The 288,358-nt window shown below is 43.2% G+C and overlaps 3 protein-coding genes across 4 annotated transcripts in view; 1 reads left to right on the forward strand and 2 right to left on the reverse strand.

Annotated features, from left to right (window-relative positions):
• Positions 1–7,201: 7,201 nt before the first annotated feature.
• AIPL1 (aryl hydrocarbon receptor interacting protein like 1) lies at positions 7,202–124,472 on the reverse strand. Of its 2 annotated transcripts, XM_040338473.1 has the most exons (6): positions 124,311–124,470; positions 107,400–107,579; positions 44,028–44,216; positions 39,230–39,406; positions 29,302–29,443; positions 7,202–8,457 (listed from the first exon to the last, which is right to left on the reverse strand). In XM_040338473.1, exons 1-6 carry the CDS (start codon positions 124,404–124,406, stop codon positions 8,255–8,257), a joined length of 987 nt encoding a protein of 328 aa, XP_040194407.1. In that variant the 5' UTR covers positions 124,407–124,470; the 3' UTR covers positions 7,202–8,254. The 2 variants fall into 2 exon arrangements, with proteins under 2 accessions (XP_040194407.1, XP_040194408.1); XM_040338474.1 differs by lacking the exon at positions 107,400–107,579 and having other exon boundaries at positions 124,311–124,472.
• Positions 124,473–164,310: 39,838 nt separating this feature from the next.
• On the forward strand, positions 164,311–198,617 carry PIMREG (PICALM interacting mitotic regulator). The gene is made up of 5 exons (XM_040338475.1): positions 164,311–164,415; positions 172,473–172,774; positions 187,002–187,339; positions 189,066–189,161; positions 197,689–198,617. The coding sequence occupies exons 2-5, from the start codon at positions 172,496–172,498 to the stop codon at positions 197,846–197,848; spliced, it is 873 nt and encodes a 290-aa protein (XP_040194409.1). The 5' UTR covers positions 164,311–164,415; positions 172,473–172,495; the 3' UTR covers positions 197,849–198,617.
• Positions 198,618–226,766: 28,149 nt separating this feature from the next.
• Positions 226,767–288,358, reverse strand: part of PITPNM3 (PITPNM family member 3) — a 762,997-nt gene continuing 701,405 nt past the window's right edge. Inside the window, exons 10-19 of the mRNA XM_040338476.1 lie at positions 282,816–282,986; positions 243,345–243,539; positions 242,153–242,301; positions 233,529–233,645; positions 230,782–230,898; positions 229,749–229,897; positions 229,445–229,594; positions 229,092–229,275; positions 227,969–228,097; positions 226,767–227,379 (exon numbers count right to left, since the gene is read on the reverse strand). Coding sequence (XP_040194410.1) covers positions 227,071–227,379; positions 227,969–228,097; positions 229,092–229,275; positions 229,445–229,594; positions 229,749–229,897; positions 230,782–230,898; positions 233,529–233,645; positions 242,153–242,301; positions 243,345–243,539; positions 282,816–282,986 — 1,670 coding nt within the window. The 3' untranslated portion in view covers positions 226,767–227,070. The remainder of the gene's footprint in view (positions 227,380–227,968; positions 228,098–229,091; positions 229,276–229,444; positions 229,595–229,748; positions 229,898–230,781; positions 230,899–233,528; positions 233,646–242,152; positions 242,302–243,344; positions 243,540–282,815; positions 282,987–288,358) is intronic.

A 288,358-nucleotide genomic window follows, 5' to 3' on the forward strand; every position in this document is an offset into this window, starting at 1 on the left:
GCACTTAAACTCCTAAATGGCAGAACAAAGTAATACAACTATCCCAGATTATCAAACAAAGAATGCAGGATCTTCCTCAGCAAGGTGAAAAGACAATGGTGTATGTATACAGTGTCTCTGTATTTGGATGGCCTTGTGTCTTGTGGCACTATAGGTGTCAGAAAAGTGACTAAGAGCAATGAGGTCTGTATACAGTGTTCATAAAGTTGTAAGGGAAAAGTGAAATAACTCTGTGTGAAGTGTTCTTGTTTCCTGCAAATGGGCAACTGCCCCCTCACCAATCCTGCTGTCAAGGCCCAAATGTCCTGGAACAGGCGGGGACTTCTAGTGACATGACTGGTCACCCCACACTGGAACGCTCCACACTGTTCGTGCAGGTGCACCTGTATATGAACTGGGGATCCCCCTCTCTCAAGTTGGATGTCCCTGACTAGCCGTGAATGCCCAGGACAACGCGGTGGACTGACCTGGGAGGCAGCACCTCTTCCCTGAATCCAGTCTCTTCTCCTGCCTCGTGGTGACTGGATTCCCTTAGGCAAACGAGATGGAGTCTTTGGTTCCTTTTCTCCAGAGCATGCTGGCTCTTGTAGTTCCATACAGTTCAATCTAAATGCGAAACTTGAGTCCTGGGACTACAATTCCATGTATGCTTTGCTCCCTGGTAGTAATTACTCTGTTGACAGGATGTGATGACACAGAGTCTTAGCTGGCACTAGAGGGAAACATTCTCACTGCAGCAATGTTGCAGAGTGTCTTCTGATACTGCAGGTAAGATAGGCAGCTCCTTGCTACATCCATTTTGTAACATTTTCACTTTTACATTTTTTAATTTACTTTTGTGTCAGTCAATTTCAGTTCTAATTAGAGGCATGCTGTCTTCTGCAGGAAGCAGTATCCTCTGCAAACTAAAACCAACGTTTTCTCACTGCAGCCTTCAGTTTGTATGCAATGTCAAAGCTGACTTTGTGATCACATGATTGGGCACCAGTTTAAATGGTTTTTAATTATTAGTTGGGACAGAAGCTGAGTTTGAAAGATAGCAGCAAAGTAATGGCTGTCAAAAGCAAGATATTTGTTATTATATCCTCAGCACATTCTGTACAGTAGGTGAACCCGATTTTGTGTCAATCTCGCTCTCTTTCTCGGCGAGATTGAGCACCTACGAGCCCCATCGCGGGAGCCAGCGCCGAGCTGGCTTGCCGCGATGGAGACAGAGCCGTCATAGAAGCGACGGGAGATCGGACTTGGATTCCCGCCAATTCTACACGTGTGCGGCGTTTGTTATGAATCCTGAGGGGGAAGTCCCCGCCGGATTTTAAATAAAAATCCGGCATGGGTCCCCCCCTCAGGAGCATACCGGGCCCTTAGGTCTGTTATGGGTTGTAAGGAGAGCCCCCCTACGCCGAAAAAAACGGCGTAGGGGGTCCCCCTACAATCCATACCAGACCCGTATCCAAAGCACGCTACCCGGCCAGCCAGGAAGGGAGTGGGGACGAGCGAGCGCCCCCCCCCCCTCCTGAGCCGTACCAGGCTGCATGCCCTCAACATGGGGGGGGTTGGGTGCTCTGGGGCAGGGGGGCGCACTGCGGCCCCCCCCCACCTCAGAGCACCCTGTCCCCATGTTGATGAGGACAGGGCCCCTTCCCGACAACCCTGGCCGTTGGTTGTCGGGGTATGCGGGCGGGAGGCTTATCGGAATCTGGGAGCCCCCTTTAATAAGGGGGCCCCCAGATACCGGCCCCCCACCCTAAGTGAATGAGTATGGGGTACATCGTACCCCTACCCATTCACCTGCAAGAAAAGTGGTAAAAACACAAATAAACCACACAGGGTATTAAAATATTTTATTAGTCTGCTCCGGAGGCCGCCCCCTGTCTTCTTTATTAGCTCTTTTACCAGGGGGAGCTTCTTCTTTGACGTCTTCGGGTGGGTGGGGGCCGCCGTCTGGTTCTCTTCCACCGCCGGGGGGGGTGGCTTTTAAAAAAGCCCCCACCCCCCCGGCGGGTTTCCTCCGGCGTCTTCGGCGGGGCTCTTCTTCTTCCGCTATCCCGACGGGTCTTCTCCGCTATCCGGGGGGTCTCCTTCTATGTTCGCCGCTCTCCGCTGTTGACTCGTCGCACCCCGGTTCTTCGTCTCGCAGTCCGGTCCCTTCTTCCGTGCTGTACGTCTTCTTCCGTGCTGTGAGTTCTTCTTCCGTGCTGTGACATCATGTTCTTCACTTCTCTTCTTCTCCCGATGTTGACACGCCGGTCCTTCTCGCTGAAATGACGGATGCGCGCCTTGCATCGGACCAATATAGGCCTCACAGTCCCATCATGCTCTGTACCTACCCATGTGATACCTACCCACGTGGGTAGGTATCACATGGGTAGGTACAGAGCATGATGGGACTGTGAGGCCTATATAGGTCCGATGCAAGGCGCGCATCCGTCATTTCAGCGAGAAGGACCGGCGTGTCAACATCGGGAGAAGAAGAGAAGTGAAGAACATGATGTCACAGCACGGAAGAAGAACTCACAGCACGGAAGAAGACGTACAGCACGGAAGAAGGGACCGGACTGCGAGACGAAGAACCGGGGTGCGACGAGTCAACAGCGGAGAGCGGCGAACATAGAAGGAGACCCCCCGGATAGCGGAGAAGACCCGTCGGGATAGCGGAAGAAGAAGAGCCCCGCCGAAGACGCCGGAGGAAACCCGCCGGGGGGGTGGGGGCTTTTTTAAAAGCCACCCCCCCCGGCGGTGGAAGAGAACCAGAGGGCTAGGGCTAAAAACACAATATCACAAACACCTACTGTATGTGCGAACGTCATTCTGTATGGAAGCATCTGACTTTGCATTAAGGCTCATACACACTATAAGAAAATCGGGCAAACATTTTCGACCGAGGAACTCTTTTTTACGATTTTCGTATAGTGTGTACACAGCTTCTGACAAACAAGAAATGTTTCTTATGCTGCGTACACACGATCGGAAATTCCGACAACAAAACCATGGATTTTCGATTGGAATTTACAACAAGAACTTTTGCTGTCGGAAAAATTGAGAACCAGCTCTCAAATTTTACTTGTCAGAAATTCTGATAGCATATATCCGATGAAGCCAACACACGGTCAGAATTTCCGTGTGTACGCGGCATAATACAGGAACAGAATGAACGATTTTAGTTTAATGTGTTCCGTTTTCATACGATTTCCGTACAAGAAAAATCAGAAAAGAAAAACTATGCATGATCAGAAACAATAAACAACAAAAAAAAAAAGCCTTTGTTGTACGAATTTTCATTCATCGTTTTGCTTTAAAACAATAAAGGGAATCGGACGATCGTTCGCCTGATTTTCTTATAGTGTGTATCCCAAATTAGACTTGTATCTGGAGTTTAATATTACAGTGTAGCGCTTCAATCCCAGATTTGTTTTGTTCAGTCACAACACAGGGGGATCATGGATGCCCTTGTGGTATGCAGAGGTTTACACCCATGCAATGTCCAACCTATTGGTGGTAATGAGAACATTTCTGGGGGAATCCACCTCCCCAAGTAACTTAAAGTAAGGCAGAGCCAGGCAGAGAATTCACATTTTCCAAAGAAAGTCTACAATTTTAGCCTCTGTATTTATATCATTACAGGTTCCCTTTAAGGCCTCTTTCGCTACGGAGTCTGCCAGTTCCCGCCAGCTCAGGGGGAGATCTCTCTGTTGATCTCCGCTGAGCCGGCGGATGACAAGTCCCTCTCTGCTCACTGAGTGGGGAGGAGCTTGTGCAGCACCCCTGTCTCCTATGGAGAGATCTGATGAAAATTGACAGCATGTAGGTTTTCATCAGATCTCACCCAATCTGCTGACATCCGATGCTCCATAGGCTTGCATGGAGCGGCCGTTCAGATCCGCCGACAAAACTGACAGGCGGACCTGAGCGGTCCAACCGTGTGAAAGGGGCCTAAAGGTGAACAGTTTAATTTGTTCTAAAAGTTCAAATACACATAAATATAGTAAAATGTATTAAATGTATTTTATTTATATGATCAGTCTATTTCTTCATAACTTGAAAATTAAACAAAAGCTGGTACTTGTATTATTAAAAATGTAATAAAACAATTTGTGTGAATGTGTAATGACATTTTAACTGAATATAAATTTGGTGCTACATGGAGCATTGTCTATCCCATGAGCTCTTTGAGCTTCTTAAAGATAATGCAAGGACGAATGGTGGAGTATAATCACCTGACCCAAGGGCTTCTGATTCTTTCCATTTGTTTTTCTGTTGATGGTTATTAACTGGTTATTGCATTGCTGGTGAGATTCACAGCATAGAGCAGTATGCATGGCACACAAAGAACAGTAATTCACACAGGGATAAAATATTTTGTTGATAAGCATACTGATAGTATGCACACATTGCATTTTTTTTTTTTTTTCTGCCTACACATAGTCATACTGTATTTTCCTGTAAAAATCTTGCTTTTCTTTGTGAGACAAATGAAAGTGCAAATGACAGAACTAGTGCAAGCAATGAGTGAATCACTAATGTTATCTAGCAAACAATGCTGATCTGCTAAAGTTACAAAATGTTTACCATAATCTGTGATCTGCGTAACCCACTGTCACTAGAAACCCCAGAGCTCCTCATAGGTTCACCAATAGTGTATGTTTGTGTTATGTAAGTTTTCTATAAGTGTCACCAATCACATTCCAACTTCTGGTTCAGATTTGAATATAATTGGTGGTTGTGAGGAACTTGTTAGTATTGACATTTCTTTTTAAATATACATTTCTACTCAGTGTGTGTATTTATGGATATCTCTCCTGTATCACAAATAGGGTTTTTAAATCACCAGATCACCAACTAATATTAGTTGGGTGAACTGATCCAGCAATACCTGGATGAAAAATTGAAAAATTACCAGGTAGGTTGTGTTCTCTATACAGGTACCTATTTCAAGCCTTTATTTTACATTTTGATTTTACTTTTAAAGGAGTTGTAAATAAAAAAAATGTTTTTGCTGAAATGACTGTTTACAGGGTATAGAGACATCATAGTTAACCGATTCCTTTTAAAAATGATTAAGGCCGCGTACACACGATCGGTCCATCCAATGTTAACCGATTAAGCTGACTGATGGTCTGATGTGCCTACACACCATCAGTTAAAAAACGATCGTGTCAGAACGCGGTGAAGTAAAACACAACAACGTGCTGAAAAAAACGAAGGTCAATGCTTCCAAGCATGCGTCGACTTGATTCTGAGCATGCGCAGGTTTTTAACCGATGCTTTTGCATACTAACGATCGGTTTTGACCTATCGGTTAGGCGTCCATCGGTTAAATTTTAAAGCAAGTTCTCATTTTTTCTGACCGAAGGTTAACAGACCGATGGGGCCCACACACGATCGGTTTGGACCGATGAAAAGGTCCTTCAGTCCGTTTTCATCCGTTTTCACCGATCGTGTGTACGCGGCCTAAGAATCAATCATATAATGTACCTGTAGTTTCTAGTTTAGTTTTTGCATGTTGTTTCCTGCCTCTGCTGTACAGAGCCACAGAGCCAATACAGGGCAGTGATGGTTTGGAAAACAAAACTGATTGGTGCTGTGGGGTTTTAGACACACATAGGTAGATTCAGTAAGAGTTAGGCCGACTTATCAGTAGATAAGTCGACCTAACTCAGAATCTACGCCGACCTATGTTTAAGCGTATGCTCAAACAGAGATACGCTTAAACATATCTAAGATAGGACGGCTTGCGCCGTCCTATCTTAGATTGCAATATTTCGGATGGCCGCTAGGTGGCGCTTCCATTGCGGTCGGCGTAGAATATGTAAATGAGGAGATACGCCGATTCACGAACGTACGCCCGGCCGCCACAGTAGTTTTACGCCGTTTCCGTAACGCATTACAGGCCTAAAGTTATTCCATCTATTAGGTGGAATAACAATGTTAAAGTATGGCCGCCATTCCCACCGCGAGATTCAAATTTTTAACGTTGTTTGCGTAAGTCGTCGGCGAATCGGGATTTACGTCGTTTACGTCCACGTCGAAATCAATAGGCCCGTGCGGCGTACTTAACCGCAATGCACACTGGGAAATGTAGTTGCCCAGCGCATGCGCAGTGAAAAAAAAAGGCAAAAATGTGAGATCAAGCCTCATTACCATCAAACACGCCCCCCTCCAAGACATTTAAATCCGGCGCCCTTAGGCCCGCCCACTTTAGGCTACGCCGCCGTATATTAGCAGGCAAGTACATTGAGAATCATGTACTTGCCTAGCTAACTTACGGCGGCCTAGCCTAAACACGCTAAGCTACGCCGCCGTAACTTTGCTCCTATCTACCTGAATCTACCTAACAGTAATCACACCTCCTTGATTAGTGACCACAGAGAGAAAGCTCCCAGTACTGTGGTTATCAGGAAACAGACAACCAGGAAGTGTGGAGATCAGAGAAGAATTACAGCAACTTGAGAGCAAAAACGAACAATGAGGACAACAGCACTGCATTAAGGTAAAGGAAGCTATTAAGATAAAAAAAAAATCCTTTACAAACTCTATTTGTAGAACTGTAGAAGTTGGGTTTTTTAAAGTTTTTCACTGTCTCTAGTGCTTTTAGTTTGCGCATTTAAAGCTGAGCCCCTCCAAAAATGTAAAGTCAGCAGCTACAAGTACTATACAATAGCTGCTGACTTTTAATATTTAATACTTACCTTTAAGGCCGGGTACTCACGACCAAACATGTATGGTGAAAGCGGTCCGTCGGACCGTTTTCACCATACATGTCTGCCAGAGGGCTTCTGTACGATGGTTGTACACACCATCGTACAGAAGTCCGCGCGTAAACAATACGCGGGGCGTGTCCGCGGTGTCGCCGCGTCGATGACGCGGTGTCGCCGCGACAATGACGCGGCGACGTGGGCGGCCCGCCTTTAAAATGCTTCCACGCATGCGTCGAAGTCATTCGACGCATGCGAGGGACGGCGGGCGCCTGGACATGTACGGTAGGTCTGTACTGACGACCGTACATGTCCGAGCGGGCAGAATTCCAGCGGACTGTTTTAAAACAAGTCCAGGAATATTTGTCTGCTGGGAAAAGGCCCGGCGGGCAAATGTTTGCTGGAATTCGGCCCGCTCGCGCCCACACACGACCAAACATGTCTGCTGAAACTGGCCTGCGGGCCAGTTTCAGCAGACATGTTTGCTCGTGAGTATGGGGCCTTACACTTACCTGTCTAGGGACCCCGCGATGTCGGCACCCCAGCCGATTTTTCAATCAGCGCTCGGGTGTTGCTGCCACCCTTCCTTGTCACAGCCAGTTCCCTACTGCGCAAACCACGACGTGCTTTCTGAATGGTCTGGCGGGGGTGGAGGGTGGAGGAGGGCCAAACTTCTGGGGGACCTCGCTACGGCGAAGTCTCCCTGAAATGGGGACAAAATGGGGACGGGTACCTGTCAAAAACAGGTACCCGGTCCCCCCGAAAGGGGCCAAATGTGGCTGCGGAGGGGGGAGGAAGCAAACAAGTGGAGCTTCCCCTGTTGAGTGGAGCTCTGCTTTAAGCAAATGTTCATCTCAAAATCATGCTTTTTTTCAGACCCGTTTTAATATATCTGTTGGAAGATTTAACATATCAACTCCAATGTATTTTCTGCCAGGTTAAATATGTGCTGAAAACAAAAACTACTATTTTGTTTCTTTTAACTTTAGATGTACCTCTGAAACTACCTCCCAAGCAAGCCTACCACTGGCTGAGATCCTCTGCCTTAACCCAAGAAAATTACAATCCAGCTACCAGCTGGTTGAGCCAACTATTGCAAGGCAAATGGTTGCACTGGGTCACGTAAAACTATTGAATTTTGCACTGATATTTACACTTATCTAAGTAACTATTTGTCCAGTCTAAATGTTTCATAAAAGCCCCTTGCAAAAGACCAAGATATATTTGCCTGCACTACTGTTTGCCACAAGCTAAAACAAGCTGTTCTAGGGCCACTTGTACAGTTTATTGAACACTGACATTTTGGGTCATAGTCAAAAGCAATTTGATGTCAGTTGATAAAAGATTTCTTCACCTTTCTTTACCTCCAGCTTGCATTCAGAACTACCGAAATACTGTAAGTAAAAATCCATATTATGTTGAGTTTCTTGAATAATTTTAGATGCATAGAAGATTTACAGTTGCAATTAGATGCATATGTTACAAATTATGTTTTTCCTGATGTGATTGCTTAATTCAAAATGTATAAGTATCATTTCATTTCCGATACTACAAATATCCTAAGAAAAGAGATTTTTGTATTTCAGTTTATCTTCCTCCTCCTTCTCTTCCATCCTCACCTCCAGCTTTGTTATCTCTTTCTTGACTTGACGGGTCATTGTTGGGTCAAGTTCCACAACTTTCTCAAAGTCTTTTTTTGCTTCAACTTCATTCCATACTTCAGCGTTAGCTTTAGCTCGAAGAAAATAAGCCTTTGTCAAACCTAGAAAAGAAATCATCAACTTTATATTCGGTTCAAATTTTATTCTTACGAACTGCACTGATATATTTTCTCTAGGAACATGACACTTAAAGCGAACCTAACATCAGAGATGATCACAGAGATCATAAAACTCCTTCTGATAATGCCTTCATTTATTTTTCTCCCCAGAAGTTTGGCACCATCTTTTTCAACAACTATCCAGGATCCTTGATCTAAATCTTTCCACTAAATGACACAACCATTAAAGTTCTAGTGCCTCTGCAATAGCCTTTATGTCCTAAGTTATGTGGCTTGGAAAGTTGTTTCAATTTATTTCATACAAAACACTCTAATCCCCTGTACACGCGATCGGAATTTGATAGACTTTTTCCATCGGTAATTCGGACCATGTGTATGCCCCATCGGATTATTTCCATCTGATATTCAGAGGAGTTCCGTCGGAGTTTAGATAGAGAACATTAGGTAGATTCAGTAAGAGTTAGGCCGGCTTATCAGTAGATAAGCCGACCTAACTCAGAATCTACGCCGACTTATGTTTAAGTGTATGCTCAAACAGAGATACGCTTAAACATATCTAAGATACGACGGCTTGCGCCGTCCTATCTTAGATTGCAATATTTCGGATGGCCGCTAGGTGGCGCTTCCATTGCGGTCGGCGTAGAATATGTAAATGAGTAGATACGCCGATTCACGAACGTACGCCCGGCCGATGCAGTACTTTTACGCCGTTTACGTTAGAGATAGGCCGCCTAAAGTTAGAGCTTAGCCAAACATGGAATAGTAATGTTAAGTATGGCCGCCGTTCCCGCGTCGAAATTCAAAATTTTTACGTCGTTTGCGTAAGTCGTCCGTGAATCGGGATTTACGTTGTTTACGTCCACGTCAAAATCAATAGGCCCGTACGGCGTACTTAGCCGCAATGCACACTGGGAAATGTAGGCGCCCGGCGCATGCGCAGTAAGTAAAAAACGTCAAAAACGTAAGGTCAAGCCTTATTAACATAAAACATGCCCCCCTTACACACATTTGAATTCGGCGCCCTTACGCCCGCCCGCTTTAGGCTACGCAGCCGTAACATAGCAGGCAAGTACATTGTGAATCATGTACTTGCCTCGCTAACTTACGGCGGCGTAGCTTAAATGCCTTAAGCTACGCCGCCGCAAAGTTGCGGCAACGTACCTGAATCTAGGCACTAGTTCTCTTTTACTCTGATGGAATTCTGTCGGTATTCCAATGTGATTTTGGTCAGACAAAGGTCTGACCGTGTGTGCGGGGCTTTAAATGAAATGTCTTGATATTGTCATGTTCATAGTAATTAGTTACATAAGTCTGCAATTCTAAACAATCAACATTAATATGCCATTATCTTCTTCCTTAATATAAGACTGCATAACATATAGAATAAATAATATAATTAGATGGATTACAAAAAATATTTACTTGACCCAGCATATTATACAAAAGAAATATCACTTTAGTCTCTGTGGAGTAAAATCCTGTGTGTTAGTATGTAGGATTCATTAAACCCTCTGGGACAAAGCACTCACCCTCCAACCAGACACTGAAAACAACTTAAATTGCTGTCATCCTCAGGTGCTTATGTGCATGGTAAGCATCAGAAATTCGCTGAACCCTCCAGGTGCCTCAAGAAGCTTTGCTCTTTCTGCTTCAAACAAAGCTGGATGCAGCCAGATCTAGATGGGTTGTCAGATTGACTCTGAAAAGTCATCTAAATGAGCATCTTGTATCTAGAGGTGTTCATCTGTCCCTAATCGCAAGTATTCACTCCTTGGTTACCTCTAAACACAGGCAGACAGCTATGCATTGCTTTTTACAGACCTTTTAGCGGTAGTGAGTGTGTTTCCTACATTCCTGTTTTTTTTTTTTAGCATAGAGAATTTAGAATTTTTTTTCATCCACATGTGCATGGTGACTGACTGGAGTTTGCTATCTACATCGTGGGTCTTGAATTAAGCCCAAACGAGCCCCAAGGGGGACGTGCTTTTATGACTTCTGGTAGTTTAGGGGTCCATCCATTAAGGTGAGCGAGCACGATACTCGTTGGTGGAGTGATTGTCACTCATACTCTGCCCTCGAATCTCTGTTTCCACATGTGGATCTTTTGCTGCTCTCTGGACTTTGTCGTTCTTTCTGAAAAGCTTTTGAACTTTTTATCATAATTTGGATTTCGTTTTTTTGCGCTGCACTTTTATCTTTATATTGTTTATCTCCGAGGTGATGTGAACATCCTCTAAAGCCTTGTACACACGATCATATATCTGACGAAATTTAATCCGATGAAGCTGACTTTCATCAGTCTTGCCTACACACCATCAGTCAAAAATCCGACTGTGCCCAAAACGCAGTGACGTAAAACACTACGCCGTGCTGAGAAAAATGAAGTTCAATGCTTCCGAGCATGCGTCGACTTGATTCTGTGCATGTGTAGATTTTTAACCGATGGACTTCCACACAGACAATAATTTTTTTCTATCGTTTTTTTATCCATAGGAAACATTTTAAACATGTTCTATTTTTTTTCACCGATGGAAAACAAACCGATGGGGCCCACACATGATCGTTTTGTCCGATGAAAACAGTCCAACGGTCTGTTTTCATCGGACAAACCAATTGTGTGTACAGGGCTTTAGCTGGCAATCAATTGTTTGTACTTTATTTATTTTGTCTGCACTGATTGTATTTGTTGCGAAAATGACCTAGTTATTGCTTAATCAATAGGGCCCATAGCAGAAATGTAAAAATTGTTCTGATCCATAGGGAGTATACAGGTGTAATGCCCGTACACACGACCGTTATACATGTCATGGAAAAAAAACAAAGTTTTTCTCTATGTAATTCCTCTCAAGCCTGCCTTGCTTGAGCAAAGCGCAGTGACATACAACACGTACGACGGCACTATAAAGGGGAAGTTCCATTCGAAAGGCACCACACTTTGGGCTGATTATGCTCATTCATATCTCATAACTTGCTTCTGAGCATGCACGTTTTTTTCCCCTCGTTAAAGCGTACACACGACCGTTTTTCACGAAAAGAAAAACGAAGACGTGAAAAACGAAGACGTAAAAAACTACGAGAAAAAATAGAGCAGGTTCTAAGGGCCAGATTCACGTAGAATCGCGGCGGCGTAACTTATCCTAACTTATCCTAGATAAGTTACACCGCCGCAATTTTTCATCGCAAGTGCCTGATTCACCAAGCACTTGCGATGAAAACTACGCCCGCGGCCTCCGGCGTAAGGCGGGCCAATTCAAATAGGCGTGTGCCATTTAAATTTGGCGCGCGCCCGTGCCGGACCTACCGCGCATGCTCCGTTTCCGAACTCCCGCCGTGCTTTGCGCGCCATGACGGCATTTTTTTGAACGGCGACGTGCGTAGCGTACTTCCGTATTCCCGGACGGCTTACGCAAACGACGTTGATTTTTACATTTCGACTCGGGAACGACGGCCATACTTTAGACAGCAATACACTTGCTCACTAAAGTTAAGGCACCAAAAAAAAGTGTAACTTTGCGACAGGAAACTTGACTTAGCGACATAGCGAACGCGAAAAACCGCCGTGGATCCGCCGTAACTCCTAATTTGCATACCCGACGCTGGTTTACGATGCAAACTCCCCCCAGCGGCGGCCGCGGTACTGCATCCTAAGATCCGACAATGTAAAACAATTACACATGTCGGATCTTAGGGATATCTATGCGTAACTGATTCTATGAATCAGCCGCATAGATAGAAACAGGGATACGACGGCGTATCAGCAGATACGCCTGCGTATCCCTTTTGTGAATCTGGCCCTAAATTTTTAATGGCCATTTTTCTCGTTGAGAAAAATGCTCTGGAGCATACACACGACCGTTTTTCACGACCAATTTAAAAAAATAGCATTTTTCTCGTCATGAAATAGGCCGTGTGTACGCGGCATTAGAGCTGAGGTGGTTAAACCAAAATCAGCCGAAAGTCTACTGAACATATCTTTGGATCTTACCTCTATTTTTAAGATCATTTACAGGAAATATTTAGAATAGAAACAAAGATACATGTAAGTATCAGAATCACCAGCACGAATGGAGAGGGTGACAGGGAGCAATGAAAAAATGACAAGGGTTGTAATTCTTCCCAATTTCATCCAAAACTAAAAAAAAAAAATGCTATACAGGTACATTTGTTTTAAATAGCAAGAAATATGCAAATATATCTTTAAAACAAAAACATTCTACTGAAAATAAAAAGAGCATAAACCATTACTATCAAGAGTGGACCAGGGGATACGACTTCCCATTTGCACCACCACTGGGGGAGATTCAGAAAGAGATACGACGGCGTATCTCCTGATACGCCGTCGTATCTCTGAGATCCGACGGTCGGATCTATGCGACTGATTCATAAGAATCAGTTACGCATAGATCTCCCTTAGATCCGACAGGTGTAAGTGACTTACACCGTCGGATCTTAGGCTGAAATCTCCCGCCGGCCGCTAGGTGGCGCTTCGTTTTTTTACACGACGAATATGCAAATTCCGATTCCTGCCGATTCAGAAACGAACGCCCACCCGTCGCTTTTTTTTTACGTCGTTTGCGTTCGGCTTTTTCCGGCGTATACTTACCCCTGCTATATGCGGTGTATCCAATGTTAAGTATGGCCGTCGTTCCCGTGCCGAGTTTTGAACTTTTTCGTCGTTTGCGTAAGTCGGTCGCGAATACCGATGGACGTAATTTACGTTCACGCCGAAACCAATGACGTCCTAGCGACGTCATTGGGAGCAATGCACGCCGGGAAAATGTACGGACGGCGCAAGCGCATTTAAATCGGCGCGGGGACGCGACTGATTTAAATACTACACTCTCCCTAGCCGCGGAATTTGAATTCCGCCGGGGGAGTTACGATCTGCCGGCGCAAGTTTCGAGGTAAGTGCTTTCTGAATACTGCACTTGCCTCTCAAATTTGCGCCGGCGGATCGTAAATCAGATAGATTACGCAGATCTAAAGATCCGCTAATCTATCTGAATCTAGCCCACTGTTTACGGCAATCTGTTCTTAAAATTATACTAAACACTTAGGGCTAGATTCAGCATTGATTTACGCCGGCGTATCTATAGATACGGTGCGTAAATTCAAAGCTGTGCCGGCGTATCTTCTTTCTGTATTCAGAAAGCAAGATACGCCGACATTAGCCTAAGATGCGACTGGCATAAGTCTCTTACACAGTCGTATCTTAGGGTGCATATTTACGCTGGCCGCTAGGTGGCGCTTCCGTCGTTTTCGGTGTACAATATGCAAATGACCTAGATACGCCGATTGACAAATTTACGTACGCCCGGCGCTATTTTTTTACGTCGTTTACGTTAGGCTTTTTCGGCGTAAGGTTGCTCCTGCTATTATGAGGCGTACGCAATGTTAAGTATGGACGTCGTTCCAGCGTAAAATTTAGAATTTTTTACGTCGTTTGCGTAAGTCGGTCGCGAATAGGGCTGGACGTAATTTACGTCCTTGCAGCGTACTTTGGAGCAATGCACACTGGGAAATTCCACGGACGCCGCATGCGCCGTTCGGGAAAAACGTCAATCACGTTGGGTCACCACCCATTTACATAAAACACGCCCCCCTCATACTCATTTGAATTAGGCGCGCTTACGCCGGCCCCATTTACGCTACGCTGCCGCAACTTACGGAGCAAGTGCTTTGTGAATACTGCACTTGCCCGTGTAAGTTGCGGCGGCGTAGCGTAAATAACATACACTACACCCGCACAAACTTACGGCGGGCTACTTGAATCTAGCCCCTACTGTATAATTTACATGTTCCTATATTTTTCTGTATGTAGATGATGACACTGTAATTATTTTAATTTAAAAAATGAAATACTTGTTTCCTAATCGATATACAGCTGTCACATGATTTAGCTCTTTCCTAGCCTTTTTGCAGGGAAACATAAGCAGGTGGAGCTTCTAGTCCTCTGTTGTTGGCCTCAATAAAAACAAAAACACTTTTTGGGATACAGCATAAAAATTAGGGTTGTCCCGATACCACTTTTTTAGGAACGAGTACAAGTACCGATACTTTTTTTCAAGTACTCGCCGATACCGAATACCGATACTTTTTTTAAATGTGTCCCCAAATGCAGCCATGTCCCTCACATATGCAGCAATGTCCCTCTAGCCATGTCCCTCACATATGCAGCCATGTCCCTCCAGCCATGTCCCTCCATACCTTTGCCGCCGAAAGCCGCCGCATGGAGAAAATCACAGCATTCATTTGAATAGCTGTTTTGCCCGCGTGTATAGACACTCACCCTTGCTCGGGATTGGACAGATCACGATCACCCATCCAATCCCGAGCAAGGGGGAGTGTCTATACGCGCGGGAACACTACAGCTATTCAAATGAAAGCTGTGATGTCCCCGCACAGCGTTTAACCCATGCGACGGCTTTCGATGCGGCGGTGCGATGCGGCAGCTTTCAATGCGGCGGGGGGGGGGAAGTATTCTATTTAGGTATCGGGGGTATTTGCGCGAGTACGAGTACTCCCGCAAATACTCGGTATCGGTACCGATACCGATACTGGTATCGGTATCTGGACAACCCTAATAAAAATAACTATTACCAATAAACTATCATATAAATATATACAGTACATGAAATTAAATATTTAGGCCCAGATTCACAAAGGACTTACGACCGCGTATCTCCACGCGCATGTGATTCGATAGTCACATGCGCTGCTCAGATGTGATATGGAGGAAATGCTCAGCATTGCAACTCACTGAAATCTGAGCGTGTGCACTAGCTGCCAACATTGCTCTGCAAAATCCACAACTGCATTGTGGACATGATCAAAAGGGGGAGATAGAGAACAGCAGGATCAACCAGGGTTTTTGCAGAATACAGAAAACAAATCCCATAGAGAGTGGCCCAGATTCAAGAAGCACTTGCGCCCGCACAACCATAGGTTGCGCGGCGCAAGTGCTTACTTGCTCCGGTGTAACGAGTGCTCCTGATTCAGGAACCTCGTTACACCGACTGCAGCCTAAGATATGACAGACATAAGCCTCCTTATGCCTTCATATCTCAGGCTGCATTCTTGCGTTGGCCGCTAGGGGGCGCGGCCATTGTGATCGGCGTATAGTATGCAAATTGCATACTACCACCGATTCACAAAAGTTGCGCGGGCCCTGCGCACGCAAGATACGGAGTTTCCGTACGGCGACTTTAGCGCAAGGTTGCTCCTGCTATAGCAGGGGCAACCAATGCTAAAGTATAGCCGCCCTTCCCGCTCGTGAAATTTAAATTTCACGTCGTTTACGTAAGTGATTCGTGAATGGCGCTGGACGCCATTCACGTTCACTTAGAAGCAAATGACGTCCTTGCGACGTCATTTGCCGCAATGCACGTCGGGAAAGTTTCCCGACGGAGCATGCGCTGTTCGCTCGGCGCGGGAGCGCGCCTAATTTAAATGATTCCCGCCCCCGGCGGGATCATTTACATTAGGCAGCCTTACGCCAGGCTATTTAGCATATCGCCCGCGCAATTTACGGAGCTACTGCTCCGTGAATCGCCGGCAAATCAAAATATTTGCGTGGGCGCAGAGCAAAACTCGTTGCCCTTTGCCCACGCAAATATTGCGCGGATCTACCTGAATCTGGGCCAGTATGAACAACATGAAATATAGAATGTTATGATGTGGGTTTAATGACACTTTAAGGCCACGTAATTCTTCTTAGATATGTTAGAGAAGGAATGCAACCTAATCACTTTAATGCTGAGCAGAAACGTTAATATGTAAAAAAAAAAAAACAAGGTTTAATTGGTTTTGACCTACAGTCAGCTTCTGTCTGTGCAAACAGAAGCCTTTGTAACTTCTACCACAAATGCACAGCTCAGAAACCATATCACACATTTTGTTTAAGAATATCTGTTCTTTTGCTTCTGGGGGTAAAACCTTTTGACAGACTAGTTTTAGCTCATTATACTTGTAAAGATTTTTATTCGATTAAGTGGACTACTTACAATTAGAAATGTGATCAATTTAAAGAAGATTTTCCAACATGACTTTCATTTTTTTCGATCATGAAGTTAAAATCGATCATTAAAACAAGCACATTAATCATTCGAAAATCAAATCATTCGGGAAAAGAAAACTTTTGCGTGATTTTCTATCCACCCATGGCCAGCTTTGGACTGAGAATTTTTTCTGTGACTTATGAAAAGGTTAGATAGTGCTGTCCATGAAAAAAAATCTATTCAAATCATTCTGTAATTAAGCCAGATGCTATCTTGCCACTCTGAGGCCAAATAGCTAATATGCAGTGGAGTCTGAAAGTGTTGAATCCAGTCACTAGCCGTTTCTCTCAATTTTGATTTCTAATATTTTATCTTTAACATTTTATTTTTATAGTTGCTTGCATGTATTAGTAGACATTATGCAATTGCATTTATTGGTATTTATATTTGTATTATATAATATATTGATGCCAGTAAATTTATGTTATCCTAATGCATTATTATTATGATGATGATTATTATTATTTGGATTTATTATTAATCCCTTCTTGAGTGGCATTTTTATTTCTTTCTGAAGTAAAGAAGAGAAACCCCTGGAGGTATTAAGAGAACCATTTGTTTCACTATAAGGAGTTAGAGTATATTAAATCAATTATGCTTGGAGACTTAGAAGGTGCTTATCGTCGACTGTTATGTACACTGCATGATTTCATGATGTGATATATGAAATAGTGAATCTTTAAATTGGGCAATTTTCTTTGAATTTGTGTCCTTCAAATACCCTGGCTTTGAAGTAGTGTTAATCTCCCAGCTCAAAAGATAATCTTTGGTTCTAAGAAACGTGGAGCTTTTTTTCAAAAATTCCAATAGAAACAAATAGCTTTGCAGGAATTTTGCTTTATTAATACAGAAAAAATCTTGCAGCAACATTATTACTTTGGTCTGCAAAATGTAGGACATGACCTTGCAAACACATACTTAAGAATTTTCAAAGAAATGAACTTGGTAGTTCAACTTTTATAAAATTCAGTTTGCAGCTTAGACCTTACTGGTAGGTATTAATAACATTGCAGCATATGCTTTTGCTATGGGGCCCAGGGGCTTAGAAGGTTGGGCTCCAATATCATTTTCCCCTAGGTATGCTGCTAGTACGTTATTTACTGTCTACAGGAGATGCAGTAATTTCTGTGACCTTGGGCATATACTAGAATGCAAATGTTGGCATCTACCTAGTACTTCAGTTTCCCAATACAAAATGAAAAACATTGAAAAACCCCAAGCATGCAGCTTAACATCACCAAACTGAAACTATAGCTAGTGGAAACTCTGAAACACTAAGGGCCGTGTCAACATGTCTTGGGCATCAGCTTGACATCAGTTTGCAAAGCCACTTATATATATATTTTTTTTCAATTAATTTACAGGTGCATTTAACCTGTAGTTGGCCTCCTTCTGATCTGCATTTGACTTGCTTCAAGTGGGTTTTGCATTCTTATAGACTTTGTAATTTAAAGTGAATAGAAGCCCATCAACACATGCCCTAATACTTTTAGTAGGGTAAGCAGTTAGTGAGGGTCTGGTTTAGATATCATGGTGCATGGGGTGCAGCTACCCCTGGCCTAGGAAGCTTGATGCTTGTGTAGAACCCTGATGTTTAGGCACGTTTGCTAATAAATTTAGTTGCCTTGGCCAATTGTTAGGACAGCAAATGATTTTGCCCTAAATCTGGAATTGCTGCACTTCTCTCTTCTGTCACTAGGTGGCTTGGTATCTGGTGACATTAGATAGGACAAGGGCATTGCAAGGACAGATAAGGAATGAATAGGGTGTCTCAGCCAATGGGCACAGATTTTCTTGGGTCTCTTGGCCTGCTGGGAGGACCTATTTATTTGGGCGGAGTCAGGTAATCGGTGTTCTGTGCCACCTGGATGGCTGTCTGGGTGGACGTGTGTTGCTAGGCCAGAAACCTAAGGGGATCCCGGGGACATCAGGCTGCTAGGCTGTCTGAGGGCCTATCCAGAAGCAGGAAAAGCAGCGTAGGGTTGGGACAGTGGGCTTGTAGTCCAACCAGAATTAATGGTTCCGCCAGACGGGGAACCAGTCATGGTCAGAGGTAGAAGGAAAGTTGTCGCCACTGAGACCATTGTGAGTAAGCTGAGGCCAGTACGAGAGCAGACTTCTCGCCAGCCAGGGACGGTGAAGAAGTGGGGAAACTTTAGCAAGTGCCAAGTCAAGGACCTAACGTGTCAGCAGGGGTGAAGCTTGAATAGTATTTGTGTGTGCCAAGCCAGGGACCCAGCAGGGAAGTGGGGATGACGCTTGAGGAAGATACTGTGTGCTACTGTGAAGGAGCTCCTGGAATCCAGTCGCTAGTGAATTGAAGTCTAATGAGAGAGACTGGGAGCACATTGAGTGAAGACCCACAGTGAGTGTGTGTGGGGTAAATAGAACTGTTTATGTTGCAAATAGTTTAATATCATTACAGTTAGTAACAGCTACACGATCGTTGTCATAGGAGACAGTGATCCTACCTATACAGAAGTGGTGTCCAGCTGGAGGCCTTCACCTGTATAACTGTTTACCTATAGAAGTCTTGGAGTCTGACAATTATCTTTGCATCTACCTAAGGGTGTCCTGGCCCTAACCCTCTCTCCCACAGTTATGTTTAAGAGACAATAAATCTCTTTGCATTCAAAAAGTGTCTGGCGCCCCCACCTGTTCATCTTGCATTATACCCACCATACCCACCATGCCTTGCAACTAACTCTACACTGAAGGATGTCAGCTCTGCCTAGCCCTGGAGGTAACTATTAGGCCTAAAGAGGTCTGGGACTTTGCTACATTTGGCGCCCAACGTGGGACAAAGGCGTTACTCTTGCAGCAGTCGCCCCTAGCAACCGGCTACAGCTACATCAGGATTTCATCTGGCTCCATGGAAAAGTGGCAAGTAACATCTTTACTTCCTATAGACTGTATTATTGTGCATTCCAACAATGTGGGGAAGAACCAGCATGTTGCATTGCTCATAGGAGAGTATCAGCCTGGTCTTTTGACACTTTATGCTAGTGCTACAAGGGTTAAAATGGTCTCCATTAAAGTTTTTGCATGCCGAGAAAGAAAAGAGGCAGGCGTTGAAGTTTCTAGCAAGTATCTGCACCAATCCGTTGGCAGGGGGAGGAGCCCCCACTCTACAGAGGAATATAAGGAAGTGCTGCCACGTGTGCCTGGTTGTGGGTTGGAGAAGATGACGCAGTTTGGAAGTATCATGGCAGATTGGAAAATGTATGCTCCAGGTGTTAAATTTGGTCTGAGAGAGACAAAAGATGTTCTAGTCTTACCCGGAACATGGCTGGAGGCTATGAGGCCTTGGGACAGATATGCGGGAAGTGGTGTGGAAGTGGATTGAAACAAGAATAGAGCGGCATTGATAGTCCACCTGCTATCAGCTGGCTTGTGAGAGAAGCTGCTCCTCTTGCTTCTGTGGCTGGTCCAGGACCCAGCGCTCCGGTCATCCTTTGAGGCCGTGGTTGGACCCACCTTCTCTCCTTGATGGCGGAAGAAGGAGAAGGGTGCCAGAGTCGGGTAAGCCTGCAAGGGGTGAAAGTGGTGTGTGAATGGGAGGGGGGGGTGATACATGTGGCCATTAAAGAAGATCATGAGGTTGTTCCAATTAAAGCAAGCTCCACGCGCAACTATCTCCCAACCGAGGAATGCTCCACTATATCCAATTTGGATATCCCCTCTGAACTGTTTACAGACAATGTGTACAGTTTTTTTGGTGGATGGGTAGGGGTACTATGTACCCCATACTTATTCACATGGTTGTCGGGATCTGGAGCCTCCTTGTTAAAGGGGACTACCAGATTCCAATTAGCCCCCTACCCGCAGACCCACACAACTACAACCCAGGGTTGTGGGGATAAGACCCTGCCCCAAAGCACCCACTCCCCCATGTTGAGGGAATGCAGACTGGTATGGTGCGGGAGAGTGTGCTCGTCCCCCCCTTTCCTGGCCTGCTAGGCTGCATGCTCGGATAAGGATCTGGTATGGATTTTGTGGGATCCCATGCCGAAGGGCCTGGTAAGGATTAGGGAAGGGGAACCGCCACACTGTTTTTTTTTCACTTTTCTATTATTGGGAAGCCCATTGACAGCTAATGACGGCTTCCTAGCCCCACTACTTAACAACCAGCTATTCGCTGCACCCTGATTGGGCAAAGCTTTACCCAATCAGGGCTTGGAATGCACTGTGCAGCGTGCAGTACACTGCAGGGCATTCAGCGAGGCGAACACCAGCCGACCACCCTGAAAATTTGGGTGTTCGTTGAACAGGCAAGCAGGCTATGTTCGGGCCAAACTATTCACCCAACTCACTCTACTATTTTGTGTTAGTGCAACTCGTTTAGGTTAGGTTAAAAGTAGAGAAAATGGGCCAGATTCACATAGAATTGCCCAGGCGCAGCGTATTAGAGATATGCTACGCCGCCGTATCTTACCTGGCTCTAAGTTGAATCCAGGAAGATTTTGCGCCGTAAGTTACGGTGGCGTAGTGTATCTCTTGGCGCGTATTTCAAATTGGGCGGGTAGGGGGCGTGATTCATTTAAATGAAGCGCCTCCCCGCGCCGATTGAACTGCGCATGCTTCGTTTCGAAATTTCCCGCCGTGCTTTGTGCGAAATGACGTCGCAACAACGTCATTTTTAGAACTTCAACGTGACTTATGTCCATCCCTATTCACGGACGACTTACGCAAAAAAAAATTCTAATTTCGACGCAGGAACGACGGCCATACTTTAACATGGCAAGTCTATCTATACGCCGCAAAATAGCAGCTTTAACTATACGCCGGGAAAAGCTGACTAGCGACGACGTAAGAGAATGCGACGGCCGCGCGTACCTTCGTGGATCGACGGAAAAAGCTAATTAGCATACCCGACACGGAAAACGACGCAGACTCCACCCAGCGGGCGCCGAAGTATTGCACCTACGATCCGAAGGCGTAAGAAGACATACGCCTATCGGATCTAAGCCAGAAGCCGTTGTATCTTGATTTGAGGATTCAAACTAAAGATACGACGTGGGAAATTTGAAAGTACGCCGGTGTATCAGTAGATACGCCGGCGTACTTGCTCTGTGAATCTGGCCCTTTGACTCAACTTGGGTTCCATGTACATCCTTGAGGCTCGTCATAGAAAGACTTCAGTTTGAAAACGAAAAAGATTAGAATTAATAAATCAGTAGTAACAAAATTTCGATAATTAACAAATTTGTATGGGTAGACTCTTATCCTCCTTTCTCAAAATTGTTACTATAGAAACAAAACAGAGGGGGGTTGGGATTACCAGATCTATGGTTGTACCAAAACCAAAAATTGAGAGTGATTCAATCCTCCCCATTATCAGGTCTTCTGTGGAGTAACAATATTCTATTGAATACCCTAGCAACAAGAAACCAGATGGGATGGTACAACAATCATACCAAATGTGGAAACTTTACAACAAAAAATTCAACACATCCTCATCCACACACCCCCACCCCCCACAAGCCTCGTGTGTACGGGGCCTTATAGGTGATCCTAAATTCCCATTAGAGGAGCACAGATCCACAGATTTATCACGCTGGATTATTAATAATTTAGCCGATCTATAGAAAATTCTAACTTCACTTCTTTCTCCTCTTTACAAAGGAAGTACCAAATCCCCAAGAATGAAAACTGTAAATTTCTACTGATTAGGCAGTTTTTTTTAACTCACACTTCAAAACCTCAAATACAGACCCTTAATTTTACGAAAAATTCTGTCAGGACAAGGTCTAATCTCAAATATATATCACCACATGGTACAAAACTCGCAAGAGGAATTACCATACATGCAGAAATGGGAGTCCGTATGTAATATATCCCTCTCCACAGAAGAATGGGATTCCTGTATTGAAAATATTTGCAAATGCACCAGATCCATTACAATTAGGGAAACCGCCACCAAACTATTTACTAGGTTGAACTATACACCTCCTAAACTACACATAATTTTCCCTACGGTAACCCCAAACTGGACAGCCGCACTCCAAAATCACTTAAAAAGAGATGTCTTTTATTTTTCAACTGTACATACAGTCACTGCAAACCAACAAAATACAGTATGGCTGACGCGTTTCGCACTGGCAGTCAGTGCTTAGTCATGGCTGACTAAGCTTTAGAGGTTGTAACTAATTTGTGAGAAAGTCTCACAAATATGGAATCAATTAAGTAAATTTGCAACATCAATATCAGGTTCTTTAATAAATCTCACACTTCATAACTGTCTATTATTCACTAAAATCAAAGGACTGTCTATACCTCATATGAGACTGGTTCACACCATATGTGAAGCAATTCATTGGATCATAGTCTATCACTGGAAATCTCCCTTAGTTCCCATAAATCAATTAAAAACAAAAATTAGTTCCATTAACCAAATGGAAAAAATCTTTCACTTATTATACAACTCTACTGTATACTCATAATAACAAAATTGGACTCTTGGTTTTCACATGGAGATGTATTGTACAGAAATGCAAATTGTTAAACAGAGATGTTTGTTCAAATTTATATTTTTATCTTTTTTTTAAATACATTTTTTCATCATATATATATATTCTTTACACTACTGTACAGACATTTATTTGTACAAAACTCTTGATAGATTGTATTAATATATGTTCTACTTTGTTCAATTTTTCAATAACTATATAACTGAATAATATTTGTTAGTTTCCACGCTTAGGTGTAGACTAGGCTGCTGCTTCCCCCCATGGGGCTCCAACGGGAGTACCAATAGTACCCCTATTTTTATACATACAGTATATTTATATAACTGAATAACATTTTATGTGCTATTTTAACTGTAATTTAAACCTCTTATTGTATCACAATTTAACCTCACTAGAAGTTTGCAAACAAAGAAAAAAAACGAATCCAGATACTTGAGGACACCACAAGCTTTCAGTATTTCAGAACTATTATTACCTACTAAGGCCGCGATTCAGATACATTGGTGCATATTTATGCCGGCGTAGCGTATCTTTTTTACACTACGCCAGAGCAGCGCGGAGAGGCATGTAGTGTATTCAGAAAGCCATTACTCACCAAGATGCGCCAGCGTAACGTATTTTCGACGGCGTAGGCCAGCGTAAATGTAAGTGGGCGTCACTCCATGCAAATGATGGTCCAAGCGTGTCGCAGTGGTTTACGTTGGGTGTATCTTAAACGGCGCATGCGCTGTGACTTGGACGAATTGAGCGCACCCATCTGCGCATGCTCACAACTACGCCCGGCGTAACCCCTAAGATACGCCGGCCCACCGCCTACGCCCAGTGCATAAATACGCCCAGACATGCGCCCGTCAAGTGCAAAAGTACACACGCATTTTTTGGTGCTAGTACTTTTGCATTTGGAGCCATGTCTGCACCAGTGACTACTAAGGATAGGAGGAAGAAAAATTTCAGCCCTGAGGAGAAGGCAATTATTATCGAGGCCCTCTCCAAGTACGGCGCGTGCCTCCATGGGGCACAGAGTGGCACGACCAGCAAGGTCCAGAAAGATGAGATCCTGCTGGAGATTACAACACAGGTGAATGCCCTTGGCGTGGAGGTTAGGACCCCAGGGACATAACTAAAAAAAAAATGATCTGCGTCGTTTGTTGCGAGAGAAGCTGGCCACGATCAGGAAGCACGCCAGGGGCACAGGAGGTGGACCAGCCACTAAGATCTCCCTCACTCCTGATGAGCTGGTCATTGCCAGGTGCCTGGAGAGGGAGCAGGTGGAGGGCCTGGAGGGCTATGATTCAGTTGATCAGGCCTTGAGGACAGGTAAGTGTGTTTTATCTTCTCTCCGGTGTGTAGCATGTGTGGGGGTGGAAGGGAACATGTGACAAGTGTGTGGGTCCACCAACATGTGAATGTTTTGTGTCATCCACAGATGTGCTGGAGGAAGCTGTGCCGTCGTCGGATGCTGGGTGACCCACGCCATCCCTGAAGGAGAGTGCCCCCACCTCACCTCTAGAGGAAGTAGAGGAGGAGCACGTTACTATGGAGGAAGGTTTCTACCTTGTGGAGGAGACCCCCATCCCAGGACCCTACCAAACCTCCTCCCCCATCAGGGATAGCCCCTCAGGAGCCTCCTCCCCCCTCAGGGATATCCCCTCAAGGGCCTCCCCATCCAGCCGGCCCCAAGCCTCTCCTGCCCCCAGGAAGGCGACCCGCAAAACCAGGGGTGATCCGGATGCCTTGGAGGAAAATCTGGCGAGGGACCAGGCCCGGCAGACCCGCTATATGGGTGCTTTAGTGAGTGACCTGCACCGTGTGGCAGAGAGCCTGGCCTCCTTGGCCCAGACCCAGGCTGCCTGCACTTTGGCTGCCCAGCAGGCCCTCACCCATCAGGCTGCTCAGACAACCTCCATCACTGACAGCCTGCAGGATGTGAGTGGAAACTGCACAGCTATTGTGACCTGCCTGGGGGAGCTGCAGGCCACCACATCAGGCCTTGTGACAGAGGTCAGGAGCCTGGCAGAGGCAGTCCAGGCAAATACAGCTGCCATGCAGGTGGAGGGGAGGAGCCTGGCAGCGGCCATACAGGCGGAGGGGAGGCAGACACAGCGCCACCAGCGCAACACCACCACCCGCCAGCTGCGGATGCAGACGGAGACCAATAACTTTCTCCACCGCATTGCCCTGGCAATAGATGGCAGGCAGCCAGCCAGGGAGAGACCAGGGGATGATCCTACTGCAGATGCCCCACCCCCCCACCTGAGGCTCCCCCCAGGCAACTGAGGACCAGGAGCCTGGGCACCAGACGTAGCCTACAACAGGGCAGATGAGTGCATTTTTTTATTTTATGCTCACGTGATGAGTTTTTTGTTTCTTTGTTTATACTCAGGTGATGAGTTTTTTGTTTCTTTGTTTATACTCAGGTCATGAGTTTTATTTTTATTTGTTTATACTCAGATGATGAGTTTTATTTTCATTTGTATACTCAGGATATGAATTTATTTATTTTTGAAATGTATGCACACGGTCAGGAGTGCAGGCTACAGTGTGACTGGTGTGTGAATGTGGGGGTGACATACCTGCCAGTAAGGTGTGTCACCCTGGGTCGTCGGGGAGAAGTTATCCCCACGACCGTGTGAATGTTGTATGAATAGACAGCGACATTGGGGCCTTGGCACGGCGTTGCTGCTCCCAAGTCCTGCATGGTGGACTTGGGCTAATCCAATGTGAAGTGGATGTGGTGTGTGTGAGTTAGGGACCCCAGATGGCAAGCCCCCTTTTTTTAAATTTTTGAGAAAATATAAAAAATATTTGGATATTTTTTAATTTCTTTTTTACATCTTTTTAGTTCCTTTTTTTATATATATTTTTCTTTAGTTCGTCTTTCTCAATTCGCGGCAGTACCCCCCAGGCACATGCCTGAAGCTGTGTAAGGGGCCCCATAATTCCTGATGGCGGCCCTGCCTGGCATGTTGGCATACAGATGTGTTGCCCTGCAAGTGTGGTTGCTCAGCTCGTCCGTTACGGTGCTTCTGTAGCTGCTCTCCAGCTGACCTGTGCAAGTCTGGTGCAAAGTTACCCCTGCTTTATAAAGGGGTAACTTTAGGCCGGACATACAGCTTACGTGCACCGCGCGTAGCCTGCGCCGGCCAAGCGTACGTTTCTGAATCGGTGTATCTCCCTCATTTGCATATTTAAATAGGAAATCAATGGGAGCGCCAGATGCGCCCAGCGTAAATATGCGCCCACGATACGCCGGCGTAGGAAAGTTACGTCGGTCGGAAGAAGCGTATTTTCAGGCGTATCTAGTTTTGTGGGTACGTCGGCGTAAGTGCTTTCTGAATCCAGGCCTAAACATTTTAGGGCAGATCGGGTTCATTTTAAAAGTTTAAGAGGATAGCAAGTAACTTTTCCCATAGAAAGCTACAACCAATTTATAAACAGGGTAAATATTTTCTTTAATTTATCTTCTTAGCCTGTTAATAAGAGTTAAGACATAAATAATGCAAACAAACCAACTTAGACATCAGTAATAGATTGAATCTCTGTGCTGTCTTTGCGGAGGAGCTGAAGGTTAGAGCCCCCACCACATTTGCTCTAGTCTCATTGACTAGCAGGTTCTGCTATGTCAGGTTTTATTAGGGTGTTGGAGATCAAAATGTCCGGAGAGATCTAAGCAAATGAATATGTCTGTACAGAAAACTGAAGTAAGAGAGACAATTTACCGGGAAGAGCAGAGGGGGATAACATTGTTAACAAGGAGAGAAGATTCCCAATGCAAACACGATGCACAAGCAATAAGTAGGGAGAAGGAAATCAATGCAAGTGAGAAACTGAGCATGGTGAAGCTTCGAAACCATACCAAATGGGAGTACAAGTAGTGTCACCCTCTGACCTTTGAAAGGAAATGAAAAGAAAGCAGCACAGAGCTCTTTCCTCATCTGCAGTCATTCTGCAGCATCTCCATCTCTATAATCTTATCTTTGCGCTGGCTCTTATCCAACAACAGTTGCAAACAACAGACAGGACTGATGGTTAGCACACTATTTTCTTGCTAACACATGTTATTTTCTACGCCTGCATATGGCACAGAGTAATCATAATGTTCAAAGAAATTGATGTTTTCTCCTGCTTTATTTTTAGATGTTTACAGTCTGTTTTTGTTTGTATGTTGGAGGATGAATAGGTGAAAATACGCCTGCTTTCGTAACTTTACATAAAGTAACCAGATCTTTTTGTTTGCATGTAGCCCCTCAGTATCTTACTGAATAATATGTTATACATTGTACTGTATATTCATTGAAGTATGATGACCCAGGAGTGTCATAACAGTCCACTACACCCTAAGGCCCCTTTTCATTTGTACATTTCATTGTGGTGCATTACTGCATGCATATTAGAGCGGTTGTAAACTGTCTGGTTTAAAAAAAAACACCTGTAACACAATGGCATAATGTGCTAGTATGCATACTAGCACATTAAAAAATACTTGCGCTGTCACTGCTGAGAGGGCTGACATCTCTCCCCATTCTTTCTTCCGGGTTCGCAGGCTCCGGTTGTGTGATTGACCGGGGGCCGCAATGACCTTACTCGGTTCCGGCATGAAGCTCTGAAGTTCCGGCAAGGTATGCCGGACCTTTAGAGCTCATGCACTGGTGATGTCATTGGCTGCACCCAGGATGAATATCTCCTAAACAGGCAAGCCTTATTATAGGTTTACCTACAGGTAAAAATCACAAAGCAGACTTTACTACCACTTTAATACAAGGTATTTCAATGAGTCAACAAATCCAAAGTATTTGAAACAAAAAAGAATAATCACAATACACTTGAAAGTCATAAATACATGAAGTCACAAGTTAAGACCTTGGACCACTTGAATCCCAGTTTGTATTACAACTTCATTACTAGGTCACTTTCCAGTTCTCAATGCTGTAAAAGTTTGACTGATGCCGCGTACACACGATCAGTCCATCCGATGAGAACGGACCGGTGGACCGTTTTCATCGGTTACCCGATGAAGCTGATTGATGGTTCGTCACGCCTACACACCATCGGTTAAAAAAACGATCATGTCAGAACGCGGTGACGTAAAACACAACGACGTGCTGAAAAAAACGAAGTTCAATGCTTCCAAGCGTGCGTCGACTTGATTCTGAGCATGTGTGGATTTTTAACCGATGGTCGTGCCTACTAACGATCGTTTTTTTTCCTATCGGTTAGGAATCCATCGGTTAAATTTAAAACAAGTTGGCTTTTTTTAACCGGTGGTTAAATAACCGATGGCGCCCACACACGATCGGTTTTGACCGATGAAAACGGTTCATCAGACCATTCTCATTGGTTTAACCGATCGTGTGTACGCGGCATGACAATTACTCGGCCGTTCAACACTCTACCCAAAATAATTTTTAATTGTTTTTAAGACAGATAGAGCTTTATTTTGGTAGTGTTTATAACAACTAGGGTTTCTTTACTATGAAGAGGAAAAAAGACCAAAGATGATATATTTTATCACATTTTTGTTTTTAAATGAAGAAACATGCTATACTGAGAGGGTTAAAATATGAAGCATTGTAATGATGCAAATCAGGTCATACTTAGAGGGATTAAGAGGTGAAGGGTTAATGTACAGGCCACATGCAATGGGAAGATGGAGACAAAGGGGTTTATCTGCAGATGTTCAGGATAAGGTAGGTGAATGGTTAATATAAATGTCACAATCAAAGACAGGATGGAGCAGAGGTAAGACCCCTTTAACACTGGGGCTGTGGCCGTGTTAGCCCTATAGCGCCGCTAGTTTTAGTGGTACTTTAGTACCATTTGGAAAGATTTGAACCATTAATGGGCAGACTGAATGTACCAAGGTCGGGTACAATCAGCGTGCCGGATTTGCTTCTGATTATTCCTTAATTATCATTAAGTGGCTGCCATAGGGATGATCACTGTCTTTTCCTGCTGGGACAGCTTCCCCCGCCGCCGCCCCCCCCCCCCCCTCTTGCTGGGAGAAGACAATTGATTGGCAGGAGGGATTCCCCTGTCAACACTCTCTGTGTTGATGGGCAAATCGTGCAAATTTCGCACAGTCTATGGGCTTCCTTATATTTATTGATATGATTAAAGGAGCAGGGAGAATAGAGATTACAGATCTAACATTGCTTTCTGGCAGTTGTGCCTGGATTATAACACAGGCTGAACCGACTTAAAATTATTTTTCTGTTTAAAACAATTTACATGTATCATCGCATAGTGTATTCACCTGTTTGTCTCTGTTTTAGAACTACACGACTGTACTATAAATATACCTGGGTGGTGTTGGATCAGGTCAGTTGTTTGTTCCAGCACTTCATAAAATTCCTCCATGCGGAGCAGGCATTGACAATAGTTCAGAACCAAAGTGTTAATCATCTTTTCCAGTTTCATCCAAGGCACCTCCCATGGCTTTTCCTAAAGGCAAAAATCAGTATATCAAAGATGCTACCAGAACAAATAATACTCTAAGAGGCCCGATAATATCAGTGGTGCTAAATAGGGATGAACTTAAAGTTTAGGTTGAACATGAGTTCGACCAGAACCCGCCCTGTTTGCAGTTTGGTGAACAGGTGAAGAAAATGGCCATGTTTGGACACTTTGCCCACAGGAACACCTGGCTGTAAATCAGGCCACCACCACACTAAATGACAGACCCCCCCCCACCAACTTCTGTTTGTAAACAAAGAGGCCAACCATTCTGGGAAACGTCACTGACCAAATATGGCGATTACCATTTTTGGTCAATCACACTACCCAGAATCCCTGGCCTGTTTGCTTACAAATAGAAGCTGGAGGGGGTCTGTCATTTAGTGGTGGCAGTCTGATTTACAGCTATGGGTTTCTGTGGACAAAGTTTACAAATATGGCCATTTTTTTTCACCTGTGCACCAAACTACAAACAGGCTGGGTTCTGGTAAAACTCATGTTCAACCTGAACCTTAAGCTCAACAAAAATGTAAAATTCCCAGTTGACCAGTGGCGGCCCGTCCATAGGGGGCGCCTGGGCGCCGTCCCCCCCACCCCAAAGCCATTAACAAAAGAAAATTTAAAAAAAAAATAAAAAAAAAATGAAAAATTTTTTTTTTTTTTTTTGGCCCTTTAAGAAAAAAAAGGTCCTTTAAAGTGTTCGGGGCGGGCTCTGGGCGCCGGGACCAGTACGATATTAAGGCATAGGCATCATTGAAACGTCCTGCCAATGCTGCAGCAGGACGTTTCATTTGCAAGTTTTTTTTTAAGCTCTGTGGCTATGTGCAGGACGCCACTCCAGCCAATCACATCGGTCCTGTGTCTCTCCAGCCCCTCACATTGGTTCCTTCTGCGCTGCTAGGAAATGAGCAGTGCTTTTCCCGGGCGGGCGGCTGTGTCACTTTTTAGTTTCAGTTCTCTGGCTCCAGGACATGGAGGTAAGTAAAATATTCTTATTAAAACTCTTTATTTATTCTTTTAACCCAGTGTCTGTCCAGTGTCCACTCCTTCCACACTTCCTTGCTGGATGTATTGTCAGCTTGTGATGGAGAGTGGAGGGGGGGCCATGCTTCACCCGATCTGTGCTGGAGCCTTCATTACACACATCTCCTGTGTGTGAGGGCGGGCTCCCTGCTCTGCGACCTACAGCCATGCTTTACAAGTCTCTTATATCTGTCTCTTATATCTCTCTTATATCTGTCTCTCTCTGTCCCTCTGTCTCTCTCTGTCCCTCTGTCTCTCTCTGTCCCTCTGTCTCTATCTATCTATCTATCTATCTATCTATCTATCTATCATCTGATTATCTGTCTGATTATCTATCTATCTCTGTCCCTCTGTCTCTCTCTCTCTGTATCTATCTATCTATCTATCTATCTATCTATCTATCTATCTATCTATCTATCTATCTATCTATCTAATTATCTGTCTGATTATCTATCTATCTATCTAATTATCTGTCTGATTATCTATCTATCTATCTATCTATCTATCTATCGAATCTATCTATCTATCTATCTATCTATCTATCTATCTATCTATCTATCTAATTAATTATATGTCTGATTATCTATCTATCTATCTATCTATCTATCTATCTATCTATCTATCTATCTATCTATCTATCTAATTAATTATATGTCTGATTATCTATCTATCTATTTATCTGTCTGATTATCTATCTATCTATCTATCTATCTAATTATCTGTCTGATTATCTATCTATCTATCTATCTATCTATCTATCTATCTATCTATCTATCTATCTAATTATCTGTCTGATTATCTATCTATCTATCTATCTAATTATCTGTCTGATTATCTATCTATCTATCTATCTATCTATCTATCTATCTATCTATCTATCTAATTATCTGTCTGATTATCTATCTATCTATCTAATTATCTGTCTGATTATCTATCTATCTATCTATCTATCTATCTATCTATCTATCTAATTAATTATATGTCTGATTATCTATCTATCTATCTATCTATCTATCTATCTATCTATCTATCTATCTATCTATCTATCTATCTATCTATTTATCTGTCTGATTATCTATCTATCTATCTATCTATCTAATTATCTGTCTGATTATCTATCTATCTATCTATCTATCTATCTATCTATCTATCTATCTAATTATCTGTCTGATTATCTATCTATCTATCTATCTATCTATCTATCTATCTATCTAATTATCTGTCTGATTATCTATCTATCTATCTATCTAATTATCTGTCTGATTATCTATCTATCTATCTATCTATCTATCTATCTATCTATCTATCTATCTATCTAATTATCTGTCTGATTATCTATCTATCTATCTAATTATCTGTCTGATTATCTATATATCTATGTCCCTCTCTCTCTCTCTATCTATCTATATCTATCTGATTATCTATCTGTCTGATTATCTATCTAATTATCTGTCTGATTATCTATCTATCTATCTATCTATCTATCTATCTAATTATCTATCTATCTATCTATCTAATTATCTATCTATCTAATTATCTGTCTGACTATCTATCTATCTATCTATCTTATTATCTGTCTGATTATCTATCTATCTATCTATCTATCTATCTATCTATCTATCTATCTATCTATCTAATTATCTGTCAGATAATCAGACATATAATTAGATAGATAGATAATCAGACAGATAATTAGATAGATAGATAGATAGATAGATAGATAATCAGACATATAATTAGATAGATAGATAATCTATCTATCTATCTATCTATCTATCTATCTATCTATCTATCTATCTATCTATCTATCTATCTATCTATCTATCCATCTATCTAATTATCTGTCTGATTATCTATCTATCTATCTAATTATCTGTCTGATTATCTATCTATCTATCTATCTATCTATCTATCTATCTATCTATCTATCTATCTATCTAATTATCTGTCTGATTATCTATCTATCTAATTATCTGTCTGATTATCTATCTATCTATCTAATTATCTGTCTGATTATCTATCTATCTATCTATCTATCTATCTATCTATCTATCTATCTATCTATCTATCTGTCTATCTATCTGCCTGATTATCTATCTATCTAATTATCTGTCTGATTATCTATCTATCTATCTAATTATCTGTCTGATTATCTATCTATCTATCTCTATCTAATTATCTGTCTGATTATCTATCTATCTATCTATCTATCTATCTCTAATTATCTGTCTGATTATTTATCTATCTATCTATCTATCTATCTATCTATCTATCTATCTATCTAATTATCTGTCTGATTATCTATCTAATTATCTGTCTGATTATCTATCTATCTATCTATCTATCTATCTATCTATCTATCTATCTATCTATCTATCTCTAATTATCTGTCTGATTATTTATCTATCTATCTATCTATCTATCTATCTAATTATCTGTCTGATTATCTATCTAATTATCTGTCTGATTATCTATCTATCTATCTATCTATCTGTCAGATAGATAGATAGATAGATAGATAGATAGATAGATAATCAGACAGATAGATAGATAGATAGATAATCAGACAGATAATTAGATAGATAATCAGACAGATAATTAGAGATAGATAGATAGATAGATAGATAGATTGATTATCTATCTATCTATCTATCTATCTATCTATCTATCTATCTATCTATCTATCTATCTCTAATTATCTGTCTGATTATCTATCTAATTATCTGTCTGATTATCTATCTATCTATCTATCTATCTATCTATCTATCTATCTCTAATTATCTGTCTGATTATCTATCTAATTATCTGTCTGATTATCTATCTATCTATCTATCTATCTATCTATCTAATTATCTGTCTGATTATCTATCTATCTATCTATCTATCTATCTATCTATCTCTATCTAATTATCTGTCTGATTATCTATCTAATTATCTGTCTGATTATCTATCTATCTATCTATCTATCTATCTATCTATCTATCTATCTATCTATCTATCTATCTATCTATCTAATTATCTGTCTGATTATCTATCTATCTATCTATCTATCTATCTATCTATCTATCTATCTATCTATCTATCTGTCCTATCCAATCTATCCCTCTGTCTAAATGCAGGTCACATTGTCTGTGAGTGACACATTGGGGGGGGGGGGTTGGTTGGGGGTTTGTTTGGGCCCCCCCAAAAAAATGGAGCACCAGCCGCCACTGCAGTTGACTACAATGTTTACATAGAGAAGCTGGCTGGGCAGTGTGTAATCATCAATGATATGGATGTACATCACTGGACGACATCACTGACATTGGATTTACATCAGGAGATGTAGTACTTTTTATTTACTTTTTGACTTTTTCTGGAATGAGTAACAAGGTGAACTAATGTACCCCATACATATTCACCTGGGATGGTGAAAAGCCAGGATCCCCCTTAATTTACTAAATATGCTAACTGTGTATTTAGTTATTTGTTTAAACTTCTGTTTTAACCTTAAATTTATACACATAGGCCCAGATTCAGAAAGGACTTACGACGGCGCAGCGCCATGTACGCCGGTGTAAGTCCTAATCTGACCCGTCGTATCTATGCGCCTGATTCTTAGAATCAGTTACGCATAGGTATCCATTAGATCCGACAGGCGTAAGTCTCTTACGCCGTCGGATCTAAACTGCATTTTTTTTTGACCGCTAGGTGGCGCTTCCGTCGAATTCTGCATCGAGTATGCAAATTAGCTAGATACGCGAATTCCCGAACGTACGCGCGGCCGATGCAGTAAAGTTACGACGTTTACGTTAGGCTTTTCCGTATAGTTGCCCCTGCAATATGAGGCATAAGTGCGGCGTAACAATGTTAAGTATGGCCGTCGTTCCCGCGTCGAAATTTGAAAAAGTTACGTTGTTTGCGTAAGTCGTCCGTGAATGGGGCTGGACGTCATTTACGTTCACGTCGAAACTAATGACGTCCTTGCGGCATACTTTGGAGCAATGCACAATGGGAAATTCCACGGACGGCGAATGCACCGTTCCGCAAAAACGTCAATCACGTCGGGTCACAGTAGTTTTACATAAAACACGCCCCCCTGATCCAAATTTGAATTAGGCGGGCTTACGCCGGCCGATTTACGCTACGCCGCCGCAACTTACGGAGCAAGTGCTTTGAGAATACAGCACTTGCCCGTGTAAGTTGCGGAGGAGTAACGTAAATCAGATACGTTACGCCCACACAATTTTACGCCGTTATACGTGAATCTGGGCCATAGTGGTATATTTATAAAACATTAAAGTGGTTGTAAAGGCAGAAGGTTTTTTATCTTAATGCCTTCTATGCATTAAGATGAAAAGCCTTCTGTGTGCAGCAACCTCCCTAGCCCCCCCCTTAATACTTAACTCAGCCCCATCTGTGTCTAGCGATGTCCAGGAGTGTCTTAGCTGTATGAGATTCTCCCTCCTGATAAGCTGAGACACAGCAGCAGCGCCATTGGCAATCAAAGTCAGTTAGCCAATCAGGAGAGAGAGGGGGTAGGGCTGAACCGCAGGTCCGTGTCTGAATGGACAGAGGGAGCTGCAGACAAACAATAATATTTTTTTCAGGAAAGGGACCAAGCTAAAAGGGAAGAATTAGACGCCCTTATTTTGGATTATTATCATATATGAATATTTCTACCTTTAGTGTCTGGTAAATATTCCTCATGTTCCAATTTATGGAGATTAAGTAATAATGTTTTTTTACATATATATCATTTTTTTGTATTTTTGCATTTTTATATTTATGTATTTTTTATTATTCATTGTTTCTTATATAATAATGATTTGGTATACATTGTCGTATTCAGACTCTACTAATGGGCGTTTTTATATGTGCTCATTGATAGAGCCTTTTTGAATTTTAAAAGTCAGGATATTAATATTGAACTTTTATACCTTTTTATATTGATATTTGCCAATTTCTAACTTTGTGGTGTGCAGTTCGGATCCTTATGTGGTGAGCTCTAATTATTTACTTATTAGGATCCGAATTCACGCATTTGTGTATGGGGCACACCGGTGACACAATTGCATTTACTCCTTTTGTTGTTTCCTGTGTCTCTCTTGTGGTCGACACCCTCTTTTGGTATTTAAATGGCGTGGTGCTTGGTGTCTGGATATCTCCTTTCCCTGAAGAATCCTTGGGCCAGATTCACGTAGCGCAGCGGATCTAATAGATCCGCTCGTTCTACGTGAATTAAGATCCGCTCCCGCAAGTTTAGGAGGCAAGTGGCTAATTCACAAACCACTTACCTCCAAACTTGCGACGGCGGATCCTAAATCCCCCAGCGGAATTCAAATTCCGCGGCTAGGGGAGTGTCATATTTAAATCAGGCGCGCTCCCGCGCCGATTTAAATACGCATGCGTCGTCCGGGGAATTTCCCGGCGTGCATTGCTCCCACTGACGTCAATAGGACGTCAGTGGTTGCGACGGGAGCTAGACTTGCGACGCGCGTGTTCGTGAATCGGCGTACGCAAACGACGTAGGAAATTTCAAACTCGACGCGGGAACGACGGCTATACTTAACAATACTTACCCCTGCTTTTAGCAGGGGTAAGTATACGACGGGTACCGCGCTACGGAAACGACGTAAGAACACTGCGTCGGGTCCGCGTACGGTCGTGAATTTCGCGTATCTCGCTGATTTACATATTATTCAGTGTAAATCAGCGGGAACGCCCCCGGCGCCATTTTTAATTCAAAAAAAAGATCCGACAGTGTAACACAGTGTAACACTGTCGGATCTCAGCCCTATCTATGCGTAACTGGTTCTATGAATCAGGCGCATAGATAGGACCTGAAAAAAGCTGAGATACGATGGTGTATCTGAGATACACCGTCGTATCTGCTTCGTGAATCTGGCCCCTTATGTGGGGAAATGCATTGGGTGGAGTCACTATCTTAGACGCTATCATACTTGAGCCAGTCAGGCAATGTGCTGTGGTTGTGCTTTTTTGATTTTTTTGTGTGGAACTTTGTTTTTAGCTTGATGTTATGTTCTGATTTGGAGTAATACATCTTTTAAACGAACTGCACCATGAAGCCTTTCTCTTTCTGCCCCTATTAACAATACTGGTATGGTGAGCAAGTTTGGATATCCATTTGATGTATAAAATCCATTTAAAAAGGAGTTTTGCATAGCTCGGACGGGATATCTGCACCTTCATTGGAAACTTCGGATGCTGATCTCTATCTGGCTGATGGTTTTCCGACATGCCTATTTGATCTCTATTACCTGAGATCCAAGAGATTTGGTAAGCGGCAGTGAATGCCTTTTTTCTTTGATGAACAGAAAATCTTACCTGCAGACAAGTTGTCATTCTGTTGTAATTGTGGATACCAGGAATTGTGAAGCTACTTCGATCATTTAATTACCTCATAGCAAGCTGCTTGCTTTGGGGGCACTCAACAGGAGGGAGGGGCCAGGAGCACAGAAGAGGGACCTGAGAAGATGAGGATCTGGGCTACTCTGTGCAAATACACTGCAACAGAGCAGGTAAGTATAATATTTTTATTATTTTATATATATATATAAAAAAACAAGACTTTACAATCACTTTAATTGGATGAATGTCACAAACATTCATGCATGCCCAACAAATTGTGGCTGTAATTTCTGTAATCGATTACTGTAATTCCTTTATCACCAGTGCAATCTAGTGGTTAGAATGCAGTATAATTTTCAGAAATATTTCTAATATACTGCAATTTAGCCACTAGATGGAGCTGATAATCATAGGAATTAATCTGCTACAGCGTGGGCTTCCTTCAGACTCGGATGATCACAGAACAGAGTATATTGCCAATCACAGTGGGCCCTTTACCATGTGATCAGCTGTCAGCCAATGACAGCTGATCAGGAAGTAAATAGAAGCCAGTTATTGGCTTTTTTTTCTCCTCACGATCAACATGCGGTAACAGGCTTCAGTTACAGGGACATCGGTCCCGATCTGTGCCACCTATCAGTGCCCACAATTGCCATCTATCAGTGCCCACCAGTGGCACTTTTCAGTGCTGCCAATCAGTGACACCTATCAGTGCTGCCAACCAGTGCCCATCAGTGCCTTATCAGTGTCAACTACCAGTGCCTATCAGTGCTGCCTATCAGTGCCCATCAGTACTTATCAGTGCTGCCTATCCTTGCTCATCGGTGTTGCCTATCAGTGCCACCTCTCAGTGCCCACCAGTGCCACCTCATCAGTGCTGCAGAGAATGAAACTCAGGTCAATAAGAATGTACCATTTTCTGCAGTAGTCAGGAGCATTTTTTCAGCTCCTTCCTGGCTTCTGGCCTAGGCCAAAATGATGTCATATATCCTTAACCATCTTCATGGCCATGTTTCCTCATCTAAGTACATGGATTCCAGGCTAATAGCTAATAGCAGATGGATTCCAGGAAGTAAATGTCACATGAATCATCTGTCCTTACTCAAGATCGCCATGGCTGGAAATCCCGGGGGGTGTTTTTCACAGTGATTTCTCAGCAAAATAAAACATGAAGACATGGATGGGTGGGTGAGTTTGCTTTGAATGCTAAACATGAAATGAGTAGTGTTTTTTTTTTTTATGTTTCTGGGGGTCAGATAAAGTTTAGTTCCGCTTTAACATCAACTTGAGATTACTTTGTGGTTCTATTACCCCATACTAGTCAATGTCTGTACTGCATAGCAAGTGCATGGCAAACACACTGTCAGGCTGAGTTCACACATATGCAAATTGGTTATGGGTTTCCCCCCACATCCAATTCGCATGACAGGAGAGTGTGACCAGCTCTCAATGAAGCCGGTTCACTTGGCACCTGAATCGGTGAACAGGGCCCTATGCTGTGAGCTGTGGCAACAGCATGTGTAAACCAAGCCTTAAGGCCCATACACACGATCGGATTTTCCGACAATAATGGTCCGCCGGATGTGTTTTATCGGACAATCGGACCGTCTGTATGCTCCATCGGACAATTGTCGGAATTTCCAACAAAAAATGTTGGCTGTGCATGCTCTCAAATATCCAACAAAACATTTGTTCCGTCGGATCATCTGATCGTATGTACACAAATCTATCGGACTAATATCCAAAGTACAACATGCATGCTCCGAACCAATGCTAAACATCAGCCAACAATAGCAGAAGTTGCCCAAAGGGTGGCGGTAAAGAGCTGAAAAACCACGTGGTGTGTTGAATGTTGGCTGAAAATGTTCTGCCTTGTGTGTGCATACCAAGTTCACGACCAACGCCCCCTTCGGACAAAAATCTACGGAAAAGTCTGATCGTGTGTACGAGGCTTAAGAGTATTTCATACAACATTGTACACTAGCCCTTAAAATCCAGATCCAGGCTTATTTTTTTTAAATGCTTTTCCTATGCCTGTTTTAAAAAAAAGTTTTCAAAGTTCTACCTACCATTTATGTTGCAGTGCTGCCCTATGAATTCTCCTCTGATCCTGGTGGCCACGCATGAATGATGCCCATTCATTTACCCACTTACTGTTAGTCTACTGTTAGTTACTGTAACCTCCTCTGGGGGTGCATCCTTATGTGGCTTGGGCTTGAAGGAGATTGCTGCATAAGATGGCACTCATACCACATAGTGCAGGCACAGACTGGGGACACCGGAGAAACTATTTGTCAGGTGACTGGCCAAAAGACAGCTGAATTTAAAGTACTGGATGCACGGCAAAACATAATGACTGCAAAATGATGACAAATCAACCACATATTATAATGCAATTACCTTAGTCTGTATATTTTTTAGACAAATAACAGCTTCTCTGTATTTATTGATAGCGTCGTCATAGCGTCCAAGTTTAAACAGTCGGTTTCCTTCTCCATGCAGAACTGGGACTGCTTTCAGCTTTTCATCATTACTTAAGGCCCAGGTCTCTCTTTTATACATGCTGGGTGATTCGACCTGCCATACAAGAAGAGTCTTTTATGAATGAAGGACAGTTGAGATAGATAGATAGATAGATAGATAGATAGATAGATAGATAGATAGATAGATAGATAGATAGATAGATAGATAGATAGATAGATAGATAGATAGATAGATAGATATCCATTACTCCATCTTATATAAACTCCCAAAAAAATGTATGTACCTTGGTGTTTTTACTTTCATATCTAAATATTGCATTAGTATCCCTTTTCTTCCTTCAATATGTAAATTTCTTTGAATACATTTGTATAATTTTCAGGGGATATTGCTTACATTTTATAGTTATGTAATGATACTGTAAATGTATATTGTTGTGTATGTATGTGTGGATATGTACAATATACTGTATGCATGCACTGTATTTATTGCTATTCTCAAAGGGTTATCATGTAATATTTAGTTGTAGATGAAGGATTAGGTAGGGTGGGCACTTAAAGTGGGACTTTCCCACAAAAGTGAAAGCTTTTTTCAGAGAACGGTTCTTAGAAGGATTGGCACACCTGCAAATGTCCAGCAGAATTAAAGATTAGCACATAGAAATTCGCCATGAGCACACATGAGGCACATGAGGCACAAACGGCCACGAGGATCCATGTGCCAGTGTGCACGCAATGCGTGCAGATTCTGGCGCCCAGTGGACTATTTAAAGCCAGCAGTATGAGCCATTAGTTGCTGGATGATCTTTAAGTCCCCCACCCCGTGTGCTCCGGTTTTTTTTTACTATTGGATTTCCTGTTACCGACCCGGTTTGCCTTTGACCTGTCTTGTCTCCATTCCTGGCTTTGACCCTTTGCTTGTTCCAGTGACCTTGCTTCTGCCTGCTCCTCTGAGCAAAGCACTCCCTGTTACCACCTTCAGGGGCGCTCTACACGTAGCCGCAAGGGAAGCCCTCTCAGCACTTCGGCCTCCGACCAGGTACGTGACACTTTGCTTATCCAACTCCCCACCCCAATCCCTAATACATTTTACAGCTGTTTTTTTTTAGGGGGGGGGGGCTGGCATGGTTTTCATAGGTACCTACTTTCTAAGTTTTGCCTGGGTGAGAATGATGTGCACTTAGGCATGTCCCCTGATCATGCCCCCTACCTGTAGGCTCCTGGGACATGTCACAAGTTCCAGGAGGCTTCAGGACTAGCCACACAGCACCAAGAGATCTTGTGTATGCACAGTGAGGGGGGGGGGAGCAATGGATCCTTCGGAAGTCACAGTCGGCTCCCATGTCCTAAATTGAGGCCCTTTGGGACCCGAACTGGCTGCAGGAAGACAGCGCTGGACCCTAGACACTGATATATACCTGATGTTTAAAAGTCAGCAGCTATATTATTTGTAGCTGCTCACTTTATTTGTTCAACTCCAGGCAAACGACTAAATTCACTCTTGAACATGTGAACAGTATTACCTAAAAAAGCATTTCTAATTCTGTTCAGCCAGGTTTTGTGGTTCATATAGCTCTGTCAGACAGCACAGCCACTTTCTCATCCTTTTTAGAAATAGCCTGCTGTTTGGGCAATGGAGGAACAGGCACACACTGAAAAGTCATCAGCTGTGCTCACTGTGCACTTTCCTCCTATCAGCATGTTCCCCGTCACTACATTTGCATGCAGCACACTTGACTGGCCCCCAAGTCTTCTGACTTCTGTGTTTACAAGTGACAGCTTGTTCCCCAACGGCTCCAACAGATCTGATCTTCTGAGAAACTCCCACTGAGTGCAGGATTGGGACAAGGGAGATGCAGGTCCTCAGGGTGCAGTCCACCTGTGTGTAATTTAATCTCAGTATAAATACAGCTGTTCTATGAAGACCTCAGAAGGTTTGTTAGCAAACCTTAGTGAACAAACAGCATCATGAAAGCCAAGGAACACACCAGACAGGTCAGGGATAAAGTTGAGGAGAAATTTAAAGCAAGGTTAGATTATAAAAAAATATCCCAAGCTTTGAACATCTCACAGAGCACTGTTCAATCCATCATCGGAAAATGCAAAGAGTATTGCACAACTGCAAACCTACCAAGACATGGCCGTCCACCTAAACTGACAGACTGGGCAAAGAGAGCATTAATCAGCAAAGCAGCCAAGAGGTCCATGGTAACTCTGGAAGAGCTGAAGAGATCCACAGCTCAGGTGGGAGAATCTGTCCACAGGACAACTATTAGTCATGCACTCCACAAATCTGGCCTTTATGGAAGAGTGTCAAGAAGAAAGCCATTGTTAAAAAAAAACCATAAGAAGTCTCGTTTGTAGTTTGTGAGAAGCCATGTGGGGACACAGCAAACATGTGGAAGAAGGTGCTCTTGTCAGATGAGACCAAAATGTAACTTTTTGGTCCATGGCTTCTTCCTCTTCCAGTTACTGTGTCTGCCAAGGGCTCCAGCAACACCTCCCACACACACAGTCCACGTCAGCACTCCCCTCTGTGTACCGTGCCTGCGCCCAGGGCTCCAGTGATGCCATCCACACGCCTGTGGGCCGGCATGGATTCTAAGCCTGCTTGGTACAACTTATGACTGGTTGGCTCCCAGCTCAGGATTTCTCCATTAAAGGGTCACTAAAGGATTTTTTTTTTAGCTAAATAGCTTCCTTTACCTTACTGCAGTCATGGTTTCATGTCCTCATTGTTCATTTTTGCTCTGATGTTGCTGTAATTCCTCTCTGTTCTGGACACTTCCTGGTTGTCTGTTTCCTGATCACCACAGTACTGGGAGATTTATCACTGTGGTGACTAATCAAGGAGGTGTGATTAAAACCCCTCAGCACCAATCCAGCTTCGTTTTGCAAAACCTTCACTGCCATCTATTGGCTCTGTACATCAGAGAACCAGGAAACAACAACAAAAACAAAACTAAACTGCAGGCACATTATATGATTGTTTTTTATCTATTTTTAATAATTTTTTAAAGGAATCAGTTAACTATTATGTCTCTATACCCTGTAAACAGTCATTTCAGCAAAAAATGTGTTTTCCTTTAGTGACCCTTTAAGGACACAGTGATCCATCAGTGCCCTAGCCAGCCTAAAGTCATCATGGTAATGTTACTATCAATGTTTAATGGAATACACACTGTTTAAACCTTTATTTGTGGAAAAAATCATCAACGAGTACATCAGATGCTCTCTGTGGGTCATTACTATTACTGTTAAACATTGATCACCCCAGCCCCTGGGCACTGTCAGCTTTTGTTGTTGTTTTTAATTTCTCCAGCATTCAATTCTATGCTATGTGACAGCAGCACAGTTGAGCTGTATGTATACGAATCACGCATTGGGTGTTTTTACAGCCAACAGTGCCCAAAACCCATATATATATATATATATATATATATATATATATATATATATATATATATATATATATATATATATATATTTATTTATTTATTTATTTAAAATACATTTTAAACAAATCCCATTCGGCCACGTTGTTTAAACTCCAAGTTCAAGGTTTATTTTTAAGTTTTAGTCTGTCGCAATTTGGATTTTTTTTTTTTTTTTGTCTCAACAAGTGAGATGGGAAATCTCTCTGGTGAGACAAAGATTGTAATAAAACACTTTTGTTTGTAAAACGAGGTAAGGTTACCACTTCTGCCTGTCTTTGCTTTGCTGTCTGCAGTGACAACTTTTCCTCTTATTTCTTGTCCTGCTTTTACAGGGATAGAAAGTATGGTGACATCTCCCGAATGGGGTCAAGTAAAGCAATAAAACTTGACAGACAGGTCTATCTAACTAAATTGAGCTTTATTAAAAAAAAAAAATTGTACTGCCAATCCAACCTACATTAAGCAACATTTTATACGAAAATGGAAAATCATTTTCAGACTAGAGCCATTTACTGTAACCCCATCTACTCTGATGGGGTCAGGGGCAATATTTTCTCAATGATTGTCAACATTTGCAAAAGTAGCAATTGCCAACTAAGTTTACATTTTGAATATGTTTTTTTACACTAAAATAAATGTAGATGTTTATGTTCTCAAAAGGCATTTAAAAAGTAAAGAAGTTATTTGGTCACAGCATGTGCTTTCATTTTATAATAACACTACAAACAACAGTTATTTTTGACAATCCAATATGTTTACTTTTAAAATTTCCTTTTATTTCGTGAGTTCTGCCTGTCTGCTGGCCATCTCTTTCCACAACTTTCTGGATTCCCTGCATGCTTTACAGATTTTCCTCTGCTGTTTGCTGTGAGTTTCTAAAGACTACATATCCCATGGTACTTTGCTGCCTGCAGGCAGTGATTCTTGCACTGGCTCACCTCTTGAAACTCCTCCTCTCAGCACCTCTGTAGTTCAGAAGGCAAGATCTGTGAAATGTTTGACACAGCAGTGCCTACTGACTACAGCACATAGTGAATATGCTAAGAAAGTAAACGTGTTTCCGGATCTTAAGTAAATTTACAAACTTCAAGATTGTTCAGATTAGAATAGGCAAGAAATTATTGAAATACAGTGTGGAAAAGATTATATGAGAATACGTTTTGACAATAGATTCTCTTTAAATACAAATAGTTATCTGCATATGCTACTATCCTAATCACTAATCTAGCAATTTAGGGAACCAAGCATTTATACCAATGTAGATTGTATAAATTAATTTACCTTCAAGAGTTCAATGACAAATATTAAAGGCTGAGGCTCTTTCTGCAGCTCATCCAGATCTTCATAACCCAAAGTATGGTAGGCAAACATGTTCGCCATCCCACATGTGTGTATGTGCCAGTCTGTTGGGTCCTTTCCTTCAGCTATACGTCGTAAACTTTTGGCAACAATTGGGTATAATCCCGTATGCTGTAAAAAAAAAAACAGGTCAGTTGGTCATTCAGAACAGAACCAAGTTTTATGTAGTATATACAATACTGTTAAAAAAAACAAATGTAATTTCTAAGGACCTATTCTTATTGGTATCTGATAATGAAATTAGTCAATGTAAAATGCCTGAATGCATTCACGCTTGCTCAAAGACCTTAAACAAAGTGTTGTATACTCAAAATTTTTTTTTTTTTATCTAATTGAGCATTAGTATTTTTTTTTCAAGGACCTTGGTCCAGAATTTTCAACCGAATATAGTTCATTTAATAACATGGAAGTGTTCACTCCAGCATTCTCCTTTTAAGCCCAGGGTGGCTTGATGGTATACCATACGGATGTGTGCTCATGGTTCCTTGGGCTTGGTGTCATATAGCCCGAAAGTGGACACATGCTGGACCTTAAAAGAACGAGTGTAGGGGGGACAGCACCTAAGATAAGGTTACCATTGCAGAGAGACATGTTTTTTATTTAAAAAAAAGCTGGATTTGCACATTTACGAGGGGGATTCCATTGGTGAAATATGTCTATGGAGCATATTTGTTTTGTTTCCTTTTTATTTTATTTTTTATTGTTGTTTTGTAAATTTTATAAACATTAAAAAACAAAATAAAAAGTAATTGATTAAAAAAAAAGAGGCATTCCAATTATTAAGGAGGTTGGGCAGTTTAATTGAATTAAAAATATTTATGTGTCTTAATAGTGGGTACAGGACAGTGGCATCGCTAGGGGGTGGCTATTGGGGCTATAGCCCTGAATCTGGGGCCCATAGCCCAGAGTCTCTTGCCACGGGGTCCCTGCCCAACCAGCGGTGGACGAGCGGGCTGCATGAGAGAAGAGGATGAGAGGAGAGAAGCACATCACCGCTCTTCCACCCTCACAGCCAGTCCTCTTCAAAAAGGTTGGTGACCGCTGCTATGGGCTCTAGCCCCAGATCTTTTGCAGAGCTAGCAATGCCCCTGGTACAGGATGTGGGGGAACATTTGTACAACACAAACAGTTATAAAAAATATAATTTTAGTAAAAGTGGAGAATGGTTAGAACTGCTGTCTGGTTTTTATTTATTTATTTTGCATTTGTGCCGTGTGTAAATTCAGTGTTTGAGGCCCCGTACACACGACCGAACATGTCTGCTGAAACTGGTCCGCGGACCAGTTTCCACAGACATGTTCGGTCGTGTGTACGGCCGACCAGACAGGTTTCCAGCTGGAAGCCTGTCCGTCGGACATGTTCGGTCGTCTGTACAGACTCACCGTACATGTCCGCTCGGCCGCCATCCCTCGCATGCGTCGAAGTGATTCAACGCATGCGTGGAAGCATTGACCTTCCAGGACCACACACGTCACCGCGTAATCGTCGCGGCGACGGCGCGGATACGTCACCGCGGATCATGTACACGCGGATTTCTGTCTGATGGTGTGTACAACCATCAGACAGAAATCTCCGGGCGGACATGTCCGCTGAAAACGGTCCTGCGGACAGTCCGTCCATGTGTACGAGGCCTCATTCTTACGGCACCATGGGTGGGGTCTGTACCACGTTTGACATCAGCCTTGCAGGTGTAATATTTACCAGCACTGGTGTTTTGTTAACATTTACAAATCGTAAGGCTCCAGTACCATCACAGGCAGGCCAAACAGTCATGGAGACACAATTTGATCAGTGGTACCTGCAACTAAAAGCCCAGTTTTGTTACAGTAAGAATAAAATAAAAAGCAAACTGGCAAATGACAAAGGTAACCAGCTACTAGCCCAAAGGTTTTCAAATGATTCCTGAAGTTCAAATTTTAACTGAATTCTCTCATTCAAGCAAAAAAACTATCCTGATAAAAGCATGAACTTCTTTCTCCAAGGCTTTCTGACACTCCTTTGTGTATATTTTTAATGAAATAGAAAAGATAATGGAACCATGTTTATTTCAAGTGGCTCAGTTTTACATTTAACATTTTTAAATATCTCGGATTCTTTGTAGTGCACAATATACAGGATTTAAACACTGAATCAAGGTTGAACAAAATGGTATTGCATTGGCAGTAATATATTTTCCTATGGTTTAAGATGTGCAGTTGTCTATTCCACGTGCATAACTGAAATACTTTTACAATTACCGTTATGTCTTTTACAATTTTTATTGCTTCTGTCTCATTTCTTTTATTCTGGTTTACAATAGAAAAAAGTTTTAAAATGCAGAATGTTCGCTTTCCATTTCTCAATAGCCACTAAGCATATACTGTAAATCCACTTTGTGTACACCAAATGCAAACCCAGTAATTACTTTTGTAAAAGTGTCAGTAATGCCGCCCATACAGGGGTCGAATTTCGAAAAAAAAAAATCTTTAGAAAATCATATCTAAGAATTTTCGTTCAAATTTCACACCATTAGTGGGCTGCAATAACAGCCAATTTTTGTGCGGCAATCTAATTTGAGTAATCGGACATGTTGGAAATGTTTTGAAAAACAAACGATTTTCTAATCAATGATGGGGGAATCGTGCGAGAAATGTAATAGAAAAAGCAATGTGGAAGAAAAGAAAACTCCTGGAAAGAAAAGAAGATTCAGGCCCCGTACACACGGCCGAGGAACTCGACGTGCCAAACACATCGAGTTCCTCGGCCAGTTCAGCCCTGAAGCCGCCGAGGAGCTCGGCGGGCCGAGAGCTCCCATAGAACAACGAGGAAATAGAGAACATGTTCTCTATTTCCTCGCCGAGGTCCTCGTCGGCTTCCTCGGCCGAAAGTGTACACACGGCCGGGTTTCTCGGCAGAATTCAGCCAGAAACTCGGTCGGAAGCTGAATTCTGCCGAGGAAACTGGTCGTGTGTACGGGGCCTCACAGTCACACAAATTATTTTCTGTAGCAACATGAGATGAAATTGAAGGCTTGGTTGGCTGAATTTCGAAAATCAATGGTGGCGTTGGATCACAAAAAAAACAAAATTTCTGATTTTAAAACTAAAATTTGTTTGAAATTCGACCATGTATGGCCTGCTTAACACCATCACTGTGCTATTCCTAGCCTGTGTGGACAAAAGAGCAGTAGGAAGAATCCAGAATGTCACACCCACTACAGACTACCTGGAAAGAACTATTGGAGGGGGCAGAGACAAGACCAGTCATTCTGCCCACAGAGGTAGAGCAGGAGCGACCAGTCTTTATTACAAGAAGCTCCTGCACAATTATGTCGCGTACACACAATCGTGGATTTTTTTCCTGCGGTTGTTCGCTCAAACTTGTCTTGCATACGCACGGTCACACAAATGTTGTCGGAAATTGCGAACGTCAAGAACGCGGTGACGTACAACACAACGACGAGCCCACGAAAAATGAAGTTCAATGATTCTGAGCATGCGTAGAATTTATTCCGAGCATGCGTAGAATTTTTGTGCGTTGAATTGTGTACACGTGGTCAGAATTTCAACTCTAAGACACCTTAAGATAGTAAAAAATAAAACTGCCAGAATTAGTAGTAAAGGAAAGAAAAAAATTAATGCAAAGGAAAGTAATGGCCCGGATCAGAAAGTGCAACTGGGAGAAGGGCCAGCATGACTGGGGTGGGCAGTGAGGTGGAGAAAATGTTGGGGATAGGGTGAGGTATTAAGCCACTTACTTAGACTGGTGGGTCCCGAGGTTGGGGGGTGTCCCGTTCATGTAGAAGGGCATAGTTTCCAGCAGAGTTCAGTCTGAGCTTTTTCACAGAAGCAGGAAGGTTTCTCCCACCCACCCTCCCTTTGTTTTGGGGGGTTGCCTTCAGAGTTTTTTATGTTAATACCAGGTAGGATGTTTTTTCTACCTGGTGGTGCAGGTCTTAATGGGTTATGGTTTCCCATGATTGTTCATGTCGGGGGTCTTTCCTTTTAATGTTAATCGTAGCAGCAGCGGGAGGTTTATGGGGTCTTTGAAGGCGGTGTTGGATAAAATAAAGGAGAATTAGGGGGGTTGGGCCCATCATGGAGGTGTGGGTGTCCCTTCCCTTATGCCGCGTACACACGATCATTTTTCGGCATGAAAAAAAACATTGTTTTTGAAAAACGTCATTTAAAATGATCATGTGTGGGCTACACATAATTTTTCAGGTTCTGAAAAACGACAAAAAAGAAATTCGAACATGCTGCATTTTTTAACGTTGTTTTAAACAATGTCGTTTTTCGGGTTGTAAAAAATGTGTGTTGGCTAAAACAACGTTTTAAACCCGCGCATGCTCAGAAGCAAGTTATGAGACGGGAGTGCTCGTTCGGGTAAAACTACCGTTCATAATGGAGTAATCACATTCATCACGCTGTAACAGACAGAAAAGCGTGAATTGTCTTTTACTAACAAGGAATCAGCTAAAGCAGCCCAAAGGCAAATAGAACTTCCCCTTTAGAGTGCTGTCGTACGTGTTGTACGTCACCGCGCTTTGTTCATCATTTTTTAAAAACGATGGTGTGTGGGGAATGTACAGTAGTTTTTAATGATGAAGTTGGAAAAACTTCGTTTTTTGGACATGCTGAAAAACAAAGTTTTTTTTCATGCCCAAAAATGATCGTGTGTACGCGGCATTACTAATAATACAATGGTACCAATGGTTTGAAGTTGGTTGTATCTAGTAGGAAGTAACTGGTAAATGTCCCTGAGCTGCCGTAATATGCGGCGGGGGACCTTTTGTGGGGTGACAGGTTCAAACAGTTGTTTGAGAAAAATTGCCCTTCAAAGACCTTAGGCCAGGCAGGTTTAAACTGAGTTGTTTTCTTGGGTTTTAATGGTTATGTAAAAAATGTATTATATGCAATATGTTGTATGTTGTGATTTGTATTTCATTTGTTGTAATAAAAAAAGCTGCTACTGTCATTCGACTCCAAAACGGAGCTGTGTCATTTGGTCAATCCCTGGGGGAGAAAAAGGGGGTTTGAGGAATGTGATTTTGGCTGTGTAACTTTACAGAAAACGAGAGCCTCAGTACTCTGCACATCCCTTAGTCAAGGAAGCGAATGCAGTCACCCCATCTATGGAATGGCAAGCTTTAATATATAACATTTTTGTTTTTGGGTTTAGGAACACTTTCATCCAGACTACTAAAAGTCAGGAACCTACTTCACTAACCAGTTGGCTCATTACTGTCTTGCAGCAGTTGTTCAGTATGGGCGCATACAGCGTTGGCTAACTGCCAACTGCTCATAGGAAGACTCAGGCCCCGTACACACGATAGAATCCATCCGCTGAAAAATCTCAGCGGATCGGTTTCAGCGGATAGATTCTATGGTGTGTACATTCCTGCGGATATTTATCCGTGGAAATTTCCCAATTCCAGCAGATAAAAATTTGTAGACATGTCTACAAATCTATCCGCTTGAATTGGCTCCCGCGGATCGATCCGGTGGTCTGTACAGACTCACCGGATCGATCCGTCCGAAGGGATCCCCCGCATGCGTCGTAATGATTCGACGCATGCGTGGAATTCCTTTTATGACAGCGTCGCGCACGTCGCCGCGTCATCATCGCGGCGACGGCGTGACACGTCATCGCGAGGGGATTTCGGCGCGGATTTCGATCCGATGGTGAGTACACTCCATCGGATCCAAATCTGTGGAAATCCTCGAGAGGATTTATCCGCGGATACGGTCCGGTGGACCGTATCCGCGGATAAATCCTCTTGTGTGTACTAGGCCTAAGGCCCCGTACACACGAGAGGATCTATCCGCTGGAATTGATCTGCGGATCAGTTCCAGCGGATAGATCCGCTGGTGTGTACAACCCAGCGGATCTGTTTCTGCGGATTTTTATCCCCTGGGATGGATTTCAAGTGGATAAAAATTTGAAGACATGCTTTCAAATCTATCCGCTTGAATCCATCCCAACAGATTGATCCGCTGGTCTGTACAGACTCACCGGATCAATCCGTCCGAATGGATCCCCCGCATGCGTCGTAATGATTCGATGCATGCGTGGAATTCCTTATATGACCGTGTCGCGCACGTCGCCGCGTCATCATCGCGGCGACGGCGCGACACGTCATCGCGATGGGATTTCGGCGCGGATTTCGATCCTATGGTGAGTACACTCCATCGGATCCAAATCCGCGGAAATCCTCGAGAGGATTTATCCGCGGAAACGGTCCATTGGACCGTATCCGCAGATAAATCCTCTCGTGTGTACTAGGCCTTACAATTATATAGAAGAAACCTGATCACAAAACTGTGGCACATCACATTGAAGGTGTATGAACAACGAGTAATACATTTAAAATGATTTAAAAACTAAATTAATCAAAAGATATCCACCCTCTACCATAATTTTATCATTGTGGATAAAGTGGATAAAAATTTGAAGACATGCTTTCAAATCTATCCGCTTGAATCCATCCCAACGGATTGATCCGCTGGTCTGTACAGACTCACCGGATCAATCCGTCCGAATGGATCCCCCGCATGCGTCGTAATGATTCGACGCATGCGTGGAATTCCTTTTATGACAGCGTCGCGCACGTCGCCGCGTCATCATCGCGGCGACGGCGCGACACGTCATCGCGAGGGGATTTCGGCACGGATTTCGATCCGATGGTGAGTACACTCCATCGGATCCAAATCTGTGGAAATCCTCGAGAGGATTTATCCGCGGATACGGTCCGGTGGACCGTATCCGCGGATAAATCCTCTTGTGTGTACTAGGCCTAAGGCCCCGTACACACGAGAGGATCTATCCGCTGGAATTGATCTGCGGATCAGTTCCAGCGGATAGATCCGCTGGTGTGTACAACCCAGCGGATCTGTTTCTGCGGATTTTTATCCCCTGGGATGGATTTCAAGTGGATAAAAATTTGAAGACATGCTTTCAAATCTATCCGCTTGAATCCATCCCAACGGATTGATCCGCTGGTCTGTACAGACTCACCGGATCAATCCGTCCGAATGGATCCCCCGCATGCGTCGTAATGATTCGATGCATGCGTGGAATTCCTTATATGACCGTGTCGCGCACGTCGCCGCGTCATCATCGCGGCGACGGCGCGACACGTCATCGCGATGGGATTTCGGCGCGGATTTCGATCCTATGGTGAGTACACTCCATCGGATCCAAATCCGCGGAAATCCTCAAGAGGATTTATCCGCGGAAACGGTCCATTGGACCGTATCCGCAGATAAATCCTCTCGTGTGTACTAGGCCTTACAATTATATAGAAGAAACCTGATCACAAAACTGTGGCACATCACATTGAAGGTGTATGAACAACGAGTAATACATTTAAAATGATTTAAAAACTAAATTAATCAAAAATACAAGATATCCACCCTCTACCATAATTTTATTATTGTACTCCAACTTTATTTAGAGATGACAGGCCCACTTTTGTAAATTTCAAACAAAGAACAAGCTAGCAAGAACCTGAATTAAACAAGATGTTGCTATCCACACCATTAAATGTAGATATATTGTCATTGTAATTAAACATGCCATCAAGGTGAAAAGAAGATAACATTTGTGGATGCCCTGGCAAACATATAGCCAATTATTCTGTGACATGTACAAGCTTCAGTCAGTAAGTAAAACAAATGAAAAATGAAAGGTACTCGTACACAAAGGAAGATTGTTGTACTGTACAATAGTAGCATACATAACATATCTGGCACCTGAGGTGGATATTTTTTTTTTACTTCTCCCCATACATCAAAATAATTTTCAGTAATGATTGCAAAATTAAACATCATGCATGCTTGGGGTAGGAGCTGACTTAGCTGGAGGGCAGGCAGCAGCATCTGTAAGTACAGTGAGAACTTTATACAGAGATGCTGAACTTACAATACTCCCTTCATGCATGAGCTCAGAAACATGATCTTCTGCATACAGTAGTTACTATTATTTGAAAATAGTTAGGGTGGGTGCATTGATGGTACTAAGAAGAAAAACATGGTTTGAAAACCTGAAGGCATAGCCAATAAAGTGGGGTTAGCTTCACAGCGTATGACATGTAGTGTGGGAGTGAAGTCCCAGCATTGGTAAAATTGTCAGCAATAATAATGCCCAGTGTGACGCTATGCGAGGTGCGATACATGATCATAGGTACATTTCACCTCGCATACGTTCTATCATGAGAGACTGAACCGGAATCCATTCCGGGTTTTACAGCCTCTGGGCCTGGCTAGGGTTCCGGTCCGGATGTTTGGGTCCACTGGAGTCCACAATCAGCTGGGCTTTAAATGTCCAGGAAGAGAGCACAACAGGGCTCTGGCTTGAAACTCAGGAAGGGACCTGAGTGAGGGGAGCGCTGAGTGCTGGACTGAAAAGGTTTGCTTTACTGCATGTTTTGTGGGTGTCAGGGACTAGCCCCACACTGTATAGAGAGGAGATCCTGTTTGTTTAGTTTAGCGCCGGACAGCAAGGATTTAATTTACTGTTTTGTTTATTTTAATCTGCAAACCGTTTATAAATAAAATCTGGCATCCGCCAGACTTAAAAGAAAGTGCCTGCTTACAGACTGTGATTTCAGAAAAGGTGATCCCCACAAGCTAATCCCTCACACGTGGTGGATTCAGCGGGCACTTTTCTGAAAATGGAAGAAATGTTAGAGGCCCTGCTACAGGCCAATGCAGCCCAGCGGGAAACCAACCGCCAAGTCGCAGAGGCCGCTGCAGCACAACGAGAGGCCGCTGCAGCACAACAGGCTGCCCAGCAGGAGATAAACCGCCAAGTCGCAGAGGCCGCTGCAGCACAACACCGCCAAGTCGCAGAGGCCGTTGCAGCACAACACCGCCAAGTCGCAGAGGCCGTTGCAGCACAACACGCTGCCCAGCAGGAGATGAACCGACAGTTCACCGAAGCTCTGGTGGAACTGAAAAAGGGGTCCGCACCTCCGGTGTTAGCGGAACCAAAGATTGTACGTGCTTCCTACCACCTGCAAAAGATGACACCGGCGGATGATGTTGAGGCGTACATGGCGACTTTCGAGAGAGTCGCTGACCGCGAAGGATGGCCAAAAGAGCAGTGGGCGGGACTATTGGCCCCATTCCTAACAGGAGAACCCCAAAAGGCCTATTTTGACCTAGAACCAGATAAGGCCCAGGACTATGAGACTCTAAAGACAGAAATACTCGCACGCTTGGGTGTCACCATGGCAGTTCGGGCCCAGCGCGTGCATCAGTGGTCCTATTCCAGCAACAAGCCACCCCGGTCACAAATGTTTGACCTGGTCCACCTCACCAGGAAGTGGTTGCAGCCAGAGACTCTGACCAGCCCTCAGATTGTGGAGCGTGTGGTAATGGACCGGTACCTGCGTGCGCTCCCTGCTACCCTGAGAAAGTGGGTCGGACAGGGGGACCCCAACACTGCAGCCCAAATGGTGGACCTAGTGGAGAGGTACAGTGCTACTGAGGACTTGATAAACCCACCTACGCCCCACTTCGGTGTGTCTCGGGGTGCAAGATCTCCCAACGGTTCGGGTAAGACTGTTCCGGGGTTCAAGAGTTTGGGGAGAGTGGATAAGACTGTTGTTACAGCAGATGAGACTGTAGGTCCTAGACCTAGAGACTGGCCAAAGAAGCCAGGAAGGTTTTTGGGACCGTTAAAAGGACTGGGGGTAGGGCAAATACGGTGTTTTCGTTGCCATGCATTAGGCCATATTGCTGCAGATTGCCCTCTAAATGATGAACCTATGCAATGTGATTATGTTGATAGGGTAAGACGCATTTCTCTGTTTGCACAGGTCGCATGTGTTGCGACAAGTCAGAGTCGCCTTGAAAAACAAATGTGCGTTATTTCAATAGATGGCAAGCCTCTTACAGCCCTGCTAGACTCTGGTAGTGTGGTGACCTTAGTCAGGAGTGCGTGTGTAGACCCCGCAAAACTACACCCCAGTTGTATTGGGGTAATATGCATCCATGGGGACACTCGGGACTACCAGACAGCGGTGGTTGAGGTTGATACCCCCTGGGGCTGTGTAACACATTCAGTGGGGGTGGTACCTTCACTGCTCCATGAAGCCTTAGTGGGGAGAGACTTTCCTCATTTTTGGAAGTTATGGGAGAGTGAAGGGAGGCCAGTAGATAGCGTTACCCCTACTGGGGAAACTCGAGAACTCTCACCAGACCCGTTTTGCCAAAGGGAAGGGCATGCTGTTGGTGGGATCGAGGAAGCCGGAGATCCTCTTCCTTTCCCTGCCATGGCTGGGGAACCGGAGGACTTAGAAGCTAGCACCCAGCTTGAGGGTAATGAACAGGAAACCTTGCCTGACCCTGACATGGAGAGTAGCCAAAATGTGGTACCCGACTTGGAGGTCAGGAGGGAGGATTTCTGTACCGAGCAGCTGCGAGAGCCCACCCTCATAAATGCCAGGGAAAATGTTAAGGTGTTGGATGGGGAACCGGTGGATCCTAATTGGGTGGTGTCCTTTCCCTACATGGCAATTAAAAACAATTTGTTATATCGAGTGATAAAACATGGAGAGGAAGAGGTAGAACAGCTACTGGTTCCCAAACCCTTTCGCAGGGTGGTGCTAGACCTGGCCCATGGTCATGTTATGGGGGGACATCTCGGGGTCGAAAAAACCAGGGAGAGAATCACCCAAAGATTCTTCTGGCCCGGTTTGCATGCAGAGGTCAAGGAGTACTGCGAATCGTGCCCCGAGTGCCAAATGTCAGCACCATCGCCCCATTTTCGCAGCCCCCTTGTTCCTCTACCAATAATTGAGGTCCCTTTGAAAGGATTGGCATGGACCTGGTGGGGCCGGTCGTGAAATCTGCCCGGGGTCACCAGCATATTCTGGTGATCCTGGACTATGCGACTCGCTATCCTGAGGCCATACCCTTGCGTAACACCTCCGCCAAGGTTATTGCCAAGGAATTAGTCCAGGTGTTTAGTCGAGTGGGGATCCCAAAAGAGATCTTGACCGATCAAGGCACCCCTTTTATGTCAAGGGTTACCAAGGAATTGTGTAGATTGTACAAAATCTCCCATCTCCGTACTTCTGTCTACCACCCCCAGACAGATGGTCTGGTCGAAAGGTTTAATAAAACATTGAAGAGTATGTTGAAAAAGGTGGTCGACAAGGATGGGAGAGACTGGGATTTTTTGCTACCATATCTCATGTTTGCCATACGAGAGGTTCCACAGGCCTCCACAGGCTATTCCCCCTTTGAGCTTTTGTATGGTAGGCATCCCAGGGGCCTGCTAGATATTGCTAAAGAAACGTGGGAAGGAGAGGTCAGCCCATATAGGAGCATCATAGAGCATGTCTCCTTGATGCAGGACCAAATCGCAACCATTCTGCCCCTAGTACGGGAACATATGGAGCGAGCCCAGGAGGCCCAAAGGAGGGTCTATAACCGGGGTGCCAAGGTCCGTACTTTCAACCCGGGGGACAGAGTGTTGGTACTGGTTCCCACGGTAGAAAGTACGTTTTTAGCCAAGTGGCAGGGTCCCTTTGAGGTTGTCCAAAGGGTGGGGGAGGTAAACTACAAAGTCTACCAACCAGGGAAAAGGAAACCACACCAAATTTACCATGTAAATCTCTTAAAGCCCTGGAAGGACCGAGAGACTTTACTGGCCACGTCCCCGCCTCCAACAGACCGGTTACCCGTGATACCTGACGTTCCCATCACAGATTCTCTGTCCGTAGCACAGCAAAGTGACGTTAGGGCATTCGTGCAGAAAAATAGAGACTTTTTCTCCCCCTTACCCGGACTGACCAACACGAGCCAACATGACATAGTGACGGAACCAGGGGTTCGGGTAAATGTAAAACCATATAGAATTCCAGAGGCCCGGCGAGAGGCAGTTGCGGAAGAAATAAAAAATATGTTAGAGTTGGATGTGATCGAGGAGTCTCACAGTGAGTGGTCAAGTCCCATAGTGCTGGTCCCAAAACCTGATGGCAGTATTAGGTTTTGTAATGATTTTAGAAAACTTAACAGTGTGTCCAAATTTGACGCCTACCCGATGCCCCGGGTCGACGAACTTGTGGACAGGTTGGGACAGGCTCGCTACATAACGACCCTAGACCTAACGAAAGGTTATTGGCAGATACCGCTTACTGAATCGGCCAAGGAGAAGACTGCCTTTTCCACTCCTGAGGGCTCGTTTCAGTATAAGCGGATGCCGTTTGGTCTGCACGGAGCCCCTGCATCATTCCAGCGAATGATGGACAAAATTTTGAGACCACATCGCTCGTATGCAGCGGCGTACTTGGACGATGTGGTCATCCACAGCCCAGATTGGGAATCACACCTGCTCCGTGTACAAGCGGTCGTAGATTCCCTTAGGGAAGCACGTCTCACGGCCAATCCAAAGAAATGTGCCATAGGCCTGGAGGAGGCCAAATACCTTGGGTACGTTATTGGCCGGGGGATGGTCAAGCCGCAGACCAATAAGATTGAGGCAATTCAAAAATGGCCCCAACCAGTCAATAAAAAACAAGTGAGGGCCTTCCTGGGCATTACGGGGTATTACAGGCGTTTCATACCCAATTTTGCCACCATTGCCGCCCCCTTGACCGATCTAACGAAGGGTAAGGGGTCGGTCATGGTCAAATGGAACCCCGAAGCCGAGGGGGCATTTCAGAAGTTAAAACAGGCTCTTTGTATGGTACCCGTACTAGTAACCCCGGATTTTAGCCAGGAGTTTGTTATACAGACGGACGCCTCTGAGGTGGGACTAGGGGCCGTACTGTCACAGATCAGGGATGGTGAGGAGCACCCAGTGGTATACCTGAGCAGGAAGCTGAACAAGCACGAGAAAAATTATGCCATCGTAGAAAAGGAGTGTCTCGCCATTAAGTGGGCCTTAGACTCCCTGAGGTATTACCTACTGGGGAGGTCATTTAAGCTGGTCACAGACCATGCTCCCCTGAAGTGGATGTGTGATAACAGGGAGAAAAATGCTCGTGTGACAAGGTGGTTCCTGGCTCTACAGCCTTTTAAATTTACGGTGGAGCACAGGCCAGGGAAGCTCCAAAATAATGCAGATGCCCTCTCCCGTGTGCACTGTATGGTTGGGTCAAGTGCTCAGCCGCAGGGGCTTGAGCAGAGGGGGAGGATATGTGACGCTATGCGAGGTGCGATACATGATCATAGGTACATTTCACCTCGCATACGTTCTATCATGAGAGACTGAACCGGAATCCATTCCGGGTTTTACAGCCTCTGGGCCTGGCTAGGGTTCCGGTCCGGATGTTTGGGTCCACTGGAGTCCACAATCAGCTGGGCTTTAAATGTCCAGGAAGAGAGCACAACAGGGCTCTGGCTTGAAACTCAGGAAGGGACCTGAGTGAGGGGAGCGCTGAGTGCTGGACTGAAAAGGTTTGCTTTACTGCATGTTTTGTGGGTGTCAGGGACTAGCCCCACACTGTATAGAGAGGAGATCCTGTTTGTTTAGTTTAGCGCCGGACGGCAAGGATTTAATTTACTGTTTTGTTTATTTTAATCTGCAAACCGTTTATAAATAAAATCTGGCATCCGCCAGACTTAAAAGAAAGTGCCTGCTTACAGACTGTGATTTCAGAAAAGGTGATCCCCACAAGCTAATCCCTCACACCAGCTTTGGTGTAGGTTGCTGCAATAATCCTCCCTTAATTGGCAGATACTGATAGCAATGTTAAACGCCCCATCATTGGTAGTCAGTATCTGACTCTAAAAATCTCCATCCTTGCATTAACTGTCAGCAACTGGCTGTAAAGATACCCCTCCCTGCAGTGGTGTTCAGAAGTTGTCTGTAAAAATACCACCCCCCACACACACTTATTCATGTAGCATTGGTGGTAAGTGGCGAGCCAAGAAACCTGCATTGGCGGTCAGTGGAAGTCTGTAAAAATAAACCCCCACCAGCATTGGTAGTCAGTAGCCAGTGGCAGGCTGTAAAAATATTCCCCTTCAGAGTGGTGGCCTGCTCATTGGGGGCACAGGGGCACTGCCCCCCCCGATCCATGTGCCCAGCCCCTAATCTCCTCTCTAACTCAAAACATGCAACCTGTAGAATATTTGAAATGTCTCCTATGGAGATTTTTAAGGGTAAAAGTTTGCCCCCCCCCCCCCCCCGATCCATGTGCCCAGCCCCTAATCTACTCTCTAACTCAAAACATGCAACCTGTAGAATATTTGAAATGTCTCCTATGGAGATTTTTTATGGAGATTTTTAAGGGTAAAAGTTTGCCGCCATTCCACGAGCTGGCGAAATATTGACGTGTGACATGTTGGGTATCAATTTACTTGGTGTAACATTATCTTTCACAATATAAAAAAAAATGGGATAACTTTGCTGTTGTCTTATTTTTTAATTCGAAAAAGTAATTTTTTTCCCAAAAAAGTGTGCTTGTAAGACCGCTGCGCGAATACGGTGTGACCTAAAGTATTGCAACGACCGACATTTTATTCTCTAGGGTGTTAGAATTATTTTTATAATGTCTGGGGGTTCTAAGTAATTTCCTAGCAAGTTTTTAACTTGAAAACAACAAATCCCAGAAAGAGACTCTGGGGCAGATCCACAAAGCGAGTACTACTGATACGCCGGCGTACTTTCAAATTTCCCGCGTTGTATCTTTGTTCCTCAAAACAAGATACGACGGCATCTGGGTTAAATCCGACAGGCGTACGGCTATGTACGCCTTCGGATCTAAGATGCAATTTTTCGGCGTCCGCTGGGTGGCGTTCACGTTGTTTTCCGCGTCGAGCATGCAAATTAGCTATTTTCGACGATCCACGAACGTACGAGCGGCCGTCGCATTCTTTTACGCCATCTTTAGTCGGCTTTTTCCGGCGTATAGTTAACGTGAAAGGCCTAAATATCCCTGAGAAAAGAACTAAAGTGATGATAGAATTAGGGAGATTAAAAACTCAAATCGTGTTTTTACAGGAAACCCATTTCAGACAGGATAAGATTCAAAAATGGAAAAATCAGAAATTCCCAGTGATGTATATGGGGGCATCCCAATCCTCAAAAGCAAATGGGGTAGCTATTCTTTTAGCAAAAAATTTAAGTTGGAAAGAATCGACAGTGGTCACGGACGAAGAGGGCAGGTTCATATTGATAAAAGGGACAATAAATGATCAGAAGGTTACACTAGTAAACATTTATCTCCCCAATGAAAACCCTGTGGCTGCCCTGAGTAAATTTGCAGAATTAATAAATGAAAACAAAGAGGGGGTTCTAATCCTAGGAGGAGATATGAACATGCTATTAGATCCAAGTATAGACTCCTCCAAGGGATCATATGGCATATCCAATTCTAAACTGAGACAAGCAAGAAATATATTGTACGATATGCAACTAGTAGATAGTTGGAGGTCTCAACACCCCCAGGATAGAGACTATAGCTTCTATTCCAACAAACACAAAACTTACACACGAATTGATTATATTTTCCTAGACCGAGCGGTACTGATGAACTTAAGGGATACTTCAATCGGATCTATTACAATTTCGGACCATGCCCCAATTAACTGTACTATTGACTGGGGAGTATCAGGATTTAGGGAATGGAACTGGAGGGTTAATGAAACCTTAATTAAAGACCCAGAATATGAAGAGTTGATAGGGCAGGAAATAGACACATTTTTTGAAAGGAATAGTGCGGATGAGACATCCCCACTCTGCAGGTGGGAAGCGCACAAGTGCTATCTGAGGGGAATGTTAATATCTATGGGGGCCCACAGGAAGAGAAAATTAGGGGCTAAGGTGGACACTCTATTGAGAGAGATTAAAATAACAGAAAATGAACACAAGAGAGTGCAGAACTCAAGCAATGAGGAGAAATTGGTATCGTTGCGAGAAAAACTAAATCTATTATTGATGGATAAGGCCAAAGCGCAGTTGAACAGATGCAGAAGAACCTACTACGAATTCGGCAACAAACCCAGCAAGATGCTTGCGAATGCACTTAGGGAATTGAGATCGAGGAAACACATAGAGAAAATAAAAATACAGGGAGATAAGTTAGTAAGCCCCTCACACTTAATAGCAAATGCTTTCAAAGAATATTACAATGGTCTATACCAAATAGATAATCAGCCCGATGTAGAGAAAATACAGAATAGAGAAGAGAGAATAAAAGAATATCTAATGAAGTCAGAAATGCCTAAAATACCAAAGGAAATAATAGAGAGCATGGAGTGTCCGATCACAATGAAGGAATGTCAAGAGGTAATAAGGGAGATGAAACCAGGCAAATCACCAGGGCCAGACGGCTATACGCTAGCATATTATAAAACTTTCCAAGACAAATTAATACCAAAATTCCTAGAGGCCTTTAATTCACTGAAAGAAGGACATCAGATGAGAAGAGAAACATTAGGAGCTCATATTGCCGTCATCCCCAAGGAAGGGAAAGACCCCACAGTCTGTGCGAGTTATCGACCTATATCGTTGTTAAATATAGACTTAAAAATAAATATTTTCAAAGATAATTGCAAATAAATTGGTACCTAATATCCCTTCACTCATACACCCAGACCAAGTAGGTTTTGTACCGGAAAGAGAAGGTAGGGAAAACACACAAAGGGTGTTAAACACCATTTACTTGGCCCAAGTCCACCATAAACCACTAGCACTTATTTCGACTGACGCGGAAAAAGCCTTCGATAGGGTGGACTGGGGTTTTTTGAAGGCTACATTAGAACATATAGGACTAGGAGTGGGCATGCAGAAGTGGATTGCTAGCCTTTACTCATGTCCGTCGGCAAGGGTGAAGGTGAATGAGGTATTATCGGACCCATTCCCAATTGGGAATGGGACAAGGCAAGGATGCCCACTCTCCCCGATTATTTTTATCTTAACATTGGAGCCGCTATTGAGGACAATTAGATTAAATGCAGATATAAGAGGATTTCAGATTAAAGGAACGGAACATAAAGTAGCTGCTTTTGCGGATGATCTGTTGTTCTCAATAGCGGCTCCCGAACTATCACTTCCTCCCTTGATGAGAGAGATAAGGGCATATGGTGACCTCTCTAACTTTAAGGTAAATTATAATAAGTCAGAGGCGATGGGGCTAGAAATAAACAAACAAATAAAGGATCTCTTGACAGTAAATTTTTCCTTTAAATGGTCGGACTCTCACATACTCTATTTAGGGACAAAAATCCCCAATTACTTATAGAGCAGAAAAGTACGGATATCCCCTTGGAGGGATTGGTATGGACACAAGAAGTTGATATACCAGGGGTAGTTAAAAAACATCCAACCATAGGGGCAACCCTGAGCGTCGTGAAAAAATTATTCAGGAAAATAAAACTTTCGATCTCCCCAAGTCCACTCACTCCGGTTATAGGTAACCCGAAATTTCAAATAGGGATATCAGACCCACATTTTAAGATGGTAAAAAGAGCAGGCTGGAGCAGAGTAATACATTTTGAGGGAGAGAACCCAAGGATCAGAAGCGAGGAAAGAGACGAGGTAATAAGAGAGGAACTTGACCCAATGAGACAAAACCAATTAAAAACGGCCACTAGAGCTCTGAACCCAAAAGGGAGACCACTTAGAGACCTCTCAGGATATGAGGAACTGTGCCTTAAGGGAGAGGAGTTGAGACACGGTCTCTCGCTGATGTATAGTCTCTGGGTGGAGGAAACAACACCGCGTGAGCTGCCGTTTATACGAGCATGGGAAAAGGAGTTAGAGGTGGTTTTCTCGGAAAATCAGATAACAAAAATATTTAATTTTACACACAAAGCTTCCCTGGCTACCAGATACCAGGAAGGGGGCTACAAAATTTTAACCAGGTGATATAAAACTCCTGCAGTACTAAACCGGATATTTCCGGAAGTTTCAGACAGATGTTGGCGTTGCGGCAAGGAAAAGGGTACCATGTTACATCTTTTCTGGTCCTGTGAGAAGATAGTGGACTTTTGGAAAATGGTCATGGACACTGTGAAAGATATTGTGGAGGTGGATCTGGGAAGGAACCCGGCCACTTATTTACTGTTAGACATACCAGTCTCCATGGCCAGGTTCAAAAGCTCCCTGATAAGACATCTATTGGTTGCAGCAAGGGCCTGTATTCCAATCTTGTGGAAAAGTAAAATTATCCCAAATAAACAGCAATGGTTAAATAGAATCTCGGAAATCCAACAAATGGAAAAGCTTACCATGGGCATTAGAGAACAAGAGAAAAAATATAGACTGATATGGAGTCCATATGTAAGTTACAGAGAAGGGGAGCTATGAGAAATGTGGGGGGGGGGGACGTGAACACAGGAGTGACCCAGGGAGGGGGTTTTTCCCTTTTTTTTTTTTTTTTTGAGGGGGGGAAGGGGGGGGGGAAGGGGGGGATTATTTTTTGAACAGGAAATGGTTAAGTGTACAGTAAAATATAGAAATTCCGAGGCAGCGAAGAGGATGGTAATATTATTTGTACCAATGTATGGAACTTAGAAATGGTTTATCTGTTTATTTGTTTGGAAATGTAACATTATAGTATTTGCCATTTAATGTGGAAAAAAAAAGGAAAACAGAGATAAAATAAAGAATTTTAAAAAAAAAGGAATGTGTTTTCTTGCCTGATATGTATATACACTATTTTTTGCCAGTTGGCTAGCTCTTCATTGATAGCAAAGTACATTGTTTGCTTATGCATAATGTACAAAACTTTTTTGAAATACCGGAGTCATCAAAGCAATGCAAATAGGAATCCGTGAACACCGTGGGCAGCAAGGCTGTACTGTGCATATCTGCTTTCATAGCAGCACTAAACAATGAACTTTTGACCACTTCTGAAGACAAGGATCTGTGTATTCATCACAGCCATGCTACCTGTAGGGTTCAATGAGGACCCTGTACAGTATGTCCCACTCACTCTGTTCTGTATCTATTCACACAGAAGGCCATCGCTATACAAGCCTGCATTGCATTTTCAGCAGAGAATAATGTGGGATTAACTATCAGAAATTATGGAGCACAGAATGAGATGATGAGTGCCTGGAGGCTTCATGTCATCCAATGTTATTTAGGGTCCTTCCTAACTATACTTAAAAAAGTGAATTATTTAAACTCTTAGCTTTTACCACAGATTCTACCCACACCACTAGTGAAGTTGAATTGCTAAGAAATTATACAAGGATCCATTAAATCTGGCTCCAAAATTTGATGTGAATAGCCAGATATTTGCTGGGGCTAATGCCGCGTACACACAACCGTTTTTCATAACAAGTAAAATGCCATTTTTTAAATTGGTCGCGAAAAACGGTCGTGTGTAGGCTCCAGAGCATTTTTCTCGACAATTAAAATGGGCGTTAAAAATTTAGAACCTGCTCTATTTTTTCTCATCGTTTTTCCTGTCGTTCTATTTCATGTCATTAAAAACTATTGTGTGTACGCTTTAACGAGGGGGAAAAAAATGCACATGCTCAGAAGCAAGTTATGAGCCATTCGAATGGAACTTCCCCTTTATAGTGCCGTTGTACGTGTTGTTGTATGTGTTGTTCGTCACTGTGCTTTGTTCAAGCATTTTTTTTCACGATTGTGTGTTTGCAAGGCAAGCTTGAGAGGAATCACGTAGAGAAAAAAAAAAGTTTTTTTCCATGACATGAATGAAGGTCGTGTGTACGCGGCATTAGACAACTGGTAGAGAGGTCCATTTGAGCCCTTACTATTTACTTCCCTTATTGTCTGGATTTGGATTTTAAAGTATTAAAAAAACTCTGCATCCAGCAAATCTTCCCATCCCACTGTAAATCCAGGCTTGGGTAGATTGGTTTGGTTTTATTTGGGTTGAGTCAAAGAGACTCATTTTTTTTGCACTTTGAAGGGTAATTTCCCATGATCTTAGTGAATGGATTGAAGCTCTGCTGACTTCCATCTTTCAATCATGTGCAAGCAAAAATGCATTTTTTTATTTTCCTTGAACATGATTTGGTATTCTTTGCAAAGTAGAAAGTCACAACATTTACCAAGATCTGGAGCAAACTCTTGCAAAGTGCAATGTATCTTGCAAAGTGAACAGCCTTTTAGGCCTCGTACTCACGACCAAACATGTCTGCTGAAACTGGTCCGCGGACCAGTTTCAGCGGACATGTTCGTTCGTGTGTAGGCAGTAACGTACAGAATTCCAGCAAACAATCGTCGGCCAGACCGTTTTCCAACGAACAACTGTTTCCTGGTCTTGCTTTAAAACAGTCTGCTGGAATCGTGTCCGTCAGACATGTTCGGTCGTCTGTACACAAAAGCAGCGTACAAAAACCCCGCGCATGCTCAGTCCAAATGAGGAGACGGGAGCGCTCGTTCAGGTAAAACTCGCGTTTCTTTGGGATATGGCACATTCGTCATTAGAAACCTTTTATTCTAGCAAGAGAACAATGTCTTAAAAAGGCGCACTAAACCACATTTTAAAGCCTCGTTTTCTTAATTCTTCTCTTGCTAGAATAACCCCGTTCTCTTGCTGATGCAATTTCAATAGAGTTGTCCCATACTGAAATGTCACATTTCTTGCTTGTGATGTAATCCTTTAATAATGTTTTCTATGCCAGACGTGTGTTTTGGTTGGTGGTCCTCCATAATTTAGAGTAGTCATTTTTGTAAAGGAATGTGCATTTTTTTTATTTTTTTTTTGTTTCTAGTTATGTCACCATTTAAACAATTTTTTTTTTACATGTTTTTTTAAATTAATTTTTTTTTTTGGTGTTTCATTAGAGAATATTAAACCATGTTGGCACACCAAATGTCCCCCCCCCCCCCCCCCAAGGAGTGTGTCCTTTGTAAATTACCCATTGTATATTTATTAAAGGTTTGCTGCCTAATAATCCCCACAGTATATCAAACAATAGGCATGTTTTCAAATGAAAGCAAAAGGCCTTTTATTCAGGCAAATGTCATCACAAAAAATAAAAAGAACGGCAGCACTAGAATAGATAGCAAACTATATGCAAACTTGCATTTCCAACATGGTGAAGGATAAACTTCCAAGCCTCAGGAGCCAAACACAAAAATATGAAGCAGCAGCACACAAACAAAGGAACCCAAACTGTGGTAGTACAAACAAGATGTCCTTTATGTGGAAGGAAATGGAAGGCAGAAAATCAACGTTTCCTCCTCTTTCCAGCCTTCCCTCCAGGCAGCCTTCCAGCGGATCGAACACGGGGTCTTGCAGGTGGGGTTGATGTGGCAGCAGGAGGATGGTGTTCCGCAAGCCGGGCTGGATCACATAGCCCAGTGTCTGGGGTCAGCAGGCCCCTCTGCATCCACCAAAGGACCTGGTTCATCAGGGCCTTTGCCAGTCTTCTCTGGTCCTCCTCCCCTTCATTTAAATCATGGGCCAATGAGGCACTGAAGGCCTCTGTGGGGTTGAGGGGGGCCCTCATGATGGCGCTTGCCTCCTGGATCATGCGGAGGCTTGCCTCCTCCACAGGCCTCAACTGCCTCCTTCGGCCTGATGGCCTCACCTGGGGGGGAGAAGACTGGCTGGTGGTGGTTCTCCTGGCCGGGTGGACCTGCTGCAGGCCACTGGGCCCAGCCTCCTCCTGGCTGCCACTGACCCCGGCCTCCTCCTGGCTGCCACTGACCCCGGCCTCCTCCTGGCTGCCACTGACCCCGGCCTCCTCCTGGCTGACAGACACCTGAGGATCTGCCACCTCCTGGCTGATCTCTTCTTCCTGTGTGGAAAAAAAAGGAATTTTTTTACAATTTCGCTAAATAAAACCACACTCATTTTCATGTTTTTCGTTTAGTATTTTCTGTTCATTATTACTTGAATACACTCTACTTCTGACCCCTGCAGTTGTCATCCCTGACACCTATTTGTCTGTACACCTTTTTGTTTGCTTTTTCCCAGCTTGGTTTTTTTTTTACAATATCTAATCATTAATCCACCAAGAATTATTTACGCCATAAATATAGAGGAAACTACTATACCTCCTCATCGAAGGGTGGCAGATCTGCATCTCTGTCAGCCAGGCCCTCTTCCTCCGACTCTGCAGGGCTGTGGTCATCTGGGGAATGTCCGCTGGAAGGTAGCATGGAGGAAAGGTTGGAAGAAAGACTGGACATCGTTTTCCTGCCTTCCATTTCGTCCCGCAAAAAAGCCATCTGTTTATAATACCACAGTTTGGGTTCCTTTGCTTGTCTTGCTGCTGCTCCCGATTTTTGGCTTTTATTAGCTTTGTATGCTCTCCTGTATGTGCTTCTGAGGTTGGCAAGTTTATCCTTCACCATGTTGGCAGTGCATCCTGGCACCCAAGTTTGCATATAATTTGCTAGCTCTTCTAGTGCTGCCGCTCGTACCTCTTTATTGCAATATAAAGAGTGCTTTGAATTCCACAGGATGGGCGTGTCCTGGTATTTTTGAAGTAAGGCCTCTATAGATTCCTTGCTTTGTAGGAGGTCCATTGTAATTTTTCCCAAATTATATTTCTTTTTGAGTCTAGATTACAAAAACATAAACCACAGAAAAATAAATATTCCAAAGGATCAGCGTTGACCTTGATCTAATATGTGTCTTCAAATTTATTACCTATATCTAATTACAAACACAGTCTCTCTTGTTTAAACAATGATTGGCAGCTCGGCCGCATTGCTTGTACCAAACATTGATTTGCTAGATGCAGAGCCATTGTTCACATTGCAGTAAATATTTTAAATATATAAAATTAAACAATGCTTACAAATGACAGTTTTCATCTAGGCACTCTTTCATGTGTAAATCTCATGCCCCTGACAATGGATGACATAAAAGACACTTCCTAATGACCTCTGTACAACCAACACTTGAACAATACTTTGCCTGATCTGAATACACCATTCAAAAACTTGTCAATGAGGTACAGCATTGTTCACATCTCTATTTTGTGAGGTGTCCAAAAGCATTTGGATACCAAAATAACATTGTGGTACCCCATAGACAGAATAGCTTAAAAAGGGTGCAACCAACAGCCCAAACCCCCATCCCATGTGTCTACATTTTCAAGGCCTCTGCTGATCACATTTTTAATTTCCTTACCTTCCTGTCTCTCGCTCCTCGTTTCTCACGCTCGCCTAATTACCGCGTAAGATGCGTAATCACGGCGTAAACCTTTTAAACACTCCGCGTATTTATGAAACCCCGCCCTCGTCACCTTTGCGAGGCCCCTAATCAATGAGTTTAGGAAATATGGCGTTAACTGTGTATGTTCTGGATGCGCTCGAAGATTCTCCGCGTAACCGACGTAAACACGTTGTTTGCATTCTCTACACTCCGCGTATGTATTAAACGCCGCCCTCTTCTCCGCCCATGGCGTAAGAATTCATCTTTTCCACGCCCATAATCTCTGTGGGAAAGGAAAGATGGCGATGTCACACGAGCGGGCACGATGCTCTCATGCCACAAGTGAAGGGACAGAGGCAGGGACGTCCCGATCAAGGAAAAGAAGATATAAAGCCACTAATATGCGGTTCCAGGAAATGGTGGAGTTAGTTTACATCATGCGAAAGAAGGACTATGATGGTGAATTAGGGCCATACAAGACCCCTAACCGCCGAAAGGCACATATTATGGACAAGGTGGCGAGGAGAATGCAGAGGATGTTTGGGATCACCAGGTCCAAGGAACAGCTGAGGAAACGATGGTCAGACTTAAAATTGAGGGAGCCACATCAGATGAAGAAAATACTTAAAATTCTGCGTAAAAGTAAGTAAATATATATTGGGGTTGGGGGGGGGGGGGGTGATTGTCTGCAATAATGTGTTGCCATGTATATTTCACCATCTGCCTCCTTGGCCTGCTTGTAATTTTAAAGACATGTTGTCATTTATTTTTTAGGACATAAATAACTACATATTTACAAACAGTGTTCTTAGTAAACAACGTAACATCACATAGTTTATCAGAAAGGCTCGGTTATTCCAGGAACAACACACCTGGACATGGCTCACTGGCCAAAAACTTTGTTTGTAAACATTGTGTAAAAGCTAGTTCTAGAAAAAAAAAGTATGAGAATGGGAAAGGCAAACAGGATACATTCTAAAAACAGTGGTACTAAAGCAGATGTTTTCACATCTGCAATGCAGAGCACCTGTGTCTCCACAAATAAAAAATGGGTTTTGGTAGGGTCTCCCAGAAATACAGTTTAGGGGGGACATCCATGTGTGTCACTTTGCTAAAAAGGGGCAGGATCAGAGCTTGCCATATAGAAGTAATTGCTAAATGTAGGTTTGGTGAAAGATAAAAGTAACTAAATGAAAGCATCTTCTAAGCAATGTGTGCGATTTATGCTCTCCAATATCTGTGTGCTGATGAGTCTACATTTTTTTTGTTTTATTTCAGGGGAAAGAAGTCGCCAGCATTTGGAGGAGGCAGAGAGGGCCAGACAAGGCCAAAATCTGCCATCTCAACATGTGGAGGAGGAGGAGGATGTGGAAGGAGAAGAGGATGTGGAAGGAGAAGAGGATGTGGAAGGAGAAGAGGATGTGGAAGGAGAAGAGGATGTGGAAGGAGAAGAGGATGTGGAAGGAGAAGAGGATGTGGAAGGAGAGGAGGATGTGGAAGGAGAAGAGGATGTGGAAGGAGAGGAGGAAGGAAGAAAGGAGGAAGGAAGAGAGGAGGAAGAAGTAATTTTGGACTTAGAAGTCATAGCAGATGAAGGGCAAGTGGCGGAAGAACAATTTGGCGAATTGAAAGAAGGTGGATTGATGGATGAAGGAGGAGTCCAAGATGATGGGGAAGTGGTGGAAGAAGGAGGAGTGATTGAAGATGATGGGGAGGTGGTGGAAGAAGGAGGAGTGATAGAAGATGTCGAAGAGGTGGAAAGGAGAAGCCCATCAGGTCAGTGTCACCCTAGCTTGATTCAAAAAAACATATGTAGATAGGCCTCATCGAAAAATAATGTTGTAAATGCCTTTTTTTTTGTTGGTTTTAGGGGAGGAGGATGGTGTGCCAATATTTTCACGTGCAAGTGCTGCTATAATTATTCAGCAGGTAATGGAGTGCAGCACTGAAATGCACAATATGCGTGAAAGGATGTTTCTCATGGAACAGAATGTAACAAATGTGCTTTTGGAATGCAGCACGGAAATGGACAATATGCGGCAAAGAATGATGGTCATCGAATCTAATTTTAAGAACATTATTGACATGATGGGCCGTGTCAAAGACTGAAACACCCCCCGCCCATCCCCCGCCCCCACAAACATTTTTACAGTTTGAATAATGAATACGCCAAAATTTGAAGATACACACACAGTGTGCCAACATGTGCTATCTGCCATCACAGAATATCTAATGTCTGTGCTTTGTGGGTCCAACCCCCTCCTCCATCCTCAAGTAGTTGAGAGGAAGGGTTTGCTCCCACAAAACACAGACATTGATCACCCATGATGTCAGATAGCACATGTGGCCATTTGTCTGTTGAACCAATGACATTTGGCGAGTTTGCACTGAATGTGTGTATCTTCCAATTTTGGCGTGTTCCAGTGTGAAAGCACACCATGACTGACTGCTGTTGTGAGTTTTTATATTTTTGGAATAGGATTTTGTTACTTTTTGACCATGTTGAACATTTTGGGATACTATAAAGTTTAGACCATAAAGAATAAACAACGGTAAAAAATTTAAAATATATATATATAGAATTATAAATCTCTCTAATCACTGAATTTAGTGAAGTAGAGATTTGACTCCAAATTCTCACCTAAAAATTTAGTTTTAGAAAAACACACCAAAAACAAAAAAAATGTTAAAAAAATTATTGTTTTTTGTGCATAAAAAATATGCCCAAAAAAAAAATTAAGGCGCTAAACACCCCACCAAATATAATCTATATATATATATATATATATGTAAACAATAAATCTAACTATATTTGATAAAAAAAAAAGTGAACTTGTTAATAAATGTATAATCTGCATAATATTTTTGGTTGAATTACCTGAAAAAAAAAAAAAAAAAAAAAAAAATTTTTTTGACTCCTAAGTACAAAAGCAGGGAGTAATGAAAAAAATATAAAATAATTTTTGGGGTCATGAACAAGCAAAAATTAAAATACTTGACCTCAAAATTTACAAATGGAGTTGCTTATTATTTCTAGACTCAATACCCTGTTTGTAGATGAGTGAATACTGTGCAAAATGTGGTTAGTTACTAAAAGTGGAGAAATCAATTATGCATTACAATTGAAGAAGTTAGTTAGAGAACCAGGAAGACAGAGAAAAAGAGAAAAAGCATTAATGACAAACAACTGTATAAAGTCCAATGGTCTAATTATTTATTATTTGAGAGAATATTCCTTTCTTTGGGGGCCGAATTAGAAAGAAATATGATCTGGCATAGCAATGGCCCCCCGACCCATGAAGTACTCAACATATTTGTCGCGTACCTCACGAGCTGATTGGGGGGCCAAGCCAGCGCGACCAGTGTCCAGCCCGGGAAGGGGATCTGAGGGTAGTCTTGCCTCAGAACCGATGTCGGGTAGGTACGTCTGGGAGTGCCTGCGTAAAAAGTTGTGCAAAATGCAGCAGGCAAATACAACGGTGTCCAATTTATATTCCGCCAGATGTATCGATGTCCTGAACAGGCGGAACCGGTTGGTGAGTATCCCAAAGGCATTCTCGACTACCCTCCGAGCCCTGGCCAACCGAAAATTAAACACACTCCTCTCTGAGGTGAGGGTCCTCTGGGGAAAAGGCCGCATGAGGTGAGGACCAAGCCCGAAAGCCTCGTCCGCTAGGAACACAAACGGAAGTCCTTCCACATTATCTTCATCTGGTGGCAATGCCAGACCACCAGCTTGGAGACGATCATAGAAATCAGTCCGTGCGAACACTCCCCCATCAGACATCCGGCCGTTCTTCCCCACGTCCACATATAGAAACTCATACTGTGCCGACACCACCGCCATCAACACAATACTATGATAACCCTTGTAATTATAATAGTAGGACCCCGAGCGGGGTGGGGGCACAATGCGGACGTGTTTCCCATCTATTGCTCCACCGCAGTTTGGAAAATCACACCGCTGGGCAAATTGGGAAGCCACAGACTGCCATTCCTGTGGTGTGGAGGGTAGCTGTGGGGACAAACAAAAAAAGAGATTTAGTACTTTGTAACAAAAACATCCTACAAGCATCCTTGTGACAGTTCACAGTATTAAAATTGCATTAGAAAAATGTGCATGGAGAATTTGGGAAATGAAATATATAGGGCCACTTCATTAAGAGACTCCACAGCCCTCTGATGGGGACAATAAAAGTTTGAAGGGGGGGGGGGGGGGGGACACAAAAACCAAAAAGTCCTGTTTGAAAAAATGGCAAGGTGGGTTTGTCCCTAGGATAGCATGCTGGACAGGTTAATATTGGGTAAGGGACAAATATGCAGGTAGGCCAAGAATAAAACATGTAAAGCTGATATCAACATGCATAGGGAGAAAAGGTAACGTTAGTTAAACACACAGCATATCTGGGAAAATAAAAATAAAGTTAGTTGGCCACATTATTAGAGCCAGGAAACTTACCTTAATATACTCCTCATGCATAACTTTGATGATGGCAGCACACGTGTCCGGTATGATGACCCCAAGCGCCTGCGGAGAGATGCCTGTCGAGAACTTGAGGTCCTGCAGGCTCCTCCCAGTCGCCAGGTACCGCAACGTGGCAATAAGCCTCTGCTCGGCCGTGATGGCTTGGCGCATCACAGTGTCCTGCCTCGTGATATAGGGGGACAGAAGATCCAGCAGACGGTTGAATACGGGGTCCGTCATGCGGAGAAAATTCCTAAAGTCATTAGGATTATTCTCCTGGAGTTCCCTAAGCAGAGGCATATGTGAGAACTGGTCACGCTGGCGCAACCAATTCTTGGTCCAGAAACGCCTCCGCCCCCTGTTTCTGGCCAAAGTACTGGACAAATGAACATATCCAGCAGCCATCCCATAAACAGCACCAACTCGCGAAAATTGACGCTGCTGCTCCATCATGGCTTCAAACCGGCCGGCTGGTCAGTCAAGAACACACTGAAACAGAAAGCACTCGCAAATCCAGCACTACCTGCGACAAACGCGTGACAAACAGATACGAGCGCACAGGATGCAACTGCTAAAGCAGAAACAACCTGCTTGCCTATAGCCGAATGACAACTACGTTACCGCAAGCACACGCACTGAACCCGTGAATACACGCTGTCAAAGCCTGGAGACCGAGAAGCGCGAATCAGCTCTAACCAAACCTTCACTAACACGAGCAAACCCGTAACTAGCAAAAGAGGAACAGAGGGCGGCGCCATTAACTTTGGTCTTCCCCTTTATAGTGACGTCGTACGTAGTTTACGTGCACGCGTTCCGGTACGACGGGAATTTGGTCCGCTGGTGTGTACACGCCAGCGGAACAAAACACAAATCAGCCTTGTACGCCGGAAACTGTCGGGCAGACAGTTTCCAGCGCACAGATCCGGTCGTGAGTACAAGGCCTTAGATTCTCACCCCAAAGTACATCTACACAAGACATTCTGCTCTGTATTCCCTGCGGTCAAAAAAGCAAATGGCAAAACTAAACAGTGATAGAGGTGCTAAAGGAGCTGATGTTAACCGCTTAAGGACCTCATCGCGCAGATTTACAATCGACAGAATGGCACGGACAGGCAAATGGACGTACATGTACGTCCCCTTTAATTTTCCGCCGTGTGGTTGCGGCGTGGTTGTGGTTTCCATGTGGTTGTCGCAAGCTTATTGCAATTTTTTTAACCAAAAATATGTAGAAGAATACATATCGGCCTAAACTGAGAAAAAAATAAAAATGTATATATTTTTTGGGGATATTTATTATAGCAGTAAAAAATATTGAATTTTTTTCAAAATTGTCGCTCTATTTTTGTTTATAGTGCAAAAAATAAAAACCGCAGACGTGATCAAATACCACCAAAAGAAAGCTCTATTTGTGGGAAAAAAGGACATCAATTTTGTTTGGGACCGCGCAATTGTCAGTTAATTGTTAGTTATAGCGACGCAGTGCCGAATCACAAAAAGTGGTCTTTGGCCAGCCAAATGGTCCAGGGCTTAAGTGGTTAAACCCTTGTTTACACTAAATGTGGATTTGAAATTGTGCAAATTCACATGAAATTGCACGATTTCAAAACTGCATGTCAGTGCGACTTCGGGTGCGACTTGGCTGACATATATGCAAACTCATGCACAGATGTCTATGCAAGTTGCACCTGAAATCGGCAAGAGTAGTGTAGGAACTACTTTTTTAAATTGTCGTGGCACCGCAAAGTCGGCATCACACAGATTTGAACAGTTCCACTGCTAACAATAGGGTACGACTTTTTAATGCGATTTGGACCTAGCTAAATCAATCATTTAAATCAGGGGTGGGCAATTATTTTTTCGATGGGGCCACATGAGAAACTAAAAATATTTTGGAGGGCCGGGCCAAAAGGCTAAACTCAATACTGCATAAAATCAATTGTATTTCTTTATAAAAAGCAGTAAATATCATTGTTGGACAACTGGTACGAGTACTTGTTATAGTTAAACAATGAAAAAGTGAGGTTGCCTTACAAGAAAAAAATTTTTATTAAACAAAATTTCCCAAAACAATGAACATTTTTCACTATTTGTGACTCATATTAGTGAAAATTATGGTTTATGTATGTCTTATTGTCTTAGTGATTGATTCACATCACAACTTCATTGATAGCTTTTTTGTATGATTTTTAGTTTTGCTCATTACTGCCACACACGTGCAATGCATGGCTGCATGTGTGTGGCAGTAATGAGCAAAAGCAAAAATCATACAAAAAATAAGGGTATCAATTTCAAATCAATGAAGTTGTGATATTAATCAATCACTAAGACATACATAAACCAGTGTGCCATCAATTGCTGCCAGTGTGCCATCAATTGCTGCCAGTGTGCCATCAATTGCTGCCAGTGTGCCATCAATTGCTGTCAGTGTGCCACCAGTGTGCCATCAATTGCTGCCAGTGTGCCATCAATTGCTGCCAGTGTGCCATCAATTGCTGCCAGTGTGCCACCAGTGTGCCATCAATTGCTGCCAGTGTGCCATCAATTGCTGCCAGTGTGCCATCAATTGCTGCCATTGTGCCATCAATTGCTGCCAGTGTGCCATCAATTGCTGCCAGTGTGCCACCAGTGTGCCATCAATTACTGCCAGTGTGCCATCAATTGCTGCCATTGTGCCATCAATTGCTGCCAGTGTGCCATCAATTGCTGCCAGTGTGCCACCAATTGCTGCCAGTGTGCCATCAATTGCTGCCAGTGTGCCACCAGTTTTTTTTTTTTAAGTTTATTTTCATACATTTTTCTCAGTTGTACCTTATCCTCTTAATTTGTCTCCTTTTCCCACTCATTTCTTCCTTTTTTCCTATTCTCATTTCTCTATCATCTTTTTATTTTTCACTCGTATTTTTTCTCTTATTTTCCTCTGCTTTTCTGTTTTCCTTATTTTTCTCTTTATATAGTCCCCTTTTTTTTCTATCTGTTTTTCCCTCTTCTTCCCCCTTTCTTATCTCCTTTTTGCCAGTGCCACCATTCATCTTTATCGATTTACACTTTCCTGTCTCCTCCTCCATTACCCCCTTTCTCGTTTACCTGTTTTGCTTCTTCTGTGTCTCCTTTACTTGTCTCTCGATCTGATGGCTTCACTTCACACGTGTCTTCCTCCCTCCTGTTGTTTTTTGAATGGACGTAATCTGTCTGGGTGGACGGGGTCTCCAGACGTCATACGTCATCAGCGGCCCCAGCCCTGGCAGCGTCGGCGTTGCCTAGCTACTGCAGGCAGCAGAGCGTGTGCGGGGACAGCAATAGCTGTTTTGATTGGATCCGACCTGCTTCCTAGCAACCACGAATCCCTGCACAGCACTCATGCTGTTCAGTGTCTCCGGCTTCTCCCAGCCCTGCTCTGATGATAGATGACATTGGGCAGGAGAGCCTGGAGACTAGAGGAGACACAGGCACAGCCGCATAGAGGGAGGTAAGCGGTGACCGCGGCCTGTGTTAACGCTCTCCAGGCCGCGGTCCCCGCTTACCTCCAGCTGTGCGGCCCGGTCATAAACAAATATCGGACTGCGGCCCCCCCGAACCTCACTCAGCTGAGGGCCCCATAGCGCCCGCGTGGGTCGCTATGGCGGTAGTTCCGCCACGGCCATCCACTACAATGCTATTTCTAGCGATCCGCCCGGGGGCCGGATTAAAAGGTCCGCCGGGCCGTATACGGCCCGCGGGCCGTAGTTTGCCCACCTCTGATTTAAATGATGAAGCCCTCCTGATCTTGATTTTGCTAAATATTAATCAAAGAGGGAAAAAAAAACATTCCCTACGCTATCCAAAACTAAAAAAAATGTTTTAGCTTTACATATGATTTCAAGCTAACTTACAGGCTAAACAAATGTTGTCTAAATGCAAAATGCACATGTTGTCCAACTTGAACATTGGCGTCCTTTGTGCATTTTTTCCAGATCTATGCAATAATCAAGCATTAAACAAGTCTTGCATTTTGCCACTGTGCATGAGTTTCCTGTAACACAGACCAGTCACTGCTGCTCTCTCCTTGGGCAGGGTGACTGGTCTTGACTCCACCCCCTCTGTAATTTTCTGCAGGGAGCCTGTAGTTCGAGGTCCTCTTGGCCCCCACCCACAGCTTTGCTTTCTACAGACTATAAGCAGCAAATTCATCAGGGTTCAAGTCCTGGGGAAAAAAGTGTGGGAACTCCCGCCCAGAAGCGATTCAGTTCGCATGCGCCGCGCTTTATAAGTTTTTCATTCATTTCATTCATTCATTCAAGATCCACTCCCCCACCAAAAAAAAAAATGATACGCTCATATGCATATTTACTAAACCACATGTTTTTTTTAGAAAGAAATCCCGCGATAACTGGCGGCAGACCTCTGCAGACTCTCCTGGAAACAATGACAAAAGCTCCCAGGAGACATTGCGGCATCGAGGAAGTGATGGAATACTCGCACACTACCCGATGAATCCATATACAGGAAGCGGCCAGTAACATAAAGGATTACTAAAGTTCGCCTGCGCCTGACAGTGACTCAAGCTGGGCATCGCCGCTTAGTGAAGGATTGGCTCCTGGCGGCTAGGCTGCTCTAGTCCTGCAAAGGGAACTGCGTTCCTGCTGTGAAAAAAGTGCAGGAACTCCATTCCCATGCGTTCCCGCAGGACGTGAGCCCTGAAATTCATTATATCACTACTACTGTACTTTTACAAGACAATACTTGGCTCTGCAAAAGAATTTGGTGCCAACCATTGTGCCTTTTTTGTTTCTTTGTGTTTGTGTCCAGTTCAGCTTTAATTTTTTAAGCTTTTCTATGAGTTTCACACAAGAGTCACATATAAATCACAGCTAAAAAAAAATGTTTACTTAAAGTGAAATGTAAACCCTTACATATACCCAGTGAAGTGACTAGCCTCAGGTAATACACAACGATGAAACAAATCCTCCTACATAAGTTGTACCTGCTTATCTGCAGTTTTCTCTTCTCTACATCCAGTCAGAGACCAGGATTTTTAAAGCTTGGTTGAGTTATCAGAAAACAGGAGGTTGTGAGCTGAAATTACACTCTGCAAAGCTCAGTAAGGAGAGCTCTGAGAGCTGATTGGAGGTAAGGGACACACACCCCTTCACACACCACACAGGAAATGGGCTGGGTCTGTCAATCTCTTTTTGCTAGAACTCCTTCCCCTGTTACCTTTTTTCTCTTATTACGAGGAAAATTTGTCAGAAGTGACTCATGCAGATAGCAGGGGAACGGGACAGCAGACATAAATGACAATTAGTACTCTAGATTGAGACACACTATAAAGGGATATGCTTTGTTCGTATTTCATATCTAAGGTTTACAACCACTTTACCAGCATATTTTTAATTGCCCAATATGCATTAGTCAGACTACAATGACATTTAGGAACACAGATTGTCTCTGGACAGCCGCACACTGAACAAATTGTAGCCTTTATTGAAGAAATGACTATGACTAAGCACAAAGTTGGGTTTTATTTTATTTCACTTTGCTGTGACTTGTAGTGCTGTCCTTTTTTTCAATAAAAGCTACAATTTGTTCAGTGTGCGGCTGTCCAGAGACAATCTTTGTTCCTGCTTTGCTAAGTGCATTGCATGCACCTGAGTTGTCTGCAACGGTGGATGTTTGTCTGGGTTCCCACCTGGAGCGGCTATTCCCCTTATAATGACATTTAGGTCTTGTTTGCACAAGTGTACCATAGCGTGTTCTGTGCATGCCAGTGCAGACAGTCCCATTCATGTCAATGAGGACACATCAGCTGTATGGACACGGCCACTGCTCCCGATTTGACTGCCGTGTCTCTGGACAGCCGCACACTGAACAAATTCCCTTTCCCCTTGACTGCCGTGTCGGTGCAGCTGCAAAGCCCCAAGTGCACGTTGTCTGTGTTTGGGGCCGTGGACTCACACAACTCACACAACTGTCAAATTTGGACTAGTGACCATGTCCATGCAGCCGCTGCGTCTGAATGGACATAAATGAAATTTCTGGATGACCAGAAAGTCTGTGTGAACAAGGCCTTACATGTGTTCTGGGTGCATTTACAATGTGCATCCATAGACGTCAATTACAAAAGATAACCTGAAATATCCAGATATGTCAGAGGCAATAAAATACAGTGCACTATATTCTTGTATTTCTTGTGTGAGCTTACACAAAAAAAAAACACACTGGTAACAGTGTTGCCAACCTACCAGATTGAAATTTACTAACACAACACCCAAAATGTACTGGCACAACCAAGTTTTTACTGGCAGTTCCAAAAGTTACAACATTACAGTTTTAAGTGCAAATTCCAGTATTTAGGCTACAGATAAGTACAATATGCAATTAGCAATGTGATAATAAGGCAAAAAGCATATTTCTTATTTTATTTCCGATATAGTAAGTAAGTAGCTCAAAAACAGGACTCAGGAGCACAATACATTAAAATGGATGATGCACAGATGAAATTGACTCTCACAATGACACTGACAGTAGTGTGCAACAGCACAGATCACCGACATGACACGTCTCCTCCTGAGTGGCAGTGACAGCCTCTCTCCATGCCAGGTGGTCCCTTCAGTCCCCTCCCAGTCCAAACACTCCCGCTCCTGGCTTGCCTTAATCTCATCCTGCAGACCCGCACATGAGACTCTGGCCGCTCCGCTCGGTTCCCTTGCACCATGACATCACACGACAAGCTCAGACACCGCCTTATACTCGAGTCATCTTTTTGTGCCGGGGAGCACAGATTTTTCAAAGTCGGCCACCCCTTCTATAGACTCCCATGTTAAATGGTAATTTATCAGGTAATTTTGGGGACCCAGTACTGGTCGGCCGTAGGTCCCCTGGACCCAAAACTTGGCACACATGTAGCCCCATTTCTCCTCTACAATTGTGCAAAGTTTTCTGTTTGGGGGATCTACAGTCGGGGAGCACCAATTTTTCAAAGCTGGACACCCCTTCTATATACTCCCATGTTAAACGTAAGTCTAGTCATGAACACAGTGAGGTATGCGCACAGTGAGGCATGGACACAGTAAGGCATGGGCACAGTGAGGCATGGGCACAGTGAGGCATGCACATGGACACAATGAGGCAAAGTGAGGCACAGTGAGGCATGCAGATGGACACCCTAGGCTTATACTCGAGTCAATACGTTTTCCCAGTTTTTTGTGGTAAAATTAGGTGCCTCGACTTATATTCGGGTCGGCTTATACTCGAGTATATATGGTATGTATAGAATTTATATTAAGAATATAAATGTCAGTTAATAAAATCAAAGTGATGTGTAAACTGTCGGCGCTATATAAATCCTGTATAATAATAATAATACTGAAATAAATTGACCATAAAAATAAAACTAAGAACAAAATACACTTTCTCTTTAAGAAGAAATAGGAGCCACATTTTAGGATCTGAAGATCTCTTGAAATCCATACCTGTTCAGTATATATAACAAAATAAAATATTACAAGTATAAAAGCTTAAAACTTGGGTCTGTCTTTGTAAATTAGGAACTTTTGGCAACTGTGTATTTCTTTGCCAAGGAGATGTCAGCAAAGCCCCAGACCCCACTTATCACATGAGTCATTTGGGAGGAAAGAAAACTTCCAGTGAATTATTGCTGCCCGCCTAACGTTAAGAACACAAATGTCTTTATTCTATTTAGAACAAAAGCTGTCAGGAGCTGGGTACACAAGACTAGACTGAATATTTATTGTGTTTTACTGGAAACTGTAAATGACTTTAAAAACACACACCACAAGCAGTTTACATTCTCTACAGAATCATGGCCACTACCAATCTGTCACATAAAAATTAAATTGCACAAGAAAAAGTTTCATGATTTTTATTAATGTTCGGAATGTTGTAAAACAAAAGCCTCTTATTTGATTCTTTACTTTTCAATTTAGTGCTCGGTAGAGATAGTGATAAAGTTTATTGACTTATTTACTCTCCTAATTTACTTGTATGGGTTTTACTTTCAATTAACCCCTTTATGCTCTGTGCGCGCTTTCAATTATTTTACTCTATATGGCATAGAGTGTGTGCTGAAGATAAAATTAATATTCTGTTAACTTCAAAGGCAATTGCGTTTTTGTTTGCTATATAAATTTTACACCCCCATTGTAAAGAAATGTATTGGTTTGTTACAATCTTATTAGCTGCTCTCACTCTATTGCCTCAAAATGCTTGTTAATAATGTTTATTCTACTCTAAAACATGCCTGGGAGCAGCTGATTTTTTTTTTTTTTTAAGCAGCTCTATTGAGCGTGTGTTGAAAACTAGGACACCTGAGCAAGGCTACAACAGAAATCCGCTATAGAAATTTGGACGCTCATTTGGACTTTCTGACCACCAAACTATCATTTGCTTAGACAATAGTTCCTTTAACTTTGATGCTCCATTTTCATAGGCGCATAGTTGGTAAGGATGAATAAAGACCATCCAGTTCAACGTGTGTGTGTGTACAGTATGGGCCAGATCCACGTAGCCCGGCGTAATTTTAGGCAGGCGTAGCGTATCGTAGTTAGGCTACGCCGCCGCTACTTTGAGAGGCAAGTGCTGTATTCACAAAGCACTTGCCTCTAAAGTTACGGCGGTGTAGCGTAAATCTCCCGGCGTAAGGGCGCGGAATTCAAATGATGAAAAGGGGGGCGTCTTTTATGTAAAATAAGCTTGACCCCACGTAAATGATGCTTTTTTTGTACGGCGCATGCGCGCATGCTCAGTATCACGTCGAATTTTCAAATTAAATTACGCCCGCTCAATGCCTAGACGACGTGAACGTAATTTACGCAAAGCCCTAGTCGCGAACGTTTTACACAAACGACGTACACAACGGAAAATTTGACGCTGCCCCGACGTCCATACTTAACATTGCGTACGCCTCATAGAGCAGGGGTAACGTTACGACGAAACAAGCCGTACGTAAACGACGTAAAAAAAATGCGCCGGGCGGACGTACGTTTGTGGATTGGCGTATCTAGCTAATTTGCATACTCGACGCGGAAATCAACGGAAGCGCCACCTAGCGGCCAGTGTAAACATGCACCTTAGATCCGATGGCGTACAAAGATGTACGTCAGTCGGATCTAGCCCAGCTTCAGGCGTATCTTGTTTTGTGGATACAAAACAAAGATATGCCAGAGCATCCTACTATTTTGTAAGTGCAAATCTTCTTGGCAAATTAAATGTATGCTGTACGGTAACATGCTATGGTCCTCTTTTTGTTCTGATTCTTTTGAGACATTAGATACCATCCCAGATATTCCACAGTGGGTCTGGAGGGAGACCTAAAATACCCATGCTTGCAGAGACCGCTGTCACGGTGGTCACACAGTTAGGGTAAGGAGACTACAGTACCACTTCTGGGTGTTTTCCTGGTGGATGAAGCTTGTTCTATCCTAAGTTTCCTTCTAGTCACCAATATGGATTAACCCTTTAAGGACAGAGTTCGAATTATACCACCATTATTTGTGATCAAATCCTTTGTACTGACATCCTTGTGGCTCACGGATGTCGGGTGACCCTGCAAAGGCCCCGGATGATAAAGCCTGAGTGGCTAATAGCGATAAACAAATTTTGATAAAATAGATTTTCTGTCCGTTTTGTTGTATGTTGTGAAACAAAGGGTAACGGATGCTAATAAGGGACATTTTTTTTTACACAAAAAAGGGTCCTGGGTAGACAAACACTGTCATGTATACAGATATATCATGTACCTGTATACTGTACCTGTCATGAGGAACATAGATGGACTGCCACTGTTTGCCTCCCCTTAATAAAATGGCAGTTGTTTAGCTGTGCTGCATTTCGGAGGCACTTGTCCAGAACAAGCATGCAGCAAAGGAAAGACAGAGAAAAAAAAGTTGGATTTCAAAATCTTTATAATTGTTCCTGACTCAAAGTCATAGTAACAACATGACAGCCAGCCAATAAACATGTTTATAAGGAGGACAGCCTATTCATATTTTGCCATTGGAGGTTTTCTTTTATGGTTAATTAGTATGGAGATCACTCGCTTTGACTGTTAGAAGTTTTTGTACTGATAATAGAAACAAAGATCGTCTTCTTGTCTTCAGTGAAGATAAATGAGAAGTATTCTGGCCCGTTGGCCTTGTGATTATATGCATACTTTTATATATAAGATAACATCTAGAGCAGATAATTGTTTAATTGCTCTGGGATGGGGAAACATTTGCTGTTCATTTTATGAAGACTCTTATCCCCTACATGCCAATGTGCCTTAATTACAATTTTAATTACTCCAATCATTCATTATAAGCTTACCTAAACAATCATTGAATTACCATGCATGGTTACCTGCACAACCGCTAGAAAATCATGTTATTTTGGGATCTTCTTACAGTACACATGTTTTGCATAATATTAAATATAAGCAAGTTTATGCTTGAATATTTCATAGTGATGTGCCTACAAGATTTCGTATAACCATGGCTCATTTCCAGCTATCAGTAGGGATATGTATTAAATGCATAGGTGTGCGCAGTCTATTGCATTAGGGTGTGCACCTCAAAACTCCAACACATATGCGTGTGTGTCATATTTACCGGCCTCTTCCCCGCTCTCCATTCTAAAACAATGGGGGACCCGGGCAGCAGAAAAAAGGACAGGAGGGGTGGCAGGGTGGCATATATTTTCCTCCTCTGGCAGCTGAATGTCGGCAAGAGGGAGAGGAGGAGAAGTCTACTTTCAACTGCTGCAGGAGGAAAATACAGATCGGTTCCACTAAATTCCACCCCCTCCGCCTCTCCTGTCCAGGCTCTGGGGTTTGGCAAGGAAGAATAGCGGTTTATCTGTCACCTGCCCTCAATCGTCGAGTAGCTCACAATTGGCAGGTTGCCTACCCCAGGATAAGGGTGTGCCCAGGGACATCTGTCACACCCCTTGCGCACACCTATGATTAAATGTGTCTGTATAGCACAGAGCAGCCAATCATCTTCTTCCCTTTTATTCCCTAACCAGAATGGGGTTTGGATGCTCCCAACACATATAACTCATGATACATGCTGGATATCAGTATGGGAAAATCAATGGATCGCAAATGTGAAAGATTAAAGGTCATTGGCAAAAGAAATGACATTCTAGTAGGATTTTAGGTGGATTAAGACCAGCAAAAGCCAAGTTAATGCAAAAATCAATGGTATCTCAGAGGTGGATTAATTGTACCTTGGGTCCTGGCTTTTTTTTTAAATAATAGGCCCCCCCGCTAGTTTATTTGGATCATGCAAAAGGTCAGTGTACACAGGCATTTGTGTTTTGTTTCTGACATGGATTTGGCTAACAATTCTGCAGGATTTGGAACAAAGCATTTTAATAAGATCTTATGCAGTCATACAGACTTGCAAAATAGTCATATGATGGTGAAAGAAAATATTGAAATGATGCTTCTAGGTACAAGGAGCACCGATACATATTTTGCTTGATTGTTTGATAATCTGATAAAGAAAATGTTTATTCTGGGCAATGCAAAGTATGCCATTTGTGATCACTTTCTGAAAAAGTCTAAAGACTTACAAAGTTTAAAATGACTTACTGAACTTGTTTAGCATTCCTGCGGGCTCCCATGAAGTCTAGAGTCTTGGGAACTCGCCAGCTTTGCCCTTATTACAAGGGCTGCGTCAAAAGTAATGCAAAAGTAGACATAACTTTTTTATTAACTTACATAGGTCATTCAAAGTTTACCTCTTCCTCTTTAGCAACTCTTCTTTTTTTTATTGCAGTTAAAGCGGTAGTAAACCCACAGCAGCTTTTTTTTTTCTTTACATACCTGAAAGGCAAAAGGTATAATGAGCTAGTATGCACCGCATACTAGCTCATTATGAAATACTTACCTTGGAACGAGGCGTGGGGAACTTACCTGGTCCACGCCGAGGGAGATGTCATCTTGCCTCGGCGTGTCTTTTGGGTATCGCCGCTCCAGCGCTGTGAGTGGCTGGAGTGGCGATGTCGTCACTTCCACACATGCGCGCAGGAGACATCTTTCCGGCAAGGTCCGGCGGCTGCCGAGCCTTTAGCCAAGGATCCTCGCTGCGCATGCGCCGCTGCAGTCAGCGGCTAATTGCGAGGGGAATATCTCCTAAACCATACAGGTTTAGGAGATATTCTTTTTACCTACAGGTAAGCCTTATTATAGGCTTACCTGTAGGTAAAAGTGGTAGTACAGAGTTTACTACTTTACCACTTTAAATAATGCATTCCAAGCAGAAGCAATGTGCTGACTTGATGAAGGAAGGATATTTACAGAGATGACACCATTAACAAGAGCAGTGTCAATGGCGCAATTTCTGGAAATATTCTGTAGCCTTCTGTGGATGTCGGATAGCCTTCATCCCTCCTATGTCAAAAACTCAATGACAACACATTGTTTCTGCTCAGAATCCATTACTAACAACTCCCTAGGTAAACTTAAAGTGTCCAGCTTGTCTGATCCCTTCATCTTCCTACCACCCTAGAGCGGCCACATCCTCATAAGGATCTTTGGTGACCAAAGATTCTTTTTCCGAGACAGGTAGCCCTTTTTGTTGATATTATTGTTGTTATGCCATTCTCTGAGACCACCACTTAGATACACCAAACGTTGCTTCCAGTCCTGAAGGTACTAATGTTCACTATGTCGTTTTGCTTTGAAATGTTATGCCATATTGTCGTTTATGAGTAAATATGCTTCCCCTGTAACCTTACCTTTCCCTCCTCCCTCCCCATGTTCCCCCTCCCTTATCCATGTTCAAATTTTTATTTTATTTTTTGTTCGCAATTTTGCATCAGGGCTATCAGGGCTATCAGGGCTATTAAGCTTGAGGTTATGAACATGTATCTCTTATTGCACTGTGATCATCTCAATAAATATATAAAAAAAACAATCCATTATTTACCTGCAATGAAAAGGAAGGAAAATAAGAGTTACTCTAATGGAAGAGTTACTATACCAACATGGGAATTTACATATACAGCTAGAACTGCAAATAACCTTAATACAATTCATATGCTTATATGTGAGAGATAAAAGCAGAGTTATTTACTGTGACTTTATTTATGAATGTCATATAACAGTTGTATATTGTGTTAAAGAGAGAATATGCCTTTTAAGATTTGTTGTGTGACTGTAATGTAAGCTCAAGACACAGCAGAATTGAAACCAGAAAGCATAGAGTTAAGCTTTTGTGACTCATCAGGAGTCTTGGCCAATCACAGCCAATCTCACACTGAGCAAGAGTCTTGGCCAATCACACCCAGTCTGAGGCCCCGTACACACGAGAGGATTTATCCGCAGATATGGTCCAGCGGACCGTTTCCACTGATAAATCCTCTCAAAGATTTCCGCTGATTTCGATGGGATGGAGTGTACACACCATCGCATTGAAATCCGCGCGGAAATCCTCTGCCGATGATGTGTCGCGCCATCGCCGCGATTATGACGCGGCGACGGGCGCGACGCTGTCATATAAGGAATTCCACGCATGAGTCAAATCATTACGACGCGTGCGGGGAATCCCTTTGGACGAATGGATCCGGTAAGTCTGTACAGACGAGCGGATCCATCCGTTGGAATGGATTCCAGCAGATGGATTTGTTGTGCAGCACAGCAAATATCCGATCTGCTGAAATCCATCCCAGAGGAGATTTCTCCGCGGAAACAGATCCGCTGGCGTGTACACACCATAGGATCTATCCGCAGAAACCCATTTGCTGGGATTTATCTGCGGATGGATTCTATCGTGTGTACGGGGCCTGACACTCATTCTGTCTGGAAAGTTCCCAGCAGAGCTGCTAGAGCTCATTACACCAGAGAGAGAAGATCTGAGCAGACACACATCCACTCCACTCAGAGTTCTGTTTTATGGAAGCAAGTGGCCAAAATAGGCATTTAATACAGTTATATATGTTCCTATTGTTAATAGTGTGGTTAGAACAGTATACTAACTAGTTATTTGTTCACTTGTAGTTCCACCAAACAAACAAACGTTCAAACCTCAAACAGCAAACGTGCTATCAAACAGCACAGCAAATTTCAATTCCAAACATCACAGCAAATGGTCAAACAAGCAAACGTGCTATCAAATTGCAATAGCAAACGTTCCAGCAAATAGCAATATAGAGCGAGTAAAACTATTGATTAAGCCTCAGAGAGATCATAAAGTGTTTAAATAACTAAAAGTGAGAGTACAGATTCTGAAGAAAGAAATATATCTATCATTTTATGTAGAATGACAAGATTGAACAGTTGAACCGCCATTTGTTATACTTTATTCAACACGTGTTTGTACATGGACTGCCTGCTGCGAAATTGTCAAAGAAGTTATCTCAAGAGTTTGGTGTGCTCTTTAAACCTACTGCTTCCATAGAACAGCACTAGAGGAATGTTAGAATAACAGATAGTCTTGTTTGGACTAAAAGATCAGAGAAATCAAAAAAGTTATAGTAAACAGAAAGAGATGGCGCTAAGGTGGTTACAAATACAACATAGTGTAGATGATATGATAAAAAAATAACAATCCTTTGCATAGCTACAAGTAGATGTATTGCCTCCAGATCGATTCACAATGCACCTTCCCCATGAATAAAATGTGGATAGGGTAACCTACACAGACTATATCTCTGTTTATGATACTTGTCGCGCTTGTTTAACTTGTACCTGTTCCCCTTCATGTGAACACTTTGCTGTGATTCCTCTTGTGAGGACATGTTATGTTTGTTGAAGCTACGGTTGTACTTGTAACATTGTCCATACCTTTTTGCTTCAATAAAATCTTTATGGAAAAAAAAAAAAAAAAGATGGAGGAAATAATAATAATAAAAAGTTTATTTCAATCTCCAAAAAAAATAACAATAAAAATAATGCCAGGGGCTAAAATATATATATATATATATATATATATATATATATATATATATATATATATATATATATATATGGCAGAATGTATGCTTTCTGTCAGCGTGGAACGCACTCGGTATGTTTGGAGACCAGAAGTGATGGTCACACACGCCACACAGTGACGTCACACACGCCCTAACATCACTTCCGGTCTCCGAACATACCGAATGCGTTCCACACTGATACGCATACCGCCACAGAGCGGAACACAGGCCGGCCGGCTTCAGCTCTACAGCTATTTGCTCAGTTCCGATCTCTGAAGCACACCAGGAGAGCACTTGGCACGTACACCGGACCCCACAGTGACTACACAGCCCATGCACAAATATTTACGCTCTTGTCTCACTACTATCATGTGAGTAGCCATTTGGCTGTTTATATCAATAAATTGTTACTTCAAACATACTGCACTTAGTAGGCGCACCTTTTTGTTCCCAATAAAAAAGTTATGCCTACTTTTGCATTCATTTTTGTCCAGCCCTCAAATAATGCACGACTGATAATAGTGCACAAGCTGCAACTCCTTGGAAAATGTCCCATGCAAATCAATGGCAAACAAGAAATTTGTTAAGCGTTTGCCGACCGCTGCATGACGATATACGTTGGCAGAATGGCACAGCGGCGCAAAGGGACATACCTGGACGTCCTCTTTAAATCGCGGCATTATGGGCATGCGCCCGTCAAGGCATTTCCCTGTTCTGCCTAGTGACAGGACAGTGATCTACTGCTCCCTGTCATCGGGAGCAGTGATCACCGTCATGTCACTTGTAGCCCAGCCCCCTCACAGTTAGAATCACTCCCTAGGACACACTTAACCCCTTCATCGCCCCCTAGTGTTTAAATCCTTCCCTGCCAGTGACATTTACACACTAATCAGTGCATTTTTATAACACTGTTCGCTGTATAAATGACAATGGTCCCAAAATAGCGTCAAAAGTGTCCGATGTGTTCGCAGTCACAATAAAAATTGCAGATCGCCGCCATTACTAATAACAAAAAATGATTTTAAAATGCCATAAATCTATCCCCTATTTTGTAGACGCTATAACATTTGCGCAAACCAATCAATATCCGCTTGTTGTGATTTTTTTTACCAAAAATATGTAGAAAAATACATATTGGCCTAAACTGAGGATTATATATATATATATATATATATATATATATATATATATATATATATATATATATATATAGGTGATATTTATTATAGCAAAAGTTAAAAATACTGCTTTTTTTTTAAATTGTTGCTCTTTTTTTGTTTTTTATCGCAAAAAAAATAAAAAACGCAGAGATGATCAAATACCACCAAAAGAAAGCTCTATTTGTGACAAAAAAAGGACGTTAATTTTGTTTTCTGCGCAAGGTCGCACGACCGTGTAATTGTCAATTAAAGCCCGGTCATTGGGCAGCCAAATCCTCCTGGGCTGAAATGGTTAAAATACAAGGTGGCAAATATTTTAAAGTGTTTGTAATGAGAACTTATAATTTACATGTAACATAAGGCATTCTTCACACCCACCATGTGCTTTCTGACACAGCTGACAGAAAGCATACATTCCGCCATCTGAATTTATACTTTAATAAGCAAGAGATTTTGTTGTTTTGCGCCATGTCATGCAACCATTAAACAACAGTATTTGGATATATTTGAAGCTGAAGTGACATTTATTTTAAATGTGATCATGAGCAAACCTCCTTTCCCAGGAAAGCATCTAATAGATGTCAGAGAAAGGAGACTAAGTTCACCGGCATAGAATTTGTACAGTCGGCCACGCCCCCTGGAGCTCCTAAGATGGCAGCTTAGGAACGGAGCTCCGCTCACCGCTGGCGGTTTGGCGGCGATAACCGGAGATTTGGATCCTATACACCCGCAAAAACATCATCCGCGGATAGCGGAATCTTTGGTGATTCGAACGGTACCGGACATCTCAATTAATACCGACAGGATACAAGTTTAAGAGCCTGATAGGAGACAGGCCATAGGAGCGGTGACTCTCCTCATAGACGGCCGTTATATGGTAATTACCGGGCTATTAGACCTGCTGAGGGAGTTGGATTGACACCAGCGGGTGGAGAGTACAGTAGAAAACCGGTCCATGACGGGCAAATATCACAGGAAAGGCAGGAATATTAATAAAGGGTCTGTTATGAAAAGACTCTCATCAAAATGGCCGCCGTACCTCAGATGCGCACACTGGAAACAACAGAGGCCTCCACGTCTGACAGGCAAGTGTTATCTCCTTTGCTGGCTGCATCTTTACCTCAGGCATCTTGTTCTGACACATCTCCTATTCTGTATTCCACTGCACTGAAGGAAGGAGTGATTCCTAGTAATGTTGGACATATAATTTCTGCAGAGATTCCCTCACAGAACCCTGTTAATGTGCATACTAATGCTGAACAGGCTCTTGATGTTTCCTTCAATGTCACTGATTTGTTTAACAGAATATCTGAAATGCTGGACAGGGGACTGGCACAGAATGCTGAGAGAATCACTAGAGACATTAGGGTTGACTTTCAATGTCTTGGAAACAGGATTGAAACTATTGAACACAAACTGGATATCAATATTGCCAGAATTGATCAGAATGCTGACCATTTGTTATTTCTGCAAGAACAGCTGGAAGCTGCTCAGGCTAGGATCGACGATCTCGAGAACAGATCAAGGAGGGACAATTTCAGGGTCAGAGGATTGCCTAAATCCATTGTTGATGTTCATACGGCAATACAGGACATTATTAAAGTTCTGATTCCATCTATTGCAACTCACAAATTGGAATTGGACTGTGCACATAGGTCCCTAGGACCATGGAGAAAGGATGGCTTACCGTGGGATGTGGTAGTCAAATCTGATTATTATTCCATCAAGGAAGAAATAATGAAAGAATCTCGACAACATGAACAATTACAATACCAGCGTGCAACCACCCAAATATTTTCTGATATTTCCCCGTACACGATACAGAGGAGAAGAGCGATGAAACCTTTATTGTCTGCCCTCTTGAAAAAGGATATCAGGTATAAATGGGCCTTTCCGTTCGCACTGAAATTTTCATATAATGGCAGACATTATGTAGTTCACAATTTTCAGGAGGGTGAAAGACTATTATTGGATATGAAGATTATTTTTGTCGAACCGGACATGGATACTACGCCTACCCAGCAAAATTCGGCCAAAAGACAAACCCCTATTAGCCCGAATTCTTCTACCTGGAACAGAGTCAAGCACAGGAAGGTTAAGAATTACTTTGCTACCTGAAGATGAGATACATTTCTTTGGATTTCTTTTTTTTCGTTCGGATGGTCGTCAATTTTTTTTTCTTTCTTTTTCTATTTCTTACGATTGGTAGAAATGGTTTCACCAAAACAATTTTTGTCTGTATTTTCCCAGGGAACATGGATTTTTCGATATTTTTTTAAATATATATATAAACTTAGATTTATTGATTAATATATAATTTTGCATTTTTTTTTTTTTTAGCATATGATTATATATTTTGAAGGGTTAAGGGAGGGGTCGGAGTGTGTTTTTTTTTTTATTATTTATTTTTGCCAATCTGGGAAAATTCATTTTAATATTTTTTATATTTACTATGCCTTTTTGGGTCAATTTCTCCTTACACAAGAATTTCATTTATGATTATTTAACCGTCGACGGCAGCCCGCGGTGAGGCATTGGGCCTCAGCTTGCTTCTTGGGTCGACATTTGGTCGTCCTAGGGAGTAGGTACCTAGCCCTTTATATGGGCTGTTCTAAGGTCATGTGTTTGAATGAGGGGAGGGAGGATATACTCTCCCTTCATTCTGGGTCATGGTTTGACCTTCTGTTATCCTACAATTTACTATATTGTTTATGTTTTTGTTTTTATTTCTTCATCTTCTACTTCTATACCTTTTCTTTCTCCAATACCTTATTTACCATGTCAGCCTACCTGCCAATTAGTGGTTTTACTGGATTGTGGATACAGCCATCGTTATGCAACCCGTCTATGGTACTGATCACGACTCATGGTTGGTTCAAATAACCCTTCTACACCCCTTCGTGTTGTTTCACACAACACTCAGGGGTTGAATTCTCCAATTAAAAGGCGAAAGGCCCTACAAGCCTACAAGTCCCTTCATGTCGATGTGGTTTTCCTACAGGAGACACACTTCCCAAAACGGTACGCCCCCTCTTATTTGCATGCACATTTTCCAGTGTTTTACCTGTCTAAAGCAGAAAATAAGACTAAAGGGGTAGCCGTCTTATTTTCTAAATTCTGCAATTTTGACATGATTAAGGAATACGTGGACCCGGAGGCTAGATTTGTCTTGGTAAAGGGAACCCTGGAAGGAAATCTGTATACTTTCGTCTCGTATTATGCACCTAATAGGGTACAAAAGAGATTCTTTTATCAAATGTTTGATGTTCTCCAACCTTTTATGGAGGGTATCATCATTATGGGTGGAGATTCCAACTTAGCCTTTGATTTGGGATTAAATAAATCTAATCAACATAATGCTAAAATTATTAGACCAACTAAAGCTAGTACACAGGTGGTGCGTATGCTTCACCAATCTAGTTTGACTGATATATGGAGGGAATTGAATCCTAAAACTAAAGATTTCACTCACTTTTCTAATCCCCACCAATCATATTCACGAATAGACCATATATTGCTTTCCAATCGTCACGTCCCTTCAGCTAAAAAATCTACTATTGTGCAAATGTCTCTTGGTCGGACCATTCCATGGTCCTGTTATCTTTAAGAAAAGAGAATTCTACCCAAAAACTGTCTCATTGGACGCTTAACCAGTCAATTTTAAAGGATCCTGTTTTAGTAGCAGAAATCGAAAAAGCTATAAAAGAATATTTTGATTTTAATGATACAGAAGAAATGTCCCCAGAAACTTTATGGGCTGCTCATAAGGTGCCTGTTAGGGGCAACATTATACAGATTGCAGCTAGACTAAAAAGAATGAGGAAGTTGGAGGTGGACATATGTGGACTTGAGTAGAAAACATCAATTAGATCCTTCTGAATTTCCCAAACTTGATTCAGCTAGAACTGCATTGAATCTAGCGCTTACAGTAAGGGCAGATGAGGATATGAAATGGACTGGTGCTAGATTTTACCGGTTAAAAGATAGGATAGGCCCGATGCTGGCGAATAAATTGTCCCCTAGATTTAGATCAAGGATTCTACCCAAAATTAGACAAGCAGATGGTTCATTTACTCTGAACCCTCGGCGGATAATGACAGCCTTTCAAAACTTTTATTTCAAACTTTACGCTTTTGATGGCGACTATGCATCTGATAAAGTGGAGAAGTTTCTTGATGGCTTAGATCTTCCTAAATTGACAGAGGTACATAGAGAGGTATTGGAGGCTCCCATATCGGCCGAGGAAGTTCAGACGGTGATCAATAATTTGAAAACGGATAAGGCTCCCGGTCCGGATGGTTTTTCTTTTTCTTACTACAAAACATTTTCGGTTAAGATGACTCTTCTCCCCAGACTTCTATATCTTTTTCGCTCACTACCTATACTGATAAAAAAAATCATTTGAAAACCTTTCAGGGTAAAATTACCAAATTTATCTGGAACAAAAAGGGTCCGCGTGTTTCTTCACGTTGTCTTTTTAATCTCCCTGAACAGGGGGGTCTGGGAGTTCCAAATTTGTGGTGGTATTACCAAGCTGCTAGATTTGCCCAACTATCGGACGTATACATCAAAAAGGATCGTCCTGAATGGGTTAATATAGAAGAACAGGCATCCCCCGCGTATTCGTTAGAAAGTTTATTGTGGTGTATCCCCAAACATAGACCTTCTATTCTGTCCCCGTCTCTTTCACAGGCTTTAGTTCTCTGGGATTCACTTAGGAATAATCCTTCCATAATCTCGAAGGGTCAACCTTTGGCTGATATTTTTCAAGATCCGATCTTTACCTCTAATGTTGATATTGAATCATTTAAATGGTGGCGTGACAAGGGGGTGTATCATATTGTTGTTTTTTTTTCACATTTAGGTCCCCTTTCTGAACAATATTTTGTGGATAATTTTAATCTTCCTTCCTCTGAGAAATTTAGATTTTCTCAAATATACGATTATGCATAGAAACTTTGGACAGACAAAATTGTATCTGGACGTCTATCTCCATATGAGCATAAATGTGATCAAGCTTCGGAGAGAAGGGGAGTTATTTCGGTTATATATAAATCACTTGCAGCAAATGATAATAAATTACCTCATATGCTAGCTTGGGAGAGGGAACTTCATGATGAATGGGACTTGAACAATTGGTGTGGAAACTTTATTAGATATATTAAAGGCTTTATGAGTGTGCCTCTTATAGAGGCAAATGTGAAAATATTTACCAGGTGGTATCTTGTTCCTCTAAAATTGGCATCTATTTATCCCTCCTCCTCACCTCTGTGCTTTAGAGGATGCCATGGGGTGGGCTCTATGATACACACATGGTGGGAATGTCCAAGGATACATGGATACTGGAACAAGGTATTCCATATTATTAGACGGGTCACGGGTTGTAATTTACATCAGTCCCCAGCGATTGCTTTGCTGAATGGATTCATACCTCAGGTTCAAAAGGTTACCAGAAAACTGATATTATTTATCCTGACGGGTGCTAGAATTACTATAGCAGCTGCCTGGAAGAAACCATTGGTTTCTATACTAAGTATGAAAAGAAAAGTCACATGGATAATGGAACAAGAAAAAAGAATTGGCTCCATGATGGATAAACTTACCCAGTTCAATGAAATATGGGAGCCTTGGTTTATTAATTTATGGGAATCTCATATACCTTGCGAATTTAGTATTAGCTTTCGCTTTGGACTGATGTGCACTATTGGCAGGTAGGCTCTTTGTCCTTCTTTTATCTCTTCTCCAACTCCTTTCTCTTTCTCTATCTTTCTTTTTTTTATTATGCTGTCTTTTTTTTTTCTCTATCATTTCTCTTTCTCTCCTATTATTTTGTTTATGTTGTTTCTTTTTTTTATTATATGAATAAGGACCACGTTTTGCATACATATATTGTTCTTTTCCTTTATTTTGACAAGAATAATATATATTCTTTATTATTCTTCCCATATATTACATTATATTTTAAAATGGTTTGATTGAACCTAATTCTAAGGTTTCTTAAACCTTCTTAGGTATGTTATATGGAGGATGGTTTTGAAGTTGTCCTCTTGTTATCGGGTTATTCTTATTATATATTAAAGGGGAAGGGGATGATAGGGGTTATTCTGCCTCTTAGGGCACAGAGTGATCCCATTAGGGGTGTCAGGGGGGGTGGAGTTTACCCTAGGCATCTATCCTCCTTATAGATCTAAACAAAGAATCTATCTATTATATTTATTAAAATTTCATGGGTCTGGATTGGATTATACGGATTATAGTATCTCTGGAGGTGGGGGAGGACAATTGGGTTGGATTTTGTTTTCTTCAATATATTTATTCTTTTTTGTTATTCACAATTTCTTTTACGTTTTAATGGTACTTTGTTTCAATGTGGAATGGAAGGGCAGGAAATGAACTAAATGTACCATGTTGTTTTTGACTGTATGCCACACTGTAATAATTTTCATTGATGTTCATTACATTGTACTGATTTTTTTTTCTGAAAATAAACTTAAACTTGAATGACAAAAAAAAAAGAATTTGTACAGTCATTGCCAGCATGCAAGAGATATATAGTAGATACATTAGTTGCCTAATAATATAAACAGTAAAAAGTATGACAAAAGGGCCTTGTAACGTAAAGGTTTGCTATGGTTTTCAATAGCTGGCCATTAAAGTCAGAAACCTCAATAATTGTATTTTTTATTATTTTGACCAAATTTCATTCTTACTACTATTGATCATTCTTATCCAACTTTTCTCCTTCCCTACCAGTGTAGTCCATTGTACCTCGCTCATACATTAAATTTATTCTGTAAACTTTAAAGCCCTGTACACACGATCGGTTTGTCTGATGAAAACAGACCGATAGACCGTTTTCATCGGACAAACCGGTCGTGTGTGGGCCCCATCGGTTTGTTTTCCATCGGTGAAAAAAAATAGAACATGTTTTAAAATGTTCCTATGGATAAAAAACTGATAGACAAAAACGATCGTCTGTGTGGAAGTCCATCGGTCAAAAATCCTCGCATGCTCAGAATCAAGTCGACGCATGCTCGGAAGCATTGAACATAATTTTTCTCAGCACGTCGTAGTGTTTTACGTCACCACGTTGGACCCGGTCGGATTTTTTGACCGATAGTGTGTAGGCAAGACTGATGAAAGTCAGCTTCATCGGATATCCGACGAAATAAATCCATCGGATTAGATTCCATCAGATATCCGTGTGCACAGGGCTTAAGAGATTTTTCCTTTCGTCTAAGTTTATAACGCACATATATTATGTACTGCATATGTTATGATGGTTTTTCTTCATTTACAAAGTACAAACAAGGTGCAGTACAATAAATCTTTATAGCTGAACAGACAAGCATGTTCAGAGTTGTCTCATTTTGTCTCAGGGGTTATTACTGGAAATAAATCCTTTATAGTTTTATAGCCATTGTACCTGGCTATACTTTCCAGTCTTATTTTGTGTTTCTCACAATGTACCATGTCTACAGAGGCCAGTTTCTTCCCTTGTAATTCTGTTTTGAATGATGCATCAGAAGGGGTGAAATAAGGTTAGAATGCATGATAGGAACATGTCAGAGATGAATATACAGTCAAAGGCATAGCTATTTGTAAAGCTCCAGGGAAACCTAAAACTAAATATGTGTGGATGCCAATGCATTATTTATTGTGCCCAGCGAAGGTTCTAGGTAGAGCAGAATTCACTAGCTTTATATCCTCTAAGGTTCCACTGAGCTCATTGCACCTCTGCCATGTATTTCCTCTAGCCTGCCAGCAAAGGAGAGGCATATCACCATATGTTATGTGTGTGATCTGCACAATCACTCAAGGACTGCTCTAATCTGCTTAAAAAATGATGAGCCTGCAGCTAAAAGGATCTTGAAAAAGGCCCCGCAAATAAACCACTGACAATCTTTTCGTAAACTATAGGCAGCTAAATGGCAAAAGCCTGCAAAACCTATTGCCGCGTACACACAACCGTTTTTCGGGTTCTAAAAAATTAAGTTTTTTTTATGTCATTAAAAACGATCGTGTGTTCAGAGCATTTTTCACGATGTAAAAATTTGCATTAAAAATTTAGAACATGTGCAAATTTTTCACGTCGTTTTTAACGTTGTCATTTTTTAAGTGGTAAAAAATGGTCGTGTGTGGGCTTTAACGACGAGAAAAAACGTGCATGCTCAGAAGCAAGTTATGAGACGGGAGCGCTCGTTCTGGTAAAACTAGCGTTCATCACGCTGTAATAGACTTAAAAGCGCAATCCGTCTTTTACTAACACGAAATCAGCTAAAGCAGCCCAAAGTGCGGTGCCATCCGCATGGAACTTCCCCTTTATAGTGCCGTCGTATGTGTTGTACTTCACTGCGCTTTGGTAAAGCATTTTTTTTTCACGATTGTGTGTAGGCACGGCCGTTTTCATGATCGGGTTGAAAAACACGTCGTTTTTTCTAGACCCTTAAAAACGTCATTTTTTACAACCCGAAAAATGGTCGTGTGTACGCGGCATGAGAAACTCACTCTCACCTTCTTGGCGTTGAAATAACTAAGTAAGTTACTGTGGGAGGAACTATGGAAAATATATTTGCCCAGTTTAGCACTTTACTGAATCATATTCTTCCCAGCAGAACAGAACTGGCAAGAAGAGCTGCAAGTGATTGGAAGTTGATTGTGCTACATAAGCAAGGTTTTCTGAGTAGGCCATACAGGTTGTGGTCTAGGTATCTTTAGCTTTACCCACTTAAAGTAGTTGTAAACCCCACTTTTTGACTTTTACCTACAGGTAAGCCTATAATAAGGCTTACCTGTAGGTATAAAGAATATCTCCTAAACCTGTACGGTTTAGGCGATATTCCCCTCGCAATGCGCCGCTGATTGCAGCGGCGCATGCGCAGGGGGGGATCCTCGGCTGAAGGGCCAGCCGCCGCCGGCCCTTGCCGGAATGAAATATCCTGCGCGCATGCGTGGGAGTGACGTCATCGCCGCTCCAGCCAATCACAGCGCTGGAGCGGCAATACCCGGAAGACACGTCGAGTCAAGATTACATCCCGCTCGGCGTGGACCTGGTAAGTTCTCTTCTCCTCGTTCCGAGGTAAGTATTTCATAATGAGCTAGTATGCGGTGCATACTAGCTCATTATGGCTTTTGCCTTGCAGGTGTAAAAAAAAAATTGTATATGCGGGTTTACAACCGCTTTAACCACTTGCCGACCGCGCACCGTCGTTATACGTCCACAAGGTGGCTCTGCTGGGCGAGAGCACGTAATATGACGTCCTCTCTCCCAGCCGCCCCCGACTCCCCTGCGTGTGCCCGGCGGGCGCGATCGCCGCCGGGCACACGCGATCGCTCGTTACAGAGCGGGGACCGGGAGCTGTGTGTGTAAACACACAGCTCCCGGTCCTGTCAGCAGGGGAAATGCTGATCTTCGGTTCATACAATGTATGAACCGAGGATCAGTGTTTCCCCTAGTGAGGCCACCCCCCCCCCCACAGTAAGAACACACCCAGGCATACTTAACCCCTTCCCCGCCCCCTAGTGTTAACCCCTTCACTGCCAGTGGCATTTTTATAGTAATCCAATGCATTTTTATAGCACTGATCGCTATAAAAATGCCAATGGTCCCAAAAATGTGTCAAAAGTGTCCGAAGTGTCCGCCATAATGTCGCAATACCGGAAAAAAAATCGCTGATCGCCGCCATTACTAGTAAAAAAAATATAATAAAAATGACATAAAAATACCCCCTATTTTGTAAACGCTATAACTTTTGCGCAAACCAATCAATAAACGCTTATTGCGATTTTTTTTTACGAAAAATATGTAGAAGAAAACGTATCGGACTAAACTGAGGAAAAAAAATGTTTTTTTATATATTTTTGGGGGATATTTATTATAGCAAAATGTAAAAAATATTCATTTTTTTCAAAATTGGCTCTCTATTTTTGTTTATAGCGCAAAAACTAAAAACCGCAGAGGTGATCAAATACCACCAAAAGTAAGCTCTATTTGTGGGAAAAAAAGGACGCCAATTCTGTTTGGGAGCCACGTCGCACGACCGCGCAATTGTCTGTTAAAGCGACACAGTCCCGAATCGCAAAAAGTACTCTGGTCTTTGGGCAGCAATATGGTCCGGGGGGTAAGTGGTTAAGGACCGGCCCCTTTAGATATACGTCGGCAGAATGGCACGGACAGGCAAAGGCACGTATACAGGTACGCGACCCTGCCGCCTTCCCCGTAAATCGGACCGCGGGTCCCGTGGACTCGATCGCCGCGAGCATCCCCGCGATCGTCTCACGGACGTATGGAGCGGGGAGATGCTTGTGTAAACAAACATCTCCTTGTTCTGCCTAGTGACAATGACACTGATCTCCGCTCCGTGCACTCGGAGCGGAAATCAGTGTCATGTGACACATAGCCCATCCCCCCTACAGTAAGAAACACTCAATAGGGAACATTTAACCCCCTACAGCGCCACCTAGTGGTTAACTCCTTCACTACCAGTGTCATTTTCACAGTAACCAGTGCATTTTTATAGCACTGATCGCTGTAAAAATGACAATGGTCCCAAAAATGTGCCAAAAGTGTCCGATGTGTCCTCCATAATGTCACAGTCACAATAAAAATCGCTGATCGCCGCCATTACTAGTAAAAAAAATGATTGATAAAAATGACATAAAACTTTCCCCTATTTTGTAGATGCTGTAACTTTTGCGCAAACCAATCAATAAACGCGTATTGCGATTTTTTTACCAAAAATATGTAGAAGAATACGTATCGGATTAAACTGAGGAAAAAAATTTTTTTTATATATTTTTGGGGGATATTTATTATAGCAAAAAGTAAAAAAAAATGCTTTTTTTTTTTTAAATGTTCGCTCTATTTTTGTTTATAGCGCTAAAAATAAAAACCGCAGAGGTGACCATATACCACCAAAAGAAAGCGCTATTTGTGGGAAAAAAAGGACGACAATTTTGTTTGGGAGCCACGTCTCACGACCACGCAATTATCAGTTAAAGCGATGCAGTGCCGAATCTCAAAAAGGGGCCTGGTCCTTTAGCTGCAAAATGGTCCGGGGCTGAAGTGGTTAAGAGGGAGCTGTGTGTATTATTTTCCTTCATTCATTGGTTTTAAGGTAGAGTGTTAGAAGTGAGTGCTTTCTTCCTCTATGGGAGCCCTTTCGATAAAATGATGGCTGCTGAGTGCTATTGGTGACGTCAGCCGAAAGCGACGGAAATTACATCTGGCCTGCACTTCCGGTTGTTTGGATCCCAAACAACATGGCAAGCATTCCAGACACAGGATAGACAGCAATGAAGGACCCTCTATGGCTACACGAGGCGGGAACCCCCCCGTGTCTGTGCGAGGTGTGGCACCTATGGCATTGTGTGTTGGACGCTTCTGATCAACCTATGCAGCAGCAGTTTCATCCACTGGGTGAGTCCTGATCTTAGATACCGTCCCTATATGCCACCCCTTTCTAGCCTATAGATGGATGTACCATTTTGCCCTAACAGCAACACCATTATTATCATCATTGTTATTGATTGTTATGGTGAATACAAATGTTTATCGATGTGTTTTTGTATTTATGCAAATGTTGTTTCGGGTGGTGCTCCTATGTTTACAATGGATGCTACCCTCTTTTCTATGCACCACCCACAATCGTGGGTGGTAACTGTAGACTCCTTTGGGAGGGGCCCCCTGAATGCACAATAGTGATTGTGTGAGAGTCTGCACCTATATATACACGTCATGCCGAGGGAGCTCTGAAGAAGAAGGTGTTCCTTCAAAACACGTCAGCCAGCAGTGGACCCTGTTTACTCCTCTGGTACCATCTGGAGTCGTTGATCTTCAGAATGTAGCACTACCCCTGTAGGAGCTACTGGTTTAGATTTGGGTTTTGCACATTACCTCTAAGTTTGTTGTCAGGGGAAAAAAGTCTATAGGAGCTGCAATGTCCACACAAGATGTAAAACCTTCAACTGTTAGGTTTTATTTTTGCTGCATAAAACTTGTGAAGAAAGTGGAGGGTAGAAGGAGAGAAGGGGAAGGTTCAGGTACGCAGTACAGAATGCACAAAAATATCTAAAGTTCCAGTAATCACCACTCTCTCTTGAGTGGGTATTGCTCACCCGGATAGACCCCTCTCACATATTCTAGCAGCTGGAATGACGCACGGACAGTTTTAGAACAGTCTCTGCCACAGACCGTCTGAGAACAAAAGATGGATAGTCAGGGATCCTCTGCCACAGGATTTAAGTCCTGAACTTCCAGCCTTACAGTAAAGAGCCTTTAAGCCGATCTGGCAAACTGTAAGACAAGTAGAGCTGTGGATCCCTGTATAACAAGGTCACCAGGCCTATCCCGAGACATTAGCTTGCCTTGCTTGGTCTCCTCCTGGGCAGGTCCTCCTCCGGTTTCCTTCGTTAAGCAGCTGCCCCCACTTGGATGGACAGCTTAGGATCCCCTTTTGAATCATAGGCCCCAGCCAGCATAGCTGGGCCTACTTAATAGAGATGCAGTCTCGGACCGAAGTGGTCCCGGGGCTGGAATCATACACACGTGCCTCGTGCCAGGAGGGCCACAAGGCGAAAGACCCTGAAAAACGGCATCTGCCCCTTAAGTATCCCTTCCCAGCATGCACAGCGGGGCACCACTCCCACTGGGCTGCTGCCGAGAAGGGTCACTTAACACACCATGGTTTGCTTGTGTTCCAACATGGGCCTGAGGTGGTAACGCCACCTACAGGCAACAGGGGAAAATCCTATCAAGCATAACCATAGCCAGAACAGAGGCTAATTTCAATGGAATTCAACAAAGTCTGAGCCCACTATTGGCTCAGATGCCCTCTAAATTTAGAATAGCGCCCCAGTCATTGGGAGCAGGGCGCTACAAGAACAATTGCTGTCATTTGGAGATCTCTTGTATTGCGAATGTTTTCCATTTGTTTGTGAGTAGTTTTTATTCTAGTTTTAATAAAACACACCTAAGGATAATGCACAAGGTTGGTGTGCCGTCTTTCTTTCTTTTAAGAAGTTTACCCGGTACTCACTTGTGCGCAGGAGTGTTTGTCTTTCTGTGGTCTAGGATGGGGGGACCACCAAAGTAACCCTAAGGCCGCGTACACACGGTCGATCCATCCAAAGAGAATGGTCCGACGGACCGTTTTCATCGGTTCACCGCTGAATTTGACTGATGGCCTGATGTGTGTACACACCATCGTTCCAAAAACAGATCCGGTCCGAACGTGGTGACGTAAAACACACGACGTGCTGAAAAAAACGAAGTTTATTGCTTCCAAGCATGCGTCGACTTGATTCTGAGCATGCGCGGATTTTGAACCGATGCTTTTGTGTACTAACCATCGGTTTGGACCTATCGATTTGGACCGGTCAGCGGTCCATCGGTTCGATTTTAAAGCAAGTTCTCTAACTTTTGTCCGAAGGACAAAAGACCGATGGGGCGGACACACGGTCGGTTTGGACCGATGAAACTGAACTTCGGTCCATTTTCATCGGTTTGGATAGATGGTGTGTACGCGGCCTAAGAAACCTGTACTCCATGCTGCTAAAAGTCAGCAACACATTCTTAGGTATACTAAAAGATTCCATAATGCTGCCCAGGATGCCAGTGCCATCCAGTCCACATCCTCAATGTTGCCATATTTTATAGCCTGCACATTTTCTTTGATAAAGTACTTTGTACTTACAATTAGGTTTGTACCAGTAGGACAGAATGGCAAGGAGAGTAAAAAGACAGTTGGTCCTGATCTTCTAATGCCGCGTACACACGACCGTTTTTCGGGTTGTAAAAAATGACGTTTTTAATGGTCTAGAAAAAACAACGTTTTTTTCAACCCGATCATTAAAACGGCATTGCCTACACACGATCGTGAAAAAAAAATGCTCCAGCAAAGCGCGGTGACGTACAACACGTACGACGGCACTATAAAGGGGAAGTTCCATTCGCATGGCGCCACCCTTGGGGCTGCTTTTGCTGATTTCGTGTTAGTAAAAGACGATCTGCGCTTTTCAGTCTGTTACAGCGTGATGAATGTGCTTACTCCATTACGAACGCTAGTTTTACCAGAACGAGCGCTCCCGTCTCATAACTTGCTTCTGAGTATGCACATTTTTTTCACGTCGTTAAAGCCCACACACGACCATTTTTTACAATGTTAAAAACGTAGTAAAAAATTAGAGCATGTTCGAAATTTTTAATGCCCATTTTTTACATTGTGAAAAATGCTCTGGAGCCCACACACAATAGTTTTTAATGACATTAATAAAAACTTCATTTTTTACAACCCGAAAAACGGTCGTGTGTACGTGGCATAAGGGTCAGTATTAGGTGCACTGTCTTTTTTGTCTGTCTGTCCCTGCTTTCCAAAAGGGTTGACCCGAACCAAAGACTTCAAAAGTGTGCAAAAATAGATCCTGTTTATTCATACCTTGTTATACAGCTTTAAAAATCTCTACTATTGTAAGGTAAACCAGATTCCCAGAACCAGAAAACCAGTATGGGCTTATGCTCATGTTTGTGTGTGTGTGCGTATTTTTCACATGCTTATATTTCTAGGCAAAGAAGCAATACTTTTCTAGTTCATTACGCTCACATTCGTGCATGCACTCACACACATACACACGCACATGCACATACAAGTTAGCATGCGTACTTGCCACCCAGTGGCCTATTTAAACTGGCCTGTCACCATGAGCAGTTGCTGAATGGTCTTCAGCTTGTACCTGTATTCCTGTAACCTGCTCCATTGAACCTGCTTACCTGTGTATGACCCGGCATTCTCCTGGACTTTGCCTTTGCTCCTTGTTCATTTGACTTCTCTGACCTTGGCCTGTTTACTGGACTTATCTTTTGCCTGCTGATTCTGTACTGCACTGCCCAGCTATTACCAACCTTGGCCTGCTTGCTGGATTTTCTCTGCCTGCTGACTTGGTCCCTCCCTTGTTTCCCGGCTGCCGACGGTCAGGTCACTGCCTGCATACCATCTCTGCTACCATCTCCTGTTCTGGTGCCAAGCTGCTTTTAGTATCTTGTCCTTATATAAGGACAAGATACTAAATACCTTTATTTATCAGCAGTTAGAGCAGTCTTGTGACTTCTATCAGTTCTTGGTAAAGCTTGTAGGATGAGTTACTGCACGGAGCTGTCCTTTTAGGATTCAGGACCCCTGACCCTCCCTCTCTAGCAATGCACACCAAACTGAGAATGTGCAGAGTGACTCCAAAGACTCTGTATTATCCAGACGTGTTCTGGAGTCCGTGGAAGAAGCGTATCTGTGCATACAGGATCAAACAGCCTTTTTACACAATGCAGAGGATTAACTCCTTAGGTTCCACAGTGAGTATAACATATACAGACTGATTTTACTGTTGTGGGTTTAGTAATACTGTAATACCACTTTAAGGAAGTAAGTGCATCTATGCATGCTAAAGCAGGCTAAGTTTGGCTGTTGTATAAAGTTAAAGGGGTTGTAAAGGTACAATGTTTTTTTCCTAAATAGCTTCCTTTACCTTAGTGCAGTCCTCCTTCACTTACCTCATCCTTCGATCTTGCTTTTAAATGTCCTTATTTCTTCTGAGAAATCCTCACTTCCTGTTTTTCTGTCTGTAACTCCACACAGTAATGCGAGGCTTTCTCCCTGGTGTGGAGTGTCTTGCTCGCCCCCTCCCTTGGACTACTGGAGAGTCAGGACGCTCTCTACATTGCAGATAGACAAAGGAGCTGTGTGTTAGTGGGCGTCCTGACTCTCCTGTAGTTCAAGGGAGGGGACGAGCACGACACTCCACACCAGGGAGAAAGCCTTGCATTACTGTGTGGAGTTACAGACAGAAGAACAGGAAGTGAGGAAGAAATAAGGACATTTAAAAGCAAAATCGAAGGGTGAGGTAAGTGAAGGAAGCTGTTTACGAAAAACAAATTGTACATTTACAGCCCCTTTAAGTTTGACAAAAATGCAATTTCTTTGCCAATCTTTAAAAAAAATATATATATATATACACAGTATAACGGTCTTATGCTATAAATGTCTGCTGATGTCGCCTGTTGATCGCACTTCACAACAGTAACTTTTTATATGTAATACGGCAGAACTAATGTTGAAATATTGTATTGTCCAAAATATTTTTGCCGTCCAATATTTATTTTGCAACTCATTTTCCCCATTTATAGCATTTTTTTTTTGTATCAAGGGATATCAGCTTTTTATTACCTTACATTTAAGGTGCTTTTTTGTTTACGCTTTTGCTTCTTCCTTTATATAATGTTTGTTTTCTCTCTGAACAAAAAATACATGTTGGCTCCAGTAAAAAGCTTTTACATTCTTAGCGATACCACTTACTGTGTACTTCTTCCACTTCTGCCTGAAAGACAGCGAGGTTCTTTATATTTATGTACTGCAGACAATAAACGCCTAGAAATATTATTGGATTGGTGACCTTTAAAAACTGTCTGTCCAGATAATGGGATTTGCACTTTATATGTACTACCGCGTGACTTTGAACTTTCCACTACTTAGAAATCCCAACAGGGGGTGGAAAGTAATGCTAAAAATAACTGCCAAGAAGTAGCAATTCACATTCACAAAAAATGGAACTCAATAAAGTTCTGGCATGTTGAACTTACTACTCACAGTGCTAAGATAGTAATTAACATAATGGCAGTTATCAAGACTGCAACCATTAAGGAAATTCACTTTGCCCATTGATGTGCAATTCAGATCAATAAACCATTTTCTCATTTGGCTGCTGTGGATTACTACACATTTTACCTATACTAGTAAATGTCCCCTATTAGTATAACTCCTATTAGTAGGATATGTTTATTTCTGCAGCTTCATTAGAATTTATATATATATAAAAAAAGAAAAAAATCCATTGCACAGAAATAGCAAGCAAGTTTATGGCAAGGATTCCAAAAGCACTATTTAAATTCTTAGGCCCAGATTCACAACCGAGATACGACGGCGTATCTCCAGATACGCTCTGCGTTGCGCCATCGTATCTATGCGCCTGATTCTTAGAATCAGTTACGCAAAGATAGCTGTTAGATCCGACAGGCATAAGTCTCTTACGCCGTCGGATCGTAACTGCATTTTTACGATGGCCGCTAGGTGGCGCTTCCGTCGAATGTAGTATGCTAAATTAGCTAGATATGCGAATTCCCGAACGTACGCTCAGCCGACGCAGTAAAGTTCCGCCGTTTACGTTAGGCTTTTCCCGGCGTATAGTTGCCCCTGCTATATGGTGGCATAAGTGCAGCGTAACAATGTTAAGTATGGCCGTCGTTCCCACGTCTAAATTTGAAAATTTTGCGTCGTTTGCGTAACTCGTCTGTGAATGGGGCTGGACGTAATTTACGTCCACGTCAAAACCGATACGTCCTTGCGGCGTATTAGGAGCAATGCACACTGGGAGATTTCCACGGACGGCGCATGCACCGTTCGTGAAAAACATCAATCACGTCGGGTCACAGTACATTTACATAAAACACGCCCCCCTGATCCAAATTTGAATTAGGCGGGCTTACACCGGCCGATTTACGCTAAGCCGCCGCAACTTACGGAGCAAGTGCTTTGAGAATACAGCACTTGCCTGTCTAAGTTGCGGCAGCGTAACGTAAATCTGATACGTTACGCCACCGCAGAGATACGCAGAACTACGAGAATCTGGCCCTAAAAGGATAACCTCCAAGAGACCCTGCCAGATCATTCATTTCAACAACAAACCAACCAATAGTCTGCGCCATGAGAAAAAAAATATATTATTTGCAAACAAATATCTAGAAAAGGGAAATCTGCTGTCACTAAAAAGATCTCAAATATATAACCTATTTGGTGACTGCACTGTCCCCATTAAGCAATACCCAACAGTATAATAAACAGTGTAATTTCTTAAAATTTGTGCAAATTACAAAAAAAAAACATAATTAGTCCAATTGGTAAAGTTTCCCAAAGAACTGAAAACAATATGCAACTATAACAAATATCATGCAAATGGCCTGCCACTGCACTGAATGAATTAGTTTCATTCAGTAAAAAATGATTATGTTTTACATACTGTCACCAGTCAGTGTCCCTGATCACCGTCACATACCTGTTATGTGATAACGCTATACTGCACTGGTGACAGTATGTAAAAAAAATAAAAAACATTTTTATTTCTGAATTTTCCAGGAAATTGTGCCAAAAAACTCACCATATCTCTTACTAAATACCTTGGTCTGTCTAATTTCCAAAAATATTTAATTTGGGGGGTATTCGTACTGTCCTGGTGTTTTCGGGCCTCAAGAAATGAGACAGGCCATCAGTACATCAGGATTGATTTACAGATATATTAAATAGTTGGTGGACTGTATAACTTTCCTACAGATTAAATAATTTTCACTGATTTCAGTTATTTTCAGCAAAAAGGTGTAGCAGAATATATTTTGATCTAAATTTATGAAGTAAGATTATTTATTTGCAAAGATCTATAACAGAAACAAAATTCTCAAAATGTTTTTATTTTATTTTTTTCATTTCTTTTGGCAAAAGATAAAAAATCCAGTGGTGATTTAATACTACCAAAAGAAATCTCTATCTGTGTGTCAAAAATGATAAAAAATTTCTTATGAGTACAGTGTCGCATGACCGCGCAGTTGTCATTCAAGGTGTGACAGAGCTGGAAACTGAAAATTCGCCTAGACAGGAAGGGGGTGAAAGTGCCGGTATTGATGCAGTTCAACCCATTTTACTGTTGAAAAGTCTGCTGCTGTTGAGAGATAGGAAAGGGCTCTACAATGTAATGGGTGAGCAGTCCTGCTCACAATGAATAGGGTTTCCTCTGAAGATGTTTTAAATACACTGATCTTGGCAAGAAAAGCAAGTAGTGTTTTTTTTTTTTTTATAAGGATGTAGGAAGAATGGGCACTTAAGTGCAATTATCCTGTAAAACAGAATGGCTTTAAAGGATAATCTTCCTTTTTGTTGCAAATATAAAAACAGGAGCTTTAGTTTCCAGGGTCGAATATCAGGAAATAAACGCACATTCAGCCGGTGGAACCAGAACATTTTCATGGCAGCAGAACACGTGGCCTCCTCAAAGATCATGATCTGTGTTCAGCCACTGGTTGGCTTTGCATGAACTTCACCTTCTAGCAGCACTCACATGACCTGCTGGGCATTTTCTTTTGTAAAAGGCCATAGGAAGAATGGGTAAATAAATGCCCATAAATTCACTTCCATCACAAATATAAAAAGTATTTTTTTTTTCAGAGGTTCCTTTGTGTAATACTCTTCACCGGCACCTCTGGGCTACCTTCTGCATGCAACAATTGAATACATCCCTGGCAGAATAATACATGGCCTCCTTAAAGATGGAGATCTGTTTTCAGCCACTGGTTGAATCTTTGTGAACGCAGCCCTGTAGCCGCACCAACATGACTTGCTGTCACAGTTCTGACCAGGTGTCATTAGCTAAAGTGAGCCTGCAGCTGCTGGTAGGTATTAGTTATGCTGGTTGAATACGGTTAGAGGGTATTCTCTTTTAACACCATGTACCAATAAATATACTTTGGAACATTGGGTTTTTGAAGTCTTACAACAATCCTGTTTAAATGCATTGAAAGAACAACAATGCAAATAGTTCAAAAATCAATAAATGTCTGAAGATTAAAAGCATTAGGTGCAGTATTTGAAATTATATGTAAAGATCACAGCAAAAAAGAAAAAAAAAAAGAAAGTCTGGAGAATACTCACTGTGACATCACACCAGAATTCAGCCACTTCACCAATCCTCATAGTGGTAAGCAAGACTTCCCAGACCTCCAGTTTAAACATGTTTCCAATAATAATTTCCATAGGGACCCCAACTTTCTTGCTGTCATCAATCACTGTTCTATCACTGTCACATTTCAAGGTACGAAAATGAAACGTTATCTAACCAAAAAAAAAAAAAAAGTCACAGTTAAAGGCTTTCAAAACATGTTACATATCATCAGTTTTCCAAAACCTCTATTTACCTCTATCTACGATATTACCAACAAACAAAATGGAATGTATGATGCCTAGTGTCTAATGAATGCTAAAACCAGGGCTTTTTTTCTCAGACAATAGGTACAGGAACTCAATCATGACCCCCGTGCCCCCCTCCCTTACACACACCCTCCAAACCGCATCAAATAGGGGGTGTGGTCAAATTTCAATAACAGGAAGAGGGTCTTAACAGGGTCATTCACAACTATAAAAAGAACGGCGTGTATTAAACACGCCATTCTATTATTGTCAGCCATATCGGCCACGCTACAATCCTGGTACCATCACTCCCACACTGGACATCAAGCCAGGCTGCAGCTTCATGGACATCTAACCTATACCCTCAATACGTTCAGGCTGCCATTGCTGGGGACACCCTGAGAGATCTTCCCTGCTGACACTCTACACTACGGAAACCTTTGCTCTTAACTGCAAGCCCTTCAAAACGGATAAGTACAAATTGTTCCATCTGTAGTGCCTTAAAAATACCTACTACATATTCGTTGTATAAAACTCTGGCTTATTAAGATACTAACATATTGCTTGGGACTGACTGTTGTGTTACTGGCTGTTTGCTGTGGAACATCTTAAAGGAACATACACTCTTAAATTAGCTGAGCTATATATGCCTCTCTTATGCAACTATTAGTTGCTATCACAATTCCTAATTACTACGTGCTTGACATAAGTTGTTACTTGAATAAGGACCCATGCCCTAAGTTACTGAACATGTTCGCCTTATCTTTTCTATGCTAAGGGTTGAGGTATTTCATACCTGCTTTCTTAGTGGCCTAATGCATTTCCTTATGTTTAAGTGATATGATGTAGAGAACCCCCAAACTCCTGTTCTCTGATTGGAGTGACGCCTGGGGTCCAGTACTGATAATCACTTGCATATAGAAGTGCATTGGAAACTCCACGTGCATCATAATCTTTAAACGCTAGTGGTTGGACGCATGTTGTAATACGTCCACCCCTAGTAGCTCAATGCATTCCTTTATGTGAGAGAGAGAGATGATGTAGAGAACCCCCAAACTCCTGATCTCTGATTGGAGTGACGCCTGGGGTTTATACTAAATTTTCACATAACATAGAGAATGGCATTGAATTCCTTGCTAACTGCAGTTGTGGTTCACTCCCGTTCACCAGAGTTGTTACAAAGGGTGATTTGTTATCTTTCCAGGATGTGGGTGTTTTTTCATCATTTCCTCTGCACCATCGTTCTAAAGTTTTTCTGGTGGAAGATTCACAGTTCCAGTTTCACAGCACAGCAGTTTCGGTTTTCCATTTCTGGTTTCCCCCTGTTGCAGTTGGACTGTCGTCACTGGCCGGCTTGTCATCTGGCGGTTCCTGCAGTGCTCACCGCTTCTGTCTCCCCATCGGTCGGATCACCACCAACAGAGTGTTTGTTTCCTATGATCCTGATATCAGCCAGTTTGGCGGCCGCCTCCTCTTCCATTCCCATGTTTTATGAAGATGTGCTGATTCATAACAGACTGGTTTCAGCTCCGTTCTGTAATGGATGCCAGGTGATATTATTTACACAGCTCTTTTTCTTTGTGTTTCAATCCAGCAATTATATTAACTGTTTTTCGATTTTGTGAAAACATCAATAAACGTTTTAACAGCCATCTGAACATTCTGCTTTTTCCTGCCCATCGAGCAGAGGTATTTTTGTGTTTATTGCTATGGGGGCAGTTGCTCTGTGTGTCCATTCTCTCTCCTCATTGGCTCACTGGCTGTGATTGAGAGCAGCGAGAGCCAATGGCTCCCGCTGCTGTCTCAGCCATTAAGGAGGGACAGTCCCCAGAGAGCCCAGGCTCTTGTGCACATTGTTGTATCGAGATGAGCTCAGGTAAATATTGGGGGCCTGGGGGGCTGCTGTACACAGAAGGATTTTTACTTTCATGCATAGAATGCATGAAGGTAAAAAACATTTAGCCTTTATATCCACTTTAAGCGCTTTAGTGACCAAACAGAATGTTCTGATTACACAGTTTGGATGAAAGGTGGTTGGGCCAAAGCTACAATGTCAGAAAATAGAGCCATTTGTAACAAACTGAAACCAGAATTAAAGGGATAAAAAGAAAAGTTTTAAATGGCTGAGAGGCTTAGTTTAAGACATCCATACACAACCTGATACTTGCAGTTCATGCCTAATAATGGGGATGGAAGAATTTGCAATCTATTTAGAAGACCATTGTTGCTTTCATTATAAATATTACTCCATAACTAAATATTTTAACATATATCTTATCTGCTTTAACCTGCTTGCAATCAGCTGTGAGAAGAAATAAGAGACCCAGCAGTTGCCATTAGCCATCAACACAGACCAACCAGGTTTTTTTATTCTATGACAATTCCCATATTGCAGCTCAGCCTTTGGGAATTAGGGTATAAAGGTTTAGAAATAAATGAATATAATGCTTTTATGACCAATCTCATCCAATCCAGAGTGACAGGACACTTCTGTGGGCTGTGTCTCGCTATATCCTGGTGGTAATGATTGTGATCCCATGCTGATTTACAGTGCTTATAAGTGCATGTGACATTTGTATGACGATACACTACCTATACCCATTTTTCTTCCATCCTTGTTGAACCATTTTTCATTCTTTATCTGTGTTCTGTAAAGAACATTCTGCTTGCTTACGATACTCCTTTACGATAAAGTTAGGACTATAAAAAAATACATTAAAAAAAGTCTCAAGATACAATCATCTCTAAGTAGTAAACTTACAAAGATCATCTTATGCTGTCTGAATGTCATCGTGGGTATTATTGAGCAAACATTGCTTGTATTATCTCTGATAATTAAAAAGTGACATTTAATTTTCATTAGGACACAAAGTAAACAGATATATTCATGAGAAAATATGAGACTAAATTGCAAAAATCTATGAAGTGTTCAGGAACATATAATGCAAAAGCTTAAAAGAGGTTTTCTGGACGTTCTATTATTCTGTCTCCTCAGATTTACACACTGGATAAGTGCAGCCAAAAGAATTATTGCCATTAATTGGCTTTACCTAAATATACCCTTTGCTTTCTGAATTATATCCAGGAAATGAAGAGCAAAGTAACCACAGAGGAAAATAAAGGTTATGAAAATTAAATACTATCCTAGGGATTTATTAGAATTTTGATTTAGCAAGTTGATTTTTTTTAAATATAGGAATGAGCAGTGAGCTACGTGTTGGCAAACTCAGACTGCGGTGTTTGCTGTTTTTTGCTACCTGCTACCTAAAAGTACAACCGAGCAAAAACTTGTCCCTTTTATCGTGGTCAAGGGATAGAAATTTTTGTAAGTTTTTTTTTTTTATTGTAACCTGTAATCCAAATGGGGTCAACACTCAAGAACATTTTTTTAAATTATTTAACAAGTACTTAGATGTGGTGATGGCATTTTTTTTTTTTTTAAGCACAGAAATAACTGTTGATCCTGTTAGAAATCTAGTTTCCTTTGTAACTTGTACTGAACTGAAATGTCAATGTTCTCAGCAATCTTCTGTAAACTACAAAGCACCTCCTCCATATGTAATGGAGATGAGGAGGGGGGTGTTTATACTTCAAATCAGGAGGCTCATCCTAGGGTGATAACGGCTTTCCTTATAGCACAGTTAGTGAGCATTTTCACCCTGGGACAGAAAGTGTGTTAGACCCCTTTCACACTGGAGCGTATTGCAGGCACTATAGCATTAAAAATAGTGCCTGCAATACGCCCTTAAAAATCTGTCCCCATGCATTCCAGTGTGAAAGCCTGAGGGGCTTTCACACTGGAGCGGTGCGCTAGCAGGACGGTAAAAAAAGTTCTGCTAGCCGCATCTTTGGAGCGGAGAAGGAGCAGTGTGTTTACCGCTCCTCCTCCACTGCTGCCCATTGAAATCAATGGGACAGCGTGGCTATACCGCCCGCAATGCGCTGCTCCATCAGCGCATTGCGGGTGGTTTTAACCCTTTCTCAGCCACTAGCGGGGTGTAAATGCGCCCCGCTAGCGGCCGAAATGCGTCACAAATCCGCCCATAGCATCGGCGGTAAAAATAGCAGCATTTTATTGCCGACGCTATGGGCGGCACAGTGTCAAAGGGCTCTTATTGTGAGAAAATAAAAGAAACAAAACCTGAAAAAAAAGAAAATTAATGTACCTACCACAGCTAAGGGTGTTTTTGGGTTCAGATACACTTTACCATAATCTTTCATTCTTTCTCAAAGCAGAGATTCCCCATAATTTTTTGTCCCCCTAACATTCATTTCCGCAGTTAGGGAGAGACAATATTTCCGAAGGGGTTATAGACAACGATAATAGATTGTTGTCTAGTATTCTAATAATTGTACCAGGAGTAATATTCCCTTTGCTAAACTTTTGTATTCTCAAAGTCCGTAAAATGTTAAGAGTTCCCAAAAAAGATACATAAAACTGTGTATATGTGTGCGTGTGTGTGCGTCTAAGCGGTTTGTGCTTCCACCAAGCAGTAGTTTGAATCTCATCCAAGGTACTATCTGCAAGAAATTTGCATGTTCTCCCTGTACCTGTGTGGGCTTCCTCCCACACTCCAAAGATATGCTGGTAGGTTGATTGTTGGCTCCTCTCTAAATTAGCCCTAGCATATGTATGAATGTGAGTTAAGGACCTTAGATTGTAAGCTTTTTTTTATTTTGTTTTTGTTATTGCTTATTACATACAAAAATATGAGAGCTTAATAATAACTATAATAATAAGGAACTTCTGTTACAACTTATGTTACAAATCTATGATGATCTTGAGGGTAGGGACAGATGTGAATGTACAGTATAAATTCTTGTGCTAGATAATACCTGTAAAAAAAAATATATTTACAATATATGTAGCCTTTTTTGAAGATGAATAGAGATGGCAAACAATATATCAAAGTAAAGTGTAATGCTAAATACAAGTCCTAACAAATAAAAACATTCTTCCCAAATACAGTTTTTTTAGCAAACTTAAAACAGTTTTGGGGATAGCAATATGTAGGGGGTTTCAAACGAAAGCCCATAGCTGCTCAAACTTGTTTAAATTACGGGCGTGACCAGGTTACTATAGTGTAAAGCACAATTAGATTCATTTCAGCAGAAGAAATAGACACTGTTTTATACAGTATTGTTACCTATTTATTGCCTATTTATCTATCTCCTACCTTATATCTTTCTCACGCTGACCCAGATCATATTTTTTGCACCAAGATATCAATTATAAAAGCAGGCTAATGCCCTGTACACACGACCAGTTTTCCTGACATGCCAAAACCCAACGTTTTTCCCAATCTGATTCCTCTCATGCCTGCCTTGTATACACACGTTCAGTCAAAAAACGCTAGACCAAATCGCGTAACGTCCAACACGTACCCCATTGATTACATTTCACCATGGTAATTTTTTGTCTCCCTTTCTTTCTTCTTCTTCAAGTCCATATTGATGGTGTCACTCACAGCTTGCTTACCCAGCTATAAAAGGGAAAATTTATTATCAATACTTACCATAATTTTCCTTTCCTGATGGACTCCATGGCAGCCTACTTGTGGGTTAATCCCGCCTCCTCTCCAATGCTATAGGACCCCATACCCATAAAAGTCAGCTCACCTATCAGTACTGTGTTCCGTAACTAGCCGACTCTTGGACCCCTTATTAACCTTTAGGGTGGGAACTCCGTCTGCCATGGAGTCCATCAGGAAAGGAAAATTACGGTAAGTATTGATAATAAATTTTCCCTTTTCCTGACTGACTCCATGGCAGCCTACGTGTGGGAAATAACTAGCCAAACCACACGGGTGGGTATGATGAACAGAAAAAAATTCAATTTGACCCGTCAACCAACAGGATTTACAAATACAAAATCACAGAAGATAGCAAAGCAGGCTCACTACAAAAGTGACATAAGGTCTTAATGGAGGCCATAGGGCCATTTCACAGATAACATCTGGAGCAATGTGCTGGACTGCTGCCCATTAAACCACCATACTCCTGGTGGAAAGTGCCTTCACTGGCTCCGGAGGAGCCAAGCCCTCGACTCTACAAGCTTGTTGGATGGACTGAACGATTCAGGCCGCAATCATTCTTGACAGAGGCTCAGCCTCCCTAAATACCTAATTCATGCCCATTTCCTTAGAGCTCATGAGAATGAAAAAACAGACTTAAAGCGCACCCAAACCGGACAGGGGTGCAGATCTGACCCTCGAGGAAAAAAGAATCCAGCCTGAGAGGAGGAGGGACCTGATCCCAAAAGCTGAGCTAGCTCAGGAGGGAAAATAAAATCAAAGCTTGTGCGGCCAATAAGGAGCTACTACCATCACTTAGATCGCTTCCGCATGAGGTCTTTTTAGGAACGTGAGGATGAATGCGAGTGGTCAGAAGGCGTATGCCCTCTTGGAACCCAATCGATTTGTCAGGACATCCATACCGGAGGCCTTAACTGTACGGCCCTGAGTGAAATCCCTCTTAAGCTTGAAGTTGCCAGTGAAGAGAATAGATCCACTTCGGAATTGAGTTCCCAGGAACAGGATCCACTTGAATGTCTGCACATGAATAGACCACTTGTTGGTGTTTAACCGAATACGCATCAGGAAGTCCGCTTGGACAATCTGGGCTCCTGGGATGCAAGCCGCTGAAATGCTGGACAGGTTCTTCTGGTCCCAAGACAGAATGGGCTTGACCTCCCCCCGAGTGCTCCCTCAAACTCTTCATATAGGAGATCGCCGTGGTGTCGACCATTCTTAATGAAACTGACTCCCCCTTATGGAGACGGGAGAAGGACTGAAGGGCACCCTAAGCTGCCTGAGGCTCCAGAACGATCTAGCCTGGGATGAGAAGAAGCATAGCCAATTTGTCTTGGAGCAGGATCCATTCTGCAGAGGGCTCTCAAACCGGAACTGCTGGCATAAGCCGTGACCATGACCCATGAGATGGGGCAATTACGCCGGTTTAGAACTGAAGCCACCAGAAGAGGTTGCCCCTCATCCTCGATATGTGAAATAGGTTGACTGTTGCCCCTTGGTTTCCGTTGCTGTCGACAACCTAGCTGGAAAGAAGGGCGTACATCTGCAGGGACCACTTGACCATAGGGATCGTGGAGCCCATTGGGCCGATAATCTTTGATACCATGAGGTCTTCAGCCATGAAGAGAAATTAAATTCTCCTCTGGAAAAAACGAGATCTTCCCCACTGGGAGTGGGATGGTGCCTTCCACTATAGAAAAAACAAAGCTGGGCTCCAAAGTACAGCAGGCGCTGGACTAGTTCTAGGTGGCTCTTTCACTGATCTAGGAGCCATCCACAGCTGGCCAAGGTGGAGACTACCTTCTCCCTGTGAACCAGCAGCTACCATTGGTCTTGGGACAGCAACAGGAGGTTGAAGTAGTGAAAGGACGTACGTTCTGATGAGAGCCACTATGGCCAGATGAATTCTTGAGAAGACTTGGGTGGGGTTGACAGCCCAAAAGGAAGGAAGATGAAATGTAGATGTTATCGTCCAACTTGCAACCGGAGGTATTTGAGAAACTCCTTCGCCACCAGAACATGGAGGTAAGTATTTTAAGTCGATTAAGAATAGCTAGACGGAGTCTACATTTGACCCTTCATACTACATATACTTGTTTAGGTAAGCTAAGACTGTCACTGGTCGCCATAAACCTTTTCTCTTGTGCTACGAGAGAGGGGGGGGGTATACACCCTGGGAATTTCCGTCCCTTGGGACATGTACCGCTGTTCCCTGCGACTTCAACGATTTAAGTCCACACAGATGTGCCAGAAGTTCCAGCCAGGCCTTTAAGGGTGAGCTTCTCCCGAGCGTTCAGAACCTTCCATACTAGAAACTCTTCCGATCAAACAGACGCCTAACCTTGGGGAAGACGTAAGTATAAGGCCCACTAGCCGTGACCGAGGCTTGAGTATGGAGACATATGTTCTCTGTCCAGGTTTCCAAAGCCTTAGCCATAGCTGTTAGCGCCAGGTCAGGTCAACAGCCATCCCATAGATTTTCTTGGGTCTTGGCTTATTCTTCTCTCCAGCCCGTCCTGAAGGACGCAGGATCTTCTAAAAGAATGGTAACCCATTTAGCCAACCGTATTAATGCTGCAACTATGGGGGAGTGTTCCCAGAGACTTCACTTCTTCTGTCATAAAGGGGTATACTCTGGAATTTTTTTTTTTTTTTTTGATGAAGCAGTTTTCATGTCCACCATAGTCCACTCCGATGATATCCTTTAACTCCGTAAGAATCTTAAAGAACCTCTTCGCTTAGCCGGGGGTGGAAGGGTCCACCCACCTAAGGGTCTCCTTAACCATCCTGACTAGTGGGGGAGCCAAAGAGCCATCAAGGCCGCTGTACTTTACATCACCTTCCAGCTCGCTGACCGAAGAATCCGGAGAAGCAGCGTAGGGCTGTAAGGATCCAAATCCTTTGGGCCGCATCAGCCAAGGAGCCATGTAGAATGGTGGACTGGCTCCGTGTGTGGGATGTATCCCATTTCTTTAGGGATTGATCTACCACATATTTCACCAGAGACTTTTCATACTTCATAGTTTCCAGTCTCTATTTCCCTCAACCGCCTGGGCATCACATTGGTCACATAAGGACTTGCCCTCCGGGACTCGTGTCCCATATCCCCAGCAGGCTCTGCGTTCAGAGCGCCTGTCACGGCAGTGGGTAAGGTGAATGGAGGAGGAATGGAGCGTCTCCTCTATTTGGAGGAGGAAAGCAACGTCTCCTCTAGTTGGAGGAGGAATGCAACGTCTCCTCTAGTTGGAGGAGGAATACAACGTCTCCTCTAGTTGGAGGAGGAATGCAACGTCTCCTCTAGTTGGAGGAGGAATGCAACGTCTCCTCTAGTTGGAGGAGGAATGCCACGTCTCCTCTAGTTGGAGGAGGAATGCCACATCTCCTCTAGTTGGAGGAGGAATGCCACGTCTCCTCTAGTTGGAGGAGGAATGCTACGTCTCCTTCCAGTAGCAGGAGGAATGCTGCGTCTCTTTCCAGTTGCAGGAGGAATGCTGCGTCTCCTAGATGTAGGAGGAATGCTGCGTCTCCTAGTTGCAGGAGGAATGCGACTTCTCCTCTCGTCGGAGGAGGAATGCGACTTCTCCTCTCATCGGAGGAGGAATGCAACGTCTCCTAGTTTCAGGAGGAATGCGACTTCTCCAGTTGCAGGAGGAATGCGACTTCTCCAGCTGCAGGAGGAATGCGACTTCTCCAGCTGCAGGAGGAATGCGACTTCACCTCCAGTTGCAGGAGGAATGTGACTTCTCCTCTTCTGTCTAGACGGTGAATCTCGTCTAGATCTAGACAATAAATGGAGAAAGTTGTGGTCTGGCAAGGTCTCGGACATCCTGGACCACAAATTGCTGGTCCGATCTTTTGAAAGAGCTGCGAAAGAAAGATTGGGGGGTGGGGACACCAAACGCAATCTCAAACCCTTGAGAATGCAACCTCAGCCCCCTCCCCTTGCCTGCACCTACCCAGTGCGCAAGGGCTGGCTGCAAAAAGGCAGTGACCTGTCCATAACCTCTGGACAGGACGTCAGCAAAAAATACATACAGTCTGCGGATGACCCATAAATGCTACCCAGACCAGGGAAGCCAACCAGAAGAAAAAACATCTATTTATTATTATTTTTTGTTTTTATATTATCAAAAATATACATATACTTTTTTTTTTTAACATATAGTGCATCCTGGTGCAGACTCAGCTTGGGGGAAGCCACCGCTCACTGTCTGAGGAAAATTCCCGCACTGACAGGAGGCAGACCTTCGAATCCCCGGCCTGGTGACGTCACCGCCCCCTCCACCTCGTGCCTGCGCCGTGAAAACAGCCTAACGGCGTCTGCGCGGTCGCCGGACCACCTGCCACTGCGTGAACATGAGAGCCAGGCCTCACTATCACAGAGGCCCCGCACATGCGCAGAGCGGCGGCAGCGCCCGTGACCCGGAAGTACCGTGGCACCCTGGAACGCAAATGCATTCCATGCGCCGTGAGGGGACACAGAGGTACCGGAGAGTACCAGAAAATAAAGGGAAACAAACAAACAAATAGACACAGAGGCGACTGCCATGGAGGAAAAAAAAGGTTCAGACCTTGCCAGCCGTTGATGCGTCCACCTTCAGGCATACCGTGGCAACCTCCATTCCATCACTGGGGTATATATTTTTGGAAGTGCGGTTGTTCACCTTTTTCCTTTCAAGCTTTGTTTCCATGCATTGCCTGCACCCAGGCTTCTGAGAGGACACTGATTGCTTAGTGCACTCAGCTGGAGCGGCAGATCCCTTCTTCTCTATGGAGTGTATACTGCCAAATAAATGCACAGGCCAACTCGCGCCCTGAGCTGTACCGCATGGATGATATGCCAAAAATTCGGGAAATATTCCAAACGGACGCCAGCAGGAACAAACGTGATGTAGGTCCATGAGGAGGACAAAAAAGGAACACAGTACTGATAGGTGAGCTGACTTTTATGGGTATGGGGTCCTATAGCATTGGAGAGGAGGCGGGATTAACCCACACGTAGGCTGCCATGGAGTCAGTCAGGAAAGACAATTCACTGGGGGTTCATGAAACTATATTACAAACATCTACTGGTGATTTTCAGTTGGGTGAAATTGTAAATTCAGTTGGGTATATCTTACTACTGAAGTTCTCGTGTGTTACAAACAACAAAACAACTCATTGTTATTATTCCAAAAACCATGCAAAACTGAAATGAAAAGAAAAAAAAAATGGGTGTAGTAGACCTTAAACAGAAAGTGTTAATGAAAAGCATTTTCTAAACAATGTTTGACTTCCATCTTTCTCGTCCCATGAGCTTTGTGGTAGTAGTTGCCAATAGGGCATAGTCTCCCTTAATTTTGTAAGTATAAACAAGATTAATTATACTGTGCAGCTTTGTGCTGCCTCTCTGGGCCTATATAACTCTGGCAATGAAACACAATTAAAAATGGTAGTGATCAAGGGAGTTATTTGTTTTTGAGCGTAATTAACTTAGGAAATATGCTGACTTGTTCTAAAAGTTATTTAGATCAAGAAAAACATATTTGAGGGTAATTCCACAGAGGTTGTGGTTGTAAAACAATCAAGCCACTACCTAAGTGACAAGCACAGTTATTATTCCTCACTTTCTAAGATTTATTGGAAAAAGGAACAGCTTTCTACCAACATTATAAAACTTGTTCTTAGAATTAATGGAAAAACTGACTGGTAGGTTCAGGACACACGAGCTGAATGTCAGGAGACCTCGACCGGTTAAAAACTGGTTGACATTCAGCCCGTGTGTATGACGGTCTGTCTGGCATGTCTGGCTTCTGTTGGATGTGCATGCTGAAAAAATAGCGGCCGACTGACTCCCAATCAGCACTTTCAGCCAATGACAGAGAGCGTTGATCAGAGTGTTCTGGCAGGGGGGGGGGGTTCCCCCTGTCAGAACACAACAGCTCAGCAGGGGAGATTGATGCACAAATGTCGGAGCATTAGTACAGCGTCTCTGACCAGAGCTGACAATTTTTTTTATGCAACCTGCTGGGTTGCACTAAAAAAAAAAAAAACTGTAGTATGTGCCGGTTTTAATTTGCATGTTCAAATATATTTTTTTTTTAAACAAATTTCACTTTCTAGGACAACAAGTTGAAAGCTTGCTCTTATTATCTATACTGAAGTAGAAAACCAATAAGCTTATCACTGATTTGTTGTAGTGGTAGGTAGCAAATATTCCACATGAATGAATGAGGCCAATCTTTTCATGTTCATTGTAACACCATTATTAAAGAAGAACCTATAAGCTCAAGAGCTTCTAAATTAGTTGTGCTTTACCTCCTTCAATGCCTTCAAGACTTGATATGCAGAATACGGTTCCCTTGCATGGTGTCCCATAGAGAAGGAACAATTACAAACTGTATTCCCCTACAATGTAAATAATATACTCACCTCTTCTGTGAGTGTCAGCTGCCTGTGCCCATGCCATGTACCGTGGCTCTATAGTTAGACTCCTGCATCACTGCTGTGTCCAGTAGTGACATAGGGGATGGAAGATGGAACCACAGCATGTGGCAGGATACACAAGAATTCAAAACTCTCGGAAGTGTTAGGAAAGACAGAAGACACAGGCCAATGGAGAGGGACAGGTGCCCGGGCAGACTAGTAATTACTGCGTTCACTCCCTGTGCAAGATGACTGAAATGTGTTTTAAAATAAATTACTGTATTTGCTGGCGTATAAGACTACCTTTTACACTTAAAAAAACTGGCCAAAAAGCAAGGGTCGTCTTATACGCCAGTTGTGGCTAGATACAGTATATACCGCTTAGCCAATCCCAGTGAGCGATATATTCAAATGAATGCAGAGCCTGCTCGGATTGGAGTAACAACCTCTGCCAATCCGAGCAGGCTACATACAGTAGCCTGCTCGGATTTGGTTTTGAGAGTGAGAGAGGCATGGGCTGATGATGTCACAGCCTCTGCCAATCCAAGCAGGCTTTGTATTCATAAATAGAATACATGGCTCGCTGTGATTGGCTCCAGCTCCAGCAAGAAGGAAGAAGAATATGGCTCCAGCTCCAGCAAGAAGGAAGAAGAATATGGCTCCAGCTCCAGCAAGAAGGAAGAAGAATATGGCTCCAGCTCCAGCAAGAAGGAAGAAGAATATGGCTCCAGCTCCAGCAAGAAGGAAGAAGAATATAGCTCCAGCTCCAGCAAGAAGGAAGAAGAATATGGCTCCAGAAGGAAGAAATATGAAGTGTCGGAAGCCTCGGAAAAATAGGTCGTCTTATACGGTGAGTAAAGGCAAAAAAATCTTAAAAAAAATGTAAATATAGGGGGTCATCTTATACGCCCGGTCGCCTTATACACCGGCAAATACGGTAGTGATAAAAGCTTAAAACAGTTTGGGGGAAATTCAATAAAGTAGTTATTACACTTTTGTTTTGTTATTTTCCCTTTAAAATGGCCATGTCAGATTCAAAAAACACTTGCGTCAGTATTAGTAACGTGACCAACACATGTGGCAGATTGAGGCAGTTCTTAACAGCACCACTTCAAAAGAAAGGTGTTATGGCTGTCCTAAATTCAAAAAGTATTGGGGGTAATCCACAAAAGGGATATGCCGGCGTATCTACTGATACGCCGTCGTATCCCTGTTTCTATCTATGGAACTGATCCACAGAATCAGTTTACCATAGATAGACAGAAGATCCGACATGTGTAATTGAATTACACTGTCGGATCTTAAGGATGCAATTCTAGGCCGGCCGCTAGGTGGCGAGGCCATTGCGGCCGGCCTAGAATATGCAAATGAACACTTACGGCGATCCACGAACGTTCCGACGGGCCCGTCGCGCTAAATCTACGTTGTTTACGTCGAGTTACACCGCGTAAAAATAGGGCGGAGTCCTATTTGACTAAGCCCTATTAAGTATGGCCGTCGTTCCCGCGTCAAAATTTTAAACTCTACGTCGCTTGCGTAAGACGTTTGTGAATGGCGCTGGACGCCATTTACGTTAACGTCTAAGCAAATGACGTCGGAGCAACGTCAGTTAGCGCAATGCACGTCGGGTAAGTTACCCGACGGAGCATGCGCAGTACGTCCGGCGCGGGAGCGCGCCTAATTTAAATGGGACTCGCCCCATTAGATTCGGCACGCCTTTGGACGGACGGATTTGAGTTACACCGCCGCAAATTTCCAGGTAAGTGTGTTGTGGATCGATACCTAACTTAGGAAATTTGCGGCAGTGTAACTTAAATCACTTAAGTTACGTTGCGCTGCGGGGCTGTGGATTTGGCCCATTGCTTCTAAATCACAGTTAACAAAACTGGAGGTAATTAAGATCAACTCAAACTTGGTTTACAGATGCAGGCAGAATGCAAAGCAGCATGTTTGGAGGCAAGTAGAGGGCAGGATAGTCCCCTTTTAAATGTTACTCCTCCTATGTAGAGGATTCTGGGAGTCCCTATATAGTCTAGAGGGAGAGGGGGAGCTGGCAGAAGCCTGGAGAGAGCAAGAAAAGAAGACAAGGCTGCTGTGCTCTTGCTCTCCCTCCTCCCTGGTAGAGAGCAGGTCTCTCTGGAAGTTCCATTTGCTGCTGGGGGAATAAAGTAAAGCTCAACTACATCAGAGCTGAGAAAGAGGCAGTAAGGCCTCCTCTTTGGATCCCCCCTTCAGGGGCAAGGAATTATAGAAGACAGTAGAGGAAAAGTACAGGCTAATAACCCCAGCTAAAGCCAAAGCTGAGAGGCAAGCATCTTCTAGTTGGGCAGTTATACACTAACTCTATTGTTGTTGAGAACAATGGATTCATTAAGTTGGAACTGGTATGCTCCCTCTCAACTTTCTACAGTAAAGTAGTTATTGATCAACTTTCCTTCCTGTGAATGTTTGAACAAGGGATGTGATCCACAGCCAAACCTGGGGAGATCATAATAGACATGACTATGTAAATCAGTCTGTCAAGCCTCAGAAGGAATGAGGGCCAGAATTTTGGTACCCCTGAGAATGAGGGGGGTGAACAGGAACAGCTAGGATGGTGGCCCAGTCTCCAGCCACCATCCTCACACAGGGAGTACAATCTGGACTAAGAATAATTTTTGCCCTGGAAGTCGGTACAACTTGTGATGTGACCGTGCTACTAACTAAGGACGGCCGCATAGGCAACCCTGGCCCTGCTTACATGTTTCCTGCCGCTACCTCCTCCCCTCCCACCTGTCTCTAGTTTTCAAAAATTCTGTCAGCTTCATAGTAGACAGGCGCATGGCACCTAGCTCTTTGTGGACGGGGCCTGATGGCGAAGCGTAGGGACCAGTTCTCCATCAGGTTTGCTCTTACTTTGTGATTGACAATGGGCAGTGGTTGGATTCTATATAGCCAATAGCAGGTTGTCTATTGGTCCTAATGGGGAAACTACGGTCTCCCCATCAACCTCCTCCTACCCAGCTACAAAAATCATCACCACTGCACTGTGTAACAACTACCGAGGAGGGGAGCTGCAATGAGGATAAAGTGTCCATATAGAAACTCCAGCCTCAGTGATGGTGTGCCTCCCCACATGGTGCTTGCCCCAAATTCATGCACGTACAGGGATCTTTCACCCGCACCAACATCTTGTCATGTGGAAGCTCAACTGATTTATGAATTATGAGTCTCCTTATAAGTGCCCTTTTTTTTTATTTCTCCGTCTATAATAAGAAATCTGAGCAGGGACTTAATGCTAAGTTATCATCTATATTTGGTCTGGCCATGTTATGGCATGCTTTAGTCACGCCTTCAGTTTGCATGTGCTGTCTTTTCTATAAATGTATGATGCTAAATCCTTTTAGCGGAAAAAAATTCCAGCCCTTGATATACACTCGACAGCTAATTAGCGTGTATTGCAAGAAAACAAAAGACATATACGACCATCTGTTGCATGTAATCCTGCTGCTTTAATTGATAATACCACTGATAATACTGGGGACATTCTCAGAGGCCACAGATTATACAGCAACCTATAGAATGGCATGTCATAAAATATAAATGTGCTTGCCACTGTGTTAATTAAAGTCAAATATATCCGCTAGGCATATACCTCAACATGCTGTTTAAAATATATTTTTCTGAAATGATGCTATATTGATTAAAAGGGCAGACACAGGGTCCTACAGTAACAAAACGACATGCTGTAAAAAAAAACAATCACATCATTATATGATTTGTTGTAGGCCAATACACATTAATGGCCATTGTTTGGAAAGACTGTTCATATATAAGCAGATTCTTTGGTAAAAGATCCAAAATGTGTCACTCTCAAAATAATTGCCAAGCTCTGACTATATTTATAAAAACTGCTTCTGACTCCAACATGATACTTTCAAAATTTCAGCCGTAACATTATGCTTTAAAGTGAATCTAAACCAATGAAAAAAGGGCAGAACATTTTCTTTCGACCCTGCCAGAAATCCTGTTTTTTTTCTGGTGGGGGGGGGGGGGGTATAGCATATTAGAGTGTAGGCAAAACTTTAGTTTTGAATCAACTGGAATGGGGTTAGAACCCTACTCAGGTTTTTATTTACTTTCTGTGTCCCCATTAGGCAAATTTAATTTTCTTGTGTCCTGTGACAGTTATCCCTGGGTCAATAGAGCAGTGACAGCTGTCTAAGAATTGATTTCCCTAGCCTTAAAGATATTTTCTCTCTCTCCTGTTGTGTCTACGAGACAGGAAGTGAAAATTCATAGGACAACAAAAACTCAATACAAAATTGAAAAAAAAATGGTTTTGGGTATACTTTAATTTGCAAAATAAATTCTGACAAAAAAGGGGAAAAATATATATTTTTAGATTAGATTCTTTATGTCCTAAATATACAATGAAATTCTTCACAAAAACACTATATGCTGTACATTGCCTTTAAAAATTATTTTAAACTGCAAGAATGAAAGCTGAAAATGACAATCACTGAGTGAGATACTATTCAATTAATAGTTACGTACAGAAGGTATTTAGGTTAGAAAATACGTTCAACCTCTTACAAACTCCAGGTATCCAGGCAGACATATAATTTGTACTATAATTCCATATAACGTCCTCTGCACTTACAGCTCTGGAAGTAGTAATGTTACAGGAGAAAACAATGACATCTATACTTGGCAGTGCTACAGCACAAGAGGAACAAACCTTTGATCCATTGATAAATTTCGGCAGCTCTCCTGTTCCTCCATGATGAATTTTCTTCCTCACGCCTTCAATGTTTAAACCTATTGCTTCCTCCATTGTACCTGCTATCTGCAGATGAAAATGGATTCGGACTGAGAGATTAACCTTTATATAGAGATAAAGAAGGATCTACAAAGCTGTCTTCAAAGCATAAGACCTAGGGATTGAGGAGTCTTAGGACAGATTGGTTGCCTTAGTCAGGAATCCCTGTATACTTATATAACCAATTTGTCTGCACAACCCAGAGGTGACATATAAAAATAATATATGTGCAGACACACCACATAGGATTCTAAAAATTGTTTTTATTTATATTTCTCAACTTTGAAATAATGACTTGTAATGCTGTGTGATTTATTTCACTGCAATCTTACAGAGAAAATGTTTAAAGGAGAACTCCAGGAAAAAAAGAAATAAACAAAATGTATATATCTATACAGATATATAGATTTATCTATATAGATATATCTATATAGCTGTATATATATATATATATATATATATATATATATATATATATATAGAGAGAGAGAGAGAGAGAGAGAGAGAGAGAGAGAGAGAGAGAGAGATCTATTTTTTATATAATTTATACAAAAACAGTCCCAAAATATGTTGCTTTCAAACTTTTTTTTTTAGAAACAATGCAAGAAATTTTGCAAACTTTATTGCAGATCCATGCTGCTGTTAGAAGGAAAAAATGGTGAGCAGATGGGCTCTTTATTGCAAAAAAGTGTTGTTCAATGTATCTTCTTCAAAAAAATAAATGTACCTGCCTGTTTACTAATTTCTATAAAATATACGCATGCATAGATTAGTATATGTTTTCAACAGTAAAATCAAAAAAAGTGCAGCACTAAATACAAAGTATCCCCTAAGGGCTATATAATGCATTCAATAAATGATATATACAGTAAAGTGCAATATTCACTTTATATATATATATATATATATATATATATATATATATATATATATATATATATATATATATATATATATATATATATATATAATGTATTTATTTAATTATATATAGTTTATTGAATGCACTATATATATCCCTCAGGGCAGTGGTCATCAACCCTGCCCTACAGGGCCCACTAACAGGCCAGGTTTTATGTATTACCATGGGGAGATGCAGTCTAGAATACTGCCATCACTGAGCAGCAAATGATATCACCTGTGATGTATTTCAGTTATCTTGCAAACCTGGCCTGTTAGTGGGCCCTGTAGGGCAGGGTTGATGACCACTGCCTCAGGGGATACTTTGTATTAAACGCTGCATTTATTTTGATTTTAGTTTGATTATTCACATGTTTAGGAAGTGTGTTTAGTGCTGGCAGCTTTAACTAGATTAACATAGCAGCTCACAAGATTTCACATATTTATGTTTTCGTCAGGCACCAGTTTTGGGATGAATAAACTCCCCAGTGCATGAATGGAAATTACATCATCATGTGTAGGCCAATTAACACAGCAGAAGACCCAGAACCTGGAAAAAGCGAGGGAAGAATATGCAACATTTTTGTGGACTTTAGTTCCACTTTAACCCCGAAATAGGCCATTACAAAAAAGAGGTGTGAATGTGGGATTCAGCCATTAGTATACTCACATGATTGGTCGTCACAAAATTGGAATAATTAATACAGGTGTAGCAATGACCACTGGTTGTGCAACGTTTTACGCCATCCTCTATCTGGGAAGTGGGAGCGGCAACAGTTTGGATGCCTTGTCTACCTGTGTCTCATCTTAGACTGGCACAAATACATGGGGGATGTGTTCATCATTTGGATAAGTCATGCAAAGCATTGGATGACCTAATGAAATGTCTGAATTGTAATGACTTGACGATATCCTGGGATTAATAAAGTATCTGAATTACTTTGACGTGATGACGATATCATGTGATCGCCATCATATTTCCTTCCTGGGTATACTAATTTTTGTGAGGTACACTGTACCAAGAAAACGTACGGCTTGTAAAAGGAGATCAAACAAACAATTGTTTGGCTTTAGATATTTATAACTATAATTATCAGTACATTATCAGAATGTTATATATATAGATTAGCAGTGGCGAATACACAGGCTGCTGAAATAAAAAGAAAAAAATGAAAAAAAATGAAAATAAAATAAAGAGCCAGAACCGTAGAAATTTACAGAACGTATCCCTATGCATCTCCGGTAATAACATAATGCAAGCATTGGTGCAGTATATGGCAGGTGTATGAACAGCAAACTTAATTTTCTGGGGTAGGCCACAATATTACACACTGGAAGAATTAATGACTTGCTGCAGAGAAATACTGCAGATTAGAAAAAGATTTTACAGGAAGGGAATGGCCATTTTAGCAAGAGAACTGTACTTTATAATGTGCATATAATTAGAACTGCCTGCTTATAGCCCCCTCCCCTGGCATGCTGAATCCCAGCCAATTTTCACAGGCAGCGCTTAAAGTTGAAGTTTAGTTTGTTTATTCCTTTAGGAAGCTAAAGGGGGTACGGCAGCAAACACATAAGTTATATGTAATCGTTAGTATCACATCCCCTGTGGGTCACTCCTCTGATGCCGCATACACATGATCATTTTTCGGCATGAAAAACAACGTTTTCTTTCATGCCGAAAAATGATCGTGTGTACACGGCATTACTTTTGGTGTCTTCTTCATAGCCACTGGCTATTGCCCTGTCTGTCTTCTGGCATTGAGAGAGTTCTTAGCAGCTGCTGCTACTGAGAAAAGTTGCACCACCCGCCCCATTCCTCCTCTTTTCACCATTCATATTTCTTGTATCACTCTTCTCCCACAGTGGATCATGTTCTGTGAATACGTGATGGAAATCCTTTCATTCAACTGCTCCTCCTTCATATACAGAATGCAGATCATTGTGGGAGAATAGTGATATTAGCTCTGTAAATGAGCAGAAAGTAGTGGGCAAGCGGTGCAACTTTTCTCTGTAGCAGTGGCTGCTATTAACCATCTTAGCGCCAGAAGACAGCCACTCAGGAGAGTATCAGGTGGCTCTGAAGGGTAAAATTCAGGGTAGATTTTTAGCAAAAGCTGGTAATGGGATAAACACTATTAAACATACAGTAACTAATGTGCTTGGTGCTGTATCCCCCCCCCCCTAAAAAAAAAGAAACTTCAACCAAGCTCCTCCTCCTTCTACATTCACCTTCAAACGTACATCCACATAATTTTAACCAATAACACATCGTAAAACTGGATACTTTTATTACTGGCACCAAAAGTGTCAGATGCTAAGGGCCAGATTCACGTAGAATCGCGGCGGCGTAACGTATCTTAGATGCGTTACACCGCCGCAAGTTTTCATCGCAAGTGCCTGATTCACAAAGCACTTGCGATGAAAACTACGCTGGCAGCCTCCGGTGCAAGGCGGGCCAATTCAAATGGGCGTGTGCCATTTAAATTAGGCACGCTCCCGCGCCGGACCTACTGCGCATGCTCAGTTTCGCAATTCCCGTCGTGCTTTGCGCGCCGTGACGTCATTTTTTCGAATGGCGACGAGTGTAGCGTACTTCAGTATTCCCGGACGTGTTACGCAAACGACGTTAAATTTTAAATTTCGACGCGGGAACGACGGCCATACTTTAAACAGCAATACGATTGCTGAGTAAAGTTAGGGCACCTAAAACGACGACTAACTTTGCGACGGGAAACTAGACTAGCAGCGACGTAGCGAACGCGAAAATCCGTCGGGAATCGCCGTAACTCCTAATTTGCATACCCGACGCTGGTTTACGACGCAAACTCCCCCCAGCGGCGGCCGCGGGACTGCATCCTAAGATCCGACAGTGTAAAACAATTACACCTGTCGGATCTTATGGATATCTATGCGTAACTGATTCTATGAATCAGTCGCATAGATAGAAACAGATATACGATGGCGTATCAGGAGATACGCCGTCGTATCTCTTTGGTGAATCTGGCCCTAAATCGTTAGTTACCTAAGAAAACTGAACAATATTTTCTGAATGTCTGTGCGGTCACTCCATTTTCTCAGCTTAAAGTGGATGTAAACCCAATGTCACAATGTAGAGTATAAGATTCCCTATCATCTGTGCCCAGTCTTGCCACACAGAGTTAATCCAGCGCTGAGCAATCCTCTTTTAATGTTCAGTGAAAATTAACAGAATTCCAGATAAAAACTTGCCAAATTATAAAGTCCGTTTCTCTGTTCTTGCTTTGTGTTACAGGTTATTTACATATCTAGAGCTTGGACATGTTTATCATATGTTATGTTATGTTTATCATAATATGAGGTGATCCAAAGTTCATTGTATATTACCAGGATATGTAAATAACCTGTAACACAAAGCAAGAACAGAGAAACAGACTTTATAATTTGGCAAGTTTTTATCTGGAATTCTGTTAATTTTCACTGAACATTAAAAGAGGATTGCTCAGCGCTGGATTAACTCTGTGTAACTAAGTTCTGAAACTTATGAATGTGGAAAGATAGCGCTAAACCTGTTATCCTATTGGTGTTGCTATTCAACAATATTGTACTGGTTACTAGGCAGACAGTTTCTCCACCACAGAGGATCTGCACAGTTTCCTTTGTTTTCAATGTACTATAATATAAATAAGAACTGAAGCATCACTCCAGATACAGTTTTGTTCCAATAAAGGTCAGACGAACCAACTAAAAAGTAGCCAACATGTTTTGGGTGTACAAAAGTGCCCCCATCATCAGGACAGGAATAGAAGACAATATATAGGATTGAATATTAACTGGAACTTCAGTGATACTTTCACAAATGTGAAGGTCTGCACAAATTTTATTCAAGAGCTGGTTTGGCAGCCTAAACAACTTCTGCAGAGATTTTTGCAGACCCCAAAACTTATGAAAACACCACCCAAAACCATAAAATACAACCTTTTTCTTATTTCCAGATACCACTGTATTTTTATGTTAGACACTCCCAAGCAAAGGATTGGTAAAAAAAAAAGGGCCCAGAAGCGAGGGTTGCAAATTAGGACTGGAAACCTTTAGCCTGATGGGCAAACACAAACAAATAGCCCTTTTGTGGTAGCTACAGACTTATGTGATCCAAAGCTACAAATGTTGCCAATGTGCTCACTAATTGGTTGACACAATGAAAGGTGGGTGTTCCTAAAGGACATGTTTTTTTGTAAAACACCTATTCACGTCATTCAACTTCCTTGCAGCTTTTGGCATTCAGTCTCATGGTATACGAGAGCCACAGAAAAACGTCTTTTGGATGCTGTAGATGAAAGTTTAAATAAAGTAGCTATATACAGTGCCTTTAAAAAGTATTCATACCCCTTGACATTTTCCACGGTTTTTCATGTTACAACCAAAAAATATAAATATGTTTTATTGGGATTTTATGTAATAGACCAACACAAAGTGGAAGGAAAGTGATAAATGGTTTCCAATTTTTATGACAAATAAATATGTGAAAAGTGTGGTGTACAGTTGTTTTTAGCCCCCTGTGGCCAGGTGACAAGTGCACCCCGTTGGGGTCAGGGATGCACCACAGGGTAGTGAACCCTAAAGCCGACTGCTGCAATCAGAGAGGAAGCGTGAGCCCAAGATTCCCCAGGGCACAGAGTCTAAGACCCAGCTTTGTGTTCACCAGAGCCTCTAGTGGTGAGGATGGCCTTCGCTGCAGCTGGATCCAGGTTGCGACCCCTGGGATCCCCTTGGTCACGCTCCACAGGGAGAGAGGGGAAGCAGCAACCAGGACAAGCGATAGTGGTGGGTAAGCCAAGGTCAGGGCAACAGGCAGACAAGGGTAACCGAGGGACAGGCAAAAGGTCAGGGTCACAGGCAAACAGAAGAAGTCAGGGACGAGCCAAAAACAGTACACAGGAAGGTAAATGTAGCACACTGCAGACAGGAACTTAAGCTAACATCAAGGTTGAACAGCAAAGCAGACCTGCAGTGCAACAGTTAATATAGGCTTCCTGGGATGGCCTGGGGTGGGGCCATACAGGAAGGAGAGATGATAAAAAGGCAGCCAGAAGAAGGTCAGGCTTCTAATGGACACATGAGGAGAGGCGATAACGATTTCCCGATGAAACCTCTCAAGATTTTCAGCCGATTTCTTACAGAACACATCCCAGTAATCGCTGTATGCAGTGGGAAGATCAGAAGATACCGATGTGGTAGCAACCGGAAGTCTCTCCTTGGGAGTCACCTTGGAAAGACATGACGAGAAACATGAAGGACCCCAAGCCAGGATCTGCCCAGAGACCCAGTCCACATGGGGAGAGTGGAGCTGTAGCCAAGAAAGGCCCAATACAATGGGGGTAGAGGCTTTGGGTAGGATGAGAAAGGGATTCTCCACCTGGAGTGGATTTCCTATCGATATCCTAATAGGTAGTGTCTGGAAGCAAATAGCACCCCCTGGGAGAACAGTGCCATCAATTGCCGAGACTACCAGCGGCGTAGTGAGGGGTGAAAGGGTGAGCTTCATAGAAGAAGCAGTTCTCCAGTCCATAAAGTTGCCGGAAGCCCCGGAATCCAGATATGCAAGGGTCGATTGGGGAGAAGTGCTTACATGAAGGGACACTGGAAGAAGCAGACAGGAAGGTGATGTTTCTGGGTCCAATACTCCACCTTCTAAATGTATTAGACCCAAGCGTTTCCCGGGCGAAGCGAGCAGGAGTCACGAAAGTGGCCCTTGCCTCCACAATAGAGGCACAAGCCCAGAGTTCTGCGCCTAGCACGTTCTTCGGGGGTTAGTCTTGGGTGGCCCAGCTGCATAGGTTCCTCAGCAGGCAGAGGATGGTCCACGGGACGAAGTGAGGGGAGCTCAGACTGGCTAAGACCTAGGGAGTGTTGGCGTTTTTTTTTCAATGGACCTCTCCTGAAAATGAATATCGATCTGGTTGCATAGGGAGATGACATCATCCAGACCGACGGGGATGGTTCTTCCTGCTAATTCGTCTTTCACCCGGTCAGAGAGGCCATGTAAAAAGGTAGCGACCAGGGCCTCATTGTTCCAGCTCAATTCAGCTGAATACGGAACTGAAGAGCATATTGTCCCACTGAACAGGATTCTTGGCGGAGATGTAGAAGAGCACTAGCCGCTGAAGAGGCCTGAGCCGGCTCCTCGAAGATGTTACGGAAGAGCTTCAGGAAGTCGGACAGGCTGGAAACTACCGGATCATTCTTCTCCCACATGGGGGCAGCCCAGGCTAGAGCTTCACCGGAAAGGAGGGAAATAATATAGGCTACCTTTGCCCGATCAGACAAGAAGTTTTGAGGCTAAAGCTCAAAATGGATGGTGCACTGGCTAAGAAACCCCCTGCAGGCCTTGGAGTCTCCAGAAAAATGGATTGGAGGTGGTAGCTTCAGTGAATGCGACTCTGCGACTGGTGCGACAGGCCCAGACGCTGGTTGTACTTGGCGTTGCGGATTCGGGGTTCCCAACGAGGTCTGAAGCTGATCAAAGCGGGAAGCCTGATCCTGAAGGAAACGCATCACCTGAGCCTGATTAGCTTCATGCATCTTGAGTCTGCGAACAATGCCGTTGGGGTCAGGGATACACCACAGGGTAGTGAACCCTATAGCCGACTGCTGCAATCAGAGAGGAGGCATTAGCCCAAAATTCCCCAGGGCCCGGAGTCTAAGACCCAGCTTTGTGTTCACCAGAGCATCTAGTGGAGAGGATGGCCTTCGCTGCAGCTTGATCCCCTAGGTCACGCTCCGCAGGGAGAGAGGGGAAGCAGCAACCAGGACAAGCGATGGTGATGGGTAAGCCGAGGTCAGGGCAACAGGCAGACAAGGGTAACCGAGGGACAGGCAAAAGGTCAGGGTCACAGGCAAACAGGATAAGTCAGGGACGAGCCAAAAATGGTACACAGGAAGGTAAACGTAGCACACTGCAGACAGGAACTTAAGCTAACAACAAGGTTGAACAGCAAAGCAGACCTGCAGTGCAACAGTTAATATAGACTTCCTGGGATGGCCTGGGATGGGGCCATACAGAAAGGAGAGATGATAAAAAGGCAGCCAGAAGAGGGTCAGGCCTCTAATGGACACATGAGGAGAAGGTAAGCTGCCAGATATTATTGCATGTCCATGACATACCCCTAACTAAAATCTAGTGGAACCAATTGCCTTCAGAAATCACCTAATTAGTAAATAGAGTCCATCTGTGCATAATTTCATCTCAGTATAAATACAGCTGTTCTGTGAAGCCCTCAGAGGTTTGTTAGAGAACCTTGGTGAACAAACAGCATTATGAAGGCCAAGGAACACACACGACAGATCAGGAATAAAGTTGTGAAGAAGTTTAAAGCAGGGTTAAGTTATAAAAAAATATCCCAAGCTTTGAACATCTCACGGAGCACTGTTGAATCCATCATAAGAAAATAGAGTATGGTACAACTGCAAACCTACCATGACATGGCCGTCCACCTAAACTGACAGGCAGGACAAGGAGAGCATTAATCAGAGAAGCAGCCAAGAGGCCCATGGTAACTCTGGAGGAGCTGCAGAGATCCACAGCTCAGGTGGGAGAATCTGTCCACAGGACAACTATTAGTCATGCACTCCACAAATCTGGCCTTTATGGAAGAGTGGCAAGAATAAAGCATTTGTTGAAAGAAAGCCATAATAAGTCCCGTTTGCAGTTTGCGAAAAGCCATGTGGGGGACACAGCAAACATGTGGGAAAAGGTGAGATCAAAATTTAGCCATTTGGCCTAAAAGCAAAACACTATGTGCAGCGGAAAATTACCACTACGAATCACACTGAACACACCGTAAAACATGGTGGTGGCAGCATGTTGTGGGGATGCTTTTCTTCTACAGGGACAAGGAATCTGGTCAGATTGGCTGGGAAGATGGATGGAGCTAAATACAGGGAAATCTTAGAAGAAAACCTGTTAGAGTCTGCAAAAGACTTGAGATTGGGGTGGAGGTTCACCTTCCAGCAGGACAAACGACCCCAAACATACAGCCAGAGCTACAATAGGATGGTTTAGATCAAAGCATATTCATTTGTTAGGCCTAGTACACACGACCGAGGAACTCGTCGTAAAAAAAACATCGTTTTCCTCAACGAGTTCCTTGTTAGGCTTGTCGAGAATCTTGACAAGCTTTCTTTGTGTACACACTGTCAAGACAAAATCTCGTCGTTCTCAAACGCGGTGACGTACGACGGCACTATAAAGGGGAAGTTTGATTCCACTGGCGCCACCCTTGGGGCTACTTTTGCTAATCTCATATTACTGCGTGTTAAGTAAAAGTTTGGTGAGAGACGATTCGTGCTTTTTAGTCTGTTACAGCGTGACAAATGTGCTATCTCCATTACAAACCCTACTTTTACCGAAGGCACGCTCCCATCTCATACTTTATTCTGAGCATGCGCGGGTTTCTAATCATACACACGAACGTGTTTGTCATCGTAAACCAGCCCGTCGAGAAACACAACGAGGAAATTGAGACTCCCGACGAGGAAAAGGAGAACTTTTTCTCATCGAGTTCCACAACAGTTTTCTCGACGAAAAACATACACACGACCGTTTTCCTCGGCAAAAAAGCTCTGCCACCAAGTTTCTTGATTGATTCTGTCGAGGAAAATGGTCATGTGTACGAGGCCTTAGAATGACCCAGTCAAAACCCAGACCTAAATCCAATTGAGAATCTGTGGCAAGACTTGAAAATTGCTGTTCGCAGACGCTCTCCATCCAATATGACAGAGCTTGAGCTATTTTGCAAAGAAGAATGGGCAAAAATGTCACTCTCTAGATGTGCAAAGCTGGTAGAGACATCCCTAAAAAGATTTGCAGCTATAATTGCAGTGAAAGGTTGTTCTATAAAGTATTGACCCAGGGGGGCTGAATACAAATGCACAGCACACTTTTCACAAATTTATTTGTAAAACGTTTTGAAAACCATTTATCATTTTCCTTCCACAATTATGTGCAATTTTGTGTTGGTTTATCTCATAAAATCCCAATAAAATACATTTATGTTTTTGGTTGTAACATGACAAAATTTGAAAATTTAAGCGGTATGAACTCAAGGCACTGCAATTCCCAGTGCATATCACTGACTGTGGATCCAGATCTGAATGGTGAAGTGTCTGTACTCAGGGCCACCAGCCCAGCATATCTCATCAGAACTGGCCCGAGGGGCAAGTGCCCCTCTGTCCCCCAGTCATGCCCCGATACAGGCCAATAGATTTTCGATTTTCTTGGAAATACCCTTTATTCTGACAATCTTACACTCACTTCTTACTGTGAAACTACTTTACATAACAGTAAAATTTCAGCAGTTGCAATAAGCTATTATTTTCTTAGAGACTCATTTGCTTTAATTAGTATAATTAACTCTACTGCACATAATTATTTAACCCATTTATTATCCCACAACACAATACAAGTTTCCTTGTGATAACAGCAGCAACTGAATAAAAACAGTTACTTGAAAAATATGTGATGTTCTCTAATGACGGGAAGATGTGTAAAGCTATTATAAGTGACCAACTACTCCAGCTGGCAGTTAGCAAAACAAAGCCTTGCTTCAGACAATGTAAAGGCGCTGCAAGCATGAATGGAGCATATCAATGCTGCAGCTTTGTATTACAAAGTCAGATGATGGTACTTGTTACCTAGAAGTACATTTTTCAATCACAGATGAATAGGTATCAGTTCCATTATTCTAGTATGCTAATGCAGTTACTAGGGGTGAAATCAGGACATAGACTTGTTAAATGTCCCAAAACAATATAAAAATGGAATTTGATATGTAAATGTACTGCAAACTGTTCCTGGCACAAACTATCTACTGGAGACCAACAGCGGGATGTGTTTATTCTGTTGGGAAATAGGAAAACTTGATAAAAGCCAACAGCTTTTTTCTGCTTCTGGTAAATACCAGAATTAAAAGAATGCTGATCAAAACATAATCTATTACAAAGGCCACAGCAGGGTTAATCAAAATCTTCCTTACATACAGGTATAGAAGGTAGAACAGCCCTCAAAAAATTCAGTCGCCTGTTCGCATTTTGCGAGTGGATTTGCCTGGGAGAGAGGGGGGCGAGCACCGCCGCCAGTGGTGAATTTACGTTTTGTGCTGCCCTAGGCCTGACTAAACTCGTGCAACCCCTAATTTAAATATGATCCACCCTTCCTGTCAAGGTGCACCCCTTCCTGTTTAAGACCTGCCCTGAAATTTTCCAGTGAGGACACTACTTCTGAGGGCCTTGGGGGGGGGGGGATTTCCCTTAATCTGCAGAGATTTCCTCTCACTTCCTGTTTGGCTATGGGGCAGGAAATAAAGAGAAATGAACGGATGGCAAAAAAAAAAAAAATAACAAGGGCTATAACCAACTCTTATTGAAAATGGAAAAACAATTGTTGCTTATAGTTTGACTGATGGGCACTGATAAGGCGGCACTGACAGGCACTGATAAGGCGGCACTGATGAGATGGCACCAACGAGGTGGCACTGCTGAATTTATGGAGGACTAAGAGGATATAACCATGCAGAAGAAAACATATAGCACAGTGATGAATGTATGTGGTCCAGGCAGTGAGCAAAGAAATAGAAATAGAAATAAAATTAAGACTCCCTAATATGTACAACTGACACAAGCAAAGGACTGCAGGAGAGTCCTACTACCTACCTGACAGGCATAGGTGACCATGTCAGTATCCCTTGTGTCCGCACCATCTCTATCATACCGGTAGCAGTGTGGCCGCTTTATGGGGGCGCCAGACCGATTTGATCTTTCGGCCCAGTCCATCTCATAAGACTGGTGCTGCACTAAAAGAGTGGCGGGGACTCTTTTCATGCTGTCCCCCTGCAAAGTGCTACCCTAGGCCTGGGACGTTGCTTTGCCTGTCCATGCCATTCTGCCGACGTATATGTATGTGAGGCAGTCGGCAAGTGGTTAATAGTGCCCACCTTCCCCTCCTTAATACTCAACTGAGCCCGATTTTGATCCAGCGCTATGCACGTCTGCAGCAGCTCTTCTCCACTCTCCCCGCTCTCATAGGCTTAGAGCATTGGGAGCTATTGGCTCCAGCTGCTGTCAGTCAAAAGCTGTGAGCATAGCCTGGGGGCAGGGCCTAGTCCCACTTTCATTGTCAATTGAGCTTTTCATATTGATGTAACAATTTAAAAGAGACAACGCACCCAACCAGCTATAGTGACATTTCTTTGGGTGTTTATGTATTTAAACACATTTTAGAGTGTTGCTTTCTCTGAGAGTCACAATTCTTTTCACTGTGTCATTTAATAGTCACCAAGTGCATACATTTTTTTACACAATCGACTAAGACAGTGAGGCTCGGATCGAGCACGCACAAGTGCCCAATAGCAGGCAAGGGGAGGAGCCAGGAGCGCCGACGGGGGATCAGAGAAGAGGATCAGGGCTGCTCTGTGCAAAACTATTACGCAGAGCAGATAAGTATAACATGTTTATTATTTTAATGAAAGAAATGTAAAGCTTTACAGTCACTTTAAAGCAGAGTTCCACCCAAAAATTGAACTTCCGCTTTTCGGGAACCCTCCCCCCCCTCCGTTGTCACATTTGTCACCTTTCAGGGGGAGGGGGGTGCAGATACCTGCATAATACAGGTATTTGCACCACTTACGGGGAGAGACTTCCACGGGAGTCACTCCACTTCTCCACTTCCCCTCCCCCCCCCCCCCCCCGCTGCCTTCTGGTAAACACACTGGTCCCAGGAGACAGCAGGGACCACTGGGAACACGTCGCGCTACTCGCGCATTAGCAGAAGGGAATCGGGAAGTGAAGCCGTAAGTATAATTATGGACCTATACACATTTGTTTCATTTTCCAACTATATATACTCTGAGGGAAAAATAGAGCAATGGCGGGACTGTAACGGTGCCAACAATAAATGAAGAAATATAACAATGGCATAGATTTTAATAATTTATTAAAAAGAGAACAGTAGTGCATCAAGCTATACAGCACACTAAAGACCCAAAAGGGCCTAGCGGGTACATAGATAACCTGATTAGTACCACAATTTCATAAAATTTCCAGTGACAGAGAGTAGGTAATGTAACAGAGATCACAACCAGGTTGATGAGACCCAATATATTTCGCCCAGTTGGGCTTCTTCAGGGGTATGGTTGAGATCGGGGTTTCAACTCTAGTAATAAGATACACAAAATGCAAGTTTATAAACATATTTATATATACATAGAAAAATTATTGTCATTCTGCCAATGCATACCACATAATGCCAACCTGCTGATCCGGGATGGAGAAAAAGAAGAAGGGGTTACAAAGCACCCTGGTCACTTCACAAGCCAGAAGGATAAGGCCGGGTGACAAATACTGACAGCCAACAGGGGGGATTTATGCAGGGATGGTGGCGACCCAGCGCTGGACAATGCCGCAGGTGGAGGTCACAGAGTCCCCGACCACAGGAGGGGGGGAGGCGCAAACAAGGGAGACAAGTGACCAGCTACAGAGAAAGAATATTAAATAATATCAGTATATGTTTGAATGATGCATATAGAGTGAATAGGGAATAATAAAAAGGAGGATTCACTTACAGTGCTCAGGTGAGCATACAGAGCATCTGTGGAAATGACCACCTATGACTGAAGCAGCAAGTTCACCAAACGGAGCCTACAAAAAGCCAGTTCAAACACAGGGATGTTAAAAAAGTCAAAGAAAGAAAAGGAAGACAAGAATTAGCAAGAAGGTATGTGTATATGTATGTTCAAAGGCTATCCTTTATTTAACATCACATAGGACCTTCAGCATACAGCTGGTCCACATAAGTTCAAAAAGCCCATTTTAAAAGAGAATATTGTTAGTCAGCAAGGTTGCAGCAAAGGAAAAATATATATTTTATTGTCCAAATGAAACAATAGGGTATATTGCAATAAAAGAAAAAATGCAAGTTCAATGAGTCCAAATATAGCAACAGAGGTACTGATAGAAAATACCTGGTCAATCAAAGCTCAGCAGCATAGGTGATTCCACAGGAGTGTGCAGCACACTGACGCTTCGCAACTGGACTGACTCCCTATATACCTCCCGCCCCTCCCACACGTCCGAGCGTCACAGGGGGCGCGATCGGACGTGAGCGGACACAGGATGTCAGTGCGCAGGCGCCGATGGGAGCGCTAGACACCAGCCTACAATCCCCAGAATCCCCTGGAATAGAAGGCGGGGAAGGCCGGATGTTCCACCAATCAGGGCGCGCCAAAGGAAGGGCACAGCACCAAAGGGAGGCACAGCCATTGGACAAAAAACGATGACCACTGGCAGACGGCGGGGAGGGGCAAGGCCGCCAACAGTATGGGCGCTGGTCAGCGATCCCCCGGGGAGAGACACCGACATAGAACGGGCTCACATCCGTGAAGCCCTTGGGTGTCCATATGGGAGGGGAAAGAAAATGGACCAACAACCCGCAGCAGAGTCAGCAAGGATAAGAAACCCCGCAGAATGGTAAAAAACATCTGTAAAAAACATATATACTCTGAATAAACCAAGAGTCATTTGGTAAAATCAGTTGGCCAGAAGTGAAGATCTAGTGTTCCTGTCGCCCATTCGCTGACACACTTTTGACCAAGAGATTCCAAGCCTGCCCACCACGGCAAGGTAGACTCTTCAAGGGCAGGACCTACACTAAACCTACCCTACTGGATGCTAGTCATCCTTTTTCCAATGTTGGGTGTATGTTTGTAGTAGGCCTCATCCTATACTGGCAGCAGTGCGGCTGCTTTATGGGGGCACCAGACCGATTTGTCTTGCGGCCCAGTCCACCTCAAAAGACTGGCACTACACTAAAATTGTAGCACAAGCTGACAGGGACTCTTTTCATGCTGCCCCCTGCAAAGTGCTGCCCTAGGCCTAGGCCTTGTTGGCCTAGGCCAAGATACAGCTTTGACCGCCGGCCTGCGGGTTGTATGGGAGTCCTTCTCCCAGTGCTCACGGAGGGAAAGAGAGAGGAGAGAGCTAGCTAGTTGATCAGAGCGTGGGGGAAATCACTAGCGGCTTTCATTTCAATAGCTGAGTGTTCCCCGTACTCGCTGTCACACACAGCCTCGCCCCTGGTCGAGTGACGTGTATCAAAGTTCCCCAGCCAGGGGGCGTGGCTGAATGTGTCGCAGAGTGGTGGGAACACAGTAATTGAAATGAAAGCTGTTCCAGTGATGTCCCTCGGCGCTCTTATCATCCAGCCGGCAATGCTCTTCCACTCCTATGCTCCCCTGCATTATGGACACAGGCAGGCTGCATTATGGACACAATCAACTATATACATGGCTAAACACGAGTCCTCCAATCACATCAGAGGTTCACCAACCACATCAGAAGCTCCCATTCACATCAGAGGTTCCTCCATCCCATCAATCAGAGGGCCTCCATCCCAGCAATTAGAGGTCCCCCATCCCATCAATCAGAGTTCCACCCATCCCATCAATCAGAGGTCCCCCATCCTATCAATCAGAGGTCCTCCCATCACATCAATCAGAGTTCCACCCATCCCATCAATCAGAGGTCCTCCCATCACATCAGAGGTTCACCCTTCACATCAGAGGTTACCCATCACATCAGAGGTTACCCATCACATCAAAGGGCCTCCATCCCAGCAATCAGAGGTCCCCCCATCCAGGGCCGTCTTCATAGCATCATGGGTCCCTGGGCAAAGTGATGCTCTGGGGCCCCCTACAATGGTGACAGTGAAGGTAAACAGAAATCAAGTAGGTAGGAGGTAGGGGATATCTAGGGTGTAGAGGGGTCAAGGTGCTGGGGGGATAGCTGGGATGTGGAAGGGCAGCCCGGGCTCAATGATCAGCTGCTTTGGGGAAAGGGCAGGAATGCAGGGGGGCCCCATGCAGCTGGGGCCCCTGGGCAGTGCCCAGGTGTGCCCTCTCATTAAGACAGCCCTGCCCCCATCCCATAAATCAAAGGTCCCCCATCTCATCAATCAGAGGTCCCCCCCCCCATCACATCAGAAGTTCCCCCGTCACATCAGAGGTCATCCCATCACATCAGAGGTTCACCCATCACATCCGAGGTTACCCTTCAGATCAGAGACCCCCATTAAATCACAGTCACCCTTTACATGGGTTGGCTATATATGATTCCTCCAATCATTACAGAGTCCTCCCATCAAAGAGCCCCCATCCCATAGCCTCCCCCCATCATAGGACACCCTCTTCACATCAGAGCCCTATCTTTTGCCTACAGTAGCATTTCGGGGGGTGAGAAGAGGAGGTCTGGATGAGGCAGACTGTAGAGATTAATGGAGACAGCCATTGCTGACCTCTCATTCTGGGAATCTCACTTCTCTGGCTGTCAAGTTGATGCTAACGTTTCAGAGCTATGATAACAAATTTTAAAATGTTTTGATGCACATTCATAGCATGAGTGTTCTGTAACCCAAAAGTGTTAAAAGCCAGACACAGCCAGGCAACCAGTACTCTTGGTTCCCATACTTTTGATAAAACAGACTTCTAAGAGGTTTAGTATTTATACAAGGTTGCCATCTAGTGGAATATATTGTGTATGACAGCCATTGCAAAAATCTTGCAGACACAATAGCACTGTAAAATATGTACTATATTTGAAGCAGCATCAAAACAGGACTATTGTCAATGATTTTTTTCTAAACCAGCACTGCTTATGTACTTTCAGAAACCACCCACACGCAGAAAATACACTTTAAAACCTAATGGTGGACATACACGCTTTGATAAATGATAAATGTATATTCTGATTGATCTCCTTTAATAGGAATAACCAATCTATAGATGACATCCCATTTAATCAATATAACACATTTGGGAAAGTGGATTCCAATCGAAAGGATAAAATTGTAATAGATCATAAATAAAAACAAATACATTTCTGTTTCCATAATGTAATCCCATAATGTGATTGGTCACAATAGTAGAGTGGGAGGGGTTTAGATTCCTCTGACAAGTCGTTATCACTGTCTGGGTCCCCATTGTGGAGATTTACCCCTCACTTCCTCCGGGGTCAGACGGACAGGAAGTGAGCGGAGTTTCTCCCATAGCTACCCAGACAGCAATAAATAAGGGGAAAAGGAGCATGCACTGTACACACGGTGGCCGATGTGAATTACAGAGTCTCTTTCCAGGGATGAATTCTTTAGGGAACTACTAGGATTCCCCTAAATATTTAAAAGGAAACCAATCCTGAGAGAAATATGAAGGTGTACATTGCTGACCATCCTCTGAAAATGCTAGATTCCTGGCTGGCTCTGGCTTCCATGATTTCTGCATCACTACATGTTTATTCAGAACTTCTGTTCTTACTTGTTCCCAATCAGTGATGGAGAATGAAAAGAAACCAATGGATCAGGATAACAGCCAGGCAAATAGTATATTCAGAAGGAGACGTCAGCAGTCACAGTCTCTGTATTCTCCCAGTACAGGTTTCCCATAATAAATAAACCAGGGGACTTTACAAGATGCCCCCACTACCCTCATAGCAAACAAACACTTTGCTAGGGTTGAGTTCACCTGCTGGTGGCACTGGGGTTCACTTTGCAGATGACTGCAGTTCCAGTGTCCACCTGCAGGTGTCTCCCAGAAGCCAGCAGGTTCTGATCAGCCACACCCTGCTTCAGCTGCCAGGTGGATATTTAAGACTGCTCCTCCCTTCCCCAGCGTGTCACTAAACTGTCTGATTGCCTCCTTGCGGCCAGATAACCTTCCCTTATCCGGATCTGTCCTGCACCCCTCTGCCTTCTTCCATGCTCTCTTGTTCCCCTTCCTTGCATCCCTGTTACCTTTGTCCCTTATGTTGTAGATATTGGGCTAGATTCAGATAGCCGGTCGTAAGTTTTTGCGGGCGTAGCGTATCTCAGATACGCTACGCCGCCATAACTTAGTGAGGCTGGGGCTGGATTCACAAAGAACCTGCGCCCTAAGTTACGGCGGCGTAGCGTAAATCTGCCAGCGTAAGCGCGCCAAATTCAAATTCTGAAGAGGTGGGCGTGTTTTATGTAAATAAAAAATGACCCCACGTAAATGACGTCTCTAAAGAACGGCGCATGAGCCGTCCGTGAACGTATTCCAGTGTGCATGCTCCTAATCATGTCGCAAATAGCCCTATTCGCGAACAACTTACGCAAACGACTTAAACGACGCAAAATTCTACGCTGTCCCGACGTCCATACTTAACATTGGATACTCCTCATATAGCAGGAGTAACCTTACGCTGGAAAAAGCCTTACGTAAACGACGTAAAAAAATCCGCCGGGCGCACGTACGTTTCTGAATCAGCGTATCTAGCTCATTTGCATATTCAACGCCTAAATCAACGGAAGCGCCACCTAGCGGCCAGCGTAAATATGCACCCTAAGATACGACGGCGTAGGAGACTTACGCCGCTCGTATCTTAGCCTAATTTAAGCGTATCTAGCGGCAACCGTAAATATGCACCTTAAGATACGACGGCGTAGGAGACTTACGCCGCTCGTATCTTAGCCTAATTTAAGCGTATCTGGTTTCCTGAATGCGCTTAAATTTACGACAGCGTAGATTCAGAGTTACGACGGTGTATCTACTGATACGCCGGCGTAACTCTCTCTGAATCTAGCCCATTGTATATAGATAGCAGTTAGGTTAATAGTTATTGTTTGCTGGAGTGGTTTATGTTCTCCCTGATTGCGGTGTTTGTTTATTGGTGTGTGTTCACTGTAAATAACTACTTTGTTTGGTCTTGGTTCCCTTGTTGGAAACATGTCTGGTCACCTTTAGACGCTGATCCTGACGTAATAGTGATGCCCACTAACGGCCAGATCTGCTACACTTGGGGACTGAGGGCCAGTTGCTTTGGATTTTTGCTTTTCCTTTCACAGTGTTGAGAGTGCTGGTTATTTGCCGTGTGCAACTTGCAGTAGAGAATAAGGATTTGTGTCATTCACTTTGGCAAGATCTAACTGAGGAGGAGCTGCTTGAAGGGATTTTGACTGTACATGCCTTAGCCGTGGAGGGTAGATTTTCATTTGGTCAAGTACAGCCTTTCCTTTAGGTCTGTTCTGAGTTACTATTTCAGGTTATCTCTCAGCACCAGTTACCTCCCCCATTTACTATGTACCAGGCTGTATTTTTGGGATGGTTGCTGAAAAATTGTGCAGGTTCGTTTCTCCAGCAGTATTCAGCTGGTGTTGTAATGTATTGCTGCTGTGCACTGTTTAATAGAGCAATGTGAGCAAGGGAGAGACGAACTGACTTTAGTTCAACCTCTATTACAAGCTTGGTCAGAGATCATATCCCCAGTGCTAGATGAGTCACATAAGTACCCTGCCACCAGTAAGCACACTTTACCTGTATGCAATCCATTGAAAGCTCCCCCTGCAGTGCTGTTACCCATAGCAACATCTCAGGCCTCTTCCTGTATTTTTAAAACGCATCCCTCTATTCTTCCTAGTACTGTTACTACCTGCCTATCAGCAGTACAGTCTGGTCAGCACAAGGCAACTACATGCAGAACTCCAATATCTAAGTCAAAGAAACAAAACTTGTCTCCTGCTCTTATAACTGTGCCACTATCCATGTTGCCCACTGATCCAGTGCCTGATGTGATTCAGTGTCCCTCCATGCAGACGACTGCTGTTTATGTGATCCAGTCCTCCTCCATGCAGACTGCTGATGCGTTCCAGTCCTCCTCTATGCAGACTGCAGATGCATTTCAGTCTTCTTCCATGTTGCCGCCTGCTGATGTCCATGCCTCCATGTTGCCGCCTGCTGATGTCCATGCCTCCTCCATGTTGCTGCCTGCTGATGTCCATGACTCCTCCATGCTGATACCACGGCGGGTTCCCGGGCTGCCACTGCCCTGCTGTACTATGCTGGTTCCCGGGCTGCTACCCAGACTGATATGCCCGCTGTCCAGCCTGTTGATCTGGTGCCTGCCGCCCCTCTGGACTGTGCTGATTCCAGGGCTGCCACCAAGACCGACTGCGCTATATCCGGGGCTGATTCCCAGTTGGACTATGCCGATACCTGTGCCACTGCCCAGTCTGATGTGCCTGCTTCCCAGCCTGCCTCTGGACGTCCTGTGCCCAACAACCTGCTTGCCTCTGAGGGTCTGACCAGAAGAAAACTCAGCCAGTTTTGGGACCCCGGAGGTGGGGTTCTCACCAAGACTTCGGACGCTGGCAGTGTGGTACTCGGGACGGCTTGCAGAGGTAGGGCCTTGTGGAGCGTCTGGAGAACGCCCCCTAAGGAGGGAATCTGTCAGGGTTGAGTTCACCTGCTGGTGGCACTGGGGTTCACTTTGCAGATGGCTGCAGTTCTAGTGTCCACCTGCAGGTGTCTCCCAGAAGCCAGTAGGTTCTGATCAGCCACACCTGGCTTCGGCTTCCAGGTGGATTTTTAAGGCTGCTCCTCCCTTGCCCCAGTGTGTCCCTATCCTGTCTGATTGATTCCTTGCTGCCAGATTGTGCCTGATAACCTTCCCTTATCCTGATCCGTCCTGCACCCCTCTGCCTTGTTCCACGCTCTTGTTCCACGCTCTTGTTCCACGCTCTTGTTCACCTTCCTTGCATCCCTCTTACCTTTGTCCCTTATGTTGTAGATATTGCAGGGCTTTTTTTCAGGGGGAACTTGGGGGAACTCAGTTCCACCACCTTTGGCTCAGACCCTTTGGTGCATGCTCACCACAATCACTTGAAGACACAGAAGTCTGGTTTCTGTGTTTACAAGTGACAGCTCTGCACTCTGTGTGTAACCCCCCCCCCCCTAAACTCTGCACTTTGTATGTAATGCAATCCTGGTATTTAATGCCCCTTAAAGACCCTTCTAGTGTTTGTGAAATCTGAACGGGGTCGTGGTTGAGTTCCTGCACCTATTTTCTGAGAAAAAAAGCTCTGAGATATTGTATATAGATAGCAGTTGGGTTCATAGTTATTCTTGTTTGCTTGAGTGCTTTATGCTTTCACCGATTGCTGTGTGTGTTTACCGTAAATAAATATCACTTTAATGATAAATACTTTGTTTGGTCTCAGTTCCTTGTGTAGCTACGTGTCTGGTCACCTTGCAGATCCTGACACACTGTCAACCTACGCTTCATGTTACAAGCCTATAAAGTTGAATAATTCAAAGCTCTACAAACGCTGCCATTTTCATGCTGTATTTTAGTAAAATTACCCTATGATTGGTTTCTATTGGCGACATGTTTGTACGCTTGTCCTTTACACTTGGAAGGGAACATAGGACCTAATAACATGAAATGTCTGATAATAATACAACAGCCCTGCTGACTATGGAGACCAAACGGCTTCCTCAAGACCCCTTTCACACTGAGGGCGTATTGCAGGCGCTATAGCGTTAAAAATGGCGCCTGCAATCAACCCTTAAACAGCTGCTTCATTGTCTCCTCACACTGGAGCGGTGCGCTAACAGGACTGTAAAAAAAAGTCCTGCTAGCCGCATCTTTGGAGCAGTGTTTACCGCTGCTGCCCATTGAAATCAATGGGACAGCGCGGCTATACCACCCGCAATGCGCTACTTCAGCAGCCCATTGCGGGTGGTTTTAAACCTTCTTCGGCCGCTAGTGGGGGGGTTAAAAGCACCTTGCTAGCGGCCGAAATGCACCGCAAATCTGCCCATAGCATTGGCAGTAAAAATGGCGGCATTTTACCGCCGCCGCTATGGGCAGCTCAATGTGAAAGGAGTCTATGTCTTTTCAATCCTGGATGTAAAATAGACAGCTGGAGGCTCAGTGGTTGCTATGGGCAACACAAATAAGGTGACAAGCCCATTAAGTAGATGACATTGAACTGACATCATATTAATTATAGAGCAGAACAGAGCTTTAAGGGAAGAGGTTGAAGTAATTCCATGTAACCAGCGAGACGCGCAGCTCCCCAGACACCATACCCCCCCACCCCCCACTTAGCACCAAATATATAAAGCAGAACTCCAAAGAAATAAAGCTCCCATTGAAACAGTGGCGGTTTGTCCATAGAGGGCGCTGGAGCGCCGCCCTCTCTGGCTCTCACCGCCACTGAGTCTAATAACATAGATTCATGCATTGCACGAATCTGTTATTATCGCCGCTGCCGCTGTTCTATTGAGATGGTCGGCGCTCATGTCCGGCCATCTGAATAACGGCAGCTGGTTGGCTGTACGGAAGTGCCTATCAGAGCCAACGGCTCTGATAGGCTTTTCCGAGTACAGCCCTCGGGTCCCGGAAGCTTATACAAGGAACGCACTAGGGATGCGCTCCTTGGATAAGACTGACCGCCTGATTGGCTGAGAAGGCGTCTCAGCCAATCAGGTTGTCCGATTCTGGCTACCGGTAACCTGATTGGCTGAGACGCCTGTCAATCATCGAGGGCGGTAGAAGGCATTGAGGGACGTGGATGGCTGACTTCAGTAAAGGTAAGTGCCGGGCGGGGGAGAAAGGGTCACTTTACAGGGCACAGCAGCGACATCAATGGGCACAGTGGCGACAATAGGCACAGTGGGGACAATTAAAGGGCACAGCCGCGACAATTAAAGGGCACAGTGGTGACAATTGATGGCACAGTGACTGCGTTTGATGGCATGGCACAGTGGTTGCGTTTAATGGCATGGCACAGTGGTGCGAATTGATGGCACAGTGGCTGCGTTTGATGGCATGGCACAGTGGTGACAATTGATGGCACAGTGGCTGCGTTTGATGGCATGGCACAGTGGTGACAATTAATGGCACAGTGGCTGCGTTTGATGGCATGGCACAGTGGTGACAATTGATGGCACAGTGGCTGAATTTGATGGGCACAGTGAGGCTGCAATTTTTTTTTTTCGTTTGCGCCCCCCCCCCCCCAAAAAAAAAAAAAATTGAGCACCAGCCGCCACTGCATTGAAATATATTTGTCAGAAATATCTTGCCTGCCAAAAGATGGGGAGTTCAGTTCAGCCAGTTTTCTGATCCAGACACCACCAGCTACTGGATGTCTATGGCAGTTACAGGACACAGCCAGGGGAGGGCACACATCCAGCCTGCTGATTGGTCATTCCTGTGTTTTCCCCTCTTGTGAGAATATTCAGTGTTGAGAGGAAAGTTCTGTGCAAGGCAACAGAGCCAACTTTTCCAGCCTGTGCAGTGATTACAGAAAGATTACATAATGTTAGAAGGCTCAAATCACAAAAAGATTTTTATTTAAAAAAAAAAAAAAAATCTAATTAAAAAAAGTCAACTCTAATAAAAAAAATAGCTGAGAGCAGAGCTGCTAATTGTGTGGAGCTCATTCAAGCTGTGAAAGGTGTAGAGGAAGCATCATTTTTTTTTTTGCTCCTTGTTTTGCTTGAGTTCCTGAAGTTTTGCGCAATGGGAAACTGCTTCACACATTTCCTGCTCAAAAATAATGATGATGACTTTTACCATCAGTCATCTCCAAAATCATCAGGGTGTCATAGCCATGCCTGTCCAGCCTTACAGTCCACCATACAGCGGTGTAACAGGAGGACAGGTTCCACTCAGAACAGACCTCGTCATGGTCAACCAAAGGAGTTGAGTTTTACGTGCTCAGCGTCATATCCAGAGGTTGTCTTTGGGAAATAGACGTATGAGTTCTGCCAGCATTGCTGCAGAGGTTGAAGGGGTGGGAGGTCAGCCTGTCAGTGCTCAGACCATACGCCGCACACTGCATCATATTGGTCTGCATGGCTGTCTTTCCAAAAGGAAGCCTCTTCTAAAGATGATGCACAAGAAAGCCCACAGTTTGCTGAAGACAAGCAGACTAAGAACATATATTACTGGAACCATGTCCTGTGGTCTGATGAGACCAAGATAAACTTATTTGGTTCAGATGGTGTCAAGCGTGTGCGGCGACAACCAGGTGAGGAGCACAAAGACAAGTGTGTCTTGCCTACAGTCAAGCATGGTGGTGGGAGTGTCATGGTCTGGGGCTGCATGAGTGCTGCCGGCACTGGGGAGCTACAGTTCATTGAGGGAACCATGAATGCCAACATGTACTGTGACATACTGAAGCAGAGCATGATCCCCTCCCTTCGGAGACTGGGCCACAGGGCAATATTCCAACATGATAGGGCTGATGTTTGACCATTCTTCCAGAGGTGCATTTGTGAGGTCAGGCACAGATGTGGATGAGAAGGCCTGGCTCGCAGTCTCCTCTCGAATTCATCCCAAAGGTGTTCTATTGGGTTGAGGTCAGTACTTTATGCAAGCCAGTCAATTTCCTCCATCGCAAACTTGCTCATCATGTCTTTATGTACCTTGCTTTGTGCGCTGGTGGGCAGTCATGTTGGAACAGGAAAGGGCCATCCCCCAAACTGTTCCCACAAAGTTGGGAGCATGAAATTGTCTAAAATGTCTTGGTATGCTGAAACCTTAAGAGTTCCCTTTACTGGAACTAATGGGCCAAGCCCAACCCCTGAAAAACAACCTCACACCATAATCCCCCCCCCCCATCAAATGATTTGGACCAGTGCACAAAGCAAGGTTCATAAAGACATGGATGAGCGAGTTTGGGGTGGAAGAACTTGACTGGCCTGCACAGAGTCCTGACCTCAATGCAATAGAACACCTTTGGGATGAATTAGAGCAGAGACTGCAAGCAAGGCCTTCTCGTCCAACACCTGTGCCTGACCTCACAAATGTGCTTCTAGAAGAATGGACAAACAGTCCCATAGACACACGCCTACACCTTGTGGACAGCCTTCCCAGAAGAGTTGAAGCTGTTGTAGCTGAAAAGGGTGGGCCAACTCAATATTGAATCCTACGGACTAAGACTGAGATGCCATTAAAGTTCATGTGCGTGTAAAGGCAGGTGTCTCAATACGTCTTTCGCCCGTAGCGTGTGGCCGGAAGTGGGTGCAAATACCTGTCTTTAGACAGGTATCTGCACCCCCCTCCCCCCTGAAAGGTGTCAAATGTGACACCGGAGGGGGGGAGGGTTCCGATCAGCGGGACTCCACTTTAGGGTGGAGAACCGCTTTAAGAGGGCTTTGTAAATGGAACATATGTTACAATGGGTGTTGTCATTTGAATTGGAAGGGGCATTTGTCCGATTCTGGTTCTGTCCAACTTTGCTGGCTGTTATTTACAAATCTGCATGTGTATGAGATCTTGAAGTCTTATGAATAGACGGGCCCGTGATTTGCCAACGCTCTTCTTATCCCAAGATGCTGCAGTTTGATGGCAGAATTATACCAGCTCCAGCTGCAAACTTCACTGTTCAATTATTCATCTATCATCACAGACTTGGGATGCATTGTGATTACATGATCTCTTTCTTCTGTTTATGTATTCCATGAATCAATGGTTATAGCTTCTTATGGAACAGAAAAATGTATATTCTTTCTCCTTTTATTTGCCTAGGCGTTATTTTTTTTTCCGTTTAAAAGCGACAATAAAACGCAACAATGTGCCATCATTACTGCTACAAACATTGGTAATGCCTTAGGCTATGTTATCTTGAAAATGATTGTGACTATATTCAACAGGGTTGTAAATATTTACAGGTAATGAACAGAGCGGAGATACAGAAGAGTGACAACATAGATGGAATACTGGCTCCCTCCTGTGTTCAAAGTAGAAACTTTTCCAAGTAACACACTTTTTTTTTTAAATGCTCTTTATGCTCTTTATTATTATTTTCATTGTAACAAGTAATGATACATCAGTACAATTACACTAAAGACCTATTAACCATCAACAGAACCTATGTCCTGCGTTATAGACTGTATATATCGCATCGTTTTTGGATGTTTGTCTGCTGTAAACGGAGAATGCGCAATGAACTATGCGCTCGCTCCCGACCCGATGCTTGGGGCTGGTTATACATGCCCCCTCCGCTTGCTCTATACAGCAAGGGGCAGTGGTTATACACGGCCCCTCCGCTCGATGGCCAGTGCTTTTGTCAAAGGGGGAGATGTCCAGGGCTTTTTTTCAGGGGGAACTTGGGGGAACTCAGTTCCACCACCTCTAGCTCAGACCCTTTGGTGCCTGCTCACCACAATCACTTGTAAACACAGAAGTCTGGTTTCTGTGTTTACAAGTGACAGCTTTGTAACGCCTGAACTATGCACTCTGTATGTAATGCAATTCTGGTATTTAATGCCCCTTTAAGACCCTTCTACTGTTTGTGAAATCTGAACGGGTCGTGGTTGAGTTCCTGCACCTATTTTTTGAGAAAAAAATCTCTGGAGATGTCATATTGAGCAGTGTTTTTTGGGGCCATGGCTTTATCAATAAACTGGGGGCGTGTATAACCACTGGCCCTTGCTGTATAGAGCGAGCGGAAGGGGCGAGCGGAGGGGGCATGTATAACCAGCGCCAAGCATCGGGTCTGGAGCGAGCGCAGTGTTTATTGCACATGCTCCGTTTACAGCTGACAAACGGTTCTTTGGGCTTGTCGATTTCCGTAGCCTCCGACTGCGCCTGCGCAGTCTAGGTCAAAACCTATCAGATAGGGGAACCATCTCGACAAGACACTGGGTTCTCCCTGGTACGACACAACAGTCGCACTACTTTGGATCCGACTTTGCCCTGCGACTTGAAGTCCGACATGCGTCCGACTTCAATGAACAGGGATCCGACTTCGAACCCCGACAATACCAGACACTGTGTCTGGTATGAATCTTTAGGAATAAAAAAAAAATGGCATTGGTTCCCCCTCTAAGAGAATACAAGGCCCTTTGGTCTGGTATGGATTTTAAGGGGAACTAAAAGTACCTGCCATCTCTAGCAAACTATCTAGAAAGGCGCTACATGTAATTTATGCCCCTTGAAGGTGTAGCACCCTTAAGTGTGCCACTAGCATTGCTATTGTGCACCCCATATTGCTTTTATGTGATCACTTTTATCCTTGTCATAATTTATGACTTTTAAAAATAAACCTTTCCTGGTTTAATTGACCTGCGCTATTGGAGCCCCTTTTTTCTATTTTTTATACCATTCATTCCATGGTCCAACTGGAGGTTTAGCTACATGCATTCCTGTACTCCTGGATATACGGCCTGAGGGTCAGATTCACAAATCTGTGGTGGCCACGCAACACGCTATCCGAGCAACGTTGGTTCCAGGTGTCTACGCCAGTTGGAGTCCTAGCTACAACAACGGTCCTATTCCGGTTTCAGTGGTCCCGGTCCCCAAAGACCACAACGTCTGATTGACTCTTTGCTGTACAGTAGTAGAGTCCAACCCATCTGGTAAGCGTGTTTATACTTACCTTACACCTGATGTGATTGTGATTTCCATAGATTTCTGCAGACAACTTGATTACCTTCTATTCAAATCATTGGACATCAGTTCACTCCATGCACTGCACCAACTTTTCCATTGAAGTTCACTCAATGCTTTGGCTAGAGACTGTTTATTCAATGCTGTGATTTCAGACTTTGCAAACGTTTTATCACACTTTTTCTCCAGGTTACCTAAATTCTACTTTATTTTGGGTACCTCCTCTTTATGTGCACATATATCACTAAGTTGGATCAGGAACACTGTTGTTGGTTACACTGGTTTAGTGAAACTGGGACTTGTGTGGTGACGATTAGGAACACTTAGGTAGATTCACACACATTGGCCTAACTTTAGGACGGCCTAGCCTAGCCTGTTTAGGCTACACCGCCGTAAATTAGTTAGGCTAGTAGTGAATCACAATCTACTTACCTGCTAATCTACGGCGGCGTAGCCTAAAACGAGCGGGCGTAAGGGCGCCTAATTCAAATTGCTTGGAGGGGGGCGTGTTGTATGGAAATTATGCTTGACCTCACGTTTTTTGACACTGCGCATGCGCCGGGCGACTACATTTCCCAGTGCGCATTGCAGCTAAGTACGCCGTACGGGGGTATTAATTTCGACGTGGACGTAATCAACGTAACTCCCGATTCACGGACGACTTACGCAAACGACGCAAAAATTTCGAACCTTGCGGCGGGAACGGCGGCCATACTTTAACATTGTTATTCCACCTCATAAGTGGAATAACTTTAGGCCGCCTAAGGCCTTACGGAAACAACGTAATTCAACTGCGTAGGCCTGGCGTATGTTCGTGAATCGGCGTATCCCCTCATTTACATAATCTACGCCGGCCGCAATGGAAGCGCCATCTAGCGGCCATCAGAAACATTGCAAGCAAAGATAGAACGGCGCAAGCCGGCCTATCTTAGCTTTGTTTAAGTGTATCTCTGTTTGAGCATACGCTTAAACAAACGCCGGCGTAGATTCGGAGTTAAGTCGGCTTATCTACTGATAAGCCGGCCTAACTCTTTGTGAATCTACCTAACTGTTGCTGGCTACACTGGTTTAGTGAAACTGGGACTTGTGTGGTGGCGATCAGGAACACTGTTGCTGGAGGACAATCGTGGGAGGGAGGAGTCTGAAGATGGCGCGGTCAGTGTGAAGGAGTAGCTAGACGGAGGTGCTCGCTCTCCAGCCCGCTCTGAGGACCGGGGATGTCCAGGATGTCTAGGAGCCGGATTCTCTGTTCCTCCCGCTAGGTCGTCCCCCTCCACCTCCCCCCCCCCCCGGGCTGAAGTCTCGGACCCCTGGAGCGGATTGGATCGGATCCTCACCCCCCTCGATCGGGTTAGCCTGACGCGCTGCGTGTGCGGCTTCCCCGGCTTCCTGGATCACGCCGGCTGATTGGGTGGCGGCGGTGGTTTGCAGCGGCGCGCGGAGACGAGATGAAGGAGCTCCGGGACAGTGCTTGAAGTAAGGGGGGGGATTCCCAGAGGTGAGCGGGGGCCGGAGCCCCCCCTGAGGCAACAGGCTGATAAGTCTCCCTCCAACAGAGTGTACGGGTGGCTGAGCTATTGAGGTGAGCCGCACCTCCCCACCGCACCCCCCCTCCAGGCAGTAATATAGAAGAGGAGGCTGAGGGAAGGGGAGACACGGCGCCAGGCAACCCGGCAGTAAAAATCCCATGGGAAAGGATCCAGCCCACCGCCAATGTCAGCAAAAGTAGGTCCAGAGACACAGGGAAACATATCACAGCAGTCTCTATCCTTTCCTCTCCCTGCGTGAAAATTACCAGATTGGTGAGTACATGTTTGAGCTCATTGCAAGAGGCAGAGTGGTGAGTACAAACGTCCTTTTTATGAGTTAAAGAACGAGTTAAAGAACTAAGGAAAAAAAAAAATAAGTATACATATACATAAATCTCAATGGGACATTTTTACAGAAGAACTGGTAACTGGAAGGGACTGATATGAAGACAGGCAATGAGGAGATACAAGGGACATGAGTGCTTTTCTGTCATTTCCTGTGCTTGTCGAGATGTGATTATAAGGATGCTGGTAATTCTAAAGCTTTGGTGACGGCCCCCCCGTTACATCCCTCCTTTGCCCATTGGGAGTGATGAGAGAGACGGGGAGAATTCCCTTTTTTTTTTTTTTTTTTTTCCCCTCTCTCCGTGTTCCCTAATTTATTTTCTCCCTTCTATTTGACAACATAGATGTAACACATCTTGGATCCTTTTTATATTATACTGCAATATTTATAATATATAAGTACACGCAGGCCTGGCAGAGAACGTAATTATAAACTGACGGATATAATGGTTAAAGCACAGCAAACAGTATAATTAACCACACTAAAAAACCCTGAAAACCTGTAAAAGGAGGTCATTGAGTGCGACGCGCACTGGTGACCGACAGAAGAAGGGGGTTAATATACGTGCTGGGTGCTCCGAAGGTCTTTAATTTAAAATCAAAGCCAAAAAGTAGAAATACCAAATCAACTTTAAAACGTGATACCAAAGGGCATTGTCCCGTGCAGCATACACCTCCCATAAGTGCAAAGGGGTCTTACTATAGAATTTGCTGTAAAGCGGTGTAGTTTAATCACAAGCGCAGCAAGAAGCACGAGGAAGCAATCAGGACTACAGCAGGACTGAAAGGGGGTGAAGGATGACCACAAGGGGAAAAGGAGTAAAAGGCGGGGCAATCCCAAAGGTCCCCCGCTTAAGTCAAAGTCCAGGCCCAATGTGCAAATTTGTGACCCATGGGACAAATGGAGAAAATCAGCAGATAGAAAAACCGTCAATAACCCGAGGAGGCCAGGTAGAAAAGGAAAAGAAGAAAGAGAAGAAAAAAGGGACTGTTAATATCCTGACAGACTCAGAAACTCTCTCAGAGTCACTATTAGAGAAAAAAACAGATCAAGATAGAGAAACAGATAAAGAGATGGACCTGGGACAGGGAGACAGAGAAGAAACGCAGGACATTACACTTTTGCCAACAAAAAAGGAAATGGAAGGAATGTTTGCCGCTCTAGAAAGATCACTTAAAACGCAAATGGAAAAAATGGAGAGAAATATGGGGCACATATTGGAAAGAGTGGAAGAAGTTGAGAAAAAAGTCGATCACAACATAACCTCAGTTAAAAAATTAGAAGATGAAATAAAAGCATTAAAAATAAATCAACGAGAACAGGCGTATAAATTAGAAGATCAAGAAAATAGGGAAAGAAGGAAGAATATAAGAATACGCGGAGTTCCAGAAACGACAGAGGCTGAGGATCTCTCAGAAACAATAAGAAAAATTTGCAATCCAATACTGGAGAGAGAAATAACTTCCCCACTAAAAATAGAACGTGCGCATAGGATAAGACGAGCTAGAGAGAGAGCACAGGAATACCCTAGAGATATTATAGTGCGATTTGAAAGTTGGGAAGAGAAGAACCAACTATGGAGAAAACTGAGAGGGAAGTCGCCATTAGAATTCGATCAGCATAATATTCAAATATACCAAGATCTATCACAAGAGACGTTAAATAGAAGAAGAAACTTAAAACCATTGTTAAGAGTCTTGCAGGAACATGATATACAATATAATTGGGGTTTCCCAGCCTGCCTGATAGGCAGGAAAAACGGTATCTCGGCAAGACTGAGGTTTATAGAGGAAGTGCCAGAATTTTGTCAGAGATTAGATATCCCAACACCAAAAAAGGACTGAAAACGTTAGATGGCGGAGTGGGGGGGGAAAAGGGGGGGGGAGGAGGGATGGGGAGGTTCTAAACAGTAAGCTACAGGAGCGGGACTGGAGAGGGGGCGGATCCGGAGGGCACTCCTTCCCCAATTCCCCAGTATAGGGGGGTAGGAGACCGGGCTAAAATAGAACTCCACCTTAGCCCAAGGAGCAAAAGAGCGCCTGGAGCGCCAAATAGAAAAAGCTCTAAAAGACCATAGGGTCAGGGATCGATTGGGGGGAAGGGAGGGAGGGGGGAGGCGATGAGAAAGCCCCACATGAAGAACAGGGGGGCAAGATATGACGGGAGGGGAGGGTGGGGGGGGGGAGACAGGAGAAGGGGAGAGGGGGGGAGGGGGGAGGGGGAAAATAGAAGGGCCAGGTGGGGGGTCTTAGATCTGTGTGTCTTGCAACGGAAAAAAATATACTTATCAGAGAAAGGTAAAAAGAAAAAAAAAAAGAGAAAGAAATGACAAATATAAATTTTATAACATATAATGTAAGAGGTCTCAGTTGCCCGGAAAAAAGGCATATGGTATTAAGAGAGGTCGAAAGGTACTCCGCTGAAATAGTTTTTTTGCAAGAGACACACATAACTTTGGACTCAAATGTTAGACTGTATTCTCGGGCAGTCCCCACTTGGTACTACGGGGACTCCCCAAAGAAAAGATCTAAGGGGGTTGCTATAGGAATAGGGAAGAACATCACTTTTACAATAGAAGATAGGAAAGTTGACCCAGATGGACGTTATTTGTTTCTGAGAGGGGTACTCCAAGGGAAAAAATATACGCTCGCAAACATATACTGTCCAAATAGACAACCTCATAAATATCTGAGGGGGCTCTTGAACGTTTTAATGGACTTCAAGCAAGGTCAAGTAATTTTAGCAGGAGACCTCAATCTTTCAATGGACTATCATCTAGATAATATGTCTGGAGCACAGAGACGAAATATTAAACAGCTAAGAATATTGGGAAAAAAAATGCATAGTCACTGTTTAATAGATCCTTGGAGGATTACATATCCAAACAAAAAGGACTATACATATTACTCTTCTGTGCACGGAACATATTCAAGATTGGATTATATAATGGTAGACCATGAGTCGTTGGAAGACGTAGTTAAAACATCAATAGGGGTAACCACAATCTCAGATCACGCTCCGGTAATAGTGAAAATAAGATTCAAAGAGATAGAGCAAAGAAAAGGAACGTGGAACTTAAACGAAGAACTCATAGAGGATACAGAGGTAAACAATACAGTAAAAATCGACTTGGAACAATATTTCACTCTTAATAATACACCAGAAGTAAAGATGGCAACTGTTTGGGAGGCCCATAAGGCATACATTAGAGGGAAATTAATTGCAATTGGAGCAGGGAAAAAAAAGATAAGAAAATTAAACATGGAAAAATTAACATCTGAATTATTTGAATTGGAACAAACGCATAAAGAGCGAGGAGAAAATGAGGTATATCAAGAAATTGTGATAAAGAGGGCCCAGCTCAGAGACTTGATGAAGGTAGAAACAAGGAAAATATTCAAAAATGTCGGAAAAGAGAGGTATAAATGGGGGAACAAACCAGGGAAATATCTAGCCAGAATATCAAGGGAAAAAAAAATAAAAAATTACATAGAAAAAATAAAAAACCAAGACGGTCTTATGAAATATAAGACATCGGAAATTGCGGAAGCTTTTCAGACTTATTATAGTACATTATATTCAATAAGAATTAACGAAACTCAAGAGCAGCAAAATATTAGAATAAGGAAAATTAAGGAATACTTAAAAGAAGTGAACTTACCTAAAATAACTCAAAACGACAAGGAATCCCTGGATGCCTCTATAACTCAAGAGGAGATTTATAGAGCCCTCCAGGAAACACCGGGTGGGAAGAGTCCAGGCCCCGACGGTTTGCCGATTAAATATTATAAAAAATTTAGAGAACTTTTGGTCCCTGAGATGTGTAATTACTTCAATAAAATAGGAGAGGAAGAGGAAATAAGAAAAGAATCGCTGCTAGCAAGTATTTCTATAATCCCTAAAACAGGAAAAGATGGAACGTTGTGTTCAAACTATCGACCAATAGCATTGTTAAATGCAGACCTAAAGGTTTATGCGAAAATACTAGCAACTAGGATAAAAAGTTTAATGCCGGAATTAATAAATATAGATCAGGCAGGCTTTGTAGCGGGCAGAGAGGGGAGAGATAATAGCATAAGGACCCTGCTGCTGCTACAACAGGATCCAAAAAAGAAACCCCCAGTCGTACTCATGTCTCTAGATGCTGAAAAAGCATTCGACAGAGTCGACTGGGGGTTTATGATGGAAACTCTACAAAATATAGGTCTGGGACCAAGATTTTTGAAATGGGTAAAAAACCTATATAGCCACCCGACGGCAAGGGTAAAGGTCAATGGGAGTATGTCGTCTGCGTTCGAAATGAAAAATGGTACCAGACAGGGGTGCCCGCTCTCACCCCTCCTATATGTAATGGCACTGGAACCACTGTTAGCAAAAATCCGGGAAAACCCGGACATAGGAGGGGTGAGAGTGGGAGATGACGAACACAAGGTGGCGGCATACGCAGACGACATACTCCTATACCTGACTAAACCTAGAGTTTCCCTCCCTAACGTTATAAAGGAAATAAAAAGATACGGTGAACTTTCCAACTTTAAAATAAACCCGATAAAAACAGTAATTCTAAATGTGGGGATAGAAAAAAAAGAAGCAGAAGAGCTGCAGAAGGATTTCCCATTTACATGGGAAAAGGAAGCTATTACATATTTAGGAATAAAGATCACACCAACAGTTGAAAAACTCTACATAGCCAACTTCGTCCCCTTAATTAATGACATTAACCAAGACTTGAAAAATCTCGCAAGAAAACACATCTCCTGGATAGGAAAGATAAATGCGTTTAAAATGATGATACTACCGAAGATAACATATAAACTCCAAATGCTCCCAATAAAGATACCGCAAAGCTTCTTTAAGGTAATTAAAACAATAATCTCGAAATATATATGGGCAGGTAAAAAGGCCAGAATAAGCTACACACAACTGAGCCTGAAAAAAAAAGGAGGCGGGTTGGGACTCCCCGACATAAAAAGATATTATTTTGCCGTTAATTTAGCTAGGTTAGTAGAATGGACAAATACACATACCAAAAAAAAATGGGCACGTATGGAAGAGAAAATAAGTAATGCACAATTAAACAGAAACATTTGGATACCACCTAAGACGAGGAAATTGGGCACAAACACACATAGTATAACAAAAAATGTTTTTAAAATATGGGACACTTTATTTAGACGGGAAAAATGGGAGTATAACTCTCCATTAATCCCATTAGCAGGCACAAAGTTCTTCCCACCAGGTAATGGAACACGTTTCGGCAAGCAATTGGGAGAGAAAAAATTAAAAGATATTGTCACACGGGGAAAAATAAAAGCAAGACAGGATATAATAGTGGGAGAAGGGGAGCAACGGATGAGTGAATGGGAGTATTTACAGTTAAAACACTTTGTGAGCACACTACCACAACCGATTCGTGAAGAAAAAACATTAAACCCAATAGAAAAAATATGCAGTATAGATGGGCCACTGACACATGGTATATCAAAAGCATATGGAATATTAACGGAGCTCGAGACCCAGGAAACACTGCCCTGCCTAGAAAAATGGGAAAGCGATTTGGGTAAAAAGATTGACAAATCACAAATGATAGGTGCAGTTTATAATTATGCCTCAGATATAACTTCCATAGAAGCAAATTATAAGTGTATGGTTCGATGGCACTTGACCCCATCAAGAATGAATAAAATCCATCCAAAAAACTCAGAGCTTTGTTGGAGGAATTGTAAGCAAAAAGGGACAACTATGCACATATGGTGGGATTGCCCGAGAATACAGGAGTATTGGAAAGAAGCCCTGGAATATATCGAAAAAATAACAGGGGAGAGGATCCCGTGTAGCCCACTGCCCTGTCTATTTCATGGAACCGAAAAAACAAAAAAACAATACGCAATAACCCTGGTTCCAGTGCTGCTAAATGCAGCAAAGGCCCTGATTCCAAAAAACTGGCTACACCCAAAAAGGCCATCAATTAAAGAATTGATGGAAAGGGTGGAATACATAGAAGAGATGGAGTACCTGGCCTGTGGAGAGACAGGAGGAGTGGATAGATATAATGAGGTGTGGGAAAAATGGAAAGTTTTTAAATCTTCGGAAAAGTTTGTTCAAGGAATGACAGAAGTGGATAAGTGAGAAAACAAAAAAAAAAAAAAAAGAAGATTGCAAGGCACACAGACAGGGGGGGGGGAGGGGGGCTGGGGGGAAAGAAAAGAAAAAAAGTAGGAAAAGAGGGGAGGGAAAGGGGAAAAAAAAAAAAAAAAAAAAAGGACAAATTTGCAACTGTTAAAAAAAAAAAAAAAAAACCCCACGCATGATGCGAAGCCACCAGAGAGACGTTAAGGGCGGTCTAACCGTGAGCAAGTCTCGTTGTCAAATATGAGCGGAGTCTGAAGTGGGGAAAAAAAAAAAAAAAAAGGAACACTGTTGCTGGCTTACATTGGTCTACTAAAATTCAGGGACACCAGTGGCGGGCTGTCCGTAAGGGGCACACGGGCGCCACCCCCCCCATCCATGCATCCAGCCCTTAATCTACATGCAGGGTGCCAGATGTATGGATTCCAATGGGGGGGTCGAAGCACGTGATTAGAGCCAGAGGCTCTAATGGGCTTCAAAATAGGATGGGCTTGGGGCATAGAGCACTATGCTCCGAGCCCACCCAGGTGTGTGACACTAGTGTATGAATATAATTCTCCTCCTGGCCTATCATGAAGCAGGTATGAGACCCATTTCATGATTGGCCGAAAGAAGAAGCCAAGCTGGCCGCCAGGAGAAGGAGACGCGAGAAGAGGAGAAGCAGGGGAAGCTAGCCACCCACCCATTTGTCGGCTTTTGCAGAATATAAGTCTGTCCCTTATGTTTTTCCTGGGGAGAAGTGACTTCTTTGTGGCTCTTCTTGACACCAGGCCATCCTCCAAAAGTCTTCTCCTCAATGTGCTTGCAGATGCACTCCACCTGCCTGCTGCCATTCCTGAGCAAGCTCTGCACTGGTGGTGCCACGATCCCACAGCTGAATCAACTGTTGCAGACGCTCCTGGCGCTTGCTGGACTTTCTTGAGCGCCCTGAAGCCTTCTTCACAAATGCAGTGGAAATGTTTTTAATGGGATTAAGTTCATTTTCATGGCAAAGAGGGAATTCATCTGATCACTCTTCATAACATTCTGGAGTATATGCAAATTGCCATAATAAAATCTTAGGCAGCAGACTTTGTAAAAATTAATATTTGTGGCATTTTTAAAACTTTTGCCCACAGCTGTACTGTTCCCTACAAAATATAATTCTCCAACACTCCCTAACATGGGCTTCAGGCTTTTGTAAATCACTCCCGAAACATGAGCTCTTCAGCTTCACAAGCCCTGCTGTCTTCTGTTTTGGGCTTGTATCGGCAATCCCTCCCATCCTGTGCCCAGGACTGGGATCGGCTATCCTCACACCTCCCTGTGCTGTAGATTGGGATCGGCCATCCTCACATTCCCCTGAATTGGGATCGGCCAGCCTCACATTCCCCCTGTGCCTTAAATTGGGATCGGCCATCCTCACATTACCCTTATGCCCTAAATTGGGATCGGCCATCCCCACATTCCCCCTGTGCTGTAGATTGGGATCGGCCATCCTCACATTCCCCCTGTGCTGTAGATTGGGATCGGCCATCCTCACATTCCCCCTGTGCTGTAGATTGGGATCGGCCATTCTCACATTCCCCCTGTGCCCTAAATTGGGATCGGCCATCCTCACATTCCCATTGTGCCCCAAATTGGGATCGGCCATCCTCACATTCCCCCTATGCTGTAGATTGGGATCGGCCATCCTCACATTCCCCCTGTGCTGTAGATTGGGATCGGCCATCCTCACATTCCCCCTGTGCTGTAGATTGGGATCGGCCATCCTCACATTCCCCCTGTGCTGTAGATTGGGATCGGCCATCCTCACATTCCCCCTGTGCTGTAGATTGGGATCGACCATCCTCACATTCCCCCTGTGCTGTAGATTGGGATCGGCCATCCTCACATTCCCCCTGTGCTGTAGATTGTGATCGGCCATCCTCACATTCCCCCTGTGCTGTAGATTGGGATCGACCATCCTCACATTCCCCCTGTGCTGTAGATTGGGATCGGCCATCCTCACATTCCCCCTGTGCTGTAGATTGGGATCGGCCATCCTCACATTCCCCCTGTGCTGTAGATTGGGATCAGCCATCCTCACAGTGCCCCTGTGCTGTAGATTGGGATCGGCCATCCTCACATTCCCCTGTGCTCAGGACTGGGATTGGCCATCCTCAGTCACACTGTGCTGTAGATTGGGATTGGCCATCCTCACACCCCCCTGTGCTGTGGATTGGGATCAGCCATCCTCACACCCCCCTGTGCCCAGGACTGGGATCGGCCATCCTCACATTCCCCCTGTGCTGTAGATTGGGATTGGCTATCCTCACACTCCCCTGTGCTGTAGATTAGGATCGGCCATCCTCACACCCCTCTGTGCTGTAGATCGGGATCGGCCATCCTCACACCCCCTGTGCTGTAAATCGGGATCGGCCATCCTCACACCCCCTGTGCTGTAAATCGGGATCGGCCATCCTCACACCCCCTGTGCTGTAGATCGGGATCGGCCATCCTCACACCCCCTGTGCTGTAAATCGGGATCGGCCATCCTCACACCCCCTGTGCTGTAGATTGGGATCGGCCATCCTCACACCTCCCAACATTTTGAGATGGGAATGAGGGACACCTACTAAGAAATGTATGTAAGCATAAGACACTACCACTGCCACACCCTCTTAACCGATTGAGGACCGCTGCACGACGATATACGTTGACAAAATGGCACGGCTGGGCACATGGGCGTACATGTACGTCCCCTTAAAGAGAGCAGCCGTGGGTCGTGCAGTGTGCCGCCTGCGGCGCGCTTGCGACCCGGTCCTCTCCTCCGTGACCGTCCCCGTGGGAACAGCAGACCCGATCACCGCCGGTGTCCCGCGATCGGGTCACAGAGAGAAAGAACGGGGAGAGGTAAGTGTAAGAGTGAGTGAATAACTTGTATAGCGCTACAAATGCAAACTGAATCGCCTCAAGGCGCTTATTTCCATCCAGTTTCGTCCTTATCCAGCAGAAGAGATGAGTCTTATGCCCCGTACATACCATCACTTTATGTGATGAAAAAAAACGACACTTTCTGTGAAGTAAAAAATGACGTTTTTGAAACTTCAATTTTCAAAGACGAAGTTGCCTACACACCATCGTTTTTCTCACAATGTTCTAGCAAAGCGAGGTTACGTTCCACCACGTTTTACCATTGAAGCTCGCTTCATAACTAGCTTCTGGGCATGCGCGGGTGAAAAAACGTCGTTTTAAACGACGTTTTTTGCTACACACGGTAAATTTCTGTGAAGTAAAAAATGACGTTTTGAAAAACGACACATAAAATTGAAGCATGCTTCAATTTTTTTTGGTAGTTTTTTACAAGACATAAAACAACGTTTTGCCCCACACGCGGTCAATTAAAGTGACGTTTTTAAAAACGTCGGCGGCATTACGTTTTTTCCTGAAGGCCTGATGGTTTTCTTCCATGCAGATGTTTGTGGGCAGAGCGTTCCATAGCCGTGGTCCTTGGACTGCAAATCTTCGTTCATCCTTTGATTTGTAGCGTAAACAAACCTCTCCCCGTGCTTCCTAGTGTGGTTGTGACTGATTGTCTGTTCCCTGTGTTAGGGAACGACGATCAGTGACGTCACATGCACAGCCACGCCCCCCACAGTAAGAACACTCCCTTTGGGCACACTTAACCCCTACAGCGCCCCCTCCTGGTTAATCCTTTCACTGCCAGTGTAATTTTCACAGTAATCAGTGCATTTTTATAGCACTTTTCGCTGTGAAAATGACAATGGTCCCAAAAATGTGTGAACGTGTCCGATGTGTCCGCCATAATGTCGCAGTCACGAAAAAAATCACTGATCGCCGCCATAACTAGTAAAAAAAAAAAAAAATGTAATAAAAATGCCATAAAACTAATAAAACTATCCCCTATTTTGTAAACGCTATAACTTTTGCGCAAGCCAATCAATTAACGCTTATTGCGATTTTTTTTACCAAAAATATGTAGAAGAATAAGTATCGCCCTAAACTGAGGAAAAATATGTTTTTTTATATATTTTTGGGGGATATTTATTATAGCAAAAAGTTAAAAATATAGATTTTTTTCAAAATTGACGCTCTATTTTTGTTTATAGCTCAAAAAATAAAAAATGCAGAGGTGATCAAATACCACCAAAAGAAAGCTCTATTTGTGGGGGAAAAAATTACACCAATTTTGTTTGGGAGCCACGTCGCACGACCGCGCAATTGTCAGTTAAAGCAACACAGTGCGACGAATCGCAAAAAGGGGCCAGGTCCTTTAGCTGCATAATGGTCCGGGTCTTAAGTGGTTAAAGGAGAATTAACAAAAAAAAAAAGGTTAATTAAATCCACAAGGACTTTTTTTTACCACTACTATTCCTTTATATTGGCTTTTAAATTTGACAAATGCAGCAATTTAGAATTAAAAAGTGATTTTTATATACAACTATATGGATCAGACCAAACTTAAGGACAAATGAGGAGGAAAGAGGGACATTGTTCCCAATCGTGGACAGTTGAGAGCTGTGTGTCCTCACACCCCCCCTGTGCTGTAGATTGGGATCGGCCATCCCTCTCCCCTGTGCCCTGGATTGGGATCGGCCATCCCTCTCCCCTGTGCCCTGGATTGGGATCGGCCATCCCTCTCCCCTGAGCCCTGGATTGGGATCGGCTATCCTCACACCCCCCTGTGTATCCCAGCCCTGTACTCCCGCCCTCCTCCTGTAACCCTTTAGCTCCCGGGTTGTGTACTATTCCTCATCTCTGAGCGCCCCGCCCTCTATCCTTCCAGCGCCGAGAGAGTTACATTACAATGGAGGCGGCCGGGACAGCCAATGGGAGGAGAGCAGCGGGTGTGCGGAGGGAGCTGGCGCCGGATTCGAACAGAAGGAGTGTGAGAGATTGTGGGAGCGAGAGGCGGGTGAGTGAGCTCGGTGCTGATTCCTGTATTGTCTGCTCTGTGTATAATGTACGGGGCTTTTCTCCGGCAGCACGGTGTGTTCTTCTCTATGTGATTCCACACACAGCCCGGTAACCGTGCAGACATCCTCCGAGCGCTCTACATACACGGCGGGAGCACTGGAGGGATGCTGGGGTGGGGGATGGGGGTTCGGGTAAAGGGGAGGAGTCACAATTGGGTGGGAAATCCTGGCTGGTCAATTCTCCCCCCCAGGTAACCTTGTCTGGTTGGTGGGAAGTGACAGATCTCAGATGACCCCCCCCCCCCCCATCTGTCTGTATATATGCAGACCACATCGATCGATTACTACACTCCAGGACTGATAGTCTGCAATGTATTCTACCTCTGTCTATGGAGTTACATATAACCCCCCTTCCTGCCCAGACCAGCTTTCTGCACCGTCTCCCTTTGAATGACAATTGCGGGGTCATAACTCATCGCCCCTCCCCCCAATAGATCTTTATTTTGGTGGTATTCGATCACCCCTGGGGGGTTTTATTTTTTGCGCTACAAAAAAAATACAAACATTTTTAAAAACAATTACATTTTTCTTTGTTTCTGTTACAAAACTTTGTAAATTTAACTAAGTTTTCCTCTTTACTGATGGGCACAGATAGGTGGCACTGATTGGCACAGATAGGTGGCACTGATTGGCACAGATAGGTGGCACTGATTGGCACAGATAGGTGGCACTGATTGGCACAGATAGGTGGCACTGATTGGCACAGATAGGTGGCACTGATTGGCACAGATAGGTGGCACTGATTGGCACAGATAGGTGGCACTGATTGGCACAGATAGGTGGCACTGATGGGCACTTGTAGGCGGTACTGATGAGGAGGCACTAATTTGTTGCGCTGATAGTTGGCACTGAAAGACAGCACTGACTGGCATCACTAATGGGCACTGATTGGTGGCACTGGGCGGGCTTTTCTGTAATCAGTGCCCTGATTACCTGCCTGGGTGCTCTCTGCGAAGAGATTCTGCGGATCGGCTCTCCTCGCCACACACTCTGTTAGTGTGAAGCGATGAGAGCCGATTACCGGAACTTCCACATTTACATGTGACAAGCTGTGATTGGACACAACCGATCACATGGTTAAAGAGCCGCATCATTAGCTCTTTACAGAGATCGGGGTCGCGCCGTGTCCTAGGAGAACGGCCGTTGTGGGGTGACGTTATGACGTCCGCCCAGAATGAGCGCTGCAAAAAGGTTCCTGTACCACTTTAGGGCCACTTCTGAGTGGCTCGCATTGATTTCCATACAGAAGTTGTTTTACAAGTCGCGCTGTGTGGGGTGGCCTCAGAGTCGGGCGAGGGCCCCTGGGTGAAGCACCACTAACATTTATGTTTCCGTCATCCTGGGTGACCCGGACTTAAGACCCGGACCTTTAGGCAGCTAAAGGACCTGGCCAGGTTTTGCGATTCGGCACTGCGTCGCTTTAACTGACAATTGCGCGGTCGTGCGACGTGGCTCCCAAACAAAACCGGCGTCCTTTTTTCCCCACAAATAGAGCTTTCTTTTGGTGATATTTGATCACCTCTGCGTTTTTTTTTTTTTGCGCTATAAACAAAAATAGAGCGACAATTTTGAAAAAAAATTTTTTACTACTAGCGGCGATCAGCGGCGACCTTTGTTGCCATGTGTTTTGCTGTGTAGTAGCAAAGCGCATGCAGGTGCCCGCAAAAGGGCTGCTCATTTTTGTGCATTGGGCGATTGCACGCAATTTGCACGCGTTCCTGAAATGCACAAATGTGAACCTAGTCCTGGGGAGATTCACCCTCTTTGACCTGTTTACCATTATCACCAAACGTGATTGTGAAAGAAAATCTCACATTTCGGGCTGTCGCCAGAATATAAATAAAGGGGAAATCTTCCCATGAGGAAACTAGTTCTGGTGACAACCAGGGATTCCTTCACTTTGGAGGGATTTCTTCTCACTTCCTGATTTGGCTTTGGGACAGGAAGTAAAGGGAATGCTCCCTAATGGGGGCGCAGAGGCTATAACTCTCTCCCTAAGGCTCAATTCACACTGCTGCGCTGCGAATTTGTTCAGTTTTTTGTCTTGAGTGAGGTGTGAATTTTAGGAGTTGGACATTCTGCTACTGATGTTCTAGCCCAGGGATCTCCATACTTTTCAAGCAAAGGGCCAGTTTATTGTCTTTCAGACTTCAGGAGGGCCAGATTCTGAACAGTGGGGGTAGAAAATGCCCCAAGGTCCGAGCATCAGTGAGAATAAACACGGCCCATGCTGGTGGGCAGTTGGGAGGAGGAATAATGCTCCATCATTGCTATTAGTGGAAGAAATGGTGCCCCATTGTTGGTGTCATTATGAGGAATAGTGCCTCATATTGTTGGGAGCAATACTGCCCCAAGGGTCGCATGAAGGCTCACAAAGGGCCACAGTTTGGAGACCCCTGATCTAGCCAATGGAATCATAATGAAATACAAAAAGGGGTTAACTTCCTGTGCATTTCCTTTTTTTTTGTGTAGAATAGCGTGGTGGAATTCGCACATATGTGAACCATCAATGCGATTCCAGAATGATTTACATTGATGTCTATGGAGACTAAATTCGCAAAGCTATAAACTCACACAAGGCCCTTTTTTATCACATCGCATTTGTAGAGGAATCGCAACGCATGTATGTGAACGACTGTCATTGAAAACAATGACTTTATGGATGACATGCAAATTTAGAATATTTTTAACGCATTACATTCGTTATAAACTCGCATCAGTGTGAACCGGGCTTATTCTATCTATAACAATAAAACGTTTGTTTTACTTTTAAATATGATTTTTAACTATGGCTGAAAAATTAAAATACAGTGGAATCTCAGATTGCGAGTAAGGCGGTTAACGAGCGTTTCGCAACACAAGCAATTTTTTTATTTTTTAAATCCTGACTCTGTTTGCGAGTGTTGTCTTGCAAAACCAGCAGGATTAAAGCATCTGCAGTGTGCAGTACCGCATTTGGCCAGAGGTGTGGGAGAGCCGGTGACACTTGGAGCCATTTGGAAATACTCAGTTTCCAAGTGCAGCAGAACGATCTCAGAGTATTTCCAAGTCTTTCCGATGCCCCTCCAGCCACATATGGTATTGCATGCCATAAAAGCCAATGTGGAACAAATTATCTTTGTTTACATTGAGTACTTTGGATTGCAAGCATTCTCCTGGAACGGATTATGCCCCGCAATCCAAGGTTCCACTGTATGTGAAGCCACAAGCTGTAGTTGTTCAGGTCTCTGGATACTTGGCTGCTGTGATTAGTCCGGCTCTGTTATGAATTAAAGGGTTTGTAAAGGAAATATTTTTTTTACCTTAATAGCTTCCTTTACCTTAATGCAGTGCTGTTTTCATGTCCTCGATGTTCGTTTTTGCTCTCAAGTTGCTGTAATTCTTCTCTGATCTCCACACTTCCTGGTTGTCTGTTTCCTGATAACCACAGTACTGGGAGCTTTCTCTCTGTGGTCACTAATCAAGGAGGTGTGATTACTCTGTGTCTAAAACCCCACAGCACCAATCAGTTTAGTTTTCCAAACCATCACTGCCCTGTATTAGCTCTGTGGCTCTGTACAGCACAGAGGCAGGATAACATGCAAAAAAGAAACTAGAAACTGTAGGTACATTATATGATTGATTTTTATCTATTTTTAATCGTTTTTAAAAGGAATCAGTTAACTGTTATGTCTTTATACCCTGTAAACAGTCATTTCAGCAACAAAAAAAAATGTTTTTTATTTACAACTCCTTTAAGTCACTGTATATGGTAGAGCTGAGCGTTTTTTTTTTTTTTTTTTTTATACACACACGATTTATGATTCAAAGTGAGTTTTTGTTTTTTATGGACACCGCCCCGGTCCTGAGGAGCTGTGGGCAGGAGTTTTTAGGCGAGGCCACAGCTTCGGCCTAGTCCGCAGAGTCCTGCCCACAGCTCTTCAGGACTGGTCCTGGTGGTAAAAAAAAAATCCTCGTGGGGAAAAAAAAAATCCTCAGGACCGGCGCTGGTCCTGGTGAAAAAAAATATCGATTTTGTCAAAATCTGAATGGATTTGACCTACCAACTTGATTTTTAAATGCAATGGATTTTTTGCACAGCCCTAGTATATGGATAGAAAAGAGCAGACATTGCTTATGATTACGCCATCAATGCCCGAAGCCTCCTCTTAGTATGCTTTGGTAACCTTCTCTAATGAAATACTCCATATTCCTAATGTCAGCCATTCTGCTTGGCTCTGACTTTTGGCCTCGGTAACGTTAGTTTCTTCCTCTTTGACATTTCCTGTAAAATCAGCAAGCTGCAGAAAGTCTACTGGATATCTTCGTTATCATTTCCTATCCTCCTTGCAGAATGCGCATTCCAGCAGTGGAATCTGTTCCACCCATTGTGAACTTGGCAGTGGATGAGGGTTGTGGCCTTTCAGAATTCAAATTCAAAGTGAACCATAATAATTAATGTTCCTTGTAAAGCCAGAGAAAAGTCAGTCGCTTTTCATTCCCTTTTTTTTTTTGTGAACATTAACAAATAAGCCTTAGTTTGGTCACATAAGCAGATTTATTAAAAAAAAATTGGTTAAGACAATATGCAAGAACCATGCATAGACAGGGATTCCTGTGATCAGACACTGATGCCTTTTTTTTTTGTTTTCTTGAATATTTCAGCGTGTGATAAAGCCAATGAGGTGGTATTGTGTAAATCAGGTTATATCTTATTATCTTTGCTTTGTACCTGCAAACGATGAATATAAAATCTGGCAAAAACTAAATGGCACAGAGTGACCATAGGAATATGAATTGATGACAACTTGTAGGTTCAAAGCAAAAAGTTTAATCCACCCTTGGTTCCCATCTATGCGTTTTTTAGTGTGCGTTACAGAATCGCACTACGGTGCATTTAACATGGTTTTCTATGGATCTAGTTCAGAGCTGTGCGCTTTAAAGTGGTTGTAAACTCTGTCATACCACTTGTGGGTAAGCCCGTAATAAGGCCTTACCTGTAGGTACTGTAAATGTCTCCTAAACTTACACAGTTCAGGAGATTTTCACTATATACGCTGCTGCCGACGTCATCGGCACATGTGTACTGAAGAAACGGCCCGCTGGTGCAATTTTTTTTTCAGGGCCCGCGCCGTAACCGGCAACTGCCACACACATAAAATCACAGCGCCGGAGACCGCGAACCCGGAAGTAACTCCAGTGAAAGATGTTGGCTGTGTACTCGGGATGCCGGCACTGATTCAGGGGCACCGTTCTAAGGTAAGTATTTCATAATAAGCTAGTATGCGATGCACTCTCCAGTTTTACTAAATCAACCCCAAGCTGTCCACAACTAACAGCTCCGGGCACATGACTGTATTGAGGCATGACAACCTGGCAGCAACGATTCTAACTGTTCTAGAAACTGTTGTTGGTCTCTTCAGCTATTTTTCTAAGAGACCTGACCGGGCTGCAGAAATCCTCTAATTTATCCTGCGGTTTAAGTTTCTTCGGAGTATTGTTCTCCAGCTCATTTTAATGTCCTTGGGTACGCTGTGGGTCGCCAGTAGCCACTGCAGGCAGCCTCGTTCAGGAGCTCAGCTAGTGTGTGCCCATTCACCTCCTCCATCGGCCACGCCCCCCTCTTTAGCTATTTTGCAATAGAAAAGTGACTTGAATTAATTGAAATATCCATGGCCACATGCATCTCCCAGTGACACCACCAAACTCTCTCTCTATTCAAGTGTGTATTCTTAACTTTTTGCTGTTTTGATCTGTTAAAGGGTGGCTTTGTTTGGTCTACATCATGGGTCTTCAAACTATGGCCCTCCAGTTGTTCAGGAACTACAATTCCCATCATGCCTAATCATGTCTGTGAATGTCAGAGTTTTACAATGCCACATGGATATGTAGTTCTACAACAGCTGGAGGGCCGTAGTTTGAGGATCCCTGGTCTTCATGGTCCCACTGTATATAAGAACATAGCCACCATCTCCTACTTGCTCCCCATAGTCCCTAGAAAGACCAGCTTGGATGTGTAGTGTGTAAAGAGCAGTGCACATGACTACAACTAATGTACATGGCTCGTTTCAAACAAACTGAAGGGCCAGAGGTGAAAAAGGATATGGTCCAGAGACTCAAGGAGGTACGCAGTAAGAAATTGAGTTGATGGAAAGGGATTTATTTGGGGATTATAATGGTGCCCAAGTATAGAGGAAAAAATACAGTTTTACTTTAAAAAGGTTTCAATTTTATTACAAAATACAATACAAGACAGAATGTACGATACATAAAAATGAGCAGAGTAAATGAACAGACGTATGTACTGGCCAAGGTATCCATATACATGAAGTAATCACTGATGAATATCGCGTCCCTACATGTTTCGCCATCTATGGCATCTTCAGGGGATTAAATGGTTATCAGTATTTACAAGTGGCTCTAATAATGATAAATAAAATACATAAACCAGGGCTCAACCAAATCCAGGCGCTCGGTCACAATTGCGAAAGGAAATTGTGACCTGGCGCCCGCCGGTAATTGAGGCCGCAAAGCCGCGGCCTCAATTACCGGCCGTCGCTGGCCCGCAACGGCCGGTAATTGAGGTCGTGGCTTTGCGGCCTTTTGAAGGCCCAAGCTTCCTTCTGTGACCTGGCGCCATCTGGTGGTAGCCGTTGGCATTACAAGTAAAACAGCAGTTCTAATGTGTTTTTTTTTTCACTGCCATCTCCTTTCCTCTAATTAGAACCCCCAAACATTTTATTTATATAATATATAATTTATTTACTTTTTTTTTTTACACACCCTAGAACAGGGATATACAATTAGCGGACCTCCAGCTGTTGCAGAACTACAAGTCCCATGAGGCATAGCAAGACTCTGACAGCCACAAGCATGACACCCAGAGGCGGAGGCATAATGGGACTTGTAGTTTTGCAACAGCTGGAGGTCCGCTAATTGCATATCCCTGCCCTAGAGAATAAAATGGGGATCGTTGCAATACTTTCTGTCACACCGTATTTGCGCAGCGGTCTTCCAAGCGCACTTTTTTGGGGAAAAAAAATATATATATATATTTTTTTTATTAACAAAAAAGACAACAGTAAAGTTATCCCAATTTTTTTTTTTTATATTGTGAAAGATAATGTTACGCCGAGTAAATTGATACCCAACATGTCGGGCTTCAAAATTGCGTCCGCTCGTGGAATGCCGACAAACGTTTACCCTTTAAAATCTCCATAGGCGACGTTTAAAAAATTCTACAGGTTGCATGTTTTGAGCTACAGAGGAGGTCTAGAGCTAGAATTATTGCTCTCTCTAACGAGACCTCACATGTGTGGTTTGAATACTGTTTACATATGCGGGCGCTACTCACGTATGTGTTCGCTCCTGCGTGCGAGCTTGACGGTGCGCGTTTTCTGGCTCCTAACCTTTTTAGCTGGCTCCTAGATTCCAAGCAAATTTGTTAAACCCCGACATAAACGGAATATCAGCAATCAAATATTTAACTTAAATAGGAAAGTAACAAATCATGTGTCATGGTTCAAGGTTCTCCCAGCCCATCCATCCCCCCCCCCCCCCAGCTTACCAGAGAAACCCCCATCCAGGGGCACACACCCAGATGGTCCAAAGAACTCCCTATGACAACAATAGATGAACAAAAAAATTAAATGCACAAAATATCGGAAGGCGAGGTGGCCGAAATATTGGTATCGGATCGGCACCAAAAAAAACACTATCGGTCGATCCCTAATACAGATGGGACCATCTTTACTCCTACTGATGCCTGCAAAATTTCCACTCCTGCTGGCCACAGTCCCCCTAAAGTCTGAAGGACAATAAACTGGCCCTTTTTTAAAAAATTTGGAGACCCCCTGCTCTAGAGTATTCTGTAGAAAACGGACACATAATATTTATCTAAATACCACTAGAACTTGTTCTTGTAGATGGCTTCCCTTATTATAGACAATACATTTTATTCTGCATACCATGTTGTGTGTTGCATCTTTGTATCTACTTCTCGTTTTGTTTATCACAGGGTTTCCAAATATTCATAGAAAAATGTCATCAATCTTGCAAAATGTTGGCTGGAGGAGTCGCAATGTTCTGGAAAATATTGACGAGCAAGACAGTCCTCGGCCTGATAAATTCAGAAAGATGCCGTCATCGAGCTCCCTCAACTCCCTGCGAATGTCCTTGAGGAAGAGGATGCCTCTGAAGCCAGTGGAAATGAACATAAATGCCGTGCCTGATTGGGACAGAGTGGGCATCAAAGAGAAACAGCGTCCTCTGAAATCCATGACCGTTACAGCAAAGAACGTGTTTGGATCTGTGTCACAGGTACGCATTGTGAGTTATTGTGTTTTCTCATCTGAACCATTTTTTTTTTTTAGTTTAGTATAGAGTGAGGAGTTGTTGGGATCTCTTGGGTTTAGTACACACGATCGGTTTTCACAAGTCAGTCAAAGGCCGCCGGGAAAACTGAGGGGAGAACTGGCTCAGTTCCTTTTTCCCTGTACACACGGCCGGTTTTCCCGACGGGAAAACCGGCCGTGTGTATGCTCCCTCGCAGTGTTTCCCATAGGAAAACTGCTGGGAAAAACCTGCCACGATTCGCAGCGAGAGAAAAAGAGAATATGTTCTCATTCTTTAAACCGCAGTTTTCCTGTTGGGGAAAACTGCTAAGGAGCATACACACTGCCGGTTTTCCAGGCCAAAGGAAAACACTGCAGTTTTCCCGATGGGGGAAAAAAAGATTGTGTGTAAAGGAGCTGCGGTGGCTCAACGCGATTGGCACTGCGCTGACAAGCCATTCACCTCTGCAGCTAGGGGTTGGGATCCCGGTCTCGGCTACATGTGAATTGAGTTTGGTGGTCTCAGCCCGGCTCCCGGTGGGTGTGCTATGCGAGGTAAGCCTGCGCTTAGTACGCCCACCCCCCTCCCACAAAAACCACCATACTTACACGCACTCGAAATTGGGGTAACATGCACGCACTTTGACCACGCGGTCTTTAAAAAGAGAGGCGAAGGACTAACGGGGCTGGTTGAGCGGGCTAGATCCTCTCACTCCCTTATAGGGAGTCCCTCTGCCCCGTTGGGCTTCAAAGCAGAGCAGGTAGGGCGGGCTGTGTGGGAGGACCCCCTCACACACCCGCCATTGCCACCCGGGGCATGGAGAAAGGTGGCAAATTGCCTCTGGGGGAGGCCTGCCTACTCCCAACTCCTGCAGTCCGGCTCCTCTCTCGAGTACACGCACAAAATACACTTAAAAAAAAAAAAAAGATTGTGTGTACTAGGCATCAGAATTGACAAATACACCATCTGTGAGCAGGGGAATTTTCTATGTAGAATCATACTAGAAAAGGTTTGCTAGCCAAATGCAATAAAGTGGTTCTAAGAGGCTGAAGGTTTTTTTTTTTTCTTTACCTTCATGCATTCTATGTAGTAAGGTAAAAAAAAAAATCTCCTGCAATCTTCTTCAGTTACTGCTTGGTTTCTTGCCTAGGCAAATGATATCAAACATCACAGAAGTCTTCAGGAGAGGTTTTTTTCAGCTGCGCACACTCCATGCACGCTTGATCTAAGGGCAGATGGATTCCAGTAAATGCTACATTTTGCCCTTCTTCAAGATGGACATGGCCAAAAAGGGAGGTGTTTTTGAATGTGTTTGATTTGAATATTAAAAATTTATTAGATTGCGTTTTTGGTTTGCAGTTCTTAGATGCAGTGAGGATCCAATTTTTTTTTAACTGTTACTGTTCCCTTCTGAGAGTTGGTGCTAAAATGCATTTGTTAGCAGACATTTCTGAGGTGGCTTCAGCTCAAATCCAGACACCTTTTTACTGAATGTGGAGGTTGGTGTTTGGGAAGGGATTTGTGGGATTTCATTCTTTGGATCGGAGTAAGAGGAGTGCCATGAGCTGAACTTCAGCCGCCTGTACTGGGAAAGAGGAAACAGATGTGTAACTGTTCTCAACATTCCAGGCAATATTAATGAGAACCATGTGCGTAATAAGGGATTCTATTCTACAATGATTTCTACAAATGGCTTATTCCTTGTATTCAGTTGTCTTTCATGCCACTGTCTTCTGCAGATATTCTCATTTCTTTGCTGCCGTTTCCTTTTGATTTTGCTGTAATAGTTTCTCTCTGAGCTTTGGCATTGGTAAAATCATGAATTTGTTACATAATAGATGACTTCTTGGTTTTACTCAACAAATTTCTGCTTTTCCAAAAAAAAGGAGATTTTGTCATTCGCTAATGATGAACAAGTTCATTTTTTATTTTTGTTGCTTCCTTGTTGCTTTTGTGCATTTACCACAGAAAACAAACCCCTTCCTTTTTGTGGAATGCCCGGTCGTTCTGCCAGGCAGAGCACCAACACATTCACCCCCCACCAACTAATTCCTATGGGCCAACCACATCATGGTGGGTTGTCTCACTGGACATATGTAAAGGAAATACATGTTGGCTTCTTTAAAGGGATTGTAAAGGAATTTTTTTTTTTTTCATAATAAGCATCCTTTACCTACAGACATTCCTCTTTTCACTTCCTCATTGTTCGTTTTTGCTCAGAAGTTGCTCTATTTCTTCTCTGTTCTGTTCACTTCCTGCTTGTCTGATTTTTTTTTTTACTGACCACCGTGAAGGGAGGCTTTACTGCGGTGGTCAGTAACGTGCCCACCCCCTCCTGGGAACTACATCTGTGTGGCAGGACGCTCTCTACGTGTTAGAGACTTCAAGGAGGTGTGAATTACTGGGCGTGCCGCAATGCATACTGGGAAATGTAGTTCTTACATGAACGAGCGCAGCAAACCAGGAAGTGAATGAGAGAATAGAAACTAGAACGCCGGAGGTGATATAGACATAGGTATTTACTTGTTTTTTAACAGAATCATTACACTATTCTGTCTACCTTGCAGACATTAATTTTAGGCCTTTAACTGCTTGCCGACCAGCACATGACTATATACATCGACAGCACGGCATGGACAGGCAGAAGGACGTGTATATGTGTATATGTATATATATATATATATATATATATATATATATATATATATATATATATATATATATATATATATATATATATATATATATATATATATATATATATATATATATATATATATACGTCCCCTTTAAGAAGCCGGCATTGTGGGCGCTCGCGCCGGTCGTGTCACAGTGAGGAAGAAGGGGGAAATACCTATGTAAACAAGCATTTCCCCACTCTTCATAGTGACAGGACAGTGTACACAGCTTCCTGTAATCGGAAGCTGTGATCAGTGTCATGTCACACACAGCCCATCCCCCCTACAGTTAGAACACATCCCTAGGCACACTTAACCCCTTCAGCGCCACCTAGTGGTTAACCCCTTCACTGCCAGAGTCATTTTCACAGTAATCAGTGCATTTTTATAGCACTGATTTCTGTAAAAATGACAATGGTCCCAAAAACGTGTCAAAAGTGTCTGATATTACCGCCATAATGTCGCAGTCGCAATAAAAATCGCTGATCGCCGCCATTACTAGTAAAAAAAAAAAAATGCCATAAAACTACCCCCTATTTTGTAGACGCTATAACTTGCGCAAACCGATTAACAAACGCTTATTGCTTTTTTTTTTTTTGGTGTAAAAAAAAAAGTAGGCGAATACGTATCGGCCTAAACTGAGTGAAAATGATATATACGGTAGATAGATAGATGGTCACCAGTCATCTCTATGACCGTCTGAGGCCCGGGCGCGACGTTATGACCCAGAAATAAACAAAGCCGCAATCGCGGCTGTCGACATGTGATCAGTGAATTCGTTTTCACCGATTTCATGCTTGTAAGCCTGGAGGAGAGATGTGGGGTCTTATTGACCCCACATCTCTCCATAAAGAGGACCTGTCACACTGATTCCTATTACAAGGGATGATTACATTCCTTGTAATAGGAATAAAAGTGATCAAAAAAAAAAGTGTAAAAAGATGAAGTAAAATAAAAATAAAATACATTTTTTTTATACGCCCCTGTCCCGGTAGCTCGCGTGCAGAAGCGAACACGCATTCAAGTCCCCCCCCCCCATATCTGTAAACATCGTTCGAACCCCACATGTGAGGTATCATCGCGTGCGTTGGAGCTTGTGCAACAATTCTAGCACTAGACCTCCTCTGTAACTTGAAAATAGTAACCTGTAAAAAAAAATTAAAGCGTCGCCTATGGAGATTTTTAAGTACCGAAGTTTGGCGCCATTCCATGAGTCTGCGCAATTTTAAAGCGTGACATGTTAGGTATCTATTTACTCGGCATAACATCGTCTTTCACATTATACAAAAAAAAATTGGGCTAACTTTACTGTTTTGTTTTTTAATTCCCTAAAAAAAAAAAGGCGTTTGAAAAATGATTACGCAAATACCGTGCGAGGGGAAAAAAAAGTTGCAATGACCGCCATTTTATTCCCTAGGGTGTCTGCTAAAAAAATATATATATAATGTTTGGGGGTTCTGATTTTTTTTTCTAGCAAAAAAAAATAGATTTTTACATGAAGGAGAGAAGTGCCAAAATAGGCCCGGTGAACAAGTGGTTAATATAAGACCCAGGCTTATTTTCAGGAAAACGTGCAAGTATGCATTTTGTGTTCATGTGTGCGCCAGACACGTGATCTAATTTTCAGAACTTCTTATCTGACTGTTTGTATTGCTGCTCAGTGGAGGTCCTTGAAGCCTACATTTTGCTCTGAGCATCCCTGCAGACATCTAAATTGTCTGGTCCGATCACAATTGCAGGCATCAAAGAATACTAATTATCTATGGATACCTCAAACATTTTATGTCTTCCGGTTTTCTCTTATGAGTAGCAGTAAAATTAGTTTGTTATTGAGTGAGAACTGACATGGGGGGGGGGGGGGGAGCAAGCAAGCTTTGGGTAACGGATCAGAATAACCGTTGGGCTGAGAAATGTCATTTCACTTTCCCCGTCCTACAAAAATGCATTGCTCTCTCCCACTTCAGAGCAAGACCGGACGTCCAGTCTTCTGTTAGAAGTTTAGTCGCGTCTAACTGCTATAAATGTATGCATTGTTAACTGTCTTATTTAAAAATATAAATAACAAAAAAAATCCAATAGACCTTGTGGATTTATAGAAATCCTCAAAGCAACAGAAAAAGATGTCCGCTAATGGCACACCTCTCAATTATTTACAAACCTGCGGTGAGGAAGTATGGAAGCTTCAGTTGTTGATCTTCCCCTCTGAAAATACAAGTTCCTTGGCTTTCTTTCTTTTACAATGATTTTATTCCTTTGTGACGCACTAGAAGATATGACCACCTCCTGAATTTCCTAATGTCTGTATGCTTTGTTCTCTGACGGTGACCTGGAAGTTATTGATGGCAGAGAAAGTCATTTTCAAAAGGAGGCAGAGCCCATGTTTCTTTCTTTACAAGTTTTCTTTAACCACTTAACCCCCGGACCATTAGGCTGCCAAATGGCGGGCCACTTTTTGTGATTTGGCACTGTTGCTTTAACTGACAATTGCGCGTTAATGCGATGTGGCTCCCAAACAAAATTGTAGTCCCCCCTTTTCTTCTTTTTTTTTTTTTTTCTTTTTTTGCAAATAGAGCTTTCTTTTGGTGGTATTTGATCACCTGTGCGGGTTTTAATTTTTGCGCTATAAACAAAAATAGAGCGTATATATATTTTTTTTTTTTTACTATTAATGGCGGCGATTTCTGTCATGACTGAAACATTATGGCTAACATATCGGACACTTTTGACGCTATTTTGGGACCATTCACATTTATACAGTGATCAGTGCTATAAAAATGCACTAATTATTGTATAAATGTGACTGGCAGTGAAGGGGGGGTTAAGTGTGTCCTAGGGAGTGATTCTAACTGTTAGGGGGCGTGGACACGAGTGACGCTACACTACAGTGTCACTTGTAGTCACGCCACTGATCGCTGACCCGATGAGGGAGCAGACGATCAGTGTCACTAGGCTGAACGGGGAGATGCTTGTTTACACTTGCCTCTCCCCATTCTGCAGCTCTGTGACTCGATCGCAGGACACCGGCGGACATCGAGTCTGCGGGCACGGAGCTCGCGGCGGGGTGCGCACGATGGGAAATTCAAAGTGCCGTGCCATTCTGCCGACGTATATCAGCGTGAGCCAGTCGTTAACCGGTTAATGACGTACTTGTGAGAGGTGGATATGCTAAGTAGCTGCTGAAGGTCAGGTGGCGGCCATATTAAAGGAAACCCTGGTGGTTGCCATTACTTTCTGAAAATGCTGCCTTACTATCTGTATTGCTGACTTCAACACTTTTTGAATTGCCAATACGTTTACAGATTAATCTGATCTGCAAGCTTTTTTGGGGTACCTGTTTCAAACCTTACTTGATTTCCATGGGGAAATGTCAGCAGACCATTTCCAATGTGTCTTATTTACTCCATAACGGTGCACATGAATGTCAACAGACGTCAAAGCGTATGTCAATGGATGCCAGAGCACAACTAACATGGTTGGAAATGTAGATGCATTTTCCATACATTTCAGTGCAAGGCAGCATGAATTGGCCCCGAATTGCTCTTCTTCTCCAGTAAAGTCAATGTAAACTTAATAGCAACTCCCTAAGCAAACTGCACTCCCAAGAAAGTTAAAGCAACTAAGTCGGATACAGTATGCTTGCTTTTGAATCTGATGCCCATGTACATTACTCGATCCGTTTCAATCAGGCTTCCGTCCGGGTCACGGAACAGAAACGGCGCTGCTTAAAATATGGGATGACGCTCTAGAGGCCGCAGACGAAGGAGAATCTTGTCTCCTGATACTGCTGGACCTAAGCGCGGCTTTTGACACTGTAGACCACGGACTACTACTGGCTAGGCTAGCTGAAGTAGCCGGAGTCGCTGAATGTGTTTTTACCCTGGTTCTCCTCCTTCTTGGTGAAACTGGGGTCTTTCACTTCTGAAAGACCCCAGGGATCTCCCTTATCGCCCGTATTGTTTAATATCTATCTTCGCCCTCTCTTTGAAATTATCAGTAACCAGAAGTTACTTTACCACTCCTATGCAGACGACACACAACTGTATTTCCGCATCTGCAACAAAAAGGATCATTCTCTTGGACTAGAGAAATGCCTCACTCTAATAGATAACTGGATGACAAACGGTTATCTTAAACTCAATGGTTCGAAAACAGAACTTCTCCTGTTTCACGCTAACCGGAAAAATCACCCCGCGTCAACATGGACTCCCCCACCCATTCTGGGTAAAACTATCACCCCTAGCACCAAAGTCAAAAGTCTCGGAGTCATTTTCGATACCTACATGACAATGGATGCACAAATAGGGTCAGTAGTCAGCGGATCCCACCATCTGCTGCGCCTACTACGCAGACTCACGCCCTTTATCCCGAAAGAGGACATTGCAGTCGTGGTGGGAACAATCATCAATTCCAGACTCGACTACGCAAATGCCCTCTATCTAGGACTCCCCAAATACCAAATCACTCGTCTGCAAGTCGTTCAAAATACGGCCGCTCGACTAGTGACTGGGAAAAAACCATGGGAATCAATCTCACCTTCACTGAGATCCCTTCATTGGTTGCCGGTAAAAGACAGAATCACTTTCAAGGCACTCTGCCTAATACATAAGTGTATTCAAGGCAACGCCCCCCAATATCTATGCGAAAAAATAAAAGCCCATAACCCCAATCACATTCTGCGATCCACCAATCAAAACCTCCTCCAGATACCCAAGGCCAGATACAAGTCCAAAGGAGATCGAAGATTTGCAGTCCAGGGACCTCGCCTGTGGAATGCACTACCAACCACCATCCGACTGGAGTCGGACCACTTGGCCTTCAGGAGAAAGATTAAAACCCATCTCTTCTGAGGTCAAGGGGTTCCTTATCCATGAAATGGATACAGCGCCCAGAGGCGATTCAGTTTGCATGTGTTGCGCTTTACAAATCTCTCTCTCTCTCTACATGAGTCCTATAGGTAGCAGGAAATGACCTAGTTCGGGAACCAGGCCATTAAAATACAACATTCTCTAACAAATAATTTCCCCTTTTTTTTTTTTGACAATTGCTTTAGAAACTTGCCGCCTAGCAGATTGCTCTCACTGAAAACTTGGGCGGGAAAATATAAAGTATTCATGGAATGTGTCCGTTATTTTGATAACCTATTTGTAGAAATCTTTCCTCTCCAACATATCTTACAGAACCCGAAGGAGCTTGAAACGCAAGCAAAGATAAGCATGTCTGCCTGCTTGTCTCGAGTACAGTAAGAATATGCTTATCGCCTTTGTAGTGCTCGCCAGTTAAAAATTCTAAAGGTTTCAGACTCATTCATAAGTGGTAGCCATGCTGCATTTTATACAAAAGATGATTGCATACAAATCATGCATAATATTACAGGGAAAAAAACGCATCTGTCTAGGAAACCTTGTTTTCTTTGTCTGGGGGTTATCTGAACCTGAATGGTTATTTTCCTTATATCCACTGTTTGTGGACATATTTTTTTTTTTCTTTTTATATTAATAAAAATAGTATTTTATAAGCAAGATCATTAGGAACTACATGATTTTTAAAAAGTTAAAGATTAGTGTTTTTCGGGATACCGCACCAAGCATATTAGTTATATGTAGTGATGTGTATCCCACTACCTGCACAATATCTTTTATTTGCTATATTTTCTTCATACTAGGGATCCACCGAAATTTCGGCTGCCAAAACGTATCGTCCGAAAATGAAGTTTTCGGCACATTGCCGAAAGAAAAAACTTCCTGAAAATTGGGGCGGGGGGCTGCCCAGGACGGGTTTTCGTTTTGGAGTGCCCCAGTCCTCTCCTCCCTCCTCAACGAAATCTTCTGAAATGACCGGGAAGCTCAGGGGAAAAATCTAGCGCCGTACACAGTGCTCAGCTGAATAGAAGGCGGCTGAAAACCAGTGAGGACGGCGCTGCGCGACTCGCACATGCGCCGTAGGCAATCGGGCAGTGAAGCCGGAGTGCTTCACTTCCTGACTCCCCTCACCGAGGATGACGGTGGGAGCAGCAGAGTGACGAGCGATCGCTTGTCCTCTGCCGCCGACGCGGCTGGACTCCAGGACAGGTAAGTGCCCTAATATTAAAAGTCAGCAGCTGCAGTGTTTGTAGCTGCTGGCTTTTAATATTTTTTTTTTTTTTCCGGCGGAGATCTGCTTTAAGCAGCGGCTTGTCGGTATTATCGGTGTGCAGCGCCTGGGGGCTAATGCCGCGTACACACGATCATTTTTCGGCATGAAAAAAACATAGTTTTTCAAAAACGTCATTTAAAATGATCGTGTGTGGGCTTAACATAATTTTCCAGGTTCTGAAAAACGACAAAAAAAAATTCGAACATGCTGCATTTTTTAACGTTTTTTTTAAACTATGTCGTTTTTTGGGTTGTAAAAAAAATGATCGTGTGTGTGGGCTAAAACGACGTTAAAAACCCGCGCATGCTCAGAAGCAAGTTATGAGACGGGAGCGCTCGTTCTGATAAAACTACCGTTCATAATGGAGTAAGCACATTCATCACGCTGTAACAGACAGAAAAGCGCGAATCGTCTTTTACTAACACGGAATCAGCTAAAGCAGCCCAAAGGCGAATGGAACTTACCCTTTATAGTGCCGTTGTACGTCACCGCGCTTTGCTAGATAATTTTTTAAAAACGATGGTGTGTAGGCAACGTCGTTTTAATGTTGAAGTTGGGAAAACTTTGTTTTTTGGACATGCTGAAAAATGATCGTGTGTACGCGGCATAAGAGTGCAGGACTTGTTTGACATGCTGTTAGAAACAGTGAGCCCACTCGGTGAAGCTTACGGTAACTCCAACCATATTCATTTTCGGTTTCGGCACCAAAACAAAAACATTTGGTGCACCCCTACTTCATACCCTTCAGTTATTGCCCTGAGCGGCTGTCTTCTTGTGCTGTGAAAGTTGACAGCTACCGCTGCTAGTCCACCACTTGCCTGACCCCTTTTCTTTTTATTCTTCCACAATGCAATGTGTTCTGTGACTGGGCAGTGGAGATCCCATCTGTCACTCAACTGGTTTTCTATTTACAGAAGGCAATGCATTGTGAAAGGATAGTAATGCGAGTTTTGTGAATGTTGGACAGGGCGGCACTGCTAAGGAGCTACTGATGGGAAGATTTTAACAAGAAGCCGCCGCCTGCAAGAAACTGTTTGGAAACTTCATGGACAAGGAAACAGACAGCAACAATAACATGGCAGGCATTCTGACCACTCCCCAGTTAGCAGAGCAAGATTTAGTTTTTTTGCTACAATCTGTGTCCGTGTTTGGAGAGATTTCCCATAATTTTCTGTCCATGCAGAAAGTGGGGGAGAGACAACTTACCCAGAGGGAATCCTACAGCAATAGAAGCCCAAATATCCCGCCTCTACTCTGTTTAAAATGAAAAATGTTGTACTTTTTTAAGCCACTTGGGCCTTCAGCCAAGTAATGAAGGTCTTTATAATTCTGAGTTGATAGTCCGTCATAATTACTGATCTTGCTTGTCCCAGGTCTATGTCACTGAAGCCATTGGATCAGAAGATCAGCCATACAACTAGCATTTTCAGAAGGAAAAGTCGGCAATAGAAGCCTCCATACAGGTTTCCCTTAAGTCCTTTAAGATGACTTGAAATGCGGAAGCTCTACCCAAAAATGGCAAGCAGATTGAAAAGGACTAGTCACCAGTATTGTCTATGGGCTTAGTGCATTTAATCTTTCCCCATTACCATTTTTACCATGCTTTATTCTGCACTTTGTCTCTGTGTGGAGGTGGCCATCTTGGTAAAGAGATGGGGCTTTGCCTTGTCAAATCTGCCTTACTGATAACTCGTATTCTGATGCTTGGTGACAGAATAACCAAGCAGCAGGAGAGAGGTAGAGGAAGACGGGCGGATCCAGAGTCTAATCTAGGGAGGGGCACTGACAAAATTTCTGCAGGCAATTTTGTAGGGGCAGTGGCTGGTGTTGGCGCTTCAATCCTCACAGCACCATGGTTAATATGGTGTCACAATGATTGAAGCGCTTTATTTCAATTATTACTGTGTGGGAGCAGCCAGGTGGAGGGGAGGACAGGGGGGTTGCAGCCAGGTGGAGGGGAGGACAGGGGGGTTGCAGCCAGGTGGAGGGGAGGACAGGGGGGTTGCAGCCAGGTGGAGGGGAGGACGGGGGTTGCAGCCAGGTGGAGTTGAGGTAAATTGTTACCTTGGACGATTAATAGAATCACTGGCTCCCTCCACCCTACAGCCTCATGTCCCTCTTCTCCTCTCTTCCCCCTCCTGCTCGGCATGTTAGGGGCTGCAGTCCTCTCAGGGAATCATCCTGGGGCCTGCTGGTACTACATGTCCCATAATTCTCTTGGTTCTAGTTTACCAGCCATTGGCTCTGAATGTAACCGATGGCAGCAGGCATTGGCTCAAGGAGGAGAGGGATGGGTGAAAATCCCCCACAGCTCTGCCTGTGTCCCTTTACAAAGAGCCTGTCAGCAATGGCTGATGGGGTCGGCATCAGAATCAGCACACCCTGCAGTGCTCACTTTTTTCTGGGGGGCAAATTGACCCGTTGCCCCCCCCCCCCCCCCTAGATCCACCCCTTGAAGAACAGATCCACAGAAAACAAAGTATGCATTCAAATAACTCTTCAACAAGAACAGGGAGCTGCATAGTTGTGACATTTCAAAATCTCACTCCATATTTCACGAGACAGCAGTGCCTTAGATCTCACATAGTTGGAGATGCACAACTATGAGGCTGAAGGCACAGGATGTGCACTGCTGTTTTTTGGGGATGAATTCCAGGCAGAAGGTACATTTTGGGGTACTGCTTAGACAAATATAACGATCATTGATATTCCCTTAAAGATGGCAAATCTTCACTTTTTGAGATCGGCTTCATTTTCAGAGTCAATCTGCTTTCAAAATAGCTGCCTTTTCAATGCTTTTTTAAATTTCACTCCAAAATCTCTCTTATACTTTGTTCTTATTTATGACCGATGTGGTTTGCTTCAGTTCCTGCTTTCATGTGGAAGTTTTGTTAACACAGTAACAGTGGGCAGAGATGGATGGGCAGCAAAAGTCATTTTAGTGTGGCTGTTGGGGGAAGAACTGTAATTCTTTACTTTCAACTTCTTTTAAAGATGCTGATATTTATTGTCGGGTTCCTTTGTAGCTGTGGAAAGTGGTGAATGCAGCTCCCTAAACCCACTGAATATTTTGAAATCCACAGTTTAAGGCCTCTCTTGTTTTTCTTCTTGTACCACATTGTTATTTTTAACCTTCAGGTATTTGATAGTATCGGTCATATTCTCATTGAGTTGTGTATATTGAAGTCTTTTTTTCAACAAAGGACTGTGAGTATATAATCCCTTAAGATGTTCAGACTAGCAATGCTTTAGCAGGCGCATAAAAGCGCCGTACAAATTGCTCTCAGGACCAAAGGCAGCCAAGCAAAACCCAGCAGTGGGATTATGGGATATGTCTTGGAAACTTTATCTGTGTACAATGAAAACTAAAATAAAATCTTCCCTAGTATGAAAAGAGTAGTTGAAATTTTGTAGCTCATTATGCTGCATAACAAAGCATTTCTATCATTGTTAAATAATGTTATAGGCTACTCCCAGAATGTCTCCAAACTTTTCACAAGACAAGTGTTTTTATGAATCTTTTAGTGCTCTGCAAAGAACAAAATAACCAATCAAATTATTTGCACTGTTGTCAGAACAGTTGAGAGAACTTCTAATTGATTAATACTGTAGGCGTTTGTGCACTTTGCATATTTTTATTGCTGTTTGCCTTGTTTCGTTCCATAAGCTTTTTGTGTTTTTGTCTCCAACACATTTTTTATTTTTAATTCCCCAATTGTCTTTGTTACAGCATATTGAGATATAAATAACACAGGATTACAGCGCTCAGGGTGTTCATTGAAGATAATCAGCATAAAGGGTAATGGATGCAGGGGTGCAATGACAGCAGCATTTGATATAATAGTGCTAAATATTAAAGTCCATAAAAATGGGTTCAAAAAGTCCGGGCCATTAAGGTGTTATCATCAGGCAGGTGTTTGCAGGTAACCAGGGCTGCTCTCCAAGAGTGAAGTCAACTCGAGCATACATAAAATAAAGGAAAACGGGAAAAGCGCCTCTAAGTTATCTGTTTTTAATTATAGGAACAGGTGCAAGTATCCAACACTTACATTTGATATAACAGAAGCAAAGGCTGAAGTGCTGGTAGTCAGATGGAGCCGGAGTTGACGTGTGCCTGCAATATGTAAGGAATCTCCGCTCAAAGGCCGGGACTTTTACTCCGCTCAAACCCAAGTACTTACTAGAGTTTGATCTTTTTTATTATTATCCAAAATCTTTTATTCATTTTTTTTATACAAAACAGTACAATTAATACAACATAAAATCAATATACAGACTAACATATATGGTCTCCTAATGTACCCTTTCCAATGAAAATTGAAAATATATTAAGATCTTTTTTATTATTAATGGTGCTTTTTATTTAATTTTTTTAATTGTTTGTTTTTTATTTATTTTTTAATTAGTCCTCTAACTTTGGGCTTTTACTTTCTGATATTGCTTTAGGCTTTTTCCTGCAGATAGATCATTTTGCCTTGGTTTTCTCTCTTGAGAATTTTAATATAATGGGGTCCACCTTATCTGTGATATTTTAGATTCAGTGTTGAAGAGGTTGCTAGGCTTTTTTTTTTTTTTTTTTTTTTTGTCTCATTCCTCTTCAGGACCGATGTCACTTTCACATAAGCCGGTGATGGGCTTTTTTTTCTCCTCACGCTGTCAGCGCGAGGAGAAAAAAGATTTGATTACCGGCCTTTGTTTACATCATGTGATCAGCTGTCATTGGCTGACAGCTGATCACATGGTGACTCGGGTGATCGCAGGGGCGCACGGGCAGAGCGCGAAGGGGAGGACGTCTATTGACGTCGTCCTGGCATTTGGGGTCCGCTGTAGCTGTCGTTCGGCTATAGCGTGGGCGCCAAGTGGTTAAAACTGACCAGCAGCAGGACTGCCTTTTAAAGTCAGTTTTTAGTGATGTGTTTCCTGTGAGAGGAGGTGCCTAGATCTCATATGATGTCCTGGAAGACTATTGGGAATAGAGTTGCTGGTAAGTCTAGCTCAGATATTTTTTTTTATTTAATTCCTTATAACTCTCGCTAAAAGTACCAGAATATTTCGTTGTTTTCCATTGTATAAACAATTTTTTTTTTTTTTTTTTTTTTTTTGCATATCTATTTTTCCATATCATAAAAACATGTGCACACAATTCAAGATCTCCTACACCTGGAGGTATCATTTCAATACTGGAACCATTGCATTTATGTTTTGGAACTACATTTTCTCTGTAGTGAAAGGAGTCATTTGTGATTTTGAAACCAGTTTTTCATAAAAAAATGAATTGCTGGCCACAACCTGAGTACACATTTACCTTTTGGTGTTCTAAGGTGCCTTTACTTGTCATATCTACACAATATGTATTAAATGGCTGGCGTGAGCTTACAAATTGTATGTGTTTCATTTTGCAGAAGATAAAGAAATCGGGACAGAAATCAAGTAATTATTTAATTGCTTCTCCCAAGCAACTAAAAGTTTCAAAGCGAGAAATTCGTACTCCTGGAAGTAATAAAAAATCTCTAACGCCCAGAACTCCCAGATGTCGCAGGCTGGTAGAGGAAGCCAGCCCAAATATGAGGGTGACGCCCAAGTCCACCAGGAGGATTTCCCCTCGTAGCAGAAGATCAAGCAGCTCCCAGTGGAGAAACTTCACTAATTTGATTGGAAATGAAGGTCTTCACCTGAGGAGGTCTGTACGAGCTGCTTCCCTGAAGAGCCCATATGCTTCCCCTGCAACTCTTAACAGAAGGTTTGTGGCAAATTAAATGTTAACTGATTATGTAATAAAATGTTTTCCACCTGTAGATGTGGAATACCACTTCTAAATGTTCTCACTTTTTCTGGGTCATTGGCAATAAGATATGAGAGCTAACGCCTAGTGTTTTGAGTTACTGACCAACCTGGAAAGGGGTGGGGGTGAAAAGAGTTGGAATTACCGTAATTTCCCTCATTCTGCAGGTTGTTTAACTTAGTTTTTGTGTTTGGTGTTGTAAAAACAGGAGGAGGAAGCAATTGGCCATGTGTAAGTTTTGTCATATGATGGAGCTTAGAGTTAGTTTCTCCCACCTCCTCATGTGACATTGTTCGAGTCTGAAGGTTGGCCACTCTTTGGTTCAAGCACTGGAAGAGAAACGCATGCACCTCTATACCCAGAAGGACCAGGTCTTTACCAAGAGGTGCAAAGGAGTAGTAAGGAGTGTAGTAATAGAGATCATTGGTAAGTGGGAGGGGGCTCTTTCTGCAAGAAAGCGTATCAGCTCTCTTTAGAGAGGAGCACCAGTCTCCACCGGACAAATATTGTAGCTGCTGACTTAATATAAGGACACTTATTTTTCCAGGGATCCAACGTGGTTCTCACCTGAGCCAATTCTTTAATCGGCTTTGGGTCTAGGCGTCGGCATCTTAAGTAAGGGAAATGAACAGTGGAGCCTTGCAGCATCACAGTCGGTCTCCCACTGTGCATGCTTGCACTGCCCAGTGCTTTGTGAATGGTCCCGCTGTCTTATGGGACCTGTGATGTCCCAGAAGGATGCAGGGGATGGTGAACTTCCACTCAGATAGCTGCGGCAATCTGACCTGGAGCAGGTACCAGTCAAAGCCAGGTACCCGCTCCCGCCACCCTTCCCACAACGTGCCAATAATTAAAGAGGAGGGGGGAGAGAGGATGCAAAAAAGTGGAACTTCCCCTGTTGGGTGAAGTTATACTTTAAAGCGGAAGTAAATTCCTCAATGTAAAGCAGAACTAAAGGTAATAAATACTTACCTTGGTTCCAAAAAGTCCCTTGTTGGCATCTTCTACCCCGGGTTCTTTTGGGTGCCAGTCTTGGGCCATCTTGGTTGGCTGATGCTGGATGACGTCACTCCCTCATGTGCAGAAGGGCAGTCTTCCTGGGGCACAGGCAATGTAAGCTGAGCTGCAATGTACAGCTCAGCATACATTCTAAAGGGGATTGCAAACGGGCCAATAAGTGTATTTTATGGTGGAAGAGACATTGCGAGACCCTGCCTGTTTGCAAATTTTATTTTCTAACTTTAGTTCCACTTTAACTGGTTTCCTAAATGGTTACATTCAAGACGCCTAATCAATTATTTTCCAGCCACTAATGGTACCTACTTTTGGATTGTTTATACAACTGAATGCAATATCTTTTAATGTGTGTGTCTCTTTGATTTGCAATGTGTATTGCTTAGGTTTATGCAAATTACTTGATTGCTTGAAACAAAGTCTGCTCTAACTTTACTAGCTGCAAGATAGACCGTGGTTAGACATGATTTCAGTGGCATCAAAGCATCCCTCATGGTGACCACTGAAGTAAAAAATGCTTTAAATGTATGATCCAAATAGTAGTATTCGATCAACGGCGCATATGATTAGACCCAATGCAAGTTTTAGCCATGTTATTCCTACTGCTAGTTTTAGTGAAATCTCTTGTTAAAACAATGTTTTTTTTTTTTTTTGTAAATGTTCTTTGCAGAAAATTTGACAAAGACCTGGAAACTGTCTCGGCAGGAATCCGGCAACTAAAACGTCTCTCCAGGGTGTTTGATGATGCCATCTTCAAGGAAGAAAGGTAAAGTGGATTTATCTCTCTGATTTGTTCCCCTGGGTCTGCCACTGCCTGAAGCACAGATATGATATCGGGATGGTATTATCTAGGACTGTGTGAGGCATCCACTTAAGCCGACACCTGCTTTAACCTCCTGAATCTCCAGAGAGAATAGTTTGTCTGGCTTCTGCTAGCCCACTTTAGAGGGCAACTTATGCTAAAGATGAGCTGGTAGAAAATGTATTTATTTTTATTTTTTTAGTACACTGAGTGAAGAGACTTTTGGAGTATAACAATTTTTTTCTATTTTAGATATAGCTGGAGAGGGTAAACATTTTTAAAATGTGCATATGTTTGTGGGTGTTTTTTATTAATTTATTTTTGATACCTGTGTCGCATTAGGAAAATGTCCCTTCGCTTCCTGTTCCCACAATTGATGAGAATCGAATTTCCCTTCGCTTCTCATCAATTGTGGAAACAGGAAGTCTTAAACATTCCAATTTTATGGACGCCTACAGGATTTTTGCAAACAAACTTGGCCAGGATAACCCCTCCCACTTCGAGCATGCCTTCGTTTTTGCTAGTGTCCTAGGAGGGTTGAAGTCTTATTTACAGCTCTGCTGTGTTAAAACTATTTTTATTGCCAGCACCCTTTGCATTCCTTTATTTTTTTTTATTTATTTTTTTGAAGACAGCCCAGCATTATTCTTGTATAGTGCCACCTTCAGGAGTAGGGCACAAGGTTGGAAAAAAATCAGAGCACTGCATATGGGCAGTCCTAATGGAGGCTAAACCCCACTCCCTGCTATAGGCATCTCGGTTTTTAGACTTTGTAGAGGAGTAAGAACCTGAGCTCCCTGGTTGGAATTTTAGTACCCCTTCTAGATCAAACTGAGCTGGGCAACAGGCTACATAATATAGATCCAGTAGTCAGCCTAGTTTGGCCTACAAGTGCATGCAGACTATTAGCTACGCGCTGTCGGCTGGAACAGCTCGTGAGTGTTCCTCGCGGGGGTGGGGGCATATGGCCACTTGGCTGTGGGCTAGGTGATAAGTGTGTCCTCCCCCAGGCAGGCAGCTCCCAAGCTTTGACACTGAGGCATCCTGTTCTGGGGAAGGTACCTCTGTCCCCGGAATATGATAAGTTGGAAGACTACTCCTCTGTACCTTCTGGGGTGGTTTGGATGGTTGTTGGATACCTTACTCTGCTAGCATCCCTGTGTTCAGTGTAACGTGTTGCCTGTCATACCTTGTATTGGGAAACGGCTCAGGGGACACTATGCAGCTATCTCTTCTTGTGTCCTCGGAGAGGCAGTGACCCCCTGATTTTGGCCAGCTGATGTCCTTTGTGTCCTGGGTCAGTCTGCCAACAAGTGGGCCCTCCTCTCCCCTTTCCCCAGCTGTGTCTTTTGAGGCAGTGGGAGGTATACGGTGCAGCTTTCTTGCACCTTAAATGTGGATCTTGCCTAATGCTTGTGGGTTGGGGGTGTTTTGAGGCTCCTCTTAATGGCCAAACTATTGTTAAACATTTAGGGTGTCCATACCGTGTGGGTATTTTAAGCTACAGCTCACGGCCTACTGGGCAGATGGCTGAGCCTGCCATTTTATTTAGGGCATTTGCCCTTCTGCATTGCTTACGCCTGCGCTCTTCCACTGTGCTGGTGGCAGATGTGAGAGGCTGGAACTCTTAATCTGTATGAGCATAGCTGTGATGGGCGAACACTTCTCTATGATGTCACACCCAGCGCCCCTCCTCTTGATGACCAGTATTTATATTTGGAGGGGGGAGGGCAGATGGCTTGGCCCGCCATTTTGTCTACGGGCATTTACCCTTCCTATGACATCATTTCATGCGGTTTTCTGAGCTGGGGGCAGAGGTGTAATTGTTCAGTGCTCTTCCCTTGTTTGGACAGAAGTACGATGGGAAGACACTATTTGGTAACATCATGCTTGGTTTCGGCCCAGTCCTACAGCATGGTTTAACCTTACGGGCAGTTGCTGCTATTACATACATACTAGGCCACATTTTTAGGCTCCATACTGTTTCTACCTTGGTATCCATGGGTATGTTGCCTGACTCCCTGTTGCCGCTGCATCTGCCGTGCCTTTTGTTTTCCGGAGGCCTTATTCTATTGTCTACAGTCAGTATGTGTTTTTTTTTTTTTTTTCTATGAAGTTGCAGGAGGCTGCCTTTTGACCCTTGCATTTGTGCAGTGTTCTGCCGTGCACTGCTCTGCTACCTTTGTTTTTTTATAAGGATGTCATGGCTTAGATCTCTGCACCCTGTGCTGTTTATTCCCATTCACACTTGCTGCCACCTAGTATACTCATTTGAGAGTCTGCAGGTCTCAGGCTGAGCGGAACCATACTCTACTCTTTCATCTGCAGTTGCCATGGTGATGAGTTTGGTTATGATACCGGACATTTGGTAGCTTTTTTGTTCGCTTGAGGTCATCTTTTATGGCATGCCTTGAATATGACTTTTTTGTGACAGTACACAGTTTGGCAGCAGCACTTGAGGTCTCTTGCCTCCATCGGTGGGTGAATATTTTCATATCTGCTCCTCTGTTCTGGACGTGGGAAACTGTCTGACAATTTTTCTCAACAGTCAAATTTTGGACCAGCAAAAAATGGTGTCCTTAAATCGGTCATATTACATTGGAATTTGCATTTAATGGGGCACCTAAGAAATGATTTTACTGGTGTCTCGTCTCAACTTAAGGGTATCCTAATTCATGGTGAGGATTAAGTATCCTTGGACAGATACCACGGATGCCCTGTTAGTGCCATGGGACCATTTCTGACTAGTTGATGCCTTTCAGCCTTTTAAGCTTCTTCTATGACTACTGTGAAGCATAATGGCCACAGGAATTCTGGTCATTCTCATGGCTCCAGATTGGCCTTGTCATCCTCCTATGCACATCTGTGATGCTTTTGGTTACAGAAGCTCCCTGGCATCTTCCTCATTGAGAGGGTCACCTGTCCCTAGGGCTGACTTTCTTCCCAGCTTTTCCACCTCTGGCTTATTGGCCTGTGTCCTGAAAGCCAGGTTCTTGGGCACGGGGTTGTCGGCAGCAATTAACCCCACTTTATTGAAGTCATAATTTCCCTCTACCATTCTACATGGAAGGCTTCCTTTACATGGTTCTAGTCTCCAGCTTCCCCTCACAAACGCACTTTTTTGGTGACTTGAATTTTGGCCTACTCCAATGGGGCGTTGATCAGTATCTTCCTTGAGCATATGTATTCCTTGGCTTGTGACATGTTTTTGGGGTATGCCATATAGCTACTCCCCAGTGCCTTTCTTCCATGACGCAGTAACACTTTGACTTGGTTCTGTCGGCCTTCGGGGGACCTTCTGTTGTACACATTGGGGTCATTCCTCTGGTGACTCTCCCAATGCCACTTTTAGCTGTCTATCACTTATGCACGTCATTGCTGGCGCTGGTTCACGTTAGGTTGGTGCTTTTTGACCTCTTCTTGGGTTGGCCTATTCAGCTGTTGTTCCAGCTTATGATGTTGGAGGTCAGGCTCTCCCCTTTAACTGTTGCAGCGTGCTCCATTAGGGCAAATTCAGTGCCTTGGGCTTCAGAATCAAACATTGGTGTATCTTGGCATCCTCGTATGTGGGTTTTCGACACTCGTTTTTGTAGGCAGCAGCTTGAGTTTTCTGTTTCACCTTCCTAGGGGTTTTCTGTTGGGTTTTTCACTCGATCTTCTCACCCCTCAATGGTCACTGCTTTGGGGCATTCCTATGGCCAAAATAATTCCATGCTGTCCCCTTCAATGAACATAACGGAGAACTGGATATTTTTTATTTTATTTTTTTCTGCTGTCTGTAAAATCCCTTTATTTGAATTCATTGAACACAGCCCCTACCCCGCTCATATTTTTTTTTTTTCGGGACTGCTTTGTAACGGAGATGCCTATAGCAGGTGGGGGGGAAGGGATTTAACCTCCAGTAGGGACTGCCCATAGGCAGTGCTCTGTGAAATAATGTTTGGCTGTGTACTTCAATGAACTCAGAGAAACAAATTTTATGAGTAGAAAAAAATCCTGTTTTTACATTTAACCACGACTTGTCTCTAAATAGCTACTAGAGCTTTTGTCTCTTAAATATGTTTTACAATGAAAATGAAAGACCATCAACATATATCTTCTTAAAGGGATCTTCTTCCTTTTTTTTTTTTTAAGGCCTCTGTGCCTTTTTTAAATTCTAAAGTATTTTGTGCAGCCGAAAGGCACAGATGTACCGTTTAGCCACGCTTCCAGCAACCTGGAAGACGACTATGACAGGCTAAAAAAAATGCAGCTGCTGGATGCAGTACAGAGGTTGTACAAACATTAGGAATGTATGCGACCAATTCCCAGAGCAAAGACATTTTAGCATTCCAGGATTTGTCTTGCGGCTCTAAACTTTTTTTATAAAAAAAAAGGACAAGGATAAATCCAAGGAAAACTCCAGGCTCACTTACCGACCAGCCCGCAGACAACAAAATAACCTGCCTAACAGTATGTGTTAAAAACAGGGGTTTTAGTCTGCACACATTTTGCAAATAGATGCGTAAGCTACAGAGACCCAACTACAGATACCAGGGTGCCCTGGCTGGGCTCTGTAGCTTAAGCATGTATTTTCAAATGTGTAGAGACGAAACCCCTGTTTTTAATGCATACTGTTAATTTAATTTGGTTGTCCACGGGCTGGTTGGTAAGTGAGCTTGGTGTTTTTCTTGGATCTATCCTTTGCCTTTTTTCTAACATATGTGGCCTTCCAATGCTGCTTGCCAGTTATAGGTGGGGGCAGTGGCTTCTCTTTTGTCTAAACTTTTTATTACCTTCAGTAGAGCATCTAGCCACTTCATATATTTTTTTATTTTATTTTTGCCTCTCTCTCATAGCCTTTCACAGGTTGCTGGCAGCAGGCCTGGATGGTGCACATGTGTCTTCTGGCTGCATGAAAACACTGGAATCTGAGGTGCAGGATCTAAATGCCCAGTGTGCATGAGGCCTTAGAGAAAATAGTCATCCATACAGTCCTACAGTGTAAAATAATCAATTTAAACCTGAATCTGAACCTGCATTAAGGTTAAAAAACTTCAGAGTATACCGGCCCCCCCGTTATACTTACCTGGCCCCTCGAAAGTCCCACACGGAACCTCTTCGCCGCTCAGCCTGGCCGCTGATTGGCTAGAGCGGATGGATTGAAAGCAGCACAGCCATTGGCTGGCACTGCTATCAATCACATCCAGTGATGCGGCACGCCGAGGGGCGGGGCCGAGTGATACAGTGAACGGCTATGGCCGCTCGCTGTATCACAGGAGCACGGACTACACACAATGTGAGCTCTCTCGCATGAACGTGTGTAGTTGTGCGGGGAGGACCAGACACAGCCGCTGAGGGACCCCAGAAGACGTGGATCGGGGACACCCTGTGCAAAACGAACTGCACAGTGGAGGTAAGTTTAACTCTTATGTAGCTAAAATAAGACTGAATTTTAAAGGTACTGTGCTTTTTATCTAATAACTCAACTATTTTAACTACAAATCAATCCTTATTGAAATTTTCTATATGCTGTTAAATAGTCAAACATCAAAGTGTATGTATGACCAAAAGGGGAAAAAATAAATAAAAATACACTATGCCCCCTGTAATTTTCCTCAGTGGCTGCTCTTTTCAGTAAACTATACTTGGTGATCCTCCTGCCAGGAATACAACCCAAACACAGAATTCTATTGTGGGTTGACACCTCTGCATTATTTAATAATAAAAACATGTATTGTAATCGGCCTAATCAGCCCTGCATGTGTGATCTGCAGCTACACTACAGAACAGGTGTAATGGCGCACTTTTAAACCATCGGCGGGTGACTGCCTATCAACCTCTCCTGCTTCCAATGTCAAGGCATGGCAGCGCTCCTGCATGTCACAGACAGGTAATATGCAGGCTCCACAGCGATCTAGAATCTGACATCAGATGTACCTCTGAAAAATGCTGGTGGGAACAATTAATATAATGCATTTTCTTTGCAAATAGGGAATGCTGGAACCAAAGAAATACAACGTTTTTGCTGTAAAAATAAAAAAAGTATATATTTTAGAGACCTAGGATTTACATACTTCTTAATGTGTCCAAGGGAAAATCCGCTTTTTTGAATAGAGTGCAAGGGGGTTAAAACCTCTGTCAGGTTTTTATTTTGGTTTGTCTGTCTCACTGATAGGGAGGTTTAATCTTTTACTTGTCCTTATTTTCCTTATTTTCCACCATGACTAAGCAATGAAAAATCTAAACTTGATTCAATTAAACAGGAGTGAAGGGGAAACCTTCCAATGGGGACACTTGTTCCAGTGATAACTGTCAGCATTTTTCTCCTTTTGGAGAGCTTTCTCTCACTTCAGAATGTGTATGTGGAATAGAAAATAAAGAAATTACATGAGTTTAAACAAATCCCTACCCAATTCAAAATGAACAAAAGGGACCAATAGTAATGGCATAATTGCTTAAGGTGTTTTTTGAATGCACAGGTTGCTATAAATCACATTAAACAAAGGCAGAATTTAATACATGAAAACAATTAAAATAAATTCTGCTGACATTTTTTATCATTCTTCCATCTATTATCAGTGATATGACAGTTTCTCTCATTGATAACTGAAGATACTGATCACCAGGTAACGTTCCCAAACTCTTTCAGTGTATTCTATAAAACTTTTTGCATGGGCTTTGTTGATATACTAACACACAGGTATGTTTCCATTCTGCTTCACACACACAATGTACAGTATAAGATTTCCTATCATCTGTGCCTAGTCTTGCCACACAGAGTTAATCCAGCTCTGAGCAATCCTCTTTTATTGTTCAGTGAAATACAACGGACTTGCACAGAAAAACCTTAGTCCGTTCTGCCCCTTGCTGTGAGTGACAGGTTATTTACATATCTCATGCACTAGCCTGGAGACAGGCATTATTTTTTAATTCCCACCATCACTCATTTTCTGAAGTCATGTAGTTACTTTTCTGGATTTTGACTGGATGTTAGTGATCATAGCAGAATTTAGTGTAATGAATACACAGTAAAAAATGCATGTTGACAAGGGGAGTGTAGAGGAGGACGGGGAGTCTACTGACATCACTACTCCACCCACAGAGCTCCAGACAAAGGATCCACCCACAGAATCTGCAGTTTTTTAGTTCTTATAACAGACAGAGGGGAAACATTTGACAGGTAAGGATACATGCAGGAGGCATCTATATCCTTATAGATCAGCACTATGGCAGTAGTTTAGAAAGGATGAGAGTGGATTTACATCCACTTTAATGTCCAATCAGTAATAGTTGGCAGCAAACGGAATACTGCTATGACTTGTTAAAGGTGCATTTTGAAGAGTGTCATACTGTCATCGGCAATGTAAACTTTATTGCTGTAGTAAGTGGTTGCACAGAAATTCGGATGATGTGACTAATTATGTTATGGTACAGCTTAATATAATTGACGACTAAAAGTAGAGGAAGAAGAAATGCAGCACTGGGTGGTGGCAGACAATGACATATCGGTCTGCTAACCAGGGACTAGTGACACCATTGATACCTGAAGCATTCTAACCCTGGGAGAGGCCAGAGCTCATTTGAAGGCTGTACTGGTTCTTAAGGGGGTTGTTTCCCTTCTAAATGTTTTTTTTTCTTTGTCTGAATTTCTCACTTCCTGTTCCTCCTCAGTAAGGTGTTCAGTAAGCTGTTCTAAATGACTTTCCACCGCTCGGATGATGGTGGCAAGTTTACTGAGGAGAAACAGGAAGTGAGAAATTCAAACAAAGAAAAAAACCTTTAGAAGGGAAATCAAAGGAACAGGTAAGTGAACCAACAATGCACTAGCTTAAAGGAACCTGTTTAGAAAATAATACGAACCTTTACAACCCCTTTAAGGACTGCATGTAAAAGGTTATGCTTCCTATCTTCAGTTTCTGTTACTTAGTGGAAAAACTGTTCTGAGTTAACCTCCTTTCCTTGCTCCTTACAGTGAGGCTTCCTTACTTAATGCTTTGTCTGCTCTACTGACCTTTTCAATGTTATTAAAAAATAAATAAATGCTTTGAATGTTAATAGGTGATGTATAGAGAACACATTCTTCATTATATAGAAGGCATGTAGAACCTGAACAAAGCTGAAAGAATATTTTATTTGAAGGGCTAAAGTTTATCACAAGCATAGCGATTTTTGGGCACCGCCTTTTTTAATCATTGGCTCTTGCTGGTCTTTATCAGGTTTTGTGGACATGTGTGTTTTTTTTTTTTTTGTTTTTTTTTGCTTTGCAGTCACATTTCTTATTGGTCTAATCCCTTTCATAATTAATTTTCGCTTGGAAAACATATGTATTCTTAATAAATATGCAGCATAGTAGGTGCTTTTTTAAAATTACATGGAATTTTTAGAGAAACACCGTTTAAGGAAACATGCAAAAAAACTCATCTAAAACTGGATTTTTATTTTATTTTATTGCAGGTCATTGAAATCCCTTTAAAAAAAATGTATTTTTTATTTATGTTTTGTCCTCCAGAAAAGAAGCAATTTTGAATTATCACAGCTTAATGGCTAAAAATCTGCATTGTGCCCACCGTTCTCGGCTGTCTTGGAGAAGTACCCGGCGACTTCAGCATACAATTGAAGGCTGGACTGAGGTGGCTTTGACCAGTATTGGCAACATTGGTGCACGCTGACATTATGCTACAGGGAGTGTGTAACCAGCTTTGTGGGTCTTTATATAAATGTGTGTATGTGTATATGTTGTATGACTGTTACTAACACTCTGTGAAAGCTTTTGTATTATACGGTCACAAGAGTTATGCTTTGACTCAGGTTATGACATGGCAGCAGAGCACCTTTTTAGTGCTGACTACCTACTTGTACACAGGTATTTTTAAGCTTAGTTACTGATTTATTTTTATAAGGAAGCTGTGTAAGCAACTCTTTAGCAAATTTTAAGCAAGTCTGTTTTTAGCATGGCATTTGCAGCAATTGACAAAGCCGGTAATGGGTTCAATATGTGTATAAAAACGATATTTATCATTGTCCTTATGTACAGATTTAAACCCAGTTCCAGACAAAACTTTGCTTAGGTTTTAGAGTGGAGAAGGTATAGATCCTCTGTCAGGTTTTAATTGTGGTTTGTGTCCCTGGTACGAGATTTTTCTTCAATACCTGTCTGGATTGGGGTCACAGACCACCATAGAACTTGACAGAAAAAAAGTAGTTTTGGCTGCGCTTCAGCTTTTAATAAAGCATTTTTGGGGAGCTTATAGGCATGTGTGACTGATGGCACAATTTTATACTTTCTTTACTACCTTTTCAACCAAAAAAGTGAGACACTCTAATGCCGCGTACACCTGTTCGGGCCTCTGCCCGACCAAATGCACATCGGAATTCCGACGGAATTCCATCGGAGTAAAATAGAACATGTTCTATTTCTAAACTCCGATGGAATTTCTCGGAAAAAAATCGATGGGGCACACACGCGGTCGGAATTTCCGATGGAAAAAGTCTGCCTGACTTTTTTCATCGGAAAAAACGATCGTGTGTATGCAGCATTAGGTTACATATTTGAGTGTGCTGTTATTACACGATTATTGAAAAACACATAATAATAAATGGGACTTTTTAAGGTACTGCATCAATTATTGCATAATCTTGACAAATCCTATATTTCATAACTTTTAATTTATTGTAAAATCGCAACGCCTTCATAAAAACATTTCTTTGCTGGCAATTCCATTCATATACATGTCTCTATACAGAGAGATATTGATAGTGTATAGATTCAATTTCATATTGTCTTGGTTATACATTGATGATTTGTATTTATTTTTTTAAACCCAGAGATTTGTTTTTTCTCTTTCTGCATTTCATGAACAACATTCACTTCAGGAAAAGACTACCTATGGATCTATAGGCCCAGATTCACAAAGCACTTGCGCCGACGTATAACAAGATACGCCGGCGTAAGTGCAAATGTGCGCCGTCGTATCTGTGCACTGGACCCACAAACTAAGATGCGCCTAAAAAACAGGCTTCATCCCGCCGACGTAACTTGCCGGCGTAGGGTGGGCGTACATTTAGGCTGGACGCATGGTGGCGCTCCCATTGATTAGCCATTCAAATATGCAAATTAGTGAAATACGAACGCAGTGAGCGTAAGTTGTACGTCCGGCGTAAAGTTATTCCCCATAAAGGAGGTGTAACCCAGCAGCAGACATGCAAGGTCTGCACCAGGGAACACAAGCCGGCGTATTTTACGTTGGACGTGTCTGGCTGGGCGTAGGTTACGTTCACGCCGTACGCAGTGATCTGGCGTAAGTTTAGGCAGCAGTTCCAACGTGGTTGTGAGCATGCGCATAGGGATGCGTCCACGTCTCGGCGCATGAGCAGTTCGTGATGCGTATCTGTCTGGTGCTCGGCCCATCATTTGCATGGGGTCACGCCCACTTCCACCTACGCCGGCGTACGCCTTTCGAAACCCAGCACATCGTTGGGAGCACTGGCTTGGTGAATTCCATGCTTGCCTCTCTGCGCTGCGTTGGCGTAGCGTACATTGTTTGCGCTACGGCGGCGTAATGTGCGCCCGCTCTCTGTGAATCTGGGCCATAATGTATAACAGCAGATACAATACATACTTGCTTACATCATTTGGCTAACTTAGAGGAGCTCCAGGCTTCCCCAAAAATTTTTATTTTTTAAATTGCTGGCCTTTAATATAAGGACCCTTAACCTGTCCAGGGATCCAGCGATGTCTTCACCTGAACCAATTATTCAAGTGGCTTCAGATGCAGGCTCCAGAATCTCTAGTACGCATGTATGAGTCGCGCTGGGCTTTACGAATGATCCCACAGACTTATGGGACCTGTGATGTGCCCCAGAAGACTGAGGGGGGGGGGGGCAACTTTCCAACTTGGATTGCTGCAGTGATCTGAGCCAGGAGTGGGTACCTGTCAAAACCCAGGTACCTGCTCCCCTCCCAAAAAGTGCCAAATGTTTCAGTGGATGGGGGGAGGGTGTAAACAAGTGGAACTTACAATTGGCAGCAATGTTGTCGTCCTGCCAAGCAAGCTCCTTGAATTGTCTGTTGGGTTGCATTTCTTATAAGCAGCCCTATGACGGAAAGTGCTCTTATCATTTGTTTAATATAATTGTATTGGGTAAGGCTTGATGCCAGCTATACTGAAAGTAGTTTAAAAGCGGCAAAGATTAACATTTGAAAGCCGTTCTGCCCAAGTGCTTTTAACTTTTGCTGCTTTTTCAAATATAATAAAGAAAGTTGTATGCTGCAAATGCCCTTAAAATATCTTATTTTGGATTGCATAAAATACCTGGCTTTGGCTGGTGTTGTAGCTTAAAAGGGGCAGTGACACCACCCCCTTTGTCATGTGATACCAAGCACTGCATGGAGGAAAGTGGTCACATGTTCTCCTATGCACTAAAGCACTGGGTGTTTTGCAGTGGGAACCGCAATTGATTGAAAGAGTGGGGGGTGCTGGCGTAGTGAATAAAAGGTGATTTAGGGGTGGGTGTTACACAGACCCTCCTGAATGGGATCTATTTTAAAGCGGAGTTCCACCCATTTAAGTCAGCAGCTACAAAAAGGATAGCTGCTGACTTCCTATGGTCCAGCGATGCGGTCGCATGGAGCCTACTCCCCCCTCCTCCGCGGCACTGTTACTGTGGGCGCCTGGCTGTGGCCTCACGGCCGGACAATCTTCTGGGACCTGTGACGTGTCCCAGAAGCTTGCAGGGAGAGGTAATCTTCCTTGCAGTGTCAGGGAGGAAGTGGGAGCTGGGTCCCCGTAAAAACAGGGTACCCGCTCCTCCCCCAAGAAAATGACATGCCAAATGTGGCATGTCATTGGGTCACTAACACTTAAAGCAGAAGTTCCATTTTTGGGTGGAACTCCGCTTTAAGTAAACCATAATATGTTTTTTGTTCGTATTTAATTAAACGCAACTCTGCAACAAATATGCCAGAAGGCTTTCTACATTAAGTGCATGGGTTAGTAACAAGTCTTCTGGCATATTTGTTGCAGAGTTGCGTTTAATTAAATACGAACAAAAAGCATATTATGGTTTACTTAAAGCGGAGTTCCACCCAAAAATGGAACTTCTGCTTTAAGTAAACCATAATATGCTTTTTGTTCATATTTAATTAAACGCAACTCTGCAACAAATATGCCAGAAGACTTGTTACTAACCCATGCACTTAATGTAGAAAGTGGGTGATTTGCCTGGAGGATACTGTTTCATGCCATACTTTGGCATACACTATTCTTAGTTTGTCTGCAGCACAACCCTCTGTGTTTATGGGCAACAGTCGCCACTGCTGTCTGGTTACAGAAGGAGGCATGTACTGACAGAAACATGAAGTCTGCCATTGCTGACCTCCTTATCTCTAAATACAATACTTTGAGTCGCTGCCTTGGAATAGGTATGCAGCATGTGAAGTTGGAACTTCGGATCTGCATATTTAGCTGTCAGTGCATACAGGATAAACATGATAGCCAGGCAAGAACATTTTCCCATACTCCTGTTAGCAAACTGCCAGTGTTAGAGTGACGGCACTGTGCAATTCAGCAAAACCCCTCCCCAATCGAAATCCTGCTAGAAATATAACTACAGATACAGTTTCATATATTGGTACTGAAAATACATTCAGATTTTTTAAAACAAATGCATAGCTGGCAAAAATCTTTCTTTCTTTTTTTCCTTTCTTATTTTACTTTTCTTTCCTTTTTCCTTTTCCTTTCCTTTTTCCCTTTCCTTTCCTTTTCCTTTCCTTTTCTTCCTTTCCTTTCTTTGCTTTCTTTCTTTCCTTTCTTTCCTTTTCTGCTGCTCAGCTTTATGCGATATAGTATGTACAATAATTCTTGTGCTTTTAAAATGTACAATTCTAAATTAAGACGAGTGCCTTTTTCAATGTAAGCAAATCTCCCACTTTGTGCTGTAACCTCAGAAGTGACTTTAGTCTCTGTAGAGCAGGAAGATGTGATGAAGGACTTCCTCTTTTTTGATAGAAGATTTTAGACAAAAAGCAAGTAAGCTTTGACGGAGTATACTCCTTTTGATGTCATTTACATGTTTATCTATTTTTAACACTAGCTATGAAGGAAATATTATGCACCTTTTTTTTGTATTCTTTTGGTATCTTTGTAAGTGAATTATACTGTATATTATAAAATTCAATTTTATATATAAAAAAGTGTCTCTCTTTATTTTCAATGGTCTGAAATATCAACAAAATTCTTTCTGGTCATCATGTTAAGAGGTGGAGGCTGCATATAGATTAACATATAGCCAGCACTTCATCCTTATGAGCAACTCGGGTTGATGCAAAAAAGTTATCCCTGCTGTATAAAAGAAAAGTGTCCACGGAAATTTCTGCCATGGCCCAAGATTGAGTGCTTCTGGCAGCTGTTTTGCCAACTTGCTATGTTCCCAAGCCAATTTGATTTAATGAATAAAAATATTTAGTGGATACGATATTACCGCGCTAGGGGAGGGAGGGGGAGGAGAAAGATAGGAAGGGAATACTGCTGCAACACTGAAGGTGCATCAAACACAACATTGTTGTATTAAATAAGTAGTGCTGCGCTGTGTGATAGGGTAGATGAATTAAAGAAAAGACTGTTGCTATAACTGAACTGTGAACATCAAAGAAAAAAATAATACTGATATTGGTGATACGAATGACATCCAATCAAAAATACAGAGTGCTCAGTGATATTAAATTGAAGCATGCACTGCTATATAGTAGCAAAACTAAAACAACACACATAGGTGATAATAAGAGATTGCATCAGTGTCCATGCAGAAAAACGGCAAAAACTAATGCTGTTTAGAAGATCAAAATATCAATCAACAATAAAGTGCTCGTGCTTATGCCGAAATATTCAGCGTGAAAGTGGTGCAGAGAAGGAATTCCAATATCCTTTTGAAGTTTTAATGAGGATGTCCCCTTACCTTACTGCTGTATGGTAACAGCATGTATATTATAGCCAACGATGTTCCAGTCATTTCAGAATTTCTCTATGTCCTAGAGCTGGTCAAAATGAGAATCGCGATTCTTTTGCTAGTACCATAGTGTATGCCTTTTTTATTATTAAACGATACTGCACTATTGGCGCTTTTTACCTCCCTGGGTGAGGGTCATTGTTGTCCATTGGACGTGACTCCTGAGGGGAACTTTATCCACAGAGAGATTACAGTTCACTGGGACATACTAGAGCTGCATGATTAATCGAGGAGAGAATCGCAATCTCGATTCTCCCTGCCCGCGATCTCCCCGCGGGATGACCCGCGATTCTTCTGTGTCACTGACGGTTCCACGTAACCAGCGTGGAACGCAAATGGCGCCGATATCGGAAACCGACGTCAGCAGCCTGCGCCGCTGGAAGGATGCCTGGGCTTCTCTCACAGTTCTGTAGTGTGTATCCATGCGCCACCCAGTGGTTGCTGGCGGTACTGCTTCTGATGTATTAATCTTTCTCACAGATCTGTACAACTGTGTGTATCCATGCGCCACCCAATGGTTGCTGGCGGTACTGCTTCTGATGTATAAAACAGACCAGTGATCTGTCTATAATTTTAAAGACCATATAACTCCTATGAAAAAAGCAGAATCAAAGTTTGATTCTGCTTTTTTTTTTCATAGGAGTTATATGGTCTTTAACATTATAGACATATCACTGGTCTGTTTTTTATATATTCATATTTTCAGATAAATCACAGGTTTATTTATTTGGGGGGGGTGGGTTCTGACATTCAGTTTTTGAGAATCATGAGAGAATCGTGATCTTTAGTCTAAGCAAAAGAATCGTGATTCTCATTTTGACCAGAATTGTGCAGCTCTAGGACATACTACATTCTGAAATGACTGAAACATTGTTGGCTATAATATACATGCTGTTACTTTACAGCAGTAAGATAAGGGAACACCCTCACTAAAACTTCAAAAGGATATTGGAATTCCTTCTCTGCACCACCTTCACGCTGAATATTTCGGCATAAGCACGAGCACTTTATTGATTGTTTCTTTGATATTTTGATCTTCTAAAAAGCATTTGTTTTTGCGTTTTTAATTCATTTCAATGAGGAGCGTTTTATGGGCGTTTTAATAGCGCTATTTTTTTTTTTTGTCCTGATCTGGATTTTGGGGACCCGAGCACCGATCTCTCAAAGCTGGGCACCCCTTCAATAGACTCCCATGTTAAACGGTAATTTCTCCGGTAAATTTGGGGACCCGGTACCAGCCAGTCAGAGGTCCCCTGGACCCGGAACTTGGCACACATCTAGCTCCATTTCTCCTCTACAAGTGTGCAACGTTTGTTGTCTGGGGGACCACCGATTTTTCAAAGCCGGGCTCCCCTTTCATAGACTCCTATGTTAAACGTCAGTCTAGGCATGGGCACAGTGAGGCATGCACATGGACACAGTGAGGCACACAGATGGACACCCTAGGCTTATACTCGAGTCAATAAGTTTTCCTTTTTTTTTTTTTTTGTGCTAAAATTAGGTGCCTCAGCTTATATTCGGGTTGGCTTATACTCGAGTATATACGGTAATCGTCAAACAATGGTCTACCAGTCTCTGGTGATGTGTGCCAAGAGGGGAGATTTATAATGGTCAGTCAGCAGCTTCATTTCCATACCATAGTGGGGTGTCCTACCTCCCGAGTGCACATACAGTATGTTTGCAGCTGTACACAGAAAAACTTTCTGTTGTGAATCACTAGGCATATGATTGAAATGTAGAAAAAAAAAAGGCAAAGTAGTTTGGTAAGATTATTTTATTTACTTAAAAACAAATAACATCAAAAGTTATACCGGTTGTAAAAATCGTACATATTTATTTTAGAAATGCATACTAAATTTTACATATTTTTCCTGTAATTTACAAGGCATCCATAAGAAATATAAACCATCTGTCACCAGGAATAACACATATATTATTTTATTGGCATTTTTAAAACTAGACGTATAGTTAAAACTTTAAACCCCGAAACCAGTCTGTCATTTATTTTCAACTGGAATTTATACACCAAGTAAACATTGTATTTGTCACAGATAGAAAAATAAAATAACTTGTTTCAGTGGAGGAGAGGTCATGAGTCTGAGTCTGCTGTGGAATCTGAACTGATTTTAGCCATAATAAAGTGTATGAAATCCTTAGAAATTAACTTCTCTTTGCTCAGATTTTTGTTCAGATTTTATTTTATATATGTTAAATTTTGTGAAAAATAAAAATAATGCTTCTGATTATGTCGGATATTCTGTGAATTGATGCTGTCTGTGTTCTCTGCCTATGCTGCACTGTTATCAATTTGCATGGTTCTTGGTGGTATCTGCAAACTACAGAACCCCTCTCATCTATGTTATGGAGAAGGCAATGTTTCTGTAGTGCTGTTTCTGTTGCCCTGAAATAGTAAGGTGAATAAATGTTGTCTTCCTAGGACAGGAAGTATGTTACAGAATTACAAGGTGAAAAATAAAGGAAGTGAAGCTTGGGGGGACTATTGCAGCAACTGCATCTAAGACCCGGAGAGCTGCAATACATTCAATGTTTGTTTTTGGATTTAAAAACATTTTAAGATATGTGGATTGTAATTAGGGCAGAACACTACAGCTAAACTATACAAATGTCAAATTACAGGAATGAGCAATCTGGTTTATTTAATATTTGTATCATTACTGTAAGGGTCCGCTAGAAAATTCAGAATTGGCGGGTGTGAAAAAAAAAAGTAAATAAAGATTTTATATGCGCACACACACACACACTATTAGACGCTTTGGTGCCCCCTCTATTCAAATCTTTACTGTGTGAAGACAAATTGCAAGTGTAATTTTCAGTGATTGTCAATTCTCTTGATATTCACATAAAATGTTTACGTTTTTATTAATGAAGATGGTGCAGATATAATGCAATTTGTGTATTAAATGAATGCCAATTTGCACTTTGATTGCCAGGAATCCTGATTATTCACTGACATGCGGTAATGTATTTAAATTGCAAAATCAGCGGTTGTTAAAATATATTCACTCACTTTTCTGTGTTGGCTATTTTCTATGAGGGTTTGGAACTGAATTGAATGGAAGGAGGGCAACAAGCTTTTCCAAATTTTGAATAGGAAGCTTAGATAAATAATAAAAAAAAAAAGGGGGGGGGTTTAATTGTCAAAACTACTGTAATACTGAAGCAACAATTCTTCCTAAGGTTTTAACAGATGGAGAGCAGAAACTGACAACCTACTGATATTCCAGTTAATGTGATTGTAGTTTAATTAAAACATATATATACTTACCTGTTGTGTTGCAGTGGATTTGCACAGGCCAGCCCGGAACCTCCTCTTCTCGGGGGTCCCTCTTCGATGCTCTTGCCCCCCCGCCCTCCTATTGAGTGCGACACAGCAAGCAGCTTGCTATGGGGGCAGCTGAGCTACAGCTCTGTGTCCATTCAGACAAGGAGTTTCTGTTCAGCTCTGTCCCTCTCTCCTGATTGGCTCCTGCGGCAGTAAATCAGGAGGAAGAGTTCCGGATGGCTGAGGAACTTGTAGACCTCGCTGGACAGAGATGGCGTGCAGGGGAGGCTGCTGCACACGGAAGGCTTTTTATCTTAATGCATAGAATGCATTAGGATAATAAAACCACCTGCCTTTACAAATCCTTTGAGGGTATTAGAGCTAGTATAGGCTTACATGATGATTTTCACATTTCTATACATTTGGTGTTATAAAACTTTACAAGTCATGTAAACATGATTGTAAACTCTTGTGCCTACCCTTTGTATTCTATCTTGGTTATGTATGTACTAGATTTGGTGCAATATATATGCAAAGATGTGTTTCAAGAGTATACAGGCAACACACTGGAATTTTATAGCTGAAGTCGGTGAAGGCCTAAGTGATTTTATGGTTTATGTATTATATCGGTAACAAAAGTAATCTAGAGTTTATACTGATCCGTGCGTACCATATATTTTATATAAAGTGATCATATGCTATAGGTGCAGTCGTTGCTTGAAAATATCCTATCACCTTCTCAATGCTGATCCTTGGTAATGTCCTTAGTTACTGTCATCAATGTGCAGTCACAGCTCCACATTATAGGAAACTGATATAAGAAAATCTCCTTTTCTGACCATGCTGACCTACTGGCTTTAAAACTTTGATTTGCTGATGTAGAACAAGTATGCATGTGAGGTGTGCCCAAAAAGTAATGAGAATGTTTTAAAAATAGATTTATTGAAAAATGTTAAAATTAAACATTTGTCCCCTTCAAAGTCTGCACCTTGTGAGTGTACACAACGCTCTTAGTGATTTTTTCATTCTTCATGGCATCCCTGGAAGTCTTTCAAGTGGGATGGCATTCGGAGCCTATGTAGTGGCTCTTTGGATGTTATCCATACTACTAAAATGGTGTCCCTTTCTCATGCTCAAATTTGAGTCATGTGTAGCACCCTGATGTTTAGGCAGGGTTTCTCCTAAGATTACCTGCCAGGTGTATCTTTGCTCATTGTTGGGGGATCAATTGCGTTCACCCTAAGAGCCCATTCACACCTAGGCGTTTTGTCGCCTGTAGTGTGACGCCCGCCCCGACACGCCAGAGGGATGATGTAACATTGCCCTCTATGGAGATGGTTCACATCTCCACGCCGAACGCCTGCCGCCTGAAAAAAAGTCCCGGACCTTTTTTTCAGGCGTCTTTCGGCGTTCGGCATAGGAGATGTGAACCATCTCCATAGAGGGGGTGAAGGCTGCATTCACAATGGCGGCGTTTTGTCGCCGCGAATCGCGGTACAAAACGCCGCTATTTGTCGCCGCAATTCGTGGGACAAAACGCGGCGATTTAGTACGCCGAGGTGTGAATGCAGCCTTAGTCTTTAATTGCTGAACTTCTCTCTTCTGCTGCTGGGTATATGGTGATACCTGATAAGACAAGGGCAAAGCAAGGACAGATTAGGAGTATATGGGGTTCCTCAGCCAACAGGGCAGGGGTTTTCTTAAATGGCCTGCTGGGAGAACCTATATATTTGGGTGGAGTCAGGTGATTGTTCTGTGCCACCTGGACGGCTGTCTGGATGGATGTGTGCTGTATTGTCTGGGCTGCTAGGCTAGTGTTTGGGCCTATCCGGGGCACATCTAACTGCTAGGCTGTCTGATGGCCTATCCTAAAGCAAGAGAGCAGCACAGTTTTCGGATTGTGTCTTGCAGTCCAACCAAAAGTGACGGTACTGCTGGCCAGACAACCTGTCGTGGTTGGAGGTAGAGGGGAAGCTGTCGGCACTAAGGAACCAACCACCTTCTTACCCTGATCACTGTGAGCAGCTGAAGCAAGTACTGGAGCAGTATTCTCATCAACTGGGCACGGTGAAAAATTGGGAAACTTCAGCAGGTGTCGAGCCAGGGACCCAGCCAACGGAGGTGATTCTTGCAAAGCATTATTGTGTGTCAAGTCAGGGACCGAGCAGGTCAGTGGGGTGAATTTTGAGAAGTATCTGGAGTGCCAAGCTAGGGACCCAGCAGAGAGGCGGAGGTGACGCTTAACCACTTCCAGACCTGCGCACGACGATGTACGTCCTGTTTTTAAAGATTGATATCTCGGTAACGGCAGCAGCTGCTGCTGCCACAAGCGAGGTATCGATCTTTAGTGTGCGCGGTCTGGTACACGATAACGGCGGTCTCCGCGGCGGATTCGCCACGAGATCGCCGTTATCGGTGGTGGGAAAGGCCCCCCTCCCGCCGCTCTCCCGCGCCCTCCGCCGCTTACCGGAGCCGTCGGTAGCGGCGGAGGAGATCGCGACTGTTCGGCAGCTGAGCGGGGACGAGACTGAAGGAAAAATCTCCTTCGCCCGTCCCCATAGCTCTGCTGGGCGGAAGTGACGTCAAAATGTCAGTCCCGCCCAGCCTCTTAAAGAGACAATTTTTTTTTTTGTCATTTGAAAAAATGACAGTTTTAAATTTTTTTTTTTATTTTTTTTTTGCATTTTAGTCTAAATATGAGATCTGAGGTCTTTTTGACCCCAGATCTCATATTTAAGAGGACCTGTCATGCTTTTTTCTATTACAAGGGATGTTTACATTCCTTATAATAGGAATAAAAGTGATAATTTTTTTTTTTTCAGTGTAAAAAGTAATAAAATAAATAAAACAAAAAAATTTTTTTTTTAAAGCGCCCCGTCCCGACGAGCTCGCGCGCAGAAGCGAACGCATACGCATATGAAAACGGTGTTCAAATCACACAAGTGAGGTATCGCTGCGATCGTTAGAGCGAGAGCAATAATTCTAGCCCTAGGCCTACTCTGTAACTCAAAAAATGCAATCTCTAGAATTTTTTAAACATCGCCTATCGACTTTTTTTAAGGGTAAAAGTTTGAAGCCATGCCACGAGCGGGCGCAATTTTTAAGCGTGACATGTTGGGTATCATTTTACTCGGCGTAACATTATCTTTCACAATATATAAAAAAATTGGGCCAAATTTATTGTTGTCTTATTTTTTAATTCAAAAAAGTGAATTTTTTCCAAAAAAAGTGCGCTTGTAAGACCGCTGCGCAAATACGGTGTGACAAAAAGTATTGGAATGACCACTATTTTATTCTCTAGGGTGTTAAAACCCCCAAACATTATATATATGTTTTTCTAAGTAATTTTCTAGCAGAAAAAACTGTTTTAGTCTTGCAAACACCAAATCTGAAAAACACCTAAGGTCTGGAAGTGGTTAAGGAAGATACTTAAGTAAAGATTGGAAGAGCTCAAGGGATTCGGTGGCAGTGAATCAACAAGTCTAGTGAGATATTGGGAGCTCAGGGGGTTGAGAACCTACAAGAAGTGACTAGCGAGAGTAAAGGAGTTTTTTTTACAACTTGTGTTAGGAACTGTTCTAAGACTGTTGCCATAGGAGACAGCATTCCTACACATGCATATGTGGTGTCCTGCTGAATGCCTTTCCCTGCATGGCTGTCTACCTGTAGAAGTCTCAGAGTCTGCTAATTAATATGGGAACTACCTAAGGGGGTCCTGGCCCTAACCCTCTCTCCCAAAGTTCTGTTCAAGATAAATAAAATCTTGTTGCATTCAAGAAGTGTCTGGTGCCCATGAATCTTGCATTACACCCATTACAACCTGCTCTATACAGAATCATGTCAGCAGCTATTTGCTCTGGACATTCTCGGACTAAAGGAGGCCTGGGATTTTGCTACACATGATTTTGTGTACAACTGATTTGGTAATTCCAGTTTTCCTCTGCAATCATTCTGATAGTAAGCGGTTGGTCATGGCTGAGAACAGACCTCATTGCATCCACATTCTGTTATCCGAATGATTGCAGAGGAAAACGGGAATTACCAAGTCAATTGTTTGAAATCGTGACTCAGGATTTGAACCTGAGAAAGGACACAATTTTAGCAGTGTGGATAATGTCCAAAGGGCCACTACGCAGGTTCTAAATGCCATCTTACTTGACGACTTCCAGGGATGCTAGGAAGAATGGAAAAATTGCTGGGAGCTTTGGGTATACGCACAAAATGTGTACTTTGAAGGAGACAATATTCAATTGTAAACTTTTTCAATTAAAGTTTTTAAAATCTCATTATTTTCTGGGCACACCTCATATACCCTGTATAGACTTCTACTGCAACTTTATTGTTCCATGACAGTGACCCGCAAGGCAAATTGCATTATCGGAAGGGTGTCAGAAATTGAAGATCCCATATTTTTCTTAGAAAATGTTTATCTAGCATGGGGTATGTATAGACTACTATCTGTTACTTAAAACAAACACTTTCATTCCAGGTTACTAGTGTTGTCTATCGTCTATTAACAGGTTCCTAAGCATGCTACAATTTCATTATAAATGTAGGCTGCACAGTTCTTCCCAAAATCCAGACTCATGACACCTCTGTATAAACAGTGCTATATAACTCTTGATACCAACTAACTGGAGATATTGAGAACATGCCACACACAAAACAAGAATACTTTGGTCAAGCAATAAGATACCTTTTATGGTGCCAAACACATAGGCAACATATCATCAACACTGTAATTCAATCACTTTGTTTAGAGGATGTTGGTAGAAGTTTTGCTGATAGATCCTTGATGTACAGATTATAAAACTATTTTCAAAGATCCTGTAAAACACTAAAGTCATATTACAGAAACTGGGTAACCATCAGGTAAGTTTTTGTATCTTTTTTGGTTGCACAATCATATGTCTGGTTGGTCAATATCTCAACTGAAAGGCAGCCTATATGTGACACAAGGGCAGACTGTTTCACAATCATACAGTGTAGCCCTGAGCTAGTTTTGGCTGTTGACACATACAGATTTACTCGGTTATGAGTATTTTTTTCTTTTTTTTTTTATAGACGCATTCCACATATGACATTTGCTGATGATTATACCTCTTGCGACTATATTTGTAAAGGCTTAAAAAAAAAAAATTCTCCCTACGCTTCTAAATAGAAAATCAACACTTTTTACATATCTGGCCTTGTTCAGTATTGATGCAAGCTGCACTGATAAGGAAAGCAGGAATTCAATGCAGAGATTATTTTATAATCTCCACATTTTGCAAGTCATCCATTGATTTACTCTACCTCACTGAATAAGCATTATAAGGTATGTGTTTAAAATGCATTGTGTATAATTATTTGTGATATATATGTATGTGTGTGTATATATATATATATATATATATATATATATATATATATATATATATATATATATAATCATAGCTTATTGAGAAGCAATGTCCACTAGATGGCAGTAGAGCTGTACCAAATTATTTTTGGATCTGGCATGGCAGATGTGATTGCTCAGCGTGCACATTAACAGAACATGCTGAATACTCTGTACTTGAGGAAATGTATTGAAAATTGATCAGCAAAAAAAAAAAAGAAATGGCAAGGCGTTTATATAAAAACCCCAAAGTGCAAAGTAGCAACCCAGATTCATGTTTCCTAATTTTGATCACTCTAAACTGTTTAGGGATGTGATCTGACTGATTGCTATAACATCAGGGCCAGTTTATGTAGAGTGGTGATTAACTGATTTTCATTCCTCTCCGTTCTCAACTTCTGAATTATTTTTAAGCTCCTGAAAATTTGAAAAGGAACCGTGCAACTCTAAAAAAAAAAAAAAAAAAAATAGATTGGTAAAAAAAAAAAAAAATGTGGCCAAAAAAAAAAAAAAAAAAGTTTATGCGTGCTGGACATTAAAATAATGCTATAAAAGCGCCAGTAGCTTTGCAATAAGTTTTTCAAAGTTTTTGCAATAGCGTTTTTTAAAGTGGATCAAAAACGTTAAACGCTGGTGAGCCATGTTTTTGAGCGTTTATCAACTGCTGTAACTCTACAAGGGAGCAAAGATAGAAGCCAGCACCCACCAGATAGGTATTACCAATCTTAACCACTTCCTTACTGGGCACATATACCCCTTCCTGACCAGGTGAAATTTCAGCTTCCGGCACTGCGTCGCTTTAACTGACAATTGCGCTGTCATGCGACGTGGCTCCCAAACAAAATTGACGTCCTTTTTTCCCCACAAATAGAGCTTTATTTTGGTGGTATTTGATCACCTCTGCGGTTTTTATTTTTTGCGCTATAAACAAAAATAGAGCGACAATTTTGAAAAAAAAACAATATTTTTTACTTGTTACTATAATAAATTGCCCAATTTTTTTTAAAAAAATAATTTTTTTCTCAGTCTAGGCAATACGTAGTATTCTACATATTTTTGTTAAAAAAAAAAAAAAATCGCAAGAAGTGTCTGGTTTGCGCAAAAGTTATTGCGCTTACAAAATAGGGGACAGAATTATTATTTTTTATTATTTTTTTTTACTACTAATGGCGGCGATCAGCATTTTTTTTCGTGACTGCGACATTATGGCGGAGACATCGGACACTTTTGACACATTTTTGGCGCCATTCACATTTATACAGCGATCAGTGCAATAAATATGCACTAATTACTGTATAAATGTGACTGGCATTGAAGGGGTTAACACTAGGGGGTGAGGAAGGGGTTAATGTGTACCCTGAATTGTGTTACTAACTGTGGGGGAAGGGGGGTGACTGTGGGGGAAGGGGGGTGACTGGGGGAGGTGACCGATGCTGTGTCCCTATGTACAAGGGACACAGATCCGTCTCCTCTCTACCCTGACAGGACGTGGAGCTCTGTGTTTACACGCAGAGCTCCACGTCTTGTCCCTGTAGCCGCCGATCGCGAGTCCCTGGCGGACATCGTGGCCGCCAGGCACTCGCATCGGCATCTTAGCGATGCGGCGAGCGCGTGCGCGCCTCCGCCGGACGCGCGCCCGCGCCGCTGGCTGCGCGCGCAGGCCGTAAAAACACGGCCTCCCAGAGATGTAGAGCCACCCTGCGGCCGTTTTGACGCCTTTCAGGGGGGAGGGGGGTGCAGATACCTGTCTAAAGGTATCTGACCTGACAGGTATTTGCACCCACTTTCGGCCATACAGTCTCGGGCATGACGTAACCTCCCCCCCCCCCCCCCCCCCCCGTTGTGTTCTGGGAACACTTGGCTCCCAGTACACAGCGGGAGCCAATCGACAGGCGTAGCATGAATCGCGCATGCACCGCAAGGAACCGGGCAGTAAAGCTGGAGCGCTTCACTTCCTGGTTCCCTCACGAGGATGGCGGGAGGGGCATCAGTGACGAGCAATCGCTCGTCCTCTGCTGCGGACGGCGCTGGACTCCAGGACAGGTAAGTGTCCTAATATTAAAAGTCAGCAGCTGCAGTATTTGTAGCCGCTGGCTTTTAATGTTTTTTTGTTCAACGCACATCCACTTTAATCCCTAGTCGCCACCTCCCAGTTTTAGCACCCTCTTAAAGGGTCCCCATTAGGCAGTTACAAGGGGTTAAGATTAGTAATACCTGTCCGGCAGGCAGGGACTCAAATCTTTACTCTTTTGCAGAGCTAAAGCACTGAAGGATCTTCATTATAAGACACGTTATGCCAAGTCGGGTGCCTGTCACCGTCCCAATCACATAATTGCTGTGACTGACTGGCACACGGGAGCCCATCAGTGAGTTTGGTGAATGCAGTGATTGCAAACTCAGCACAGAAATTTGGCGCTCCATAGACACACATGTGCTGTGGCTGGACGTGGAAGCCGCCAACCCTGCCACAGCCTAAATATAATAACGTCATTGGGAAGAAGTTAAGAACTGCATTTTTTTATGATTTATTTTGTTCCCCCTTCTATTCAGTGCTGTACTCTTCACTGTGTGGGCCAGCTCCAATCTCCAAAGCCTTTCTCCCGAAAATGGCCATTACGTACTGTGCATGGGTGGCTCAGCAAATGTTTTACACTGCTATACGAGTACAGCTTCCCACAGAAATAAACTGGGCTGCAGTGCAAATGCACAATACAGAGATGCCATTTTCAGGAGAAAGGCTGGTCAAATTGGGATGAAGCTGCACAAAGAATATTTCTGGATTCAGGCTAACGGTAAAAATTAGGTGGCCTGTACTTGAAAATATAATTTTAAAGTACAGTCATACAAAGAAAGCAACTGTATCTGAAATAGCAATCGGTACAAAACATATTGCATAGTCATCACAAAGCTTTTAGCCAGCTTCAAGCAGCCTTATTAAAACCTTTAAAGCAATCTTCAGTTTCAAGATGTTAAACATAGCATACAATACAAAGCCTACTTTAACCACCACTGCGCCGCTTTAAATGACAAGTGTGCGGTCGTGCGACGTTGTACCCCCCCCCCCCCCAAATAGAGCTTTCTTTTGGTGGTATTTTTTGCGCTATAAACAAAAAAAGGCCAACAATTTAAAAAAAAAAAAAACTATTTTTTACTATAATAAATATCCCCTTTAAAAGTAAAAAAACGAATTTCTTCGTCAGTTTAGGTCAATATGTATTCTGCTACATATTTTTGTCAAAATAAAACGCAATAAGCGTATATTGATTGTTTTTTTATTATTATTTACTAGTAATAATGGTGATCGGCAATTTTTAGTTGGATTGCAGCGGACAGATCGGACACTTTTTAGCCACTGATCACTGTATAAATGACACTGGCAGGGAAGGGGTTAAGTGTGTCCTAGGGAGGTGTTTCTAACTGTGGGGCAGTGGACTGACTGGGAGAACAGAGAGATCGCTGTTCCTGATCGCTGTACTCTCCTGTCAGAACGGGGATCTGCTTTATTTACAAAGGCAGATCTCCATTCTGCCTCTGTGTGGAGTGATCGTGGGTGGCCAGTGGACATGGTGGCTGCCTGACTCGCGCATCTGCAGAACACAAATGTAAACAGGCTCTATCTATTGTATATCAGTAAACTGTGATATACTGTGACCTTGCAGCCTCAGCATCCCAAGTGGCATGGATGGGACTGCCTGCACAGGGGTGCACACAACAATTGAGCATTCCTTTGAAGTTCTATGCTGTGGAACGAGACCTTACAGGGTGCCTTTTCTTTCTTTTTTTTGGAAAAATTAAATAACCTACATAAATACAGACATTGCCACTGCTGACCACCTTCTGAAGTTAATAGTTTTCTGGCTTTTCAATAAATAGCATGTAATTGCACCTTATGGATTTTTCACATGCTGTCCCCAAGCAGCGGCAGTAAATAGCATACATTTACGCTATATGCATATAAACATTAGCACAAATGAAATCTGCATATAGTGTAGGGCACTTTTTTGTACTGAATTTTGCTGTTGGCAAAATCCTCTTAAGACTTGTGGGCCGTGTGCATAAGGCTTTAAACTTTTAGTTCAAAAGGAGAGCTCAGCAATAGAAACCACTATCTACAATATTATCCATCAGGAAGTGTGCACTGATATCGCCTGGTTTATTAAAATATAAAGGGACGGTAGAAATTTTCATAGAAAAAAAATCTCTATATTCAAATGTATGTCTACAAATACATCATGCTGGTCTGAATTCAGCTTGGTACAAATATATGGCAGAAAATTTGAAATTGCGCCCATTATAAGTAAGCAAACCTGTCTAAAACAATATTTGAAGAAAAAAAAAAGGCATTTAAAGGAAAAAACACAGTGAAATATCAACTTTAAAATTCATGAATAGGTTCTTCATGAACCTGCTCGTAGCTTTTTCTCCCTACACACGGCTGGTTTTCCTGGCAGGAAAAGTGCCATGAGAGCTTTGGTTGGGAAAAACCCGGCTGTGTGTATGATCCACCGCAGGCTTTCCCCATAGAAAAACTGATGGGAATCCCGGCAGGAAAAAAGAAAACATTCTAATTTTTCCCACCGGGATTCCCGGCGGTTTTCCTGTAGGGAGAACTGCCATGGAGCATACACACGGCCAGTTTTCCCTGCCAACAGCTGTCATGGCAGTTTTCCTGACGGGAAAACTGGTCGTGTGTACGAGGCATAAGAGGTAATAATGTTTCAGTATTTATTAATTAGTATATTTTCATTTAGTTAAAGGGCATGTAAAGCCCTTTTCCCCCCCAGTGTTTTGCCATTGTGATTCTCTGTCGAAATGTAAAATCATAAAATAATTTCCACATTATATTTCTAGCCTACTCCTTTTAATTTGAAGGATGTTGATGTTTGTAGACTTGCTTTGAATTCTGTAACATATATTCACTATGCGGCACGGCTTTGTCACACATTTCACAGAGCCTGTCTTCTGAACTACAGAGGTGCTGAGAGGAGGAGTTTCAGGAGTCGGAGTCAGAATAGGAATCACTGCTTGCAGGTAGCAAGGTACCATGGGATATATAGTCCTTAAATTGAAAGTAACCCACAGAGGAGAAGCTGCAAGGCATGCAGGGAATCCAGGAAGTTGTGGAAAGAAATGGCCAGCAGAGAGGCAGAACTCACAACATGAGAGAGACAATTTCAAGTAAGCTTATAGTAGGTTGTCAAACCTACAGTGTCTTGAAAAAGTATTACAAAATAAAGTATTCATACCCCTTTGAAATTGTGCACATTTTGTCATGTTACAACCAAAAACATAAATGTATTTTATTGGGATTTTATGTGATAGACCAACACAAAGTGGCACATAATTGTGAAGTGGAAGGAAATTGATGTGGTTTTGTGGCATGCATTTATTTGTATTTGTCCCCCTTTACTCTGATGCCTCTAACTAATATCTGGTGGAACCAATTGCCTTCAGAACCTAATCAGTAAAGAGTCCACCTGTGTGTAGTTTAATCTCAGTATAAATACAGCTTTTCTGTGAAGCCCTCAGAGATTTGTTAGAGAACCTTAGTGAACAAACGGCGCAATGAAGGCCAAGGAACACCCCAGACAGGTCAGGGATAAAGTTGTGGAGAAGTTTAAACAGGGTTAGGTTATAAAAAAATATCCCAAGCTGTGAACATCTAATTGAGCACTGTTCAATTCATCATCCGAAAATGGAAAGAGTACGGCACAACTGCAAACCTACCAAGACTTGGACGTCCACCTAAACTGACAGGACGGGCAAGGAGATAATTAATCAGAGAAGTAGCCAGGCGGAACATGGTAACTCAGGAGGAGCTGCAGAGATTCCCAGCTCAGGGAAGAAAATCTGTCCACAGGACAATTATTAGTCTGTACAAATCTGGTCTTTATAAAAGAGTGACAAAGCCATAAGTGGTCCCGTTTGTGAGAAGCCATATGGGGAACACAACAAGCATGTGAAAGAAAGTGCTCTGGTCAGATGAGAACAACATTTTACTTTTTTGCCTATAAGCAAAATGCTAAGTGTGGCAGAAAACTAACTGCATTTTAGCCTGAACACACCATCTCCACTCTGAAACATGGTGGCAGCATCATGTTGTGGGGATGCTTTTCTTCTGCAGTGACAAGGAATCTGATCAGAGTTGATTGGAAGATGGATGGAGCCAAATACAGGGCAATCTTAGAAGAAAACCTGTTAGCATCTGCATAAGACTTGAGACTGGGGTGGAGGTTCACCTTCCAACAGGACAACAACCCGAAACATACAACCAGAACTACAATGGAATAGATTAGATCAAAGCATATTCATGTGTGAGAATGGCCCAGTCAAAGTCCAGACCTAAATCCAATCAAGAATCTGTGGCAAGACTTGAAAATTGCATCTAGATTCTTTCCATCCAATCTGGCAGAGCTTGAGCCATTTTGCAAAGAAAAATGGGCAAAAATGTCCCTCTCTAGATGTGCAAAGCAGGTAGAGACATTCCCAAAAAAGACTTGCAGCTATAATTGCAGCAAAAGGTGGCTCTACAATGTATTGACTCAGGGGGGCTGAATGCAAATGCAGACCACACTTTTCAGATATTTAATTGTAAAAAAAATTGAAAACCATTTATCATTTTCCTCCCACTTCATAATTATGTTTTGGTCTATCACATAAAATCCCAACAAAATACATTTACATTTTTGGTTGTAACATGTGGAAAAATGTCACAGGGTATGAATACTTTTTCAAGGCACTGTAACTATTGTTTTTTTTTTTTATTTGCTATTATAATGCTAAAGTTATAAAATGAAAGTATTTTTTTTTTTGTTAACCTACAACGTTTGCTATCTGACGCTCTTACAGTAACAGCACTTTTTTGTTTTTTAAGCAGACAATGCTAAGCCATTGCCATGCAATGCAATTAGCAGCAGCCTCATCAGTCAATTTTTCATGCTTCCATTGGCCATTGGGCTACAGATTAAAAAGTAAGTTCACCTTTGCAGAAAAATCCAACCAATCAGGACCTACATAGCCTGTCCTCTCAGTGTGGAAGAAGACTCGTGAATGCCGAAGGGATTTTTAAGCCCTGGACCGGTGAGCAGCTATAGCAGGGCTCAGAATGGTAGATCGTCACACTGCTGATCAGCGGAACTGGGGGGGGGGGGTGTGGAGGAGTGGGTCCTGTGTAAGTTCACTTTACAGATTTTTCTGTAACGATGAACTTAAACTTTAAGCCTATGAAAAGGAGCCAGCTGAATAAGAATTTACAGCAGGGTGACAAAGCTTCTGTTAATTGCAAGACAGTAGCTTAACGCTGTTAGGCCCCCATTCCTACATTTGTGTTTTAACATATGCAGCGGATTGCTTTAAACCACATTCGTTATCAAATGCTATGTTATCAACAGAAACAAAACAAAAGTTGGGGTGGTTGCCATTTTTGTTTAGTTAAATGATAATACACTAGAGTATGTTCAAATTTGTGTACTGCAGCTTTTTTGAAAATAGCTCAGGGCTGCGGTTTTCATGCATTTTAAGGCTCATAGAAGGCAATGGTAGTGCATGAAAAAGCACCAGTTTTGCCTTTTGCATGAATTTTCATGTGTTTTCTGCTCTGGGTTGCAAGCCTAAATAGTTTTACAGAAACATAAAGGTGTAAACCTAGCTTAACTGGTAGGATCTCCAAGTAGTTTTGTTAAGTATAACTGTATACAGTGAGGCATGATACCAAAAGTACAAAAATGTATTTTGGGTTTACATACTATCAACATTTTTTATTTTAGTTTGGATTAGAAGTATTGGAGTAGGAATGATTATAACCTTTGTTTGGTGTATTTTGCAACCTGTGTTCCCACTGGAGACATTTCTCCGGTCTTTCTGTGCTGGTGCCTCCTGCAACTGGAAGAGAAGTGAACACAGACAGCAATAAAGATATATTTACTAGTGGAGCAGCAAAGGTTGAAGCCTCTGCCATTTTTTTTTGTTTTTTTATGGAATTTGCCTGTGATCCTGTGGGTAGGTGTTCTCAATGCATGTTCCCTATTGTATTGGCATTCATCATGGTTAAATGGCAGCCCAATGCACTGCATGTCAGCTCATCACAATCCGTATACCGAAAAAAGGTGTAAACCAGATATGCTTAAATTAGGCTAAGATACGAGCGGCGTATGTCTCCTACGCCGTCGTATCTCAGGGTGCATTCTCACGCTGGCCGCTAGGTGGCGCTTCCGTTGTTTTCGGCGTAGAGTATTTTGCATAACTAGGTAATTTGCTTACCTAGTTACGCCAATTCACAAACGTACATGCGCCCGGCGGTAGTTTTTTACGTCGTTTGCGTAAGGTTTTTTCGGCGTAACGTTGCTCCTGCTTCTATGAGGCGCACGCAATGTTAAGTATGGACGTCGTTCCTGCTTCGATTTTTTAATTTTTAACGTCGTTTGCGTAAGTTGTTCGCGAATAGGGCTGGACATAATTTAGGTTCACGTCGAAAGCAATAACGATTTGCGTCGGAATTTCGAGCATGTGCACTGGGATTCTTTCACGTAAAATACACGGGGTCAACCTTAATTTAAATAAAACACGCCCCCCTCATCATTTGAATGACGCGCGCTTACGCTGGCCCCAGTTTGTGTTTTTGAAGTGCATCACTTTATGTATAGGCTGCCTTGATGCAAAGCACACCACAATGGACTGCACAAGTCTTAATAGGTCCTTAGAAAACGTGGAGAAACATAAGAATTATGAAAACGGCACCACTTTATTAAATATGCCATGCTCATATATAAGGCCTTCATAAAGTGTGAATTTTTGAACCTAAATCAAAATGGCCTTTTAGTAAATGGGATACAATTACCTTCACCTGATGGCAACCCAGTGCTTTATTGCACAATAAGAAACTGTATATAATTCAAGTGTGTGGCATAAGCCATGCTCTATAATAGACGTCTAACACCTATATCTTTTATATAGATAACATATCTAACAGGACAAAGCCAACCAAACAACTATTAAAGAGTAAAAGCGTATATATAGACTACCAACTGTTGTAATAGCCTTTACTCAAAAGAACACAAAAGTGTTTTTACGAAACTTGTAAATATATACACACACTGCCTTTGTGTTAAGTAGGATTCTTTATTTGCCCTAGGCAGAATTCAGGTCAAGTTAGCATATTAAACCAATGACAATAAATATTTACCTGGTCTTTTGGATATTTAACACTACCCTGCACTTTCTCATATCATACAAGAGGCACAAAGAGGTTTTGTGGTTTAATGAATGAAAGACAGTTTTATCAGTTAAACATGAGAGGTAATATTTGAAGGCTTTTTAAAATTATAATGCAAAAAGATTGTACAGTCAGAGCATCACATACAATAATAAGGTAATATGGGCCACCAGATCTTTACCAGTGTGACCTGGATACTTTTTAATGGGTTCAAGGTTTACTTTGGCTTCCTATTGTAAGCTCATCAAACGTTTGGAAATCAACAAATAATAATCATATATAGAAAAGTAATAAGCAATTATTTTAGTTAAGCTGCAAATTTCGACACAGAGCTGCTGGTAACCAAGGTACTCATGCTATACTTATGATTAGAGGACCCACATCAGTTGATGCATAGTAATTGTTAGATTTTATAAAGGGAAACTGATGGCTCAATTTATCAATACAATCATAACTATTATTTCAGTATGAGTGGATGAAAGTCAGAATACTCAGCTTGTATCAGTATAGTGCAGTCAAGTCCCGGGCTTATGTGCATGGCGCTTTATCTCACATTCTTGTCCTCCTGGTACAGCTGTAGCAGGGAGAACAAAGATGATCTGGAGGTGTACAGTTTAATGAGCCCTAATTCTGTGAGTTTCCCTTTCACTATATATATATATATATAAGAACTGAAAATGTATTAAATTAACAATGAACTAAAATGAATCAATTAACAATATTACCTGTGAATATTCATGGGATAGAATGTACCCATAGGTGCTCTCCCTGAAATGAGATCCAGTGAAGCCCCAATTCAGCTCTGTTTCAGATGAGATAAACCTAACTGGGCCCAACCAAACATTGGTTAATAGCTGGTTACTGCACACCGCCATTCTTGCTACTAAAATAGCCTATAAGGGTTTTGGGGGACACATACAACCCCTGGCAAATCTTGGAAAATTGTTAATTAAATTGGTTAATTATGTAGAAAAAAACGAATTGCAGACATGCCTCAAAACTATATTCAGGGCCGATCCTAGGGTCACAGGCGCCTGGGTGCAGAAATATTTCTGGCGCTCTCACATGGGCATCGTCATGTTACTAACTCCTCCCCTTTACAAATGTTTCTATGGCAATGACTCGACCACAGAGATGCTCCCCCACAAAGTCTTCATTAACCTCAGATCCTTACATGATCTCTTAACAATAAACAAAATACAGGAACAGGACACAGAGAGGGCTTCTGTTAGAGAGTCTGTCAGATGTTCGGCGCCCCCACCTCTGCAGGCGCCTGGGTGCAATGCACCCTGTGCACCCTGCCTAGGATCGGCCCTAACTATATTCATTTAACATTTCAACCTTTTGGCTTTAAAAAACACCTAAAAAAAGAAAGAGCAAACTGTAGTCAATTGCAATTGTTTTTACAGTTTTGCAGACGAAAAAATTATGGAATCACTAAAATCGGCTTGAAACAACTTGAATTCTCCAAGGCGTGTATATAACTATCGACAATCCGTGCTCCAACTATCAATTATTGCAGTAGCCAGATTAGCTTTGCAGATTGGAGCCTTGTCATGGACCATTTTCTTTCATTTCCACCATAGATTTTCAATTGGATTGAGGTCTGGGTTATCTTCAGGCCATGCCTTTGACATTGTATGTCTTTCTTGAAGGAAAGTTTTCACAGGCTTTTACCCTATGGCAAGATGCATTAACATCCTGAAAAATGATATCATCATCACCAAACATCCTTTCAATTGATGGAAAAAGAAAAGTGTCCAAAATCTCAATGTAAACTTGTGAATTTATTGAAGATGTAATGACTGTCATCTCCTCCATACCTTTAATTGACATGCAACCCCATATCATCAATAATTGTGGAAATATGAAATGTGTTTCCTTCAGGCGGTCATCTTCATAAATTTCATTGGAACAGCAGAAAACAAAAGTTCCAGCATCACCACCCTGCCCAATGCAGATTTGTGATTCATCACTGAATATCACTTTCATTCAGTCATTCACAGTCCATGATTGCTTTTCTTTAGCTCACTGAAGCCTTGTTTTTGTTTAGGAGTTAATGATGGTTTTTGTTTAGCTTTTCTGTATGCAAATCCCATTTCCTTTAGGCGTTGTCTTACAGTTTGGTCACAGACATTGACTCCAGTCTCTGACCATTATTTCCTCATTTGTTTTGTTGTGCATTTTCTGTTTTTAAAGTGGTTGTAAACCCATTACAACCACTTTAACCTACAAGTAAGCCTAGATTAAGGCTTACCTGTAGGTGCAATAAATATCTCCCAAACCTAAAAGGTTTAGGAGAAATTTGCAGAAATAGCGGCACCAATGTCTACGGCGCAGGCACCGAGGCACAGGCGCACTGAGCATGCCGCTTCTAATGGCAATCATGCTGTTAGTGGCGGCACCCGTGCACATGCGCAGGAGTGACGTCATCGCTGCTCCGGCCAGTCACAGCGCCGGAGCAGCGATACCCAGAAGTCACTCCGGGTATCATGGCGGCAATGGAGGAGGTGACAGAGGACCGCTGCGGGGGCTTCGATCTCAGGTAAGTAATTCATAATGAGCTAGTATGCTATGCACAGTTGACTTTCTTTATTTCTTTAAGTGTTTCTTAAAGCAAGAAGGTTGCAATGTTAAATTAAAATAGTTTTGAGGCATGTCTGTAATTATTTTTTTCTACACAATTAAACAATTGAATGAACATTTTCCAAAAGGTGATTCCATACTTTTTGCCAGGGCTTGTACATCTTGCCCACATTTATTTATAGATATCTGCCATGAATGGTGTTACTTTACAGTATTTTCCCAGTAAATTAACATAAAAGCTGGGATGTTTCAGTGCAGTTAAAACATTATGCTCTGTTACTGGATACATTTATGAAGGCAAAAGTAGGGCTATGGTCTGCCACTGTGTCAAAGAGAAGCTGGTGTAATTGTCAGCAAGTAATTGTCTTTTATCAGCCCATAAGTGCAAAAGTATGCAAGAAGGCTAGCCAAGATCACTAGAGCATGGGTGTTCAACCTGTGGCCCTCCAGCTGTTGCGAAACTACAAGTCCCATCATGCCTCTGCCTTTGGGAGTCATGCTTGTAACTTTCAGCCTTGCAATGTCTCATGGGACTTGTAGTTCTGCAACACCTGGAGGGCCACAGGTTGAGCACCAATGCACTAGAGCAGGGGTAGGCAACCTCGGCCCCCCAGTTGTGGTACAACTACAAGTCCCATGAGACATTGCAAGACCCTGACAATCACAGGCATGACTTCTAGAGGCATGATGGGATTTTTAGTTTTACCACTGCTGGAGTGCTGAGGTTGTCTACCCCTGCACCTAAAAAAATATGTTTTTCATATTTATGTCTCTGAAAGCACAAATGTCAAATGTTATAAGTGCTAAGGTTGGTTTGTGCTCTTTGAAAATTAAATGTTGGGGTTTACTAACAATGAATGAACCTTTCTTGGTTGCTTGTAAAAGCCAATCACACATTAGCATTGATTGATCTAGTGGAAGTCAACGTGTGTAAATGGTGCAGGTTACTTCACATTTCTATTGGAAATCCAAATAATATGGCGCAAAGAGATGCTGGGGTCCATTGATGCTCATGTATGGTTACTGTGCATGCCATCCACATGCAACCAGCTCTGAAAATGAATGTAACTGGTACCAAATCCCTAGCATTCAGAACTGGGCATACTATAGATTTGTTCAGAACAAGCAACCATCTAATTGATAATGTCACTATTTTCCTATTTTAATGATCATAGCACTTTGCTACTAACTCAGTGCTGTCTTAATTTAGACATTAGGGTAGCATGAGGCTTTATATGGCCTATTTTCTAATATGTATGCGCAGTGTAGCTAACTAACATAAAGTATCCAACTGGCTTGATGTATTGAATATTAATATAATACAATTCAAAGCCAAACTTGACCATAGATCAGTTTTATATCACTGAAAAATGGAATGTTTTAAGTTTTCCTGCTTTTCATTCAAATTGATCTGCAACAAATGATTCTTGCGTAAGGAGCAAAATTGTATGTACCATTTTCATTACATTTAATTTCATACAGTTCAATAAAAGCAGAAGTTAGTACAAAAAAATATGTCTCTATTATAATGTAGGCAGTATTGAAACAATTTTTTTTTGTATCAGATGGTCCTTAAATTTAGTGCATAACCGATTTCTGGCAGCTTAATATTGGTCCACAAATAAAAGTAGGAAATCTTTCTAATACTTTATAATCATTTAGCACTATACCAAAATGTAAATAGATTGACTTTCTCACTTCAGCTCATCCTCATGTCAGTAGTAGTTTATTGGATCCAGTGATTTCTTTGCTTTTGTGATATTTAAAACCATTTAGTTTTACTGGAAATATTAACAGAACCTCAAAGTGAATAAGATAGGGTCATTTTATTAGAGGATCACGTGTAGCAGAATATAGAGCAGGACAACCTAGAAAACAGCATCTAGACCCATTTCTGTGGTTTTGCATCCCTAGAAACCTCCATATTCCTAGTCTAGCTACTAGATGTGTTTTGATGTCTATTCATAGATTTTATGTTAGCCTATAGCAGTAAATATAAAAGCAACCAAACCCTTTCTTCGCTCATGTTAAACTTAATCTGTACCACGGGTATATTATATATCATAGACAAGACGATACTAGAAACTCTACAAAGTTTCACAAGCAGGAGGTAACTGTAGCCTAGTACTGACAACCAAATGATACAAAGATCACCCAAGATCACGATAGGTGGAATAGTTTTCTTTTCTGCTAAGCTTCCAAAAAACTCACTCAGAGCTCAGTTTGCAGTAACAAGGTGCATATTATTACATAGGTGAAGAGAAATAACTTTTTGACATTAGAAGAATTACATTTCTATAAAATACTAGCCACCAACAATATCAATAATAAAGGCTAGAGTCTCAAACCTACAGGAGATATTCTCTATGGCCTCGTACACACGACCGATAAACTCGTCGTAAAAGAAACATCGTTTTCCTCGACGAGTTCCTTGTCAGGCTTGTCGAGAATCTTGTCAAGCTTTCTTTGCGTACACACTGTCAAGACAAAATCTCGTTGTTCTCAAACGCGGTGATGTACAACACGTACGACGGCACTATAAAGGGGAAGTTTGATTCCACTGGCGCCACCCTTGGGGCTGCTTTTACTAATCTCATGTTACTGCGTGTTAAGTAAAAGTTTGGTGAGAGACTATTCGCGCTTTTCAGTCTGTTACTGCGTGACAAATGTGCTATCTCCATTACGAACGCTACTTTTACTGAAGGTGCGCTCCCGTCTCATACTTTATTCTGAGCATGCGCAGGTTTTTAAGCATACACACAAAGGTGTTTCTCTTCGTAAACCAGCCTGACGAGAAACACGACGAGGAAATTGAGAGCTTGTTCTCTTTTTTTTTCTCCTTGAGATCCACAACAGTTTTCTCGACGAAAAACATACACACGAGCACTTTCCACAAAAAAGCTCTGCCACCAAGTTTCTTGATGGATTTTGTTGAGGAAAACGGTCGTGTGTACGAGGCCTAATTCTTGAGAAATGTATTTATCTTAAAACCAGTGGATTCATTTAAAGGTGAGATCAATCATCTGTTCTGTATTATGCCAGTATACACCAAATCTACATAGAAACAGAAACTAAAAACCAATAAGCTTAGTGTAACATTGATGATTCAATTACGTTACAAACTCCACTTCAAATAGTGCTCTTTATTCTTCTTTTCACAAGCTTCAATGTAATCTGTATAGCAGTGCTGCCACTGACAAACATGGTGATATAGGTAAGGGGGTGTATTGAAGTCAGAGGAATGTGCCACATCCACAATACATCTTTATCCAGCAAATACATGATATACCACAGTCTCTGTCTACTGTCATTTAATCGAGTTAAGGGAAGGATCTCATTGGAAGCTACCACAGATCCATCATATTGCTGTTTCCACTTTGCACAACTTGTCTGTTCTTTCACCTATTTCCACTATGCTATGTCTTCACTAAGGTGAGGGCTCAAACTTGTAGCCTGCACTTCTCACCCATGAAAGTGGATTTAAATAACGCTCATGGTCTTTGTCAGACTCTGGTTGGCTCTGTGCTCTTTCTGGTTTGGGGTTGCTGGAAGGTGGTTCCGGCTGCTGAACAGACATAGTTCTCCGGAGGTGGTTTCGTTTCCTCAGGAATTCAGGTTGAGTATGTAAGCCAAAACTGCCCTTTCTTAGGATCATTCTGGAATTGTTCTTCTTAGGTCGGGAGTGGTGGCTAAATTCCAATGAGGCCAAATGAGCAGCATATCCTTCGCTAACAAACTGACATGGAACATAGATAATATATATTAGGTCTATTGAAACATATCTCCAGAATATACACTGAATATACGTCTGTCTCTCTAAAGAGTAATATATGCAATAATTTATCTTATAATCAACAAAATTTGATTTTTATGACACATTTGCTATAAATGTACATGTCATATTTTAATAACGCAAAGGCCTGTACACTAAGGACCTCTATTAAGCTTAATGTATAGTTGCTTTGAATATATTATTTTTAATAATTACTCGCAATAGTGTACCTTCTTCAGAATTTGCAAGGCTGAGGATATTATGAAAAATGTTGAAGTGTTTTAGCAAGCAATACTTTATGTGCAGGAGAGGAATGCAGAGGGTTTGAGGGAAATATGGTATGTGCAGAAGAGGAGTTCCGGAGCGTAGGACAAAGGGCAGCATTAGCAGAATAGAAGTACAGAACATATGACAGTGGGTGGTATGTGCAAACGACAGGTGCAGAGGGTATGAGAGTGACCAGTATGTGCATTAGAGGAGTGGAGAGGGTATGATTTTTGGATTTCAAATTTTTTAACAAGAAATTTTACATCTACATACAGTACATACTTACTTGACACTGAGTCTGATACTTCTTAGCTGCACGTCCAACTATAAAGATTTGAGAAGATGACAGTCCAAGCACATTGTATACAGAAATGTCTTTCATTGATCCATAGGCTGCACTAATTTTGATGTGACACTGGAAAAAGAAAAATATGGTTTAAAAGTTTGTGGTGCTTTTAAGCAACAGAATCTTGATTGGAGCATTGGGGGATTGGGCTGCAGTAACCGTGACAAGATATGCCGCGTACGCGGCGTATTTTTCCGCGAGTGTGTAACTTTTATTTTTTTTTATTTTTTTTAACAAAGTCTTCCCATTGTTTTGTATGGCCGAACGCCAATGCCGCCTGAAAAAAAGGGTCCGGGACTCTTTTTCAGGTGGCAGGCGTACGGCGTCTATGAGATGTGAACCATCTCATAGACAGCAATGGGAATTCTCCCCTCCAGCGGCACGAGCGTCCGGCGTCGGGCGTTTTGTCGCGGAGGTGTGAATGGGGCCTTATATAGCAGGAGAGTGAAAGTTCAAATAAGCCTAACATAATTTGAAAGCAATTCTTTGGCTAAATTAAAACACTTAATAATAAATCTAACGGACAATTATTAGATATTATATACTTAACTCTCCTGCTTCCCGCACCAAAAAAATACACTTTAATAAAGAGACCTTTGGGAGTGTCCTTTTCCTGGTGTGTACTTGGCTAATCTTTATGTCAGTATAATTTACTGTTTAGAGCAAAGTGGTGCTGTGAAATATGACTATGCTTTGTCCTTTTTATGATTGATCTTGTGCTTTGTACTTTTTTGAAGTCCCTTTGCTCCCCCCTTTCACTTTTTGTTTTCAGCCGCATATCCTTTTTGTGATGGCACTGGGACATATTGACTGGCTACAGGGTGTTACTTGGGCTTGTGACTGATTCCCCCAACTGGGAGTCTAATGTTTTTTTATGATTTGTCTTTTGCACCAGTAAAGATCCTGTAGGCAGCTACAGATGCTACTTCGTGCCCCGGCCAATCACAGTGGTAGGATCTTCCTAGCATCTCCTGTCCTGCTGTGCCTGTCTCTCTCTCGCTCTCTCCTTAGTGTCTACTAAGTCTTCTCTGTGTGTATGCACACAGACGATTATGTTCTATACCTCTTGCATGAGATTTCGGAGGAATATTGTCTTCTGGCGCAATGGGTCATGTACAAGTCCATCAGAAAAGAAGATCATCCCTTGGGGAAAGTTGTGCTGGGATAACCAGGAGACCACTCTTTGTTTCTGCATATCTGGGCGACCAGTGATGTAAATAATTAGATAACCAAGATCTTGCCAGTGCCTGAAAAAAAAAATATTACACATATGAGAAAGGGAAGAGAGTCTTGTTTCTTTATCTTGCATCACCTTGGTTTCTGGATTCTGTATAAAATCTAGATTTTTAGCATTATGTATGCCAAAACCAAATTTTAAGAGACTTTAATTGGCAGTATTGTTACAGAATACTTCACCTGACTACATCCACTGCTCCGGCTCTTACTTTCGGATCACTACCCATGATGGAAACACTGGCTGCAAATGATCCGTCAATGCTAAAAACTACACACTCCATTCCCGGGGGTAGCACTGTGAGGTAACTCTGTGCACTGCTCTGATCACCCCTAGAGAGTAATAAGGAAACACATAAATATGAAGTTTTGACTTTAGATACCATTTGCATTTTATAGCATGGATGCCTTATTGCTGTTTAGTGAAATATATTATACCATTTGGCAATAACCGATGGCCATATGTACTGTCTGTGAAAGCTCTCACCTTACAACCATCTTGATGGGGTACACTCCTACACCCAGTCTCTTATCCTCTGGTACACTGTATGAGACTCGCCCACTGCTGTTAGATATTTCAGTATCAAAGTAAACCCATCTTCCACTAGATGGCTCAGTCATAATGAGCATGTCCACCTAAACAGGACAAAAATTTAACATTCTTGAAATATTTTTAAATGTCATGAAGTTTTTCTCTAAAGACTAAAAAAATAATTGACATCAACTTGAAGATTATTTTTCAAATTGCAATTATGATTTGTTCCAGCTATGTTCGCTCCTAATTTCATCTAGGTCAGGCTGAACTCCAGGCAAACAACTAAATGCACAGCTAATAATTCATACATGCTAGTTGTGGTATCTTCCAAATGATTTGCTATGATGTTTAGCCAATCTTTTGATCCAGTCACCCCTATCAGAATGAACAGTTATACATTATATGTAAAGATGTCAATGTATTAGATACTGTATGTATGTAAGGGGATCTGCAAGGACGTTGTAAGTCTCCCTACTTCCCTGTTTGACCTTCCCTTGCTGTGGGGTGTATTTCCCCATTGGAGAAAGAGTGAATCTGTGTGCATGGTGGGAAGCAGTTGAAAAAACAATATAGCAAGCTTATTCACTAAAGCAGTGCCTAAAACTCCAATACTATGCAAATGCAATAACCCCTTGACAAATCAGGCATGAAATCTTTGTGTAATTAAAAAAGTGTGTGCATACACATCCAAAAGTCCCTTTGTTACATATCCGAACCAAATTTGCCAACATTCTTTAATGGGTCTTTAGACATAATAAGTGGCACCATTGAGCTTTTGGCATGTAATTGGTGAATGCACCCCTTCTATTTACTGAAGCTAAGCACAGAATATTGAACTTTAGAAGATGCAGCCATGGTACACTGATGTTACTGATACATAGAAAATTAACAGGTATAGCAGTAGTATTGTTTAAAGTTTATGATGATGCAGATGTTAGGATCTACTTGCTGTGGCTGAAAAGTAGATCATATATGTGGCAAGTACCTTTTCTCCTGTCAAGGCTACCATGTCCAGAGGGCCGTACATAAATCGACCAACCAGAACCTGCAAACCACCCTCCACCGAAATCACATCGTTGACTCGATGATTGGCTGTGACATTCTGAAAAAAACAGATGTATTTATGGTCAAAGAGTTGTTCTCATAACTATAAAACCCATAAACAGCATCATCATGTAGGCACATATATATCTACAATTGTACGTTTATATACTTCTGTCAGAGACGGTAAGATGTGGACCATTTTTAAGAAAACCTCAAGTGATCTTCAAACATCTGGGGCAGCTTCAAGGGGGATGTTTCACCTCTCTCCAATATATGGGTGTTGTCTTCTTCCAAGAAGTAGCCCGCAATGCTCCACTCTGAGAAACTGAACTCTTTGCCAAATTTCTCGCAAAATTGTAGAGGCAAAACTCCTTTGTGTGTTACGTCACTACATATTTGTGCACAACAGTGGTGTGCTCCCAAGAACCCCTTATTGTGTGCCCCTGTTTGCCATAGCTACCATTATATTTATAAAATCTGGTGCCTGGATTTACTGCACTGGAGGCATAGCAGCCATGACATTTAGGAAATCCTTTTTGTGTGTACCGTGAAACAGAGGGGGTTACACAATATTATGTAGTCCACCACAGTGCAATTTACAAATTGTAAAGTAGCACAATACAGAATAGTAAACACGAGTATGTACACACTAACTTAACCCATCTCACTGAAATTCACTCTAATGTGGTACAGTATAGCACTGGGTACAGCACCACTGCACTGTATATAGTACTTCACAGCAGCAACTATCTCTTCCTGCACAAATACATTGGGGTAGGATTTACTAAAACTGGAGAGTGCTAAATCTGGTGCAGCTCTGCATCGAAGCCAATCCGCTTCCTGTTTTTTTTGCCAAAACTTAATTGAACAAGCTGAAGTTAGAAGCTGATTGGCTACCATGCGCAGCTGCATCAGATTTTGCACTCTCCAGTTTTAGTAAATCAACCCCATTGTATCTGTGCAGAAAGAGATAGTTGCTGCTGTAAAATCAACCCTATTCTGTCAGCTCTCACTATCTACTCCAGGTCCCTCCAACACACTGAGGCCTCGTACACACGGCCGAGGAACTCGACGGGCGAAATACATGATTTTGCTCGTCGAGTCAAGCCAATTTTCTTCATTTCCATCAAGGAAAAAGAGAACATGCTCTCTTTTTGGCTCGTCGAGTTTCCTCGTCGAAAAATTTACACACGACCGGTTTCCTCTGCAAAAAAAAAACCATCAAGTTTCTTGCTGGTTTTTGCCGAGAAACTTGGTCGTGTGTACGAGGCCTCACTGTTTATATCACACTGAACCGTATAAAGCACTTTTCAACAGCATTGTATATAGTGTAGCCTCAACCTCAACTATCTTCTTGAAAACTCTCTGTCAGCTCCCCCTACTCCAGATCTCTCCATCTGCTACTTTGAATTCTGACTTATATAGGGCTGGAACATAAGAAAAATTCCATTATTGCCCTTCTAAGCCACGTGGCCACAGGTTAGAGGCCAGGAAGTACAGTATTGGTAAGTGGTTGCTAGCGCAGCAAGAGGATGCACTAATTTATAATTTTCCCCAACTTTAAATGACTTGGACAGCAGAATGGCAGAACTCAGCAACATGAAAGGAGATTTGTCAAGTAATCTTAAGTTTGAGTTGTCAAAAATAACTATCATTTGTATTAGTATTACCTTTGCTATAGCTAATTTTATTAAATGAAAGTATGTTGTGACCATAGATCTCCATTAAAGCAGTAGTAAACCACAGCTTAAAAATAATATCCTGCAAGGTAATGTCGAAGCTCTCCAGCGGCATGCTGTCACCGCTGACATGGCTTCCAACTTCACCCAGTCTTCCTTTCAAGTTTGCCTTCGGGTACATGAGTGGCCTGGACCCGCAATGATGTCACTCCCATGCATGCCCATCGAAGCCCTAATTTACGGCACAGACCCTGAAGGACCAGCAGGGTGCGCCGGTGACGTCACCGGCTGCATGCAGTGTGAACATCTCCTAAGCAGTGCAAGTTTAGGAGATATTAACTACACCTACAGGTGAGCCTTATTATAGGCTTTCCTGTAGGTACAAGTAAAAAAAGTGAGTTGACTACTGCTTTAATATATAGGGCTAACAGCAAGTTCTCCCAGAAGTTTCTAAATTCCCATTCGACACAAGGAATCGCAGCCTTATGAGCAGCTTTTACTGGTGTTACCCCAGAGGAAATATATAAATGCCATAAGTTCATGGACCATTATAATGTTTGCTTTTCTGAAAATTTTCTGAGCAGAACCATTTCCATGTTTCTTAATTTGGGCACTAATTAAACCTTTTTTGAACATCATCCCTCTCATGTGTCTAGTTACTTATTACGTATATGTTGGCTCCATAAGACTGAATTAATACTTTTTACACCTTTGTAGTTCTTCTTTGCTGATACCACTACATGTCAGAATACGTGCTCCATCCTGCTTCACTAGATTTTAGTTACAAGAATGGGGTAGGCCCTTATAGTTATCATTGGTCCTGAGCATAGGTAGACAAGTGGAGCCATTACCACATGTATGCTGAAATGTATTGGCATCAAGAAAGGAAATTTATGGTTACCAGTTCTGTATCAGCAGAATTTTAGTTGTTGCCTGAACATAATAATCAATCTTTAAGAAAAAGCAGAAAAACAAAATTCACTTAGAGATGTGAGTGTGGGCAACATACACGCAGTTTGACGTGATTCCTCTTTCGAAGCCATTTCTCTTGCCGACTGGAAGGGCTCATATTCATCGTGTCAATGCCCTCCTTCTGCTGTATCTGCACACTCTCATACCTCATCAGCTGAAAGACAGTGAAGACTGATTAAAGGGAATGTTGATGTCATAACATGCCTGTGCTGCAGACAAATGAATCCCAGCTGAAAGATGATCAATAATTAAACTCTTTAGGCAGATATACAAGAGTAATCTGGAATGTGGTGTCTAACACGTAGTTATTTTCATTACATTGCATAAATTACAGACAGTAAAATAGAAGTGTTCATTCTTTGATCTGATGCAGTAGCAGCTGAACGTTTCATTTAGCAAACGAACATTATAAATTTAGTGAATTGTAGCACTTGTAGACCATTGGTCTACATTAAAGTGGTTCTTATGCCTCGTACACACGACCATTGTTCTCGGCAGGAAAAAAACAATTTTTTTCCCCGACGTGATTCCTCTCCAGCCTGACTTGCATACGCACGTTCATGCAAAAGAAAATGCTTGACCAAAGCCCGGTGACATACAACACGTACAACGGGACTATAAAGGGGAAGTTCCTTTCAAATTGCGCCACCCTTTGGGCTGCTTTTGGGCTGCATGCTAGATTCTGAGCATGCACAATTTTTTTCCAATTGGAAAAGCATACACACGACCGTTTTTCTCGACGAGAAAAAGACTGACGGGAAACATGACGAGAAAAAAGAGCGCTGGTTTCAAATTTTTTTGGGGCAGTTTTTTAAGTCGAGAAAACTGCTAGGGAGCATACACATGACCAGTTTTCACAACCAATATAAAAAATGGCAGTTTTCTCGTCGTGAAAACCGGTCGTGTGTACAAGGCATAAGGACTCAGTTTTTTTTAAATTAAAATAACAAATTAGTAAGTTCTACTCCATGGTTTTTAACATCCTATTCTGGAGTCTCCCGCCAGTACTCTTGGCTCTGTCTCTTCTGTGTCTGCCCCCCACAGCAAGCGCTTGCTAAGGGAACAGATGCCTGGTCCCAAGTCAGGCTCTGGGCATCTATTGACACACACAGTGTGGTTCAGCCCCGCCCCCTGCTCACAGGATTTTATTGATAGCAGTAGGAGCTAATGGTTTCCACTGCTGCCTCTGTGTCTGAGTAGTAATGTTGCTCTCTGGCACAGTGCTGGATCAAAAGAGGGGCCAGGTAAGTATGGGGGGGAAGCAGATACTGGAAGTTTTTTTTACCTTAATGCATTAAAGTAAAAAAATTAAAATAGCACCAGTTTAGATTTACTTCATTAAGGCACATAAAATATTTATTTGCTTGAACTTTTTTAACAGATCCATAGATACTCAATTTTCTTTGCCAGTCAAGTTCACAGATTAGGGGCACAAAATATAGAGCCCCCCTCATACCGCAGACAAACACCATCGGCTATGGGCTATGGGCTTTTATTATTAAATCTTAAAGCCTAATTGAACTCGCAGGTTTAAATTAGCTAAATACATTCTAAATGCATCAAAACAAAAGGTGTTTAATATCTTACAGTTGATTTTTTTTTCTAAAGCAGCTCATGCCTCTGCAGAGAGACAACTTATTTCACAGAAAGAAGGAGGGTCCTTCTCTACAGCAGCCTTTTTCAACCAGGGTGCCTTGAGCTTTGTTCAGGGGTGCCTTGGCCAAATGGCTAAAAATTGCCCCAAAATTGTATAGGAGCCGGTGGGTGGGTGGATGAAACCCGCCTTTTAGTTACACAAAGCCACAGGTTATATTGTACACCATTACAACCTTCTAGCTGCCAACCTCCTAATGACTAATGACATCCTCAGTAGATAGTGCATTGCATCCTTGTTTGACCCTCCCTTGCCTCTCTCCATCAGCTTAGGGGTCTCATTAGCTAAGTGATGGAGAAAAACTGAGGGAGAAGAAAAACATTGGAATACTATGAAATACTAGTCGGTACCAGTGTGCAGAAGTGTATTTTCTTTGGAAGAATAAGTCACCTCTAGGGTTGGGTGTCCTACTTTTGTTGATGTTGCTGCTTTCTGTAAAACTATTAGAACAGTTTTTAAATTTTATAATGGGGCACCTCAAGACACTCCATAATTTTGGAAAGTGCCTCGCGATTGTCCATAATTTTGAAGGGTGCCTTGACTGCTGGCAGGACCAGGCCTTACTTCTTCTTTAGCTGCTTTAGAAAGAAATGGAATGATAAGACACTGAGTACCTGTTGGCTTTGATGCCCCCTAGAAGGTATTTAACTGATTTAAACTGTGAATTCAGTTGGGCTTTAACCACTTCCGCCCCAGAAGAATTACGCCGCCGCAACTTATTTTTTTTATTTCGAATCCACAAAGAATTTGCGCCGTAAGTTACGGCAGCGTAGTGTATCTTTGGCGGCGTAAGGGCACGGAATTCAAATGGATGTAATGGGGGCGTGTTTTATGTAAATACGTTGTGACCCGACGTAAACGACTTTTTTTGGAACTGCGCCTGCGCCGTCCGTGGGGGTATCCCAGTGCGCATGTTTGAAATTAACCCAGAAAAAGCCAATGCTTCCGACGGTGACGTCATTCTACGTAAATCCCTATTCGCGAACGACTTACGCAAACGATGTAAAAATGTCAAAATTGTACGCGGGAACGACGGCCATACTTAACATTGAGTACGCCACCATATAGCAGCTTTAACTATACGCCGGAAAAAGCCGAACGAAAAACGACGTAAAAAAATGCGCCGGACGTACGTTCGTGGATCGCCGTAAATAGCTCATTTGCATACTCGACGTGGAATTCTACGGAAACGCCACCTAGCGGTCGCCAAAAAATTGAACCTTAAGATCCGACAGCGTACTAAGACGTACGCCTGTCGGATCCCTCCGAGATGCCATTGTATCTTGTTTTGTAGATACAAAACAAAGATACGACGCAGGAATTTTAAAATTACGCGTAATCCTTTTGTGGATCTGCCCCTATATCTTTAACTTTTTGCTATAATAAATATCCCAATTAAAAAAAAAAACAACACATTTTTTCCTCAGTTTAGGCCGATATGTATTCTTCTACATATTTTTGGTAAAAAATAAAATAAAAAAAAGAAGCGTATATTGATTGGTTTGCAAAAAATGTATAGCGTCTATTAAATAGGGGATAGAGTTATGGCATTTTTATTATTATTATTTTTTACTAGTAATGGTGGCGATCAGGGATTTTTATCGGGACTACGATATTGCCGTGGACAAATTGGACACTTTTGACACATTTTTGGGACCAGTGACATTTGTACAGTAATCAGTGCTATAAAAATGCACTGATTACTGTATAAATGTCACTGGCAGTGAAAGGGTTAACACCAGGGGGTGATAAAGGGGTTAACTGTGTTCCCTAGGTGTGTTCTAACTGTGGGGGGGTGGGACTGACTAGGGGAGGAAAGAGATCGGTGTTCATACTAAGTATGAACACACAATCTTTCTCCTCTGCCCTGAGAGAACCGGGATGTGTTTACACACATAGATCCTGGTTCTCGCTCTGTCACGAACAATTGCAAATGCAAGGCGGTAATCGCGCCCACCAGGCACTCACATCGGATCCTGGGGACACGCCATAGGCATTTTAAAGAGCCGACTTACAGCTACGACGGCTCATGCAGGGGAGCCAACCTGCTGCAGTATAACTGTGGCGGCTGGTCCAGAAGCGGTTAAAGCAAGCCTGTACTAGAATTAAATGGCAAAAAAAAACAGAAACCTGCAAATAATTATTAACCTATTTTGGAGCCCCTTAATTCACAGTGCTCATTATACAAATTACAGCTCCAGTTTTAAACCTGCCATGCCTTCTTCAATGCCATGCAGTCCCTGTAACTTATTAGGAGGCTTGCACTACAATGGTTAGGAGGCATATATAGAAACCTTTTAATAATGAAATAATTGTTTACAATACCAATAAATCTTTACTACAGCCAGGCAGCAAAATACCCAGCTAGAAGAAATATATTGGAGCTGTCTTATCATCTGCCAATGGATTCTGTCTATTCAGTCCTGGAGATTTGCACTACAAGGTACCAAAAGTTGGCTAATGACCTGACTTTTTCAGTACTGCAGTTAAGCAATACAGCTCATTCCAAGCAAGTGAATGGACATTTAAGGACAGCAGTAGACCGATGAGGTCATAAATCTACTCTTTCTACTAGTTGTATTAAAAAATACATGTACTTTTTAATGAATATAAGACCATTAAAACAAGATTTTTACTAGTGAAATCCATTAAATAAAGATAAAGAACACAGTTAGCTGGATTCAGGTAGATGGGCGCATCTTTCAGGCGGCGTAGCGTATCGTATTTACGCTACGCCGCCTTAAGTCAAAGAGGCAAGTGCTGTATTCACAAAGCACTTGCCTCCTAAGTTACGGCGGCGTAGCGTAAATGGGGCCGGCGTAAGCGCGCTTAATTCAAATGAGGATGAGGGGGGCGTGTTTTATGTAAATGATTGGTGTCTCAACGTGATTGACGTCCCTTAATAAACTCTCCCACTGACAACTAGAATAATATTTGTAGCACTGAATAGGGAGATTAAAAAAAAAAACAGAAGGGAGGGACTAGTGTCTTGTACTGTACTCTAAGACATTAATTTTACTGGCAAATCAAAAGTCATATTTTCTTTGTCATACAGTACAGGACACAGATTGATATATACAAAGCAGTCCAACTAAGGGGTGAGCAACCAAAATGCTACCAAGCTCATGTGTCAGCAGATCAAGGAAGGGTTTATAAGCACCCTCTACCTGAAATTGGTCTAAGAGAGTTAGACAACCTGAAGAGTAGAAGCTGAGAGATAAACTTGAACAGCGTGTACCTCAGCCAAATGGAGGAAAGAAAACTTCCAGAGGAAATACAGGAGTGAGATAGGGAAAATTAAGAATCCTAGATAGGATGCAGGGAGAAAATAAGCTCAGAGAGTGTAAGTTAGAAAGAGCTGAACCTAGGGAGTCAACAGAATATCTACTGTGAAGGCTAGGGTATCCTTGAGCCTGGAGACAATTCAGCCCACTTTCTGGCCAAACTTGGAAACTTAAAGGGTCCCATAAGATGTCCCCCAACCACTACAGAGATTTTAAACACCTCAGAGTGAGGAAAAGTCTGCAGGGACCGGATGTCGACCACTGAGGAATACAATTACCAAGTTTTCACAGAGTGGTCAGGAAATTCTTTCCTAGGTCAGAGGCAGATCCACTTCTTTATAATTAGCAATTCAACCAGTTTTTCCCTGATGGTTGATGTAAGCCACCATCGTGGCATATTTAAACAGAATCCATGAGAAGTCCTTTGTACAACATCAGCAGTGAGACATAATGAACACGGGGTAGTAGTTTGTACTTACAAACTACTGCAGAACAACAAGGTAAATGTGTGACAAAGAATCAGAGGCTGCTCTACAATAGTGACATAGGGCCAAATCCTCAAAAGAGATACGACGGAGTAACTGCTGTTACTCCGTCGTATCCCTGGTCCTAACTATGGAACTGATCCACAGAATCAGTTTCCCATAGTTAGGACGAAGATCCGACATGTGTAATTGAATTACACTGTCGGATCTTAGGATGCAGTACCGCATCCGCCGCTTGGGGGCATTTTGCGTCGAAATGCCGCCTCGGGTATGCAAATTAGGACTTACGGAGATCCACGAAGCTTTTCAGCTTCGTTTTTTCTCCGTAAGTTTTATTTTGCAAACGTAAAATTAGGGCTGCTTTTACAAAGTGTAAACTGTTTACACCTTGTAAAAACAGACCTTTCTTGCTAGTGACGCGATTTTTTTTTAATTTTAATTTTTTTTTTGGCGCCGTATCTTTTTTTTTACCCGACGCAACTTTATTGTCCCGTCGCCATCCACAAAGCCCGGCGTAACGTAATTTCGCGCTATGCACGTCGGGAAAATGACGTCACGAGTATGCGCAGTACGGCCAGCGCGGGAGCGCGCCTCATTTAAATGTGAATCGCCCCCTGGAGAAGAGGAACGCCGGCCGGATTTAAGTTACACCGCTCAAAATTTCTAGGTAAGTGCTTTGTGGATCGGGCACTTAGGTAGAAATTTTGCAGCGGTGTAACTTAAATAGGAAAAATTACGTTACGCCCGCTGGCTGAGGATTTGCCCCATAGTGCATATTATCAACAAAGACCATTCACAACCCACTGCACAGCAAGAGGGGTAATTGCATGTGTGAACAAGCCACCTTAGGCTGCTGTTTAACAGTACAGAGAGAGACACTATCAAGAAAACATACTCACAATCAGTGACATGGTCAGTGACTAAGGGGCAAATCCTCAGCCAGCGGGCGTAACGTAGCGTTGAGCGGTGTAACTTAAATCCGGCCGGCGCAAGGCGTTCCTCTTCTCCAGGGGGCGATTCACATTTAAATGAGGCGCGCTCCCGCGCCGGCCGTACTGCGCATGCTCATGACGTCATTTTCCCGACGTTCATAGCGCGAAATTACTCTACGCCGGGCTTTGTGGATCGCGACGGGACAATAAAGTTGCGTCGGGTAAAAAAAAAGATACGGCACCAAAAAAAATTTTTAAAATTTAAAAAAAATCGCGTCGCTAGCAAGAAAGGTCTGTTTTTACAAGGTGTAAACAGTTTACACCTTGTAAAAGCAGCCCTAATTTTGCGTTTGCAAAATAAAACTTACGGAGAAAAAACGAAGCTGAAAAGCTTTGTGGATCTCCGAAAGTCCTAATTTGCATACCCGAGGCGGCATTTCGACGCAAAATGCCCCCAGCGGCGGATGCGGTACTGCATCCTAAGATCCGACAGTGTAATTCAATTACACATGTCAGATCTTCGTCCTAACTATGGGAAACTGATTCTGTGGATCAGTTCCATAGTTAGGACCAGGGATACGACGGAGTAACAGCAGTTACTCCGTCGTATCTCTTTTGAGGATTTGGCCCTAAGTCCCCATAGGACACAGTACATAAAGAGGCATTACCCACAAAGTAACATGCAGAGTCCTGTATTGCAGAAATGATCAATGGCCTTTCATTACTAAGGCACCACAGACAGCAGCATGAAAAGTTACAGTATGAGACCCCCAGACCCAGCTGTACATTTGCCACGTGCAGCACGTCAGTGTCCTCAGATGGGACACCATCTATATGAGCTATTTAGGACCACTGGAGCCCATGCAGCTCCCTAAGATCACTATGTTGTACTGACAGAAGTACACAGAGTCAGGCCTCTGCACAATAGGAGTACAAATGGCATGCACATTTGCAGAAACTCAGTCTCACATACAGCCCTTGATAAGCATAATGTGATTGTGACAGCACAGAAAATAATAACAGGGACAAGCATTAAAGTGAAAGTGAGCAGAATGCCACAAGAGCTGAATGATGGTGTACTAGCAGGTGTTAGAAGGTCCCTATAGAGACAATAGCAGGAGTCCTATTAGGCACAAGTGTATCAGACCTCCCAAACTGCAGTGGCCAGTTTCCAAAGAAGGTAAGACCTCCTCACCCAGCACTAGAGCACTTGACATGTCATAAGTATTATATCACTAAGTGCTGGGAGATTGTCAAAGTGTCTCCTGTCAATAATTGCAGTAAAATGTAGGTTACTCTCACCTCTTTGCTTTGTGACTCCTGTGAGGTCCACTAATTGTAATGGGTTGGCATAGGCTCTATCTGCTGTCCAACTGGCTGTCAGAGACTGTAGTTGTATGTGTATTTGGAATTGAAACCCTTCTCATGCAACATCCTCCTTCTGTGTGCATCTATGTACATACACATATAAATAGCCACCATATAATCCAGATATGGATTAAATATTAAATCATGTTATGTACTAGAAAAAGTAATGTAATGGGTCTCGCAGCAGCACATAAAACTGGAAGGATGGGGATACTGCAAGTCAATCCAACTCTACTAAATTGCACAATGCTGTCTATCTAACAGTGAGCGCATCCAGAAAGAATCGGAGAGCAGCGCTATGACCTCATTAGTGTGCTGACTCGTTCATTGTCTGTTCACAGGCTAGAGAATTTCTCATCAGCAGTGTATTCTGCAGAGAGGTCGCAGGACCTTGCAGTGTTGTATGACAGAAATGTCTGGATCATAGGTTGAAAAGAAATACAAATCCTTTGGAAGTTGAAACACTTTGCATTTATGTGTTTAGATGTGTTTCCTGCTTTTTGTCCGAAGTTCAAATTCTGAGCATCAAACTAGTCACTGTGCACAATAAACAGTAGATCCCTCATCACAGATTTTTTTTTAAACCGGAACTCAACAACTAGGAAGATGATTGTCCTTTTCAGCTAAGCCATAGATGCAGTTGACAGTTTAATTCAAATTTAAATTAATAAACAAAGAATAAATCAATTTAATAGATTCATTTATTCTTTGTTTTTTCATTTATATTTGATTACCATTTGCATCACTTAAGATTTGTTCAGTAATTACTCAAAAAAAACTTTCTCAATAACAAGATGTTAATGGTATAAAGAAAATGGCAAATAGGCATAATTAAAACGATATAGTAAAAGTTAAAAAGGCACTTTTTCTTGTCTAGAGATGGCTTTCCAACTAACGAAACTCAAAACTATGTTCTGTTTTAATAAATGCTGTCTTACCTGTCTCAAAATAAAGGCCGCCACATCTGTTGACTCCCAGTAGCTGGCATGGAAAAGATGAGGCAATGCCACAGTTGGGAAGGCAGTGAGCACATCAGGACAATATAAAGCATAGTCAATACGCTTTGTTCCCCACCAGTTAGCTGTAACTATAACCATGAAAGACAAAACAAAATGATAAAAATTGCTAGAAGCTGTTCATGCCTTCTGATACCTGCTCAACGCAAAACAATAACACATTGAGAAAATCAAAATTATATTTCAATTTGTGGTCCAAAAAGCAAATTTTCCCTGCAAAACTCTCATTTGAACCTTGGGTGGGTTTGCTGTATCTAAATTAATCTTTGGGAGATTAAATCATTTTGTCCAATTGTTTCTGGGCCATATTCTGAGTAAAGTTACGATGGAGTAACTCAGGATACTCCATCGTAACTCCCTTTTTTGACCCGTGTATCTATGCTCCTGATTCTTAGAATCATTTTTGCATAGATACACTTAAGATCCGCCATCTGTAAGTCACTTACACTGGCGGATCTTAAATGCAATGACGCCGGCCGCCGCTAGATGGCATTTACATGAAGGAGTCATTTGCATATGCAAATGATCCTTCTACGCCGATTCACGAACGAGTTCGCGTCGCGTAACCGTCGCTAACGTCGTTTGCGTAAGCGGAAACTTACCCCTGCTATATGAGGGGTAAGTTTCCGCAAGTCTCGCGTAGGCCATGTTACGGATGGCGTCGGGTCCCCGTCGTGTTTTTTCGTCAGATACGTCGTTTACGTAAGTCGTTCTTGCATACGACTTTACGTCAATGACGCACACGTCGGCGTCATTGACGTTTTCCGCCGAGAACTGGAGCATGCGCACTGGGCTTTTTGCAGCCCGGCGCATGCCCAGTTCTTTTGTATCGGGGACGCGCTTCATTTGAATAGAAGCCGCCCCCTTGGAGATCCGCCAGGCTACGCCGGGACACTTACACTCCGCTGTCCCAACTTATGGAGCAAGTGGTTGGGGAATACAACACCTGCTCCAGTAAGTTGGGACAGCGCCCTAAGCGCAGCAGGCGGAGATTTACTCAGAATATGGCCCTCTGTATTTAGACTGTTCTCATTTTATTAATTGTGTGATTGGCATCATAAAACATCATTGTGTACAGTAGTTGGTTTTCCCTTAGGTTTGAAGGTTGACTTACCATTCGCGATCTTTGCCGACGGCAAGCTTTCTGAAGAACTAGACAACTCGCTGTTCATGCTCACCAGGCTGGATTTTCTACCCTTTACCTGGGTGGGGGTGGATACATTGGACAATGCAGGAGTCTCTGTAGAGGGGGAAATGCTGCTTGCAGAATTTTCAACAAACGCTGAACTACATGCTTGAATGCCATCCACTGGGAAAAAAAAGGGAAAGCATAAAGTAATGTGCAGTCACTCTTCACCGATAACCAGCATGAGCAACGTGAATGAACATTTTTATTCATAGAAATGTATTGCAGATTAGCAGATTTTAGCTTAAGCAGTTGTTGAAGAGAGAGCTCATCTGTGTGCTCTTACATAACATTTATTTGGCAGCACTGCGACTTAGTGATAGAAATTTGGTTTTGTAATGCTGATGTTCTGGGTTTAATGCACACAAGAAATACAACTTTGTACTTACATCTTCCAGCTGCTGTATCGGCAGTGCTGTAGCTTAGTACTGCAAAATGGTCTGTATGGTATTTGTACCATATAATTTAACAGTTGATAGTATAGTTACAGTACAATTCAAAACAAGAGGGTTAGGAAAGCCTTGATCGTGAGAATGTACAATCTAATAGCAGCATTCCTAAGTCCTTCTGAGGCTCTTGTTTAAACAGCTATCTCCATCTTCTTCCCTCTCCCTCTCTCTGCTTTCTTTTCTGAAGGGACTTATTATAATAAGTTGCACACCGGCTATACAATACTTTTTTTCAGCAGCTGAGTGATACATTGGTTCATACGCTCATCTGCTCCCCATGTCCAACATGCGGGAGACCAAGGCTGGTGCCCCTGCCTTGACTGTCGTCGAGTGCTGTTCATATTGGGTAAGCAATTTAGTAACCACCTCCCCCATCATTGTTATTATTTTACATGCTATTAACCACTAGCCGACCAGCCGCCATCATTATACTGCGGAAAATCGACTCGTTCCCGCAAATCACTGTAGATGTATGTTGGCACCTTTAAGAGCGATAGCAGGCACGCACTCGGGACCAAATGCGTGTGGCCAGCGGGCACAATGTCCGTCGGCCACCTGCGATCGTGGGCATGAGAGTCAGAAGGGGGATTTGTGTGTGTACAAATCCCTGTTCTGACAGGAGAGAAGAGACAGATCATCTGTTTCTACTAATTAGGAGCAGCGATCTGTCTCCCTCCTCCTCTAGTCAGTCCTATCCCCCACAGTTAGAAATATTCACTAGGGAACATATTTAACCCCTTGATCGCCCCCTAGTGTTAGCCCCTTCCCTACCAGGGACATTTACACAATCAACATTTACGTAATCAGTGCATTTTTATAGCACTGATCACTGTATAAATGTCAATGGTCCCAAAAATGTGTCAAAAGTGTCCGATCTATCGGCCGCAAGGTCGCAGTCCCGCTAAAAATCGCAGATCGCCACCATTACTAGTAAAAAAAAATAATACAAATGCCATAAATCTTTCCCCTATTTTGTAGACACTATAATGTTTGCGCAAACCAATCAATGTACGATTATTGCAATTGTTTTACCAAAAATATGTAGAACAATATATATTGGCCTAAACTGATGAAGAAATTCCTTGTTTTCCATTTTTTTGGGGGATAATTATAGCAAAAAGTATAAAATATTGTTGTTGTTTATTTCAAACTTGACGCTTTTTTTGTTTATATCACGTGTTTTGGTGATAAAATACCACCAAAAGAAAGCTCTATTTGTGGGAAAAAAAGGATGTAAATTTTGTTAGGGTACAGCGTCGCACGGCCGCGCAATTGTCAGTTAAAGCCACGTAGTGCAGTAACGCAAAAATGGCCTGGTCATTAAGGGGAAAAATCTTCCGGGGCTGAAGTGGTTAAAAGTGTCATTAAGTTATTATGTTTCTCTTACAGATTGTACTTTATATAATTCCTCCTGAAGAAGTGGTTGTTGCTGCGAAACATGTAGAGAACACGTACATTGAGGATTTATTATACCTTGTGTCCTCAGCTTATGTCTAAGGGTATCATATTGCCAGCAGAAGTTGTCTATAGTAGTCCAATGACACACAATTTGAAGATGTTTTTTATTCATGTATGTGGATAAGTGTTCTGTAACGGTCAGGGGTTAACGCCATTACGATATTCCATTCCACCAACCCACGACAGCTTATCGACACTCCACAATCCAGCAGACAGGACCCATTGGATTTCCCCCAGGAAAACGAGACACACAGCTCTGTTCTCTGGTTCCAAACGAATAGCCTTTAATGGTAAACTCAGGCTTCTTATATACAGTCAGTAATAAAATAACAATGGCTTAACTCCACCCACAACATGATACAAGGAACTCAATACACATTTTTAGTCAGACTTTCTGGCACCGATATAATCTACATGAGTTAATTACTAACCATTTACCCAGACGAGGTGACTCCGAGATAAGCTCTTTTAACCTCAATACAATACACATTCCTTTAGTAAACATAAGTCAGACATCTGACCTTTTAGATTGTGTTAATTCGCATTCCACATCTATCATCAATATAACTTTCACACAATACAGTGTTAATTAGCATCACACAATGAACAGGTCTTTAGAAGCCAGACCAAGGCTAGTTTACATGACAGTAGCAGACTTAATTACCCCCTTAACAGCATATTGACCTGTTGGGTTCAGAATTAACCACCTGTAATATTTCAAGATATCCTGCAATACATTATGAATTATCATTACTGTCCCATCTCATGTAATTCAAGATATCAGTTCTCAGTCATCCTATGCCCCTAGTGGACATAGGATGACCCTAGACACAATAGTCATTGGTGAAGCTGAAACAGGAGTACCCCACATCCTTCAAGAGCCTCTGGGTCCTACGGGCCATACCGTTACATGTTCCTTTAAACATTTTTGTATAAATAAAAATTAGATTTGTATTATGTCATTGTAAATATTTGGGTACGGAGAGCATAGTGGGGGTTGCCCTCCCCCCGTTTTCCATAATTACTACTGTAAGGATGATGGTACCCCCCTATCCTTTAATTCACTGGATTTGTTAGAGGCCTATACTTTATAATGTGTAGGGGCAATGCAATTCCCACAACCTAAGTGCATAACCTTACATTTTTCAGCATTTAAGTGTATTTGTAGGCAGATATAATTTAATAATTTATGTATTCATTTTGTAACCTCTTTTCTGGATTCTGGATTAAAAAAAAATGAAAAAAATCTCAACATTTTAACCAGGGCTGGAGATGCTAGTAAAATCGAATTGGTGGGCAATGCATTACCCCAGTCTATATACTTGCTACCCACAATGGAGTTAAATCATATGAAGCTTTAAAAGACTTATTGAACGTCAATCAGTTAGAAGTGTCTTATTACATACATTAAGAACATTTTATACAGCCCAAAACTCCACAATATTGAGAACCCTTTGAATTACCGTAATTTAAATGATTCTTGCTGATCAGGAATTTTTACCCAATAAGTGTGCTTTTACCCAATCCTTTGCACCAAACTGGGAGGAAGAACTAAAGTCCAGTGTATCCTGTAAGCAGAGAACTGGGAAGATATGTAGAATGCAACCATCTGTTCTGTCGTGTAATGGTAGTGGAATCTATACATGATTACAGCAATGATACTATGTTGCTGTTTAATCTGCTGTGGAAAAATGGAAAGAAACTGCGCTAAAATATCAAAGAAAGAAGAGAGAAAAGAACCTGCAACGTAGTCACAGTCTATTCACTCCGAGAGCTGCGATTACCATGTAAACAATAGATACAAGAAAAAGATGTGAGAAGAATATAAATTGCGCTACCTCTAAAGCAGAAAACACTTGTTGAAAACACAAAATTATGAATTTACAAATAGGTGATATATGATGATATATATAGACCTCACTACTATATCAAAACATTGGGGTTTGATGGTCACTAGGGTGCACTATACAGCAATCTCAAAAACCCTCCAGTAATAATGAAAAGTGATATAATGGTGACTAATACATTTCGATCAAGCAACATATATATACACAATAACTGAAAATAAAATATAGTTAAAAATAGGAAGAAGTAATATTTTACGAAACGGACGTAGGGTGGAGCATCACACTGTCGTCACCCAAGAAGCTCCAAACGTTCCCCCAGGGACGGGTGCCTGAGAGTTTGTGTACCGGCCGGAACATCAGATTCAAGGTGATTTTTTAACTGCATGATTGTAAGTGCAATACTACTTTTTAATACATTATTTTACTCATTTAATACACTATGTGGAGCTGTTATTGTGTCTTACAAGGTGTGCATTGAAGCCGGTGAAATTACTTGTGAATGAGACCCATTAGGACCGTATATGTCTGAACTGCAAGACTGGGAATGACTACCTAATACATGCTGTTTATGATCCCCTGTCATAAGGGATCGTGGAAATCTGGTAAGGAGCCAATCCATAGTCTGGTGGAGGATACATCACTGTTTTCATTTTCACACGCTTTTCAACTAATCTGAAATGTGGCACAAATACACAGGTGTTTGAAATCTCATCTGTTAAATATTTATGGACTTTTATTGTCACAATTTCTATTTTTTTTTATTATTATTTTTATTTTATTTAACTATTTTTAACTATATTTTATTTTCAGTTATTGTATATATATATGTTTCTTGATCGAAATGTATTAGTCACCATTATATCACTTTTCATTATTACTGGAGGGTTTTTGAGATTGCTGTATAGTGCACCCTAGTGGCCATCAAACCCCAATGTTTTTGATATAGTAGTGAGTTCTATATATATCATCATATATCACCTATTTGTAAATTCATAATTTTGTGTTTTCAACAAGTGTTTTCTGTTTAATCTGCTGTCCTATCCCCAACTCTTCATTTCTTTATAAGGATTCAAGTTGTGAGAACCATTAAGCATATTTGGTGAGGTGTAAAAAAAAAACTCTCCTATTGCCTGTTCTTCTCCTTTTTCCTTATTTATTACTATAAGGTTGCATGTCATAGGCACTGTGGGCCAGATTCATGTAGAATCGCGGCGGCGTAACGTATCGCCACAATGCACTTGCAATGAAAACCTACGCCGGCGGCCTCCGGCGTAAGCCCGCGTAATTCAAAGGGGCATGTGCCATTTATATTAGGCGCATGCTCCGTTTTGAAATTCCGTTTTGAAATTCCCGCCGTGCTTTGCGCGAAGTGACGTCATTTTTTCGAACGGCGACGTGCGTATCGTACTTTCGTATTCCCGGACGTCTTACGCAAAAAGAAAACATTTTTAAATTTCGCGGGAACGACGGCCATACTTTATACAGCACATACGTGTGCTGTGTAAAGTTAGGGCACCAAAAACGGCGACTAACTTTGCGACAGGAAACTAGACTAGCAGCGACGTAGCGAACGCGAAAAACCGTTGTGGATCGCCGTAACTACTAATATGCATACCCGACGCTGGTTTACGACGCAAACTCCCCCCAGCGGCGGCCGCGGTATTGCATCCTAAGATCCGACAGTGTAAAACAATTACACCTGTCGGATCTAAGGGCTATCTATGCGTAACTGATTCTATGAATCAGTCGCATAGATACTCTGAGAGATACGACAGAGTATCTGAGATACTCCGTCGTATCTCGGCTGTGAATCTGGCCCTGTAAACCCATGCCATGTTATTTAATTATTTGGCCTTTCTTTGGACTGTCTCAATTAAGATGATAGCTGGTTATTCCTACTTTTAATATCCATGGATTTTTTTTTTACTATTTTTTAAAGTTATTATTTATTTGTGCATTCCAAATATCCATTTATTTCAAGGCTATCTTGAAAGGCTTGTCAATAAAAACTTTCCATTTTCATAAAAGGCGGTCTACTCATTTTAGTTATGCAAGTACTGTTTATACTTACCTCTTGTAACATAAACTCAGTGAAAATTTCAGTAAAATTATTGAACCATAAATTCTGGCTTTACAGAATTACAAATATTTTGCCAGGTAAGATAGTTAACACATTACATTTTAACTATGCAATTAGGTGTTAAAATGTAATTTAATATTTCTAAATAAACCCAGGCAGCACGACTTTGGGGGCGACTCGGCAAGGCGATCTCAAGGCGACTTGAGAGGCAACTTGCAAAATGACTTCTGTATTGAAGTCAATGCAAGTCGCCCCCAAAGTCGTACAGGAACCTTTTTCTAAGTAGGAGTGACTTGCGTTGCTCCTAGTAGAACGGTTCCATTGACTACTGCGGACCGCGATTTGTCAGGCGGCTGAGTCGCCTGACAGGTCGCCCCTGTGTGAACCGGCTCTAAAAACTTTATTTGAAACTAGTACAGCATTTTTCAGTTGGAATATATGGATCAGCATTTTTTAATTACCATATTTATAACAATTGTATTTAAATTACCAATTCTTTTAAACTACCCACTACAATTCACACCTGAGATTACAATGCTAATTATATTATTTACAATACAGTTGCTCTAAAGAAAACGTGTAAGTTAGGTAACCTTTATTCATTTCAGCTGCAGCATTGTCACCTAAGCAAGCAATTGTGATGTTTGGCCACTGGAGAATGAACACATCTACAGAAAGTTCCTACACAAAGTCTGCAGGATACAAACAGTATGGAGAAAAATCATGAACAAAGTGACAGAGAAGTACTGAATTAAAAAAAAAAAAACAATGTGATCCTATTTTACTTACAGCATTCTACAAAACTAAGTATTAATCTATGAGAGTTTGGTTCTACTGTAAGTTTACTTGGAATTGCTACTTTTGGATTATTTATAAGTACAACAAAAAGAATAAAGCATTTGTTTTATTACACTTGACAAAAATAAATAAAAGCTAATTTAGACATGGCTGATCTTTGATACACCCATGCCAATTCACTGCTGTTAGAGTGTTCTAATCTATATATTTATGTATTTCCCCTTAAAATACTTTTAAATAATTACACCCAACAGAAGGCAGGCTTCTGTCAGTTTCCATTCTAGCTTTTTACTCTTCTTAACCACTTAAGACCCGGACCATTATGCAGGTTAAGGACCTTGCCCCTTTTTGCGATTCGGCACTGCGTCGCTTTAACTGACAATTGCGCGACGTGGCTCCCAAACAAAATTGGCGTCCTTTTTTTCCCACAAATAGAGCTTTCTTTTGGCGGTATTTGATCACCTCTGCGGTTTTTATTTTTTGTGCTATAAACAAAAGTGGAGCGACAATTTTGAAAAAAATTCAATATTTTTTACTTTTTTCTATAATAAATATCCCCCAAAAATATATAAAAAAATATATTTTTTCTCAGTTTAAGCGGATACATATTCTTCTACATATTTTTGGTAAAAAATCGCAATAATTGTGACATTATGGCGGACACATCGAACAATTTTGACACATTTTTGGGACCATTGTCATTTTCACAGCAAAAAGTGCTATAAAAATGCACTGTTTACTGTGAAAATGACAATTGCAGTTTAGGAGTTAACCACTAGGGGGCACTGTAGGGGTTAAGTGCGACATCATATGTGTTTCTAACTTTAGGGGGGCGGGGCTGGACGTGTGACGTCAGTGATCGTCTTTCCTTATATCAGGGAACAGACAATCGCTGACACTGCCACAATGAAGAACGGGGAAGGTGTGTTTACACACACCTCTCCCAGTTCTTCAGCTCCGGTGACCAATCGCGTGACACCGGCGGCGATCGGGTTGGCGGGTCCCGCGGGGACGGTCACAGAGCTTCGGACCGGGTCGCGAGCGCGCCGCCGGTGGCACGCTCGCGACCCCACGGCTGGGCTTAAAGAGACACGTACAGGTACGTGATTGTGCCCAGCCGTGCCATTCTGCCAACGTATATCGTCGGTAGGGGGTCCTTAAGTGGTTAAAGGGGTTGTAAAGGTTTGTTATCTAAATAGGTTCCTTTAAGCTAGTGCATTGTTGGTTCACTTACCTTTTCCTTCGATTTCCCTTGTTTCCCTTGCTTGTCCCTGTTTATTTTCTTTGTCTGAATTTCTCACTTCTTGTTCCTCCTCAGTAAGCTTTCCATCATCATCCGAGCCGTTCTGGCTGGGGGTTAGTCAGCCAGAACAGCTTACTGAGGAGGAACAGGAAGTGAGAAATTCAGACAAAAAAAATAAGAAAAGAAACATTTAGAAGGGAAATCAAAAGAAAAGGTAAGTAAACCAACAATGCACTAGCTTAAAGGAACCTATTTAGAAAATAAAAAACAAACCTTTACAACCCCTTTAAATAAAGTATGACTGTTTCGGGGTGTTCCATCGGACAATTTAAGAAAATATACATATATGGTTTTAAGGTTTATTAATTGCTAAACTTATCTTAGGGCACATATAGATGGATGTGTGGATCTCATACTTTATTTTATTTCCTTTTGTTATGGCATAATTGCACCTTTTCTTGTGTTAGGCAAGTAACATTGAATGGGGAACGTGGAGTATTTTCTCCTCCGTATTATCTAGCATCAGCAGCTCTTGTTTTGAAAGATGAAAAAAAAAAAATGAATTTAAGAGTTTCGTCTTTTTATTTGTCCTTTACAATTATATTTCCAAAGTCACCTTTTATAGAACTTATATTATCAGACACCTTGAGCTTTTATGTGGGAATGTGTAGCTATTCTTTTTATTCAAGTTTCCAAAGCACACTTGGAAGTTAATAGGCTAATACGTGTTTCTCCTATTTGTTTTCTGCCTTTATATATATATATATATATTTTCAAATCTTAGGGGGTTGGTGTTGTCCACAAATGTTTGTACAATTATAAAGTACATTTTCCCAGTAGTTAACCTGGAAGTAGGAGTTGAGATATTAGAACGTTTCAGAACCATAACATTAATGCTTCCGCACAGTGTTTTTTGGAGATAAGACAGGGATTAAACCCTGATTGCTCACTGAAGGATTGACACTTAAACTACTTAATTATGAGAATGACTCTGACTGGTCTCTGTACGTAAACTTTAACTTTTAATAACTTATTTTATTATGTGTTAAATAAGTAGTCTGCTAAATTTGATATGATGGTAGCAACTGTGTGTCTCTTGCATTACACACTCAGTAAAAGGCTTTAGAGCAGCCATCATTAAATGGTGGCTTGTCAGTGTACAGTGCCACATCCCCACTATTTCGTGGCTCCCAGGCCGGGCCGCAAAGTAAGACGTGATGCCTTGTGCGTGCCCCAGCCCCCTGCTGCTCGTTGTCGAACGGATTCTGCCTCTCACTCGGCCTGCAGCAAGGTATGATGTGATATGTACACCCACCCCCTTCAGCAGGACTCTCGGGGCAGCTCTCGCCCCCTGCAGATTGTTACCTCTGCTGGCTTCACTCTGATGGGCACATTTTATGTTAAGGGGCGTTCTGATGGACACATATTTATGCTAAGGTTCACGCTCATGGGCACATTTTATGTTAAAGGAAAATGTTTTTTCACCTTAATGCAATCTATGCAATAAGGTGAAAAAACATCTGATGCTTCCGCCCCTCCCCCGAGCCCCCGTTATACTTACCTGACCCCTCGAAAGTCCCGCGCGCGGTCCTGAAATCCTCTTCGCCGCTCAGCCTGGCCGCTGTCTGGCTAGAGCAGATGGATTGAGAGCAGCGCAGCCATTGGCTGGCGCTGCTGTCAATCACATCCAGTGATGTGGCGCGCCGAGGGGCGGGGCAGAGTATGGCCGCTCGCTGTATCACGGCAGGGTGCCCGCAATTACTAACCGCTATGCGAGCTCTCGCATGACTGTGGTGACTAATTACAGGAAGGACCAGAGACAGCCGCAGAGGGACCCCAGAAGACGTGGACCCGGGGCACTCTGTGCAAAACGAATTGCACAGTGGAGGTAAGTATAACATGTTTGTTATTTAAAAAAAAAAATGTTTTCCTTTAGTAACCCTTTAAGGGGCTTGCTAATGAGCACATATTGTTGTGTCCATCAGCGTGCCTCTTAACATAAAACATTAGACCTACCTAAGTTCTCATTTTTTCTATTTGTATTGTATTTTTAAATGATTTTCTTAAAGTTATTACACTGAAAAAGAAAGACAGTACAACTCTAAGTCCCTTTGTACTGTCAACCCTGACCTAATGGGTGCCAACAAAGCTCTAGACCCTCCCTCTCTTCCCATCTTCCACCTTCACTTTTTACCCTCTTTACCTTCCCCTCCCTCTCTCTCTCTCTCTCTCTCTCTCTCTCTCTCTCTCTCTCGCTATCCTCATTCCTTCCTCCATGTCTTTATATAACACATAACAGTTTTATTTATATAAATATATATATATATATATATATATATATATATATATATATATATATATATATATATATATATATATATATATATATATATACTAAGTGATTGTAAATGATCACCTTGTAAAACAACCCATTCAGTTTAAAATATAAATTGAAGGCAAAACATTTTTGTATAGATATAAAAAAAACATTTTAAATACCTTTTCCCCTTTTTTATAAAAAATTACATTCCCTCAGTTCTCAGCTGCATATAAGCTGGGGGTAGGAGAAGCAGAAGCACACTGAGCTACCCAATGAATGGATGTGTCAGGACAAGTCTGATCATTGAAGGAGAGCACACTGAGTTCCCAGCATAGCTAGAGAACTGACCATGGTGTGTTCTCCTGCTTAGTGTGGTCATTTTTTAATAGGAAAGCAGAAGAACTGGCAGGAACACCAGGGAGTTCCCATAAAGGAAACAATACAAAGAGAACAGGAGACTTTATACACAAGTACAGTGTATAGCAGGCACATATCAGTAATATGAAATGCTGGGGTAACAAACAGTTTAAATAACAGTGTTACAGCTAGATGAATAACTTATTATGGGATAGACTTTAGTCTCAATGTTCCTACCCCTATCTGTTTCCTCTGTTTGCAGTGCAGTGTGCAGTGAGACTTTCTTGTTGTATTTATTCAAATTATACTTTGAGCCTATCAGGGTTCTGTGCTTTGATGACTATTAAAAGCAGAACTTGTTCAGCAGGGTAGCCATTTTCCTCACTGAAACATTATTAAATACAGCTTAATCAAACCAACTGAACCTTGCTTGCATGCCTAATAAGGCATGCAATAGCCAGAATAGTGCCTTTATACGGTCTTTTCACTAGATACATGTTCGCACAAATAATGAAATGATTATTTGTGAGGTTCATTTCCCATATTTGATGCACTACCCTCTTAATATCCCATTATTAACAACCACATGTTTATTGTTTATTGTTTATTGCTTATTGCTTGTATAGCGTAGAATCACCCGAAGGTATTGAAACGCTTCCAGACCTTAACAACAGGACCGAGTGTTACAGGCATAAATTAACATGGTAACAATATAAAATATGTACCACAATTAAAATCAAATAATAAAACAACAATATAACACCATAAAACCAATACAGTACAAAAACCATAGAAATCACATAAGACCAAAAGAGAGACAACACACAATTCCCAACAGATCTAGCAGTGCTTCCCGCCAGAATGACCCTAACCTCACTCTTCCTATCAATCTGCCTCTGCCCACAGATAGGTTTTTAGATCCCTCCTGAATGTGGGTAGGTCAGGACTCTGTCTAAGACTTAGGGGAAGTAGATTCCATTCTCTCGGGCCAAGGACAGAAAAAGCCCTACCCCCCCATTTTTTCAGCCGACTCTTTGGCTGTTCCAAACGGAATTGGCAGCTCCATCTAAGGGAGCGGCCAGTAACATGTCTATTTAATTTCTCACAGAGATAGGTGGGTCCTAGCCCGTGAAACGCTTTAAAAACAAGTGTTAGAATTTTAAAACGCACCCTCTGACCAACTGGCAGCCAATGCAGGGCAGCCTGATGTCTCGCGGTGGGGCAGTGGCCTCTGAGATTTAATGCAAGCCTTACCGCCTGATTCTGGACTTTTTGAAGTCTCCTAATCTGGACTTGAGGCAGTCCAGCCAGGAGACCATTACAATAGTCCAGATGTGGAAGGACCAGAGCTTGCACTACCGAGATCCTTTCCAGATCTGACAGAAAAGGCAAAATGCGGTAAAGAAGCCGCATCTTAAAATGGCAGTTCTTGACAACCTGACCGACATAGGGGATTAGCGTAAAGTCACTGTCAATTAGGACCCCTAGTGTCCCCACCGTGTCGGCCGTCCGCGGGCACACCCCTGCCCCATCGGGCCATGATAACACCCAGTGTCCCTCAGGAATATTCCCTGATCTCAGAACCTTGGTTTTGGCCTGGTTTAGCTGCAGGTAGTTAGCTGCCATCCAGTTTTTTATGATCTCTAAACCTGCTACCAACTTGGCCTCCGCCTCTGGCTCATTGGTAAATAGCCCACTCCCCAGGAATCTTCATGTCATACTAACCAGGAAAGATTAACACAGTTCCTAAATAATGTAAATGGTCAAAACAGATTTAACCACTTCAGCCAAAAAAAAAGAGCAACAATTTTGAAAAAACAAAACAAAATGTTTTACTTTCTGCTATAAAACATTTCCAAAAAAATAGAGAATGTATTCATCAGTTTAGGCCGATATGTATTCTGCTACATATTTTTGGTAAAAAAAAAAAAAAGAATCACAATAAGCGTATATTGATTTTTTTGCACAAAAGTTATCGCTTCTACACAATAGGGGATAGATTTATGAAATTTTTATGATTTTTTTTTTTACTAGTAATCGTGGCGATCAGTGATTTTTAGCAGGACTGCGACATTGCGGCTGACAGATCGGACACCTAACTGACCTTTTGGACACTTTTAAAGTAATCAGTGCTAAAAATATGCACTGTTATTGTACTAATGACAATGGCAGGGAAGGGGGTTAACATTAGGGGCGATCAAGGGGTTAAATGTTTCCCTGCAGGAGTTTTCTAACTGTATGGGGGACTGGTGACTGGGGAAACACACAGATCCGTCTTCCTGCTTAGCAGAAAGACAGAATCTGTGTGATCTCCCCTGTCATAAAGGAGATCTACCTTGTTTACACAACGATTGTGGGTGGACAGCGGACATCGAGACCCTGGGACCCACTGATTGGCTCCCCTGCTGGCCAATGAGAGCGTGCGACCACCCACAATAGCGAGTTCCCGAGCCAATGTACACCTGCGGCGGTTTGCGGGATTGTGCCACGTTGCCGCAGTATAATGACAGCAGCTGGTCGGCAAGCGGTTAAATACAATTTTCCATATCTGAAGAATCTAGGTTGTTTTAGGTTGAAGAGCTAAACGCCAATTGCATGGCTCACATGCCTGTCACACAGAATCATTTCCCATCATCTGGACCTGACAGAAGGGAATAGGGGACATGACTGAATGATATAACAAATAGACTGTTGAGTGGTTTTGTGATAATAAAAAATAGAGGTTCATTCAAAGTACAATGTACTGACATTGTCATTTATTACGGGCAACTAACTTTGTCATACATTAGCCCAAGTCACAGATAAGAGGATCTTTTATACACTGCTTCTAAAGGCTTTGGCACAAATGGGATTTCAATTGAAATGACTTGCTCGTGCATGTACGAACATGTCTTGTGAGAGAAATAAAGTGATAGTTCTTTATAGCACAAACCACAGCATCAGGTTTCTGATTGCTATATAGTACCTTTCATTCCCTAAAGCAGTTTTCAGAATGGCAGGCGGTCCAACCCACCTTCAGAACAGCTGTAGAATTTACTTTCGGGCATCTTGACTTATCATTAAGACTATCACTATTTACTTCACTATACAGAACCATCAAGTAGACATGTGCACACTGAAATATTTTGTTTCGGAATTTCGTTTTCTGAAAAATACATTTATTTAGTTACTCCTGAAATTCGATATGTAACCTCTGAGAGTAGAAAATAAGTAGACATTTAAAGGGGGCGTACCATCATCCAGGATATAGAAATATATATATATTGGTTCTAAGGTCCCCAAACCAAAGAGCCAAAAAGGGGGAGTTGGGGCCATGGTATGACTATCACGGTACTAGTAACATAGGTATAAAATGTAAAGGAGAACAGGTAAATAATAAAACATTTTTTATTGAATACAATATCAATAAAGACACAATAGAGGAATACAGAGTTAAAAACTAAACAACCAACATAACACCAGTGTAGTAGTCCCCAGGGGGGGGGGGAGAAGAACAGTGGGTTGAGAGTAATATCGAACATCTTTACTTTATACTTACTTGTGCCCATCGCAACTACACATGACCATGCCATCTTAGGTTATTTGCCCCTATTCTGCATATGCCTCCAGCGTTTCCAAGCTGTTGTTCGAAGTTTACCTTGATGCCCACTATATATTGGGCATTCATTATCAAAAGCCAATGTAGTTCTATTGTATTTATATTGTGTTATTCTACGTTTATTTTCACATTGCCTTATATATTTTGTGCTTACACATTGCCTACCTACCTATATGGACTCGGCTGCTCACCTCTCCCACTACCTACGGGTTCCAGTGGATGGCCCCGGGTGCCTCCCCCCCTTGGTGACCCACTCATCGTCTCCACAGGAGCACTAGCCCCGCCTCTGGGGCTGTGCCCCTCAGGGAGACACGTCATAGTGATACACCGTGATAGTACAACCATGGCCCCAACTCCCCCTTTTTGGCTCTTTGGTTTGGGGACCTTAGAACCAATATATATATTTCTACTCCTGAAATTCGTTTTTATTTTACTTTGTTTTGTTAAAAAATGCATTCGTCTGAAAATTCTAATTAGTTAAGGTCGAATCTGTCATTGAAGGCTTATGGTTTATCTGATTGGTCAGCAGACTGGTTGGTGAGTTGAGCTATGGCATGTCCTGTTTTTATATTTTAGGAATTGCAGGAGGCTGATTTCCTAGTATTAAAGTGGCTGTAAAAAAAAAAAAACTGCAAGGCAATGGCATAATAGCACATTATGAAATACTTACCTGGGAACAAATCCCTCCAGCACTATAAAGTGATTGCTTAGAGGGCTGACATGTGGATGCTCAGGTGGAAGGGGGTGTGACCCCATGCAAATGATGGTCCGAGCGTGGTGCAGTGTTTTACGCCCGGCGTATCACAAACTGCGCATGCGCCGTGACGTGGACACATGCACAGCACCCCTCTGCGCCTGCTCACAACTACGCCGGCGCAACCGCCTAAGATATGCCGGCTCACTGCGTACGCCGAGACCATAAGTACGCCCAGCCAGACGCACGTCCAGCGCAAAAGTACACCCGCTTGTGTTCCCTGGTGCAGACTTACTTTTGTGACTTGTGCCAACATGTCAGATAGTGAGTTTGACAGGGAGAAGAGGAAGAAGAATTTCTCTGCGGATGAGAGGGCGATCCTGACCTCTGCCATATCTAAATATGATACCTATCTCCATGGCGCACAGAGCGGGAGGACCAGCAAGGCCAGGAAGATGGAGATCCTTCAGAAGATGACCCTGGAGATAAACAGCCTTGGCCATGAAACCAGGACCTGGAAGGAGGTCCAAAAAAAATCAATGACATGCGTCGGCGTGTCAGGGAGAAGCTGGCCAAAATGAAAAGGCACCTCAGGGGCACGGGAGGCGGGTCAGCTATGACTGTCAAGCTGACAGCTGAAGAGGAGGTCATCGCCAGCTGCCCGGAGCAGGTGGAGAGCCTGGAGGGCTTTGACCCCAGCGAACAGGACTTGAGCAGAGGTAAGTGTGTTTCATCCCCCATCAGGTGTGGAGCATGTGAGGGGTGCAAGGGAACATGTGACAAGTGTGTGGGTCCACTAACATGTTAATGGTGTGTGTCATCCACAGATGTGCTGGAGGGAGCTGGGCCATCTTCTGCTGCTGGACGACCCACTCAGTCTGACCCACTGGGAAGCCACGAAACGGTGGAGGGGAGTGCCCACACATGTGCTCTTGAGGTCGTTGTGGAGGAGCAGGTGGACATCTGACAGGAGGAATGCCTGTACCTTGATGAGGATACCATCTTCGCCAGACCCTCCGAGACGGTGGACCTCCTGACGACCTCGACGCCCATCAGGGGAACCCCCCCGAGGGCTACCCCGGCCAGAGGAACCCCCCCCGAGGGCCACCCCGTCCAGATGGACACAACCGTCTACATCTCCTAGGAAGGCTTTGTGCAAGACCAGGGCTGGAGAGGAAACAGGGCTGGAGAGGAAACAGGCACGCCAGACACACCACATGGCAGAAATAGCCTGCGACCTCCACCGTGTGGCTGACCTCCTTTGTCGGGTCCTCGGCAAAGGCACAGGCTGAGTGCACAGTGGCTGTGCAGGGCACCGCGGCCGCAATGCAGCAGTGCCTCAACCAACAGGCTGCACATACCATGGTCATCTCTGACTGCCTGCAGGAGGTGAATGTCAATTGCGCAGCCATGGCCACATGCCTCTGTGACCAGTCACAGACCCTGGATGCCATGCATCACCATATGGTAGCAGGGGGTCCTTCCACATCTGGGGATCAGGGATCGGACGTGCAGGCCAGCCAGGAATGGCACACCACAGCAATTGGGGAGCTGCAGGCCACAGCAGCAGGGATTGTGGCGGAGGTGAGGAGCCTGGGTGTGATAGTCCAGGCCAACACTGCTGCCATCCAGTCCGAGGGTCGCCAGAACAGGCACCTACAGCGCCAGCACAATTCCAGGCAGAGGCAATTGCAGGCCGAGACCAATAGCGTCCTGACACGCATTGCCATTGCCTTGGAGGGGATGCAGGCAACATCTGCAACCAGCTCCAGGAGCAACAGCCCAGGGGATTAACCTCCCTGTGATGCCCCAACCCCCCCCACCCGAGTCGTCGCCACGACAACTGAGGAGCAGAACCCTGGGCACGAGGCCTGGCCCACGAGAGGGCAAATGACTGTCCTGAGGACGAGTGCAGCTCAGAGTCTGAACTTTTTTTTTATTTATGTGACGTGCACAGATGCATGTGCCGTCCTCCTGTAAGGGCATGCCATGGCGGACAATGGCATGATCCCAATTTTTTGTTCTTTTTTCCACTGACGTCACAGCACCATTGGACTGCACACGGTCAGGAGTGCAGGGGCAGGTTTTGCCCGGTGCTGTCAGTGCTACGGTGTGACTGGTGTGTGAGTGTGTGTGTGTGGCCAATGTGTGACATTTCTGCCAGCAAGGCGTGTCACCTTGGATCGTCGGGGAGAGGTGATCCCCACGACCATGTGAATGTGGTATGAATGGACAGCAACATCATTGGTGCCTTGGCGTGGCGTTGCTGCTCCCAAGTCCCGCGCGGTGGACTTGGGCGAAACCAATGTGAGGTAGATGTGGTGTGTATGAGCTAGGGACCACAGTGTTGTGCATGCGTGCATTGTCCATGTGCCATGATGAATGTGTGTGCTTAACGTGCAAAGATGCGATCCACGAGGCAACTCCTGACTGCTGTTCCTTCAGCAGACGGGGTAGCCTCGGGCAGGGGGGGACTGTGTGGTTCGGGGGTCAGGTCATCACATATGTCAATCTCCAGGCCCTTTCTCATGGCGTAGTTGTGCAGTACGCAACATGCACCGATGATCTGGCACACAAAGTTAGGGGAATACAACAGGGCCCCCCCCCCCCCGGGCTTATGCAGGCATCGGAAACGGGACTTCAGGATGCCAAATGTGCGCTCCACCACTGCACTGGTGCGTATGTGTGCAGCATTGTATCTTCTCTCGCCTCTGTTTTGGGGGTTCCGGTATGGAGTCAGGAGATGGGGCCCAAGTGCATATGCAGAGTCAACTGGAAGGGAAAAATCAGGAGGATGTTAGTCGTGTATGTGCCCCGTGATGTCTGCATCATGGGGTCGGACAGTCATGCCTGACACCCATGTCACTCACCAACCAGCCAGCTGCCCCTGTATACGTTCTGTTCGAATTCCGTTGGGATGTTGCTTTGACGGTATATGTAGCTGTCGTGGCTGGCCCCTGGGTGTTTGGCACGGACGTGCCATATGAGGCATTGGGCATCGGCTATCACCTGTAAGTTGATCACTGCTTACGATTGCGGTATATGTGCTCTGTGGCATGGGGGGGGCCGTAGTGCCACATGTGTGCAATCAATGGCCCCCACGGTGCGTGGGAATCCGGCAATTCTGTAGAAATCCTGCATTGCCTTCTGCCTCAGGTGCTCATGGGTGGGTTTGATGATGTGGTGGGACATGCGTGTGAGGACTGCGGGGACAACCTGGTGCACGCATCTGCTCATGGTGGATTGTGACATCCCAGACACGACTCCACTTGTAGGTTGGAAAGATCCACTGGCGAGGAAATGGAGTGTTGCCAGTACCTTGACTAGTGGCTGCACTGCATGTGAGCGTTCTGTCTGGCTGGTGATTTCATCATGCAGGGCTGTGGCTAATTCCAGGATGGCATCAGGGCTGAATCTGAAGATGCGGTACACCTCCGATTCCCCCATGCCAAAGACGTTCATGCGCGTTCAGTATATCCTCTCCTGTGCCCTCCTCCGTGCCTGTTGATCCAGTAGTGCTATGACCATGGCTGGCCCTGGCATGTTGGCATACGAATGTGTTGCCCTGCAAGTGTGGTTGCTCAGCTCGTCCGTAACAGTGCTGCTGCAGCTGCTCTCCAGCTGACCTGTGCAAGTCTGTTGCCGGGTTGCACCTCATTTATGGGGAATAACTTTACCCTGGACGTACAACTTATGTGCACCTCGCGTAGCATGCGCCGGGCGCACGAACGTTCGTGAATCGCCGTATTTCCCTCATTTGCATGTTTGAATGGCTAATCAATGGGAACAGCGCCGTGCGTCCAGCCCATATGTGCGCCCACGCTACGTCGGCGTGTGCAAGCTACGTCGGCGTAGGATGGCCTGTTTTTAGGCGCATATTGGTTTGTGGGTCTGGCGCACACATACGCCGGCGCACATTTGCACTTACGTCGGAGTAACATGATTTACGTCAGCGTAAGTGCTTTGTGAATCTAGGCCAATTGTCTCCAAAGTGTCCCAGTCTGTTGACTGTACTCATTCACATGCATGATGTAAGGCAAAGAATAGCAGGTTTTGTAAAGCAATAAAGGACTCTAAACATTCCCTCATCTAAAGCAGTTATAATAGACAGTGATTGTGCAACATTATACAACAAAAACATTGCATGACTCATTGTAGCCTGTATAATAGTTATTTTGTAAAGTAATGCAACAAAATCAGCATGTATTGTCTTTTGGTCAATAGAGTACACTTAGTATATAATAACACAGAGGTACTCTGCATGTGATCATTATGCTGAGATTCTTTTACATTTATCACAACAGGAATACTAGTACATTTTGAACATTTTATCTAAGCAATCTTGAAATAGAGTATGTAGAATCACTGAAATGTTAGTACAGGAAAGCTACAAAATTGCCAGAATAATTTCAGCCCATAATCCTACTGATACTTGGAGGGAATTAAATCCTTCTAAAAGGGACTTCACGCATTACTCACATCCTCACAACACTTATGCTAGAATAGACCTTGGGCCTGATTCCCAAAAGAGATACGCAGACTTAACTGCTGTTCAGTCTGTGCCTAACTTTGGAAACGATTCTCAAAAGGCTTTTTCCAAAGTTAGGCAGAAAATCTGACATGTGTAAGACACTTACACGGTCAGATCTTAGGATGCAGTACCGCATCCGCCACTGGGGGCATTTCTCATTGAAATGCAGCTTTGAGTATGCAAATGAGGACTTAAGCAGATTCTCAAAGCATTTCATCATTGTGATTTCTGCGTAAGTTCCGAATTTGCTTGCGCAAAACTAGGGCTGGTTTTATAATGTGTAAAGTTAGTCACACCTTGTAAAGGCCCATTCAAGCGACGGCATTTGGTATGCATTCCTGAGGGAGAACTCCACGGCAATTTTTAAATTCAAAACCGGCATGGGTTCCCCCCCCAGGAGCATACCAGGCCCTTAGGTCTGGTATGGGTTGTAAGGAGACCCCCCTACGCCGAAAAATCGACGTAGGGGGTCCCCCTACAATCCATACCAGACCCGTATCCAAAGCACGCTACCCGGCCGGTCAGGAAGGGAGTGGGGACGAGCGAGCGCCCCCCCCCTCCTGAGCCGTGCCAGGCCGCATGCCCTCAACATGGGGGGGTTGGGTGCTCTGGGGCAGGGGGGCGCACTGCGGGCCCCCCCACCCCAGAGCACCCTGTCCCCATGTTGATGAGGACAGGACCTCTTCCCGACAACCCTTGCCGTTGGTTGTCGGGGTCTGCGGGCGGGGGCTTATCGGAATCTGGGAGTCCCCTCAAATAAGGGGGCCCCCAGATACTGGCCCCCCACCCTAAGTGAATGGATATGGGGTACATCGTACCCCTACCCATTCACCTGGAGGAAAAAAGTAAAAGTTAGTAAACACACAACACAAGGGTTTTTAAAATAATTTATTATTCTGCTCCGGATGCCCCCCTGTCTTCTTTATTAGCTCTATTACCAGGGGGGGCTTCTTCTTCCACTCTCCGGGGGTCTTCTTCCACTCTCCGGGGGTCTTCTTCCACTCTCCGGGGGGGGTTTCTTCTTCCGCTCTCCGGGGGGGGCTTCTCCGCTCTCCGGGGGTCTTCTTCTCTCTTCGCCGCTCTCCGCTGTTGACTTGGCGAACCCCGGTTCTTCTCCAGCTGTCCGGTGCCTTCTTCTTCAGCGCTGGCTGCCTGCTATCTTTGTGTGTTAGCTCAATTTCTAACAGGCAGCCGGCGCGGTCTTCTGTGACGTCAGGTTCTTCTTCTCCCCTCTTCCGATGTTGACTCGTCGCCTCTTGTCGCTGTAATGATGGAAGCGCGCCTTGCATCCCATTTATATAGGCATCATCGTCCCATCATGCTCCGGCAGGTACCCACGTGGTGGGTGCCTACCCACGTGCACCCACCACGTGGGTACCTACCGGAGCATGATGGGACGGTGATGCCTATATAAATGGGATGCAAGGCACGCTTCCATCATTACAGTGACAAGAGGTGACAAGGCAACATCGGAAGAGGGGAGAAGAACAGAAGAGAAGAAGGTGACTGTGACGGTATTGGTATGATATCCCCGTCAAACAGTCCCTTCTTCCCATAAAAGAAATCACAGAAGCATCCATACATGAGGCAAGGCTTAAGGCTGGAACAACACAGACTTTTAATAGTAAAAAACAGAGCTTATATGTGGTTACAACTGTTACAATGACAAATCTCCGCCCCCCCTTACACAGTGGGGGGTCTTCAATACAGCTCCCTTGAAATAAAGATATTTCTTTGAACTAATCAGTATCTAGCCGGTTCGGCTCCGCATATAGAGAGATAATTACCACAATGAAGCAATCAGCATAATTAACATGAGCCACTTATCTAATCACAGTAACCAGTAAACACAGGGCTAGAACAATTAACATTTGAAACAGGACTGGCTGCAGAAGGGTAAATACCATTAACAGCCTTAAACAAGCAGGGAGGATTAACCTGAAGCATATAGGTAAAAAGTCCTTCACAATGGCCCCCCTTTTTCTCCCTGCTCCGGCAAACCCGGTTGGACCTTCCCTGGTCCAGTAGGGTTGACGGGTTCAGAGCTTTTAGTCCGAGGTTAACTCCGTTTGGCGTGACTGACCTCCCTTGGCAACTGCTTCCGACTTAGGTATGTCACCGGGTCGTCAGATCACACGCTGGTCAGTCCCCAAGTCTTTGTGCGATCTGCAGAGTCACCAGAAGTCAGTGTGAAGACGGCGAATGGGTCTGTGCGCCGCCATCTAGGTGTCCCGCCATGGGAGGGGCAGGTTATGGCTCTGAAGTGACAATCACAGGAGATTCATAAAAAGGAAAAGTTATATTTGTTGAAATGCTGTAGCACTGGTGCTCAGAGTCCGGGGGGGGGGGGAGGGGACTCAGAGCCCCATAAGGTCAGCCACCCCCTGCTCCCTCCGCAGCCGCCGGTTCTCCTCTTTGAGCTTCTCCAGCTCCATCTCCAGTTCATGGAGCCTGGGGGGGTCAGCCCGCTGTGACCTCAGGTGGTTGTTCTCCTCCTCCATGCGGCTTATGCACTCCTCCAGCTCTATGTACTCACGGATCAGATCCTGCTTGCTCATGTCCTGCAGGCTTTCCACGTGGTCCTTCATCATCAGGAACTGGGTGGTGGTGTAAGGGGCCACTGGTGGGCCCTTGGCGAACATCTCGGCCCGCATCTGGGGCGCCCGCTGCGATTCCATCTCCTCCAGTCGCTTCTTCTCCTCCCAGGTCCGCTGGTTATATGACTTCCAGGACCTCTTCTTCTTGGAGGGTAGCTGGCGGTGCCTCTTTCTGCCCAGCTCCCTCCAGGGCCCCTCCGGCTCATGGCTGTCGCCCATGACCAGCTGACAATGGTGTTCCCTGTTGTCCGTAATAACAGATTGTACCATGAGGGCTTCGTAAGGGGTGCCCAATGGTTCTTCCTGACCCAGCTCCTGGGGATCCCAAGCCGAGTCTACACAATGGGCTGCTGCTGGTGGGCGGTGCCCAGGTTGAGACCAATTTGACCTGTTGTTGTCATTCAGGGGGCAATTCTGCTTGAAATGACCCAGCTGTTTGCAACGGAAGCAGCGTTGTTCGTTGTCCTCCTGGCGTGGATAGCGAGGGCTCGATGTCATCGATCTGTTAGGCGGTTGGTATCTAGCGGCTGGTGGGTGTGAGGGCGCCGTTGGTCGTGGAGGTTGTACCCGTGGTGTGACCTGGTTTGTCTTGCGTGTATCCGCATATTCATCCACCAACTTCGCGGCCTCTGGTAGAGTCATGGGCCTGCGATCTCTCACCCAATCTTTGACATCCGTCTGGATGTGATTGTAAAATTGCTCCAGGAGCATTAGTTGCAAAATGTCCTCTGCGGTGGTGGCCTGGCTGCTGTTAACCCAGTTAGAGGCTGACAGGGACAACTGGCATGCCCATTCCGCGTAAGAGTCTTCCGTGGTTTTGCGTGAGTCCCTGAACTTCTGTCTGTGGGACTCTGGGGTTACTGCATAACGAGCCAGGAGCACTTCTTTAACCCTGGCGTAGCTATGGATATCCTGATCTGGCACGGTCCGGAAAGCATCAGAAGCTTTGCCTGACAGTTTGCCTGACAATATTGAAACCCACTCTCTTCTAGCTATTCGGTGCAGGTTACATTGTCTCTCAAAATCTGCCAGGTAGTTATCAATTTCACAGTCCTTTTCATCAAAAGCTTTAAAAGCGCTAAACGGAATCTTCCTTGTGTCTGCTGTGCTGTACTCACTGTTTGGAGAATGTGCGGCTGCTTGTTGGACTGCTGCCAGTTTTAACTGTAGCTCTGCGTCTCTTATTTGTTTATCCTTCTGTAGTTCTGCGTCTCTTATTTGTTTAGCCTCCTCCACTAACAGGTCCATCACTTTCAGCACCACATCCGGCGTTGGGTTCGGGCCGAACCACGCTAGCTTCTCTCTCATTAGCTTGTTGGTTGGTGACTCCTCCTGAATCACTGGTGTCTCCATCTCTTGTACTGCTGGCGTTGCTGCAATCCCATCCTCCTGGTCTAGCTCCATTAATTCTGCTATGATGACCCGCTTGGTTTTGTTGCTAGCAATCCTTCCACGAACTTCCAGTAGTTCTTTCAGTGTATTTCTTTTAAGCAGGGTGTAGCAGCCTTCCATTCACTGTTCCCAGTGTCTGCTTGGAATCCTGGTGTAAGGGAGAGTAGAAGGGAAAATCCCGCTGCTGCCAACCAATTTGTGACGGTATTGGTATGATATCTGTGAAAAATATAAACATATGCGCTAAAAACAACTAATTTATGTGATACCTTACTAAGATCAATCCAATTGTGATAATAATTCAAAACCCTGAATAGGGGCTTAGTCGTGTTGCCACAGTGGGGCGAAGCACACAAAATATATATAGATGAGGAAAAAAAAAAAAAAAAAAAAAAAAAAAAATTAGTGTATAAAAATTAATTAATAAATTAATACAAAGCTAATTAATTCAGAGCATCAAATAGTACTCAATCTCAGAATAACGTCCCTGTAGAGTAGATGGTAAAATAGGGTTAAACAATGTTGATTAGCAGCAGCGTGAGAGTGTCACTGGATACAACAGCTCTGTGAAACAGGTATCTTATACTCAGCTTCAAATCACTTCAGTAGCTCCAACGACACAGCCTTGGTCATTAGCGATGGTGCAAAAAACAGGCTTCAGCCCCCCTCTTCAATACACCACAACAGGTGTGGGACATGTAAGAAAAAGGGAAACACAATAGTGTAATACAGCCAGACACAACAATACCGCTGCCAATGCTATGCGCCGATCCACTCACGCTCTCCCCGTCTTTGAATCAAGCCACTCAGTAACGAAAAGTGTAGAGGTCCTCACTCGGGAACTTCCGACAGATCTCGTACAGCAGACTCCTCCCCCACGCGTTGCGTCACTTGCCACGCGACTTAATCATGGGTAATGTCCATAGAGCAAATCTATTTGCTCTATGGACATTACCCATGATTAAGTCACGTGGCAAGTAACGCAACGCGTGGGGGAGGAGTCTGCTGTACGAGATCTGTCGGAAGTTCCCGAGTGAGGACCTCTACACTTTTCGTTACTGAGTGGCTTGATTCAAAGACGGGGAGAGCGTGAGTGGATCGGCGCATAGCATTGGCAGCGGTATTGTTGTGTCTGGCTGTATTACACTATTGTGTTTCCCTTTTTCTTACATGTCCCACACCTGTTGTGGTGTATTGAAGAGGGGGGCTGAAGCCTGTTTTTTGCACCATCGCTAATGACCAAGGCTGTGTCGTTGGAGCTACTGAAGTGATTTGAAGCTGAGTATAAGATACCTGTTTCACAGAGCTGTTGTATCCAGTGACACTCTCACGCTGCTGCTAATCAACATTGTTTAACCCTATTTTACCATCTACTCTACAGGGACGTTATTCTGAGATTGAGTACTATTTGATGCTCTGAATTAATTAGCTTTGTATTAATTTATTAATTAATTTTTATACACTAATTTTTTTTTTTTCCCTCATCTATATATATTTTGTGTGCTTCGCCCCACTGTGGCAACACGACTAAGCCCCTATTCAGGGTTTTGAATTATTATCACAATTGGATTGATCTTAGTAAGGTATCACATAAATTAGTTGTTTTTAGCGCATATGTTTATATTTTTCACATTTTGTTGTTTGGTTGGTAACCTTTTTCACATACTGCAGCTTTTTACATTTATTTATTAATTGTGTGGTGTATTTTAGATTTAGTAGCGCTGTAGTTTATCAGTTATATTTAATTGGTATGATATCCCCATCAAACAGTCCCTTCTTCCCATAAAAGAAATCACAGAAGCATCCATACATGAGGCAAGGCATAAGGCTGGAACAACACAGACTTTTAATAGTAAAAAACAGAGCTTATATGTGGTTACAACTGTTACAATGACAAATCTCCGCCCCCCCTTACACAGTGGGGGGTCTTCAATACAGCTCCCTTGAAATAAAGATATTTCTTTGAACTAATCAGTATCTAGCCGGTTCGGCTCCGCATATAGAGAGATAATTACCACAATGAAGCAATCAGCATAATTAACATGAGCCACTTATCTAATCACAGTAACCAGTAAACACAGGGCTAGAACAATTAACATTTGAAACAGGACTGGCTGCAGAAGGGTAAATACCATTAACAGCCTTAAACAAGCAGGGAGGATTAACCTGAAGCATATAGGTAAAAAGTCCTTCACAGTGACGTCACAGAAGACCGCGCCGGCTGCCTGTTACTAATTGAGCTAACACACAAACAGGGCCGATCCCAGACGGGGTGCACGGGGTGCACTGCACCCAGGCGCCTGAGGGGAGGGGGCGCCAGAGTGTCCGGAGCTTCGTTGTGCTTTGCCGCAGCAGCTGCCCCGATGTGTCTTCCTAGAGGAGTCATGGACATGGACAGGACGAATCAATCACGCTCTGACCTGCACCCGGCCGGCACCAGCCAATAGACATCATCGCTGCCACCGTGCCGCCCACGACTTCCCTCCCCCTAAGTTTACAACTACAGCACCGTCCTCACGGCCGGAGGCGGGAGGGGTCATGGGAGGAGCGTAGAGAGCTGCCTGCCTGCTGCAAACGAGAGGAGCCGAGCCAGCGCCGCCAAGTTCAGACAGCAGCACAGTGTCAGACTGTCCGTGCACCGTGCAGAATATCTTTGCAAGTAAGAAAGCACTTTACAGTACAAAATCACAGTCACAGTTAATAATCTTCAGGTGGCTGCCGCCATACGGAAGGCAGCCACCTGACTGCAGTCTGAAGATTATTAACTGTGATTTTTTTTTTAATATGCAGCATGGCAGGGGGGTTAATGTCCTGCACTGGAATAAGTGTCACTGTTGAAACAGTTAAAATATCAAGCACAGAGGTGCTGAATGAATTCACATCATTTGATAAGTAATTGGGTATTCACAGGAGAAATATATTTACTGAAATAAATATATTAAGTAATAAACCAAGGTTTGTCTCACTCATAAACGAGTGTGTGTATGACCACTATTCAAAAACAGTTCTACCCGGCACACCTAGGATGACTAGTATGCAATAAAAGGTCATAAATGGAAAAAACACTTGCAGTGAATATCAAATATTATATTATATTATATATATATATATATATATATATATATATATATATATATATATATATATATATATTAGGGCTGTGCGTTAAACGCGATATTAACGGCGTTAACGCAAACCCATGTTAACGCCGTCAATATTTTTATCGCGCGATTAATGCAGGAGCCCTCGGGGTGGACATGCAGAGTGTGCAGCGGCGCGGCGCGGCTTACCTTCTCGCTGGATTCACAGGCAAGTTACTCACCTTGTCCCTGGATCCAGCGATGCCACCCCGCTGTGTGATCGAGCGGGTCCTCCTTGCTTGGCGGGTCCTCCTCGCTTGGCGGGTCCTCCTCGCTTGGCGGGTCCTCCTCGCTCGGCGGTTCCTCCTCGCTCGATTCACAGTGCCTGTGTGCCGCCGAGCTCCGTTCCCTGCGACGTTACGACGCACGGGAGCGGAGAACGGCGCCAAATTTAAAAAAGTAAACAAACACAATACACACAGTATACTGTAATCTTATAGATTACAGTACTGTATGTAAAAAATACACACCCCCCTTGTCCCTAGTGGTCTGCCCAGTGCCCTACATGTTCTTTTATAAAATAAAAACTATTCTTTCTGCCTGAAAAACTGTAGATTGTCCAAAAGTGTCCCTTTATGTCAAAAATGGTTTTAGATCAGCTAGAAAACAGCGATAATAAATTATAATCACTTGCAGAATTGTGCGATATTTGTGGGGAAATTCGTCATAAATTAGAGCGATTAATCGTGAGTTAACTATGACATTAATGCGATTAATCGCGATTAAAAATGTTAATCGTTTGACAGCACTAATATATATATATCCACAGATATAAGCCCTGTTGATTCGCTGCCTTATGGTGTGTTGGATCCATAATCTCTGGCAAGAGTATCCATTCCTTTTCCCCACTCATTTTTATTTGCACCTGGTTTTCACCACTGTGATATTAAATGATAATTTAGTGATCACATACTTGTGGAGTTGGTTTGATCACATATATATATATATATATATCTATATCTATCTATATATATATATATATATATATATATATATATATATATATATATATATACTGTATCCGCAGCAAGTGTGTTTTTCATTGCATACTAGTCATCCTAGGTGTGCTGGGTAGAACTCATACACACACACACTAGTTTATAAGTGAGACAAACCTTGGTTCATCACTTATTAATATATATTTTCAGTAAATATATTTCTCCTGTGAATACCCAATTACTTATCACATGATGTAAATTCATTCAGCACATCTGTGCTTGATATTTTTTACTGTTTCAACAGTGACACTTATTCACTTTATGATATTTCAGATTTTGGTCTCAGCCGTCCTCTCTCTCTCTCAGCCGTCCTCTCTCTCTCTCAGCCGTCCTCTCTCTCTCTCTCAGCCGTCCCCTCTCTCTCTCAGCCGTCCTCTCTCTCAGCCGTCCCCTCTCTCTCTCTCTCAGCCGTCCTCTCTCTCTCTCAGCCGTCCTCTCTCTCTCTCTCTCAGCCGTCCTCTCTCTCTCTCAGCCGTCCTCTCTCTCTCTCAGCCGTCCTCTCTCTCTCTCTCTCAGCCGTCCTCTCTCTCTCTCAGCCGTCCTCTCTCTCTCTCAGCCGTCCTCTCTCTCTCTCTCTCTCTCTCAGCCGTCCTCTCTCTCTCTCAGCCGTCCTCTCTCTCTCTCTCAGCCATCCTCTCTCTCTCAGCCGTCCTCTCTCTCTCTCTCTCAGCCGTCCTCTCTCTCTCTCTCTCAGCCGTCCTCTCTCTCTCTCTCAGCCGTCCTCTCTCTCTCTCAGCCGTCCTCTCTCTCTCTCTCTCAGCCGTCCTCTCTCTCTCTCAGCCGTCCTCTCTCTCTCTCTCAGCCGTCCCCTCTCTCTCTCAGCCGTCCCTCTCTCTCTCTCTCAGCCGTCCCCTCTCTCTCTCTCAGCCGTCCTCTCTCTCTCAGCCGTCCCCTCTCTCTCTCTCAGCCGTCCCCTCTCTCTCTCTCAGCCGTCCTCTCTCTCTCTCTCAGCCGTCCTCTCTCTCTCTCTCAGCCGTCCTCTCTCCCTCTCTCTCTCTCTCTCTCAGCCGTCCTCTCTCCCTCTCTCTCTCTCAGCCGTCCTCTCTCTATCTCAGCCATCCTCTCTCTCTCTCAGCCGTCCTCTCTCTCTCAGCCGTCCTCTCTCTCTCTCTCTCAGCCGTCCTCTCTCTCTCTCTCAGCCGTCCTCTCTCTCTCTCTCTCAGCCGTCCTCTCTCTCTCTCAGCCGTCCTCTCTCTCTCTCTCTCAGCCGTCCTCTCTCTCTCTCAGCCGTCCTCTCTCTCTCTCAGCCGTCCTCTCTCTCTCTCAGCCGTCCTCTCTCTCTCTCAGCCATCCTCTCTCTCTCTCTCTCAGCCATCCTCTCTCTCTCTCTCTCTCTCAGCCGTCCTCCCTCTCTCTTAGCCGTCCTCCCTCTCTCTCAGCCGTCCTCCCTCTCTCTCAGCCGTCCTCCCCCCTCTCTCTCTCAGTCCTCCTCCCTCTCTCTCTCTCTCAGCCGTCCTCCCTCTCTCTCTCTCAGCCGTCCTCCCTCTCTCTCTCTCAGCCGTCCTCTCTCTCTCTCAGCCGTCCTCTCTCTCTCTCAGCCGCCCTCTCTCTCTCTCTCAGCCGCCCTCTCTCTCTCAGCCGTCCCACATATCTCTCAGATCCACTTTCTGACCACTACCCTTTCTCCCAGCCCCACATCTATCTCAGCCCCCCTCTCTCTCAGCCCAACCTCTCTCACTCAGCCTCCCTCCCTGTCCACTACCCTCTCTCTGAGCCCCCTCTCTCTCTCTCATCCCCACTCTCTGTCCACTACCCTCTCTCTGAGCCCCCCTCTCTCTCATCCCCACTCTCTGTCCACTACCCTCTCTCTCAGCCCCACCTCTCTCTCTCAGCCCCCTCTCTGTCCACCACCCCCTCTCTCAGCCCCACATCTCTCTTAGCCCCCCTCTCTCTCAGATCCACCTTCTGACCACTACCCTTTCTCTCAACCCCCCTCTCTGTCCACTATCCTCTCTCTGAGCCCCTCTCACTCAGCCCCCCTGTCTGTCCACTACACCTTCTCACCCCCCTCTCGGTCCACTACCCTCTGTCTCAGCCCCCTCTCTGTCCACTACTCTCTCAGCCTTACCCCTCTCTCTCTGCCTCATCTCTCTCTCTCTTTCTCTCTGCCTCACCTCTCTCTCTCTCTGCCTCACCTCTCTCTCAGCCCCACCTCTCTCTCTCTCTCAGCCCCACCTCTCTCTCTCTCAACCCCCTTAGGGGAGCATCTCTGTGTTTGAATTGTTGCCATAGAAACACGTGTAAAGGGGGAGGAGTTAGTAAGGTGACCACGCCCTTGTAGGGGCGCCAAAAATATTTCTGCACCCAGGCGCAGGTGACCCTAGGATCGGCCCTGCACACAAAGATACAAAAAACAAGAAAAAATCTGCGCTATCAGTGTGATGAGCAGCCACAAACAATCTAGTGAAACAAGAAAGTGTGAAAATATACAAAAAACAATTAAGTGGCGCTGAAAATGATGATATTAAACGTGTTATAGCAAATGTGAATCAACAACACATTACAATGTGAACAAATGAAAAGTCCATATATGGTGAATCAAAGGAGCAGTGAGTCACTGAAAAATACACTGCTGGTAAATGATCTCCTATGCTGGACGATTCTATACACCACGGTGAAATGAAATGCTTGAATCTGTGCAAAATTAACCACCACCAGGAGGGGAGGCTTACCGGAAGTATTGAACCCTAATAAGCATACGCTTAGAGGGTCAATATAGACTATATGTAAGTTGGTGGAACCACATCAATCGGATCTGGATATACCGATAAGGCGATGGCTTGATAACATCACTTTAAACCAGAGCAGGGGGAGTGACAGCGTCTTGATGGTAACTCCCAAGACCCCCGGAGAGTGGAAGAAGACCCCCGGAGAGTGGAAGAAGAAGCCCCCCCTGGTAATAGAGCTAATAAAGAAGACAGGGGGGGCATCCGGAGCAGAATAATAAATTATTTTAAAAACCCTTGTGTTGTGTGTTTACTAACTTTTACTTTTTGCCTCCAGGTGAATGGATAGGGGTACGATGTACCCCATATCCATTCACTTAGGGTGGGGGGACGGTATCTGGGGGCCCCCTTATTAAAGGGGACTCCCAGATTCCGATAAGCCCCCGCCCGCAGACCCCGACAACCAACGGCAAGGGTTGTCGGGAAGAGGTCCTGTCCTCATCAACATGGGGACAGGGTGCTCTGGGGTGGGGGGGCCCGCAGTGCGCCCCCCTGCCCCAGAGCACCCAACCCCCCCATGTTGAGGGCATGCGGCCTGGCACGGCTCAGGAGGGGGGGGCGCTCGCTCGTCCCCACTCCCTTCCTGACCGGCCGGGTAGCGTGCTTTGGATACGGGTCTGGTATGGATTGTAGGGGGACCCCCTACGTCGATTTTTCGGCGTAGGGGGGGTCTCCTTACAACCCATACCAGACCTAAGGGCCTGGTATGCTCCTGGGGGGGGGAACCCATGCCGGTTTTTTCTTTGAAAATTGGCATGGAGTTCTCCCTCTCAGGAATGCATGCTGAGCGACGCTGTCATTTTTTTTTATAATTATTTGTTTTCCCGGCGCGTATATTTTTTTTCACCCGTCGCAACTTTAGTGTCCCGTCGCAATTCTCAAAGCCGCCGGCGTTAATTACGTTCGCGCGCTGCACGTCGGGAAAATGACGTCACACGCATGCGCAGTACGGCCGGCGCGGGAGCGCGCCTCATTTAAATTTTAAACGCCCCCCGAAGAGGAGGACCGCCTTGCGACGGCGGCACTTAAGTTACACGGCCTGAAATTTCTAGGTAAGTGCTTTGAAGATCGGGCACTTAGGTAGAGATTTTAAGTCAGTGTAACTTAACTGCTGAAAGTTAAGTTAGGCAGCTTTTTTGGGAATCAGGCCCCTTATTCTTACGCCTACACCCTTACTGCCTTTTATAGTTAGTGCGCACATCAAAGACACCGCCCTCTCCGATCACTCAATAGCAATGATATCTATCTGTTCTAACATTCTAGGTAGGAAACAGGGTCAATGGAAACTCAATGAGTCCATTCTGTCAAGTCCGGCTTCAATTGAATTCAATTTTTCTCTCAATGACACAGGTGATATTTCAATTGAAGTGTTTTGGGCTGCCCATAAGGCTTACATTCAAGGTAAAATTATCTGAGCAATCCTCTTTTATTGTTCAGTGAAATAAAACAGACTTACAGAGAAAAACCTTAGTCCGTTCTGCCCCCTTGCTGTGAGTGACACGTTATTTACATATCTCATGCACTAGCCTGGAGACAGGCATTCTTTTTTAATTCCCACCCCCACTCCTTTTCTAATGTCATGTGGTTACTTTTCTGGATTTTGACTGGATGTTCGTGATCATAACAGAATTTAGTGTAAGGAATAGATAGGAAAAAATGCATGTTGACAAAGGGAATGTAGAGGAGGGCGGGAGTCTACTGACATCAGAGCTCCAGACAACAGATCCACCTACAGAATCTGCAGTTTTTCAGTTCTTATAACAGACAGAGGGGAGACATTTGACAGCTAAGGATACATGCAGGAGGCATCTATATCCTTATAGATCAGCACTATGGCAGTAGTTTAGAAAGGATGAGAGTGGGTTTACATCCACTTTAATCTTGCTCTCACTACACAAGCAGAAAAGACAATTCGATGGAGCAGGAAAAAATTCTATACACACGCAAACAAAATGGGATCTTAACTCGCTGTGAAACTCTCTCCCAGAATAAGAACACATACTAAGCCTAAAACCAGGATATCGGGTCAACTCCCTACAGCCAATCTGGTCAAAATCCTAGAGGCATTCCATGATTTCGACTCTGACCTGTATAATTCTCCTTCTCAGCCTGACAAAAACTCAATAGCTAGGTACTTGGATGACGTCCCCATCCCAACTCTAAACACCACACACAAAAATTTACTTGAATCTGCTTTTATGGTCTAGGACAGCCGTCACTAAATGGCGGCCCGCGGTCCGAGTCCGGACCGAGTGACGCTTCTTCCCGGACCGCCAGTATAATGTAAATGGCAGCGTTGGTTTGCTGGGATCACGGGTTTCCTCAGCAACCACTGACGCTGCGTGCATGTGCCCGCCCCCTGCTCCTCACCGCAGGTCTCAGCAAAAGCAAAAGTTGACTCACGGGGCGTGCGTAGGGGCGTGACGTCACGCGCGCCCCGCCCCCTGCTGCTCGCGGTTCCCGGCTCCCCCTGCGAGTAGAGGCGTGATGTCACGGGGTTCCCGGGTCCTGGCTCCCAATGTCTCGCAGCTTCCGCCCCTTCGATGTGCCCTCCTGCATGCAAGGTATGTGTTATACACTTAACTAGTGATCAAGTATTTTTATTGTGCACACTGCTGGGCATATATAAATTAAAGGTCAGGCTGATGGGCACCTTTTTTTATTTTAAGGGGCACTCTAATGGACAAATTTTATTTTAAGGGGCACGCTGATGTGAATTTTTTTTATGTGCACACTGATGGGCATATTTTGTTAAGGGGCACACTGATGGACATATTTTGTTGTGCCCATCAGAGTGCCCCTTAACATAAAATGTGGCCATCAGTTTGCACATTAAAAATATACCCATCAGCGTGCCCCTTAAAATAAAATTTGTCCATCAGCATGCCTCGTAAAATAAAATTTGTCCATCAGCGTGCCCCTTAAATTATATTTTGTCCATCAGCGTGCCCCTTAAAATAAAATGTGCCCATCAGAGTACCCCTTAAAATAAAATGTGCCAATCAGCGTGACCCTTATTTTATGTTAAGGGGCACACTGATGGGCACATTTATATTAAGAGGCACGCTGTTGGACATATTTTATGTTAAGGGACACTCCGATGGGCACATTTTTGGTAATGAGCACTCTGGTGGGCATATTTTATGTTATGGGGCACGTTTTGTTGTGCTCATCGGAGTGCCCCTTAATATAAAATGTGCCCATCAGGGTGTCCCTTAACATAAAATTTGCCCATCAGAGGGTCCCTTAACATATAATGTGCCCATCAGCGTGACCCTTATTTTATGTTAAGGGGCATGCTGATGGGCACATTTTATGTTAAGGGGGACTCTGATGGGGACATCTGATGTAAGGAGGCACTCTGACGGGAATGCCTGATTTAAAGGGGCACTGTGATGGGGACACCTGATGTAAAGAGGCACTGTGATGGGGACACCTGATGTAAAGGGGCACTGTGATGGGGACACCTGATGTAAAGGGGCACTGTGATGGGGACACCTGATGTAAAGGGGCACTGTGATGGGGACACCTGATGTAAAGGGGCACTGTGATGGGGACACCTGATGTAAAGGGGCACTGTGATGGGGACACCTGATGTAAAGGGGCACTGTGATGGGGACACCTGATGTAAAGTGGCACTGTGATGGGGACACCTGATGTAAAGTGGCACTGTGATGGGGACCCCTGATGTAAAGGGGCACTGTGATGGGGACACCTGATGTAAAGGGGCACTGTGATGGGGACACCTGATGTAAAGGGGGACTGTGATGGGGACACCTGATGTAAAGTGGCACTGTGATGGGGACACCTGATGTAAAGTGGCACTGTGATGGGGACCCCTGATGTAAAGGGGCACTGTGATGGGGACATCTGATGTAAAGGGGCACTGTGATGGGGACACCTGATGTAAAGGGGCACTGTGATGGGGACACCTGATGTAAAGGGGGACTGTGATGGGGACACCTGATGTAAAGGGGCACTGTGATGGGGACACCTGATGTAAAGGGGAACTGTGATGGGGACACCTGATGTAAAGGGGCACTGTGATGGGCACACCTGATGTAAAGTGGCACTGTGATGGGGACACCTGATGTAAAGTGGCACTGTGATGGGGACCCCTGATGTAAAGGGGCACTGTGATGGGGACACCTGATGTAAAGGGGCACTGTGATGGGGACACCTGATGTAAAGGGGGACTGTGATGGGGACACCTGTGTGTAAACACAGAGCTCCACGTGCTGTCAGAGGAGAGGAGACCGATCTGTGTCTCTTGTACATAGAGACACAGCATCGGTCACCTCCCCCAGTCACCCTTCTCCCCCCACACAGTTAGAACACACCTAGGATACACATTTAACCCCTTCCTCACCCCCTAGTGTTAACCCCTTCACTGCCAGTCACATTTATACAGTAATTAGTGCATTTTTATAGCACTGATTGCTGTATAAATGTGAATGGCGCCAAATTTGTGTCAAAAGTGTCCGATACGTCCGTCGCAATATCGCAGTCCCAATAAAAATCGCAGATCGCCGCCATTACTAGTAAAAAAAAAAAATAATAAAAAAAAATCATAATTCTGTCCCCTATTTTGTAGGCGCTATAACTTTTGCGCAAACCAGTCGCTTATTGCGTTTTTTTGTTTTTTACAAAAATACGTCGAAAAATACGTATCGGCCTTAACTGAGAAAAAAAAACGTTTAAAAAAAAAAAAATTGGGATATTTATTATAGCAACAAGTAAAAAAAAAATATTTTTTTAAAATTGACGCTCTTTTTTTGTTTATAGCGCAAAAAATAAAAACCGCAGAGGTGATCAAATACCACCAAAATAAAGCTCTATTTGTGGGGAAAAAAGGACGTCAATTTTGTTTGGGAGCCACGTCGCACGACCGCGCAAATGTCAGTTAAAGCGACGCAGTGCCGTAAGCTGAAATTTCGCCTGGGAACGAAGGGGGTTTATGTGCCCAGTAAGCAAGTGGTTAAAAAAGGGTCAGCTCCAGGCCCTGATGGATTATCTATCCCCTATTATAAGGCCTTTGTAGGCATCTTAGCACCCTATTTGACCAATTTTTTTAACGCTAAAACACAGAGTCCCCTTGGACATGCACCTTACACAGCATATATCACAGTTATCCCTAAACCAGACAAAAACCCTGAGGAAGTTAATAACTATCACCCTATTTCCCTAATAAATAATTATATAAAAATAATGTCAAAAATAATGTCCAATCGTTTGGCACCTTTTATCAATACCTACATTCATAAGGGCAGACAAGGCCCAGATCAAATAAGAAGAGCAATTAGAATAGTTTCAATACTACAGTCAAATTGGGAAGGAGGAACGAGACAGCAGGGACTCCTCTTGTCTTTGGATTTACAAAAGGCCTTTGACACAGTGTCTTGGCCATACATATTCACCCTTATAGAATGTTGAAGTTTCGGGGAACGATTTACAGGTCTTCTACATTCCCTCTACTCTCATCCCAAGGCGCTAATTCATTTACAAGGCTACTATTCTAAACCAATTAACATGACACGAGGCACTAGGCAAGGATGCCCACTTTCACCTCTAATTTTTGCAATAGCCACAGAAACTCTGGCAATAGCTATCCGACAAAACCCAAACATTAAAGGGGTAACTTGTGGAGTCCAAATTCACAAATGCAGACTCTTTGCTGATGATATACTCCTATTTGTAACCTCTCCATTGATCTCCCTTCCCAATATCTGTCAAGTCCTACACAACTTTTCTAAGATTTCGGCCGTTAAAGTCAATTACACAAAATCACAAGCCCTTAATGTCTCGCTCACTCTCTCTGAGGTTTCCTTATTAAAGCAATCATTTAAATTTGAATGGAATGACACCTCAATTAAATATTTAAGTATTACATTAACAGCCCATAATGAAACTCTATAAACACACACTTATCCCCCACTGTTCAAGAAATTAGAAAGTGACCTTTTATCCTGGTCCAAATACGAATTTTCCTGGCTGGGTAGAATCAACTCGATCAAAATGACATTACTCCCTAGAATTTAATATTACCTTAGGTCGCTTCCTATCCCCATCCAAAAAATCCATTTGAAAAAACTTCAGAGTAAAATACTCAAGTACACTCGGGGCTCATCTGGATATCGAATACCCCAAAACACCCTTTTCCTCCATAGGAATAAGGGAGGCCTAGGTCTCCCTGATCTACATAAATATTATTTTGCTGCTAGACTAGCACAGTTAGCTACGATATACTCCAAATCAGAAGAACCGGACTGGCTCAACATTGAAAGACAGGCTACACCGCATTTTTCTCTCAACTATCTATTATGGTGTCTACCCAAAAAAAGACCTCCCATACTATCACAATCCTTTGCGCTCTGGGATAGCCTTAGAAATCATTCAGCCCTTGTTTCTGCAGGACGTCCACATGCAAATCTGCTGGGGAACCCGGATTTTCCCCCTGGTTTGGATTTAGAAGCATTTAAGTGGTGGGTGGACAAGGGACTATACCGTATAGGACAGTTCTTCTACTCTGGAAGGCCTTTGTCTCTAAACCACTGTGTTTAAACTTTGGAACTCCCTGATTCCGAAAGACTTTGTTTTGATCAAATCTCACAATTTTTACAACTAGTCTGGAAGGAAAAACCACCCCCCCTCCAATTCACTAAATATGAGCTTTGATGTGACCAGGCCAGGGGGCAAAGGGGAGGTATATCTGTAATATATTTGTGTGCCTCACTCACCCTACAGTGAAATCCTCATATATGGAGGCCTGAAAAATTAGCTGCAAAATAGATTGGACCTAGACACCTGTCATAGAGCCTTCTCAAAGTCCCTCAATGGTATTCTAAATGTCTCACTGATGAAGGCTATTATCAAGGTTATAACCAGGTGGTATTTAACCCCCTCTAAACTTGCATCTATATACCCTACAGCTGATCTGACCTGTTTCAGGGGATGCCAACTTTTAGGGTCAATGACCCATATCTGGTGGGAATGTCCTAGAATCCGCCCCTTTTGGGGCAAAATCTTCTCTATGATTTCCAAGTTCCCTGGTTGGCAGGTTTCTAGGTCTCTTTCAATAGCTCTCCTAAATGCTCACATACCTCAAATACCAAAAACTACACAAAAATGAATTCATTATATTCTCACAGTAGCCACGCTTACAATTGCCAAAGCGTGGAAGAAACCTAAACCTTCTTTATTGGAAGCCAAAAAAAAAATATCTTGGATAATGACTCAAGAAAAGCTAGCTAGTATTCTAACTGATACTGTTCCGAAATTCGAAAACCTTTGGGAACCTTGGGCTAGGAATCTCTCTTACCCAGGGTGTTCCTCCGATTCCTACATAACTCTAAGTTAGGCACGTTCCCTATCTACCCCCCCCCCCTTCCTAACCCTTCTTTCCCTTTTCTCTCATACTTTTTCCCTCTTCTTTTTATTTTTTCCCTCCTATAGGGATTTCTGGTGATGTTCTGAGGGAGACCTATCTCCCCCTTTTTTTTTACTTTCTGATTATACATTGAAATGATAGATAAAATATCCTCTTTCATAGATAATAAGGCCGATCTCTTTTAGCCTGGCTATTCCGGGGATCTTTAAGTAAAACTGCAAGTATGGTGAGAGGTTTCCTCCACTGGTGCAGTTAGTTCCTGATAAGGGGCACCAGGAGGATATAAATGTCTTTGTTTATTAGTTGGCCTTTATAGGAGAAACTTCTCTTATTTAAATTCTTCATATTAATTTTTTAACACTCTAAAACCATATCTATCGTTTTAATGATATGTCTTAATTTATCTACAAAATAGGCCATCTACCAGATTTTATTCATAACGAGAAGTACCGTAATGTACTGAATTGTAATATTTATTTTCTGAAAATAAAATATTTGGATTGTGAGCATAATTTGTCCCAGAAACATGCTTGTAATCCAAAGCACTTGTATATCAAAACACATTTCCCCATAACAAATAATGGAAACTCAAATGATTTGCTCCACAAATATTTATGCATAAGTCCTTGAGTTTATAGTCCGTATAAAATGATAGCACTGTGACCAGGTTGTGTAACCATAAAATGGCCATCCACAATTTAAAGCCTCCACAAGGGGATTAGAACCAAAATCCAGCAGGAGCTACAGAGTATAAAAGAGAAGAGAGGCGCCTCTAAGTGTAGCAATATTTTGCTAAATGTTGTTCCTTCATTAAATGTAACCGCTTCCCTTTTATACTTAGTTGTGACATGATACTACTTGCATATCAAGACATTGCTTGTATATCAAGTCAAAATGTATTTAAAAATGTTGCTTATCTTGCCAAAACGCTCTCAAACTAAGTTACTCTCAAATCAAGGTTTTACTGTATATTGAAATAAATACGCTTACTAAATTACATAGTGGATGTGAAAAGTATCCTGACTGATAACAACCAATGCTAATTCTGATTAGCTGATACGGGATCTTGTAATTTACTAATATTGTCATGGGTTGTTTGTACGGCTGGGAAACCATTTTTAAAATCTGATACCTACTGCTAGAGGTGTACCAGCAATGTGAAGTGTAAAAGCTGCATGTGCACAAAGAGTCATGCATAGGCATGTGCACAGAAAGTCCAGAAAAAAACTTTGGATCAAGAATGCCTCCTTGTATTACAAACACAGGCTCAGCACTTGTACAGGATTTAACTGGCTGGCTGTAACAAGTACTTTTTCAGGTTTCCTGGTATCTGAAGTGTTATGGTGCACTGGGGAGGCTGTCTACTGAGTAATCAATGCAAAAGACAGTATGGATCAACCCAAGTCTGATGAGATCTTATCATCATAATCATCATCCATAAATCATATTAAGCAGAGGTACTCAGCTTTCATGATGTTTGACTATGATACTGTAAGCCCATTGTAGCTTTCAGTGGTACCCACATAATTCCTTTTACTTATACATTGGTACCCTTACATTTGTCTCCCAGAATAATGCTTTTGGATAAATATTGCTTCCAAAAATCCAGGGAAACTACACTATTTCTGTAGAACCTCAAATGGAGTCTTGAACCACAGGGTGCATGGTCAAGACGAATTGGTTGGCACAATAAGTCCTTTTTGTGAAAGGGCTCCAAGTAATCTGAAGGAGATTTTTAAATGATGTCAATCCTTTAATCACTTTATTGTAATGATGTGCATTACCTAAAAGATATGATTTTCCATCTCCTAAAGGATCCTTCTGATATCTAGGAACATTGAAAGGTGGCAGGACGTGGAATGCCTTTTCAAGCAAGGGTTCCAATCTGGAGGCAGAGGGGTCAGCAGAATGGAAAAAACTGTACACCTGGCTGCAAGCAGGACGGGCCCGGCACACTGTAGAAATAAAAAATAAAAGAATGTTATTTATATATTCACATCATTTATAAATGCTGACATATTTAACTCACTCCCCAGTCTGCTCATATTTTATTAATTTGCATTTAGCCTGTCTAATCTGGAGGTGCAGTAAAAAAAAGGTCACTGAGCCAGTGTAATCTCTACAATAGATGCTCAAATGTTTATCAAATCAATATTTTTCACAAAAAAATACACTAAAATCATTATTAGCGCAACTAAACACAACATCACTTACAAAGATGCTGTAGAATTCCAACTAAGGCTTTGTTCACATGGGTGTAAGCCTGTGTACAGACTGTGGGCCAGATTCTCAAGAGAGATACGACGGCGTATCTCCAGATACGCCGTCGTATCTCTGAGTCTGGGCGGTCGTATCTATGCGCCTGATTCTTAGAATCAGTTACGCATAGATTTCTATTAGATCCGACCGGCGTAAATCTGTTATGCCGTCGGATCTTAACTGCATATTTACGCTGGCCGCTAGGGGCGTGTATGCTGATTCACGCTTAGAAATATGTAAATCAGCTAGATACGCGAATTCACGAACGTACGCCCGGCCGACGTAGTACAGATACGCTGTTTACGTTAGGCTTTTCCCGGAGTAAAGTTACCCCTGCTATATGGTGGCGTACATGCGGCGTACCAATGTTAAGTATGGACGTCGTTCCCGCGTCAAATATTGAATATTTTTCGTCGTTTGCGTAAGTCGTCCGTGAATGGGGCTGGACGTCATTTACGTTCACGTCAAAACCAATACGTCTTTGCGGCGTACTTTAGAGCAATGCACGCTGGGATATTCCACGGACGGCGCATGCGCCGTTTGTGAAAACGTCAATCACGTCGGGTCACAAGTTATTTACATAAAACACGCCCCCCTGTTCCAAATTTGAATTAGGCAGGCTTACGCCGGCCTATTTACGCTACGCCGCCACAACTTAAGGAGCAAGTGCTTTGAGATTACAGCACTTGCCCGTCTAAGTTGCAGAGGCGTAACGTAAATAGGTTACGTTACACCCACACAAAAATACGCCAAACTACGAGAATCTGGCCCTGTGTTTACACACATGATGATGCACGGGTATTCTGTGCTTTCCTGTGCAGGCAATTCCATTCATGTCAATTGGGATGCAGTGCATGCATGGACACAGTCACTGCTCCCGAAATGACATCCGTGTGGGTGTGGATGCACAGTCCCGAATGCAGCTAGTGTAAGTTCAGGGACATGCACCAACACCCACATGAATGTCAATTCGAGATCAGCGGCTTTGTCCTGTGTGGAACTGCATGTGTGCACAGGGATGCATAGAAAATCTGAGCTTCTCCGTATTGGTAAACACAAGTGTATACTGTAGTATGCCCAGTGTGAACGAGGTCTTACTTTTTTTCCCCTTTCGCTGCAGCCTCAGCTGCATTGTAGATAAATGAATAGAAGCCTCTGCAGAGAGGCTCCTATTCATTCACATACTAATGCATAGTAAACTGTGTTTACTATGCTTTAGTGATGAATGAACACAGGAACAATCGATACCAGTCACTCACTGTAATTAACATGATAAAAATGACACTGATTTCCCACCCCAGGAGTAGCTGTAGAAGAAAGGGGGAGCGGGAGGAGGGAAATATGGTAAGCAGCACTACAGGAATAGAGCACTTGGGGATCAGTCAGGGGGAAGTACAGGGAGGGGGGTGGTAACACCTGGGGGGAAACTTTAGATTGGGAAAAGTTACGTTCCTCCGTGGCTCCCCTGCAGAACTGGAAGCTGACAGGAGAGGAAGAGAAGCCAGAAGCTGCAATGGAGCCATGGGGGGATCCATGCTGGGGGGGGGGGGGTATCGGTACTGCACTATGTCTAGTGCGGGGAAAAACCAACCTGACCATTCTGCTTCCCCAAGCTCTGTGAGCAGTGTAGGAATCGGTACAGGAGGAGGAGCGCTTTCTTTGCCCCCCACAGTGTCCAGAGCAGCCTGGGGGGGGGGGGGACAAAGGAATCTGGGGGTGCAGCCCATCCCTACACATGTCTATATCCAGCCTTGGTTATGGGTGGAAGGGCCCCTAGCTTGTTACGTGCCTGACATACTTGAACAGGGAGAGCCTCCCTGATATAATTACGGATTCTGTTTCTGTCCACATGGATCTTTTGGGTGTTCCAACCACATTTGCATGTTCCAGATCCCCTAGTTTCATACTCAGTAATGAGTATGATATGCACAGCAGATGTGCACACTACTAAAGCAGAGAGATCTTGCCAATATGGTCTTAAAAATATATAAGAAACTATTAGATGCAATTTAGGTTCACACTAGTAAAACCCTCATCAAATTCGCATGACAGGAGATTGTGACCGGCTCTCTATAGAGGCGGTTCACATATTTCTGGGGTGGCTGCATTGCACAGAGGTCCTGTGCCTCTTTTGCTCCATTCCAGGGCCTTATTCAGGCAAAAATTTGGCCGATTCATCCCTGAAATGGAGAACAGGGATGCACCAGGCCCCTGCTGTGAACCCAGCCTTAGACTTAGACTAAAGTATTTCTGATACTGAAGCACACTGCAAGTAGGGAATTCTGACTTTTGAAATATTTTGTTGCGAATGCCAAGTCCTTTAAGGAGATGATATAAAAAGTATATGCAATGTCCATCAAACCAGAATGTTTACTATATACTGTATACAGTGTCTTGAAAAAGTATGCATACCCCTTGAAATTTTACACATTTTGTCATGTTACAACCAAAAACGTAAATGGATTTTATGTGATAGACGGTAAAAAAAGTCCTGCCACCCGCAAAGTCCTGCCAGCCAAATACAGTTCTCCTAAAGGGCCCCTGCCCATTGAAATCAATGGGCAGCGCCTCAGAACCGCCTGCAAAGCGCCGCTGCAGCAGCATTTTGTGGATGTTTTTTAACCCTTTTTCAGCTGCTAGTGGGGGTTAAAACGCTTCCCGCTAGCGGCCAAAAATCACGGCAAAATCGACGGTAAAGTGCCGCTAAAAATAGCGGCACTTTACCACCAAGGCCCGCGATACCCCAGTGTGAAAGTACCCTAAACCATTCCATTGTAGCTCTGGCTCCAGATTTGTGGAATGCACGACTAATAGTTGCCCTGTGGACAGATTCTGAGCTGTGGATCTCTGCATCTCCTCCAGAGTTACCATGGGCCTCTTAGCTGCTTCTCTGATTAATGCTCTCCTTGCCCAGCCTGTCAGTTTAAGTGGACGGCCATGTCTTGGTAGGTTTGCAGTTGTGCCATACCCTTTCCATTTTCAGGTGATGGATTCAACAGTGCTCCGTGAGCTGTTCAAAGTTTGGGATATTTTTTTATAACCTAACCCTGCTTTAAATTTCTCCACAACTTTATCCCTGACCTGTCTGGTTTGTTCCTTGGCCTTCATGTTGCTGTTTGTTCAATAAGGTTCTCTAACAAACCTCTGAGAGCTTCACAAAACAGCTGTATTTATACTGAAATTAAATTACACACACTAGATTTTAGTTAGGGGTATCAGAGTAAAGGGGGCTGAATACACTTTTCACATTATTATTTGTCAAAAATGTTGAAAAACATTTATTATTTTCCTTATACTTCACAATTATGTGCCATTTTGTGTTGGTCTATCACATAAAATCCCAATAAAATACATACAATTTTTTGGTTGTAACATGACAAAATGTGGAAAATTTCAAGGTGTATTAATACTTTTTCAAGGCAGTGGCCCAGATTCACGAAGCTCAGCGCATCAATAGGCGGGCGTATCGCAATGCAGATACACTAGACCGTCGAAACTTAGAGAGGCAAGCAGCCTATTCAGCAAGCAAATGCGCGCTGCGATGCGCCATCGTAATGTACTTTTGATGGCGTAACCCGACGTAATTCAAATTGGGAAGGAGGTGGGCGTGATCCATTTAAATGAATCGTGACCCCATGCAAATTAAGGTCCGAACGAACGGCGCATGCGCCGTCACGTGATCGCATCCCCCGCGTCCCACTGCGCATGCGCCCCAATTCGCCGATCGTATTCCCCCCCACGATAACCCAGCCCACCGTTTCCGCCCAGGGCATAAATCCGCCCGGACATGCGCCAGTCAAGTGCAAAAGTACACCTGCTGGTTTTGGTCGTTTGGTGTGGCTACTTTTGCTTTGTTCAGATCAAAAAAGATGTCTGAGGCTGGCACGAAAGATAGGAGGGAAAAAAACTTTATTATTGAGGAGAAGGCGGTGATTATAGATGCCATGAGGAAGTATAACAAGTTCCTCCACGGCAAGGAAAGTGGCTCGACCAGCAAGGTCCGTAAGGATCAAATCTTGGCACAGATTGCTGCGGAGGTGAGTGCCCTTGGCTATGCCAACCGGACCCCAGACAAGATCGCCAAGAAGATCAACGACCTGCGGCGTCTTGTGAAGGAGAAGGTGGCCAAGATAAAAAAACACAGTAGGGGCACCGGAGGTGGACCAGCCCTGAAACTAAGACTGACACCTGATGAGGAGGTCATTGCCAGGTGCCTGGAGAAGGAGCAGGTGGAGGGCCTGGAGGGCTTCGAGTCAGTTGATCAGCCCTTGAGGACAGGTGAGTGTGTTTTTTCTTTTATCTGGTGTATAGCATGTGGGGGGGGGGGGGGAGTGAATATGTGACAAGTGTGTGGGTCCACCAACATGTTACTGTTTTGTGTCATCCACAGATGTGCAGGATGAAGCGGGCCCATCCTCGGCTGCTGGCCAACCAAGCCCATCCCAGGATACCAGTGTCCACACCTCTCCATTAGAGGAAGTGGAGGAGGAGCACGGGCACCTGGATGATGGCATATATCTGGGGGATGAGACCACCGTCGCTGGACCCTCCCATACCTCCATAGGGGATACCCCCCCAAGGGACTCCAACTTTATTGTAACCCCCCCAAGGGCCTCCACCCTTTTGGGAAGCCCCCTAAGGGCCTCCGACCTTTTGGGAAGCCCATCCTCCCTAAGGGAAGTTCCCTCAGGGTCCTCCCCATACATTCGTCCCCAAGCCTCACCTGCACCCAGGAAGGCAATTAGGAAGACGAGGGGTGATCCTGATGCCTTAGAAGCCACTTTGGCTATGGACCTGGCCAGGCAGACCCAACATGTGGGTTCTGTTGCATGTGATATGCGCCGGGTGGCAGCCAGCCTGGCCTCCATGCAGCAGACCCAGGCTGCTTTCACTGCCACCATTAGTGAAAATGTGCAGGAGGTCAGTGCCAACAGCACTGCGTTGGTGACCTGCGTTAGGGACCTGGATGACACTAATTCAGGCCTTGTGGCAGAGGTGAGGAGCCTGGGAGTGGCCATACAGGCCAATACAGCAGCCATTGAGGCGGTGGGGAATCAGACCACTGCGG

The sequence above is a fragment of the Rana temporaria genome, chromosome 2 (genome assembly GCF_905171775.1).
Source record: "Rana temporaria chromosome 2, aRanTem1.1, whole genome shotgun sequence".
In the NCBI taxonomy this organism is placed as follows: domain Eukaryota; kingdom Metazoa; phylum Chordata; class Amphibia; order Anura; family Ranidae; genus Rana; species Rana temporaria.

Excerpts from the sequence above, each read along its gene's own strand:
- AIPL1 (XM_040338473.1), bottom strand. The coding sequence starts at position 124,406 with ATGGAGGAAGCAATAGGTTTAAACATTGAAGGCGTGAGGAAGAAAATT. Across the intron at positions 39,407-44,027 it reads TTGTCATTGAACTCTTGAAG|GTCGAATCACCCAGCATGTA; the intron begins GTAAATTAATTT and ends CTTGTATGGCAG. Across the intron at positions 8,458-29,301 it reads CCTGATCCAACACCACCCAG|GTTTGACAAAGGCTTATTTT; the intron begins GTATATTTATAG and ends TTTCTTTTCTAG.
- PIMREG (XM_040338475.1), top strand. The coding sequence starts at position 172,496 with ATGTCATCAATCTTGCAAAATGTTGGCTGGAGGAGTCGCAATGTTCTG. Across the intron at positions 172,775-187,001 it reads TGTTTGGATCTGTGTCACAG|AAGATAAAGAAATCGGGACA; the intron begins GTACGCATTGTG and ends TTCATTTTGCAG. Across the intron at positions 189,162-197,688 it reads GCCATCTTCAAGGAAGAAAG|AAAAGAAGCAATTTTGAATT; the intron begins GTAAAGTGGATT and ends TTTGTCCTCCAG.